The sequence below is a fragment of the Eubalaena glacialis genome, chromosome 15 (assembly GCF_028564815.1).
Source record: "Eubalaena glacialis isolate mEubGla1 chromosome 15, mEubGla1.1.hap2.+ XY, whole genome shotgun sequence".
In the NCBI taxonomy this organism is placed as follows: Eukaryota; Metazoa; Chordata; class Mammalia; order Artiodactyla; family Balaenidae; genus Eubalaena; species Eubalaena glacialis.
Window position 1 is genome coordinate 66,245,469 of NC_083730.1, and position 282,348 is coordinate 66,527,816.

General features: G+C 50.5%; 8 protein-coding genes and 1 long non-coding RNA gene across 20 annotated transcripts in view; 4 read left to right on the top strand and 5 right to left on the bottom strand.

Moving 5' to 3' along the window:
* GP1BB (glycoprotein Ib platelet subunit beta) overlaps window positions 1-677 on the bottom strand; it is a 1,031-nt gene extending 354 nt beyond the window's left edge. Inside the window, exons 1-2 of the mRNA XM_061170540.1 lie at window positions 668-677; window positions 1-432 (exon numbers count right to left, since the gene is read on the bottom strand). The exon at window positions 1-432 is cut by the window's left edge and continues 354 nt beyond it. Coding sequence (XP_061026523.1) covers window positions 1-432; window positions 668-677 — 442 coding nt within the window. The remainder of the gene's footprint in view (window positions 433-667) is intronic.
* A 246-nt stretch (window positions 678-923) lies between these two features.
* On the bottom strand, window positions 924-9,090 carry SEPTIN5 (septin 5). Of its 2 annotated transcripts, XM_061170539.1 has the most exons (12): window positions 9,019-9,090; window positions 8,863-8,873; window positions 4,540-4,636; window positions 4,339-4,425; window positions 3,977-4,100; window positions 3,764-3,898; window positions 3,541-3,658; window positions 3,351-3,452; window positions 2,457-2,553; window positions 2,237-2,372; window positions 2,017-2,119; window positions 924-1,902 (listed from the first exon to the last, which is right to left on the bottom strand). In XM_061170539.1, the coding sequence occupies exons 1-12, from the start codon at window positions 9,059-9,061 to the stop codon at window positions 1,846-1,848; spliced, it is 1,110 nt and encodes a 369-aa protein (XP_061026522.1). In that variant the 5' UTR covers window positions 9,062-9,090; the 3' UTR covers window positions 924-1,845. The 2 variants fall into 2 exon arrangements, with proteins under 2 accessions (XP_061026522.1, XP_061026521.1); XM_061170538.1 differs by lacking the exons at window positions 8,863-8,873; window positions 9,019-9,090 and adding an exon at window positions 5,242-5,614.
* An 88,713-nt stretch (window positions 9,091-97,803) lies between these two features.
* CLDN5 (claudin 5) lies at window positions 97,804-99,182 on the top strand. The gene has a single exon (XM_061169433.1). The coding sequence runs from the start codon at window positions 97,930-97,932 to the stop codon at window positions 98,584-98,586; it is 657 nt and encodes a 218-aa protein (XP_061025416.1). The 5' UTR covers window positions 97,804-97,929; the 3' UTR covers window positions 98,587-99,182.
* Window positions 99,183-101,722: 2,540 nt separating this feature from the next.
* Window positions 101,723-125,354, bottom strand: CDC45 (cell division cycle 45). Its single transcript, XM_061169434.1, has 19 exons — window positions 125,289-125,354; window positions 125,116-125,175; window positions 124,370-124,462; window positions 123,131-123,268; window positions 122,171-122,317; window positions 118,714-118,769; window positions 117,542-117,590; window positions 116,442-116,503; window positions 115,540-115,590; window positions 114,402-114,521; window positions 113,043-113,174; window positions 112,775-112,873; window positions 111,964-112,125; window positions 106,876-107,014; window positions 106,718-106,801; window positions 106,134-106,252; window positions 104,743-104,819; window positions 103,131-103,196; window positions 101,723-101,810 (listed from the first exon to the last, which is right to left on the bottom strand). The coding sequence occupies exons 1-18, from the start codon at window positions 125,337-125,339 to the stop codon at window positions 103,132-103,134; spliced, it is 1,704 nt and encodes a 567-aa protein (XP_061025417.1). The 5' UTR covers window positions 125,340-125,354; the 3' UTR covers window positions 101,723-101,810; window position 103,131.
* Window positions 125,355-125,837: 483 nt separating this feature from the next.
* Window positions 125,838-145,414, top strand: UFD1 (ubiquitin recognition factor in ER associated degradation 1). Its single transcript, XM_061170394.1, has 12 exons — window positions 125,838-126,227; window positions 128,739-128,871; window positions 129,238-129,270; window positions 131,910-132,031; window positions 134,367-134,497; window positions 136,479-136,551; window positions 139,557-139,625; window positions 140,368-140,433; window positions 140,708-140,755; window positions 141,366-141,454; window positions 142,183-142,264; window positions 145,296-145,414. The coding sequence occupies exons 1-12, from the start codon at window positions 126,225-126,227 to the stop codon at window positions 145,368-145,370; spliced, it is 924 nt and encodes a 307-aa protein (XP_061026377.1). The 5' UTR covers window positions 125,838-126,224; the 3' UTR covers window positions 145,371-145,414.
* LOC133075929 (uncharacterized) lies at window positions 145,157-148,250 on the bottom strand. Of its 2 annotated transcripts, XR_009697427.1 has the most exons (3): window positions 147,355-148,234; window positions 146,675-146,764; window positions 145,157-145,343 (listed from the first exon to the last, which is right to left on the bottom strand). It is a non-coding gene; the product is annotated as an uncharacterized LOC133075929 (long non-coding RNA). The 2 variants fall into 2 exon arrangements; XR_009697426.1 differs by lacking the exon at window positions 146,675-146,764 and having other exon boundaries at window positions 147,355-148,250.
* On the top strand, window positions 147,816-152,605 carry C15H22orf39 (chromosome 15 C22orf39 homolog). Of its 3 annotated transcripts, none has more exons than XM_061170396.1 (3): window positions 147,816-147,886; window positions 148,012-148,329; window positions 152,388-152,605. In XM_061170396.1, the coding sequence occupies exons 1-2, from the start codon at window positions 147,863-147,865 to the stop codon at window positions 148,324-148,326; spliced, it is 339 nt and encodes a 112-aa protein (XP_061026379.1). In that variant the 5' UTR covers window positions 147,816-147,862; the 3' UTR covers window positions 148,327-148,329; window positions 152,388-152,605. The 3 variants fall into 3 exon arrangements, with proteins under 3 accessions (XP_061026379.1, XP_061026380.1, XP_061026378.1); XM_061170397.1 differs by lacking the exon at window positions 152,388-152,605 and adding an exon at window positions 150,076-152,171 and having other exon boundaries at window positions 148,012-148,179; XM_061170395.1 differs by lacking the exon at window positions 152,388-152,605 and adding an exon at window positions 150,076-150,157.
* Window positions 152,606-153,254: 649 nt separating this feature from the next.
* Window positions 153,255-156,973, bottom strand: MRPL40 (mitochondrial ribosomal protein L40). 4 transcript variants are annotated; one of them, XM_061169739.1, is made up of 4 exons: window positions 156,799-156,973; window positions 156,043-156,126; window positions 154,787-154,945; window positions 153,255-153,666 (listed from the first exon to the last, which is right to left on the bottom strand). In XM_061169739.1, exons 2-4 carry the CDS (start codon window positions 156,045-156,047, stop codon window positions 153,342-153,344), a joined length of 489 nt encoding a protein of 162 aa, XP_061025722.1. In that variant the 5' UTR covers window positions 156,048-156,126; window positions 156,799-156,973; the 3' UTR covers window positions 153,255-153,341. The 4 variants fall into 4 exon arrangements, with proteins under 4 accessions (XP_061025722.1, XP_061025724.1, XP_061025723.1 ...); XM_061169741.1 differs by lacking the exon at window positions 156,799-156,973 and adding an exon at window positions 156,505-156,763; XM_061169740.1 differs by lacking the exon at window positions 156,799-156,973 and adding an exon at window positions 156,528-156,736.
* A 238-nt stretch (window positions 156,974-157,211) lies between these two features.
* LOC133075466 (protein HIRA) lies at window positions 157,212-231,337 on the top strand. Of its 5 annotated transcripts, XM_061169726.1 has the most exons (25): window positions 157,212-157,345; window positions 173,179-173,241; window positions 174,466-174,576; window positions 175,778-175,868; window positions 177,078-177,172; window positions 182,168-182,263; window positions 183,284-183,444; window positions 185,136-185,303; window positions 186,102-186,215; window positions 187,956-188,026; window positions 188,592-188,697; window positions 190,528-190,743; window positions 191,616-191,701; window positions 197,636-197,833; window positions 199,481-199,642; window positions 211,197-211,401; window positions 211,750-211,854; window positions 213,425-213,573; window positions 215,286-215,447; window positions 215,564-215,622; window positions 215,820-215,925; window positions 217,434-217,556; window positions 217,918-218,081; window positions 219,812-219,900; window positions 230,553-231,337. In XM_061169726.1, exons 1-25 carry the CDS (start codon window positions 157,309-157,311, stop codon window positions 230,667-230,669), a joined length of 3,054 nt encoding a protein of 1,017 aa, XP_061025709.1. In that variant the 5' UTR covers window positions 157,212-157,308; the 3' UTR covers window positions 230,670-231,337. The 5 variants fall into 5 exon arrangements, with proteins under 5 accessions (XP_061025709.1, XP_061025710.1, XP_061025711.1 ...); XM_061169727.1 differs by lacking the exons at window positions 157,212-157,345; window positions 173,179-173,241 and adding an exon at window positions 174,652-174,784 and having other exon boundaries at window positions 174,492-174,576; XM_061169728.1 differs by lacking the exons at window positions 157,212-157,345; window positions 173,179-173,241; window positions 174,466-174,576; window positions 175,778-175,868; window positions 177,078-177,172 and adding an exon at window positions 177,371-177,438.
* The last annotated feature ends 51,011 nt before the right edge of the window (window positions 231,338-282,348 follow it).

Consider the following 282,348-nt stretch of genomic DNA (forward strand, 5'->3'; position numbering starts at 1 on the left):
GGCAGAGCGCGCCAGGCGGGCAGGCGGCGCGCAGCTCCTCCTCCGCCAGGTAGGACAGCAGGCGGCCCCGTAGCGCGGGGGGCGCGGCGCAGTGCAGGTCGCGGTAGGGCTCGCGCTCCAGCCGGCCGGCCAGCCAGGCGCGCAGCGGCACCAGGTGGCAGTCGCAGCGCCAGGGGTTGGCGCCCAGGTGCACGGCACGCAGCACCGGCAGCGCGTCCAGGAGCCCCGGTGGCAACGCCGTCAGGTTGTTGCCCGTCAGCACCAGTTCGGTCGTGTCCGGCGGGAAGGCGGCCGGCAGCGAAGCCCACGTCAGCCCGCGGCGCCCGCAGTCCACGCGCGTCCCCGCGCAGCGACACGGGTCTGGGCAGCCAGCGGCCGGGCGGCCCGGCGGCGCGAGCAGCAGAAGCATTAGGCTCAGCGCCCCGCGCGGCCCTGGAAGGGAAGCGCCGCGGTGAGCCCGGCCCTTGGGGCTCCTGGGCGGGGTCCCAGGGCACCCGCGTGCCCCCCACCACCCGCGAGCCTCTCCACCCCGACAGCCTGGCACACCGGCTGGAAGTGCCCTTTAAGTCTGACCCAAACCTCTCCCGACTACAGCCCAGAGGACCGAGCACCTCCCCACCGGACTCTACTCAGGGAGCGGCCTGGCCCGGGCAGACCCCAGACTCACCGGAGCCCATGGCGAGAGGACAGCGGCCCAGCTAGCTCTGGAGCGCCAGGCAGCGGCCGCAGAACCGGGCGATAAAGCCGCCCCGCCCCTGCCAGGCCCCGGCGCACCCGCCAAACCGACCACAGCCCGGTCACCCTTCAGAAATAACCCGGAGGCCAAGCCGGCAGCGCAGATAGAGGGCTATCGCCAGGCTGCCGGCCGACCGGGCTTCCGCCCCACTCGCTCCCAGGGGCGCACGGAGCACTCGGACACCCTCTTCGACGTTCACCAACATTGTTCTCCTGTCACCAGGACAGGACGCAGCATTCACAACTGAACAAACTGGAGAATGGAGCTTGGGGGCAGGGATCATGCGGGTGGAGGGATGGGGTACCAAGGGCTCAGGAACCCGGGGCAACAGTGCTGCTGGGGGGAACAGGCCTCCAGCGACCAACAGGGAAGGGTGGTCCAGGGATGGGGGTTGCCAGTTTGCCCACCACCCACTGCTCCTGGAGCCAGGCCATGGCCATGGGGGAGGGGCGTAGGCATTCACAAGCATCCCAGCCCCATTATTCCTCCCCAGCAGCCAGCTGGCCTCCTAATGTCTGGAGGGATCCTAATTGCTTCGGCTGTCCAACCTGCCCGCTGAGCTACCTGGTGAGTGGGTGAGGAGGTAAGAAGGACCTGGCCCACCTCAGCACAAAGTGAGGGCTCCCAAGTTCACTCTGCAGCACTGGGCAGGGAATAGGCCCATGATCCCACGGATCTGCTCCCCTATTCTGCCTTGGTTTACCCGCCCATCTGAGTAGGGCCTGGAATCTAAGTGCTGTGACCTTCTGGGTTGGGGGGAGATCTCAGAAGTCACCACCCAACTTAGCTCCTGCTCCCCCAAGGCCAGAGAGGGCTGGTTGTGGGGGCCATTGTCCAGGCCCCTTGGAAGCAGATACAAATGAGGGGAGGGGCTGATGCTGAGAATAAATTAGGGTTGGCTGGGGGCTGCGACCCCGCGTCTCTGGGTCAGTTCAGGAACAGTAGGGAAAAGTCCAGGTCTGGGCCACTCTGGAATTGGGGTTGTGTCCAGGCCTGTTGGCGATCCAGACGAATCCGGGGTCGAGTCCAGGACAGTCGGGGTCCAGGGTTGGGAAGGGCCAGCCTGGAAACTGGCAGTATATCCATGGCAAAGTGGGGCTGTGGTGGGGTCACTGGTCCTGCATTTGCTGCTTCATTTTCTGCAGCATCTCCTGCATGCGCCTTAGCTAGGGGGGCGGGGCAGGAACAACGGAGGGCGGGGTGAGAAGTGTGATGGGACTGGGACGGGCCTGGCCCTGTCCCCACCCCCAGCCCCTGCTCCTCCCCTGCTGCCTACCAACCTCCTCATCTTTCATCCTGATGAGCTTCTCCGTCTCAGCATCGGGGGTTGGCAGTGGCAGGATGGGGATGGGGCTCTCCATGCGGCTGTCCTGCGTCAGTTTGCTGCAGGGTGGACACCAGGGTTAAGCTGCTGGGGGTTGGGCTGACCCTCGATACCCTGTGGCTCCCACACCTCTGGGTGGGGGTCGGGGCAGGTCCGAGGGCGGGTGGGTCACGCACCTGGTCATCTGCTGGATGCAGTGCGCTCGGTAGTTCTCGTAGTGCACGTCGCACGTCACGTCCTTGAGGTCATGCATGTGTGTACGGATGAGCATGTTGCGAAGCTTCACGAAGTCGCAGTGTGCCTGGTTCTCCACTGCGGGCAGGGGCAGGCGGTGGGTGAGGCGCCAGCCCAGGGGAGCCTTCCCACCCAAATGCTGTGCCCCAGGCCTCGACTCACCCTCCACGATCCCCCAGGGGTACAGACGCCCCCGGACCCGCTGCCCCTTGGCCTCCACCACCGTGTTGCTGCCGATAACAGCGAAGGGTGCGCTCTCCTGGGGGGGCAGGTGCAAGGGCTCACTCCCAGTTAGCATGGGTGTGGGGTCAGTGGTGGGAGAGGGGCATGGGCACTAGGCACCTGGTCCGCCCCTCCAGAATCACCATCAACAACCTCTCCCCAAAGAGACCCTGTTGTCCCCACCTCTGGCCTCTCTGTTGCCAGCTGAAGCCAGAACTGGTGCAGCTTACACCTTAGGGCTTTTGCTGGGCCGTGCCCATCAGATGTACCCCCCCTCCTGATACCCCCCCCCAACAGCCACTCCATCTAGTGCCTCCCCATTCCTTTCCCAGGGCAGAGCCCATGCCTCCTGTTAGTGATACCCCTGCTGACTTCGGGGTGAAAGGTCCACCCTGCTCCTGGCTCGGTGGCCACCTGTCCCCAGCTTGGGCTTGCCATCGCCACTCTAACCCCTGGAACACTCAAAGCCACCCCCCCCTTCCCCTGGAGCTCAGAATTCTGGGAGCCAGGACATGCACAGGCCTGGGGCCATTGGACCAGGCCCTTCTGCGGGTGAAGCATGGCGAGGGGGCTGAGCGAAGGGCCAGGGTGGGGGCCTGGCCAGTGGCTGTGCCTTTAGGTCCTGGCAAGCATTCCATGACCTATTAACTACATGGGGACCCAACTACACAAGCCAGCGGGGGACCTGGGCCGCCCTAGCCCCAGCCCCAGGTGAAGACTCTATGGCCTGGACGAAAGACTCCTGCCCCCCAGATCAGACCTGGGCCCTGGCCCTCCTCCCGACCTGGTGTAAAGTGGCCTCTGGGTCCCCTACCCCCAGTGCTGCAGCCTCACCTTCAGTTCCCGGTCCTGCTGCTTGAAGTCCTCGTCCTCGTCCGAGTCACACTCAGGAAACTGGTACACGTGGATCCCAAACTTGTCGATCTCCTCCCGGATCTGCGGCAGGCAAGGGCCATCAGGTGAGGGGCTGGTGCCCTTGGCCCCACCAGAGTCCCGGCTGCGCCCCGCGGCCGCACAGGCTCACCCGCTCCTTCAGCTTCCGGATCTCACCGGGAACGAGACAGTCAGCTTTGGCGATGAGGGGCACGATGTTCACCTTCTCGTGCAAGGCTTTCATGAAGCCCACGTCCACTGGCCGCAGCCTGTGGAGAGCAGCCGGGGCGAGGGGCTCATGGGGTGGGGGTGGTGGGAGGGGGCGCCGCAGGGATGGGCAGGACCCGCACCCCTGGCCCGGGGCAGCCACCTACCCATGCCCAAAAGGGGAAATGAAGTACAAGCAGCAGTGCACACGGTTGTCCTGGATGTTCTTGCGGTTGAGGCCGCTCTCGTCCCGAAAATACTGCTCAAACTGCTGGTCCACGTAGTCGGTGATGGGCTTCCAGCTGAGGGCAGGGGGCACATGAGGCCAGGCTGGTGGCTGGTGGCCAGGGGCCAGGGCAGACCGGGCAGGACTTCCTCACCACTCAGAGTTGTTGACGGCGTCCCCGAAGCCTGGCGTGTCCACAATGGTGAGCTTCAGCTTGACCCCCTTCTCCTCAATGTCCACCGTGTGCTTCAGGATCTCGACCGTCTGGCTGATGCGCTCTGTGGCAGGGCGGGTGGGGGGATGGTTTGGAACAGGCTTTGTGACCCTCACTCCCACCCCGGGCAGCCCAGACCCTCGTTCTCATCCCTGGCTATGTGGCCCGGCGGTGATCTGGACCCTGAACGGGAGACCCATGCTTCGGGGACAGAGGAGCAGGGCTGGACCTGGAAGGAGCCCTCGGAGAGGTCACCCAGCAGGGGATGGTGGCAGCTCCAGGGCCGCGTGGGGCCCACTCACCCTCAGCACTGAGCAGCTTCCGCTCCTTGTACAAGTCAGTCAGGAAGAGGCTGTGTACCAGCGTGGACTTCCCCAGGCCCGACTCCCCTGCCCACAGGTGCAGTGAGAAAGTCGGGTCAGGTCCCAGGTCCCAGGTCCCAGGCCCCAGACAGAGCCTGGCTGCCAGTGCCCCCCGCCCGCCCTGGAGGCCGGCCCACTCACCCGCCACCATGAGCGTGAAGTCGAAGCCCTTCTTCACAGACTTGCGGTGCACCTGATTGGGCAGTGTGGCGAAGCCCACGTACTGCTTGTCGATGTCCTGGCGGGGGCGGGGGGGTCAGGGGCACGCTGGGGTTCCTGGGGCAGCCCAGTGCCTTGGCCCCTACCCAGCTCAGGCCAGGGGGCAGCAGGGCAGGGTCCCCAGGGAGGGGGCATCTCAATGGCAGAAGTGGGTGAGGGCCTGTGGGCAAAGGCCCTGGAGGTGGAAGGCAGGTGGGGGTGGAGGGTGGAGGCGCCCGCGAGGGCTTCGCAGGGACTGAGATGGAGTCTGTGTGCGTGTGGAAGGGGGTGGTAGGCACAGTGGGCAAGGCGGTGTCCCCCCTTGGGTGGTGGGCAGAGGGCACCAGGACCCAGACCCCTCGGACACGCCCAAGGCCCTCAGAGGCTGGAGAAGCCCCCACCTCAATACTCACCCCTCCCGAGTGTAAGGGGTGGGAGGCCCCGTCTGGCCCCGATCCAGCCGCGGGGGTGGCTGGCTGCGGCGACGGCGGAGCAGGGGCTATTTATAGACAGCGGCGCCCAGCCTCCCGCGGCCTGCGGCGCCCACCCCAGGACCCCGGCCCGGCAGCCCCTGTCGAATCCCCAGTCCGTGCGCGGGGGCGGGCGCACAGCTGACCCACCTTCCGCTCCCCTCTCCACACACACCTTGAGCCGCCTCTGGGCCTGGGTCCGCGGCGACAGCAGCTGCTCCACCAGGCGGTCCTGGGGTGCCGCCAGCGAGTCCATCGCAGCGACCCCGGGACCTTGCCCGCTGCGCTGGGGCCCAGAGTGCGTCAGGCCCACCCGGCGTCAGCCGTGCGCCAGGGGCTTGCGCCCTGTGCGGCCTCAAGGCCCTGTTCTCGCCCCCGGGCTATGGGTTACGGGTTACGGACGCGGGAACCGAAGCCCGGAGGGGCGGCGCTCACGCGATGCCGGGACCCCGAGGCCACCAAGCCGCTCGTCCGGCCCCAGGCGGGCCTGCCCCTGGCACAGGCGGGCCCTCGCGCCGGAGAGGAGCGCGCGGTCTCCGGGAGACAGTCGCCTGGAAATTGGGCCGCGCGGGCGGAGCCACGGAGCGGAGGAGGGCAGGGCCCAGCTCGGCGGGCTGGCGGGCGGCTGCGCGCGGAGCGGCGCGGCTCAGGCCGTCAGTCCAGCGACTGCACAGCCGGGTGGGCGGGGGGCCGGGTCCACGGCCGGGTCTGCGCTGCCGCGTCCCGCCTGCCAGAGGGCGCCCGAGTACGCCCCCATCCACGCGCGCGCCCGGGGGAGCCCGCCCGGTCCCCCTACTCTCCCGCGGCGGTGTCACAGAGGCGCCCCCAGCTACCCACCGACGCACGGCCCGCCCCTCGCGTGTGTGCGCGTGTGTCTGGAGAATTCTTACCGCCGTGGCCGCCGAGAGAAGTGGGGAACCTGCGAGGGCAGAGCCCACCTCCCCACCCAGGCCCGCGGAGGCTTACGCTGGGGGAAGGGAGCGATCAGAGCACTAGATGCCCAACCCCTACCCCCACCTCTGCAAACTTGGAAGCTGTGGCCAGTGCGTAGCTCCACAAACCCGCTGGCCAGTCATGCGCTGCCACCTCTGCCCCCACACAGCCGCTGCCAGCAGAGGTAGGGGGTGCTGGAGTGAACCCCTCCCCCTAAGGGGGACACTCCCTCTGAGCTTCCACCTTGCTCTCACTTACAGGACTGGGCAACACAGGGCCTGGAGGGCTCCAGCCAGCTCAGCCCTCACACCTGTGCGGCCACCCCAGGGACCACAGGGGTCTCCTGAGCCCCCAAACCCTTCCTCACTGACCCTGCCCTCAGGACCCACCAGAATCTGAACAAGCCAGCACCAGCCCGGTGGCAAGGGAGGCCTGCAAAGGAGTTGAGGATCCAAAGAGACATGCCCCTGGACTGTGCGTCAGTGGGAACTGGAGGCCCCACAGTTCTCCCCCACCTAAGCCCTCCCTTCTTGGCTCCCCGCTTAAGGGGCCTCTGTCCCCCTGTCTAGGCTCGTGCTGCTGCTGTGTGGCCTGGAGGCCGCTGGCACCTGGGGAGGAGGGGTGGGCCCACTGCTGGGAACAGGGAAGCCTTTCATCCGAGAGGAGGGGGGGGAGCCACAGGCCCCAGCTCCCCAGCCCGCCCCCAGCCCTGGCTCTGAGAAAGCCTCCGCGCTGGCCCCAGCCCTCCACCACGCGGACCTGCGAAGGGCCTTGGGGCTGAGTCCCACCCAGCCTCCACGCCCGGCTCCAATTTAGACATGGCCCCTCGGCCCAGTTCCTGCCCGGACAGGCTGACATCTCGGGCCCAGGGCATCTCCAGGAGGACAGACAGAGCTGGCACCCCACAGCCTGGTGCCTGACGGGCTCGTTGCCCCCAGAAGGCCTCAGTTTCCCCATCGGTAAGGCACAGCCTCAGTGGAGGTCCGGGTCAGGGGGACAAGACCAGCTCCCTGCCTGCCTGCCCCATCTCCTGACTTCGTCCAGATGGGGCCTGGGGATTCCCTGGGGGATCCCCAAGGAAGGGGCCCTTCCTCTCCCTTTCTCTGGCCCCCGAGGCATAACAAATACTCCTCAGGACTTCCCGAGCCACAGACACTGCTGCGCCCACCTCCTCCCCACCTCCTCCTGGTGCCTGACACTCTCGAGGCATTTCCATTCTTAGAATCACCCCAGCCACCAGAGCCAGTGAAGGCCCCACCACTGCTAGAGATGGGGTGGGAGTTGGGGGAGGGGGCACAGAGGGCCACCAGAGCCCTCCCCAGTGTCTGAGATGGGTGGGCACAGAGGGGGCCCACAGAGCTCCCCTGCCCCCTTTCCCAGAGTGCAGACAGGCTGAGGCTCAGTAACACCAACAATGGAACAGCAAAGTTACTGCGGGCTTCCGGCTCCCCCAGACCCACGGGGAGCCTTCCCCAAACACCGGGCTCCCTGGCCCTGCTCCCAGGGGACCCCACACCCCACCCGCATAATGCTCTCTCCCTCTGGTCCTGGGAGCAGGGAACAGGTAAGGCTGGTCCTAGCTGAGCTCCAGGAGGGGCAGACAGGCCTGAAGGGGCTCAAGCCTCAGCAGGAGGGTCCCTGAGTGCCCACAGGCCCAGGAGAAGGGGGGGCTGGTCTCCCAGGCCTTCCCTCTTTCTCTCCCTTGAACAATAGCCTGGTGGCAGTGTGTCCCTGCATCTCCTTCATTGTTTGACCCGCCACCATGGGGAGGCAGCTCTTGGTCCGGGCTCCCAGGGAGCCCCTTGCTGGCAGGGTGAGGTGGTTGCAGCCCCTCCCCGTGAGCCTCACCCATCCCAGGGTGGGGCATATCCCTGCTAGGGGCCTGGCACTGGGCAGGAGTGACTCCCAGCCCCCACCCCACCTGCTGGGCCACTCCTGGCCCGCCTGCCGCACCTAGGCCAAGACTTTGGGCTCCACCCAGCATCCACCCAGGGTGTGAACCCCCATCCCAGATGAGGGTTGCCAAGGCCACCCTGGTGCCAGAGTTGGGCTCTTCTTTTCTGCCCTAAACGTGGCTGAGCTCAAGCCAGAGAGGCCTCCAGCAGGGCTGCCCCAGAACCCCCAGCTTCCCCCGGTTACCCACCCCCCCACGCCCTCTTGGGGTCTCCTAGCTGTTTAAACCTGACCTCAGCTAGGTTCACAGCGAGTGCCCAGGCCAGCCTCCTGTCCGGCCCTCTATTCCTGGAGACTGGGGTCCAGGCCAGCCCTTTGAGAAACCAGTTTGTACCCCCTAGATTTGAAGACTGGTGCTGAGCACCGGGATGACTCAGACCAGGCCCTGGAGGCTCCCAGTCTGGGGAAGAGGCCTGGCCACAGATCAGCCCACTCACATTGGTGTGTGTGGAGAGGAGGCATAAGATGCACAGAAGTTGGGTGGGGTGGCCAGAAGCTCCCCTGTGGGGCTGCTCAGGGACTGGCCCTGGCTGGTGGACTCGGACCCCTCCCCCAGCCCGTGGCCTTCCATGACCATGGCCTCACACAGGACCCCCAGCACACGGCCACGGGCCAGGTCAGCAAGGAGAGGCTGGCGCTGGACCAGTGGGAGAGGGGCACCCGGCCCATCCCCCAACAGGGGAGGAGCGCACGCCATGCCTCGAGGGTCAGGAACCAGGCCCGGAGGCACTGCGGCCGCTCCTCCCCTCTGCAGCCCCGGGTTGGCGCCACTGCCCAGGCTGACAATCGGTTATCGGTTATCGCGACAGAGCGGGATGACGGCCGGCGGGGGCGGGGTCGCGTTGGGGCGCCGCGGCGTTGGTGGCACAATGGGTGACAGCGGGCCGGGTGAGCGACGGCGCACACGTACCTGCTTGTCCTCTGCGGGGTCGGGTCGGGGGTCGGGTCGGGGTCCGGGCCCGGGCCGGCGGGCGGGGGAAAGACCGAGACACACGGTGAGAGGCGTGCGGGCGGCGGGGACAAAGGAGTGCGCGCGCGCGCGCGCGCGGGCGGGCGCCGGGCTCACCTGGGGTCGCCAGCTTGCTCTTGTACCGCAGGCCTGTGCTCATGGTGGCCGCCGGGGGAACGTGCGCGCGGGCGGGGCGGCGACGAGCGGAGGCCGAGGCCGGGCTGCGGGGTGACCGGCCCCTCCGCGCCGCCGCCCGCCCCGCCCGCGCTCCCGCCAGCCAATCGGCGCCCGCCGCGCCCACGCGCGACCCGGCGCGGCCAGCGGGGGTGGGGACCCAGGCGCCCCTACAGACCCCGCGCCCGCTGCCTGGGGCGACGCCCTCGCCTCCCGCCGGCCAGGCGCCCGGACACCGCGAGACCCGCTCCGCGCCCACCCCCGCGGCCGCGCCCCCTGCCCACCTCCCCTCCCCGCTGCCGGGCCCCTGCCCACGTACCCCGCCCTCCATCCCGTCCCTGCCCACAACCCGCCCCCCTGCCCAGACCCGGGCTGACTCCTCTGCCTTCGTGGGACCCCAGTCCAGGCCTGACCTCTGGCCATCCTTGGTGTGGCCCGCCTGTAAAGCCTGCCCCTGGGGTCTCCCGCCTCATGCCACCCTCCACCCCACCCCACCCCTGGCATGCTCTGCTCACTGAGGTCAGTGGATGACCCTCCTCACCTCATCAGGATGGACGCCGGAGGCTTTGGCCTGGGGAGTCCTGCTCCTGGCCGTGGCAGGAAAGGTGATGGTCACTGTGCGGAAAGCTTGATGCGTGGCGGGGGCCAGCCCCAGCTCCTCTCCTGCAGCTGCTCGGTGCTGTGCGCACAGCTCTGCAAGCCCACACACCTGGGCCGTTAGCCGGCCCCCTTTCCAGGATTATTGATGGGGAATGAGCCGCCATCCTGGACAGGACGGGCCCAACCTGAGGCCTGCGCCCCCCATGCCCACCTCGGCACCCTCTGCTCTGCAGACCCAGAGGCAGACCTGCTAGCACCCTGAGAAGGGTTGCAGGGGGCCCCCCAGGGCACTGCGAAGGCGGGGCAGGTCAGGGCCTGCACCCCACTTACAGATGGGAAGCTGAGGACTCACCAGCATGAGTGCCTCTTATGTCTTCGGTCACTGCCACATTCCCAGGTGCCCTTGGCCTGGACCTCCCCGGAGTGGCCCCAGGAGGCACGTCTGGAGCTTTCAGTCCCGCAGAAAGTGACAGTCGGGCCAGTGGTCACCAGCTTCCCAGGTGAGGGAGGGTCCTGTGTGGGAGAAGGCCTGCTGTTCCCTCCACAGGCAGGAAGCCCCGTCCCTCCCTGCCCTCCTGCACCCCTTCCTCCCTCCGCTGGCCTGTGGGCTCCTCCACCTCTGAGCACCAGCACTGGGCAGAGTTGTTTCACCTCTAAGTGAAAAAGCCACGAGAGCAGCACCATCACTCTGCGAAATCCTGGGGCCAGGTTGAGCCCGTTTCCCTTTACCAGACTGCCGCCTGCTCCAGCACTGCGATGTGTGGGGACGGTCCACCGCCCCCACCCCTCACCCAGGCCTTGGGGCCAGATGTGTTTGGAATTCAGAATTTTTGTCCATCTCATACATTACATGATACCTCATTGGACCCTGGGGCTGCACCCCGTAATCAGGCACATTAAGATTTTTGTACTGCGGGACTTCCCTGGTGGTCCAGTGGTTAAGACTCTGCACTTCCACTCCGTGCTGGTTTGATCCCTGGTTGGGGAACTAAGGTCCTGCATGCCGCTCTGCACGGCCAAACAATATTAAAAAAAATTTTTTTTTAAAGAATTTTGTACTGAAACACAACTGTTCACACGAACTGGAATAAATAAAGATCATAGTAAATGTATATCGGTTCAAGGCTGGCTTTGCCACCAAGTTTTGAAAACCTTTGTTTCAGATCTTTTGGGAATTTGGAATTGTGGATAAAGGAGTGGGGCTGGAGGGGACACTTTGAGTGCCAGGCAGGACTTCTGAGCCTTCATCAGCCCTGAGGGGCTCAGTGAGAACCCCATCTCAGGGGACCTGGAGCTTTGCAAAATGGGTCAATCGGGCAGTGAAACATGACAGTTCGACATTTAGCACAGACTGAGCCAGGCAAGCTTGTGCCTGTGGGGACATAGGAGGAGAGACATCTGTCCCTGACAGATGTGCCCCTGCAAAGTGCCCAACAGCACTGCCCTCCTTGGGTGGGGGAGGGCTCCAGGCAGCCCCCTGTCAGGGGGTTTGAACACGGCCTTGAGGGGACTGGACTGCAGGTCAAGGGCCTAGCTTGGCCAAATCACGGATTTTAAAACAATCCTGGAGATGGGACCAGAAAGGGTGAGGGGCACCACATAAACAGGGTCTTTTTCATTAAAGTAAATGTATCCAAAGAAGTGTGTGCATAAGCGCAGTTGGGCTAGAGCCCAGCATCTCAGGCCTGGAGAACCAGCATGGAGCTGATGGAAAGAGGACGGGGAGCTGCTCCCGGAAGCAGACGTCAAGGGCAGGTCTGGGTCAGGCCTCCTGTGAAATCCCTGGGGGTGACTGCAGGCTGCTGGCCAGGAAGGGGGCTGGGCCCGCTTCGAGCCCTGGGGCTGTGGTCACCTACCACTGTGAGTCCAGGGGACAGCCTGGATCCCACCACAGACACCGGGGCTGCCACGTCTAGTTGGGAGACCTCTGGTGACAGCATCCATGGCTGGACAGGCAAAGTAAGAGCCTGGGCACTGGCCAGCGGATTCAGAGGACGTGTCTCCAGCTCTGCCAGGTGGGACGGCAAAGGGCCTTTTCTGGTTTCTCGAGCCTGGATGCTGCCAACTGACGGCCAAGTGAAACACTTACACATCCCCTGCCCATCAAAGGGCACAACCCGGGGGACGTGTGACTTTGGGAAGGAGCACGGTGGGTGTGGCCCAGCCATTGCACTTCCCACTTCAGGGCTGTGGTTGGAGGAAAACCCAGCCTCCCTGGTGGGGTCTGAGTCTGCTCCCCCCACAGGAGCAGAAATGCTGGCTGTGGTACAGAGACAAGTAAGGAAGATGTTCCTGGGTGGGAAAAATGCTACTTTTTAATTCATAAGAAAAAGAAGTTAATGAGTGAAAAAATAAGCTACACCCAGAAAAATCTGTTCAACCAACTTGGGCTACAAATAGCTTGATGCTTTTTAGAAAAAAACCTCTTTTTAGTTAGGAAATTCTCAAGAGGCTGCATTTAGCCAGTGCCGTATCTCTCTTTCCGTCAGCACAGGCTCGTGGGCATCTGTGGTCACACAGGACAGACAGGAGCTCGTGCCTCCATGTGAACCACGGCGACGGTTCACCGTGATGTGAACACCATGGAGGTGAGCAGTTTGTCCAGGTGACACACGGGTGTCAGGTGGAGCAGGGGCCACTGGTGACAAAGCTCCAGAACAGTCCATCTGAGGCCAAGGACGAGGGCAGAAGCCGAGCTGGATGCAGCTTTGTCATCGACACCCCCTCACGGGGGGCTGGAGGGAAGGGCCTGTGGGTCACGCCAGCCCGAGGAGGTCAGACCACCTCTTTGAAGAAAGGGCCATGACGGGAAGAGGAGAAACACACTGCCCTTCAGGGGGACAAAGAAGGACCTTAGTCAACTCAAAAGGGAGTTAATCCACTGAGAGAAAACTTCCTGATGTGCAGTGACGACCTCGCCCCCATCCCTGCATCCGGACCTGCTCGGAGCCTCAGACTCCACGTAGCTGGGACTGCAGTCCTCGTGGTGATGGCGTGGGGCTCGAGACAGACCTGCCCTTCCCGGGACGTGAGGCTCCCAAAACCAGGAGCCTGGAGACAGCCCTCCTGGTCCGACAGCCCTTGGAGAAGCCCCAGCAATGGGGAGGCCCACTCCCCCAGGCAAGGCTCAAGGCTGTGATTCCCACAGCCCACCCCAACTGGCCCCAAGATGGTCCCCTGGGTCGTTCCTGGGAATCGGTGGCCGTGTTTGGGACCAGTGTGCAGAGCAGGCCCAGGTCAAGCTCAGTGTCAGCCCAAGAGGAGGACCTGCCGCTCTGGTCGATGGGGGGTGCTCTGCTCGGGGCCCCGCCCATGGTGAGCACCCCCCATGATCTGCCCCCCACCCCCACCTGCTTGGCAAATTTCCACATCCAGCCCCGCCTGCCACGCTATCCTGGACACTGCCATGCGGCGTCCACCTACTTCTGGCTCGGGCACTGTCCCCTCTGAGGCCCCTGCTCCTCGGTGTGTGATGTTGGGGTCATGGGGGAGCCCAGGCCGGGGTCCTGGGGTCCTCCTCTTTCAGGGTAGCTCCTGGTGTGCAGGAAGGTGAGTCACCTTTCCCACCCCCAACTCCACAGGGGGCGAGGGGGCAGGCACAGGGCGCTCTTCCAACCTCCCACCTACACGGCCCTCTCTAGGCAGCCGTGCCACGTGCTGGGAGTGGGCATTGTGCTGGTGCACAGACCAGGAAACGGGGTTCAGAGCGCAGCGAGAGCAAACAGCTGAATGGGGACCTCCAAGCACAGGCCTCGGCCCACAGAGGGATATGACCTGTCCTGTCAAGCAGCCCCATTCACCCCCTCCGCCTTCTGCCCCTGCCTTTGACCGCTCACGGGCGCTGCTCCCTCACCCCATCCTCCCTAGTTCTGTTGCCCTGGCTCAGCCACCCGGGCACCCGGGCTCCCCTGCTTGCACCTCTACCCGGCATTGGTGGGTGTGCCCCGTGGCTCTGAGCCTCGGGTGCCCTCTGCCCAGACAGCCCTGCCCAGGGAGCCCTTGGGGGCGGCTGCCTAGAGCACGGGGTTGAGGGGAGACACGTGTATGCAGGGAGGGGCTGAGGAGAACGCTTTCCTTCATCTCTCGTTAGATTGGTGTAACGGGGTCACGGCAAGTGAGTTCTCACCTCCGGTGGATGACAGGCCCATCCATCAAAGGGACACACAGTCCAGAGCAGCTGCCCAGCCAGGAGGGCACTGCCAGCCCTGCCACAGCGGCCTGTGTGCTGCAGGGGACAGAGCAGGGTTCCAAGGGGGCAGAGCCTTGGTCCACACCACGTTCCCCATTCACTGGGCAGCTGGACAGAGGGACAAAGGACGCCTGTGCTCGGCAGCAGTGGGCCAGCCAGGGGACCCAGAGCAGCAGTGGGCGTCCCCTCCCCGGCAAGGGTCGGGGGGACTCCATCCACTCACGATGAGACATGGTCCCTGGGAGAGGATGCTCAGTTCAGCGTGACTCAGCAAGTTGGTGCTGCCTGACCGTGTGCCCGTGGCCCTCTAAAGGGATGCACGTGGGAGTGGCCGGGGGATGGCTAGGGCCTCCCTCACTGTATGCTGCACCTCTGACTGTCCTCGGTGCAGTTCTGGGCTTTCAAGAGTGGCAGAGGTGGAGATGGGAAATGGCGCTAACACGGAGATGCTCCCAGAGGTGCTCATGCATTTAAAAATCCCATGGGAGCACACACTTGCAAAAAGCAGTGCACAGTGACCCAGATCCCGAGGCAGCCAGCCAGGCAGCGCCCTCCCCGGTGACCGCCTTTCCACCAGGGAAGGCCGAGTGTTGGGGTTCCAAAGGCTGGCTCCAGCTCCCCACGGCATCCCAGCCCCGTGTCTGTTGTCTGTCATGTGATTGTCAGGTCAGAGACAGGTCAGAAAATCCCTCGGGAGTAAACAGGATGGACTCAGCTGTGGGGAGGGCTCCAGCTCCCCCTGCCCAGCCACAGCACCCGCCCCAAGCACACAGGCATCAGGCCCCGGCCACTCCAGGGAAGGGCAAGGATCCGGGGTTTCAGCTCATTCCCCTCCCCACCCCTGGTTCGGGCTGCAGGCCGCCAGGGGCTCCTCTGCAGAACTCTGCCCACCCGAGGCACACACTGCTGAGACCGTGGGGCTGCTCCAAGGCTGAGGGGAACCACAGTCGGGGTCCCCTCTATGTGGGGGAGCAGCGACAGGAGCCCCTGAGCCTCAAATCACCAGTGGCTCGGAATGGAGGGGGAGGCACCCACTCGGCTGCCAAGCCTGAACGCTTCCAGCCAGCATACCATCAGGGCTGGGCGAGCACGTTCTGACCAAAGAAGCATCACCAGGGTGCATTTGGGAGCTGGACCTGGGGCCACCCAAAGGGACCACGAGGGAGAAAGGAGTCACCGGGCCTCACTCCCCTCCCTCAAGCTCTTGCCAAAGGCTCATCTTTGCAGCCATGACTCTTCACAAGTGCCCTTGGGTGCCAGCACCTTCTTGGGGGGGGGGGTCCTGCCCCAGGCTCTCACCCCCCAGCTCTCACCTGATGGACAGCTGGGCCTGGTCTCCTAGGCAGGAGGTACCACTGATGGCTAACCCTGTCCTCCCAACAGGCGGAGGGCACCGGGTGGGCAGGACTGTGCCACTCGCCTGCCCCGCGGCTGCTGCCCTGCCCGGCTGCATCACACAGCAGCACAGGTAGAAGGAAGTGGGGGTTCCTCCCTCCTTCCCTGGGTTTTACACTGGGAGGTCAATAGGCCACAGGCCCCCGTGAGATGCTGACCCAGGCCTGGAGAGAGGAGAGGCTGGGCATGAGGGCTGGAGCAGGGTAGGGGGGCCCCAGAAAAGCAGAGAAGGGTGAGGGCATCGTGGGGCATTGCTGGGATGGCCCCCCACTTGCATGCTGCTGGGAGTGGGCCCAGCACACCGGGTTTGGGCCTGGCTGCCAAGACAGCCCTGAAGGCTCTGCCAGACCTCCTGCCCAGGGCCTAGGTCCACGGTTCCCACAACCGACCCTAGTCTAACCAGGGGTCCAACCAGAGCCCCTCTGAGCCCTCGGATGCTTTGGCCCAGCTGTCCTGAGGTCTGGAGCGGGCCTGCCTCAGTTTCCCAGTGCCCAGGGGGACTGTTTTGGCTGCACCTAGTCCTCGAGGTTATTTTGAGAATGAAAAAGAGAGACCATCAACAACAAAAAGACAACTTAATTCAAACAGGGCAAAGAACTTGAACTGATGTTTCTCCCAAGAGGAGCTGGCTGAGGATTCCTGAGACCCACCTCATCCCAGCCTCGCCGCACCTGGTCCGCACGCCCAGCCCCCCATGGACCTCCCTATACCCAGCCTGGACTTTGGGCCATCTTCAGAGAACCTTCTGGGTGCCACAATACCCTAACTGTCCCTGCTTCGACCACCCTGCCCACCTTTCTTTTTATGGCTCATGCTTTGGGGGTCAAATCTAAGAATTTGTTGCTTAGCCCTAAATCCTAAAGATTTTCTCTTTTTTTCCCTAAAATTTTAGTTTTACATTTTAAATTTAAGTCCATGATTTTATTTTGAGTTAATTTTTATATAAAGTGCAAAATTTAGGTTGAAGTTTTTGTTTGTTTGTGAACGTCCACTTGCTCCCACAACATTTGTTGCCTCCCTCCTTGATTGAATTGCTTTTGAACTTTTGTCAAAAATCACCTGGGCATGTGTAGCTATTTCTGGATACTCTACTCTGTATCACTGGCCTAAGTGTCTATCCCTCTGCTACTACCATACAGTTTTAATAACTTTGGCTATAGAATATATATACATACATAGAATGTAAAGAAATCAGGTAGACTGTTTCTTCTCACTTCAGCAAGGTTGCCAAATACAAGGTCAGCATACAAAAGTCAATTGTGTTCCTACATACTAGCAATGGACACATGGAAACCAAAATTAGGGAATTCCCTGGCGGTCAGTGGTTAGGACTCCCTGCTCTCACTGCCAAGGACCCGGGTTCAATCCCTGGATGGGGAACTAAGATCCCGCAAGCCTCATGGCGCAGCCAAAAAAAAAAAAAGAAAGAAACCAAAATTAAGAATAAAATGCCATTTACAATCTTTCAAAAAAATGAGACAGGTGTAAATCTAACAAAACATGTATAGGATCTATATGCTGAGAACAGCAAAATGCAGACGAAAGAAATCAAAGAATATCTAAAGAAAAGGAAAGACGTACCATGTTCATGGATAGGAAGGCTCAACAGTGTAAAGATGTTAGTTCTCCCCAAATTGATATATATGTATTCCTATCAAATTCCTATATATCAAAATATAAAAATATCAAAATCCCTGCATGATTTTTTGTAGATATGGACAAGGATGTTCTAAAATTTTTATGGAAAAGCAAAGAAACTAGAATAGCTAACATTATTATTTTAACCCACTTAACAGATTGGTCACTCATTTCACTTTTTTGGTTTATTTTAAATTATTTTATTGAAGTAAAATTTACATGCAATGAAACGCACAGATCTTAGTGCTCAATTCATTGAATTTTGACAAATGTATAGACCTATGTAACTGAAACCTCAATCAAGAGCCCATTGTCATTACCCCGTAAAGTTTATCATGCCCCTTCCCAGTCAATCCCACCACCACTATCAGCCCCCCAAGCCCCAAGCAACCACAGATCTGCTTTCTGTTACCACAGATTAATTTTGCCTGTGTAGAACTTCAAATAAAGGGAATTATACAATATGTATTTTTAAAATCTGACTTTAACTCAGCATAATTATTTTGAGATTAATCCATGTTGATAAGTGTATCAATAGTTCATTATTTTTTTTTACTGCTGAATAATATTCTATTGTATAGATATACCACAATTTTTTATCCATTCACCACTGATGGACATTTGAGTTATTTCCAGTTTCTGGCTATTACAAATACAGCTGCTATGAGCATGCATGTACAAATCTTTCTTTGGACATATACTTCCTTTTCTCTTGGCTACATAATTAGGAGTAGAATGGCTGAATCATATAGCTGAATGTTTAACTTTATAAGAGACTGTCAAACTGTTTCCAAAGGGGTTGTACCATTTTATTCCCACCAGCAGAGTATGAGAGTTCCAGTTGCTCTGCATCCTTGTCAACACTTATCAGTCTCTTATTTTAGCTATTCTAATCGGCACATAGGGGTCTCTCTCTGCACTTTTCATTTGTATCTCCCTGATGACTAATGATGCTGAGTGTCTCTTTGGTGCTTATTGACCATTTGTATGTCTTCTTTTATAAAATGTTTATTCAAATCTTTTGCCCATGTTTAAATTGGATTGTTTTTTATAATTGATTTGCAGGAGTTCTTTATATATTCTGGGTATAGGTCCAATGCCAGGTATGTTCACTGCAAATATTTTCTCCCAGAGAGTGGCTTGGTTTTCTTTCTTTCTTTCTTTAATTTTTTGGCCACACTGCATGGCCTGTGGGATCTTAGTTCCCTGACCAGGGATCGAACCCATGCCCCCTGCATTAGAAGCATGGAGTCTTAACCACTGGACTACCAGGGAAGTCCCAGTTTTCATTTTCTTAATGATGTCTTTTAAGAAACATATGTTTATAATTTTGATAAATTCCAATTTATGGATTTTTCATTTTCTATCTCAAGCTTCTTTTGGCCTCTCCAAGAAATCTTTGCCTACTTACTCCAAGGTCATGAGTATATTCTTTTCTGTTTTTCTATAAGCTTTATAGTTTCAGTGTTATATTTAGGACTGTGATCCATCATGAATTAATTTTTGTGTATGGTGTTAGGTAGAGGTCATAATGCACCCCCACCCAAGTTTATCCAACAGTTCTAGCACCATTTGTTGAAAAAATTTAACTTTCTCCATTGAATTGCCATGACACCTTTGATGAAAACCAAGATTTTGGCTATCTTGTGGATCTCTTTTCTGGACCCTGTTCTGAAATGGTTATCTGTTGCTGCAAAACAATTCAAAACAGTGACTTAAAACATCAATTTAGTCATTTTTAAATCTATCATGGTTTCTATGGGTCAGAAATTCAGGAGGGCTCAGCTGGGTAGTTCGTGTGATTTCAGGCAGGGTCTAGAGCTGGAGCAGCTGTCTGGACGCCTCCCTTTCCATGAAGTCTTGGGGCTTCTTCCCATCTCTGCAGGGGACTGGCCTGGCATCCCACACGGTGGGGGCCTCGAGTCCCCAGCCTTGGAAATTGTGCAGCATCACTTGTGCTGTGACCCACTGTCGATGATATAGATAAGTTCCCTTACGTTCAAGGGGGCATCAAGGCTCCAGGAGAACATGTGGGCTGGAAGACATGTCATGACTGTCTGGAAAATGCAGTCTGTAAAATCTCATCTTTTTTGGCCAATGCTTTCTCTCTCTGTTCAGAGCCTGGATAATCAACATTGACCTGTCTCTGGGCCAGCGGTTGGGGGTGACCTGGATCGGGGGTGGGGAGACTCCCCCGTCGAGGTGAGTTACCTTGAGGCCTGCAGGACGAGGGCGGGACAGAGGGGAGGAGTGGCCATCCGAGGTGTGTGGTCAGACGTGGGGGTGGGGACCTGTGACCCCCATGTGCCTCTGAGACATCGTGCTGGGCGCCAGAGTCTGTACCCCATGGGGACGGGGACGGGTCCGGGGCCTGAGGACTGCTAAGGACTGGGTGGGTGACGGGGCTCAGGGACAGAGGAGGAGAGCCCGCAGCCACACTGCTCTGACTCAGGAAGAAAGCCCCACACAGGCGTGTTTGGGTTGGCCAGGGTTCCCGTGGAGGACGTCAGAGCCGAGAACAGCGTCTCAGGCTCAGGGAGACGCTGAGTGAGGGGGTGCATTCCGTGCTGGCGGCCACGCCCCCGCCTGGCTGCCGAGGACAGCCCAGTGCTGTCGGGCAGCTGGGGAGGGGGTACCGGCTGTGTTTCTGGGGCTCTCTCCAAGGCGTTGACACCCCCACCCCCCGCCTCCGGGGCCCAGAGAATCTGGGACCATCTCAGTGTTCTTCCTGCGTTCACGGCCCCCTCCCCTTCCCAACTCATGGATCCAAGGAGACCCTTCAGACTCACTGCTGATGGGGGTCAAGTTGCATGATCCTCCCCAAAGACACCATGCTGCCTGCAGCAAACTCCTGGCGTCTTGGGTCCAGTCCAAGTTGGGGGAGATGGTCTGGGGACCACCGGCCCCACCTCCTCCGGCAGCCTCCTGGGCTCTGCCATCTTCCCCTCCCACTGCAGGGTCTTTGCTTGGCCAAGGGCGCCTCTCAGTTTTTGTTTTCATTTGCTGCAGTGCAGGCAGTGAGGCGACCTCGCCCTGGCTCGGGAGCCTGTGAAAGGGGCTGCAGAGCAAGCTCAGCTTGGGGCTGCCCAGGGCTGGCTGTGTCCTCGTCCTGCTTACGGCAGCAGCAAGTGATACTCTCGGGGGCCCGCTCTGCTCCTGCCTGGCTTTCCCATCTCACTTGTGGCGTCACCACCACCCACCAGTGGCTCAAATCTGAATCTCAAATCACACTGCTCATCCTCTCCCCCTCCCTCCACATCCAGCGTAGATTCTGCTCCTGAAATGCATTCATGAAGCCTCACTTGGCTCTGTCAGCCCTGGAGCAGTGAGCTGGAGCTGCTGTAACAAGCACCACCGCCCCAGGGTTTAGACAGCAGGGATCTACTTCCATGCAGTCTGGAGGCTGGAAGCCTGAGGCTGAGGAGGTGTCGTCGGGACTGGCTCCTCCCGAGGCCTCTCTCCTTGGCGAGTACACACCATAGTCTCCCTGTGTCCTCGCATGTGTGTGCCGGTGTCCTGATCTCCTTTCTTATAAGGACACCAGTCCTGTTGGGTGACAGCCCCACCCAAGTGACTTCATTTTACCTTAATCACCTCTTGAAAGGCCCACCTTGGGAATTCCCTGGCGGTCCAGTGGTTAGGACTCTGCGTTCTCACTGCCAAAGGCCCGGGTTCAATCCCTGATCGGGGAACTAAGATCCAACAAGCTGAGCGGCACAGCCAAAAAAAATAAAAAATAAAAAAAAAATGAAGGCCTATCTCCAAATACAGTCACATTACGCGGCACTGGGGTTAGGGCTTCAGCATATGAATTTGGGGGACACAGTTCAGCCCGTGATAGCACCCAGTGCCACCCTCATCTGCATCACCCCAGCGCAGGCCTTGGGTCTGGCCCACACTCACCCCTGCCCGCAGTGGGGGCCCTTTAGAACCATGGTTCAGGTCTCAGGCTCCACCCTTGCCATGCATACAGCCCTGCAGGAGGAGCTGAGCCCCAGCTCCCATGCCTGCCTCAGTTCCTCCTACACCCCAGACTCAGCCAACAGGCCTCCTCGCCTCCCCTTAAACATACCAAGCTCGCCCCAGTCCCCTCGTCGTGTGCCTATGTTTTTTTTAAATAATAGCTTTATTGAGACAATTCACTACCACACAATTCACCACCTAGTGTGCACCATTCAAAGGTTTCCAGGACATTCCCAGGGCTGAGCAACAATCACCACAAGCACATTCAGAAGGCGTCTTATTGAGGCATAATTTGCATGCCAGAAAACCCACCCTTATAAAGGGTGTAATTCAGTGGATTTCAGTACATTCCAAAGCTGTGCATCAATCACTATTCTCCATCACCCAAAAGAAACCCGTTAGCAGTTACTCCCCACCCCTCCCCCAGCCCCTGGGAATCCCTAATCTACTTTCTAGGTCTACGGATCTGCCCACCCTGGACATTTCCTATAAATGGAATCACATGATATGTGGCCCCTTGTGTCTGGCTTATTTCACTGAGCATCCACTCTCAAGGATTGTCGACGGGGCAGCCTGTGTCAGAATTTCATTCCATTGTGTGGATGGACCACACCTTGTGGTCCACCCGTCTGCTGGGTTGTCTCTACTCTTTGTCTATTATGAACAGGCTGGTACGAGCAGTCGGGATATGTCTTCGTGTGGACACACGTTTTTGCCCCTCTGGGGTAAATGTCCAGCGGAGTGGAGTTACTGGACCCTAAGGTCACTCTGTTTCCCTGATCACCTTGATTTACTGTCCATCTCCTCCATCTAGGAGGAAGGAGGCATGAGGGCAGGGACTGTGTCCATTGTGTGTGGAATGAGGATTGGGCTGGCCCCAGGGAGAGGAGGGCACCTGGGCACACCTGGGCACACCTGGCACACCCCCTCAGCTCCCAGGGCCTCAGGCTGCTCCCTGCACGGGCTTTCGGCTCCTCCCCTCGCTCCCCACTCCTTCACCTCCGAGTCCTGCCAGGAGCACCATGAACACATGTGGTCTGTACATACAATGGAATATTGTGCGGCCTTAGGAGGAGGGACACTGTGACACAGGCTACAACGGGGATGAACCCTGAGGACATGATGCTCAGTGAAATAGCCAGACACAGAAGGACAAATACTGTGTGATTCCACTTACATGAGGTCCCTGGAGTCATCAGATTCACAGAGATAGAAAGTAGATGGTGGGTCCAGGGGCTGGGGAAGGGGGTAGTCAGTGTTTAATAGGTATAGAGTATCAGTGTGGGAAGATGGAAAGTTCTGGAGATGATGGTGGTGATGGTTGCACGACAATGTGAATGTACTTAATGCTGCTGAATGGTACACTTAAAAATGGTTAAGATGGTAAACTTTGTGTTATGTGTATTTTGCTACAATTCTTTAAAAAAATAAGTAATAAAAAATAGTTCAATGGGTATAAAGTTTCAGTTTTGCAGGATGATTAAGTTCTAGGACCTGCTGTACGATGTCCCCATAGTTAACAAAACTGTAAAACATTTGTTAAGAGGGCAGATCTCATGATGTTTTGTTATAATAATTAAAAAAAAACCCAGACAAACAGTTGCAGGCCTGTGGGCGGAAAAGGCGGCCCAACAGAAAACGTGTTTATGCATGCACATCTGTGCTGGCACACGCATAAGGCGCCACAGAGGGACACTGAGAAGCTGCCCATCAGTGGGCAACGGGAAGGGGTTCTCGACGTGGGAACTTTCATGCTCTGGAAGCTTGACTCCTGGGACTCGGTTAGGGTTAGGGTTAGGTTAGAACGCCTTTGGAGGCCAAGCTGAGGAAGAGAGAGGGAGCCCAGGGACGAGGCCGTCCCACGCAGCTGAGGGGCGTTTGCTGGGCAGGGAGGAGCCAGTGGCCCTGCCCCAAACCGGCTCCTTGTGCAGACGCAGCAGCCCTGCCCTGAGCCCCACTCTCGGTGAGAACCTGAAGGTCCCGTTCTGCAGCGAGCTGACTAATGGTGACGAGTGTCTGCAAACCCGGTCAGCTTGGGCTTTCTTCCCTCCTCTTCCTTCCTCGCACAGCCTCGCACAGAGGTCCAGCCGTGTGGTCGCCCCAGTGGCCAAACCAGAGTCTGGAATTCAGAGCAGGAGGCAGGCAGGAAGCACTTGGCCTTCCCACGGCAATGCTCAGGCCCAGAGCACAAACTCCCGGCCAAAAACCACGTCTGGGGCTCTGCTGGGCAGGAGTCTTACAGTGAAGGATCGTCCACAGCGGAAAGAGTGAAATGGAACAAACAGAAAAAGCCAGGGTTTGCAGAAAGGCAACTAAAGTTTGCTGCGTGTAAAGTCAGCGATGTTAGCACAGACACAGCGTCCTAAAAAGAAAACCACAGCCAATTTTGTTCAGAATTACATCCCAGCAGCCTAGGAAGCCAGGCATTCACCTAATTAGACAGCAATAATAAGGTATATTACTGGCTTCTATTTTTATTTTCACAGTTTGTCAAATTTCCTAAGAAGTTACCTCAAAGCTGGTTTGAGAATCAGAAGAAAATTCAATATTCAAATTAAGAAGTCATCTCACGGAATCTAGCAGATGAACAGACCTCCATTAGCAAAACGAGAGAGACAAATTTCCCTAGAACAAGTTCCCAGACAGAAATTTCTCATGCTTTCTCACCAAAATGCCAGCTGCCCCCAGTGCTTCCAAAAGACAGTTCCCTCTGGAGAATGAGAATGTTCTCTGGGGAGAGAGGCACCAGCATTGAGTAGGCAGCCCCAGTGTGGAGAGGAATATGGCCCCGCCAGACACGCAAACACCCACTACACTCTCTCGGGGGCAGGGTGGGCCCCGAGCAGACGGGCGGGAGGGGCAGGATGGCATATCCCTGCATGTCCACATGGCCGCTTGCGTGTCCACTCGGCCACTGAGCCCTGGGATGTGGTGGTCCTGATGGAGAATAGCACACCCAGTCTCGTGAGCCAAAAAGGCAGCCAATGCATTAATCATGTGTTTATACCACCTGCACATTGAAGTGATATTTGGATATATTAAGTTAAACATATTAAAATTAGTCTCACCTGTTTCTCTTTATTTTTTTAACATGGCTCCTAGAAAATTTTAAATTATGCACGTGGCTTGCATTGATATAAAAGATTCAGGAACAGACCCAAGTTCAATTGGAAATTCAATATATAACAAAGTCGGGGGAAAGATGGGCTTCCTAAAAATAAATGACACTGGGACAGCTGGTAAGTCATTTAGAAACAGGTAAAATTAGATGCACACCTCACACCTTTACGAAAGGAAACTGCAATGGACCATATCAAAATTAACAAACGAAACCACACAGGAGCTAAACACTGAAATGTGGGTGAATTCCTTTGCAGGCGGGGTGTGGGGACTCAAAACTCTACATACAATAAAAGAAAAGACACAAATTCAGTGACATAAAATCGCATCCTGCCCATGAAAAAAGGGAGCATAAGAAATGAAAATGACGAGTGGGGAGGGCCCACCTGGGGGTTATGTGCCAATATGCCGAACATATAAAGACTCTTAACAATCAAGGTGGGGAAACAGGAGAATGGGCAAAATACAGACAATGCCTAACACACAACATAAAAATGGGCCAGAGGCCCAGGTTCACTCACATCCAGGAAGTGCCAAGCGGACACGCAGAGGTGGACAGCTCACGGCCAGAGGCTGTGGGGACAGGTGGGCCTCACACGCCTACAGGCCGGGGCTGCACACGGTGGGGGTGGAGGGGTCAGGAGGGATCTAACGAGACTGCATATCCCTTTCCGCTGGGATCTGCAACCCCACCTCTGGGAATGTGTCCTGAGGACACACCTCCAGCAATGGGGAGACGCATGGACAGACATCCTCGTTACCGGGCATTGCAAGCATGGAACAATCTGGAACTGCAGAGCAGTAGCCCAGACGGGGGTGTGCCTCGAAGGCTCGGTTCTGGGGGATAAGACGTGCCAGCAAACCCTGGCTCCAGAAAAGAGAGGGGCAGGGGTCAGGGACAGAGCTTCCCTTCCTCGATGTGGCACGTGGCACGCGAACCTGGAGAAGGGCAGGCTGAAGAGATGGCCGAGGGCAGGGCAGTAGCTGGAAACAGCACAAAGTCCCAGGTGCCAGAGCCGCTCGTGTGGGGTTGGGGGGAGCTGCCCTGAAGAGGTCAAGGGCCCCACTGTAACTTGTTGAAAGAAACCAAGGTGGTTTTGGGGGGGTGGAATGACCAGACCAGTGTCCTGGGGGAACAGTGTAGCAGGGTCAGCAGCTGTCCAGATCCCCAGGGGGAAGGGGTGATGCCTCACACCCAGTAGGCTGCAGACGGCCGGGGTCCTTGGGCTGTTAGGGAAGAAAGGGCGAGGGGCCAATGAGAGAAGGAGGGCAGGAAGGAGGGAAAGATGCAGAGTGAGGACACGGCGGTGAAGCAACTCCCTGGGCCGCGCCATTCGAGCCCGTCCTGCTGTGGTTTCCACGCTCGCTGGCTGTGGCCACAAACTGAAAAGCAAACTGCAGGCTCAAGGGCGCTGTAGCCGTGATGCCCCACTCCTCCAACTTCCTTTGTACGACCGGTGGGGGGTCTGTCCACCGGCCCTTGCAGAGGGCCCCTCTGGTGCACACTGTCCACCCAGCTGCAGGCAGGCAGGGTCTCTCTGCACAGGGCATGTTGGGAGCGCCAGCCCGGAGAGGCGGCTGGTGGCGAGATGTGCAGACTGGGATGCAGAGAAGCACCTCCCAGCCCCCTCAGCAGGTCCCTGCCCCCGAGGGCCCCACTCCTCAGATGTGTGGAAAACTTACTGTGCTGTAATGCATTGCTTTGGCAACTGTGACCCAAGAGAGAGCCAGGCCTGCACCAAGAGCAGAAGATAACCGGGCTCTGGGAGGGGGACCGGCAGGCAGCTGCCCGAGCAGCCCCTGTGCAAGGCGAGGACCCCTGTGCCATGCCATCCCTTGGGTGCCCGGGTACCCTTCACCCAGCTCCTCCCAATGGTTACATCTTGCAGAACTGTGGTGACATCTCAACAAGGATGCTGATGTTGGCTCCATCGGGACAGAAGGCGGTTCATCAACATAGGACCCCTGCTGTGGCCTTCTATGGCCACGCCCACTTCCCTCCAGTCCCCACACCCTCCCTACCTCCTGGCAACCACTAATCTGTTCTTCATTTTTATAATTTTTTTCATTTCAACAGTATATAAATGGAAATGGAATCGTACGCAGGCACACCTCGCTTTATTGCACTTCCCAGATACGGCTTTTTTTTTTTTTTTTTTGAGAAATTGAAGGTTTGTGGCAACTCCGTGTAGAGCAAGCCTATTGGTGCCATTTTCCCAACAGTATTTGCTCACTTCTTGTCACATTTTGTGTCACATTTCAGTAATTCTCGCAATATTTCAAACTTTTTCATTATTATTATATTTGTGTGGTGATCTGTGGTCAGTGAACTTTGATGTTACTACTATGACTTGCTGAAGGCTCAGATGATGGTTAGCACTTTTTAGCAATAAAGTATTTTTATCTTTATTTTTAAATATTTATTTATTTGGCTGCACTGGGTCTTAGTTGCGGTACGCAGGATCTTTTAGTTGAGGCATGTGGGATCTAGTTCCCTGACAAGGGATCGAACCCAGGCTTCCTGTATTGGGAGCATGGAGTCTTAACCACTGGACCACCAGGAAAGTCCCACAATAAAGTATTTTTAAATTAAGGCATGTACGTTGTCTTTTTGACATAATGTTATTGCACACTTAATAGTCTACAGTCCAGTGTAAACATAACTTATTTGCACTGGGAAACCAAAAATATGTGTGACTCACTTTATTGCAATATTCTCTTTATTTCAGTGGTCTGGAACCAAACCCTCAGTATCTCTGAGGTCTGCCTGTAGCATTCGACCTTTTAGGATTGGTGTTTTTCACTCGGCATAATTTTCTGGCGACTCATCCAGGTGGTTGTGCATATCAATAACTCATTTCTTGTTTCTTCCATCAGTGTTGTACAGTTTTCTGTGTCCAAATTCTGTATCTGTTTTGTTAGATTTGCAACATTTTGGGAAGAATTTTTTAAAATTAATTAATTAATTAATTTATTTATTTTTGGCTGTGTTGGGTCTTTGCTGCTGCACGCAGGCTTTCTCTAGTTGCGGCGAGCGGGGGCTATTCTTTGTTTTGTGGTGCGCGGGCTTCTCATTGTGGTGGCTTCTCTTGTTGCAGAGCATGGGCTCTAGGTGCGCGGGCTTCAGTAGTTGTGGTGCATGGGCTCAGTAGTTGTGACTCAACAGGCTCTAGAGTGCAGGCTCAGTAGTTGTGGCACACAGGCTTAGTTGCTCTGCGGTATGTGGGATCTTCCCAGACCAGGGCTCAAACCCGTGTCCCCTGCATTGGCAGGTGGATTCTTTTTTTTTTTTTTTTAATTTATTTATTATTTATTTATTATTTATTTTTGGCTGTGTTGGGTCTTTGTTTCTGTGCGAGGGCTTTCTCTAGTTGCGGCAAGCGGGGGCCACTCTTCATCGCGATGCGCAGGCCTCTCACTATCGCGGCCTCTCTTGTTGCGGAGCACAGGCTCCAGACGCGCAGGCTCAGTAGTTGTGGCTCACGGGCCTAGTTGCTCCGCGGCATGTGGGATCTTGCCAGACCAGGGCTCGAACCCATGTCCCCTGCATTGGCAGGCAGATTCTCAGCCACTGCGCCACCAGGGAAGCCCGGCAGGTGGATTCTTAACCACTGCACCACCAGGGAAGTCCCTGTGAAGAATTTCAAATGGTATGTGTGTATTGTTAACGTACAGAAATACAATTAATTTTTGGAAAGTTTATATTATGTCCTGTGACCTTGCCAAACTCAAGTATTAGTTTTAGGAGGATTTTTGTTTGTTTTTAGATTCCTTGGGATTTTCTATCTACAGTCAGGTCATCTGCAAGCAGGAGCAGTTTTATTTCCTCCTTTCCTATCTGGATGCCTTTTATTTCCTTTTCTTGCCTCATTGCTCTGACTGTTACTTCCAGCACTGTGTTGAATGAGTGGTGAGAGCAGACCCCCTTGTCTTATTCTTGACCTTGGAGGAAGAGCACCTAGTCTTCCACCATTAAGCATAATGCTAGCTGTAGGTATTGTGTAGATGCTCCTTATTAAGTTGAGGAGGTTTCTCCTTTATTTCTGTTTTTAGAATTTTTATCATTAATGTGTGGAATTTTGCTGAATGCTTTCTCTGCATCAACTGCAGAGAAATTTTGCTGAATGCTTTCTCTGCATCAATTGCTATGATCATGTGATTCTTATTCTTTAGCCTTCAGTAGGGTGGACTACTCTTTAGTCCACCCTGTGATTGCTCTTTAAACATTGAACCAGCCTGGCATCCCAGGAATAAACCAGCCTTGGTTATGGTGTTTGTAATTATCTTTATGCATCGATGAATTTTATTTGCTAATATTTTTTTAAGGATTAGTGTGCCTATATTTATGAGGGATAGTGTTCCGTGATTTTATTTTTTTTTGTATTGTCTTTGTCTGGTTTTGAGAGCAGAGTAATTCAAGCAGTATAAAACAAACTGGGCAGTGTTTCCTTCTCTTCTATTTTCTAGAAGAGATTGTATAAAAGTGGTGTTAATTCTTCTTTAACAATTTTTTAGAATTCCTCATTGAAACTATATGGGCCTAGAGATTTCTTTTTGGGGACTTTTAAAATTATGAACTAAATTTCCTTAATAGAGTTATTCAAATGATCTGTTTCATATTGGGCAAGTTGTGGTAGTTTGTGGCTTTTTTTTTTTTAAGTGATTGGTTCATTTTACCTAAGTTGTCAAATTTATGTGTATAGAGTTGTTTGTAATATTCCCTTATTATCCTTCTGGTGTCTGCAGCGTCCTAGAAATGCCCCGTTTCATTCCTGATATTGGCAATTTGTGTTATCTTTGTCAGTGCTGCTAGAGCTTTGTCAATTTTATTGATCTTTTCAAAGAATCAACTCTTTTTTCATTGATTTTCTCTATTATTTTTGTTTTCAATTTCATTGATTTCGGCTCTTATTTTTATTACTTTTATCCTTCTGCTTTTGTTGGGTTTATTTTGTTTTTCTTTTCCTAGCATACTGGGATTTGAGCTTAGATTATGGATTTAAGACCTTCCCTCTTTTCTAACACATATATTTAGTGCTATAAATTTCTTTCAGCACTGTTTTATCTGTTCACAAGTTTTGACTTGCAGTATTTTATTTTCACTCAGTTCAATGTACTTTTTAAAATTTCCCTTGAGATTCTTTTTTTTTTTCCTCATAGATTATGTATAAGTGTGTTACTTGGTTTCCAAGTGTTTGGAGGTTTTCCTATTCTCTCTCTTATTGATATATAGTTTGTATCCACTGTGGTTGGAGAATCTACTCTGCATGACTTCAAACTTTAGGAAATTGTTGAGGTTTGTCTTATGGCCCAGGATGTGGTCTATCTTGGTGTATGTTCCAAGGGCACTTGGAAAGAATGTGTATTCTGCTATTGTTGGGATAAAATGTTCACTAAATGTCAGTCAGCTCCTGTTGGTTGATGGTGTTGCTGTTTCTTTGATTTCCTTGCTGATTTTTTGGTCTAGTTCTATCAATTGTTAACAGAAGAGTGTTGAAATCTCTAATTGCAATTGTAGATTTGTCTATTTTTCCTTTTAGTTGTATCAGTTTTTCTTTTACATATTTTGTAGCTTTGTTGTTTGATGCATACACATTTAGGATTGCTATGTCTTCTTGGTGGATTGACCCTTTATTATTACATAATGTTAGTCTCTTTCCCCGGTAATTTTCTCTGCCTTGAAGTCCACTTCACCTGACGTAGCCCCGTATGCTTTCCTTTGATTAATATTTGTATAAAATAGATTGACATGAATTTCTTGTAGATAGCATAGAGTTGAGGCATGTTTTTAAATCCACCTGCCAATCTCTGTCTTTTCATTCAGTTTCATTCAACAGTCTCGTCGTACCAAGAACTAACTTTGTGGTTCTTAGTATGATAAATGATTTTCTATTGAAACCTGGGAATTCTCGTGTTATGAGACTCTGGATCTTAATATTTTTCTGCTTTAGCTGTTTTATTTTAAAACAGCTTTCCTGAGGTATAATTGGTATCCAAGAAACTGCACATATTTAAAGTGTACAGTTTGATGAACAATCAAGGTAATAAACATATCCATCACCTCCAAAAGTGTCCTGCTCTTTGTCCAGTTTTGTCTTCTGACACTGCTCTGGAACCTTGTGATGTCCAGGTTCCTCACTCAGGCTCCACCGACACCCACGGCGAATCCTTTCCTCTACTCTGGGCAGGGCCCTGACTCCCCATGGGGGTGGCCCCTGATTGCTGGGTGGCACAAGTCCTGGCTCCCACCTGGCCTCCTCTGACACCTCTCCCCGCAGGGAGGGGTTGGGTGCCTGTTACAGCTTCTTGGTGGGCTTGGGGGTTGTGCTGTGGCCTGCGCCATCAGCACATGCCTGAGAGGCCTCGGTGTGTTAGACGCTGGACAATAGAAAACTACTTCTAGATCTGAGCTGAGTGTCCGCCAGGCCTGGGGCATGGCCCACCCAAGGGGCTCAGACCTGGGCTGGAACCAGAGGTTCCTGCTGGATGCACTGCCCCCTGCCCCGCACCCCCAGGGCCTAAGGGCCGAGTGACCTCTAGAGCAGGTCCTGGGGGTGGAGATATGTACTTCCCAGAAACCCTCCTCCAGGCTTCGTTGACACACAGGGGACTCCAGCCCGTCTTAGAGACAAGCTGTCCAGGTGGCAGGACTCCAGATCACCCAGAACTCTCTCAGAACACCTGAGAGGGAGTTACACCTGAGAGGGTCTTGCTGGACATTCAGTCCAGTTGGGGCCCAGGGAGGGACCACCCGACCCTCAGAGGCTGGCTGGGCTCAGGACCCTGACTGGCGCCAGACACCTGGGTGTCCTGTGACACCTTCTGGAGTTGAGGAAGGGCCCCCCTCAGCACCCTGCTTCCAGCCCACGGAGTGTGGTGCAGGCTGAGGAAGCCCAGCATCCTCCTCCGGGGACTCCTCCCCTTCACCCCCCACCAGCCACTGGGATGGTGCAGTAGCCAGAAGGCAGCTGGTACAAGCATGGCCCAAGGTGGCTCAGATGACCCCCCTCTGCTAGTCCAGGTAACTGTGCCTTTCAGGTTAAGAAAATACTCACATTCCTGTCCAAAGACGGACATAACTGTCTACAAAACTATTGTGTCTGGGTTTAAATATGCTGTCAATTGCTGATATTTATAATTCAGTTAAAGGGATAAATCAAAGACCTAGAGATTTTCTTGTTCCCCAAAGAGAGCCTAAGTGAGTAACTAGTTGTGTGATGCTTCAACTGGGTTGTCTGTTCTGATAAAGTGAGTTATTACAATAAACGAATCTGGGCCAGTTGGTCTCATTGTCGACAGGCCTTCTGCTTGTGACCTATGTTCACCTCAGGGCTCCTGCTCCTCGTGAAGGTCAGGAATTGGACCTTGTGGAAGAGGTGTCAGGACGTTTCTGGGAACCGTGACGGCTTTTCCAGGCGGGGCTGACGGCACCATGAATGCTTGTGGGTCCCAAGAGCGGGTGGCCCAGAGCAGAGCATGTGTGAGCCTGCTCCTGCCCACTGCTGTGGGCTCCACCCGTGACTGCTTTTATCTCCTTGGGAGTCCCACAGCGGCCCAGGTCCTGCACAGCCAGTGGACACCTGCTGTTTAGCCCGAGACCCTGACCAACAGTCACCAGGTGTAGAGCAAATTCTTCAAACTCCAGCAAAGCTGAGCAAACTGTATCTGGGTCAAAGGAAAGGAGGCCTGGTCATCTGAGAAAGAGCCACATCGAACGATCATGATGATCGTTCACTGTGACATGCTTCACGTGTGAAGAAATCCCTGGTCTCAGTGTTTACTGTGGAGCCGTCGCTGGGAATGTGACCTTGGGTTCTAGAAGGAGGTGACACAGCCGCTGTCCCAGCAGATGGCCCAACGTCACAGGCGTCACAATCGTTTTGGAGCCATTTTGACTTGACACATGCATGACCAGTGGTGCAGGTCTGGATAAGTTGTGGTCCCAGAATAGAACGTCCTCCATCCAGAGGTGACCAGGAGAATGGCCGGGAGAGGGACTGCTGAGGCCCTGCTGCCTACAGGCTGTGGGGAACTGAGAATCGAAACAGAAACATAAGGTCCCTGACTAGCAAACACGAACCTGCCCGACCAAGCACAGCGGGCACCCTGTGTAATGCCAGATGCTCTAAAATAAGCTGTTGCGATGGTCTCAACGTCCGTGTCCCCCGAATTCACGGGTAGAAATCCTACCCCCAAGGTAATGGTGTTGAGGGGTCTTTGAGGTGACCAGGTCATCAGGGTGGGGCCCGCATGCCGGATTAGTGCTCTCATAGAGGGGACCCAAGAGCTCCCTCATCCTGTGTGAGGACACAGTGAGGAGGCACCAGCCGTGGACCAGAAAGCGGTCCCCACCAGACACAAATTTCTGTCCGCTGTAGTCTGGGTGGCCTGTGGTATTCCGTTATGGCAGCTGGAACGGACAGATGGCCCTGGACAGACTGCCCGACGGTGACACCACATGAGCTGTGTGTTCTAGAGATGGTCACTCACTCTTCCAGCAAGCTCTGTCCCCCCCGCCACCAAGATGTCCCATAACTAACTCTAGTCCCAAACCCTGGAAGTCCCTCCCCCACCCCCAGAGACGCCCTTTAGACCCCGAGGTGTGCAGGCTCCTCCTGCCTTGCTGACCAGAGATGGCCCCTGGTGATCTCTGTCTGAGGGACATTGACGCTGGTGAGAGACGGAAGAAAACTGAGGAAACAGAGGAAACATGGAGTAGCATACACAAAATGCAGCTCTGAGGAGCCATAACGAAAATACCGATCAGTTTGACTTCATAAATACTCAGACTTCTCTAAGACAAAAGACACCAAAATGAAAGTTACGAGAGAACTGATGGGCCGGGAGAAAATGTTTGGAACACAAATAACAGGCGAAGCGTTGGGAGCACAATCCATACAGAATCTTTCCTTTTCAGTGGGGCTTTCCAATGAGACCACAGCCCCGACTGACACCTTGATGGCAGCTTTGTGAGAGACGCTGAGCAGAGGCCCCAGTGAAGCTGCACCCGAATTCCTGACCCACAGACACTGTGCTGTTTAAGCCGCTGAGTTTGTAGTGCTTTGTTACACAGCAGTAAATAACTAATACAACTTCCTTAGTGGGATCTCAGTTCCCCAACCAGGGGTTGAACCTGGGGCATGGCAGTGAAAGCCCAGAATCCCAACCACTAGGCCACCAGGGAATTCCCCACCTTCCTAACTTGATGACTCCTGACGTACCTCACTTCTGTTTCGCTTGTTCCCAACTAGAACCTGCAGTTAACTGACAAGGGGCCAGGAGGCCTCGACCTGCCCGCCTGGAACATGCCAGACGGCCTGGTCCCTTCTACCGTCCACTTTACTTTCACAGGTCGGGAGCAGGAGAAAGAAGTGACTATAGGGGGGCCAGTCTCTGTGGTTCTGTCCACGCCTCAGTTTGAAACCTAAATGAACAAGAACAGACATCCACTGAGCGACTTGGAGCTGCAGGGAAGGAGGCAGGGGGCAGGATGGGGCTGACTGTAGACTCCAGACACGCCAGCAACTTCAGGATGTTCCCACGATACTGGCTGCATTTGTTAAAAATACCTTCAATTCCAAAAATTACAAAGAGTGCAACCAATCCTGTTCATTCAAGCCAAGAAAAACACACCGAGTCAAACACACTGTGTGCCTGAGGGGGGTCTACCAAGAGGAGGAGCCTGCAGCTGCCCTGCAGGCCACGCGCCGCCCCTGCACCCACACAGCGAGCCCGGCTCCCCCCAACTTGGCTGCCTCCAGGGGCTTCTGGGAAGCCCCACGCCTTCCGTCCCCTCAACTCCAGTCCAAACAGGCTCTTCTATGCCGGCAGAGTCCTCACGGGGCACCAGGAACACCCTGGGCAGGGCCGGGTCCCTTGACCCCATACCCAGGGAAGAAAGCAAATCGCTGGTCTCCCTGGGTGCTCCCCTGGGGTAGGGGGCCCGGTGGCTGCAGAATCCCGGGCAAAGGAAAGGGAGTGTCCCAGGTGAGAAGGAAACGGTGGACTGAATGTGACTGTCACCTCCAGCCTCTGGCCTGACCCTACAGACAGGAGATCCTGAGGCTGTCCAGGTGGCTGTGTGGCCCCAGGTGGTGCCTGGACCTGAATCAGGCCGCCATCCTCCGAGCGCCCGTGGTGCCCTCCCTCCGCTGCCCACGGCCTCCGCTCCCGACCCGGCCGGTCTGTGTGCTCGGGGCTCCTCATCTCCTGCTCCCCTGCAGCAAGCCCAGGGGACAACAGCTCGAAGGAACACGTCCTGCAGGAAAGGGGCAGGGTCTCTGGAAGGAGAAACTTCCTCCTGGGCTGTCCTCGTGCCAGCCAACCCCCACCTTCAGGTCGGATCTCCTGCTGGTTTGCAGTGAAGGGTGCGCCTGCCAGTGACCGGAGGTGACTGTGCCCGAGAGCCTGGGTGAGGCTGCAGGGCTGCCGGCTGGGCAGGGTCAAGGAGCAGCCTGCCGGGCAGGGTCAAGGAGCAGCCTGCCCACCCGCGACTGCTCTGTGCCTGGAACCACGGCAGCCGAGCCTGCGCTGTGACCCAGCCTCTCGGGGCTCACATTTACTTTTATTTTTTAAAATGTTTTAATAGACTTTATTTTTAGAGCAGTTGAGGGTCACAGCACAATGGAGCAGGAAGCACAGAGATTTCCCACGTCCCCGACCCCTCAACGCACAGCTTGCCCCCACTAGTGACATTTATCGTAGAGCAGGAGATTGCGACAATTGACGCACCTACGCTGACATGTCTTCATCACCCAGAGTCCATGTCTGCATCAGGGGTCACACTAGTACATGCTACAGGTTTGAACAAATGTGTGATGATGTGTATCCACCATCATAGTGTCATACAGAGTAGTTTCCCTGCCCTAAAAGCTTCCTGTGCTCTGCCTGTTCATCCCTCCCTCCCCCAGCCCCTGGCAACCACTGATCTTTTTACTGTCTCCATAGTTTTGCCTTTTCCAGAATGTCGTGCACTTGGAATCATACAGTCTGCAGCCTCTTCAGGTTGGCTCCTTTCACTTGGCAATTTGCATTTAAGGTTCTGCTATGTCTTTTTATGGTTTGATAGCTCATTTCTTTTTAGTGCTGAATAATATTCCATTGTCTGAATGTACATGGTTTATTTATCCATTCACCTCCTGAAGGACGTCTTGGGTGCTTCCAAGTTTTGGCAATTATGTATAAAGCTGCTGTACACACCCATGTGCAGGTGTTTGTGTGGACATAGTTTTCAACTCCTCTGAGTAAATAAATACCAAGGAGCAGGACTGTGGATCGTAGGGTAAGAGTGTGTCCAGTTGTGTCAGGCCCTGCCAGACTGTCCTCCTGTGTGGCTGGGATATTGTTCATTCCCACCAGCCACAAATGAGAGTTCCTGTTGCTCCACACACATTTGCTTTTTAAAGCAACACTTATTATTTAAAAAAATATTTTTTTAATTTTATATTGAAGTATAGTTGATTCAAAATGTTGTGTTAGTTTCTTCTTAAAAATTTAAAATTTTATATTGGGGTGTAGTTGATTCACAATGTTGTGTTAGTTTCATCACTTATTATTTTTGTAGTATAAAATGTCTTTGTAGAAAATTTTAAAACCTAAAGGAAAACATAAAGAATAAAATGAAAATCCCTAGTGATTCCCTGACCCTTCACCTGTTCATCAGATAAACGAGCGTCTCCCTGGAGGGGTGTGTTCCAGGCCTGCAGCAACCTGCCCGACCTGTCTTCATGTGGGGGAGGCTGCTGACTGACCAAACACCAAGCAGATCCTCCCTACAAGCCGCTCTGCACGTTTAGCCAATAGGCTGTCCCACTCCTGGCTAGTGCTGACGGATCCCAGCCCCATAGCCACACGCATCCTGTCAACCTGACTTTAAATGCTGGCACAGCAATCTCTGGGATTCCGCCAGTCCCCTTCTGAGAGGAGGCTGGTGTTCCCAAGATGTGGCCCCGTAGATGATCCAACAGTGAAACCCCTCTTCATAACTGGTCACCAGCTCAGGCTGTCACTCCCGGCCACTGGACGAACAGCTGGGGCATTTGGGGCATGATTTTATGTTTGTATTCATCTTGATAATATAAAGGGTTTCTAAATCTTATTATTCTATTTCATTTCTAAAAGGACAAGATTGTAATATGCGGCATTTTTGTTCAAAGAGAACAAAATAATTTAGAAGTAAGTGAGTTAAGTGGGAAAACACCTTCGAATGTGCACTTCGACTCAGCCACTTTTTTAATGGAAAATCTTCATATAAATAGAGATATTTATCTATATGTGAGAAAATATTATCTGCAGATATATGTATCTAACATCATTATCTATTTATCTATATCTATGAATGAGATAATATTAAATGGAACCCCACATACTCATCAGCTAATTGTTACATTATTAACATTTTGTCATATCTGCTTCATCTCTTTTTTTCCCTTTGCTAAAGTATTTTCCAGCATGGCCCAGACACATTTTACCCTTAAATATTCTGGGACACATTAAAAGATGAAAAATTTAAAATATGATCACAATACCCTCCTCATATCTGACAACTTAAAAAACAGTGAAACACAATTCCTTTCAATCATCCAACATCAGCTCACACCGGCTTCTCCCCAAGGGTTCCCAGGGCGCCCCTCTGCCTTGAGGTGCAAGTATTTTGAAGTCTGGACTCCATCTCCCTCTGAGACCAGGCCCCATCTCCTAACCCCTGAGCAGAGTGAGGGCCGCAGAGTCAGACACCACCCCCGTGTGGCTCCTTCTGTCCCGGGAGGAGGGAAGGGGTGGGGAGGACTTTGCCCCACCAGGCACAAATACACTCCAGCAAACCTACCCATAACCAAAAAGACATTTATTTTACTTTGGAAGAGGAGTTTTAAAAAGAAACACAAATTATTGAACCAAAGTGATTTTTATGTTACCAATATCTTATCTATAAGGAAAATGGTCCATATCTACTCCTTAGAACCCTCACGCTCTGCAAGACACATCTCAAATGGGGCTCCCTGAAGAACAGGGTTCCCTCACGATTCCTCCAGTCAGCCAGATCTCTCTCTCTTTGGTTTGGATTTTCATTTTTTTTAAATGGCATGTAATTCATACATCATAAGATTCAAACGTAAGATTCCTAAGTGTACAATTTATGGTTGTTAGCATATTTTAAAAGTTGTGCAACACCATGGGACTTCCCTGGTGGCACAGTGGATAAGAATCCGCCTGCCAATGCAGGGGACACGGGGTTCGATCCCTGGTCCGGGAATATCCCACATGCCACAGAGCAACTAAGCCCGTGAGCCACAACTACTGAAGCCTGCGTGCCAGAGCCCATGCTCCGCAACAAGAGAAGCCGCCGCAATAAGAAGCCCGCACACCACAAGGAAGAGTAGCCCCTGCTCGCCGCAACTAGAGAAAGCCCGCGCACAGCAACAAAGACCCAATGCAGCCAAAAGTAAAAAAAAAAAAAAAAAAAAGTTGTGGAACACCATAAACTATCTAATTCCAGAATTTTTTCATCACCTCTCAAAAAGCTCTGTAACCAGCTGTCACTCCCCATTCTCTCCTCCCCCAGCCCCTGGCAACTGCTAATCCACTTCCTGTCTCTGTAGCTTTGCCTACTCTGGACTTTGATGTAAACGGAAACACAATATGTGGCCTTTTGTGTCTGGTTTCTTCCAGTTCAACATCATGTTCTCAAGCTTTATCCATGTTGCCACATGAATCAGGACTTCGTTCCTTTTTATGACTGAATAATATTTCATTGTGTGCCTATACAACACTTTGTTTATCCGTATTTCTGTTGACAGACGTTTGGGTGGTTTCCATGTTTTTGGCTTTTGGGAATAGTGTTATGAACATTTGTGTACAAGTGTTTGTGTGGACACATGTTTTCAGTTCTCTTGGGTGTATGCCTAAGAGTGGAATGCTGGGTTTTAAGGTAACTCTGCATTTAACTTTTTGAGTAACTGTCAGATTGTTTTCCAGAGCAGCCATGCTGCTTTACATTCTCACTAGCAATGTGTGAGGGTTCCAATTTCTCAACATTCTTGTCAATACTTATTATTGTGTATCTTTTTTATTAAAATCGTCCTAGTGGGTGTGAAATGATATCTCATGGTGGCTTTGATTTGCATTTTCCTGACAGCTAATGATGTGGAGCATCTTTTCATGTGTTTATTGACCATTTTTATTTCTTCTTTGGAGAAATGTCTATTCAAGTCCTTTGCCTGTGTTTGAAATGGGTTATTTGTCTTCTTATTGCGGAGTTGTAGAAGTTCTTTATATATTATGAATACAAATCCCTCAGGCCTGCATGATGAGATTTGGTTTCACCCTCTGAGCTGATGACCAGCTTTGCTCGTGGGCCTGTGGGCTCCCCAGCCGCACTCCAGCCCGAGAGCCACACAGGTGGGGAGCGGGCCCTCAGCAGCTGGGGTCTGGCTCCCGGCCGGCCCGGCCGGCCCGGCTGGGCGAGCCTCAGGTGTGTTTGGGGAGGTGGGCCAGGGAATGGGGGAAGGCCCTTCTGAGGTGCCCCCAACCAGCACCCAGAGCGGGGGTGGGGGGGGTGTCCTCGGGCACACTCGGGGGCACAGAGCAGCACCTGACCTGAGAGTGGGGTCGGGGTCGCGGGTCTGACGATCTGCTGCTCCAAAGGCCCAGCACCAAGTGGGACGTGGAGCAGCCCGGCCCCCCGCCGAGGACACGGGTCTGAGGTGAGGCACGCTGAAGATCCCAGACCCCTTGTGAGAAGGCGCCTACGCCTTCTCACTGCGCCCTCACGTGGTCGTCCCTGTGTGTGTCTGGGCCCTAATCTCCGCTTCTTATAAAGAACCTGCCATATCGGAACAGGGCCCATCCTGAGGACCTCATTCAACTCCAGGGCAGTCACACGCTGAGGTCCTGGGGGTCAGGACAGATGAATTTTCGGAGGACACAACACAGCCCATAACAACGTGACCTTCATCTCATCCGCCCACAGAGCCCGACACACAACACGCACAAACTCACGCGTGTAACTGAAACGGTGTGCGGGGAACGATCACGCTGTGGCCCCAGGAATCACCAACTTCCGAGGAGAAACTCCGCGCATCCCGCGCGCGTATCACCACTAGAGGGCGGTGCGCGCTCGTGAACGGAGGCCAGGACCCTCCGCGCTCAGTCAAGGGCGCACGCCACCTTCTTTTTGTTTTTTTTTTTAATTGAAGTATAGTTGATTTACAATGTGGTGTCAATCTCTGATGTACAGCAAAGTGACTCAGTTATACACATACATACATTCTTTTTTTTAAATATTCTTTTCCATTATGGTTTATCACAGGATATTGAATATAGTTCCCTGTGCTATACAGTAGGACCTTGTTGTTTATCCATCCTATATATAGTAGTTTGCATCTGCTAATCCCAAACTCCCAATCCTTCTCTCCCCGCCCCTTGGCAACCACAAGTCTGTTCTCTATGTCTGTGAGTCTGTTTCTGTTTCATAGATAAGTTCATCTGTGTTGTATTTCAGATTCCACATATAAGTGATACCATATGGTATTTGTCTTTCTCTTTCTGACTTCACTTAGTATGATCATCTCTAGTTGCATCCATGTTGCTGCGAATGGCATTATTTCGTTCTTTTTTTATGGCTAACATTCCATTTTATATATTTACCACATCTTTATCCATTCATCTGTCGATGGACATTTAGGTTGTTTCCATGTCCTGGCTATTGTTAATAGTGCCACTATGAACATTGGGGTGCATGTATTTTTTTCAATTCAGAGGCGACCTTCTGAGTGTCCCTGTCCCTCTCCCTCTCCATGCCCTGTGACCTCACTGAAGGCGTCTGCAGACCCGGCATCTCTGGAGCGGACCCGGGCACCTCCTGTCCTCAGCAAGGGGAGAGGCTCCTGCCATGCACATGCCCTGCGGGACAGTCCCCGTGTCCTGGAGGCGGATCACAGGCACTGACACAGCACAGATTCCAGAAAGACTCAGGGAAGAGTGACTCCAAGCGGTGGTGTCATCACTAGTAGCCCCGGCAGTCAGTCAGGAAGGGACCTCTGCCCCTTCTCTTGACCCTCCTGCCCCAGCCTCCAACCACGCCTCCCCCTGACCCAGGACTCCCAATGCCGCCTCTCGTTCAGTGACCCTTAACTTCGTGCTGTGCGGTGCAATCAAGGTGGCCACTGCGGGTGGTGACCTGGGGGTCGGGGGAAGCTGTATGTAAGCCCAGTTTTCTCCAAGGAGCCACTGCCCACCTGTGCTCTCAGGGGAGCAGGCTCCCATCACAGCATCTGGCTGGTTTCACACACTGTTGCAAGGTCTGGGATTCAGGGCCCCCACGCACCCCCATCAGATCGGCCTCCGCCTCGAGAACTGGTGGGTCCACTGGCTGCAGGCAGGGTGCCAGACCCTGTGAGCACACGGGGCCACCACACGTGCTGGGAGCCTGAGGGAAACGAAAGGGAAACTCTTGGCTACAATGACTCCGGATTTCAGCCAAGCCTACTCCAAGGGTAAAAACATAAATAAATAAAATGCTAATTTTCACAAAGGCAAGAAAGAGGCTTTCAGATTTCTAAAACACCCCTCTTTGCACCCATGCTCACGGCAGCATCATTCACACCAGCCAAAACTTGGAGGCAACCCAGGTGTCCACAGACAGAGGAACAGAGAAACACAGTGGGATCCATCCACACAAAGGAATATTATCCAGCCATGGAAAGGAAGGACATCCTGACACATGCCACTCGGATTGACCCTGAGGACAGTGCGCTAAGTGCCATGAGCACATCACAAGAGGACGAGACCTGTGTGACTCCATGTGTGTGAGGTCCCTGGAGGAGTCAGGTTCCCAGAGACACAAGTGGGACAGTGGGGGCTGGGGCTGGGGAGGGAGACGGGGAGTCAATGTTCAATGGGGACAGAGTGTCAGTTTGGGAGAATGAGAAAGTTTTGGAGGTGGATGGTGGGGATGGTCCCACAACGATGTGAATGTACTTAATGCCGCTGAACCGTGCACTTTAAAATGGCTAAAACACTTAATTTTATGTTATGTATATTTTACCATAATAAAAAATGACAATGTCAAAAAGTTCCCCTCTTCAGGAGGTGTTCCATCAGAAAGGACCCTGAGGCCCTCGGCATGACCCCCCCGGTCCAGCTCTTCGCCCCTTTTCCTTCCCACCATCTGAACAGCACCCCACCTGCGAGATGCCCACACGTTTCAGCTCCAAGTGCGATGCTCTTGGACCCTCACCCTGGCTCAGCCTTCAAGGGCAGCGCCCCACCTGCTGTGCGGTCGTCAGGACCTCGGGCCGCAGGTCCATATGGTAAACGCTGCCCTGTCATCAGACCTGGTGCAGCCTGTGCGCAGCAGGCCAGGCCCTCCCGAACCCGCCACCAACCCCGCCACTGGCACCAGCACTGGCACCGAGTGCGCGGAGGGGCTTTCACTCGAGGTGGATGCCGGCCTGGCCGCCAGGCTGGGGGATGACTAGGGATCAGTACAGCTGAGCGTTCTGCCGACGCCGCGGGCGGGTTTCGGGGCTTCTCACACGAGAGGGTGGTGACAGGGCCGCACGCTGTCACCCACAGAGCCCGGGCAACGGCGGGCAGGCAGCCCAGCACTGGGAACAAGCACAGGAGACGAGAACAGCATTTAACTTGACAGAGATCTCGGTGATAAAAAGGCAAGTGGAACAATGGGGGGAAAGCCAGGACCAGGGGCGCGAGAATAATCCAACAGGGCTCTCAACCCAGCGCTTTCCTGAAGGGAAAAGAAACGCTAGGAAAACAAACTCTATATCGTGGCGGCAACAATGAAACAATCTCGATTCTCCTGGGCTCCGTATTATTGGCCTCCAGAGGCTCTGTGTTTCTCAAGATTAGCCTTCCCTTGAGAAATGAGAAGAAAAGAAGAAACAGCAAATATTAGTTCCCCTCTCATGAGGTCACTCCTTGGAGCCGTCTTCTCCGGGGCCAGCTCTGCACAGTCAAGCGTGTGATCCTGGAGGCCAGACCCTCTCAAGTCAAGTGGGGGAAAGGCTGACAAAATACTCTTGAATTCCAGTGAAACAAAACAGGAACGGCCCCCAGCCGTGCTTCCTCCCCAGCATCATTGCAGGAGCTCCTTGGGCTCAAAGGGCGGAACCTGGGCGCCCGCCCCCCACGTCGTGGGGCAGCAGGTGGGCCAGCAGGGCCAGCACTGATTTTCAGTCCTGATTAGTCATTGTGTGCGAGAGATATTTTCAGCTGAAATAATAGACAAGAGTTTCCCTAGAGAAAATATACACGCTCGTTTTTTGGAACCACTTAACACAACCCTGTACCAAGTAAAGGTACATTTGGAACAACATGACACATTTCTCTACTTGGAAGAACGGCTGGTACAAATTGATGTCATCACAATGAAGATGAATGTGCCCGTTTTATGAGGCTCCCAGGCCACAGGTGAACGGCGAGCCATTGTTATCCAACTGGTTAATATTATTTTTACATAAATCAAGGTAACGCCTAATGACTGCCGAGCCTCTAAATCAACCCGCCTTTTCCTATTTGGAACATAAAGCTGGGCTGCAGCCAAGGGCTCCGGGAAACAGAGGGCTGCGAGCGGCATCTCAATGAGGATCGTACTGTTCACGGCCGGATGTGGGCTCTCGGCTCTCAGCCACTTGCCCAAGTTACTAGCCAGCCTGGGAGAGCTTCGCGTGGACACTGCCGGTGACGCAGTGCTGCTGGGGTTAATGCCGACTAGGGCAGCAACGCTAAGAGAAGGGGGGTGGGAGGGGGCGGCCGTGTCAAAGTGCCGCAGCCTCAGGCTGAAACAACAGTCATGTCTGAGATCAAGGTGTTGGTGGGGATAGTTCCTCCTGAGGCCTCTCTCGTGGGTGTGTAGATGCTGTCTTCTCGCTGTGTCCTCACGTGGTTGTCCCTCTGTGTGTCTGCGTCCATCATATAAGAACACCAGTCATATTGGAGTAGGACCCACCCCAGTGGCCTCGTTTTAACTTTAAAGGCCCATCTCCAAATACAGTCCCATTCTGAGACACTGGAGGTTAGGACTTCAACACATGAATTTGGCAGCAGGGGGTGGGGTAACACAATTCAGCCCATAACCAGGGGGCACAGGAAAATGCTGGCATCTTTTTGCTGTCGTAAAAGAAGATGGAAAGGAACGGACAGTTCCCGACTCCCTGCTGTTCTTCCCACTCCGGCTCAGAAACAACAGCAGAGCAGGGAAGAGAAAGGAGGGCGACAGCAACAAGAAATTGAGTGAATTTTTTTTTTTTTTTGCTACTCTACATTATTTTCCCTTATAAAAGAGGAATAGAATAAAATAGATAACTAATAAGGACGTACTGTATAGCACAGGGAACTCTACTCAATACTCTGTAATGACCTATATGGGAAAAGAATCTAAAAAGGAGTGGATATATGTATAATTGATTCACTTTGCTGTACAGCTGAAACTAACACAACATTGTAAATCAACTATACCCCAATAAAAATTAAAAAGGGGGGGGAATAGATATGATGAAAATAATTGTAAAAGATACAGAAAAGCAGCAATAACAATTATCCTTGTTTCTTTTAGATCTAGGGCTTTTTTGAGGTACAATTGACACACAACATTATATTAGTTTCAGGGGTGCAACATAATGATTGGATGGTTGTAAGTATTGTGGAATGATCACAGCAAGTCTAGTTAACATCTGTCATCATACACACTTAAGGAATTTTTTTCCTTGTAAGGAGACCTTTTAAGATCTACTCTCTTAGCAACTTTCAAATATGCAGCACGGTGTTATTAACTATAGCTGCCGTGCAGTACACTCCATCCCCAGGACTTATTTATTTTATAACTAGCAGTTTGTACCTTTTCTCCCTCACCTGTTTCATACACCCATGGGCAACCACCAGTCTGTTCTCTGTATCTATAAGCTTGTTTTGTTTTTTTAGATTCCACATATAAGTGGAATCATACGGCATTTGTCTTTCTATGTCTGACTTATTTCGCTTTAAATAATGCCATCAAGATCCATCCATACTGTCACAAGCGGCAAGATTTCATTTTTTCTTATGGCTGAATAATATTCATATATATATATGAATATCATATGTGGGGCTTCCCTGGTGGCGCAGTGGTTAAGAATCCGCCTGCCAATGCAGGGGACACGGGTTTGATCCCTGGTCTGGGAAGGTACCACGTGCTGCGGAGCAACTAAGCCAGTGTGCCACAACTACTGAACCTGCGCTCTACAGCCCGCGAGTCACAACTACCGAAGCCTGCGCACCTAGAGCCCGTGCTCCGCAACAAGAGAAGCCACCGCAACGAGAAGAGTAGCCCCCGCTCGCCACAACTAGAGAAAGCCTGCGCACAGCAACAAAGACCCAACGCAGCCAAAAATAAAAAACAAATAAATAACTTAATTAAAAAAATATATATCATATGTATACTACATCTTCTTTACCCATTTATCCACTGATGGACACTTACATTGTTTTTACACTTTGGCTATTGTAAATAATGCTGCAACGAACATGGGGGTGCATGTATTTTTTTGAATTAGTGTTTTTGTTTTCTTTGGATAAATGTCCAGAAGTGGACTTGCTGGACCATATGGTAGTTCTATTTTTAGTTTTTTGAGCAACCTCCGTACTATTCTCCATAGTGGCTGCAGCAGTTTACATTCTCACCAACAGTGCATAGAGATTCCCTTTTCTCCACATCCTCACCAACACTTGTTATATATGTTCTTTTTAAGGACAGCCATTCTGACAGGTGTGAGGTGATATCTCATTGTGGTTTTGATTTGCATTTCCCTGATGATTAGTGATGTTGAGCAACTTTTCATGGGCATGTTGGCCACCTGTATGTCTTAGAACGAGGTTATGAACATTTATTTTCCTGGGAAATTATCCATTTTAACGAGATGTTCAAATGTGTTAGCATATAGTCATGGGTCGCACTCTCTTATTATTTAAAAATGTCTGCTGTATCACACCTGCCATCACCCCCTACTTTTCAACCTGGCAGTGAAGATCCTAGGCCATGTCAAAGGTCCGCTACAGGGTGTGAGAGTTAGAAAGGGACAGATAGGGGTGGACTCGTGTGGCAGGTGATGGCTGGTTGATTGTCAAAGGGAGTGAAAAATTTCCCAAGATCAATGTTCAAAATTCAACTGCATTCGTACTGGCCAGCACAAATGATTAGAAAATGTAGTTTTATAGAATCACAGACATAGAGAACAGACTGGAGGTTGCCAAGGGGGAGGGGGTTGGGGGAGGATGGAGTGGGAGGTTGGGATTAGCAGATGTGAGCTTTTATAGAGAGAATGGATAAAGAACAAGGTCCTACTGTACAGCACAGGGAACTATATTCAGTATCTTGTGATAAACCATAAAGGAAAAGAATATTTAAAAAAAGAATGTATATATATATATGTATAACGGAATCACTTTGCTGTACAGCAGTAATTAACACAACACTGTAAATCAACTATTCTGCAATTAATTAATTAAAAAAATAAAATAACTTGAAAAAAAGAAAATGTAGTTTTAAAAAAAATATCCTGGGCTTCCTTGGTGGCGCAGTGGTTAAGAATCCGCCTGCCATTGCAGGGGACATGGGTTCGAGCCCTGGTCCAAGAAGATCCCACATGCCGTGGAGCAACTAAGCCCGTGCGCCACAACTACTGAGCCCGCATGCCACAACTACTGAAGCCCGCGTGCCTAGAGCTTGTGCTCTGCAACAAGAGAAGCCACCGCAATGAGAAGCCCGTGCACCACAACGGAGAGTAGCCCCCGCTCGCCGCAACTAGAGAAAGCCCGCACCCAGCAACGAAGACCCAACACAGCCAAAAATGAATAAATTAAATAAATAAATTAAAAAAAAAAATCCTTTACCATAGCAACCCATTTTAAATGTACTTAAGGATAAATCTTAAAAACACTACGTAAGGCCTTTACAAATAAAATAATACAATTTTACTGAAAACATAAACAGCCTAATAACATTAAAAAAGTAGCAAGACTCAATATTACAATCATGTCTGTTCTGCACAAATTTCTCTCTAAGTTCAAAGCAACTGCCATCAAAACCTCGATAGGATTTTCAGTGGGACTTCATAGACTGATCCCAAAACGTGCAGTGAGAAAGCAAACTGCCAAGAAGAGCCCAGCCTGTTCTAAAGAGCAAGGTGGGAGGTCCCCACCAGATGTAAAGCTGGACCCAGAAGCTGAAATCACTGGAAGCCACCCCAGCACAGGACGGACAAGTGGTCCGATGGTGAATGGAGTCTAGGGCCAGTGCCGAGGACGCCTAGAACGTGGCGGAGGGCCACCGGGCACTGCCGTCCGCAGGGGGAGAAGGGACTTTGGTTGACGTCCTGAGACAGTGGGCTACCCACGTGGGGAAAAACAGAACTGAATCTCCACCTCACAACTTACCCCAAAACACCTACTGCAAAACCTGACCCCCTGCAGAAGAAAACCCGGACGGCTATCTTTATAACTTTGGGCAGAAAAAAATACAACTTCTTAACTAAAACACCGAAAGCGCAAAGCAAGTTGATAAAGAAGTCTACACTCAACTTTAAAAGGTCTATATATTAAAAGACACTAAAAAGTAGTGAAGAGATAGGCCACAGCCTGAGAAAATATCTGCAGGGGACAGAGCCAACAAAGCACAGGACCCAGGCCAGTCAAAGAACCCTTGCAGACGAATAAGAAAAAGACCACAATCCAACAGAAAAAAGGGGAAATGTGAACTGGCAATTCACAGGCTGGAAACGGAATGGCCAATAAATACAGGAAAAGGCAGCTCTCACGCCTCCTGGTGGGAGGTGACCTGGAGCAGCCCTGGCTGGGCTGGGCAAGTCGCGTTTAAATGCAGACGTACCCTGTACCCTCGGAAACCTGTTGCCTGCCCCAGAGGGCTGAGTTGCTTCCCTAGACAGGCAGACAACTGGAATCATCTGTTGGCCCGTCCCTAGGGAAAAGAGCGAACAGACGTGGCAGCCCAGCCCAGGGCTGGCATTCCTGTTGTCAACAGACAAAATTCAAATGAGTACAATTTAAAGATCTAATTGGTTTTATTCAATGATTCATGAATCATGCAGCATCCCACCTAGCAGACAGGAGCTCCGAGGGGCTGCACACAAGGCAAGACTTTTATAGGCAGAAGGCAGCAGGACAAGGAAGTTATACTCGGTCAGGAGCAGGTTGGCTGTTTCTGAGTCACTTTGCTTTAGGGGAGGGCGGGGGTCTCTCAGCCAGATGACCTCACCAGTGCTCATTGGGGGATCCCTGAGGGGCTGGCTTAAGATCCCATTTCTGGGAGAGCTGAGGGTGTGATGAAGTCAGATCTCAGTCTGGTGGTGTGGGGTGTGTTGTCTTGTTTTCAACCCTGTTGTGCTCTGAGAGGACCGGGCCCCCAACACGTGCCCCAGGAGCTGAACGTCCAGCGGCCCCACCCTGAACACGAGGGGCTAACACACTGCGGGGAAGGGGGCGCTGCAGAGGGAGAAGCAGGTGCAGACGTAGGTGCAGGAGCAGGTAGGGACAGACACATGGTCTACACCCAGGGGTACGTACCACGGAGGGGTATGAGCCCAGGAACCAGCAGCACAAACACATACAGGACAGTGACACCAAATTCAGGTCACACCTGATCACTCTGGGGCTCTGGGATGCTGCCTGTGTTTGTAGTATTTTACTTCTTAAGCTGGATGGGGGACACACTATGTTTCTGAGATAAGCTTTTTGTCTTCTGTTTTTCTTCTTTTTGCTCTGATCTACTTCATATAAATAATGATTAGAAAACCACAGTATGAGTGTGGGGCCCTGGAGCCCCAGGCTGACACGCAGCCCCAGGGCCTGTGAGGGGCGGGAGGTGGCCGGGGAGGGGCAACGGTGGGAGCTCATTTTTGAAGAGAGCATCGTTCTGTTGATTTTATCTTTTAAAAGCTGCCCAAGTTCATGCAGGATGAAGCGGGCTCCGGAGGCTGGCTACACAACGTGCACTCCTGAGCTGGACACTTGGACATGGTTCAGATGACACACTCGCACTGTGTACATTTCCCACAATTAAAAGAAAAGAGAAGAAAAAAAGGCAGAGACCCCAAGTTTAGAGCCCAGCCGGTTTGTCCTCTGCCTCCTGCCCTGTTTTCGTGTCTTCCCCGAATGTCAATTCACTGACCCGCCGCACACTGAGGTCTCCGAGGAGGCAGCGTGGCAGCCAGCCACCACATGGAGACACGGGGACATGAGACACGGATGCTGTGAGTGCCGGGTGACAGGGGCAGCAGATGGCCAGCGAGAGGGACCTACCACTCAGGACCTGGCACCACACAGACCGTGACCCTGGCCCTCCTGGGGGCCAGACCTGACCCCGACCCAACATCTTCCGAGAGAAGGAGCCAAAACACCAGCAAAATCGTCAAAGCCAGTGTTAGAAATGCTAATTTTAGGGAAGAGAATTGAAGTGGAAACTTTGGTCTCTTCCCGCCCCAGCCGTTGAAGGCCCTAGAAGCGGCTGAGGCTTAGAAGGACGGTTCTGGCCCCCAGGAGCTCCCCCTGCACCCTGACCCCGGGAGCAGCCAGCACAGGGCTGACGCACCACCCCATGCTGTCTCCGTGCTGTCCCGCGGTGCAGAGTGGCCACCTGCCCAGCCCTTGCACACGCATCGCCTTGGACGTGGTGCATCCTGAGCCCCTGAGACTCAGCCGCCATCGGCGTGTGTCACGGATAAATCCTGCCCATCCTTTAGGTGTGACTTCCTCAGAGGGACCCTCCCCCATCTGGATGCGCCCCCCCACACACACTTCCATCAATATTGACATGATGTGTCACCCCCCACCCAAGGCGCTCCCGCCACCTGGCCCATTGGGTTCTGTCTCCCAAGTGCCTGGCAGAAATAACCACAGATAAATGAAAAAGCGAGGCTCTGAAAGAGAAAGAGACTCGTCCACTGTCACTCATCAAATCCTTGGAGAAGGTGAGGAGACCCAGCCACCCGGGCACTGGGCTGGACACAGCTTTTCAGGAACCTACTGCCCATTAAGCCGACTGCACTGTTTTCCATGTTGAGCACATTCGGGGAAAGTGTTGTTGGCTCAAGGCTGCAGCCCTCACTTCGGGAACCTTCCCCCACCCTGCCCCGGAAGCACCTGGGCTGACATCACTCCCCTGTCATCCAGCAAGGACAGGGCATCCTGTACCTTGTCCTCCAAAAGCAAACAGAGAAACTCTGCTGCAAACAGCATCTCTCCCCACTCCTGATGGCACCTCGTTCCAGGTGGGGAGAGGGCCTGACCCCGTCGGGCACAAGGAGGCCGACTCGGTCCTGCCAAGTGGGACCAACCACTTGGAGATGAAGGAGGGGCCTCCTCTCCCCTGGTGACGCCGAAGTGTGGCCGGTGGGAGGGACTGACAGAAAAGGTCACTTTCCAGACAGCGGAACATTCCGGAGCTGGAAATGTTCTCTCTGGACGGTGGTTACCTGTCAGAACTCCTCTAGTGATTTCACTGGATGCAAATGATGCCTTATTTAAAAACAAAACTAAAACCACCACAAGCCTATTAAGATGGCTACTATTAAAAAAAACAACAACAACAACAGAAAATAACAAGTGCTGGATGGGATGTGGAGAAACTGGAACCCTGTGCACTGCTGGTGGGAATGAAAAATGGTGCAGCTGCTATGGAAAACAGTATGGCAGTTCCTCAAAAATTAAAAATAGAATTATCATATGAGCCAACAGTTCCACTTCTGAGTATAACCCCAAATAACTGAAAGCAGGGTCCTATGAACCCATGTTCATAGCAGCATTATTCACAATAGCTAAGAGGTGGGAGCAACCCAAGGGTCCATCTATGGATGAATAATGAAGCAAAATGTACCAACATAACAAGCAAAATAAACACACAGTGGAATATTACTCAGCCTTAAAGAGGAAGGAGATCCTGGCACCGGCTACAACACAGATGATCCTTGAGGACATGACGCTCAGTGAAATAAGCCAGACCCAAAAGACAAATATTGTGTGATTCCACTTATATGAGGTCCCTGGAGTCATCCTATTCATAGAGACAGAAAGTAGATGGTGGGGGCGAGGGGCTGGGGGGAGAGGGAGAGGGGTTTAGTGTTTGATGGGGACAGAGCGTCAGTTTGGGAAGATGAAAAAGTTCTGGAGATGATGGTGGTGATGGCTGCCCAACAATGTGAATGTACTTGATGCCACTTAACTGTGCACTTAAAAATAGCTAAAACAGTAACTTTTACCTTATGTGTATTTTACCACAATAAAAAAATTGAAACAAACACATGAACAAAAGCCGAAAACTAAATAACGAAAAGCAGAGTGATGGCAAACAGATGTCTCTGAGCAGCACAGCCAGCTCTGCTGCCAGCAGCGGCCCCTGGGAACCGTGGTGCTCAAGTGTGTGGAACATTTTTGAAGAAAGGATATTTTAATGGACTAGTGTCCAGGCAGAGGGCCAGAGGAGCTGCGGCTTTGGATTTCTGGCTGGATCCTGTACAGTTTTAATGCATTAAGCAACCATTGCAACTTCTGATAATAATCTGACTTTCTTGTCTACTGAGGAGATAATTCTACAACTGACCTGGGCTCCCTGTAAATTAATAAATTTGCATCATGATGTTTTATTACATGTAAAATTTCAGACATTCTGAGCTTGAAAAAAATGAGTTTCCCGGTTTTCAAAGTTGTAGACTAGCAGACCCCAGACTTTACCCCCGACTTTAAGAGTAAACATTTAATAATTATTTTATGGTTGACTGTGAAATCTCTATGTCACATGAAAGGCACTCAGTAAACATCTGTCAGAGGGAAAAAATGATTAAGGCGATAAATTTTATGTTATGAGTAATTTACCACAATTTTTTAAAGCCACACAGTGAGGGGGCAGAGGGTCTGTGCAAACCCACCCCGTCCTCATCCTCACTTTTCACCCAAACGCTGAGGGGGGCAGAAGTCCCCTCTGCCCCGGCCCCTCCCTTTGAGCCCACTTTCTGAGGAAGTGTCCGCCATGGCCCAGAGAGCTGACCACGTGAGATGCTACCACTGGCCCGAATCTCCGTCACCGCGGGCAGGAGGCCTCTCTGCCTGGATTGGGAAGGGCCAGACAGGAAGCGTTTCCGGCTCTGCAGACCACAGGTGTGGCGAGAGGACAGCCATGTGTGACTGTGTCCCAGCAAGGCTTTGTTACGGACCCTGATGTCGGAGTTTCATGTAATTTGCAGGGGTCGTGAAATCTCCTTTCAGTTTTTTCATGTAATGATGCAGCAGCCACTCTGAGCTCCGGAGCTGGGGGTCAGGTGGTTGGGGTCCGGCCTGCGGTGTCCCTCCCCACCCCTCCCCAGGGACCGGCCTGGGCAAAGTATGAAGCCACAGTGACATCAGCTGCAGAGGAAGCAGCGTGGACAAGCGAGAGGCTGCAGGGCCAAGGGTCAGCAGCCATGCACGTGCAGCCTGGCCCCGCGCCCGGGCCTGGCGTCGTCACTCGGAGAGCAGCTGCCCCCAAACACACGAGAACTGGTTCATGTCCGTGCAGACCCGCAGTGGACCTTTGCCCTAGAAAATTAACCCAGAAATGGCACAAGCCAGCCGCTGTCCCCAGGAGGGAAAGCCACGCTCAGCACACATGCTGGGCCTCTCGCAGGTGCGCACACAGACGGCCCCCCCCGCCCCCCCGCCCCGCAACGACGCCGGGTGACAAAGGCTCGGACACTCGGGCACCATCCCAGGCACGGGGCAGCCAGCCCTCCGCCCCTCCTGCCTCCTCCGAGCACACCCGCCGCAGGGGCTCTGAACCCCAGACCACACCCGTCGCCAAATGCAGCAGCATCTCCACTCGGACCCTTCTGGTCGGGATCCAGAAACACACCCTTGATTTAGCTTCTCTGTGCCTGTTTTCTCACCTGCCAAATGGGAATGAAATAGCTACGCCCCTCATGGGTCCTCGTGGGGACTGGGACAAAGCCTGGGAGAGCCCCCCCGACCGCCCCAGTCAAGGGTGCAGGTTAATCGGTTCTCCCTGCACCTCCCGTGAGACAAAGGCCCCGAAGGATGAGAGCTGCGTGCAGCCAGCAGGCTTTAGGCCAGTGCCTGGCACCCAGGCGCTTCACCCATGCCACCCGTGACTACTACAAAGAAGATTGGCGTCCGACAGACCCCCCTCCTTGGAAAGGGGACAGCTGTCCTTAGAGCTTCACCCAGGGCGGGACGACAGGTAACCGCTGCCCAAGCCTCCTGGCCCTTCCGCAGCAGGAGGAATTCAGCCGGGCCACCAGGGACCCACCCTGCATCTGACCATGTTGCTCGAGATGGCGCCTGGGAGGCAGGGCCCCGCTGGAGCCCACTTCCTGGGTAACGGGAGGGAGCATGGGGGCGGGGGTTGGTGGGTAGGGGGCAGCGTTGCTGGGGGGGAAGATGGAAAAGCGTGGGAGATGACGGTGGTGGCAGCTGCACAATGTGTGAATGTGCTTAGTGCCACTGCGCTGTACGCTTAGAAGTGGTGGGAATGGTCAATTTTATGTTATATAAATTTTACCACAATAAAAAAAAAAACAAGAAGAAAAAGTCAACATGGGGAAAAAAATTACAAAAAAAGAGTGTCCAGGAGCACTTCCAAGGTCATACTTAGATTTTTGCTTCCTCAGCCAGGAAACATGTAACTTTGCATTTGATTTATTCTGTTCCCTTCTTATCAGCACTTCCCAAGAAGTGAAAACAGGGAACTGGAGCTCTCACAGCCACAGGGAAAGATGGGTAGCTGACTGAAATGCCCAGCACCAGCCGCTTCCTGTAGGCCTGTCCACCGGGTCCTGTCACCACATGACAAGGGCACGGGCGCTGCAGCCTTTGCTCTGGGGCCTCTCGGCCTCTCCCCAGCTCAGTCCCGAGTGGCGGGTGCCATGCGCGCCTGCTGAGTCTGCACACCGGGGACTGGTGGCGGGAGACCCCCCCAGACCGGGATGCGGGGCTCCTCCCCGTGCCACATCCTGCACCCCAGGCCCTGACTGGCGTCTGGCCTCCCCAAGTGGCCCCCAAGGCTCTCACACGTGCTCTTCCCACGTGTCCAGCAGGAGAGAGGGCTTCTCCCACGGGTCCCACATGCAGCGCGGTGGCTGTGCGGGTACAAACCTCCCTCTGTCCCTGGCACATCCTACCAACCAGCAGCAGAAAGCACGGATGCTGTCGTGGCTGGCGGGGGGTGGGGTGGCGGCACAGGGCAGCAGAGGCTGGACTGGAGGCTGAGCGGCCCCAGCAGAGCCTCAGGGAACTGTTTTTAAAAAAGTGAACTTGCTTCGGGAATCTAGGTGCCATAACATCTTTGTTGTAACAACCTGCATGCCGGCATCTGCCCTGTGTGGCCCTGGGAACTCTGGATTCTGAAGCCCCAGTGCCCGTGGCCCCAGGAACGCAGCTCTGGGGAGAGGCCTGTCCGAAACAAACAGTTAATCTAGGTGGAGTTTCCTAAACCCCATGAACCTGCAAGAAAACCAAGTGATGAATAAGTGTTTACTTTTCTTTCCACTGCCCTTTGCAACAACCTGCCGTTTGCGATAAAGGTCTCAGAGAACGTTGAGCAGTGCTAGAGAAAACAGGAAAAACAAACTCCGAGTCTTTACATAAATATATATTCTAGCAAAATCTAAATTTAATCTATTAACTAGCACAGGGCCAATCAAAAGATCACGCAGAGCTCTCCGACCCCACTCACCCAGAAAACGGTATCTCGAAGCTGCGGCCCTTGATCCTGTACAATGCAGAGCTTTGAACTGTTTATGATATAACACAACAGACACACAATCACTCAAGAACAGTTATTCTGCCCTTTGAAGCCGCCTGCAGCTCAAGTATTACACAGGCAGGAAGCAGAAATCAGTGCTTTGATTTGTTTAAAATAAATTAAACACAACTGGCAACCATATTTCCTCTTATTCAGAGGAAGTTACAAAAGGTACAGAAGACCAAAAATACCAGGTTGACTTTGAAATGGGGAGCCAGTCTCTTCGTCAGCAAAAAACCCCCAGTGCTGGCCCTTAGCACACATTTGAAGGCCCTGCATGCACAGATTTTAAAGAGGTTATCGCTGTTCAAAATCACTTGGAAATAACTCTTGAGTTTCTTTCGGGTCACAGAGTAAGTCATTCAAATAAATATGGCTCAACATTTTAGAATCAAGCCTTTCTTCCTTTCAAATTCAAACCTAGGCTTGGTCTTGTTCCTCAGTTTCCCCGTCAGTGAAATGGGGACCACAGACCCTACCTGACAGAGTGTGAGGGGAAGAGATGCAACATTTAGGAAGCGTTCAAGGTAGCGCTGGGCACCTAGGAATCACTCCAAACATGGGGTTTTTCAAAAAAGCCACTAGAGGGAAACATCCTGGCTGCTGACGTGATGGAGTCCCTTCCGTGTGGAGGGGAAGGTGACGGCGTTGTCTCCACGGTTTGGCCTGCGCTCCCCTCCCTCCACCTCTTTCCCTCTGAGTCACCAGGACCCCAATGGGCTCCCGGGACCCCTTTCCAACCTGGACCCACTTGAGTGTTTCAGCGGCTCCTCCCCATCGAGTAAACATCTGTCTGCCTCCGATCCCTCTCAAGACCCAGAATGCCACCCTGGCCTCCTCCATCTGCCCCCCACCCCAGCAGGTCACAGCCCCCCACGCCTCCGCTTCCACCTGGAACTTAGTAATGCCGAAAACTGTGTCTTGGGGGCTCAAGCACCCTCCTGAGTTTCTGACCCTCTATCCTCTGACCGCCCCTTAGATATCCTACAAGAACTTCCAACCCCAAACAATCCGCTAAAGCAGCTTCACAGGGTCACAATCGATGGCGCACACCGTGTGGGGCTGTTTCTGGCTATGCTCTGTCCCATCGGGCCACGCGTTCATCCTCCTCCAACACCACCCTGTCTTGGTGGCTGCAACTTTGCAGTCAGTCTTGGAACTCTGCGGATGGTGTGTGTCCTTAGGCCACATTCTTCTCTGAAGTCTTGTGGATTCTGGCACCTTTGCCTTTCCGTGGGAACTTTATTTTATTTATTTTATTATACAGAAGGTTCTTATTAGTTATCCATTTTATACGTCTTAGTGTATATATGTCCATCCCAATCGCCCAATTCATCACACCACCACCACCATCACCCCGCCGCTTTCCCCCCTTGGTGTCCATACGTTTGTTCTCTACATCTGTGTCTCTATTTCTGCCCTGCAAACCAGTTCATCTGTACCATTTTTCTAGGTTCCACATATATGCGTTAGTATACGATATTTGTTTTTCTCTTTCTGACTTACTCTACTCTGTATGACAGTCTCTAGATCCATCCACGTCTCTACAAATGACCCAATTTCGTTCCTTTTTATGGCTGAGTAATATTCCACCATGGGAACTTTAGAATCAGCTTGTTAATTTCTACAAAAAGGCCTGCTGGGATTTTGATTGGGACTGAGTTTAATCTCTACATCAATTTCTGGAGAACTGACATTTCAACAATACAGTAAGTCCCCTACATACGAATGAGTTCCGTTCCGAGAGTGCGTTCGTAAGTTCAAATTGTTCGTAAGTCCCACAGAGTCTAGGTACCCAACTAACACAATCGGCTATATAGTACTGTACTGTAATAGGTTTATAATACTTTTCACACAAATAATACATAAAAACAAACACAAAAAATAAAGAAAACATTTTAAATCTTATAGTACAGTCCTTTGAAAAGTACAGTAAAACAGTACAACAGCTGGCATACAGGGGCTGGCATTGAGTGAACAGGCAAGAAGTGCTACTGACTGGAGGAGGGAGAGGAGGTGGGAGATGGTAGAGCTGAAGGATCCGTCACTAGGAGACAGAGGGCAAGCTGCAATTTCACTCACGCCTGACGTTGATGGAATGCACGTTCGCATCTTTGAAAGTTCGCAGCTTGAAGGTTCGTATATAGGGGACTTACTGTATTGACTATTCCAATCCACGGACACAATACCTGTCTCCGTTTATTTAGGAATTATTTTCTTTCTTTCCTTGGTGTTTTGGAGCTTTCAGCAAAAAGTCCTTGCACGTATTTTGTAGGATTTATTCCTAAGTATTTCATGGTTTTTTTGGTTCTATTGTAAATGCAAATGTTTAAAATTTCAATTTCCAACGGTTCTTTGCTAGTATATAGCTCTCTGGAGCTATTGAGATGATCATAACATCTCCTTCTTGAGGAAAGCCATTTGATTGACTGTCAGATGTGCAAACATCCTTCTATTCCTGGGATAAACTCTACTGCCCATGATGTATTATCCTTCTTATCCACAGCTGAATAGACTTGATACATCTTGTTGAGGATTTTCACATCAGGGCCCATGCGGGACCTTGCTCCATTGTTATCCTTTCCTCTCTTTAGGCAGGCATTTAAGTGACATGCAGGCTAGCATGATCCTTTCGACACTTGCTTCTAAGCTTTGCTGGTGGGGGTGGGGGTCGAACGCACCCTCACTCTAGTGCTCGTTTTCCCCACTGTGACCTAAGGGGGCCCTTCAGGGGTCTCTCCAGCATGCCTGGGGGTCAGCGAGAGCCGCCCACCGCGGCTGAGCTCCTGGGATCGGCCCCCTGGCAGCTCCCTGGCAGCTGTTCTTGGCCCGGCTCCGCGGGGTCACACACACACACATACACACACGCACACACAGCTCAGTAATCCCCAAACGCTCAGGGATCCCTTTTCTCCGGGACCCCAGCTCTGTGCTGCCTGTTGTTCGATGTCTGAAGATAGTTAATTCATATATTTCGTCCAGGTTGCCAGCTGCTTAGGGCGGCAGAGTGCGTGCAACATGGTTACCCCATCCTGCTGCCAATTACTTGACCTTGACACGGTCCATCCCAGAACAGTCCAGCCAAGCACCTACGCTCAACCTGCCTCAGGGGGATGCCACCCCAGAGAGCCACGTGTCCAGCCCTGTTCGTGGCCCTCACCTACAGGGCCTGTGGTTCCAAAATGCTGCTGCCAGGGTTCTTGCTGGCGGCCCTCCCCAGAAGCCGGGTGTGAGGGATGAAGGAGTTTGGCAACACCTGGTCTAAAACTCTAGGCCTGACCCACCTGGAAAAGCTCAGAGGAAAAATTATGAAAGAGGATTTTCAATATATAAAACAGTAGACTCATTTCAGTGATTTGAATGTGATTGACTCGGGGGCTAATTTTAATCATACATTTAAACCTAAACCTATATTTTTTACAAACAGCACATAACCAAGAATAGCTAAATAAAATAAAATTCACGATGGTGAAAAATTAGGGAAAATTAATTGTCAATTATAGAGGAATGTCTAAATAAATTATATTAACCTAACAGATTATCATATGGATATTAAAAATAATGTGACATGGAAAAAATTTTATGAGCTGAGCAGAAAGACCCTAAATTGTCCAAATATAATTATTACGACAAGGTAAAATATGCATTAGCATGAGAAAAGACTAGAAGAAAATCTGGGGGAATGAAAGCAGCTATTGTGGTAGGATGGAGGGAATATGAGTGACATGATGTTTTTCAGTTTTTTTCAAATGTTGTTGTAATAAACCTTTAACGATTAAAAAGGAGGTTTTAGAAAAACTACCTTAATGCCCAGTCATTGGTACCATTCAAACTTAACAAACAATAATAATAGGAAAGAACCAGGAAGTGACCCGCCAGCTCCCACAAGGGCGAGGGCAGAGCCTTTCCTGGCAGACTTCCTGTGTGCCTGGCGGGGTGAAGCCCGCATGGCCCATGGCCTCAGCGGAGCTGGAAAGGACAGCAGACGCATTAGGAATGAAGAGCAGCAAAAGTACGCATCACACCTCCACAACGCAACACACATATTTTCACCTTGTAAATGCCAATTTCGTTTTATGTATTTTTCTTCCAGTCTAATTGATACACAGCACTATATAAGTTTAAGGTGTACAGCATAGTGATCTGATTTACGTACATCATAAAACGATGACCACAATAGGTTTGGTGAACTGTAAATGTCAATTTATTTTTTAAAAAAATATTTATTCATTTATTTGGCTGTGCCAGGTCTTAGTTGCGGCATGTGGGATCTAGTTCCCTGACCAGGGATTGAACCCGGGCCCCCTGAATTGGGAGCAAGGAGTCTTAGCCACTGGACCACCAGGGAAGTCCCTGTGTCAGTTTTAAAAAAGCGAAAATCTGTACAGCTATGGACTTGGAAGTATAACATTTGAGGGCTTTCTACATCATAGGAACAGGCCACAAATCTTCACTTTGAACAAGCCTGTAGGGACAGCATTGACGATTGCGCGGTGGCGCCAGGCAACGTACAGCATTCACTTTGGGCCAGGCTCTCGCTCAAGGGATCTTTTTTTTTTTTTTTTTTTAATTAATTAATTTTTGGCTGCGTTGGGTCTTTGTTGCTGTGCGTGGGCTTTCTCTAGTTGCGGCGAGCAGGGGCTACTCTTCGTTGTGGTGCGCGGGATTCTCATTGCGGTGGCCTCTCTTATTGTGGAGCACGGGCTCTAGACACACGGGCCTCAGTAGTTGTGGCTCACGGGCTCTAGAGCGCAGGCTCAGTAGTTGTGGCACACAGGCTCAGCTGCTCCACGGCATGTGAGATCCTCCCGGACCAGGGCTCGAACCCGTGTCCCCTGCATAGGCAGGCGGACTCTTAACCACTGCACCACCAGGGAAGTCCCTCACTCAAGGGATCTTGAGAGAATGTGCACATCCTGTGCCCACAGTCACTGAATTGCTGAAGGCAATCCTGAGGAAATCCAGCTGTGGAACCCCCACGCTCAGGTTGCAGTCAGGGGCCCTGCAGTGTCTTCAATGGGCTTGTCTCACCATTAAGGTGACTATAGCAGGCTCTTTGCAAGCACCTGGCACGAAGCCGCGCACCCCATTGCGCTTCCTAAAGCACGTGTACAAAGAGAAGGGCGGGAGCGGGGAGACCACTCCCAAGTCCTGGGGATGCATCACAGGATGTGTGCACTGGAGGCCTCTCCGGCCTCCGCGAGTCTCCCCTTCCTGTTCCATAAGATAAAGGGTTGCTGTGCTGCTCCTCTGTGCTACGTGGCCCCTTCCATGACACCCTCACCTCCCACCTGTGCACTGTGCACATAGGTCCATGCACATCTCAGGGGCCCGTCCGACTCCGCCCCTGCCTCCAGCCACTGTCCCACTCTGCTGCCCTCCTACTTCAGCCTCTAGGAGCCCACAGACACCCTGGGGGGAAGGGGTGTACACTGCAAAGTTTATAGATTTTAGACATATTGATCTTCAGTAATGGTGACAATGTAGATACCAAATGGCACTTATTATTATAACATTCATAGTTGCCAGGCCCTTTCTAAGTCATTTACATATACTTGTTCATTTAAATTACGCAACCACCCTAAGAATGATAATACTATCGTTACCTACATTTTAGAAATGAGGAAACTGAGGCACAGAGAGCTTAAATTGTCCCAAATTGTTGTTCAATATAGCAGAGGTTTTGGAGGAATTGGACCACTTGTGCATTGCTGGTGGGAATGTAGGATGGTTCAGCTGCTGTGGCAGTTAGGTGGTTCCTCAAAAGGTCAAACTCAAGACTACACATGACCCAGCGATTCCACTCCTAGGTGTATACTCAAAAGAACTGAAAGCAAGGACTCTAATAGATGTTTGTACACTGATGTTCATATTAGTGATATTCACAATAGCCAAAGGGTGGAAACAACCCAAATGCCCTTCAACAGATGAATGGGTAACACAGTGTGGCATGTACACACAATGGAGTATTATTCAGCCATAAAAAGGAATGAGGGCTTCCCTGGTGGCACAGTGGTTGGGAGTCTGCCTGCCGATGCGGGGGACACGGGTTCGAGTCCTGGTCTGGGAGGATCCCACATGCCGTGGAGCCACTAGGCCCGTGAGCCACAACTACTGAGCCTGCGCGTCTGGAGCCTGTGCTCCACAAGAGAGGCCGCGATAGTGAAAGGCCCGCGCACCGCGATGAAGAATGGCCCCCACTCGCCGCAACTACAGAGAGCCCTCGCACAGAAACGAAGACCCAACACAGCCAAAAATAAATAAATAAATAAATAATTAATTAAAAAAAATAATAATAATGCAAGTTCTCATTAAAAAAAAAAAAAAAAAAGGAATGAAATTCTGACACATGCTATGACATGGATGAACCTTGAAAACATGCTTGAAATATGCCAGACATAATATTGTATGAGTCCACTTATATGAGGTACCTAAAATGGGCAAATTCATAGAGATAGAAAGTAGAACACAGGTTACCAGGGGTTCAGGAGAGGGGGAATGGGGAGTGATTGTTCAAAGGGTACAGAGTTCCAGTCTGGGAGGATGGAAAAATCCCAGGATGTATGTATCTTCCACTTCAGTTATTCTCCTTTCAGTAAGATCATTGCAGTAAGATCTTTTGAGTAAGATCGTTCTGGTTTAAAGATGGAGAATGGATTGGTGGGGGGAGGGTAGAACTAAAGAAAAATGGGTTTCTGCAGTAATGCAGGTGAGAAATGATAATCTGCTTAAAATGCTGGCTGAAGAGATCTATTCGAGAGATATCAGGGGATTAAAATTGACTGGACTTGGTGGTTATTGGATTTGAAAAAGGTATGGGAAGAGGAACCAAAAGTAATTCCCAGGTTTCTGGCTTGGTCAACCGGGTAGATGACTGTCCTGCTCACTGGTTTTATTACTCAGGAGCTTGGACGCTCTCAGTCATCACTTTTCCAGGAGTTATTAGCAGGTAATGAGGAAACAGGTAATGATTTTAAAATATCACTTGAAGAAAGCTACTCAGCAATCGAATGGCGTAACTGTCTGATGATGCAACACTGTGGATAAACCTGCATATTACAGTGCTGAGCAGAAGGTGCCAGACGAGAAATAGTGCACACCGAGTGACTCCACTTACACGAGACTCTAGAAGAGAAATCCGATCCCTAGTGACAGAAACTTGGCCAGTGTTTTCTGGATCTGTGAACGAGGAGACTAAGGGAGACGGGGGCACAGGGAGACTTCCCGGATGACGGGAATGTTGTATATGTTGATGGTGGTTACGTTGACCAGTTCGCTTAAAACAAAGTGCATTTTATTGTACGTAAATTGTACTTCAATACATTTTACTTTAAAAATTCATAAAAATCAGACCTTTAGATAAATTCATCCTCTTCCCTTGAAGCAGGTGTTATCCTAGAGAAGTTCGTGGACTTGAACTAATAACAAATCTTTGCTGTCACATGGATTTCTACTTTATGAACCTATCACTTAAAATGAGTTCAGAATTTTAAAAAAAGGCATGTATGCAGTTCTAAATCTGTGAGCTTTTCCTTACAACCCATTCACTAAAATAAGTACAATTTTATTCTTTGAAGTTATCAGAATTTCATTTCTTGGATAACTGTTACTCTAGATCACACTGGGTGCCGGTACACTAGAATTACTGCATTGCAGCTGACCACGTAAGGGGACAAATGTGACATCTTGCTTTGGAGGCAGGCAGCCTCTGCTTATACAAACATCCTTACGTTTAACCCTCATCTTCAAATGAATGGGACTTCAGCTGTGACTTGGGTGTGTTTAGGAAAGTGGGGGTGGGAGTGATAAGAGGCTGGCCAGGGCCACACAGCCCGTTGGTGGCAGTGCCAGGACAGCCACTGCCCCCGGGGCTGTGCTCGGCGGGTCACCCCAGGGAAGACTCACCACCACTGAGAGCACTGTCTTCACAGACTTGACGTCTAGGGCTGCACTACCTGGTGCTTTGGTTTCTGTCCCACTCCACCCATCTCCCATCGCCAGGGGTAACTATGGGTCTTTACAGAGATGTTGTGTGCATCGAGTGATAGGCATATGTGTAAACAGATCCTTTAAAAATGGTAGCAGCCTGTATGCACCACTCTGCATCTTCAACAGCTCTCCATTCTTTCCACTGATATAAACTCCTGTTATTTTAGAAAATACACAATAAGCACACTGCACATCCATTTTTTACCTCACATAGAGGATTTTTGAAAACCTTCCTATTTAGGTATCAGCTACATACAATAGAATACACTTGTTTGAAGTGAGTTCAATGAGTTTTGACAAATGTGTGTGCCTGTGTTAAGTGCCCACTGTCACAATCAAGACAGAACATTCCCACCACAGGAAAAGTTCCCGTGTGATTCCTCCTGGCCAACCCCCTCGCCCCCCCACATCAGGCCCCAGTGGACCACTGACCTGTTTTCTGTGACTCTAGATTTGTCCCTTCTAGAGTTTTATAGAAATAAAATCACGCAGTACGTACTTTTTTCCCCCTCGGCCACACCACGCGGCATGCGGGATCTTAGTTCCCCCACCAGGGATTGAACCCGTGTCCCCTGCAGTGGAAGCATGCAGTCTTAACCACTGGACCACCAGGGAAGTAACAGTACGTACTTTTGTGATCTGACTTCATTCAGCACAACGTCCGTGAGATCTGTCCATCACCATCAGGGTTTTCCTTTTTATTGCTGATATTGTCCCACTGCATGACTATACCACTTTTGCTTATCACATGTTGATTGACATTTAAGATGCTTTTGGGTTTTGGCTATTATTAAATAAAGCTGCTGTGAACATTGCTACATGAGTCTTAGCATGGATACACGTTTGTTTTTTTTTAACTTTTTAAAAAAATTATTTATTTATTTTTGGCTGCGTTGGGTCTTTGTTGCTGCGCAGGGGCTTTCTCTAGCTGCGGAGAGCAGGGGCTACTCTTTGTTGCGGTGCGTGGGCTTCTCATTGCGGTGGCTTCTCTTGTTGAGGAACACCGGCTCTAGGCACACGGCCTTCAGCAGTTGTGGCTCGGGGGCTCTACAGCGCAGGCTCAGTAGTTGTGGTGCATGGGCTTAGTTGCTCCGCGGCATGTAGGATCTTCCCAGACCAGGGCTCGAACCCATGTCCACTGCATTGGCAAGCGGATTCTTTAACCACTGTGCCACCAGGGAAGCCCCAGATACACGTTTTCTATTGTGTATTATCTAGGAGTGGAATTGCTGTGCTGTAAAATAGTAAATGAATGTCTAAGAGTAATGGAAACTGCCCAACTTTTCCAAACTTGTACCATTTTACATCCCCACCAGGAACGTATGAGGGTTCTAGTGCTCCATACCCTTGGCAATACTGGGTATTGTCAGTCTTTTAAATTTTGGTCATTCTGATGGGTGTCCAGTGGTATCTCATTATGACTTGAATTTGCATTACCCTTAGAACTAGAAATAATGAACATCTTTTCATGTGCTCATTGGCCTTTTGTATATCTTCTGTGAAATGTCTGTGCAAATCTTTTCCCAGATACTTTTGTTTTTAAGATTCATTTTTTTATTGAGGTAACATTGTTTTATAACATTATATAAGTTTCATGTGTACAACTTTATATTTCTACTTCTGAATATCCTACACTATGCTCATAACCAAAAATTTAGTTTCCATTCATCACCATACAGCTGATCCCCTTTACCCATTTTACCCTCCCCCTGCCCCTACCCCTCTGGTAACCATGACTTTGTTCTTTGGATCTACATGTTTGTTTTTGTTTGGTTTGGTTTATTCATTTATTTGTTTGTTTTGTTTGCTTGTTTTTTATATTCCACACATGAGTGAAGTGATAGGGTATCTGTCTTTCTCCATCTGACTTATTTCACTTAGCATAATACCATAATACCAAGATCCATCCATGTTGTTGCAAATGGCAAGATTTCATCTTTTTTAATAGCTGAGTAGTATTTCATTGTGTGTATATATATACATCTTTATCCATTCATCCGTTTATGGGCACTTAGGTTGTTTCCATATTTTCGCTACTGTAAATAATGCCTCTATGAACACAGGGGTGCATATATCTTTTTGAATTAGTGTTTTTGTATTCTTTCTTTGCCCAATTCTTAATGAAGTTCTGTCTTCTGACTTTTATGAGTTCTTTATATATTCTGCATAAATGCCCTTTGTCAAATATATAGTTTTGACTTATATTTTCCTTAAGGATGCTTTTAAAAGAAGTTACATTTTTGAAGTTCAATTAATCAATTCTTTTTCTTTTATGGTTTATGATTTTTTTGTATCCTAAGAAATCTCCCAATGTGGTAAATATTTTCTTCCATGTTTTCTTCAAGTTTTATAGTTTTAACTTTTATATTTAGGTTTATGACCCACTTCAAGTTTTCATTTTCAAAATTGTTTTGACTTTTAAATTTTAAGTTATAAATTTCCCTCTAAACACTGCTTTAGCGTCATCCCACAAATTTTATTGTTATTTTTTCCATCATCATTCATTCAAAATAACTTCTAATTTACTTTGTGACTTCTTTCACTTATGGGTTATTTGAAAATGTATAAATTGCCAAATATTTAGGGATTTTTCCAGATGTCTGTAACTGATTTCTAATTTAATTTTTGTTCTGTTCAGAGAACACTCTGTATGTCACTCAAGCTGTTTGATAGCATAGCTCAGGTATTCTGTATCGTTAGACTGGTTTTCTGCCTCCTGTTCTATCATTTACTGAGAGAGAAATGCTGACGTCTCTAACCACAGTGTGCATTTATCTATTCATTCTTTTAGTTGTTTCAGTTTTTGCTTCATGTATTTTGAAGGCCTATACTAGGTTCATATATATATATATATATATACATATATATATATATATATAGGATAATTAGGTCTTTTTGATGATTTGACCCCCTTATCAGTAAGAAATATCCCTATCTCCAGTAACAGTCCTTGCTCTGAAATCTACTTTGTCAGATATTGATTTAGCCACTCAAGCATTCTCATAATTCATATTTGCATGATTTTATTCCATTACTTTACCTTTATCTGTTTTGCTGACTGAGACATGTTTTACTTTGAGCATCAGAAGCTGAAAGAGAAAAATTAATATGTTGTATCCAAAGCCACATTTTGCCATTCAGGACCATAATTTTTAACAAGAACTGACATTCCACTTAAGTTCTTAGATGTAGAGAGATATGAGGTCTACATTTCTCTCTGTCACTCATGTAATAATCCACATTTAGTGATGTGGCAGAAAACAACTTGTACATAATGAGCATGTTTCTTCCTATCCCACTAGAACGTTAGCATTTCTCAAATCACCAATATTCATGACTGTGACTATTACACTTTCTTATAAATATGGGCACCAACTCTGATAGTAAATAAATGGTTATCAGATGGAGGTACTTCTCTTCCTCTCCGTTTCAAAACAGCGACAGGAAATGAAAAAAGGGAAAACACCTCAGAGTTTGCAAGCTGCTGACGGTGCTCCTGACCAGCACAGGAAGGAAGTGACAGTGGGGACACCTGTGCAGTTGCTCGGGCCAGGCTCTCCTTCTTCGGATGTCATGCAAATGGCATGCACAGCCACGCGGAGCGGGTACTGACAGCACGACAGGGATCATTCCGCTCGGGTCGGCAGATCATGGGCTCTAGCTGTTCATCTCTCCCTCCGCCTTTCCTTCTGAAGCCTCATTTTGGATACAAACTAAAATAGGTACAGATGGCATGATATGATCTTTGTGGTTTGCTTCTAATTAATCTAGGGGTGGGGGCAAGGTGGGTGGGCGAAACAGGATGGGCGTTAATTGGGACCTGTTGGGGCTGGATCATGGGGCGCGGGTCACCATTCTATTTTTGCATGTATTTGCATTTTTCTATTACAAAGTTTTGGTTTGTTTTTTTTTAAAAGAACCTTCCTCCCTCCATTTTTCTGCCTTGGTATTCTCTAAACAAAAACAAAAGAGTGATCATCTCAGCAGAAAGGACTCAACTCTACTCAAGCTGAACTAAGCCAGAAAACGTCTTACAAGTGAACTCTCTGTACTAGTTCACTCGATGTGTGTTTATTGGGAAACTACGCTGCACCAAGTCCTCTTCTGTCACCAAGGAGCAGCAGGAGCAGGTATCCTGGGGGGAGGGTTGGGGGCACAAAGTGAGGGTGTGCTGTGGGGTCTGGGGCTCCGTGAGGCCACAGTGTGGCTGGGCTGGGCAACCTGCATCGGGAGACGTGGTCAGTGGCCTTCACATGGGCCTGGCTCACCACCAACCACATCCCAACCACGGTTTACCGTTTCACTGAAGGATGAAGAGGGACCCCACGCAATGGGGCCTTGGGGCTCCATCCCAAGGACAGGAATAACCCAGGCCAGGCCCCCCTCCACAGCCTGGCAGCCAAGAGGTGCCGAGCTACCAGATTGAGGAAGCCAGCTATGCAGGAGGGGGTGGAGGCCAATTCCTGGGGCCCCTCTCCTCCTGAACTCCAGCACGGTCAGAACTGTCAGGGGCAAAAGGAGCCAGACAGCCCTCTTGGCCACAGGAACCCAATGTTCATGCTAGAGGTGCTCCCTCCTGATTCTTCCAGCAGGTACTGGGTGCCGCCTCGCCGTCAGGCCCTGAGCTGGGAACCCAGAAAGCAGCATCTGGGCAGACACGGGGGAAGCGGGCGGGGAACAGGGTCCCTTCAGACCACAGGAACAGCCCATGTGAAGACCTTGAGGCGGGAGCCTGCCTCGTGTGCTGGGCACCAAGGTGGCCAGTGGGAGCAGGAGAGCGCAGGTTGCGCGGGGCCACAGCAGGGGTCTGAACAAAGAGCAACATGATCTGCAGAGTCATGTCTCATCTCGAACACAATGGGAGAGAAAGTCCTTGGATAAAAGACCTGATTTTGCTCGTATTTCCCACAGGCTTCCCTAGCACAGTACCCGATGTGACAACTGCCAGGGAAGCAGGGTTCTCACCACGTTTGGGGGCCAATTACCAAAACTAAGGTGACTGGGGACTTCCAGCTACATTACACAGATTTCTCTGAGGTGTTAGGAAGAAAGTGCCTGAATTAAAATACTGTAATTCACCCTAAGATGTGAATGAATGAAAATGAATGCCAAAGCCCTCCAGAGAAGCCTAAGAAGATGCTTACTCACCCGGCATCTCACTGGTGAAATTTCCGGCAGAATGAATCTCAGGCCGTGCTTGGCATCTACGGGGCAGTGTGTCCAGAGTCCAGCATGGACACAGGAAGCAGAGCTCAGGTTCCAGGCCTCTCTAGATCACAGGATCCAGAGGCCCTGAGAAGCTCCCACTCCTGACCTCAGCTGTTCCTGCCCAGGTCCCATCTGACCCAGACCAGAGCTCCTGGGGTGGCTGCAACCCATTAGGTCTTGTCCCAGACACCCCAGCCCCCCAGGACTCTGCTTACGGGCCCCACCAGGCAGGACAAACTCAGCCATCACTGAGCTCCCACTCTGGATGTTTAGCAGCCTGGCCTCTGCTCACAACTTTAAAAACATTTAGAAAATTGTTGGATTCCGTTGTTATGAAATGTCCAAAAAAGACAAATCAGTAGAGGCAGAAAGTAGATGAGTGGTTCCTGAGGGCTGGGGGAGGGGAGAGAAATGGGAATGACTGCTTAACGGTCCAGGGTTTATTTGGGGGTGATGAACATGTTCTACTTGATCGTGGTGATGGTTGCACAACTTTGTGAGTATAATAAAAACCTCTGAATTGTATACTGTAGATGGGTGAAGTGTACGGTATGTGAATTATACCTCAATAGAGCTGCCACCAAACAAAGAAAACAAGAAAGAAGAGATGGGAGAAGCAGACAGCCCCAAGAGCCAGGGCCAGGGAGGTCTGTGAGCCCTGCGAACTAGCTCTGGAGTATGAGGCAGGGGCCAGGGCAAGATTGGGGGCAGTTGGGCACAGGGCAGGTGGCCTGGACCCCCCTGGGGACTTCCAGCCTGGACCGTGGGGTGTTGGCAGGATCATGAGGTCAGGAGCCAGCTCTCCAAGATTCCGGTGATGGCCTGGGCCCCAGATCCCCCCTCCCCTAACAAAACCAGAGAGCAGACACAGTAAGGAAAGTCAGCCCCACTCCTGCTGTGCCACCAACAAGCACAGCACACACACTAAGAACCTTCCAGTAAGGACTCGCACCTTCCTGAAATCAGGTGCCTGCGTCTGTCATGAACGAATCACCCAGGGTCCACAGCTCTGAGGACTGGAAGAGCCCACACATTCTCGAGGACTGAGCTCTGCATTTTCCAACTGAACATCTTTGTGGCCTGCTGGAAGCACGTGTTTCCCCACCGGTCACCTGGGACACTGAACTGACGGTGCAGCAGGGGCGAGGGGTCCCGGGATGCTCACTGGGATGGCCAGGGGAAGTCTGACCCAGGCGCAACACCCACCGTGGCATCATCCGAAGCTGCTGCAGAAGCAGAGACCCGGGCTCCATCCTCGGCGTGACCCCCGGGGAAGGTCACCTCACCCTGCAGGAGCACCGCAGGGTATGCTCTGGAGAGTGTCCTCAATCTTAAGGGGCCAAAAGCAGAGTTGTCAAGAACTTCAGAGGAGAATGAGCAGGGCCTGGTGACACCTGACATGGGCACCTGGGTGACACGGACCAAAAGGAATTCTCAGACTGCTGTCTAAAGCTGGGTGCAACCTTGGACTCAAGTGTTAGCAGTTAATATCCACATCATATAAAGAACTGTCACAACTCAAGAAAGAAAAAGGAAAGCAACTCCAAAGAAAAATGGGCAAAAGAGAGTTTTCTGATGAAAACTGACTATAGCTAATAAACATTTAAAAGATGCTTAAATTTCCAAGTAATCAATAGAATTGATAAGACAAGCTTTATTCACCCAACAGATTAAGAAAAAAACTAAGAAAGGTGAAATCTAATGCTGGTGAAAGTGTGTGGGGGAAACAGGCCCCCCAAGGGCAGTGGGACAGCATGTGTTAAACTCTGCAATGTGCATACTCTGACCCATCGATTCCAGCTGGAGGCCTCCAGCCAGCTCCCAAATGCACAGCAATGAACACAGGCACTCAAGGACATTCACTGCAGCAGGAAATCTACGGACAACCCAAATGTCCTTCAAAAGAGGAACAATTAGATAAATTTTTAAGTAAATTAAACAACGCAGCATCCACAGAATAAGATAACTACATAGGTAGAGAAGACTAAGTCGAAGGAGTACGTTAACAATGGGCATCCAGAGGATGGGATTTTAGGAGAAGACTTTCAAATAACTTTGTGTTATGTTAAAATACCAAAAAATCAGAAAAAAAATTTCAAAGCAAACAGGTTGCTGAGTTGATGGTATGGACCCTCTTAGGTAAAATATAAAACCACGTCTCGGGCTTCCCTGGTGGCGCAGTGGTTCAGAGTCTGCCTGCCAATGCAGGGGACACGGGTTCGAGCCCTGGTCTGGGAAGATCCCACATGCCGCGGAGCAACTGGGCCCGTGAGCCACAATTACTGAGCCTGCACGTCTGGAGCCTGTGCTCCGCAACAAGAGAGGCCGCGATAGTAAGAGGCCCGCGCACCGCGATGAAGAGTGGCCCCCGCTTGCCACAACTAGAGAAAGCCCTCGCACAGAAACGAAGACCCAACACAGCCATAAATTAATTAATTAATTAATAAAAAAATTAAAAAAAAAACAAAAACAAAAAAAAACCCACGTCTCTCTGAGACACACCTTTGTTCCCGCATCGGCCTGTAGCACAGACAGCTGGCCCTCAGCTGCAGGTCGACTTCTGCCCCGGTCCCTCCACCCGCCCTCCAAGTGGCAGCCAAAATGGCAGCCTGAGGAGCCCCTCCATCCCAGGACCAAAGGCAATTCCTGAACAAGGCCTGGCAGCACACGCTGGCCTACCTCTCAGGAACCCCCCCCAACCCCCTGGTCTCAGGTCCCTCTCTCCTCCCCCTCCCCACCCCCCAGCGCCCAGTTAACTCCTGGTCACGCATCAGCAATCCATTTGTGAAACTTATTCTGGCCCTTCCCCTCCCAGTTTCCATGGCTCAAGGTTTTCATAATACCCCGTGCTGTGCTTCAAAGAGCTCCTCTCTGTTTGCAATTCAGTATTTGTGTGACGTTACATTAATGTCTGTCCCCAGTTCTGAGCACCACGAAAGCACAGGATCGGCGCTGCACCCAAACTCCCCACAGCATCTGCAGCAAAGCTGGGCGCAGTAAGCACTGCGTGGATTAAACAGTTAAACACGTGCTTAAATACTATACCTGTTTTTAGACCTTTTTATTTTGGAATTTTCAGATATACACAAAAGCAGAGAGAAGAGTAGACTGTATGCCCACAAAGCGGTCATCCAGCTGCAATAACTCGGCCGCTGCCATCTGTCTATCCACCCCCCACACCTTGTTCCTTCTTGTTCTACTCACAAAAGCTTCAGTACGGGAACGGATGCACTTTCACACACACAAGTGCACGTATAGGGGAGCTCTGTGTAGATACTCAGGGGTCATGGGGTACCCGGAACACACAACGAGCCTTCGTCACACTCACCGTGAGTGCCACCTAGGCCTGTCTGCTCTGGGTCCTGGAGGCTGAGGCTGAACCCTTGGAAGGGCAGCCTCGCAGCTCAGGTGGTAAAGTTATTTGGCCGCAAGCCGAGTATCTGCGAGCACAGCACGCTGTCACACCCTTCCCGACCCGAACAAACACAAAGAGACGCACCCCATCGAGTCACCTACTTGGCTGAACTGTGCACCTGGTCACCCTCCGGGTAGCTTCCTTCGTGGGTATTTTTCTCCCCTACACGAAGCGCGCCCACAGAGTAAACGGAGGCCGACGAAAACAGGAAAGCCCGATCTTGCAGGGACTGAGGAGCCAAGGCCCCCAGAACACAGGGCCCAAACTTGAAACTCAGATCCCAGAGAAGACAAACGAGGCCACAGGCTCCATGTCCACTTGCAAATTAAGAAACACAGTAGGGAGGGTAAACCACAGCTACCAGTAGGAGCTGCTAGCCCTTACAGGTCATGTAATGAAAAGGGACAAATGTTTATCCTTAGCCGTCACAAGTCATTTCACAGCTGTGACTTTTGGCAGCCACTGTTGTGGAGGCAGCACGGGCTTGTGGAACATCTCTATCACCGACTCAGGCAAAAGTCCCTATTCCCGAGGTGCACTGTCTGAAGGAAAAACAAGTTAAAGTAAAAAGATTTTTTTAATAGTCAATATTTAAAAACACATGAAAGGTGGTTGTTAAAAGCCCAATAATAAGTTCAGAGATTTATTTGCGCCAGTGCCTCATCCAGATCACAGGGCTGTTTACACTGGACCCCCTCGGCCAGATACACTGAGCGGGAACGCGGCAGAGAAGCCCAGGTTGACAGGGTCTGTGGCCACACTGAACCAGCTCCCTCCTCCCCCAATCGCCACCAGGCCGCATCTCCACCGCCACACCCCCACCCCTGAGACTGAGAGTGACAGGCACTCAGTAGGAGACGGTAACGGGAGGAAGGTGGACCTCAGCCTTCCCGGATTAAGCCAGCGTCTGAGAATCTCAGAAGTCTTTGCGTCACTGTATCTTATATTTCAGGAAAAAAATGAATTTAGAAAAGTTATCTTCTACGCAGATGCCAAATCATTTTCACAAGCGGCGAGTTTTCACTGCAGCACCATCCTCCTGAACCGAGCCACCTTGGGATGCCTCTCAGTTCCCTGGGCGTAGGCACCCCCCAGGCTGCAGAGCCTGCCCTCAACCTCTGGCCAACGCCGGGAGAAAACCCACCCCTGATTTAGCCTGAGCAATAAGGGTAAGAGAAAGCATGCAAAGATGGGGTGTCAATGCTTAAAGTTAACGATTTTGGCTATTGAGTTACTGCTGTTCCTAGTAAGATCCCAAAGACAAAGCAAATAAGGGACAATGAGGTCAGTGGTCAGGAGCTAAGCTTCTGGGCCCAAGATCTCGAGTCAAAAGCTGGTTCTGTCTCACTGACCAATGACCTTGGAGCAGTTACTCCACCTCACTCCAGCCTGTCAGTAAAAATGGTGATGATGATCACACCTAGCTCACGAGGATGTCGTGAAGATTGAGAAAATACATACGAAGTACTATGTTTATGAAGCACTTGAGAAATATTAACAACTATTTATATTAGCCTTTGATGATTTTAAATTTGGTTTAAAAATGTGAATGAAAACACCAAGTTTACTTATAAACTAACTTAGGATAATTCATTATTGCTACCTCATTTAAAAAATTAGTTTGTTATTTACATTGATCTGACTGGAGCTATGACATCTTTCTGGGACACAGCTCAGATAGTCAAGTAAAAGAAAAAGTTCTTCAGATAACTGTGCAGCCTCTGGCAAAATACCTACTCTCCTTAATCTTGCCTTAATCTTGTCAACTCTAAAACAGAATTAACAACGAGTCTACTCTGAAGAATGGTGAGGACTTCCCTGGTGGAGCAGTGGTTAAGAATCCGCCTGCCAATGCAGGGGACACGGGTTCGAATGTACTGCAGAGCAACTAAGCCCGCGAGCCACAACTACTGAGCCCGCGCCCCACAACTTCTGAAGCCCACGCGCGTAGAGCCCGTGCTCCGCAACAAGAGAAGCCACCGCAATGAGAAGCCCGTGCACCGCAACCAAGAGTAGCCCTGCTCGCCGCAACTAGAGAAAGTCTGTGCGCAGCAATGAAGACCCAACGCAGCCCAAAATAAATTAAAAAAAAAAAAAAAAAAAAAGAATGGTGATGAGAATAAAAGTCCTTTCTCCCTCTCACGCACAGCAAATATATGATTCATTGAAAACATTTGTGGTGTGTTGAGAGAAGGCAGGCCCCCTGCAGAGCTCCACAGGCCCAGGACCCTCCTGGGAGACCCCTAGGATCTTGGATCCACACGGCTAAACTCAGAGTCAGTTCCTCCACGCACAGAAACGGAGGCAGCAGGTGATCACCAGGTTATTACACCATGGAAGGGCTTAGTGGCCCAGTCCCAAGCGTTTATTTTGAAGCTGGCCTTGCCAAGGCCATTCAGACATATACCCATGCTCAGTTTCCCTGCCACCAGCACGCTGTCAACAGGAGGCCTCCGTCTTGCCCTGCAACTGGAGGAATCCCACTCCATGCTCATCTGCCTCTTTTCTGGGAGCTTAATGTGGATGACAGCCAAACCTGCACCTCTGCTTGGGCGCCCTGTTTTTAGCTTAACCTGTATTTCCTGTGTATTTCACACTGCAGCAGTTCAGCTGGATCCTGGGCACCTAGAACACTGGAAGGTGCTCAGTCCGACATTATGAGGTGGGTACTGCCACACTCATTTGCGTGTGAAGAGGCAAGCTTCCTAAGGTTAAGTGATCTGCCATTCCGCTTGGCTAGTAAACTGTTATTAGGCATTTCCACTGGGATGTCCCCAGGGCCCCATGCACCATTCCCGCCATCCTCCACTTCCCAGCCCGCTGCCCCCATGTCAGCTGTTTTCCTGCACTCACCATGCCCACTCTGCTCCCCACCACCACTGCCCAGGTTGTTTCCACTCGGTCACCAGCACTTCCTGCAACAGCCTACAAGCTCCTCCCTTTACAGCTGTTCACCAAGATGCCCCCAGCACAAGCCGCCCCAAGCCAAATCCAAACAAGCACTCCTCTGCATAAGGCCCTGCAATGGCTCCCCACCCCCTAGAGAATAAAACTCAAGTTCAACCTCCCATTTCAGACTTCAGCACCTAGTTCTAGTTCATCTAGTTTTACACTCCAGCATCTGCTTCTAGTGCTCTGAGCACATCCCAAATGGCCTGGCCTTCCTGCTGATGTGCCTGCTGTGCCTCAGATACCCACACTGCCTGGGAATTCTGGTTTCCCTGAAGCTCGGGCCTACCTCTTCCAGGAAGCTCTCCTTGCCCCTATCTCAGGCTCAGGTAGGAACACCTGTAATGCTCCACACTACATGGATAAAGATATAATCATCTCCTCCGTTCAACTACAAACACCTTGGGGGCAGAGAGTAGGTCTCATCTTTGTTGCTGAGTGCCTGGCACGAGGTCTGCACTCGTATACACTCAGATGTCCTAATGACTCAGTCCCCCTGATTTTCCAGACCCAGACGTCATCCTAGGCTCAGCTGTGACGGGGGCCCAGTGAAGCCTGTCCATTATCATCTCCAAAATCTCCCTGAAATTCTGCTTCTATCTGCATCTCCATGGCACTTCCAGGCTCAGGCCTCATCGCTGCCGGGACTATGAGATTGGCTTCCTTCCTCCAACATCCCCTATGTACAATTACACTTCCTGTCTGCTTCCTGCCAGAGTTACACTACTGAAACACACATCTGACGTGAGTTCCAGGCCTAAGGACCCTCTGCCGAATTCCCGCCCGCAGGAGCTTTCAAGACCCTGCACACCCTCTCCCCACGTCCCCGTCCAGGCCCACCTATTGCCTCCCACACGCCCAACATTGGTCTGGCGGCCACTCTGATGCCCTGCTGGGAGCACACCAAGCCCACCTCCAAGGCTCAGTTCGGAGGTCAGCCCCGGGTGAAACCTGCGCTGACACCACCTCCTCCACGCAGGACTCACGCCTGCCCCCATCCTGACCTCTACTGCGCCGCCAACACCGCTTGCAGCACCGCCAGGGCCGGGCCATCCCGGCCCTCGCCGACCCACAGGTGAGCCAGGCTGGGGCCTGGTTCGTCGGTTAGACGCTCACTCGCCGACAGTGGACAGTCTGCTGACCTGGCGCTGAGGCCGACGGTGGTCAGCCTCGGGATCTCGAGAGCGGCGCTAGCCCCGCGCCGTGCAGGTGTCTCTCCCGCACCAGTCCCCGAACCACTCACCACAGCCGCCCGCGCCTCTAGCTCCGCGGCGACCCGCGCACATGCGCCGCCCGCTGCCTTGGACGCTCCCCATGCACGCCCCACGCACAGGCCGCGCACGTCACGCACGCTGCGCTCAAGCGCAGCCCGCTCTCTGGCACACACCCGGGCCCTGCGGCGGTAGCGGCGTCAAGGCTGCTGAGGCGTGTCCCTCAGCCCCGGGCTCGTGGGTCCGGATCTCCTGCACCTCCCCCGCGGGGCGGCGTGGCGCCCCTGGTGGTGTGGACTGGAGCGCACCGTGAATTCGGGCCGCAGCCACGGCTCCCTGAGGGCCCCGCACGTGGCCTCCTCTGCGCTGTTTCTCGGCTGAGAAGGGTCTTGGTGGCTCCTCACAGACATGTGGTGAGGTCAGTACGGGGCTGGTTAGCTGGGAACGGGCTGGGGTGGGGGAGGGGGCGGCCCTCCGCGAGCGTTTTGGTGTCATTATTACTGGTTTTATTACTGTGTGTAGCAGGATGTTCAGTGGGCCTTTTCCTGTTATCCTGCGATTTACGAGCGGGGCACAGAGGCAGCCAGAGGCATTCAGCGGCCCGCCTGGGAAAGGCCCGGAGCCTGTCCCAGGGCTGCCGAGCACACCTGCTCAAAGGGGAGGTGGGGGATGGCAGGAAGAGTCCATGTCTCACTGTGGTGGTGGAATTCACCAGAAAGGGTGAGTGTTACTTCTGTAAATCATACCTCAGGAAACCTGGAGAAAATTAACTTTGAAAAACCCCATTAAGAAAATGAAGGGCAGGCCACAGATTGGGAGGAAATCAAAACTCATACCTGATAAAGGACTTGTATCTAAAATACATAAAGAACTCCCCCAACCCTGTAATGAATCTACAGAACAGATACTTCACCAGAAAAGGTATACAGGAAGGATGCTCCATCATCATCTGTCATTAGGGAGACACAAAGCCACAGCAAGCCACCACTGGGCCGCACACATCCTCTCAAATGGCCCAAATTAAGAAGACTGACAACAGTAAGTGTTGACGGGGATGCAGAGCAACTGAAATTCTCATGCCTTGCTGGCACTGGACCTCCTCTTTGCTACCAGACGTAATGGGTCAGTCCCTTGGGGTGCTTAGCCAATGAACACACCAAGTACTTTCCATTAAAGCAGAAGCATTTCTTGCTTGTGACAAGTACCAGACAGGAAGATAGCTCTCCAGGGGAGTTTCAAGCCTGGGGCATGCATATTCATGAGAGGCTAGGCATGATCATTATAATAAGGCAAAGGTTCCTCTAGGTTGCCAAAAACTGCAAGCAAGTAGGTAGGTGCCTGGTTAGTTGTTCACACTGTGGTATCTTGTTGACTGGAATGCACTGTAACCTTTTTGGAACATCTGGTGTCTGGAACTTTCTGCAACTTAATCCTTAGTTTTTGCAAAACAAATCACACTTTGGTTTAACCCCATCCTGTTCCTACAGAGCTATCACTCTGTGCCTGTTCCGTCTGCGTTAGTTTTATCACCCACTTTTGCAGTCTTTGGGTTTAATTTCCCAAGGGCCAGCTGCGGTAGGCAGAACTCTCATGGTGACCTCCAAAGATTCCCCTCCCCCAGCCATTCAATCAAATGCTGCTCTCTGCATAGCTGTGAAAGCCTTTGCAGGTGGAATGAGGGTTATAATCATCTGACCTTAAATGAGACAACTCATCATGGATTACCTGGGTGGGCGCAGTAGAATTACGTGAGCCCTTAGAAGCACAGCAGATGGTAGCTGTCAGGGACCTGGTGGGAGGGACGAGGCAGACAGGGTCAGAGAGCCAAAGTGTGAGAAGTACTTGGCATGCCATTTCAGGCTTTGAGGGAACAATGAGCCAGGGAATGCAGGCAGCCTCTGGAAACTGAGAATGACCTCTAGTTGACAGCCAGCAAGGAAACGGATCCCACTCCTGCAACTATGTTGGGGGAATTCCTTGGCGGTCCAGTCGTTTGGACTCCATACTTCCACTGCAGGGGGCACGGGTTCGATCCCTGGTTGGGGAACTAAGATCCTGCAAGCCTCATGGCACGGCCAAAAAAAAAACAAAAACAAAAACAAACTATGTTGGAACTGAATTTTGCCAGCAACTCGAGTGAGTGTGGACGCTTCCAGAAGAGAATGTTACCCTGCCCACACCTTGACTTTGGCCCTGTGAAACCTGACATTGAGAACTAGCCACGCCTTTTGAGTGTCCACACTGTTTTCAAATGTCTGACGTCTTCATCTGGACCTCCAATTATTATGATTCGTTTTATTGTGATACTTTCCTATTAATTTCACACATATTCCCTGCAGTTATAATAAGAGTTTATTTTATATACTGGAGGTTTGTGCATACTCATTTTCATTCTTTTGTTCAGCAAACATTTATTAGGGTTACCCAGGTGGCTCTTTGCTGGACCCTGATGTTATAGAGATGAACAGTCATGTTCTTGTGGACTTAATGGGGGGGCAGAATAGTGTTAAAAAGAAGAAAAAATTCAACTGAGTAAATTTTAAAGATCTTATTGGCTTTATTCAATGATTCATGAACTGGGCAGCATCTCATCTAGCAAATAGAAAGGACCTCCAAAGAGCTGTACAAAATGAAAGTTTTATAGACAGAAGGAGGTGGGACAAGGAAGTTACTCTAGCAAAGAGCTGATTGTTTCAGGCAAGATCACCTTCCTTTAGGGGAGTGTAGGGGCCTGTAGAGTGAATTACTTCACTAGTAATAACCAGTTAATTCCAGATTGATTGGCTTAAGATTCCATTTGTGGGAGAGGTTGACACTGTAATTAAGTTAGTTATTAAGTCTAGGTTTGGTGATGTGGGGCTTAGCACAAGTGACTCCATTTTGGGCCTGTTGTTCGTTCTTTCCTTCCTTCCTTCCATCCAGTTGGCCAAGAATCCCAACTCAGTCAACTGCCTGGTTAGATCTGACTCTGCTGCTCCATAGCCCTGTGGCATATCACAGTATTCTCTTTTCGTCTGGGTGTGCTGATGGCAAAGCCCAAGGGTTAGAGTCTGTGATATTGTGGTTTATAATAAGCAGTAAGTATTTGGTCTTCATCCCTGTTCCTGGCACCTAGCTTCTAAACCCATGGAATTTCCTAAGTGATGATAGCAGTAAAAAAGTGTCTTTTGTTATGTTAATGAGGTGATTTGGGGGAAGCACCCAAGGATGGGGTCTGGTTGCCAGGGAAGCCAACCAGGAGGCTAGAGGGTTGGAACTTTCAGTCCCACCCCCTCACCTCCAACCTCCGGGGAGGGGCGAGGGGCTGGAGGTTGAATGAATCAACAATGGCCAATGACTTAATTCCATCATGCCTCTCCTGTGCGCCACAACTACTGAGCCCGCGTGCTGCAACTACTGAAGCCCGCACGCCCTAGAGCCCGTGCTCCTCAACAAGAGAAGCCACCCTAGTGAGAAGCCCACGCACTGCAATGAAGAGGAGCCCCCGCTTGCCGCAACTAGAGAAAGCCTGCGCGCAGCAACAAAGACCCAACACAGCCAAACATAAAAATAAATTAATTAATTAATTTAAAAAAAATCATGCCTCTAATGAAGCTTCCATAAAAATCCCGAAGGACAGGGTTCAGAGAGCTTCCAGGTTGGTGAACACTTGGAGGTTCGGGGAGAGTGGTGTGCCTGGAGAGGGCATGCATCCCTTTCCATACCTTGCCCTAACCATCTTTTTTATCTGGCTGTTTCTGATATATATATCCTTTAATAATAAACGAGTAATCTAGTAAGTAAAATGTTTCTCTGAGTTCTGTGAGCTGCTCTAGCAAGTTAGTCAAACCCAAAAGGAGAGGTCGTGGGAACCTCTGATTTATAGCCAGTAAGTCAGAGGCACAGGTAACAATCTGGACTTACAATTGGCATCTGAAGTGAGGACAGTCTTGTGGAATTGAGCCCTCAACCTGTGGAATCTGATGCCGTCTCTAGGTAGTGTCAGAATTGAGTTAAATTGTAGGACACCTAGCTGGTGGTGGAGAATCACTTGGTGGTGGGAAAAAACCAACACATCAGAGTCGGGAACAAAATTGGAGAGTCATATATGTGCATCACTCTAAACCTCGCCTGGCACGTGGCAGGTGCCAGGTGAGTATGTTTGCTGCTGCTGTCATCATTACATCACAGGCTGGTCAATTCAGATGGGTTTTGGCACTGTGCTGATGACACCTGGGACACACCTATCAGCCATTTGACGGCTAAGTAAAGAAGCTGAAGGTGGGAGATACTGACCCACACCTGGCCAAGAACCGTGGTGGAAGAGCCAGAGCTGGTTCTCACCACTCCTGACGCCAGGGGTGAGAGCAGAACTAGTGTTTGCCTTGTGGACTGGGACCTGGCGAGGGCCTCGAGGTATTGCCGTGGGGTTCCCCGGGCCTCCCAGAACTCATTTCATGAGGCCTGTAGAGCAAGAGGCAACCTTGGCCTGAGGGGCGGCGCCTGTTAGAGGAAAACGGGTGCTCCCTGCCTTCCTGCATCCAAAGTTTTCCAGCCACCAGGCCCAGCTCATGTGTGGTTTCTTTTGAGCAGCCTCCCTGCTGCAGCAGCCCTCCCTGACTTCTCACTATACTGTGAGAAACCCCCAAACGCTAACTTCCCAGTTGGTCAACCTGCTCATCAGAGTGCAGTGTCACCCTGGCTGGAGGTGTCAGAGGCTCTGGTCCTAGGCTCCCCCCGACCCCCCGCCATTGATCCCTCCCTCCCCACTCCTGCTCCATGGAGAGGGGGAGCTTTTTTGACTTTTCTGTTTGGAGGCATGTCCCATGCTGGCATAGGATGTTTGGGAAGGGAGAGACACCTCCCAAACGTCCTTGTGGAAAGGACAGCGAGTCTCTGGCTTTGGACGGGAGGGCTTTGGGCTAGATAACCTTCACCCTGAAAACAGCCCTGCAGAGCCAGGGGGGCCAGTGAGAGCCACAACCCTCTGCTGTCCAGGGACATGACTGTCATCACTCATCCCTCTCCCAGAAGCAGCCATCCCCACTTGGCTTCCCAGCACATCCTGTCAGGTGGCCCCCTGCCCAGACCTCTGAAGCAGTTGGCTGGTGAGTCCACGGTGTAGGCTGAGCCAACTGCCCACAGCCAGCTTCCAAGCAAAGTTTGTTTTTGATTTTATGCTTATGTTTTTAAGCCCCAAAGACTACTGGTTCTGGGAAGGACTGGGTCACTATGTGACCTTGGGAAGATCCCTTGCAGCCCAGAGAGGCCAGGGCTCTATGACTCTAGGTTGCGGTTCCTGACTCCCTCATACTATAGCGACCTCCTCATCTTGTTGGCACTCAGTTGCCAGTGCCCACTTTTCTGGAGGGAGGTGACAAGGGCATGGTCCAAGCTGAAGGAGAGGAGCCCCAGTCTGTAGTGCCCTTCCCAAGGTGCCAGGCTGCATGGTGCAGCTGCAGCCCTTGGCCAAGGGATGGTAGGCAGGGCTGGGCTGGCCAAGGCCCTGAGGAGACAAGGCGGGGTTGTTGGCCAGTAGCCCCCTCCTACTGACTTCTCCATCGCTTTTGTTTGTTTGTTTTAATATATAAAGATAACATCTGTATTTGAGAAAAGAAAGTTCAAACTGTAAAGAAAAAAGTCAAAGTTGCCATGTCCCACTCCAGCCCCTCCCTGGAGGTCGCCTCCCTTCACTGTTTGTTTCCCGTTCTTACCCTGGGTACCTCCGTAACTCTAAAGCGTTCATCCCATGTCTTTTTTTTTTTTTTTTTGCCACACCTTGTGGCATGCGGGACCTTAGTTCCCTGACCAGGGATGAGCCCGGGCCCCCTGCAGTGGAAGCGTGGAGTCTTACCCACTGGACCGCCAGGGGAGTCTCTCCCATGTCTTGATTTCTCAACTCTACCTGGTTTCTCTTGGCTCTCTTCTGTGAAAAATGTGAAATGAACACATTCACACCATCTCTCCTTGCAACCTCCCAACTTGTTTATTACTTTGTTCATTGTTTGAGACTGGTGCTTCCAAAGGGGGGCCTCTAAGCACCTGCCTAAAATGCAGATTCCCAGGCCCCAGGCATAAGTGTTGGGATTTGTGGTGGGATCTAGGGAATACGCATTTATAATCATCACCTCTAGTTATTTCTCATGCACACTAAAGTTTGAGAATCACCATCCCAATGCGTACCTTTATAACTAAGTAAATCTCTTGTCAGGATGCATTTGTCTGCTCTGTCAGAAGCCCAACTAGGGAGTGATGTCAGCAAAAATGGAGGAGTAACAGCCATAAAAAGAAACAAAATTGAGTTATTTGTAGTGAGGTGGATGGACCTAGAGACTGTCGTGCAGAGTGAAGTCAGACAGAAAGAGGAAAACAGATACCATATGCTAACACATATATATGGAATCTAAAAAAAAAAAAAACGGTTCTGAAGAACCTAGGGGCAGGACAGGAATAAAGATACAGATGTAGAGACTGGACTTGAGGACACTGGGAGGGGGAAGGGTAAGCTGGGACGAAGTGAGAGAGTGACATGGACATATATACACTACCAAATGTAAAATAGATAGCTAGTGGGAAGCAGCCACATAGCACAGGGAGATCAGCTCGGTGCTTTGTGACCACCTAGAGGGGTGGGGTAGGGAGGGTGGGAGGGAGACACAAGAGGGAGGAGATATGGGGATATATGTACATGTATGCTGATTCACTTTGTTATACAGCAGAAACTAACACACCATTGTAAAGCAATTATACTCCAATAAAGATGTTAAAAAAAAGGGGAAAAAAAAAAAAAAAAAAAAAGAGGTCATGAAGAACCTAGTGGCAAGATGGGAATAAAGACACAGACCTACTAGAGAATGGACTTGAGGATATGGGGAGGGGGAGGGGTGAGATGTGACAGGGTGAGAGAGTGTCATGGACATATATACACTACCAAATGTAAAATAGATAACTAGTGGGAAGCAGCCGCATAGCACAGGGAGATCAGCTCGGTGCTTTGTGACCACCTAGAGGGGTGGGATAGGGAGGGTGGGAGGGAGGGAGATGCAAGAGGGAAGAGATATGGCAACATATGTATATGTGTAACTGATTCACTTTGTTGTAAAGCAGAAGCTAGCACACCATTGTAAAGCAATTATACTTCAATAAAGATGTTTAAAAAAAAAAAATGTTAAAAAAAAAAAGTAAGAAAAAAAATGTGGAGTAAGAAACTCCACATTCCACCCTTCATAAAAGCAATGAAAACATGGGCAAAAACTGACAGGATCAATGTTTTTGGAACTTTGAAAATTAACCAAAGGCTTGCAGCAACCTGGGGAAAGCTTATTTAAAAAACAAAAACAAAAACGGCTGATTCTCAATACGAAGAAAAGGCTGAAATCTTCCCAAATTCGATGAATTTTGAGTTAGTAATAAAAAATTCAACAAAGAAAAACCCAGGACCAGATGGTTTCACTGGTGAATTCTGTCAAAGGTTTAAAGAATAATTAACATCCATCCTTCTCAAGCACTTACAAAAAATAGAAGAGGAGGGAACACTTATTTAATTAATTAATTTATTTATTTATGGCTGCCCTGGGTCTTCGCTGCTGCACGTGGGCTTTCTCTAGTTGTGGTGAGCAGGGGCTACTTTTTGTTGTGGTGCATGGGCTTCTCATTGCGGTGGCTTCTCTTGTCGTGGAGCATGGGCTCTAGGGCGCACAGGCTCAGTAGCTGTGGCTCTTGGGATCTAGAGCGCAGGCTCAGTAGTTGTGGCGTATAGGCTTAGTTGCTCTGCGGCATGTGGGATCTTCCTGGACCAGGGCTTGAACCCGTGTCCCCTGTGTTGGCAAGCGGATTCTTAATCGCCTATCCACCACCAGGGAAGTCGGAGGAGGGAACACTTCTTAACTCATCCTACAAAGCCAGTGTTACCCTGATACCAAAGACAAAGACATCACAAGAAAAATACAGATCAATATCCCTTACGAATGTAGATGCAAAAATCTGCAATGAGATACTAGTAAACTGAGTCCAGTATGATAAAAAAAATCAACATATTAAGTGTTGGCGAGGATGTGGAGAAATTGAACCCTCATACATTGCTGGTGAGAAATTAAAATGATGCAGTTGCTGTGGAAAAGTTTAGCAGTTCCTAAAAAGTTAAACATAGTATTACCATATGACCCAGCATTTCCACATTTAAGTACTCAAGAGAAATGAAACCATATGTCCACACAAAAACTTGTATACAAATGTTGATAGCAGCTTTATTCATAGTAACCAAAAAGTGTAAACAACCCAAATGTTCATCAGGTGATGAATGGATAAACAAAATATGACCTATCCATACAACAATACTATTCAGTCATAAAAAGGAATGAAGTACTGACACAGGCTACAAAACGGATGAACCTAGAAAATGCTATGCAAAGTGGAAGAAGCCAGACGTGAAAGGCCACATATTGTATGATTCCATTGATGTGAAGTGTCCAGAAAGGCACATTCATAGAGACAGAAAATAGATTTGTTCCCAGGGCTTTGCTATTTTTTCACATTGTCAAGGTTTCTAATGTTTGCCTTTGTTCTCTCATTAGCTGGCTTCCATCTGGGGTTTCCTGGTGACTGGCATGCGTTTTGGTCTTGGGCACACTGGTCTGCTGCTCCCAGGGGCTTGGCCCTGCGTGGGAGGGTGTGTGGGCAGTGGGGGTCCTGTCCAAGCCAGGCTGCTCTGTAGGATGCACGTGGGAGCTGCTGGCAGATGCTGTACCCACATCATCCAAACCTGAGTACTTTCTTTTAGCCTTTCTTAAAATACACACACATGTTTTCTTATTGTGAAAGATATCATTACATACAGCTTCACAAATTATTCTATAGCAAACATTCACATAGTCACCCCTAGGTATCGCCTCAGAAGCTCCATATATCCTTTCCACTCACCTCTCTCTAGAGATAAAGGTTATCCTCACTCTCGTGGTAGTCATTTCTTTGTTCTTCTTTTTAGTTTTACCACCTGTATATTTATTCCTGAACAATGTGGTTTAATCTTGCCTGCTTTTAACCTTTATAGAAATGAAATCTGGTTTTCTGTCTCTTATAACAAACACCCCAAACCTCAGTGGCCTGAAACAAGGGCCATTCTATTCTTCTTTCTCAAGTGCTGGGTTGACTGAGCTCAGTGTGGTGGTTCCTGCTCAGGTCCTTCACGCGGTCATGGGTGCTGGAGTCACATCGGGAGCTCCCTCCCTCCATCTCTGGTAGTTGATGCTGACTGTTGGCTGCCACATGTACCCAGTGCATGTGGACACTTTTCCCTCTGGCTCATGGGATGATGCTCGTTCAACTTTCTGAGGTAACGGCAAGCTATTTCCTGCAGTGGTTGTATCAACGTGTACCCTTGTCAGGTGTGTGAGAGATCTGTTTCTTTGTCTCTACCCTGACACCCCAGGGGCACCAGGAGGCCTTTAACTGACCCCGCTTGGGTTCTCTCCTGGCAGGACCTGCCTTTCTCCCCTCTCAGCTACTTGGAGGAGGGTTCGTGTTTTCAGAGGCGTTCATCTACCTCCTCCTGCCCCAGCCCACCTCAGTGGGCCCTTTGGCGACAAAGTGGCACCCAGGGTGACAGCTGGAGGCTGCAGCCTCCTCCCCCAGCTGAGGCTCCTCGTCTGCACGCAGGGTTGGCTTTTCCCTCAGCCCTGGTTGATCCCAGTGCCTCACCCTATCTCCTTCTTCTCTTCCACAAACTCCTAAAAGTCTCTCAAAATTCCTGGCCCACTGATGACATTCTTTATTATTTCCGTATTGCCATGTGTTTATTAGCTCTCAGAGTCTTTACTGGTATGTGCAGTGGGACGCTCTGTAGGGGAGGGCGGGGGGACGGGGATGGGCTCTGTCTGCTCCCTTGAATCCCAACCTCGGCCTAGCATCTCTGACTCAGTTCCACCTTGCAGGCCCTGGCTTGTGGGCCCTCAGAACTTGGCATGTGGCGGGGTTGGTCCCTTCCCCTGGGAATAGGAGACTCTGGGTTCTGCTGAGTCTGTGGCCACCCAGCTGCAGGACCATACTTCACCCATCCTGGCAGCCAGACATGACCATGTGCCTGTTGGAATGGTGGCTTCTCTTACTTCTTAGCTCCATTCCCAGGAGCTCTCTTCAAGACACCAGCCAGCCAGAGCCCAGCTGCATGGGTCCCTCCTTGTCCTGCTGTTGTCCTTCCATACCCCATGCCCTGCTGGTGTTTGTTACTGCTCTTGCCCATGGGCTCTTCTTTCCCAGAATGCCTGATCCCACTTTCGCCCTGGTGAACTCCTATCTTTCCTCTAAACCTATGTAAGGGGCAGCTCCTCTCCACAGCCTCCAGCCTCCTGGGTAGGTGCTATGTCCCTCTGCTTGGCTCTTCTGCATCCCCATCCCTTGGTCTGTGGGGAATGAGAGCAGGAGGCATTGTCTGAGGCAACGTCCTTGTTGTTGTGGACATTTTTTGGGCCACCGTTTGCTGCAGGGAGGCCCAGCTGGGACATCCCCAGCTCATGCGTTTTCAGTGAAAGTGTGAAAAGAAGGGGGTGTCTGGAGGGGGCAACCAGGGCAGCTGAGGGGTAAATTCACAGGCTCCAGGCCCTGCCAGCCTCCTGGGAAGGGCTGTGGGCTCTGAGCACGTCCCTGTGTCCTTGGTGCGGTCAGCCTGGGCCTGGATGTTCAGCTCTGACCCACTCCTTGTTTGGACCAGTGCTGGCCTGGATGCCAACTCCTGAGGGCTTGACTAAGCCAGCGTGAGCTAGAGATAGGATCTGAGGACTGGCTCCTGGGAGCAGCGGGGGTGCCGGCCTATGTTCACGGCCGCTTCCTGCCCTTGGCTTTCCACCTAGCAAGCTGGGTGCGGCCACTGCCTGAGGAGGCAAGAGGTGGGGGCATCCTCTCGGGTGGACCCTGCACACCAGTATTGAGTGTTTGAAACAACCGCAGGGCACCAATAACAGTAGCATGGGAGCTGGCAGCAGGTGACAGGTTAAACATTCTAAGGTTTAAGTGTTGTGGGGAGAAGGGCAAAGATATTAACTTTAGAGGTTATTACTTTTAGAAGGTGACTGCCTAAATAGGTCCAGAAGGTATAATTTCTAAAAAGGTAAAAAGGAAAAAAGGAATTAAGACAAAAGTTAATCCAGGGACTTCCCTGGTGGCACAGTGGTTAAGAATCCACCTGCCAGTGCAGGGGACACGGGTTTGAGCCCTGGTCCAGGAAGATCCCACATACTGTGGAGCAACTAAGCCCATGTGCCACAACTACTGAAGCCCGCGCACCTAGAGTCTGTGCTCCGCAACAAGAGAAGCCACTGCAATGAGAAGCCCGCGCACTGCAACCAAGAGTATCCCCCGCTCGCCGCAACTAGAGAAAGCCCGCGCACAGCAACGAAGACCCAATGCAGCCAAAAATAAATAGATAAATAAATTAATTTAAAAAAAAGTTAATCCAAAAGAAAACGGAAAGGAAGGAGGAGAGTGGGCAGGGGGAGCTGGACATAGCTGTTACAAATAAATACAAGCATACCTGTAATCACAAAAAATGTAAAGGGACCAAACACTCCAGCTAAAAAGACTGTCACATTGTATGAAGAATAACCCAGGTTTCTGCAATTACAAGAAACCCTCCTAAAACATAAAGAAACACAACATTGAAGGTCAAGGGAGAAAAGACTAACCAAGAGGGAACTTGTGGGTTATGTTTACATCAGGTGCAGTACAGTTTAAGGCAGAAAAGACCAAAGGTGGCTTGTGGGAAATACAAAAACAAAGCCAGGCTCTGGTAATATTCACAAGAAAAAGAGGAGGCACAAATAAAACACTAGGAAGGGAGATCTCACCATAGATGCCCCAGTAAGTGAACAGAAATATAAGAGGCTATTTATCAACCTCATGGCAACAAATTTGAAAACAGATGAAATGGGTAATTTCTTGGAAAAACAGTTTTTCAGAATGGAATCCAAAAGAAATTTATTATTATTATTTTTTTAAATTTGTTTATTTTTGGCTGTGTGGGGGTCTTCGTTACTGCGTGCAGGCTTTCTCTAGTTGCGGTGAGCGGGGGCTACTCATTGCGGTGTGCGGGCTTCTCATTGCAGTGGCTTCTGTGTTGCGGAGCACGGGCTGTAGGCTCAGTAGTTGTGGCTCACGGGTTCTAGAGCACAGGCTCAGTAGTTGTCGCACACGGGCTTAGTTGCTCCGCGGCATGTGGGATCCTCCTGGACCGGGGCTCGAACCCGTGTCCCCTGCATTGGCAGGCGGACTCTCAACCACTGCGCCAGCAGGGAAGTCCCAAAAGAAATTTTAAAAACCTGGATTGTCTTACAATTAAAGAAATGTAATCAGTGATTAAAAATCTGCCCCTCCCCTCACAAATGTTTTAAAAGCTTTGCAAGCATTATTTACAGTAGCCAAGACATGGAAGCAGCATAAATGTCAATCGACAGATGAACGGATAAAGAAGATGTGGTACATAGATACACAATGGAATACTACTCAGCCATAAAAAAGAATGAAATAATGGCATTTGCAGAAACATGGATGGACCTAAATACTATCATACTAAGTGAAGTAAGACAGAGGAAGACAAATACCATATGGTATCACTTATATGTGGTATCTAAAATATGATACAGATGAACTTATTCACAAAACAGAAACAGACTCACAGACATAGAAAACAAATTGATGGTTACCAAAGGGGAAAAGGGGGGGGAGGGATAAATTAGGAGTTTGGGATTAGCGGATACAAACTACTGTACATAAACTAGATAAACAATGAGGTCCTACTGTATAGCACAGGGAACTATATTGAATATCCTGTAATAAACCATGGTGGAAAAAGAATATGAAAAAGATTATATATGTGTGTGTATCTAAATCACTTTGCTGTACACCAGCATTGTAAATCAACTATAATTCAACACAACATTGTGAATCAACTATAATTCAATTTTTTAAATGTTTTTAAACATGGAAAAAAAATAAAAGGCTTTGCAAGCAAATTCTACCTTTCAAGAAACAGATCATTCCAATCTTGTATAAATTATTTTGGATAATAGAAAAATAGGAAATTCGCACCTCATTTCTACAAGGCTGATATAACCTTGATATGCAAGCCGAACAAGAGTAGAACAAGAATAAAATTACCAGTAAATCTCACTCATAAACACTGATGCAAACTGAATCCAATAATGGATCCAAAAGATAATTTCTCATGGCCAAGTTGGGTTTATCTCAAAAATGCATGATTAGGGACTTCCCTGGTGTGCAATGGTTAAGAATCCGCCTGCCAATGGGGGGGACACGGGTTCGAGCCCTGGTCCGGGAGGATCCCACGTGCCGCGGAGCAACTAAGCCTGTGCGCCACAACTACTGAGCCTGCGCTCTAGAGCCCGCGAGCCACAACTACTGAGCCCGTGTGCCACAACTACTGAAGCCTGCGTGCCCTAGAGCCCGTGCTCCACAACAAGAGAAGCCACCGCAATGAGACGCCCGCGCACCGCAACGAAGAGTAGCCCCCGCTCCCTGCAACTAGAGAAAGTCCGCGTGCAGCAACAAAGACCCAACGCAGCCAAAAATAAAATAAAATTTAAAAAAAAAATGCATGATTGGGTTTCCCTGGTGGCGCAGTGGTTAAGAATCCTCCTGCCAATGCAGGGGACATGGGTTCGAGCCCTGGTCCAGGAAGATACCACATGCTGTGGCGCAGCTAAGCCCGTGCGCCACAACTACTGAGTCTGTGCTCTAGAACCCATGCGCCACAACTACTGAAGCCCACATGCCTAGAGCCCGTGCTCCGCAAAAAGAGAAACCACCGCAATGAGAAGCCCGCGCACCGCAACAAAGAGTAGCCCCTGCTCGCCACAACTAGAGAAAGCCTGCGTGCAGCAAAAAAGACCCAACATAGCCAAAAAAAAAAAAAAAAGCATGATTGGTGTAACATTATAAAATTACTTGAAGTAAATCACCATATTAACAGATTAAAAGAGAAAAACCACAGAATTATTTCAATAGATGTAGCAAAAAAAAAAACCTGATGAAATTAAACTTTCGTAATAAAAAATAAAAAACAAAAATAGGGATTGAAGCTAATAAAGTACATCTACTAATATATAGTAGACAACATTAACAATGAAAGCATTCTCTGTGAGATCAGAAACTCTACATGATGTCCATGATGAAGGCTTCTATATGATGTGCTACTGAATATCCTAACCAGTGCAGTGAAATGAGAAAATGAAATAAAAGTATGAAGAGTTAGAAGGAAAAACACAGAACTCATTATTTACACGGGATAATGATAATCTATGTGGAAACCCCAAAGGCATCTACAAATAAACTACTAGAATTAGGTAAGGTTGCTGGATTTAAAGCAAAATTCATTTGCATTTCTATACAATAGCAAAAATCAGTTAGAAAATGCAATTTTAAAAAGATTTTAAAATAGCAACAAAAATGTAAAGAATCCAGGAATAAATCTAATAAAAGAACTGCAACCCGGTAATATAGTAAAAATAGTATCTGTGGCACTTCTTATGGGCCATTACTACTCTAGGCATTTTAATCCATGAGCAAATATTTTCTCCTAGTGTGTACCTTTTCATCCTTTAAAAAGTGTCTTTTACAAAGCAAAAATTAATTTTGATAAGGTTAAATTGACCATTTTCTCCTTTTATGATCATGCTTTTGGTGTCATGTCTATGTCCTGAAGATTTTCTTCCAAGTTATCTTCTAAAAGTTCTATAGTTTTACATTTTACGTTTAAATCTAGGATTCATTTTGAGATTTTTTTTTTTATGATGTGAGGTTTTGGTTGAGGGTGATGTTTTTTTCTATTGATATCTAATTGCTTTAGCATATTTGTTGAAAAAATTATCCTTCCTCCACTGAGTTGTCTTTTTTGTGGTAAAATGTGCATCCCATAGAATTTAGCATTTCAGCCATTTTTACAATTCGGTGGCATTAAGTATGTCATATTATTGTGCATCCATCACCACCATCCATCTTCAGAACATTTTCATTATCCCAAACTGAAACTCTGTACCCATTAAACAATAACTCCCCATCCCCTCCTCCAGCCCCCTGGCAACCACTATTCTACTTTGTCTCTATGAATTTGACTACTTTAGGGACTTCATGTTAGTGGAATCATACAATACTTGTGCTTTTGTGTCTGGCTTATTTCACTTAATGTCTTCAAGGTTGATCCATGTTGTAGCATGAGTTAGAATTTCCTTCCTGTTTAAGACTAATATTCCATTGTATGGATATACAACCTGTTTGTTTATCCATTCATCCATCAGCGGATATTTGGGTTGTTTCCACCTTTTGGCTGTTGTGAATAATGCTGCTATGAATGTTGGTGTACAAACATCTGTTTCAGTCCCTGCTTTCAATTCTTTTGGGTCATTGACTTGCTTTTGCATGCTTGTCAAAAATCAGTTGTACTTGTGTGGGGCTGTTTCTGGGTTCTCAGCACCATTGAACAATGTCTCTGTCCCCTATAAGCAGTATATTAATATCTATATAAGTTTTAAAATCAGATAGTGTGATTCTTCCCACTTTATTCTTCTTTTTCAGAAGTGTTTTAGCTATTCTAATTCCTTTTCCTCTCCATATACATTTCAGAATAATCTAGTTTATATCTATAAGAAATCTTCCTGGGATTTTGAAGGGAAGTGCATTATTCACATCTTTATCACATAGAGTCTTCCAATCCATGAACATGGAATGCCTCTCCGTTTATTTAGATGTTTTTTGATTCCTTTCATCAGTGTTTTATAGTTTTCAGCATATAACTCCTGTACGTATTTTGTTAGATTTACATCTAAGTATTTTGGTATGCTACATTGATTGATTTTTGCTTATTAAACCGATTTTGCATTCCTGGAATAAATCCCATTTGGTCATGTATTTTTTATATGTGTTGCTGGATTTGGTTTGCTAGTATATTGTTGAGTATTTTTGCATCTGTATTCACAGGCATTATTGGTTGTAGTTTTCTTGTGAAGTCTTTGTCTGCCTTTGGATCAGGGCAGTTCTGGCCTCATAGAGTGAGTTAGGAAGTGTGCCGCCCTCTTCTATTTTTTTGTAAGAGTTTAAGATTGATTGGTATTAGTTTTTCTTTACTTTAAACATTTGGTATAGTTTACCAGTGAGGCCATCTGGTCCTGGACTTTTCTTTGTTGGAAATCTTTAAAATTACTAACTTAGTCTCTTTACTTGTTATAGATCTATTCAGATTTATTTCTTCTTAAGTCAGGTTTGGTAGTTTTTGTTGGTAGGAATTTGCACATTTCATCTTGGTTATCTACTTTGTTGGCATACAATTGTTTATAGTATTCCCTTAAAATCACTTTTACTGTTAGTGAGATATTATTAGCGATACCTCTTCTTTCATTTCTGATTTTAGTAATGTTTTTAAGGTCAGTTTAGGTAAAGGCATGTTAATATTGTTGAGTTTTCAAAGAAGCAACTTTTGCTTTCACTGATTTTGAGGGTTTTTTGTGGCTCAGGATATGGTCTATCTGGTATAGGTTCTCTGGGCACATGAAAGGAATGTGTATTCTGCTGTTGTTGGGTAGTGTTATATAAATTTTGATTAGATCCTGTTGTTTGATGGTGTTGTTGAGTTCTATCTTCTTGGTGATTTTTTTGTCTATTTATTCTCTCAGTTGTTGAGAGAAGAGTGTTGAAGCCTCAACTATAATTGTCAATTTGTCTATTTCTGCATTCAATTTTATAAAGTTTTGCTTCCCATATTTTGCAGCTCTGTTGCTTCGTGTGTACACATTTAGGATTGCTGTGCCTTCTTGGTGGATTGGCCCTTTTGTCATTATGTAGTGTCTCTGTCCCTGGTAATTTTCTTAATGAAGTGTACTTTATCTGATACTAATATAGCCACTGCTCTATTTATTTAATGTTTGCATAGTATATCTTTTTCTATACTTTTGCTCTCAGCCTACATATGTCATTCGATTTGAATTGAGTTTCTTTTAAATAGCATATATTTGGGTAATTTTTTTGGTGCACTCTACCAACCTTTGTTGTTTAACTGCTGTATTTAGACCACTTACATTTAATGTAATTATTGATATGGTAAGGCTTAAGTCTGCCACTTTGTTTTCTGTGTATTCTCTTTCTCTCTGTTTCTCTGTTTACCTTTTCCTGCCTTCCTATGGCTTACTTGAACATCTTTCAGAGTTCTGTTTGAATTATCTATAGTGTTTTTGAGTGTATCTCTTTGTATAGTTTTTAGTGGTTGCTCTAGGATTACACTTTATACAGATAACTCATCAAAGTCTACTGATGTCAGCACTTTACCAGTTGGAATGAAGTAGAGAAACCTTACCTCCCTTTATGTCCCATTACCCTTTCCTATTTATAATACAATTATCTTAGATATTTCCTCTACACACCCTGAGAACCACTTTAGGCAGTGTAATCATTTTTGCTCCAACCATTAAACATAAGTTAGAAAACTCAAAAGGAGAAGGAAAGTCTGTTGTATTTACCAACATTTTGCTTGTCATATTCTTTCTTCCTTTTTGATGTCCAAAGATTCCTCCTTTTATCGTTTCCTTTCTGTTTAAATAACATCCTTTAGCCATTCTTTTAGGGTACATCTGCTGGTGACATTCTCTTAGTTTTCCTTCATCTGAGAATATATTTATTTCCGCTTCATCCCTGAAGAATATATTCACTAGATACAGAATTCTGGGTTGACATTTTCTTTTCCTTCTAGTGCTTAAAAAAATGTGCTATGTTCTCTGGTCTCCATGGTTTCTGATGAGAAATTCTGTCGTTTGATTTGTTTCTCCCCTATTGGTGAGATGTCCTTTTTTTCTGGCTCCTTTCAGTATTTTTCTTTGTCTTTGGTTTTCAGAAGTTTAATTACAATGTGTCTTGGTGTGGATTTCTTAGGATTTATTCTGTTTGGGATTCTGGCAACATCTTGAATCTGTATGTTTTTTCTTCCTCCTAAACTTAGGAAATTTCCAGTTATTATTTCTTTGAGGACTTTTTTATCCCCAGCCTCTTTCTTCTCTTCTTTTGGTACTCCAATGACATAGATGTCAGACCTTTTGTTATGATCCCACATTTCCTGAAGTTCTGTTCTTTTTTTTTTTTTAATCTTGTTCAGATGGAATAACCCTATTGTCCTATCTTTAAATTTATTGATTCTTTCCTATGCCCTCCCCCACCTTTTTGCTCTTGAGCAAAACGGTATCTGCAGTTGGTCCTATTCATCTTGGTCAGAATCAGAAACCCTCTTTGGCATGAGGAGACAGAGAAGAAAACTATAAGAAATCATAACTTAATTTGTATTTTCTGGTTATAGAAGGACTTTTTGATGGCTAAAGATAAAGATAGAAATCCCATAGGGAAAACCTTAATAGATTTGAATACTCAAAAATTCAAACTTCTGTAACATTTTGAAAAAAATCGTTAATAGGTTAAGTAGGAAACAGCAAAAAGTATATGCCATATATATGATAGCAAGTAATGTTTCTAACATATAAAGTGAGAAAACACCAAGGCTCTATGTGGATACATAGACAGTTCACCAAAGAGGAAATAAAAATGAGCAGTATTAATTGGAAAAAAATTTTAACTTCATTACTTGTGAAGAAATGCCAATTAAAGTTAGGTGCCATCTTCTACCTATCCAATTAGTAAACTTTAAAAACTGTGACTACCTAGAGCTAATGACAGGCAGTGAAAATGCGTACTCAGATAAGGTGTCTAAGGGACACACCCTCTAGGGTGTGAGCCAGAAATGCTACTTTGAGTTTTTCCTGAGGAAATTACCCGAAATACCAAGGCTCATGAATAATGCCATTCATAGCAGCATTATTTATAATAGAAAATTATCATTTATGAAACTATGTCTTGAGGGATGCTTGCATAATTACCAGGATGATCATCACCGTTAATGTTAATCCAGCATCCACCTTGAGCCAGGAAGTGCTGTCCACTAAGCTCCTTGGCAGCCCTTTGATGGTGAGCCCATTACCATCCCCATTTTACGGAACCTTGGAACAGATTGCCTTGGTCACCACCCACTCTCAGGAGTGGGGGAGATAGCTGATTCCATCCTGGCTCTGCAGCTCCCAAGGCAGTTAGAAACAATGATAATCATGAGGGTGTTTTTTAACAGAGTAGGGACATGTTTACAATATGATGCTAAATGAAAAGGAGGATCCAGAATGACTCTACTGATTTTAAGTGAAAGAGTATAAAATTGTTGCAAAATGCAGCATGCAGAGAAGGACGGAATCTGTGAAGGGACGGGTGGGGGAGAGAAGATGGACAGAGAGGCCATGGAGGCAGTGCAGGTATGAGGGGTGGAGGGTGTGGGGTCAGGGCTGCCTTGGGCTCCTGGGGCCACTACTGCCATTACACAGAGCCTTTGCTGGCCTCCAGGAGATCACACAGAGACCACCATCTGGTGTGATCCGTGAGGGCACAGGGGTCTACAAGACCCTGGGTTTCTTGTCAACCAGAGCCCTCTGCCCCCCACACTCCCCTACCCACTGGGGAAGGTTAAGCAACAGTGCCCTCCTGTTCTGCCAGCCAGCCAGTGGTGCCCGCTCTGAGGACCAAACTGACATCAGATGAGCTGTGAAGGTCAAGGGAGCCAGGGAGGCTGTCTCAGGAACCTGGAGGGCGCTCAGGAATGGCAGCAGAGGACTCAGGATTGATGACTGCCTCCCCTTCAACCTTGCAGTCTCCACCACGGAGGGCTTTGCATCAATGGTGGGACAAAGGCAGGGAGAGCCCAGTTCCCTCATCTGAACTGTGAACTCACCAGCTCTTTGTCAAAGGGCACTCTGGGCATCGGCACAGGCACCCATGCCCCTCCCACGCAGGGCACCTTGGGCCCCAGGCCAGGTCTGGCGGTGCTGGAGGAGCTGCCTCTGGGGCACCGGTTGCACCAAGAAAGGGCACAGGCAGTGCTCTGTGCTCAGAGGCTCCACAAACAGCTGCTACCCTGAGGAAAACATCCTTAACTATTTCAAAGCCAAAAGACAGAAGGGACATTATTTCCCACTTCCCCCAAAATGAAATCCCTTAACTAGGAGCGTCCCAAACCCCAGTCCTCAGAAATCTGTAGCCTAAATTTAGATTGTCCCTGGAAGGTCACCGGATCACCGTGGTACAGGGTCAGCCGGCAGCTGCTTAAGATAAACTGATTTCTGCCGACTCAGGCCTTTCCCCCACACAATTAATGAGATCCTGCCGCACTTCCCCTGGGAAAGCAGAACAATAGCAGCAGATGAGCAGGTGGCCTTGGCTGGCGTACTGGCCCAAGAGCCCCTCGCCAGAAATCAGGGATCCACACCCTGCCCAGCCTGGACCCTTGGCCTGCAGGCGTGGGCCCACCATGTCACCCCAACCCCGCCGGCCTCCTCCTGCCGTTTTCTGCCTCTGGGCTCTTGTGTGGAACTTCTTCCTGGGTTTGGGCTGAACTATCACCGCCTCAGAGAGGCCTTCATCACTTGGTGTCACTCTGCCATCTCTTTCCCTCACAGCCAAGGGCATACCTGAAAACCCTACCCAGTCCCTGGTTGAGGGCAGGAGCCCCCTGGGTGTTCTACCCGGAGACGATGCTCCGCGTATAGTAGGTGGCCAGGAGATTCTAGAGAGTGGAAGGAAGGGCAGGCAAATCTTCACGCCCCCGCAGGTTGGGGCTGGGCCTCTCTGTGGCAGCTCTGATTCAACTGCGGCCAGGCCTACAACCAACACAGTGGTGTCGGGGTAGAAATCAGATTGTGAGAGGTGGGGACTGAGGCCCTTCTACCAAGTCTCCGAGATACTGTGAGGCTGTCCCCAAAGAGATGTGAACTCACTGGGGCTGCTCCAGGGTGCCAGGCCAGGATGGGCCCAAAGTGGCAGAGAGAGGGAGGCAGGTAGGCAGGTGAATGGGGAGAACCTTGCGCTGGCTGCAGCTCTGAGGTGCTGGAGGAGTGGCAGGTGGCCAGAGGTCAGCATGGGTCACAGGCAGCCCCCTGCCCAGGACAGATGCATGAAGACGGCCACTGTGCTGGGGCTCGTTCCTGGATACTGGTGGGATCAACCAGCGAGCAGACGGGCAGCTCCAGCTTGGGCTTCGAGAGCAAGGCTGAGGGATGGGGGCAGGAAGGCATCCAAGAGGCAGTGACCTTGGTAACACAACCTAGTAGATGCAGGCCCTGCCCAGGGGATACATACTGCAAGCAGAAGAGGCGTGGGTGTAGACAGACCAGTCTGAGGGCCCAGAGGGAGGCAAGTCTGAATGGAACGTGGAGTATGCTGCTGGACTGGCCAGACCCGGTGCAGCTGGCCCATGTCACCTGGGCCGCTCCCGGGAGTCAGTGCTTTGTCCATGGGCAGTGCGAGCCACAGAGGGTTTCAGGCAGAGTGTGACCCAGGAGCAGGGCCTGCTGAGATGGCCCAGCTGCCCTGAGGAGAACAGCCCCAGTGGCCAAGGGTGGGGCCTGGACGGCCTGAGGAGACCGCAGCAGTCGACCCGGGAAGACAGCAGCGTGGAGTGTCATGGGGGGACCCTGGGCAAGGTCCCTGGACTTGGGCCACGGGGAAGCGGGATTGAAAGGGTGGGTGGGTGGTAGGGCTGGGCCCCCTGGAGTGGATGGGGGAGGGGACATCCAGAAGGGTCTGCAACAGGAGGGAAGCAGTGAGTGAGGGGTGTCTGGGAGGAGGCAGTGGTCCTTGGAGCTCCATCTATGCAGGGAGTGAGGGGGCTGGGGTGAAAGAAGGGGTAAAATTGTCCCCCCCAATCCCACAGGGCCCAGCAAACTTGCCTTGGGTGCCTCCCCGTGCTGGACGACAGGGTATTATCTCAGCCACCTGAGGAGGAGAAGGAACCGGGCCCAGGAAGGACGGATCTGTTGAGGCGCCCAGGCTTTGGCCAGCCTCAAAGGCAGGCCTTCTCTGGGGAGGCCCTGTTAGCAGTCAGGCACCTGGGACCTGGGGAAGGAGTGGGGGTCCTGGTAGCCCCACTCCAGAGCAGAATACAGACTTTGCTGGAGACAGAGGGGCCGACAGGGAGTGGGGAGGGGGCTGCCAGAAAGGGACTAGTGCCCCTACCTGAGCCTCAGGGGGCCCCACTGTCCGTCCCAGTGGGCCTTTGGAGAAATTGCTGGGCCATTGTGCAGAAGAATGCCCGGAAATCCCTCGCCTCCCGCCTCCAGCGAGGATGGGGGCTCTTCCTCCCAGTCAGGAAACTCCATGTTGGCTTCCGGAGGGTGGCCTGGGGGCTGGGGTGCCAGGGTAGCACTGCAGCTGGTGGGAGGGCAGAGCACAGCCCCTGCGTTTCTCTCTGTGTCTCTTGTCTGAGGCCTGGAGCAGGGAGTAGGTGGCAGAGCCTGGGGCCACGGGCTGCTCCTGGGAGGATTGCCTGTATGCTGGGTCACTGGGGACTTACTGACGCGGTGTCGCCTCAGCTGGGCCTCAAAGGATGGGGGATGGGCAACATCTCCGGAAGAGGAACAGTCGGTGCAAAGGTTGGGAGGTATGGGAAGCCCCGGCAGCAGGGGCAGAGTGGGGGTCTCCGGAGGCCGTGGGAAGGCCCCGTTCTTTCTGCTTCGTGCTGGAGCTGCAAGCCCCAGGGACGTGGTGGCGCTGGGCAGGGCCTTGGACGAAGCAGGAACCCCGGCCTGACCCGCACAGGCCTTCCTGGCTTCTCGGCCTGTGAGGGAGACAGTGTCAGCACTCGAAGGGCCACAGTGGTCGGGGTGCAGAGAAGGGGCCTGGGTTGGGCGTGGACTCCAGGGCGAGCTTCCTGGAGGAACAGGCCGAGCTGTGTTTGGCTAACCTGGGGGCCTCGGAGCAGTGGCAATGGTGGGGGCTCCCGCCTACCGGGACCAGGGAAGAGTGGAGCTGGCCCGGGAGGTAGGGACCAACTGGCTCGTTCGAGGATGTGTCGGGGAAATCGGTGCAGACCCAGGGTCATGCAGCTCCTGAAACGGCGAGGTGGGGGCGCACAGGGAGGTGGTTCGTGGAGCGTTCGCGCAGCCGCCCCAGGTCAGCTTGGAATGGGCTCTGCAGCGACCAGGACAACGGCGGATGAGGGTCCGGGGCCGCCACCGGGTGCCCCGCGGTTCCCCCCAGCCGCCAGCCACCCGCCACCCGCTACCCCCACGCGCAGTTGTTTTCCTAACTCCTGCTGCCGGGGGCGTCTGCGATTGGCTGCAGGCGGATGGCCTGGGCGTGGATTGGCTGCTCAGGGCGGGGGGCCGGGCCCGCGGGTCCGCCCCCCGAACCTTCAAATGGGAAGCCCCCCTAGAGGCGCCCGCAGACCCGAGGCTGTGTTGTGGTGCTGACGGGCAGGGGATCGGAGGGAGTGAGCTGTGCGCGCCCGGAGGCCTCGGGCCGTCGGGCGCCCGTCTTGTCTCCAGCCATGGGGTCGGCGGCGCTGGAGATTCTCGGCCTGGTGTTGTGCCTGGTGGGCTGGGTGGGCCTGATCCTGGCGTGCGGGCTGCCCATGTGGCAGGTGACCGCTTTCCTGGACCACAACATCGTGACGGCGCAGACCACCTGGAAGGGGCTGTGGATGTCGTGCGTGGTGCAGAGCACAGGGCACATGCAGTGCAAGGTGTACGACTCGGTGCTGGCGCTGAGCACAGAGGTGCAGGCGGCGAGGGCGCTCACCGTGGGCGCCGTGCTCCTGGCGCTTGTCGCGCTCTTCGTGACCCTGGCGGGCGCGCAGTGCACCACCTGCGTGGCCCCTGGCCCGGGTAAGGCGCGCGTGGCCCTCACGGGCGGCGCGCTCTACGCGCTCTGCGGGCTGCTGGCGCTCGTGCCGCTCTGCTGGTTCGCCAACATCGTGGTCCGGGAGTTCTACGACCCGACCGTGCCCATGTCGCAGAAGTACGAGCTGGGCGCCGCGCTTTACATCGGCTGGGCCGCCTCGGCGCTGCTCATGTGCGGCGGCGGCCTCGTGTGCTGCGGCGCCTGGGTCTGCGCCGGCCGCCCCGACTTCGGCTTCCCGGTCAAGTACTCGGCGCCGCGGCGGCCTACGGCCAGCGGCGACTACGACAAGAAGAACTATGTTTGAGTGCGCTTGCGCGGCAGGGCCGCGAGCGGGAGGACCGGCCAGGGAAGCCCCGCATGGACGGCGGCCTCCGCGGAACTCCGGGTCCTGCGCACGGGCCGGACTCTGTCCGCAGCCCGTCCTCTCCGGCCGCCTAGCCAGCTCCGGGCTGCGCCCTGCCCCGCAAGGCGACGCGCACATGGGAGGACTCGCTCTGTTTCTTTTTGTGTCCAATGCTGGCTCCGACGTGGGTAGGGCGCGCGTTCTTTCAGCTGTGTGGGCACTGGACTGGAGATGCCGCTCCCTCTCTGACCGTCAGGGTCTTGGATGCCACCCACTCCCTAGTGGCTCCTGCTGATTCCAGAGGGGCAGACCGAGAGCCCAGGGGCCCCAGCCTCGGCTGCCGGAGGGACGTTTATAGCTGGCCTTTACTCCATCAGCAGGCTGGCCTCCGGATGGGGGCAAGAGACTTGGTCTGGACCTCCCTGTCTCACCCCTGCAGCTCTCCAGGCAAGGCTTACGGGCACCGGATCCTGGGTGTGGGGCTGGGGCCCTGCCCTCCTTCGCAGCTTGGGGGCGTGGGGTAAGAGTCTGCTTAGTAAATGGTTTAGATACCCTCCCACCTGTGTCCTGTTCTTTGTCCAGTCACCGCCTGCGCTCTGCAGCCCCCATTCATCCACCTACCCACCAAATTCTCCCCAAAAAGCTCCTGTGGGGACCTTCCAGGGCTGGCCCCTGGGATCCCGAAGATCCCATGGCCATTTCTCAGGTCCCTCCTGCCATCTGGTCACCTTCCCATTGGGTGGGAAACAGCCACCACTCACTGCAACCCAGGAAGGTGAGATCTATAGTCAGAAGGGCCGCTGCTGAGTCATAGGGCCTGGGGGTGGGGGTGGAGAGCAGGGGCTGTGATGCAGACCCCAGCAGAAGATGCAGGTTGACCCCAGCCAGTGTGTGTGGGTCTTGGGATGCAGGTAGGGCTAAGGGTGGGCTGCCAGGCTGCTGGCTTTGCCTAGAAGAGGCTGGTCCCCAGGCACCACTGGACGGGCGTTTTCCACCTGCCCTCCCAGGGTTCGGCCATCTCTGGGTCGCCTCACATGGCTAGACATCTATACAACACTGACTCCGTCCTTTCCGCCAATAGTGCAGTGGGAACAGGGGCAAATCCAGGATGTGTGCTGGGCTCCAGCAGAGCTGGCTGCAGGTTGAGAAGCGCGTTGCCATGGGGAGGAGGCACCCGCAGCCGGCTGCCCAGATTCAGCTTCAGCCCCTCCATCCTAGCTCTCTGCACAGGGCCTGTGCCCATCTTGGTGGTCTGGCGGCCAGCCCAGACTTGGGCCAACCATCAGCACCTCTGTGTCAGCCCCTGCTGGGAGCACCATGTGACCTTCCTCCTTTGGGTGGGATTCCTGGAGGGCAAAGCAGACCAGAGCTGTCACAGCCACCAAGAACTCACTGCTTCCAGGGCAGAAGAGAACAGTGGACAGGACAGGGGTTGCTGGGAGGAGTTCCAAGCCCAGCCAGTGGCGAGGGCTTGGCAAATGCCCCCAAACTCCACCCTGAGGGCCATGTCCAGAAATGCCTGGGCCGGGTCCAATGGCAAGGAGTCTCCCAGGCCTGGCCAGGTTCCTCATTGTGGGGAGGGGCAGAACTCAAGGACATGGCCTCAGGGCAGCTACTGTGAACATGGTCCTGCATCCCAGAACTTCCAGGGAGGCTCAACTATCTGGGGGCCTTAGCTCCCAACAGTGGGATGACTACAGAGGGATGGGCCCCATGGCACAGAGGTCCTTAGCCTTTACGGCAGCCCTGCCTGAGCCTGACCTAGAACGGCTCCCAAGCGAGCAAGTGTGTGATCCTGGAGCCTTGGCTCTTGGTGGGGTAGGAACAGAGGTCCTTCCACTTCTGCTCTGGCCACAGGGTCCAGGCAGTGTCGGGTACAGGGTGTCTGGCCCAGGCGCAGGCCTAAGGCTGCCTCCTCCACAGCCCAGAGCTCTCTTGACTCTAGGACCCCAGGCGTCAGCTGGGATTCTGAATGGTAGCTGCCCAGCCCTCAGCTTCTGCAGACGGCCAGGGTGGGCAGCTTGAGGGCCCTGGCGGGGCAGGCTGCTGTCCCCGACCCATGATGGGAAAGGCAGGGGAAAACTCCACTGCCAGAGGTCAGGTGGGAGGAGCAATGCAGCTCCAATGCAGCTGGCCCCACTGCCCACTACCCCTCCCCAAGGCCCACCCTGAGACCTGGCCCCCCTAACCCGTGTCCTCAGTTCCTGAACACGATTTCTGGGCTTTTCCCACCAACATAAGTGCTGCCCAAACCACTCTGCTGCCTCTTGCCCGTGGCCCCAGGTGCCACACCCAGGTGGCCATGGCCCTCCAGCCTGCCTGCTCCCCTGGCACCCGAGCTCTGTGCAGTGGTCACAGATGGCCTCAGCCACTTGTGTGAATGGCTCTCTCCTCGCCAAAGGACAGAAATGGCATCCTCCTTGCCTCCAGATCCCCTCAACCCTGGCAGGTGTCCTGGGGACAACTGGGAGGGTGGGGCCAGCTGATCCCACGGCTTCCCTGACAGAGAACTCTTGCTGCTCCGAAGACTTTGGAGGTTGCTGAGGCCTGTCCAGCTTGGACCTTCTGTGATAGGACGTGGGCGAAGCTGACCCCGAGGCCCCTCAGCAAGCCCCTCCCTTCCTGAATTGGGGCCCCACCCTTGCTATCCCTGCCTGACTCGCCTGGTGGTACCTGCCATGTACCCAGAAGGTGGGGGGCACCTGGACAGGCAGGTGCTGGGGGTAAGATGATGGCCGTGGAGGGTGGGCCTGGGAGGGGTGCACGGTCAAGAGGGTGGACTTGAGATGCTGCCAAGGCCAGTGGACAGGGAGGAAGTGGTGGGAGGGCGAACCGAGCCAAGTCCTGGCTGGCATCAAAGTGGTCAGTGGAGGTGCTGAGGGGCCTGGCCTCTGCCCACTGCTGTCCAGGGAGCCTGGAAGCTGCCCCCCATGCTAATTTCCTGCTGGGCATCGGGATGCCCAGGGCACAGGATCAAGGTCCCTCTGGACACACAAGGCTCAGAGAACAACCAAGCACTGGCCCTGTGACCAGAGCCAAGATTGGGGCACCAAACCTAAAATAATCATTTTATTCCATTAAAAACACTGTCCCTGCATCTAAAACTATGTCCATAACTTACAATCTAAATAAAAGCCAGTTAACATAAATAAGGAGAAGGAGGTCACTTCTGAGGAAATCAAACTCTGGAAAAGAGAAAAGAAAAAATAAATTTCAAACAATTCTGATGGTTCCCCAAATCAAACAAACTGCCCAGGCCTTCCCACTGCCGTGCTGAGCGGCTGCTTCTGAGCAGCCCCACCACTGACAGGGGTAGGGGGTAGCACCCGCCATCCTGTCTGCTTGAGTACCTTAGGCCACACGGCTCCTGGCACCTCCTCCCCTTACAGACCCTGCCTGGTGGCTTGTCCAGCCTTGGCACTGCCCCCAGCACGCTGCCCCTCACCCTCCCAGGCTGGCCCACCTGGTGCCGTCTTGGTGGCAGCTCGCACATGGCACTGGGATCATCACCAAGCAGGCTGCAGGGAGGGGTCTGCCTCAGATGCCAGCCCCACGGCCCGAGACCCCCGTTTGTAACCTTTGATTCAACCCTCCCCCCGCACAAAGGCCCTTGCTGAGGCCAAGCCCTTGAGACTCAAGGGGTGTCAGCCCCAGTTCAGATGAGGACACAGGGGCAGCCCGGTGAGGCTCCCCACAGACGTCACATAAGACCCAATCTGCCCCCAGAGCCCTGTGCCCCCCCGAGAGAGGGGCTGGGGGAGGTCCCTGAGGCCCCTAGGCCATTCTCAGCAGAGCCCACCAGGGCTCCCACACTCCCAGCTCACCAGGGACGGGGGGCGGGGGAAGGACCCTGGGCCGGCAGGAGGGACCCCCCATACCGGAGCCTGGACGGGGCCCGTGTGCCACAGCCGCAACTCCAGCCGGGGCTCAGGGAGATGCCAGGCAGGGCGTCCGCTGTGGGGGGCCTGGGCTGAGAAGGGGTCACTAGACAGAGCAGGTCCCCGGCCCATTTCCCGAGGGCCCTTGAGAAAGAGGTGGTGTGTGAGGCACAGGGGACAGCGCTGGCGGGAGCATTGCGCTGCACTGTCACAGTGACAGCCGCACGCGTCCAGGCTCACACAGGGCCCATGGTTTGTAATGCCCCACCGAGCGGCTGCTACCAGCTTGGCCTTCTCAGAAGTCCAGCGCATGAGAGCCCAGATAGACAGACATCCTGTGGGCTCCAACCCAGGGCCTGATGCTGGGGTGAGGGCAGCCCCCGTTCCCGGCCACACCCGGCACCTTGTGATCAGAGGAGGATAAATGCAGCTCCTTCTGAAGGGATCCCAGGAGCTTAATGAAATTAGATCCCTCAAAGTGCCCCATTGTGGTCCTGCCACCAGCCTGGGGACAGGCGTCCCTGGGAACAGGCGCTGGACCCCATCTCCGACCTCAAACCCAGGTAGAAGCCGGGCTTTGTGGCAGGGCCACGGGAACCCGCCAGCACCCCCTCCCCCACGACTCACCCTAGGACAGGAGGGACACGAGCGCGTCCAGGAACTTGCTGCGGTCCTCGGCTTTCAGCTCAATCACTGAAGTAATGAAAGGAAAACATCACTGGGACGGGAGGAGCAGGGACAGAGCTGGGGGAGGCCACCAAGTACCAAGTTGACTCCCACTGCCCGGCGCCCCAGTGGCGACAACCCCCTACCACATTCCAAGGCGCACTTGGCTCCCTGGTGGCCTGGGGTGCTCTGGACCATGAGACCTATTTAACCGGCCTCCCTGGCTGCCCTGTCGGTGCAGCTGCGGCTGTGGTCTGTGGGCAGGACCCTCGGGGCAGCCAGGGGACCAGCGGTGACACTCTGAACACCACAGCCCTGGCAGAGGGGCCTCCCTCCCACCCAAGCGGTCAGGCAGGAGATGGCCTTCCATCCTGTTCTGGCCAGTCTCTCAGCTTTGGTGTACCTTCCGTAGAAGGGGACATGGTGCAAATTGACTCATCTCTGGGGGCCGTCAGCTTCAGACCAGCACGGGGCCTCATCAGACAGGACAAAACCAGCCAGCCTGGCCCTGCAAGCTGCGGGTACCTCAGGCCTCGACTTACCTCCACACCCCCTGCAAGCCGCCCACCCCTGGGGGAAGCCCAGCAGCTCCCGGCCCTCCAGTCCTCCCTGTGTGGGAAGCCGGGGCGTCCTGCAGGCTGGCCAGCACCGCCTGTCTGCAGTCTCAGGCACGAAACAGGAAGTGGGGGGCTGCTGCTGGAGGGGACCCCCCACCACGGAGCCACAGCCTGAGTGGGCCCGGCAGGAAGACGCCAGCTCTAGACTCCAGAGGCAATGGGGTGAAGGCGGGTCTCAGACTCAGAGACTGGTCCTCGTTAAGGCATCAGTGGTGATGTGAGAGGTCCTTTCTGAGAGGTGGCTGCTATGGGCTGAAGGTGCCCACCTTGCTATGGTGACAGCCTAACCCCGGCACCTCAGGACGTGACTGTACCTGGCAGGGGCATTTTACAGAGGTGATCAGGTCACAGGAGGTCACTAGGGTGCGACCTGATCCAGTCTGACTGGTGCCCTTATAGGAAGAGATCAGGACACAGACATACAGAGGGACGACCACGTGGAGACACAGGGAGACGACGGCATCTACATGCCCAGGGGAGAGGCCTTGGGAGGAACCAGCCCTACTGACACTTGACCTTCCAGCCCCCAGAACAGTGAGAAATGCATTTCTGTTATTTCAAACCCCCACTCTGTGGTGCTTTATTACAGCAGCCCGGGCTCACTAACACAGGGGTAAAGTGCCACACATCTGAAAAACAGAAAGCAAATATGGCCAAACATGCCATGTTCCACACTGGCATCCGGGGAAGCTGCGGGGGCGCTGGTGGCCTACAGGTGTGGCCCCCCAAAGCCACCATGCGGCAGCATCAGGGCATAGTGGTGGCCAGACCCCCAAGCTCCTTGGTGAAGTCATCTCAGGGGCTGGATCGTAAGGCCAGAGCCAGGTATGCCTGTCAGGGCCCAGACGGGGTGCAGGGCCCGAGGCCAGAGGACTGCTGGCAGGGCACCCCCGGCACTTCCCTGGTTCCAAGGCCAGCACTGACCTTGAAAGGGCCCCAGTGCGGCGGACTCTTACCTGAGAGATCGAAATGGTTGTGCAGTGTCCGGGAGTTGGTGCCCTCCGCCGCCTTCTCAAACGCCCGGCCAAAAAAGCTGGGGACACACAGAGGCGCATTGGGGGCTGTCCCTGCAGTGGACCCTCCCCGCCAGGGGCACACCAGACTCCTCAATGGCCACAGCCCCAAGGCCTCAGCCCACTCTCTGGACGGCCACTGCCTCTCACCACTGCTCCCCCGTCAGCCCTTCTCAGCCCTCAGGTGGGCGTGTCCCCTGGCGACCCCCCAGGCACCATGCTGGCGGCTGGGGCAGGTGAGAGGCAGAGGCTCCGTGGAGCCATGTGGGGATGGGGTCCTAGACACACACAGCAGGTGGGACCAGGGATGGGGAGGGGCCCGCAGGGCGTTGGGGGAGCCGGAGCCCCTCAGGGAGCAGCCTGGATGGAGCTGCATCGAGGGAGGTTTGGTGGAGACAGCGGGAGCGTGGGGAAGGGGCTCCAGTGCCTGTTGCGGAGAGCAGAGGGTGGAAGGCGGGCAGAGGAGGGCGATTGCTCCCAGCCTCCACGGCCACCCTCACAGGAGACTGTGCACGTCCACCGAGCTCACCGCCAACCGGCCCAGCCATGTACAGACCGGCGGCCCGAGTGAGGACACAGGCGGCCGCGGTGCTGCCTTGGGAACCCTGGCCGGCTCCCACCCATGTGACTTTGGATCTGAGACCCTCGAGGGAGCTTTGGAAGGCAGCCCGGCAGCAGGGAAGCACTCGTCTCAGAGGCCATTGTCTCCCCACTCACGGCTCAATGGCCTTTGCAGACACAGAAGGAGGTCAAAGCTCACAGTGGCAGAGCTGGGACCGATCCAGACTCAGGGTAAGACCCAGACCCGATCCAGATTTTCAGTGCAAACTGTTTGCTCCTCAGAGGAGGGTTCAGGCCCAGGGAGGGCTGAGGGTCCCGCCGCAGCCGCAGGGCCACGCACCTCGCTGCCCATCCTGGGTGCGTCTGACCCCGGCCAGCCCTCCTCAGGGAGCTGGATGCCCTTGCCTGGAAGCTGGACGTCCACACCACACCTGCACCCCCCACCCCATGCTGGGGTGGGAGCTCCCAAGAGGCCTCAGGCCACTCACAGGAACCCGGGTTACCTGGAGCCCAGAGACGTGCCCTCACTGGTGAGCCCCGTGCACTGGTGTCTGTCCTGGGCTTTCAGCATGAGGCCCCAACTGCCCTGCCACCCTCAGGCTCGCCTGCCTGCTGCACCTCCCTGCACCCCGACCCCGCTCAGTGCATGCTTGATGCTGCCCCACCCTGCAGCCCACATGTGTAAGCCCCACCACCCTGCTTCATGGTGGAAAAGGCCATCCCTGGCCTGGCATTGAGGCCGACCCCCCATAGCCCCGGGCCCCAGGACTCACTTCTTTCTGTCCGAGCTGTCGGTCTCCGGGGGGATGCCCACCATGGTTACGGTGCCCTGCTCCGCGCTCAGGGGAGCGGCCATCACCAAGGGCAGTAGCTTGCAGCGCCGGTTCTTCGTCTGCAGAGGAAAGTGCACCTCGGTCACAGTGCCCAGGAGCCCCAGTCCCTTGCTCCCCAAAAACCTCCAGGGACTCCCTCTCCCCAGAGACACTCAAGTCCCCACGCAGCTTGCCCCCAGCCTCCTGTGCCCCTGGCTGTTCCCTCCCTCACCTCCTTTAGGTCCTAACACAGTTGTCACCTCCTCCAGGAGGCCCTCCCCAGCCCACGCCCCCCCCCAACCCGCCTCCGCTGAACATGAGCCCCAGCCCTACGTGCTCTGTGAGGCCCCCCCACCGCCACTTGTCCAAGTGACCTGGGTGGTGAGTGATGGCACGAGGGCTCGGCAGAGGAACACAGCTCAGGAAAAGGGAGGCACCTGCCAGTCCCTGGCAGGTGAGTAGCCCCCGCACCCCAAGGCCAGTGTCTGGCACCAGCCACTCCCCCCCGCACCCCCCGCCCCCGGCTGCTGTGTTCCCACCCTCACCGAACACACGAAGGACTTGAGCAGGTGCTTGCTGAGCAGGCTCAGGGCGGCTGGCCTGGAGAACAGCACAACGTCTGGGGTGCCCTGCAGGGAGTGGGGGTAGGTGGTCAGGGGGCGGCCAGCGGGCGGGGCTGGGGACGTGTCTGTGGGGAGCTGACCTCCATGAGGGAGCAGTAGAGGAAGGGCCCCTGGGAAATGATGAGGTTGGTGCAGAGGCAGCTGGCGATGGTCTGCTGTGTGGCGCGCAGCTGCTGCTTGGCGAGCTCCAGGCCGCGGTACAGCTTGTCCAGGTTCCCCCTGAAACATGGCAGGCGCACGGCTCTAGCACTGGCCGCAGACCGGACACCTGGTTTCTGGGTCAGAGGGGCTGTGGAGCCAACAGTTCACTTCCCTCCCTCCCCAGCTCCCTTTCCGGTGAGAGGAAGGAATAAAAGGTGTCTAAGCCCACAGCGATGGACAGGAGAGGTGTGGGGGGGTGGGTTCCTGCTGGCATCAGAAGACCGGAGACTGGAAGCCAGCAGAGGTGCCTCCTGGAAGGTGCTGCAGGGCTCTGACTGGAGAGGCTTGGGGGGCACTAGGGATCCCGCCACCTGACAGATGGATTTTTACCCTTCCCCCACACAAAGGAGGGTTCCGTTCTGAACACATTAAAATGAGCCCTCTGTGGAGAAGTCAGGTCTTCAAGCAAAGCCTCTGCACCCAGCAGGTAAGGGTCCCAAAGTGTCACATGGGCTTCCCACCCATCAAGATGAAGTGATGTCTTCTGGCCAGCAGGCTTGCCAGGCTTCCACAGCCTTCCCCACCCCCCCAACCCCTTGAATGTGGAGGACCACCAGACATTTGAGAAATGCCTGTGGCCTGAAAAAACAGCCCTAGTGGAAGCATAATTTGGAGACCAAAAGAAAGCTTAAAATGAAGTCTAATTAGTATCTTAAGAGAGATTTGGGCAATACATTCGTAAACCAAGAACAGGATGCTATGAAAAATGAACAATCAGAAACCAGAATTTGTGGAAAGTAAAATGGTTGCAACAAATAAAAAATTCACTCAAAGTCAAGAAAACCTTCCTTACCACAGAAAAGACAAACACATGGAAAATACAAGGCAAAAATCAGAGACAGAGAATCATTCCAGGAAGTCTAGAAAGATTAAGAAACAGACATATGTGTAGGGGGAATAGTAAAGGCAGAGTACAAAAGCATTTCCTCAGACTAAAAGGGCTCACCCAAAACCTCAGTCTAATGCATGAAACAAGATCCACCCCACACACCACTAGACATTCTGGAACACTGAGAATCAAAAAAGATCCCGAAAGCTTCTGGTGGGGGTGAGGGTGCATTTACAGAGAAACACGAACCAAAATGGCTCAGACTTCTCATCAACACCACTGGCTGCTGGGAGACAGGGAGCAACCCTGAATTCTGCACGAGCTAAACCAGCAATCAGATGAGGGCAGAAGATACTGTCAGATGTGCAAGAGCTCAGAATGTTTACCTCACATGTGCCCTTTCTTTAAAAGTTGCTTAAGAATTATGTTCTAGCAAAACGGGGGAGTGAAAAAAACAGATGAGGATCCCAAGATGTGCTGGGTCCACCCCAGCGACACAGTCTGGGCGGGTGGCAGGCCTAGGGAGCTGGAGCCGAGAACAGAGCCCCAGGCTCTCCTGGACAGAAGGGGCTCAGGGAATGAGAGCTGGGAAAACCGGATATGATAAAGGAGGCAATGAAGAGCTCCAGGGAAAACAAAGAGCTGAGCCAGAAAGGAATGGGATCACCGCACATTAGTGACTCTGGAATATTTTATTAGAGCAACCAAGTAACACTATTTATTGATCTTCATCTTTGAGAATCAACCTACAGCCAAAGATGAGACGACTCACATTCTGTCCTCTACCCCACTATTGTTAACCTTGAACATGTGAAAGTATTTTCACATCCTGGGAGGTATGGGGGAGGAGAAAACGAAGGATGCCAACACCCTTTTCTTACCAACTAGGGAGACAAGAGATGCTGGTGAAAGAACAAGACCGAAGTATGTTAAGGTTACAAAGGAGCTAAAAATAGTGGCACAACTGTACCAACAGGAGGGGAAGGCGCACAGAAATGGGATGAATGCTCTTTTGTCACAGCAGGAAGTCAGCAGACAATGGCTAAGACTGGCCCATCAATTCTGAGAGGAGGCGGAAACAGTCGGCAGTATAGTTTTTTGATTTCCCCATATTTCTAGATAAAAACAGAGCAACTACATTACAAAACCAAAGACCTAGGACCCACATTTACAACACAAAGGAATGAGGAACACCACAGACCCCAAAATATAGGCAGGTGAGAAGAAACCCCCAACTGGCCACCAGACGTGTGGGAGGGAGCAGAGAAGCAGAGACCTAAGAAAGGTGAAACTCCAGGCAACTGGGGACAGTGGCCAAAACTTAAGAGTTTTGCGCCACACAAGAGCAGGTGAGTGTGAGGGCCATGGCAAACACCAGGGGGCTGGAGCAGGCTAGCTCCCCATACCAGCCAGAGTTCCTTTCCACTCTGGGCCCCTTGCTGAGGAGAGACGGCTATGAGTGGAACTGAAACTGGGCAAGAGAAGGACAATTCAGAAAAGGAAGGCAGAGGCACTGATCAAACACGCTGGGATTGTCATGGAGGTTCTAGCCAGGCAATTGGTAAGAAAATGAAATAAAAGGCAGTTAGACTGGGAAAGAAGAAGTAAAACCATCTTTATCTGCAGGTGACGTGATTCTGTATATAGAAAATCCTGAAGAATCCACTAAAAAACTGTCAGAACTAATAAACAAGTTCTGCAAGGCTGCAGGACAAGATCAGTATACAAAAATTGATTGTAGTTCTATGCAGTAGCAATGAGCAAACCAAAAATGAAATTAGTAAGTTGATTTACAATAGCATCAAAAAGAATAAAATATTTAGAAATAAATCTAATAAAAAGTGTACAGTTTATTCTCTGAACTATAAAACACTGTTGAAAGAAATTAAAGAGGATCTAAGTCTATGGAAAAACATCCATGTTCATGGATTAGAAGACTTAATATTGTTAAGATGGCAACACTCCCCAAATTGACCTATAGATTCAATGCAATCTGACTTCTTTGCAGAAATTAATAAGCTAATCCTAAAATTCACATGGAAATTCAAGGAACACAGCATAGCCAAAACCTGCTACAAAACTACAGTAATCAAAGCAGTGTGGTACTGGCATAAGGTTAGACACATGGATCAGTGGGAGAGAAGAGAGAATCCAGAAATAAATTCCCACATGTATGGTCAACTGATTTTCAACATGGGTGCCAAATTAATTCAATGGTAGAAGAAGTCTTTTCAACAAATGGTGCTAGAACAGTCAGATGCCCATATGCAAAATAATTAAGCTGATCCCTTCCTCACATCAGATACAAAAATTAACCTCAAATGAATCATACACCTAATATAAAGGCTAAAACTATAAAATTCTTACAGAAAACAGAGGTGTAAATCTTTGTGACCTTGGATTAGACAATGGTTTCTTAGCTATGACACCAACAACAAAAGAAACAAAAGAAAAAATAGATAACCCAAACATCATCAAAATTAAAAATGTTTGTGCTTCAAAGAACAACATCAAGAAAGTAAAAAGACAACCCACAGGATGGGAGAAAATATTAGCAAATCATGTATCTGTTGAGAGACATATTTAGAATATACAAAACAGTTTCTACAACTCAATCATTAAAAGACAACCCAATTTAAAAAGAGACAAAGGACATACATTTCTCCAAACAGGATACGCAAATGACCAATAAGCACATGAAAAACTGCTCAACATCATTAACCATTAGGGAAATGCAAATCAAGGCCACACTGAGACCACGTCATACCCCTAGGATGGCTGCGATCAAAAAGTCAGACAGTGACAAGGGTTGGTGAGGATATGGAGAAATTCAAACTCTCATACACTGCAGGTGGGGATGTACAATGGTGAAGTCATGTTTTGGAAAACAGTCCAGCAGTTATACGAAAGGTGACACACAGAATCACCACATGAGCCGGCAGTTCCACTCGCAGGTATACACCCAAGAGAGAGGAAACCATGTCCACACAAAAACTCACAAATGTGTGTTCACAACATCATTTTTCATCATCGTTAAAAGGTGGAACTACCCAAATGTCCATCAACTGATGATGGATAAATAAAATGTGGTCTATCCCTATGATAGAATATTATTTGCAATAAAAAGAAAGGAAATTCTGACACATGCTACAACACGGATAAAACTTGAGGACATTATTCTAAGCAGAAGAAGCCAGGCCATAAAGGATCCCTTAATGTCTGAGTCCATGGATATGAAATGTCCAGAATAGCAAATCTATGGATACAGAAAGTAGGTTATTGGTTGCCAGGAGCTGGGGGAGATGGGAGATTTGGGAGGCAATGGCTGAGGGGAGCAGGGTTTCTTTTTGGAGCAATAAAAATGTTGTAAAATTAGATAGTGGTGATGTTTGCACAACCTTGTGAATATACTAAAAGCCATTAAATTGTACACTTGCAATGGGTGAGCCATACAATATGTGAATTATAGCTCAGCAAAGCTGTTAAAAAAAGTGTGCTTGGGAATAGACCAGGAAACCCCAGAAAGCAGGCCCCTCCATTTCTAACACTCTGAAGATGGAAAAGCTGTGTAAACCATACCTCCCCCGAAAAAGTCAGGAAGACTAAACTCACAAAAAAATGAGCAACGATCAAATCCTCTCAGTTACTGTCAGGAAAAAGAACAAGGAGGATAGTCTCCCTCTCGACAATGAAGGTTAACTAGAAAGACACGCCCCCAAAAGACCAGAACTGTAATATTCTATTTCAAAACAAGCTGAAAGACATTAAAAAAATAGTACATCTCAGGAAGTGAGATAAGAAAAAATTAGAAGTAAAAGAAAAATAATTGAGAAATGAAAACTAAACTAGAAGAAACACAGGAATGAATAAACAATAATGCCTGAAGGGGTATGGGAAGTGAGAAAAAAGAAAAATTTTTAAATCAAAAAGAAAGAAGAAAAGGATTCCAGAGAACATGACACACACTGAAGATGGGCACGTGTCTCGTGCGCCCCCAGCTCAGGTGGACTGTGATCTGGATTCCTGCAAAGACGCAGTCACCCCCGTGCCCGGGGGCCCTGTGACCTGCCTCCCTGGCAGCGTGGGGCTGAGGGCCGAGTGGCCGGCGGGGATGGGGGCCCACGGCCAGGCCCACTACCTGGAGAGACTATCCAGAGCCTGGATGAAGTTATCCGTCCCAGAGCCGTCTTTCTCGGGGCTCTCCATTAGCGACATGGTGGCGAAGACCACATCACTGGCCAGGAACTTATGCTTGAAGCCAAAATGGATGCTGAAAGTCTGGACGCGCATGTCCTTCATGCTGCAACGGGAGGAAGCGACACGGCTGTCATTCTGCACGTGGCCGGAGTGTCCTCGAGTTGGGGTGAGCTCTCACGCAGGCCAGGCCAGCACTAATGCTCCCTCCCCAGCCCCCACTGATGCTTGCAGCTAGCCATTCCAGTCAGAGAATGGACGGAGTCAGGAGGCCGACACACCAGCCTTCAACCGGGGTGCTGAGCACCCGGTACAAAGCTGTCAGCCCGTCAGGGCAAGGCAGGAGCTAGCTGTGTGTGTGTGGGGTGGAGGGGGGCGGGTACGGGGATGCAGGTGTGGTCCTCTCCTGCCTGCGCCCCAGGGTGCCAGGAGCAGCCAGGCCCGTGTCCCTCCAGCAGCGCCAGAAGACCTGGTTGGGCAGAGCTCGCCTGAACCTGGCCCCAGTGGGCCCTTCCAGGGTCCAGTGACGGACAGTCCAGGTTGACCTCAAAGGTCTGCACCTCGGCCCCAGGATGTAAGGATTCTAGACTTTTCAGGCACCTTAAGTCCTAATTTTAACCCAAAGAGAACTCAAAACTTCAGGGAAGGCTAGTCAGGTCACAATCATCTATGCGTTCTTGTTTTCTGCATTATTTTTAGAATGTGATTAAAGCTGAAACCTTGACAAAGCTTAATCCAGAGAAACATGTGTTTACCCAAATTTATTCGCAGACTCTTCAATCATCTCCCGCAAATTCTCCTTCAAGGAGACGTCCATGGACTGAAACTTCTGCTTCACCTGTTTCAGGGGGAGACTGGGAAGGAGGAGCACTGGTCACAGGAGGCGTGATGCCACGGCTGACGCCCCGGCCTGGCCTTCAGACCAGATCCTGGGATCGAGTGAGGAATGTGGGATAGAGCAGGAGTGGGAGCTTTCCCCCAGGGGAGGGGGGCCGTGGAGGGCGGGCCTCGGCGCTCACTCACCCCACATCCGCGAGGAACTCCTGCAGCCGCTTCTGCCCGTGAAGGGACCAGAGCTTGAATCTGGCCGCGGTGTAGCACGTGTTACACAGGCTGTCGTGGAGGGACCAGTGCTGATAGAGAGCCAGGCGGAGGCTGGGCCTGTGGTCAAGGAGCTGTGGCTGCATAGTGACCCGGGCCCCCGCCCTGGGACCACCACCTGCATAACCAGTCAGCCCCCCGGGGACCTGGAGCTCTTGGACCTTAGCTTAACATGACCCAGAGAGAGCTTGGGAGATGTGGACGCACAGCGTTATCTGGGGGCCCCTGTGGCCACACAGGACTTGGGAGGCCCCACTGGGCGTCGCCAGTTCAGGCTGGCCTCCCACCCAATCCCCGCGGGCTCCACCTGGCTGGGCCTGTGCTGGGATCCCCTCGACAAAGCCTTACCCTCGCCCCACTCCTTGACAGGCTCTTCCTCACTCCTGGGGCCACAAGTGTGGCTGTGAGGATGGTCCTCGCCCACGCCGAGGGTCTCTGGGCACACGGCGGCCTCTGTCCTCTGTGATGCCCCTCCTGATGGTTGGGCCCTGGGGCCACTGTCCTCCCTGCCCGCACCCCCGGTGCACCCCGGTCCCTGGATGTCACATGTCAGGACCCGGCTCCTGGTGGTTGCCCCCTCCTGGAGCTTGGCTGCCCCATACCCGGCACCTCTTCCTAGACTTGTCGTGGGCACTCCCACCTGACCCGTCCAAGCCATGTTCACTGGTCCCCAGCCGTCCCGGGGCAGGCACAGGCCGGCCCCACCTCTGCCATCGCTCTACCCGCCACCAAAGCAGCGAGACCCCTGCCACGGCTGCCACAGCCTATCCCCCACATTCGGCAGCACCAAGGCCAGGTCAGGCAAGAGAAGGACAATTCAAGCACCAAGAACCAGCTCCTCGACCTGCACCCATCCATCGCTCCAGCCCCGCCCTGGAGCTCACCTCAGGGCTTTTGCAAGGCCATGGGATTGCCCAGGCAGCCCTCCCTCCCCTGAGGGTGGCCTCCTCTGGCATGGCCTCACCAAGCCTGTCCTGAGCCCTGCGGCCTGATGGCCTGGGTTGCCCCCAGGAGGTGCCACATCCTCCTCATGAAGTGTCACTCTCTAATTGCACCTGCTTGCTGCTTCCCCGCCCACTCGGCAGGAGTCTGCGAACCCTCTCAACTGCCTGAACCGCCGTGGCCCCGCACCCATGCACCTTAATATACGTGACGTTCCTGAACATGGCAAAGCCATGGACGAGCCAGGCAGGGCCCACGTCCAGGACTCCTGCTGCACCCACCGGGCCCTCTGCCCAAAGCCTCTCGTCCTGGGGACGCAGGGCTGAGCCGTGAGGATACTCGTACTCGAAGGAGATGCGCATACAGTCGACGGAGAGCGCATGTTCCTCGTCCTCATGCCGGTGGTTGTGCCGGGACACGTGCCGCTGCAGGATGCCCACGTCGGTCACGTACTTCATCCTGGAAGACAGCACGAAGCCTGGGGCTCCCTCTGCCCCTCCTGTCCAGGGCCCAGGACCCCTGCTGCCTCTGCAGGCAAACGAGGACTGGGCTCTGGCCTCGTCCGCCACCCCCGTGTGCTCTCTCCTGGGCAGCAGCTGCCACGCGTCATTTATTTGAGGCCCCCTGGGGTGGGCACAGAGGGTGCCATGGCCCACCCGCCAGCCACGGTCAGTGGACAGACCCCATAGTGACAAGACGCCCAGCACAGGAAGTGTTGGTGAGGAGAGCGGGAGAAGGCAGACCCCGTCCAGGTCCACTTGAGGGGCCACCCAGGCCAGCATGGTGCCCAGCGTTGTGCACCTGACGCCATCGGCAACACAGGAGGGGAGCAGGCTGGGCCCAGGTCGTGAGACTCGGGACCCTCCAGTGGGCAGGGTGGGAGGGGCAGCTACCGGGGCACAGAGGCCTCTGCAACCAGTGCAGGCGGAGGCTGTGCCAGGAGGCAGGCACGGGGCCCTTGGACGGGGTTACAGTTCCCACCTGATGGCACCAGAGCAGCAGGAATGAGAGGGGCACCGGCCCCCCGCCCCTCCCAGGTGTCTACATCCTGGAGTCGGACAGACAGGAACAGCAAAGCCCACCCACCAAGGGCAAAAAGGGTTCGGCTCCTGCCCTCCTTGCAGGCCTGTCCAGCCTTCCCCCAACCTTTGAGATCATGCCTGCCTGCCCTGGCAGGCCTCGGGGCCCTGGCCCCTCCTCCCAGCCCTGTGTCCACCGGGCACAGGGGTCAACAGACAACATGAGGGCCGGGAGACCGGGCCCCTCCGCTCACCTCAGGCTCCACCTGCTGGGCCCCTGAGGTGGATGAAGCATCCACACAAGGCCACACATGACTGTGCCAGAGGTCCAGTCCTGACAAGGACCCAGGCCCAAGGCAGCCCCTCCTCAAAGGGCACCGCAGGGATGCTGCCCCCAGCCCACCACTGCAAACCCGGCTGCGGCCGACCTCAGACAGCCCGGGGGAGCGCATCCTTACTGGGTGATCTTGTCTTGCACCCACTGGTCCGTTAGTCCAACGATGGCCCACCTGGAAGGAGAGGAATGGAGCTGTGAATGGGTGGGTGGCACTCACAGGTATATCCTGCCAGCGTGGCCTGACCCAGACACTCCGCTGGACCAGCGGTCCCGCCCTGCGGGTGGAGAGGTTCCAAGGCTCCCATTGTGGTGTCACCACTGTGGGGCTCTCAGTTCCCAGAAGGGATCCCCTATGACAAGAGCGGCAGGCCCCACACCGTCTGTGTCCTGGCTCGCCCAGCCGCACGCCACCCTTGCCGGCTCAGGGCGACAGGGCACCTCTGGGCCTTGATGTGGCCAGTGCCTGGCCCTGCCCCGGCCGTCCTGAGGCTCTGACTCAGCGCAGACCGTCACCTCGCAGAGGAGAAAACCAGGACCCAGAGCAGAATGCTGAGGGTGAAGCAGGCCAGACCCACACACTCCTCGCTAGACTCTGAGCCTTTAATCCCCAAATCAACCCGCGTTCAGGAGCGCAGTGGGCCAAGCACCCCCGCCGGAAGCCCCAGCAGCAGGCTCAGAGGCAGGCCAGCGGCTACTCCTGTACCGGAACTACACCCCCCTGCCAGGGTTGCAAAGATGCTTGGCGACAGCAGCCTTGTTCAAACCTCACGCTCAAACTGATTTGGGCAGCAAGGCTGGGCAGTCAGCTGGGAAGGGTGGAGAGGCCCAGGCCCCTCCCTCAGACCCTCGGCGCCTCATGACACTCCCCAGTCCCCCCAGGAGTCTGTGTGCAGCCGGGGGCCCGTCAGGAAGACGACCAGGGCCTGCACGTGTGCAGAAAGGGGCCGCACCCGGCACTCCCCTGGCAGTGGGGACCCGCCCTGGCTGTGAGGATGCAGCTGCTCATAGGAGGGCCTCACGCACCACAGCATGTCGCTCAGGTCCTTGGACATCATCCACGCCAGGTCAAACATCACCATGGCCGACTGCAAGAGAGACAGGCTTAAAGCCGGGCAGCCGTGCTCACGGCACAGCCAGGCCCATGCTGCCCAGGGCCCTGGGACCACGCGAGAAGGGTCTTTCCCACAGGGCTGCCTGTGGACGAAGCATCCAGCTCCTGTGAGCAGACGGGCTGGGTTCTGGCAGGAGATGGGAGGATCAGGGTCTGACCAGAAGACTCTAAATCCCGTTTGCCCTGAGACGTTGGGCTTCCTTCAACAGCGCCAAGGAGACTGGTTTCCGCGGGAGCTTCCAGCATCTGAGGGGCCGGGCGTCCGTTCCTGCCCACACCACCCACCCCTCCTGCGGCTTAGGATCCTCCACTTGCCAGGGCAGAGAGATGATCCCACAAAGGGCAACGGGGCCTTGACCAGAACAGGGGCTCTGGAAATCCGTGCTCAGGGTCCAAGGCCCCAGAGCCAAATTCTAAGGCTAAACACAGGATGCTTTACTGGAAACTTATTTTCTAGGGGTCCTCAAGGCCCTGAGCTCTGCTCAGCGATGCCAGAGTCAACACACTGGGTTTTCTGTACGAAACTCTTCCTGTAACACATATGCTGGTGGGCCTGTGTAAGTCCAGAGTTCCACCTTCTTGCACAGAGACTAACAGACCTGTTCTGCACTTTTTTTTTTTTTGGCTGCGCAGCATGCAGGATGTTAGTTCAAACCCAGACCCCTGGCAGTGAGAGTGCCAAGTCCTAACCACTGGATCGCCAGGGAACTCCCTTGTTCTGTACTTTTGATCATGAACAGAAATAATAGCTGCTGTTCCTTGAGTACCTCTAGGTAAAAGGAACCGTCCCAACAACTGCCTCTGGAGTGAGGGCTGCTCTCTTCCTTTTACTGAGGAGGAGAGGCTCAGAGAAGCTGCATCCCCTGCCCAAGATCACAAAGAGGAAGCTGTGGGGCTGGGATTCATACCAGGCCTTCGTGGCTCTAAAACCTGTGCTCATTCCTCCTCCTGTTTTAGGACAGTGACCCCTAGAGTCCAAACGTGACCGTGACTCCCGCCTATCTGTACTTACCGACGTCCCGTGATATTCGTACTGCTCGTAGTCAAAGAGTATGTCTCTTCTGTAATGACACAAAACGCGGGTCTTCAACAGGAAGCAGAACAGGAAGACAAATGTTGGGAAAAATGCTAAAACTGGATGGTACCCAAGAAATGCAAATGAAATAGTTTGTTTTCACTTATTGACTCTTCAAGGAGTGTAGACATACAATGGCTGGGAAGGGAGTAAACGGGCTCAAACCTCGTGTGGCTGCAGAATATGTGAAATGGCGCAGCCCCAGAATCCCCCCCAAGAAATGATCCCCAGAAGGGAATTCACGGAACAAGCAAGACAAGACGGGCTCTGCGTGCAGCCTATGTGTCACAGGAGGATGCTGGACCCAGCCTCCAGTTCACAAAGAAGGGGAACCGGCCAGTTGAGCACTGGGCAGTTTATAAAGGCTTTTGGAACCATCAGAACTATGATCCTATTAAGAGGAAAAATGCAAAATTAGGTGTGATTATGTAAAATGTGCACAAGTACAGATAACCCAGGAAAATCAATCCAAAGCCAGAATCTCTTCCTATTAGTGAAAGTGGGTTATATTCAGTTTTCTTTCCTTACACTTCCTGTAATGGTTTTACATTGTCCTTCCAAGGGGGTTGGCTGGGGGCACAGCAGGACAGGGGCTGGGTACTCTGACCCTGCGAGACCTCCAAGGACTGTGTTTAGCAAGGAATTCCCAGCTCTAGAGCACTGCTCCACGTTTGCCTCAAGCTAGAATAACCTCTCCAATGTTTTCATTTTAAAGCACTTCTGTTTTTTAATTTGCAACAGGAAGAGAAGGTGTGTGTAACTTAGTTTCCTTTCCATACTTTTTTTCCTATGAAAAGTTTTACACAATTGCCACCTCTCGAATTTGTAAATAAAAGTATCTACATTTAGAAAACTATGAAAACAAAGGACCAGGGCCCTCACCCCTAATGGATGGCATGTGCTTGGGAGACCTACAGGCCAGGCCCAGCCTTTGGCCTTCGTGGGACCAGAGGGCGAGACAGAGGGGCCCTGAGCTCCTCCCCAGTGCAGGGCCACCCGCTCAATCCTGCAGACACTGGCACAGAGGCTCTAAACTGAAAGTGTGATCCTCAAATGGAAAAGCAAGGGGCATCGCTGACCCGCTGTCCCGCTGCTGGACGCAGCCTCACCTCCGGGCCTCCCATTCTCTTCGCTTCCTCCTCTTCAAGGTTCGCTCCGCGATCTCCTGATCCACGATAAAGAGAACAAAGGGTTGAGCAAAGGAGCCAGGAACTCACCCCACAGCCCGAGAAGGTTCTGATATGGCAGAAGGCACGGGGCGCGAAGCCTGCTCCTGGCGAGGGAGGCGCTGAGGGGGCAGCTGGGCCCTCTGGCCCATCAGCACTGCAGGTGCGTGGACGTGGTCGGCCGCCCCCCCTTCCCCGCACCTGCTCAGGCCACACCCCGAGTCCTTCATCTCAGCACCATGCAATCCACCAAGAGCCCACCACTGCCTCCTGCTGGCTTTCCCACCAGATTAAAAAGAGCTCACACTTCTACATCCAGACCCCACCGTTTCCAGCGACTATTCTGATCTCACAGGCACAACCTCATTCAGTTCCCACAACAAAGGCACGGGGGTGGGGGGACAGCAGTTTTAAAAACTTGCTTCTGGAAAGATGGTGTACGTGTATTTTTCTCTATACATTCATTAAATATACTTAGAAACCCCAATATCACATATTATTAAAAAAAAAAGATTCTGAAAGGTGGAGAGGAAGGCTGACCAGCCAGGGATCCTGGGACCTGAGGGATGTCACAGCATGAGTTCACTGGGTTTTCTTTTTTGTTCATACATCCCAGACTTGGAGCTGAAGAAGCCGGCCACTTGGAAACACCAACAGGTACGAAGAAAAAAATCCCCAACAAAAGCCAAAGAACCATGAAGGAACAGCCTCGGAAGACAGGAAACTTTTAGAGGATAAGTGCTTGACTCCAGGCCCACCCCCTCCAGCCCAGCGCAGGCCGCATGGAGCCCAGCCTTCCCCAATGAACACCTCCCATCTGTAACACCTCCTCCTTCTACCTGTGCACTCCCTATACCCTCGCCAGGGTAGAGTCAGAGGCCAGGCAGGGAGCCTGGAGCTTCCTTACCTAGTGGTAACGCGAGAAGCTGGGTCACTTGTAGATTGTTGGTTGGAATGTAAAATGGTACAGCCGCTCCGGAAAAGGTTGGCAGGTTCTTAAAAAACTGAACACATAACTACCACACAACCCAGCAAATGCACGCTTGGTCATTCATCCCAGGGAAACGAAGACTCGTGTTCATACATACAAATCTGCACACAAATATTTATAGCAGCTCTATTCATAATAGCCAGAAACTGGAGACAGCCCAGATGTCTGTCAGTGAGTAACTGGCTAAACTGAGGCCGGTCCACACCATGGAACATACTCAGTAACTAAAGGGAAACAACCCGATACACCCCAACACCTGGCTGAACCTCCAGGGAATTATGCTGAGTGAAAAAGCCAATCCCCAAAAGTTATTTACTATATGATTCCATTTATATAATTCTTGAAAGGACAAAATTATAGAAATGAAAAAGAGTATAGTGGTTGCCAGGAGCTAAGGAGGGGGTGGGGGCAGGAGGGAAGTGGGTGTGGCTATAAAAGGGCCACAGGAGGGGTCCTTGTGGTGACGGAAATGTCCTGTGTCTCAACTATTTCAGTGGTTGTGACGTTGTGCCATAGTGTTGCAATATGTCACCTCCGGGGGAAACTGGGCAATGTATGTAAGTGATTTCAACTCTTTTCTTATATCTGCATGTGAATCTACAATGAACTCAAAGTTCAAAGTTTAATTTAAAAAGGCAAGTCATGGTCCTGATGAGGGAACTTCTGGGGGATGATAGAACTGTTCTCTATTATGATGTGGTGGGGGTCACATGACTTTATACATTTGTCAAATCTCATCGAACTGTACACCCGGTGAATTTTATTGTGTAGAAGTTATACCTTAGTAAAGTTGACTAACAAAACCCCCAGGGCCCAAGAATTCTTTGACCCTCCCCACAACGCACAATGGAGTCCTGTCCCCTCCCCTCGTGGCTGTGGAACTCCAGGGCTGGTCAGGAGGGCTCAGACAGCTCAGTATCAAAAAAAACAAACAACCCAATCAAAAAATGGGCAGAAGACCTAAATAGACATTTCTCCAAAGAAAACATACAGATGGCCAACAGACACATGAAAAGATGCTCAACACCACTAATCATCAGGGAAATGCAATTCAAAACCACAATGAGATATCACCCCACAGCTGTCGGAATGGTTAGTATCAAAAAGACCACAAATAACACATGTTGTTAGGATGTGGAGAAAAGGTAACCCTCCTACACTGTCGTTGGGAACTAAATTGGTGCAGCCACTATGGAGAACAGTACGGAGGTTCCTCAAACACTAAAAATAGAGCTACCATATGACCCAGCAATTCCACTCCTGGGCATATATTTGAAAAAAACAAAAACACTAATTCAGAAAGATACGTGTACCCCAATGTTCATTGCAGCACTGTTTACAATAGCCAAGACATGGAAGCAACTTCAGTGTCCGTCGACAGATGAATGAATAAAGAAAATGTGGTGTGTATATACAATAGAATACCACTCAGCCATAAAAAAAAAAAAAAAAAAAAATGGAATTCTGCCATTGTGACAACATAGATAGACCTTGAAGTGTTATGCTAAGTGAACTGAGATGGAGAAAGATAAAAAATAAAATAAAATACCATATTATTTCACTCACACATGGAATCTAATAAAACAAATGAACAAACAAAATAAAACATAAATAAACTCATAAATACAGAAATTTGTTACCAGAGGCGAGGGGGGTTGGGGGGTGGAGGACATGGGTGAAGGGGATCAGGATCCAGCGTATGGTGGTGGATGATAACTAGGCTCATGGTGGTGAGCACTTTGCAGTGTACACAGATGTTGGATTATAATGCTGTACACCTGGAACCTATATAATAAAAAGAAAGAGCTCTAAAAAATCAAAGATTAGAAGATAAAGACCAAAAGTTGGCTGGAAAATAGAACAGATAAAGAGCCAGGCAAGAGGAAAGAAATCTCAGAGTGGGTCTAAGAGGTCCCAATCAGATGACCCAAGACTCTAGAAATAGCAGGCAGGTGAGGAAGCAGGACACACCCTCAGATGGAGAGTGTCCAGAACATCCCAAACATGGCCCTGAAGGGCTCCTCCCAAGGCCCTGGTCAGGCCAAGGATGAAGGGAGGACCCCAAACATTCCAGAGGCAAATCTCAGCCTGCACACCAAGGACCGGGGGCCAGAGGGCATTAGCTTCCTCACAACACCGAGCACTAGAATAATCTCGTCCCTTGTGTGGGAGGAGCAGCGCCTCCCGCCTATAATTCCACATCTCGCAGAAGCCACCAGTGCTGGATGCCGCAGCTCAGAGAAGTCCAGAAACCTGCCTGAGGCCACACAGCCAGGGGATGGCAGAGCCCAGAGTTGGCACCCACACCTGCTGCCTCCCAGCTCTGCCTGGGCCCATAGGCTCCGGGCTGACCCCTGACCTCGGGGAGTGATCATTTCCTCAAGACCGTGTTGAGAGGCCCAAACCCACCTCCTCCAACCGTGTGCGCTTCTCGGAAGGCTCTGACCCCTCGTCACTTTCGTTTCCCGAATATTCTTTATCCTCCTCTTCATCCCTAAAAATGTCGTCATAGGCGGGAACTTCAAGGTCATCATCTTGTTTAATGAGCAGTTTGATCTAAGATTAAAACAAAAAGCAATCAATCTCCTCTGTCATTCATGGAAAACTATCCATCACGTTTTCTCTCGCAGAGTCTTATTTCCCGATTGGCCACAGTGAGCCGCTGGAATCTGCATGCTATTCGGTGCACAGAAACTACGGGAATTTGAAAACTACCTAGAGTCATTAAGTCTGGAAAAAAGCTCCCTCTTAGGCCACATACTCAGCCAACAAAACGAATGCCTTGTAACTCGGCCTTTGACAGAGGACATGGAGATCGGTGACCTTGAAGCAAGCAAAGCTCCTGTCTCTACAAGAGGTCCTTCACGTGAGAGTTTCAGGGCTGAAAGGGCTTTGTTACCGTGGATGCATGCCCACTGCTGACGTGTCAAAGAGCACGTGTGACAGAGCCATGCCAGGCTCACAGCGGCCTCACACCACTGTCCTGCTGGTCCCCACACCACCTTGGATGGGCAGGGTGCATCCTAGCCCCATTTATAGGGCAGGTGCCTCTGAGGTTCCCCCAATATTCAATAAGGCTGGGCTGGCCTGAGCTTGGAGTGCAGACTCAGGGCAGGTCCTGGTCCCTACACCTTCCAGGACAAGCGAATTACACACACACCCTCTGAGCACCTCCAAGGTTAGGCGCTGTGTTTCTCATCAAAGATGGACAAGACCAGGTTCTGTCCTCAGGCTGCTCCAGCTCTTATAGGGGAGGTGGACACGGGCCTTGTCAAGAACACCAGGCGTGACATTGTCCGCAGCATAAAAGGGAACAGACAGACGGACAGGAGAACTCAGGGGAGACGCGGGCCCCGAAGGCCTGCTTACCTGGGCATCGTTGTACACGTTCACGACATTGACTGGCCTGTGACTGTCACACACGAAAAATACAGTGTCTTCATCGGGTTGAAGGATATCCAACAGGTCCACGTTAGCGCCACAGTTTATGAGGATAAAATAGTGGAACTGAGAAAAGGAGGGGGACCCTGTGAATAAGTGCATGGGGGAGGCCATTTGTCTTCAGCACTAGGCCCGAGTCCTGCTGAGACACATGCAGCCCCTGATGCATGGCGAGGCGCTGACAGTGAGGGGCTCCAAACACGGCCACAGCTGGCTTGTGCAAGTGCTTTAACAACTCCATATACCATTTCATTTCCACCACGACATTGTGAGGTGGGTTCCATGCCTGTCCTGGCTTCAACGAGGAGCAGGCAGAGGATGAGTGTGCCCGAGTCTCAGGCTTGGGGTCAAGAAGGTGATGTGCATGGACCAAGAGTTCAAATGCATAACCAGGTCTCTTCTGATCTGTCACTCTACTGTGACAAATTGCCTCTCTGTGCTAGTAGCATGGCACAGGGTTAAATTTCTAGCAAGTCTTAGGTAGCCCACACTTAACAAGCACCTAAATATTAAGTTAACCCTTTAATTACATCCTATCACTATAGAAAACTCTTTCCTTATAAATATTGAATTGGCAGAGGTCCCTCTCATGATGACAGGAGCACCGGGTGAGGACTTATCTCTGCCAGACAGTCCTAGATGTGGCCAGAAACTCTAGGGACCCTCTTCCAGACTCCAGTCTCTCCCTGTGGGGCTGTGGGGTCTCAGATGTCCCATCTCTCATTATAGCTCCATGCAGAGGTAGGAGGAGGCCTGGCCTCTACTGCTTAAATTTCAAAGGGAGACGGTATGTTCCTGAATTTCAAGTTGGAAACCTGGATACGTTTTCTTGGAGAGATAAACATGAAACAGTAGTCTAATCTAAAGTAATTTTTACTAGGCCATATAAAAAACAACCTGCCAAATTCCAAGCACCTTACAATGAAATGTCTGCAACATAAGTTCAAAGTTAGAGGCTGTCCATATTCATTATCTCTATTTTGTTGTCAGTTTTGTCTCCACAATTTGAGGGTAAGTCACCTGGACATATAGCTCACTTTTCTCTTCTGCAGAAAGTCGGTAGTTAGAAATACATGCAAGCTATTGTATACATAGAAAGAATGCTCAGTGTTAAGAAGTTGTAATTGAGTAAAAAAAGCCTAATATTCTCAAATGCATCTCTCATACCTGTTCTTTATGCTCAAGAAATGCAGTTTCAAGTTCTTGCCACCCAGAAACTGGAACCAGCGTATACTGCACGTGGTCACACTGGAACAGGGCCTGGAGAGAGATTTTTTTTCAAAACCTATTGCATTTAGTATGTCTGCAATCTACCTTGAAATGCACTTAAAAAAAAAAAAAAAGATGAGAGACAAACAACACGTGATAACCTAAGGTTAGTGAAATATTTATGTCAGCAAGTAGGTGATGGGGACATGAATGTCCACTGAATCATCTGGTCAACTTCGCTGAAAATCACCAAAGGAAAACTGAAAAGCTGATGGTATTTCTGTGTCTTCTGAAAAGTAGTTCCTGACCCAAGGGGGACTGACCAAAGCTCATGTAAACCTTGCACCATATTCAAAACCGAACCAACGATCTTCCCTAACAGGCTAAAGAATCGAGTATCTCCAGAATCGCTTATGACACCACTGTGCCCTCGGCTGTCAGATTCCTCCGCCTCAAACCCCACACGTGAGAAGCCGCCACAGGTCTACGGGTCTCTCGAACGCAACCATTCTGTGCCCAGGTTGCTACAGAGATACTAACTAGTCTCCCTGCCTTTTACCTAGTTCTCCTCTAACCCACCCAACGCCGTCCCGCCAGGGAAGCAGCCTTCTGACTCCCCGCCCCAGGACGAGCTCTCGCCCGGGATGGGGTCCTCGCCCCGCTCCTCCCCCGCGCCCCCCGCCCGCCCGGCCCGCGGGCCTCACCTGAAGGATCTTGCAAGCACACAAAGCGTCCACGTCCGAGGCCACGAAAAGAAGGACCCTCTGTCGGGGGAGAGAGGGCTGAGCGCGGCGCCCCAAACCCCGGCCCCTCCCGCCCCCACGGCCGCGCGCCCTCGTCCCTTCCCCCAAGCCTCGGGGCCCAAAGAAGGCTTCACCTGGCTCTGGACCACCTCGTAGAACTCCTTGCGGAAATCTGACACGAACATGGCTACAGCGGCGGGACACCACCCTAGCTCGCGCAGAAACCCCGCGAGCCCGACGGCGGTTAAGGCTCCCGCCAAATCAGCGCTCTTCCGATTGGCCCGGGGGCCAACCAACAGGGACTCCGTTCCCAGCCTTTCCTCCTTTCTGATTGGTCCACGCTGGGGGCGGGCACTAGCGCTCCGCCATTTACGGCTGGAATAGTCCAGCCCGCCCCCAAAGAAGCGTCATCCACGGGCCGGACGCACTCGCGGTTGCGCACTTCAACTCTGACTCCGTTTACTCAGACACCCTACGCTCGGCGGACATCTTTACTTTGGGAAGAGACGACTACTCCCCCAAACTGGGACCTGTAGGGAAAATAAACCTTCTCGCCACAAATTAAATTCATGTATACGTCAGACGAGGGCGTCAGTTTAGGATTTCAATGGGCTCTCGGCCTAGTTCGAGGGCGGAAGTGAGGTTGCGGAAGTGAGGTTTACTTCCGCCCGAGTCCTCGATGGCCGCAGCAGAGGCCGGAAGGTCTGCGTTCCTTCTGGGTAGTGTAGGCAGTAAGAGGAGTGGGCCGCACCAAATTCGTCAGGAGGGGGCCCCTATCAAACTGTTATTTTAAATAATCACGTAAGGTGCTCTAGAGTGCACACGTTAGGAAGGGGTATCTGAGCGCTCACTCTGCGGGAATTTTGGACCCTCGCGCCTTTGCCTGGCTTTCTTTCGCAGCGGCGGCGTTCGCGCCCCCCCGGAAGGGCAGGTCCGGACTTCCGGTGAGCCCCGGGCGTCCGCGCGAGGCGGCGGCGGCGGCGGCGGCGGTGGCTGCTGTGAGGGGGCGGTGGCGGCTCCCACCGTAACGTTCCTTGACGAAGCGCACCTGCGAGGCGGAGGCGTCCACCATGGTGAGCGGCCGGGCGGGCAGGGCCGGCCGGGGCCGGGGCCGGGCGGGCGGACGTGGCGGCCGCGGAGGTGCCGAGTCACCGGCCTGAGCCCGCCGCCGCTCGGGACTGAACGCTGTCTCGCGTGTGTAGACCCGAGATGGCTTCCCGCGAACAAGCCCCGGATCGGCTGGGGGGCTGTAGGAGGGAGGGGAGATCTCACGGGCCAGTCCCGCGAGCTCGATTCTGCCGGCCTGCGGCCCCGCCCCGCCGCCCTGGGCACCGCGGCCCCGAGACCCCTCATCCTTTGGGCCCCGGCGGCGCCCCTGGAGGGAGGGTGGTGGCCGCCGCGTCGGCGCGAGAACACGAGGTTTAGGGAGGCGCGTAGTGTAGGCCACGAACGCGGGCAGTGGGGACTTGAAGCCGGGTATGCCTGAAGAGTTGTGTCAGCACCGCGCCGGGCGCTGCCGGTGTCACGGGTTTATCGCATGCGAGTTTATCCTTAGTGTGTCAGTGTCGGGTACCCTTTCTCTCCTCAGGTTTAGCCACCTAACAGCTGAACACCTGCCGTGCGCTGGGCAGTGTGCTGCCGCCGGGGCTGTAGAGGGAAGTGGGACCGGGGCGGGAGGTCAGGTCCGTGGGTGGATGCGGGGCAGATTGGCACCCGCTTTTCAGTACTTTGTGTCCATTTCCCTCTTTCGTGTTGCAAAGAGAAGACAGGGCTTAGATGGGGGGGATGTAGTGAGAAGGCCCCTACTCCTCTCCCTTCTTTCGTCCAGAACGCTGCTTCTGGCCAAGATTTTGTCGAACAGAATTCTGGTTAAAAGGAGAGGCACGGGTGTGAAAACTACTTTGCTGGCGCTCCAGGGAGTGGAGAACTATTGGAGAGTTTAAGCAGGAGCTGCATCTGCATCTGTGGAAAACAGCTGGCTCAGCTTGCTGATTTCGGAATCGCTAGTAAACTGTCTTATCAGTACCTGACTTTTCCTCTACTTAGTGTACAGTTGGAATCAAGTCAGGAAATACTCGCCTGTTTAAAAGTTTTTTAGCTTGTAAAAAAACATGTACCATAAATTTACCATTTTAACCATTTATAAGTGTACAGTTTAGTGGTGTTAAGTATATTCACGTTGTTGTGTAATGGATGTCCAGAACTTTTTGGTCTTGAAAAACTGAAACTCTGTTCCCATTAAACAATTCCCCCTCCCCCCAGCCCCAGGCAACCACCATTCTTTTTGTCTCTGAACTTGACTAGTTACTCTTAAGTACCTCATGTAAGTGGAATCCTACCGTGTTTGTTTTTCTGTGTCTGTCTTATTTCATTGAGCATTATGTTCTCAGAGTTCATCACCGTTGTAGCATGTGTTGGAATTGCCTTCCTTTTTAGGGCTGAACAATATTCCATTGTATGGATGGACATTTTCTTTATTCACTCATCTGTTGATGGGCATTTGGGTAGTTTCCAACTCTTGGCTATTGTGAAGAGCGCTGCTGTGAACCTGGGTGTACAAATATACCTTCAAGACGCTGCTTCCAATTCTTTTGGGTATATATCCTATTGTGCAATTTTATATTCTTTCTTTTTGACACGTCACAGTAATTGCAGTGCTTTGGGAAGACCCTAGATTGCTGGCAGCATGTGTTCTGAGCCTCATCATAACCTACAATGTAAGAGCTGGGATCTTACCTTTGTGATGGCACCATGTCTAGGCTTTACTTATGAAAGGCATGGAGGGAGTGCCGTGGTGTGGCGCCACGTGAGAGCACTTTGGAGGGGTGCTAGCCCTGGCCCTGGGCAGAGCAGGGAAGGTTCCCAGAGCAAGGAAAGGGTGGTCCTGGAAGACAGGGGAAGGGGAAGGGGTGCAGACCTGGGCGCCCGCTCTTATCGCTGTTCCCTGTTTTCTGCCTGCTCCCTCTCCTGGCTTCAGGTCTCCACAGAGAAATCCTTCCTGACCACCCACTTAAAACAGCGTTCCCAGGAGCTCTTGGTCCTTTATCCTCTCTTATGCTCAGAATACTGACACACAGATGGTATTCTGTTCTTGTTTCCCTTGTCTTGAATGTCAGCTCTGCCAAGGCAGAGGTTGTAGCTCTTTTGTTAGTGATGTTTACCTGGTGCTTGGAGACCAGAACCTGGCAGATAGTGGCACTCCTAAACGGGATGAGGAGAGGAAAAGTGGTCCAGGCCAAGGGAGCAGCCCGGCAGGGTCGTGGCCATCGTAGGAGACCTGGGGGACGGGAGGCCTGGGAGATGGGGGGCGGGGGGTGAAAGAGGTGAAGGACAGGCTTGCTGGGGGCAGTTTTATACTTTAGTAAGATGCACCATCTGAAAATGGTGGGAGCCAGGTTGGCGGGACAGACTGGACGCGCCAGCCGGCGGAAGCTGCTGTGAGGTGCGTTCTGCTCCCAGGAGGTGCTCACTGGGTGCAGGTGTGTCTTGCTCTTGAGCGTTGACACCCTGACCCACTCTAGCTGTTTACAGAAGAAACGTGCCTTCGTTCTGTGTTAACTGCAGCATCTCTTCTCTCCTTCCAGTTCTCCTTCAACATGTTCGACCACCCGATTCCCCGGGTCTTCCAGAACCGCTTCTCCACGCAGTACCGCTGCTTCTCCGTGTCCATGCTCGCGGGGCCTAATGACAGGTCAGATGTGGAGAAAGGAGGGAAGAGTATGTGCTGTTTTTATTTTGAATCGTAACCTTTCCTGCCCTAGGCCTGCAATGCTCATAGTCCTTGGCAGCTCTCATTTTGCATGTGTGACGGAGGCTAGTTACCGTCAAGATGTTGTCAAGGTGTCCTGGCTAAGGGGTGCGGGGAGGGGTCCTAATTATGATTAGATTTATGGCTGATAGCCATTTGGTTTCACCAAATAAATTATAGCTAGTAAAACTTGTTGTGAACAATCATGAAATTCCGGCTGCCCCATAGGTATCATTTAATACTTTTATTAAGCTATAACAGAAAGTGCACTTTGACTTTTGTTCTGTTGTTTTAATTTTTCTTTTCTTAATATCTTCTAAATGTTCTTTCCACAGTAATTATGCCACCCTCAGCCCTCGACCAACTCAGTAAGTACTTTCTACCTGACTTGAGAACGGAGGTGATGTGAACGTGGGCGCTGGGACCAAGCACAGACCCCTCGCCGCCCAGGCAGAGGCATCCTTCAGGGAGGCTGGTTGGGAATCGTCCCTGGAAGGTGCTCGCTGGGCTGGGAGGCCGGGGCCAGTGGGTGCTCGGCTCTGGGTCCACTCCTCTGGCACCCCCACCCCACCCCGGGTCCTATTAGGACTAAAGGAAGGTGTGAGCGCCGGTGCTCTTCACGCTGCTGGGGCAGCCGATGCCCTTGGCTGGACGCACTGAGTTTTCCCCTAAAAGATGGTGGCGGCCCCCAAGAGGACGCCGCGCACAGGTCTTTCATCTCCCCAAGCCTCTTGCCTCAGCTCCAGCCGCAGTTCTAACCCCTCTGCCCCAGGAGCTGCTCCTCTTGCCCCGTCCCGCCTCTTACCAGGAGCAAGAAAGGCCCAGGGTTGAGAGATTGGCCACGCTTTTCCCCCTTTCCCCGACTCCCCACTCCCATGGGAGCAGCTCGGAGACCTCACACCCCTGGCCCCACTCCACCCGGACTAGGATGCCCCGACCATGGGCAAAGTCATTGCCTTTTGAGACTTGGGGGTCTTTTTGGTGTGGGTTCTGAGGCAGGAGATGTGGTGGCCTCTGGGCCGGGAGGGTCCACGCTCTGTGTCGGGTGCACATTGGGCAGCTCAGTAAGGGCCGGGCGCCAGCTCTGGGGTGGCTCCAGCTTGGGCTCTGCACCTTGCCCAGCCTGACTCCAGACTAGTGACTGGGCCTTTCTGAACCTTGGTGTCCTCACCTTTAAATGGGGGCATGACGCCATCTGTGGGGACTGCTCTGCGGCAGGAGTGCCTCCTGGATGGTGCCTGTGGTGTGTGTGTAAACAGCCAGGGCCCCGTGGCACCAGGCAGGGGCAGGAGGTGGCCCTTAGCCAGCAGGGCCTAACTGATGGCAGCAGTGGCTGCACCCGCAGAGGGAGGCCTTTAGCTCTGCCAGAGGGTGGGTAGAGCCGGGGACACGGCCCTCAGGCAGGCCCCTGTCGTCCCAGAGAGGGGAACAGGGCCCTGAGAGTCTGCCTCATGGGTGGAGCTGACCCAGGACTAAGACCAGGTGTGTTGGCATGTGGGTATGAGAGGAGACTGGGGGATTGGGACAGTGGGGCTTAGTTCGGTGCTGTGCAGACCTCGTAAGTCATGGAAGGAGCTGTCCAGATGAGATCTCACGGGGAGTCCTGGTTTGTAGAAAGGGTCGCTGCTCAGGGTGGAGGAGGTGAGGGGGTGCGGAAGGCTCGGGCGCCCCAAGGCACTTCTCTAAATCAAAAAAATGCAGTTTGAAAACTACTGGACTGAGGAACATGGGGGTCTCTTCCAATGGCAAGAATCTCGGACCCTTGGTTGGAGCCTGATCAATCCATTCACCCTGACCCACCTCAGTCCACTCCACGGCTCCACAGCCGGGAGGTGCCGTGGTGACGGAGGGCCTGGCGTCCAGGCCCTTGGCCACCACTGCCAGTATCCCAGTCGCCCTTGGTGATGGGGGGACAGCCTCCCACCCAGGCTCATTATCCAATTTGCCTTTCCAGATTTTTCGGGAGATCCCGAATGGAGTCTGCCTTACCTCCTGCCACTGAGTCAACTTCTGTTGCCACGTTTGCCTAAATCTACAGGCTAAAGTTGGTCTCAGTGGTCAAACCCCAGACCTGGGCCAGCGGCCTAGGTTGACCCCCAACGTGGCCATTCCTGGGGTGTGTGACCCTGGGGCACGTTGCCAGACCTGTGTGCCTTAGTCCCCCATAGATAAAGGGGTGAGGACAGTACCCACCTCACTGTCCCGTGAAGGCTGAGCAAGGGCCTGGCACAAGGCAACACGGTCCTGTCGGTCTGTCTTGGACTGCTCCCCCGGGTTACTGACTCTCCTGGGTCCTCCTGCCTCGCAGCGCCAGCCCCTCCTTTCTGCGCCCCCTGCACTCCTGAGTCAGCAGGCCTCCAGCCCCACACATGGCCCCCACCTCAGGACCCCTGGCGGGAGGGGACACACTGGGTCCCTGCTGCAAGCCCACACTGCTGACCGGTCCTGCCCGGCCTGCACCCCCCCGACTGCTCGCACACCCGGTCCCTGTGCCCAGTCTCGCCTGGTTGCCAGCAGTTCCCGAGCCAGCCTGGCTCCCCTCCCTCTGTGCCCTTGCTTGGGCTGCTTCCTCTGCCTGGACTTCTCTCTCCTGGAGGACATCCCCCAGCAGCCGTCCTGGCTGCCCTGCCTCCCGCCCCACCCTTCCCCGGCACGAGCATCTGGGCACTGTCTGGCCTTCTTACTGGAAACCTCTGAAGGAGGGATTTTGCCCAGCACCTGGTTGGCACTTAAACTGTTTGTGAATAAATGCATGAACACGTCACTTTTTAAAAGTGGGATTTCCGACAGTCAAAAGTATAAGCCGGTGTTGTGTTCTTGACTCAGCGAACATTCCTGAGGTCTGGCAGGAGCGTGGGGTCTGCTGGGTGGTTAGACACCCAGGGGCTCAGTACCACGCAGGTCCCAGTGCCTGCTGAGGGAGGGGGGCACTTCCCCGGGGAGGGTCTGGGGACAGGGTTTCTCTCCCTGGAAGAAACCGAGCCTCATGCCTCGCTCTTCTTTTCAGGCCGACTTAACATCACCTACCCCATGCTGTTCAAACTGACCAACAAGAACTCGGACCGCATGACGCACTGTGGCGTGCTGGAGTTTGTGGCTGACGAGGGCATCTGCTACCTCCCGCACTGGGTGAGTGGCCCCTGGCTGCCACGTGGGGCGGCAGGGACACCCTCCGCCTGTGCACAGTCCTGCCCCGCAGCAGAGGGACGTGCCTCGCCGCAAACATCACGTGCGGCTGTGGACACAGGGTGCGCCCGGAGCTGGGGATGGCTGCTCACCTGGTGGCCTGGAACCCACAGCCATGCTGTTTATAACTGCCATTTTCTGGGTCAGGCTTTTTTTAAAACCATGGAGCAGGAGTATTTTTCATGTGTTCTGAGTACAGAGTTTTAGATTTTTATAAGTTTTCTCACCCCTTTAGTAGTTTGGCCGCCCAGTTCTGTCACTGTGTGTGTGTGTGTATGTGTGTGTAGACACTTGTCTATACCTGAGTTTGTCTAAAGCACTCAGCCTCGTTGCCATGGGAATGAAGGCTCTCTGCACTTAGGCTGGTCCGATGCCATCCATGTCCAGAGGCAGGCAGAGCCTCACCTGCACTGTAGGGTGGGGCCTGCAGCAGCCGGAAGTCCATGGGGGCGGGGCTGGGGGGGGCCGGGCCCCACCACCCCCAGTGTGAGGGCCCCACAGCTGCCGTGCTCCATTCTGGGCCTGGGTATGTCCCTTTGACCTTCAGCACTGTCTTCTGTGATAGCTGGCCGCAGTCAGTGTTGTAGGTGCTTCGAAGGTGCCTGAGGGCCTTTGTCTTTATAAGGTCTTATGCGGAAACCCAGTGTCTAGACCGTGTAGAGAGGAGGGTCTCCAGGCAAAGGCTGGCTTGGCTCTCTCCTTCCCTCCCCCCTCAGCCCAGCCCACACTCTCCCAGCTCTGGCATGCTTAGCGTTGGGAAACCCACAGAGGGAACTTTGTGTCCTTCTCTTCATACTCATTTATGTCGGGGTGCTTAGAGACCCCTCAGTCTGCGGGTGGAGTTGGGAACGCACCCCAAGGCCTCCCTGCCACTAGGGAGATGCTCTGAAGAGCGTCCCGCCTCTCCTGCACAGCCAAGGGTCCCTGCCGCAGCCATGGCTGACCTTCTAAAGGCGTGACCTTAACTCATATTTTGAGATTAAATATGAATAGAAGTTTGAAGGTTCCTCCTCTCCTGCAGTGGTGACCTTGCCCATTTCCCCTGGGCCATTCCCCCTCCTGAGCCTGGGTCCTTCCTGAGTGCTAAGCCCAGGTGGTGTCCTGTGCTGCTTCCTTGACCACAGGGGAACTCTTAGTCACTCCTCAAAGCCCAGACCTGACCCAGTTCCCTGCTCACGTGCCCGCACCTCGTGTCACGGACACCAGACCTTGTCCCACTATCTGTGGAGCGCCATGGGTGGCTGAAGTGTTGGGCAGTGACAGCTTCCCCAGGCCCCTCTGTGGCCCATCCTTAGTGAAAGAGAAGGGGGGACACTGGGGAACACTGTTCCTGTAAGGCTTTCCCTCCAACCTGCAGACTTGGAGTTTGGCTGGATCCGTGTCCAGGCTCTCAGACCACTTTGGGCCAGAAAGCTAATTGAATCCTTTTGCCTGGAAACATCCCATCCCCGGCGAAGCCTCTGTAGGTAGCATGGAGCTGCCTGCCGTCCTCTTCCTGGGCTGGCCTTGCAGCTCTTGCCAGGAGTAGGTGGTGCCTGGGGTTTCCCAGCTGCTGTTGCAGAGCCGGCTCGAGGGTCTCCCGACCCCAGTGAGTGTGTGAGCAGGTGCTTTCTTTCTGTCGGCTGAGTGGCAGGCTCCATCCCACCCTGAGCTCCAGGCAGCCCTGGTGGATGGGCAGGGAGCAGGCCCTGGTGGACGGACGAGGTCAGCTATGACCTGAAGGCCGTGGAACCTGGGTGGGTGCGTGGAGCTCCCCACGTGGCCCTTGCTAGCTGTGTACGTTTGAAGCTTTCTTTAAGAAGGTTTGAAACAAGAAAAGCAAAAAACCATTCCAGGATGCGCAGGGGTGCTCATTTCTCGGACCCCGAGCTTCAGGTCCTTGCTAGGTCCTGGCTCCCTGTGCCCTGGGACCTCGGGCCCATGTTTGTCTCTCTGTCTCATTTCTCATCCGGCCTCTACCTGGCAGGGTGGCTCCACAGACGCCCTGGAGCAGACACCCAAGGCCTAGGCTGTGGGCTGTCCCTGGCAAGGCCAGCCTGCCTGGGGCTGTCATCCTCCCGCCTCCAGTGTAGCCCAGCTGGTCCTGGGGCCTTGGGAGTCAGGTGAAGTTGCGGGGGCGAGGGGAGGTGTCCCTGTGGAAACACTCCGGCCCTGGGAGGCCTAAAGCTGGCGGATGAGCCCGCACCTGCCACCCTTCCAGCGAGTGGTTTCTTCAGGCGCTCCCACTGTGGTGGCCCCGGCCGCACCCCTACTGCCTCCTGTCTTCTTTCCCCTCCAGATGATGCAGAACCTGCTGCTGGAGGAGGGGGGCCTGGTTCAGGTAGAGAGCGTCAACCTGCAGGTGGCCACATACTCCAAGTTCCAGCCCCAGAGCCCCGACTTCCTGGACATCACCAACCCCAAGGCCGTGTATCCTTCTGAAGTGGAACGTGTTCCTCTGAGCCGGGGAGGGCTGTGCCAGCTGGTGGCAGGCGACAGTGAGCCCTTGGTTGGGTCTGTGCCTGCTTTGGGGACCACACACTTGTCATGATTGACATTGTGACATGAGAACAGTGGCGTGGGGCCAGCCTGTCCACATGGCTCAGGGGCCTCACGAGCATGCTGGGCGCTCTCTGGACACTTCCCGGAGGGCAGGTGGAGCCCTTCCTCTGGGTGGCCGATGACACTGGCAAAAAGCCCAGTGTGTTCTGGTGGGAGGGCAGCTCGTCTGCCTCTCAGCTCCCCTGTGCTCAGGCATGGGGAGCCCTGTCTTAGTACGTTTTCTGTCTCTCAGCAGAGGAAAGCAAAGGCGTCAGGTCTTAGTGATTTTTTGCGTGTTCTCTGAACGTAAGCCAGCTGTGTGTGTGGTCACTTCACCACCTATTTATTGTTAAAAAGGCATGCTTGTAAAAACCTCAGTTGAACAACACAGATTGTTTAAAAAAAAAAAAAGCTACTTCCACCCTCCCCACCTGCACCCTGTCCCCAGCCAGAGCCAGGAGCACGCTGCTGCTGCTGGCCATGTCCCGGATGCCACTGGGCTGTGTGGAGGCCTCCGCTGGCCGTGTCTGTGGACGGGCATGTCGAGCCCCCTGTGTTGGGCATACGGGGTACTGGGCGCTCTGCTCACAGCAGGTGTGGACAGTGCCCATGCCCGGGACTGGGGCCTGCCAGCCTCTGCACTGCAGCCCCTTGTATGTTCTCCAGTATGGAGTCCTTTTGCTTGTGCTGCAGCACACACATACCAGGTTGCTTTCAGAGACAGTGTCTCTTGGCACAGTTACTCGTGACCGCAGAGAAAGGGTGCCCCTTCCATGGGCCGCAGTGCGCCAGGCTCTGCTCAGGGTCTGGGTCCAGGCAGCGCAGAGCTGGCTCCGCCCTTGGGCCCTGGGGGCCGCGTCCAGCAGCTCAGGGTCACCAGGAGGAGTCGAGGGAAGGGCACCCCTGCAGCTGGCATTGCACACAGCGGGGGCAAAGAGGGCGTGTACCCCAGACTCTTCACGAAGCTGCAAGCAGCCCGGGAGGCCGTTTGACCAAGAGTAGTGAATGTAGACACGGGCTCCTCTGCCCTCAGCCTCTCACCCAGGTGTGCCGTGTCTCAGTGGCACATCTGGAGCCACGTTTTGTGTTTGACCTTTGTATTTAAAACAATTCTGTAAATTGACGAGGGTGACGTGATTAAAATATTCCATTTGATTGGGCATTATTCCCTTGTCTGGGCATTTGGGTTACTCAGTTTTAAGAACTTATTATTATTTACTATTATAAAAAGGGCTTACAGGCTACTTTTTCCTTTAAAATTTTTATTATTAAATATTTTTATTTGAAACATACCACTAAATATGGGTTATCACCCAAAAGATAGAAACAACAAAAGTAGAAATGAAAACATCTTTGCTTTTGGGAGACTTTTGAGGGGACTTATCTATGTTTTTCAATTTTTTTTCCCCGCTGCGTTCCCATAGGATTTTTAAAATCAACTTCTTGAGGTGTAATTTACATGCAGTAAAATGTACACTTGAGCGAGTTTGACAGATGCATCCCCTGTGTATTCAGAGCTTGGCCGTCCTCCCAGAAGGGCCTTTATGCCCCTTTATGCCCATCCTCAGCCAACCCCCAGCCCCAGCAGCCTCGGCTGCCTCCCACCTCAGAGATCTGCCTTTCTCGGAGTTTGGCGGGGGTCTCACCGCTCTGTGGCTGGTTCTTCCCCAGAGTGAGGTTCACCCCATTACTGTGTGTTAGAGCTGCTTCCTTCTCGTTGCTGAGTAATGGCCACATGTCTTTGAGCCCCAGCTGGGCACATGTCTGTCCAGTACACAGTGTGACCCGATCCTCTAAATGCCTTGTGGAAACTTGTTTCAGATTTGAGGGCTCCATCTTGCTATGTTGCCTTGACAGTGTGTGTCTGCAGGTTAGAAAACGCATTGAGAAACTTTGCCTGTCTGACCACCGGGGATGTGATTGCCATCAACTACAACGAGAAGGTGAGTGTCTCAGCCTTTCGGATGCCGGGACCCTCACAGCCGTGAACAGGAGCCTATGCGCTCTCTCTATCTCTCTCACACACAGGATCAGACGCCAGTTACTCCCCGGTGTCATGTAGGGATCCATCATGTTCTCTGACAGTTTCCTTCTGTTTGAAGCATCCGATACTAAGAATCCTACTGTTCAATTTTGTGGATTTTGAATCACACTTCTATATTTTTTCGTAAACTAAGAAATAATCTTGTTCCCTTTACCTTCGTGGGGACGTTTTAGGTATTGTCTAACTTAGTTGAATACGTTAAGCTGTTCTTTTTTTTTTTTTGGCTGCATTGGGTCTTCATTGCTGTGCGTGGGCTTTCTCTAGTCGCGGCGAGCAGGGGCTACTCTTTGTTGCGGTGCGCTTGCGTCTCATTGTGGTGGCTTCTCTTGTTGCGGAGCATGGGCTTAGTTGCTCCGCGGCATGTGGGATCTTCCTGGACCAGGGCTCAAACCCGTGTCCCCTGCATTGACAGGCAGATTCTTAACCACTGTGCCACCAGGGAATCCCAAGCTTTCTTGATTAATTACAGGCAGCCTTAATGTCATCGTTCTTAAAATATTAAGGCAGTAAAAAATGCTGAAACAAAAATAGATGATGAAAGATATCGTTGACCTTTTTGCACTGAAAGGGAAGGTGAGTTACTCAGGTGTACATAGAATTGAAATGCACGTCTGGGCTTCTGCTTTTGGAAGTACGGAAGACTAGACGCTCTGAAGGGCCCTTCTGAGAAGACTCAGCAGGCGTGTGCCGAGGGCAAATGACCACATCAGTGCATGGTGGAAGGTCTGGATCAAGGCATCCACATGAAACTGGGGCCCTTAAAAGGGCCAAAATAGATGCAGAGGTGGGTGCTGTCCTCATCCCAGGCTCTCTGAAAACAGCACCCCCAGTTTCGTTGAGCCCTCGGGGTTGCTATAGATTGAACCAGCAAACAGGAACTCCTTATAAGACCACCAGACACCCAAAGCAAAGACAGCAAAAGCAGATTTAGGCCCTTAAGAAATCACAATTGGGACCTTCAGGTGCAAAGATAAAATAACTAGGTAAAAAATGTTCAAAAAAAATTTTTAAATGGAATCATAAAATTTAGCAGGCAGCAAAAGTCTATCCAAAATATCCAGGATTATTTGAAAAGCAGTCAGAGGGTTAAACAACAGCCAACAAAGAATTAACGAAGGGGAAGCTGAATCTGCAGGAGTGACTTAGGTGTCCGCACAGAGAAGCACGGCAGCAACGTGAGCAGCTGAGGTTTGGGAGATCCTGAGAAAACCACACGTGCTCAGTGAAAACCCCAGTGGGAGAGAACAGAGGTTGGAACTACTGTGAGGAGATGAGTGGAGTTGTTCTAGAATTGGCCTACAGCCCACGCTTACAGGGAATTTAGTGTCCACCAGGCCGGGTAGTTACAGGTGCCGAGCACCAGACATGGAGAGATGAGCAGAGAAGATCCAGCACTTAGAGAAGAACAGCACACGGCAGGCCTGTCAACAGCAAACGTTGCTTCCCCCCGGGCAGAGGAGCTCCAGAGGCTGCGAGAAAGTAACTGTCGTCAAACCTTCTTTAAAGAATAGGGTAAAATCAGAATGTATTCAGATAAAATCTGAGAGAATTTATTTACCAGTGAAACTGCACAAGCATGTGCTTTAGGAATAAGCATTAGCCTAGAAGGAAAGAGTAGGGTGTGGGAAGAACCAATAAACCGGCAAATGTGAGGTAAATTGTGGTAAACATTGCCATTTAAATCCGTAACAGTGTTGAATAAATGCAGCTTAAAAGATGGCACCTGAAACACTGGAAAAGAATAAGTCTCGAGGGTTATTTAGAATTCAGGTGTTCTCTACACTTCAGTAAAGGTAAATCAGTAAAAATACATGTTGAATGTGTAAAAGTTTAAGATTACTGTTTTAGATACAGTGTGACAACACCTAGTATACCATAAATATCACAAAAGTCCTTAGCCTTAATTATGTGCAACGTAGTGTAGTATTTCTACTGTACTGTGTTCCAGTATTTTTCTTTTCTAGTTCTGGTTGCAGCGTAGTTGGTTTTATGACTCACTAGTTAGTTGCGACCTGCAGTTTGAAAACACGCTGACTGGTAAAGGTGACCACATGCCCAGCAGCCACGGACACGGATGTTCATGCCGCCTTGTCTGTGGCAGCAGAACCACTGGAGGCAGCCCGTGTTGTGTGGAGAGGTGGTGGGGCATCCACACAGCGACACACATTCATTTCTATTAGTCACTAGTGAGTAAACGTAAAGCCAGACGGGGGACATCAAGCCTTCTCACTGTACTTGGGGGACACTCTCCCTCATGTTCAGTTTTTTCAATGGTGGGACTGTCCCGACCATTCATTATAAAAGCAAGACATACTCTAGGTAGAGAGAAAGAACCTAAAACAATGCAGGAAAAAGTCCATTCTGCCACCTTTAGTTCCTATCCTTTTGACTTTGTGCGTGTTTTACATGCATGAGATCATCCTCGACACACAGCAGCATAACTGGTTTTCAGCATCTTTTCCTGGATGCTAGCTGCCTGGGATCCCACGTGAATACACGCCACTCATGTAACCATTCTAGTGATGGGCATCTTCGGCCTACGCTGCCATGAGCAGTGCTGGAGCAGGCGTTCGTAGAGCACTTTCTCTTTCAGTATTTAGCTAGTTATTTACTTAGAGTTAATTCTTAGAAGTGAACTTTGCTGGGGTAAACACTGAATCTTTTGCAATTTGCTGCATAACTGCCTTGTCTGATTTGAATCGCTTATGAGAGGTGGTCAGCTAAGTGACAGGCATCAAGGCAGCCACCCACAGCCGCTCTTCCACAGCAAGAGGTGTGGCTGGGGAGGATGTCATGAAGGTGAATGACGTGTGTGTGCAGGAGCCGGGTAGGGGGCTGCAGCGACACGTGTGGTGATGGATGGGCCCAGTGCTGCCACAAAACCGACTGATTTCTCTCTCCCAGATCTATGAGCTGCGGGTGATGGAGACCAAGCCTGACAGGGCTGTGTCCATCATCGAGTGTGACATGAACGTGAGTGGCCGCGGGAGGAAGGGCGGCTGGGGGCCCTGGGTGGGTGTCATGCAACCCCTGGGACTCTTTGGGGGAACGGGGAGGAAGATGGTGCTGGAACATTGTGAGGAGGCCGCTGACCTTGTGATTGGTGGCAGGGTTGCTGCTGGTTCTGAGATGGCTAGATCCACCAGCATCTCAGCCCTGCGAGGGGCTGAGTCTTCTTGGAGGCCGAGGAAGGTTGCTCAGCTCCGAGTAGTGGGCACGACAGCCCAGCGTGCTGGGTCTCCAGGGAAGGATGCCCAGCAGAAGGGTTCCGTTCTGTCTGGGTCTGTTTAGAGAAGTGGTTGCCGGGGTCCAGGGCAGTGAAGTTGCCTGGAGGGAGAGGGTGTGGTTATGAAAGGGCAGGGTCTTCCACAAGGAGGGGTCCCTGTGGTAATTGAAACTGCTCAGGATCTCGACCCGGGGGTTGGGGGGAGGGGGTGCACCGACCTGCAGTGATGATCAATTGTGAGAACAAAACACAAACCCGCGTGTGCGTGTAAACTGGGGACGTCTGGACGAGGGCTGGGTTGTCTTTGCCGATGTTCTGCTGTGATTTTGTAAAACGTGACCATCGGGGAAATGGGCGGACTGTACAAGGCCCCTTCTGTATCGGCTCTGACAACTGCACGTGGACCCACAGTTGTCCCAACTTAGAACAGAAAAGCCATGGAGGCTGAGTGTGGCCCTGTCTCATCGTGCTTTCTTCTTGGGGACACAGGTGGACTTCGATGCTCCACTGGGCTACAAGGAGCCGGAGAGACAAGCCCAGCATGAGGAGGCAGCTGTAAGTCGCTCCTCCGCGTCCCTCCCGAGCTCTGCACAGTTCCCCACCGCCGGTATTGGTCTTTGGAGCGCATCCCAATGTCCTGGCCGCCCGGCGGTGTTTGGCCTCCACTGGTACCGAGGCAGCCACGTTCTGCTTCCCTCCCAGCCCCGCTCCCGGGGCCCAGTGTGTACCAGCTGTTGGGGTGCGGGCACAGCAGGAGCAGTGAGGGAGCCCAAGGGAAGAGCTGGGGGCCCCACTGAGAAGCTCATCCCCGTTTTTCTGTCTCTGCCAGGAAGGCGAAGCTGACCACAGCGGCTATGCCGGGGAGCTGGGCTTCCGCGTGAGTGCCGCCATGCGACTGTCTGTCCTGCCACGTTGTCTGTGACCCCCTGGGAACCTCAGCTGGGAGCAGGCCTGGGGGACCCCGCAGGCGTGTACCCGGCGCCTTCTCAGTCTCCAAACCCTTTTCCATCCACTTTCTCCTGGATCCTCCCAACAACTGTCAGGCAGCCCCAACTTCTTTTTAAAAATTTCTAGCCTACCGGAAAGCTGAACTAGTACAATAGACACGTATACTCTTCACGTAGATTCACCAGATATGATCACTCTTGGTTTCTCTCTAAACCGTGTCCTGCACTGTTGGAAACTCAGTTGTATGTTGATGCTCCGGCACTGCTGTCCACCCTGGAAACGGGGAGGGGCCGGTGGGCGTGGCTCAGCCCACTGCCGGGAGGCAGGTCTGCAGAGCTTAGCCGTGGGCCCAGCTGGACCTGTCACCCCTTCCTTGGCAGCTGGCGCCCGGGGGTTGAGGCAGGTGGAGGCACTGTCCTTGGGCCAGGAAGCTCCCCTCAGCTCCCAGCAGCCCCCAGAGGGCGTGGGCGCTGCAGTCCCGAGGTGGTTCTCTCCTACCCTTGGGGCTCAGCTCACGGCCCCCCTGCCTGCTTGTCTAGGCCTTCTCCGGCTCCGGGAATAGACTGGACGGGAAGAAGAAAGGTGTAGAGCCCAGCCCCTCCCCAATCAAGCCCGGAGACATCAAGAGGTGGGTCTGCCCTGGCTCTGCTCCGCCCGACCCAGGCCCCGCACTGGGGCAGCCTCACTCAGCTCTGTGGGGGCGTGGGTGCCCCGCCGCCCTCCTCGGTGTGCTGGAACACAGCGTGGCAGAAGCGCATCGGTGCCCCCCCATTATCGCCAGGCTTCTCCCCAAGACCCCCGCAGTCCAGCCCCACCGGCCCCTGATTGGATCTCTCTCCTACTTCTGACCTTTCTGGTTCCGACTTAGTAATATAATATGCCCATTTTCCTCCTTTGTGACTTCAAATAACTGATCCACTTCCCTCAGGAGGAGGCAGGAGCTGCCTCACTTAGTTGTGTTTGTATTGTTTGGTCCAGGGACTCTCAGCAGAGTCCCTCCTCTGGTGGCCTGCATGGTTGTGGCAGGGATGAGATCTGTCCCCTGTTGACCATGTAAGAGCACACGGAGAATGCCCGAAACGGGTTTGCACCCAGCCTCTTAGGGAGTGAAGTGAGTTCAGTGCATGTGTAGCCCTTGCAGGGGGGCATGTGAGGCTGGAGGACACAGACGGTGAGGTCCTGAGCCTGCAGACCCTGCCCCAGCTGCCTTCCGTTCCCTCCTGGGGGGGTGCTAGGGGGCACCCGTGGGCTGGCCTGAGGCTGGGGGGTGGGTACAGCCATGGACCAGATGGTCACAAATGGATTTTAGTCCCTTCTCCTGACACTAACATTTCTTCTGCTCTGTCTTCTTTATAGAGGAATTCCCAACTATGAATTTAAACTTGGTAAGATCACGTTCATCAGAAATTCACGTCCACTGGTCAAAAAGGTTGAAGAGGTGAGTATGTTTCACGGGTCATGACAAGTTTCGTTGGCTACTGGTGACTGAGGAGAGTCTTTCCATTCTGAATGAGGGTGTTTCTGTCATATTTTTCTCCGTTCTGGGGCCCCTCCTCTCCCCAGTGGTCCAACTGTCGAGGCTGTGCGGGCTCTGGTGTCCCCTCGCGGCAGTGACCAGCAAGGTTTCAGCTCCCTGAGCCCTTGCCAGGTGTCAGGCCCCAGGCCACGTGCTCTATACTGAAATATTTAATCCCCAGGACAGTCTCTTGGGGCAGCTGCTGTGATTGTTTGCATTTCCCAGGAGTGAGCATGAGGGTGCATGGAGGTCAGGGGCAGAACTCCTGACCACTGCACGGCCACCTCAGTGCCTCCGCACTCCAGACACTGCCTCCTGCAGCCCGGGGGGGCAGGGAGGGGAGGTTCCATCTTGTGGGCACTTCTCCCAGGTGCTGGAAACTTGCTCGAAATACCCGGCACAGCCTGCCATTAGACCACCCATCCCGCCCGGCACCCGTAACTGCTGGTGGTTCTAGAACACCCCACCTCAAATCCTCGCTCTCCTGATGGCTTTTCTCGATGCTCGGTCCCTCAGGGACCAAGGGGGGGGGGGTGGTTCAGAGACTCACAGCCCCTCCTGGCTTTAACGTTCCTCAAGTTGACACCGTGTTGGCACCTTTCCAGTCTCAGGAGCTGACGTGGTCCCCACCAGGCCTTTGCTTGCCCCCAGCCTGGCTGCTGGCTCAGGCCTGTGTCCTCGGGCCCCCTCGTCCTTGATTGTTGCAGGGATGGGGAGGCTGGGGTGTCCGTGAATAGACGTCCAGGAAGAGACGTGTGACTGAGGTGGGCCTTCAGGTGCGCTCACGCTCTCTGTCCTGGGGCACAGGTGACAAGGTGACGGGGACAGTGAGGCAGAGTTCTGGGAGCCCTGGAGCAGGAGGCCAAGGGCACCTGACTTGATAGACCACGGAGAGCCATGTCCCGTCCCAAGCTGGCTGTGGGGCAGCCAGGGGGCAGGACCTGGGGTGAAGGCTGAGCATCTGTCCCAGAGTACTTGGCCTCACCCCCAAGAGAAGGGATGGCATCACAGAGTCCCCAGACAGCCCTCAGCACGGCGGTAACAGTCCGCCACCCTTGGCGTCCCCTCCCCACTCAGCTCCCACACACTGGCAGTGGGTGGGCTGGCTGCAGCTGGAGGAGCTTTCTCTGGCCAGTCGAGCCCAGGCAAGGCCCCAGCCTGCTCACCCCGGAGTGAAGGCCACAGGCAGGTTTCCAGTACCAACACCCCAGTCACGGGAGATCAGAGACACCAAAGGGGCAGAAACCACCAGGGAAATAATTGCTCCAAACGGAGGGGCCCACGTTGGCAGGTCAAAAGGGGCCACCGAGCATCCAGCACAGTGGATGGAAACAACTCCAAATTGGGGCAAAGGAAAGACACTGAAGCCTCCAGGAGGTGGAGATTCTACCACGGGTCATGAATGGCACCATCTTAGCCAGACACAAGCCAGGACATAGTGGAGCAGGGTCCTCAGAATTCTTTGCCCAATTCTATGAGCTGAATTGTGTCCCCCAAATTCCTGTGTTGAAGCCCTAACTCCAGCACCTCAAAATGTGATTCTATTTGGAGATAAGGCCTTTACAGAAATGCGTTAAAAGGAGAGCACTAAGATGGGCCACATTCCCCTCTGAGGAGATGTGGACACAGGAAAGGCCTGAGGACACAGCGAGAAGGCAGCCCCTGCAGGCCCCGGAGAGGGGCCTCAGGAGAGACCACACTGCCGGCACCTGGATCTCTGGCTCCGAGCCTCCAGGCTTTGAGGAGGTGAATGTCTCCCCAGGCCCCCAGCCTGTGGTGATTTGTTCTGGCATTCCCAGCAATCTAACACCAACCACCCTGTCAGTGAGCCGTGTGAGAGGAGAGGTAGGTATTCTCAGTGTGAACACCCTTTCTCAGGAAGCTGCTGAAGACATACCCACTGAATTGAAGGAATAAGAAGTCAGAAAGCCTTAGACCCAGGAAGCAGGGCATCCCCACAGCAATGTGCAGCCCTGGGGCAGCGGCCTATCCAGGTGGAACAGCCCGAAGGTCCCAGAAGACGCACCTTCCTCAAGCGGGTGAAGTGTTCACAAGAGAAAAGCCAGGCTCCCGGTGTTGACAGCAGGACAGACAGAGGGCCCTGAAGGAAGGGAAGGCTGCCTGGCTCAGCCACGACTCACCTTTGCGTGGTCACCACCATGTGAACCTTGTATGGGCCCCACTGGAAACACCAGCTGCGTTAGGCGGTGGGCCGGGTGTGGGGGGAGGGCGTGCTGGGGAGCTTGGGATCCTCTTCCACAGACAACGCTTCCCCTGACTAGCAGCAAAGCTCTTGGAAAGATGCCTGCTGTTTTCGAGGGTTCAGAAAAAACAAGCCGTCTTTATGCTGGTGGGAGGATAGCTTGGTAGAGTGAGAGCTGCTGAGTCACCATTTTAAAAAGCCTCAAAAATAAGAGCATCCTTCTAACGAGGAGTTCAACCTCTAGGGAAAATCAAAGTTGTGTGCAGAGACATTCAGCTGCCCGCCAGGGCAGCTTGAATACTGCAGATTTGGAAGTAACAGCTGATGGCAGAACTGCCTGCCCACGGAATGGAATTACAGGGAACGAGAGCAGCACACTGCCTTGAGATTGGGGAATTAAGTAGGAAAATAGTTATGTAAGCATATACAGAACAGTGACTGGAAATGTTCTTTGGCGTGGTTTTTCTTTTAGGGGGTGTATTTTATATTTTTTACATTGAAAATGTGATACCTTTGCAAAAGGATATATACTCAACCTGAGAAAAAAGGCTGTGGTAGACAGAGTTGTGATTCCATGGTTTTGTTTTCAATTCAGTAGATGATAACTTGCATTTCTATTTCAAAGACATTTCTTATTATGAATGTGGGAGTAAGGAAAATGGGCAGATGGTACACGAGTCAACAGAATAAAGCATTTCTTATTAAACTTCCAAGGAGTTTCTGAAAATGGTATTTTCTCTTCACACTCAGGATGAAGCTGGAGGCAGATTCGTCGCTTTCTCTGGAGAAGGACAGTCGCTGCGTAAAAAGGGAAGAAAGCCATAGGTTGGGACCGTTGGCTGATTGGAAAATAAAATAATTGCAACATGCTGGCTTTTAGTTACTGGCTCTGACAGGGACACTCTGTCACTTTAGGTCTGTTTAGAGTTACCTAAGAATTACCAGGTTTCACCTGCAAGTGGACAGCAAGACAGCAGTTTGTGTGCGTGATTTGGGGAAAGAGGAGGCCGTCTTTGAGGTCCCTTACTCACGCTCCTTGCTTTCAGGCCTAGGGGCATGCCCACAGCCTCAGCTGGAGCAGAGTTCCCTGAATCCTGCTAAAAACCAGTGAAGGGACTGAATTGCTCTAAGTTGTGGTGGTCTTTCTCTTTTTTTTCATTTATCTTTTCTTTCTCCAGGTCATAGCTTAGCTGTTGCCTTTGACCTGGAAAAAAGTGGTTTAAACAGATAAGTGCTCTATAAATAGTGGTCATCTCATTACTCTGGCTGCAATTGAAGTATTTGAGAAAGGGTGTTTCCATTTTTATTTTACATATTGATTTCCCCCCCCCCACAAGAAACCATTCCTCAGAAGGAAAACTTGACCTGAAAGCATTTCCAACTTTGATTACATTTGGAAATAACTGGCTCCTTAATGAATCTGTTCTACTGTAAAACAACTTTGTGGAGAAGCACAAATGTGACTATTAGAATAAATGAAAGCTAAAGATACGTTCTTTCTCCTTTCCTACCCCCCACTCCCAGTTTTAATCTATTAAATTTTCCAAAGCTCTGCTGGCCTGTCTTTATTTTTTTTACTAGTATTAATTTAGTTTCAGGTCTTCAATTTCTATAATATGAGCTCTTTTGACATGTTAATTCAATTATTTTCCTCTCTTTGAAAACAATTCTAAATCAAGAATTTCAAATAAAAACAGGCAGTGACTAAAACCTGAATTGCCTCTAAGTGTTTGATTAGGTACCAACATGGATTGACAGTTGGGCAGGAGGAAGGCCTGCTGGCAGGGACCCCTCGTTCCACCCTGCCCTTAGGAAAGAGCTCCTCTGGGGGCTTCTGGGGAGCGTAGGGAGAAACGAGGCTCTCTGACCCCTGGGGTGGGGGTGGTCGGGCCTAGCAGGGGCTCCCCTTGTTCCTGTTGTAGGCCAAGGGGTCCATCTCTGGACAGGGCTCCCCTCAACACTCAGGAGACGACATCCCCCTGCAGGATGCCAGCCCAGGGTTCACCCACATGTCCTCAGAGAATGAGCATCAAAGGTCATTGTGATGACCAGGGCTGGGCCCTGTGGCCCAAACCCACACCCATGGCCATGGAAGTGGTTCTGGAAGGCATGAGCACTCTGTGACCTACCTGGCCCTCCACTTCAGGAGTCTTGGGTCGCTGGCAGAGGTAGACACCCTCCTTGGTGGGTGGGCAGCCTTGTTTGCAGGATCACGTTGGCTACCACATCATTCAATTACATTATGTTATGTAGTGTGCTGGCCTCTGGTTTCTGTCTTCCCTGAGCCACACCCACTGTGTATACAAGGAAAGCACTCCCTGCTTGGGCCAGGGGTGGACCCTGTTAGTGGGTCTTCTGGTGACACGGTGGGGTGCCACTTGTGGGCCTGTACCCTGGCCTGCATCCTTCCTCTCAGGCAGCATCTTCTCCAAGCTTGGTCTGTGACCCAGCGTGGCAGGACCCCTAGTGAAATTGCAGCTGTCTGGCTTGACCCGGACTCACTCCTAGGGGGCCCAGCACCCGCCTTGTAGGGGCCCCAGGGCCGGTGGCTAGGCTGGCGGCAGTTGGAGAACCACTGCAGGGGTGTCGCAGGGCGGTCCTGCGGGCCCACCAGCCTCCTCCCCTTCGCTGTCATTGCCTCGTGCGCATCGCCCCATGGAGAAACGTTGTCTCCCTGCCTTAGTACAGCCTCGACCCTAACGCGACCTCCGGACAGCCACCGCAGGTCCTGCTGTCCCCCAGGCCGTACAGCCTCCGCGCCTCCGGCCAGCCTGCGCTGTGCCCGCGCCCGTGGGCCCCCGCTTCCTACCTGGGAGTCACCCCGCCCTCGAGGGGACACAGGTGGGACCACTGCAGCCGTAGGACTGGCGTGGCGGCGCTGATTCCGGTGCGTGCTGACGAAACGAACCGATCTTTGAGATTATGAAAATAAAGCTGCTGGAAAGAACCTGCCCGAGCCGCGTGGTTCCGTCATAAACGGCTACTGGACGTGAATGTGCAGCCGGACGCCCGCCGGCCCGAGCGGACGCCGAGATCACCTCCGCCACGTGGCTAGCCGGCTCTGGGAACCCTGGGGGCATGCCCGGCCCAAACCGGCCTCGGCTCCGCCCCAGCCTCCAGGCCCCGCCCACACAGGCCTCCAGGCCCCGCCCTCCCTCGACTGTTATTGGCTGCCAACCCGGACGTCCTGTTCAGTGGCGCGTCTCAAGGAGGTGGGCGAGGAGCTAGTGGTGAGATCTCGGGGCTTATTGGTCCCTCCGCCCGTCAGTCACGCGGCGGCCCGCGGGCTCGGGAGGCGGGTTAGGCAGTCCCGGGACATGGCGGAAGGTGGAGGCTGGCAGGTAAGTAGGGTGGGACCCGGGGACCCGCGGGGCCAGGTCGGGAGGACGGAGACCGGGTCCGTCCGTGCGGGACGGGCTGGCGCGCACCGGGTCCCCCGCTCACTCCCCCGTTCCCGTCCCCGCAGCCGCCGCGCCCCTGCGAGGCCTACCGCGCCGAGTGGGAGCTCTGCAACAGCGCCGGCCACTTCCTGCGCCACTACTACGTCCACGGCGAGCGGCCGGCCTGCGGGCAGTGGCGGCGCGACCTGGACAGCTGCCGCGAGTGGGAGGAGCGTCGCAGCGCCGAGGCCCAGGTGACCCGACCGGGCGTGCCGAGCCCTGAAAGACCAGGAACCAGCCCGGGGGCACGAGACGCTGGGAAAAGGGGGCGGGCCTTAAAAAAGGGGTTCGATTCCAGCCTCCACGTGTGCTGGGGAGCGTGCTTTGATTTATATCCTTAAAAGGTCAGTCTGGCTGCCACGCTGAGAGGATATGGTGGAGGTGCTAGAGACCAGTAAGGAGGGGGTTGTGGTCCATACATTCAGCAGACACTTACCACTTGGGACGCTCTTGGGGATCCAGGAGTGATGAGACCACAGCCCCTGTCCTCCCGACTCCTACATCCTAGTCTAGGATACAGCGGTGCCCTGGAGCTGATGGGGGCGTGGGTGGGGGTGGGGGGATGGAGCGAAGCTGTGAAGGCGCAGTGCTCACGGGGCGTGCGGGGGAGGGAGCCAGCAGGACTGCCAAGTGTAAAAGAAAATGACAAGTCCGAGATCAGTGGAAAACAGGAGAGGTAGTTTGCAGCCTATATGGCAAGAGATTAATAACCTTTGTACATACATATATATCTTTTAAAAATAGCTGTCAGATATCAGTAAGAAAAATGGGAACGATTTCAGAATAGAAAAGTAGGCAAAGGGCACACAGAAGGAATTAATTCTAAAAGAAAACCAAATAGCCTGATATATACTTAAAATGACAGTTACTGGTTACTGCCCAGCGGAATGTCCATAGGGGTTTGGAGAGTCGGGGCACCTGGGCAGTGTTTGTGGAATGTAAGGTTTTCTGATTATCTAAATGTTAAATGCATACCTTTTGATCCCACAGTTTTACTCCTGGAAGTTTATCCTAGGGAGGTAATTAGGTAACAACTGAAAGTTCAAAATGTCCATTGTGTCACCATTTGTAATAGTGCAAAGACTGAAAGTGATCTAAAGTCCAGTAATAGACATTTGACCAGATAACGTCTTCCCCACCACAGAGTACTACACAGCCATTAAGAAAAATAGATAGTAACCTATCCCCATGTGGAAAGGTGCTCGCAGTATGTCACTTAATGAGAAAAGCAGGACGTGCACCAGCCAGGAGAAGATTATTCCTTCTTTAGGGAAATGGGTGATAGCTCTGAAATGCGGGCCTCAAATGGAATTGGGGAAGCTGTGAACTTCACCTCTGGGAGGGAGGTCTGCAGGGCTTTCATATTTACTTTGCATTTCTGATCGCTTTTTAACAAGAACAATACATTCCATTTGAGACAATAGAGCTTGAGGGAAAACAGATGGAAGAGGTGAAATTCTACGTGTAAAGGGGCCAGCATAGCACCTGGCACCCCCTCAGGCCCCATCATGGTTGTGACCTGCTGCCCTGGGTTTACTGGCCTGGGTGGTGGCGCCCACTGTCTGTCGTGTGTGTGTGTGTGTGTGTGTGTGTGTGTGCGCGCGTGCGTGCGCGCGTGCGCGTGTGTACCCCGTCATGGTTGTGACCTGCTGCCCTGGGTTTACTGGCCCGGGTGGTGGCGCCCACTGTCTGTCGTGTGTGTGTGTGTATGTGTGTGTGTGCGCGCCTGCCTGCCTGCCTGCCTGTCTCTGGCCTCTTCCCTCCTCTGGCCGCTCTTTCAGGCTCATCTCTCCTCCTGCCTCAGCCCCCAGCCCCTCTAATCTGGTGAATCTGATTAGGTCAACCAAAGGCATCAAGCCCTGGGACCCAGGAGAATTAAAAATATCCTCTAAATGGTCATCTGCACAGTAGGTTTTTCATGGTAGCTTGGAGAATGATCTAGATGTGTGTGTGGTAACCACCCCCACCCCACCCCACCCTGCACTCACCAGGGCTTGCTGGGCTGCGTTTGTCATGTGTGTGGGTGGGCACCAAGAGGAGGGAGGTACAGGGCACCCGTGAGGCCACAGGTGACCGGGTCTCCTTTGCAGCGGTCCCTACGTGAGAGCGAGCAGGCGCGAGTCCGGGCTGCACGGAAGCACGGCCTGGTGTGGGCCCCCAGGCAGAGCCCCCCTGCAGACTGGCACCTCCCTCTGCCCCAGGACAACGACCGGTGACAGGCCCAAATAGTCCAGAAGGTCCCTGGGAGCTTCCGCCTGGCGTGGGACACAGAGTCCCCATCTCCAGCCTCGCCTGCCCCGCCACACTCAGAGCCAGTTCACCCAGCGTGCAGCTCCAGGAAGCCAGGCACCCCTGCGTGTCCCTGTGGGCGGCCAACGGGCAGGCCTGGGAACAGCAGCAAGGAGAGGCCGTCCCAAGGGCTGGGCTCCTCAGTTGAACACTTGAGGGGCAGCCCGGATCCGTGTGGATGCGCAGGTGGCCCCGTCTGGCCCTGGTCTGGTGACGGCCACGCAGTGCTGGCCACAGGTGTCCTCCCACCGCGGCCACTCCCTCTGCTCCTCTGTAGGCGTGGGCAGCATCACCTCCTCGGTCCACAGCTCCAGGACACACAACCTTGTGTAAAGAGGGTTCCTAGACTCTTGGCTGAAGACACCCAAGCCCAAGACACATGGAATTTTGGTCTCCTTCCCTCAGAATTTCCCCTGGTCGTTTTTTGAAAATGTGGAATATATCAAAAGACATTTCACAGGTTTGATTCCAAACAGAAGCTGAAAATTAAATCCAGTTTAATTTTGAAAGGGTTAGATTTAAACCTGACGTTGTGCTGGCCAGTATTAGAATTTTGTTTGCTTACACTCTTGTAGATGTTTTTAAAATATATGTATTTGAACCAATGAGAACACTAGTTCTTTAGAGATCGCTTTATTATGGGTGAAACGATTTAGCATCTGTGCCATGTAACAGGCCCCACCATGTGGTGCTGAGGGTCAGGCCTGCAGCATCTCAGTGCCTCCCTCACGACCTGGCCAGAGGTGGTGGTTCAACATCATTTAACTCATTCTTGGGGGCAAAATAATCCATCACTTCAGAAGGGCATACATTAAGAGAGTAAAATCTCCCATCATGTGTGTTTGCTCTTGTGCGCCCCAAGAGTCCTTTGTGACTGTGTACCTGTGAGTGGTGGGGTGCGCACAAAGGACTCCCGCAGCAGAGGTGAGTATAAAGAAGACCCAGGGTCCCTCCGTCGCAGGGGGGAGCCCTGGTGTGTCTGAGGCAACCAGGGTCCATCCACCGTGGCTGCGTCCACGGGCATTTCTGGCCGAGGAGGGGGAGGGAGGCTGCTACAGCTCCACCTGTGTCCTCCTTGCTCTGAAACCCAGGCAGGGAGGCCGTCTGTCTGGAATGGCAGCCGCTCCTGGTGGAGCCCCCCTCCTGCTGCTGCTGGGTTAGGGCCGTGGGCGCCTGTGGCCAGGTGCTGGCTCCATCAGGAGTCCCACAACTTCTTGGGTGCTGAACGAGCTCCACCGCAGATGATCGTCACCCTGGAAAATGTTCCTGTGTCCACCCATGTCCACCCCTCATGTTTGCACACCCTGGGACCACAGGCTTGAAACAGACAAGTGGCCTCAGAGTCCCGTGGAGTTCAGGAGACAGACATGAACGTTCAAACATCAGCTGTGAAGAAAATGGACAGTGACAAGGAAGAGCATCATCTTTCAAACTTTGGGGACAGAGCCCACAATGATAAGCAGTTTGCATTGTGACCTGGTGCATCCTGTTACATGGAGCACTGTCACTGAGCTGGGCTTCGCGGAGCAGCACCTGCCCCCACCCTGTGAGATACTGCTGCCGGGCCTGGCTCCATTACGTGACGCCGTGAAAGGACGTAATTACAGGGATGCGGACAGTTATGGGGCCAGGGGTCAGGGACATGGGGCTGCATCCTGTGGTGCAGGACCGCAGGGGTGGCTGTGCTGTGACACGTGGACACACAGATGAGCACAGCCTCATCTGGGAGCCTGGACCTACTCTGGCTGCACAGTCTATCTCTGGGTGCTGGCATGACTGGCCCTGTAAAATGTGACAGTGGGGGTAGCCGGAGGAACCACACACAGCACTTCCCTGTTGATTTCCAACCTCTTGTCAATCTATAATTACTTCTAAATAAAAGGTTAAAACAGCTGGCCATGACCGACTGACTTGATCATACAACCACGTGGATGAAATCTGTAAGTTGGGAGGTGGGGGAGGCTCAGGGTCCGAGCCTAGACCTGGAAGAGGAGGCTGGAGGCTTTAGGCAGAGAAAGGGCCACATGCTGATGAGGTGGGGGCGGGGTGTGACTTTCCGGGGTGGGGTAGCCAGGGCCCTCTAGGAAAATGGATAATCTGAATTCTTACTCAGGTGGAGTGTTCCGCTGGTTTGTCTGCACTGCGGTGGTGAAGAACCAAAGCCTTTCTGAGGTGGTGATGCAAGGGGTACAAGTGGACCTCCGCCTACACTGCACCCTCACTGTTAGACTGCATTATGTACCCCCAGTTCCTCCGGGGAAGGTCTAACCCCCTGCCGCTCTGAGAGAGATTATTTGAAGATGGATCTTTAAAGAGGTGCTTAATGTGAAATGGGGTCACATGGGTGGGCCCTAATCCAATGACTGGTGTCCTTATAAGAAATCAGGACACAAACACAGAGGGATGATCACGTGGGTACACGAGAAGATGGCCGTCTACACGCCAAGGAGAGAGGCCTTGGGAGAAACCAGCCCTGCCGACACCTCGATCATGGGCATCCAGCCTCCGGAACTGAGAGAAATAAATGTGAGTTGTTTCAGCCCCTTGGTCTGTGGTATTTTGATCCGGCGCCAGAGCTCACTCATACACTCCCTGCTCCAGACTAACAGTGGCCTCTGCCTGGCCAGGCGTCATGCCCTCCTGGAGGACACATGGCCTCACGCAGTGGGGTCCCTGCCGCTCGACACTCTCCTCAGCCTCCCCCATACCCCCCAGCTTGAAACCCAAAGCCAGCCCTGCCTCTCTTTCGGATGCAGGCGACACACAGCACAGCGGCATGTCCTTCACCTCCGTTCCTGGGGTCACTTTGTGCCTCTTGCTGGTGGCATCTGCCCCACACAGTTGGAATCCTCCTTTTCACTGGAGGGCAGTGATCAATGTTTTGGCCTTCCTCTCCCCAGTACCAGGCAAAGAAGGGCAGCCTCCCCAACCCCCGTGCATGCTCAGGTGAATTAACTGTGACTCTGACCTAAGACAGACACTTGGTTAATGCATTTATTCACAGCAGGCCTGAGCCTGGGGGTGCAGGCTCCCGAGGGCAGCATCCTGAGGGCAGCTGCCTGCAGCTCTATCTCTTGAACTCCACCTGTGTGTACACCTTGGTGATGTCGTGGTACCTGCCTTCCGGGGGCTGGTAGTTGGCGATCGGCGGCGTGTAGTCTGGCCCTTGTCTCTCAAAGGGAAACAGACTGGGGTCCCGCTTGGTGGCCTCGGCATGGAGTTCTGGGGCCGTGAGCTTCAGCTCCTGCAGAGCTTCCCGCTGGGCCTCGAGCAGGGATGCAATGGCGCCCCTCTCCATCTCATGCTCACACTGCTTGTACAGTGACCATTTCTTCAGAAGCAGGGCTCTCCGCTCGTTCTCTTCAAAGGGGAGTTCCACTGGTGGCCGCTGCCTGGGAACACAGAGCCAAGGGCATGAACCTGGGGGCGCCGACCGACTGCACGGGACCCGAGTGTCCCCACTGCCAGACGCAGATGGAACTTAGGGACAAATTAAGGGACAGAATGTTGGATGTGGCAGCAGCGGCAACTGACACCTAGAACCACTGCCATTTTCTTTACGTGAAGAAAAGAAACAACAGTGCTCTCAGCAGATTGTGGCAGCATGTCCTGTGTGCCAAGCAGAGCCTGCTGGTGGGGAAACGTGGCTTTGGAGAAAAGTCAAATGGTGTTATGAAAACGGACAACAATATCCCAGGGAGTCAAGAGCCTGTATCAGCCCTGGAGACCCAAAAAAGCACCTGCCGGCTTCCCTGTGGCGCAGTGGTTGAGAGTCTGCCTGCCAATGCAGGGGACACGGGTTCGAGCCCTGGTCTGGGAAGATCCCACATGCCACGGAGCAACTAGGCCCGTGAGCCACAACTACTGAGCCTGCGCGTCTGGAGCCTGTGCTCCGCAACAAGAGAGGCCGCGACAGTGAGAGGCACGTGCACCGCGATGAAGAGTGGCCCCCGCTCGCCGTGGCTGGGGAAGGCCCTCGCACAGAAACGAAGACCCAACACAGCCGAAATAAATAAATTAATTAATTAATTAAAAAAAAAAAAAAAAGCACCTGCTTTGTCCCACTTACATGGCGAGGTACTACTTTATAAATGGTACGCACTTCTGACAAGAAGGCAGCAATCCCACCAACCCCACACACGACACATCCCAGCTATGAGCATCTGCATCCTAGAGCAGGAGGCTAAGGGTTTCCTACCAGCAGGAAGGGGTAAGAGCTGCCGGCCCAGGGCCCCAGTCGTCAGTCACAGCTAAACTCCTCTGCAAGAGCAACACTCCAAACTCGCTCCAGCATCTGCCCTGAGCTTCCTTCCCACAATCAGCCATTCAGGAGCAGCGCCCAGGAATGCTTTCTCCACCTCCCATGAGACAATCCAGAAGAGGACTCAAAACAGGGCCAAGCCAGCCCAAGCCTATGACCCCTTCCCATTGCAGGTGTGAAGTGCAGACGGAACTTCCTGAAGGTCACAGAACTCCTTTGCTCTGAAGACCTCAACCCTAGAGGGCCCGTACCTCGCTTTATTCAAGAACTTGACGGGCGTGATAAAATCCTCAATGGGAACGAGCTCCTGGCTCGCCTTTTCCAGTCGTCGGATCCTCTTTTTCAAGCGCTCCTTTGCTGCTTGGTCTTTTTTAGGGTCCACCTTCTTCTTCTTTTGCAGAGGTTCTGCTCTAAAGGATAAAGCAAACACTAAACATTTTCCTCTTTGGCCTTGTGAACATGCAGAGACATGGCACTAGGGAAAGTGCCTGCAAACTTGTACTGAGCTCTCCCGCAGGAAAGGACCGTGTGGGCCTGGCCTCCCATGCTGAGTGTGGCAGGGAGACGGCCTCCACGGGGGGTCCTTATGAGAACTGTGTGGGCACGGTCAACCCAGGAAGGCGTGGAAAAACTCCATGGGGTGTCAGGGTATAAATTAAAGGGAAGTGCTCATCTTTAGTAAGGGGTTTCAGGTGGGCCTTGGGATAGCACTGAAAAGTGAAAATACCAAACTGATGAATTAGAAGCTCGTTACATTATTTATTTATTAATTGAAGTATAGTTGATTTACAATGTTGTGTTAATTTCTGCTGTACAGCATAGTGACTCATTTATACATATATACATTCTTTTTTATATTCTTTTCCATTATGCTTTATCTCAGGATATAGAATATAGTTCCCTGTGTTACACTATAGGACCTTGTTGTTTATCCATTAGAAGCTCGTTACTCACATTTTAAATGGATTTGTGATTTACAAAAATGATTTGACTAAGAGAGACAGTATAATAAAAATAACTGGCAAGTTCCTGTTTATACTTTTTGAGATTTCTTAACAAATTTCCTTATCCTCGAGCACGGACAAAAGTCTGATTTACCCTCAGGAACATACCTCCTATGCTGATAAGTTACTATTCAGAACAACCGAATCTCTAGCATCAAGACTACGTTTTATGAATGAAGTCCCTAGAAAGTATTCAGGGTCCCAGGTGGAAAAAAGAATCCTCTCACCTCCCCCCACCTCTCCGGAGAGTAAGAAACGGAAGTGCTGACTGTGCTCTTTAAAATTTTACACAAGAATGCCTTGAGAGCTAATTAACTTTTCTTTAAACCACTTTTGCATTTAACTTTTGAGCTCTGATTACAGACATAACGGTATTTCATATGAAAAGACATAAGGGCATCCATCTAAATTTAACTGAGAAACTTCGCAGACTGAACATCCACCATCCTTGCTCGCTGGGTTCCCGTGCGCGACCCCCCAGGCCGGGCCCGCGGCCGGGTTACCTCATGGGCACGAGTCCCCAGAAGGACAGCAACGAGGCCCGCTGGTGCGCGTCCCTCGTCTGCGTCGGCCGCGCTCCCAGGAGCCTGGAAGAGACCGAGTGTGTATCAACGCCCGCTTCCCCGTTAAGGTCACTCACGAGCCCCGTAACCGCGGGGTGAGACCGCCAAGGCCAGCAGGGAAGCTCTCAATCCGCGTCCCCGCGCGCCCCGGGCATCCGCGCCCCGGCCCCCCCGCGCTCACCGGCTCGGCGGGCGCAGAGAGCGCGAGACCGCCCCCAGCGCCGCGGCCGCCATGCCTCCCGGTCGCCGACGGCCGCTTCCGGGCGCGCGACCCTAGGCGGTCCGGCCCGCGGTGCGCCGCTCTCGGGTCCGACAGCCGCGCAGCCCCGCGCTCCCGCGTTCCGGCCGCCGCGTCTAGCCCTGCCTCCGACGTGGCCCCGCCCCGCGCCCGGCGCCTCGCACCTCGCGCTGATCGGGGGGCCTACTTCTCGCGGGTGCCGCTCCCTTGCCGCTCCCGAGCAGCTCGGCCTGCGCCCCGCGAGGGCCGAGACCCGCAGTGAGGCCGGCGGGGCCGAGGGGGCTAAGAGTCCGCGCACGTGAGGCGGCCTGGGCGTCCAGTAAACGCTCCGGCTCGTTCGCCGACGTCGGAGCCGGGCCGCGGTGGCTGCACCGGCGCGGCACGTGGCCTGCGCTCGCGGGCGACAAATGAACACGCGCTGCGGGCGGTGGAAGCCTGTTAATTAGTCGGCTCCTCACCGGCGGAAGGAGCGGCCAGGCCGTCTGCGCCGCCCGGCCCCGCCCGGCCGGGGCGCACCCCAGGTCCCGCTCGCCCGTCCGCGCGCTCCCTGCCGGCCGGCCTCTCGCTCGCGGCCGTGCGGGGCGGACCCGAAGAGGAGCCGCCTTCCCGCCCGCCCGGCCGAGGAGCCGGGCGGCCCGTGCGCGCGGGGAGCGGTTTCCCGCCGGGGCTGTTTGGCAGGTGCGCGCCGTGACTTCCGGCGTTGCCGGGGAGCCGCCGGAGGAGGAGCGGCGCGGGGGATGCGGCTGTGGCGGCGGCGGCGGCGGCCGAGCGCGGGGGTCGGCTGCGGCGGCGGCGGCGGCGGCGGCGGCGGGGGGCGTGGGTCGACGATGGCGCGGCGGCGCTGAGGGCGGGGGGCGGGCGGCGGCTGGAGGGCGGGCGGCGCGGGCGGCGGCGGCTCCATGGCCCGGGCGCGCTGAGGGACGCGGCTCTCGCCTCAGCCCGGCGGCGGCGGCGGCGGCGGCCGAACAATGAAGCTCCTGAAGCCGACCTGGGTCAACCACAATGGTGAGTGCGCGCGGGGGTCGCGGGGGGCCGAGCCCGGAGACGGGCCGTGGTCTGGAGCCAGGTGGGAGCCGCGCGCAGGCCTGCCCGCCTCGTTCCGACGCCGAGTGCCCGGTGCCCGCGCCGCGGGGCCGGCGGTCGCGGACTTTGTCCTCGCGCGAGGAGACCGGGAGCCGGGCACGTGCTCGGCCACGTCCGCCGTCGCCCCGGTCCTTGCTCCAAGCCCTCGGCCGCCCGCCTGTGGTCCGGGCAGGGTTAGCGGCCCTGGGCGCCGGCCGGGATGTGCCAGGACGGTCCGGTGTGTGAAACTGGAGCGGAGTGGTCTTTCAGTGGCGGGGTGTAGACCTGGAATGGGCACGTCCTGCTATGCCAGAGGGGCTGGATCTGGTGACAGTGCTTTAGGTGGGGTACCGTGATTCTGGGCTGAGGTCCCCCAGCCCGAGGAATTACGTTCACACTGAGCTGGAGCATGCGGGCGACTCGGATGGGGCCCACGGGGCACAGGTGTGTGCTCGGAGAGGGCCTGCCTTAGCTCTGGGGCAGCGGCCCTAAAGCACACCCAAGGAGCGGACTCATCCAGTCCTCTGGTTGAGAAGAGACTCTGGTACAGAGAAGCGCGGTAACCACCAGTTTTGCCGTAGTTCTACCTGGCCCGCACAGCTGCTGCAGGAGTTGACCTTCGCCCCCTAGGAAGGTGAGGGGAGCGAGCCCCCATCCCCTGCCGGTAGTAGTGAGCCCAGGGAGCAGTACTCCAACTGAGGGCCCGCAGCCTGGATGGCCCGACTGCTGGTAGGCAAAGAGTCACCCTGATTCTGTCTTGTTCCTCATTTCTACTTTGCTGTGCGACTAGAGGGAGCTAGTTTTCTTTTAGAACAAGTTGGGTAGATGCTTTTGCCTTTCTTGTGTTGCTTTTTAGTTTTGAACTTGATCTCAAGATGCTTGCTTTCTATTGCTGCAGCCTTTCCATCTTCTAGCAGGACATCCTTCTCGTTTTTCAGGGCCCGGGTGAGGTCCCCTTTTCCTTTTGTTACCATTCCTCTTGAGTTACTTACTCCACTAGACACGCTCTGTCCCTGTGGGTGTACATTCGTTGTGCCCCTAGGGCGCAGACTGCCTTGCTCCCCTCTGCATTCCCTGCCACACTCAGCAATGCCTTTCACGTAGAGGGTCTGTGATAAACGTTGGCTGATGCAGGTAAGAGAGCTGAGGTTGCCATAACTTCCTAAGACAGCTAGGTTGAGAGTATGTGAAAGCAAAATCAGTGAACTCTGGTTTCATTTCTCCTGTGTTGGTCTCCAAGCGCATTTTCTGACGTGTAGTGTGAGATCATTCCCTGGAAAACTGGGCAAATGTTCAGTAATTATAAATTGTGGTGCTTGTGAATCAGGAAGGGAAAAGTTTTTATGATGAGCTAGTTTGCTGTGCAAGTGAAGTCTGAAGGAATTTTCATTTTGACACTGCCTAGTTAAGGTTGTGTGTGTTGTGTACCCTCCTCCAGCCTCCCTTCTGCCATGTAATTTATAACTTCGTGATAAGCTCCTTTGTAGGACACAAGTTTTATGCTGTGTAGGCACAAGTAAGTCAGGATGCTTAAGCTGTTGTTTAGGCACAAACGAGAGAGAGTCTGCAGCCAAGCCGCAGCCAGTAGTCCCCACCTGGCAGGGTGGGCTGAGCTGTGGGCCTGGGGCCTCTTGTTGCTGCAGCCTCTCCACGGTCCTCGAGTAGAACCTGATGGTATCTGCCCTGCCTTCTTCGTAGTGTGATTGTGGTGTTTGCTTGGGAAGGAAGACAAAGTGCTCCCCGAGATAATAGAAGAAATTGAGACTCTTTTAAACCTGTTCTTTGTCAAGTTTCCTTTCTTTTAAAATCTCCTGGAATCGCCCGTCTCATTGAGTGTTCAGGACTGTCGGGTAAATTACTGCTCTCCTGAAGGACATACTGATGGTTTGGATCAGTACTGAGCTGTCCTTTAAAGACTGGTGAATAGGGGGAGCTGCTGGGGGCAAGCGCTGCTTAGCCAGGAGCCCAAGTGATGGGTGGTGGCCAGTAAAGTCGAGCGTGCTTTGGATTAACGAACCCAAAAGACCGTGGTGGTTTGGAGAGAGCATCACTGCACTTTCTGGCTTCCTGACTCTGCATTCAGTCTCCTGACTGATTATGCAGCTTGAACATACTTTTTCTGGGGTCTAAGAGCCCAAAGAGGGAGGGAGCAGAGAGCCCTGCGTTTTCCCTGAGGTGGCGGGATTCATCAAATACTGTAAGCGGGCAAGTTGAAAGCAGAGAGAGAAGTGTCTGTTGGGTGTAGGTGTGCTCTCAGTCTTCGTTTTCCTGGCTGATGATAGTAGTGAGACCTTTCCTCTAAGGGAGGGTTTCTCAGTCTCAGCACTATTGACATTTTGGGCCACATAACTGTTGTGGAGACCAATCTGTGTTGTAGGATGTTAGCAGCATCCCTGGCCTCTGCCGTCCAGATGCCAGTAGCATCTTCACTCACACACACACACACACACAGTTGTGACAACAGAAACTGTCTCCAGACATTGCTAGTGTCCTCTGTTGGCCAGGTCACCCCCAGTTGCGAATCACTGTTCTAAGGTGATCGGTTAAATCTTGAAATCATGTCACAGTAATGAGCTTTGAGCATGGAATCAGACTGGATTCAAGATGTCATCATTTATTAGCTGTAGATTCTTGGGCTTGTGACTCCACTTTCTGGGCCTTGGTAAAGTTGAAGTTACATGCCAGGCACTGTTCACACACACACATACACACACACGCGTGTTTTACTCTGTGTTCTTGGATATGGCCTTCCTTACATGTTTTATTTTAGGCTTGGCTAAAATATGGTTTATTTCTAAGTTAGGTTATGATCATATATTTGTTAGAAACTGAAAGCAATTGGGTTTTCGGTTGTAGGAAAATGTAGTTTGTATGTTGAGAATCATTGAGATTCATGGTTCTTCCCATCACTGGGCCTTTGTCCCTGAGAGTTTTTCTGGAATTCTCGTGGTGTTCATGCACAGCTCTTTAGTGAAGCCCATTCTAACCAGAAGGGCCAGGACTGAAAGGACACTCATTCTCCTTTGGTTTCTGGCAATGTTGTAAAAAGGTGTTTGGCAAATTTTCAATAATGGGATAATTTGTCAGTTAATTGCGTTGCTTTATGGCATGTGTTTTTTCTCCTGTTCTATGATTGGATTCTTTTCCCTGCCTCTTCTCATTCCACAAAGGATTTAAGACATTCTACTGAGGCATGTCCTGCACCTGAGAGAAAATGAATGTCAGTTTGAAGGGGAAACTCGAGGAAGGATGACCCAGTAATGAAGCTGGCCTGGGTGTGGAAAGGCTCTGCACAGCTGCTCTGAGAACAGACCAGGAGGGATCCCGGCAGTGACGTTTTGTGACTGCCCTGGTCATTCAGGTAACCTGTGCAGTTGGCCCAGATCAGGGCTTCTCAAACAGGCCAGAGTCTGGAGACATTTTTGGTTTTCGCAGCTGGAGGGGGTGGAGTGTGGGTGGAGAACAGGATGCCACTGAACTAGAATGCTCTGCGGCCTCTTGGACGCTCCTCTGCAAGTCACCTGGCCCAACGTCCATAGTGCTGAGGCGGGGAAACTGCTCTAGGTGAGAGTACCTTTATATCGTTATTTGGCCTTTTCATCCATCCAACTAGATTGTAAGCTTCTTGAGGACAAGAAATTTGCCTATTATTTTGGAGTCAGATAGTCCTGTTCTTGAGTCTCTGTGCTCTGCTTCTCACCAAAGTGTGTTACAGAAGGTTCTTTACGTCTCTTATCCTGGTCTGTTAAGTGAAGCGGGTAACAGCTGCCTTGGCTGCTCCCTGCTCACCTGCGAAGGCTCAGGAAATGCATGCTCTCTTCACAGTGTCACACTGACTTAACACCTGAAGACAGTAGAGTGATTTTTTAAAATAACCAGAATACATCTGAAGAGGATTCGGAAGAAAACTGGGTGGGATTTTGCCTTAGATAATACACTTGTGGGATTTACACTGATTTATGCACTGAACGTTGAACCCTTCTGGAGAGAAGTTCTGTGGGGATCAGAGGTAAAAAGACTCTCCCTGTGCACGGAAAACTGCGCCAGGTGGGAGAGGGGAACAGACCACATTCTAGAATGCAGGGCAGACGGTAGCCTGGGGAGGAGGGCGTGGTCTGTGGGTGCACTGTGCCCTTGGTCTGAGTCTGGACCACAGGAGGACTGTGAGGCAGAGGAGGCACCGCTGCTGTGGGAGCATCAGGAGTGGAGGCCCAGGGAGGGCTGGCGCATGGAGCGTGTTAGCACAGAGACTGCGCGGGTGATGGCAGGTGGGGCTGCAGGGCAGAGCTATGAGCACCTGCCTAGAAGCTTGGACTCCTTCTGGGGGTTGCGAGAGGGGAGCATGGGGCGTTTCTGAGGAGGCTGGATGTGGTTGGAAGGCCCCAGAGGAGCTGGTAGGCATTCCCTGGGCCTGGGTGAGAGGCCCTGACGGAGGCAGGGAGGTCAGTGGTAGAGGTGCACATGGGGTAGAGGCAGGTAGCTGTGTAGATTGGAGACGCTCAGAGTTGATTTCTTTAGTACACTGAGAACAGAGTAGAGATGAGGGCTAGGAAATGAGGTTTTCTTAAATATTTCTTTTAATTTAAGGAGTGGTTAAAAAGATGTTTTCACCTTATGAGTTGAATTGTAGTTACACAGCTGGGAGGGGCCTCTGGGCAATTCCTGGCCTTGGCCATGGAGGGGACCTGCTGCCTGCCTTGACCCCTCCTTCTCCCCAGAGGTACGAGGCTACCCTGTTCATCCAGGGTGTTTGCCTGTGGACTGCAGAGGTGTCTGGCTCATGAAACATGGGTCTGGAATGAGCACTGGGGACCATACATTGATGCAAGCACATTTTATCCTGCCGAGACGAGCAGCAACACCTGGAGGCGGGAGCAGGCCATCAGTTCGTCCACGTCATTAAAGGGCAGGGAGGGCATGTCGTGGACACTGGACGCCCACCCACTTCTTCCTTTCCATCAGAACCCCAGGATTTTCCTCTTGTCTGCCCTCTTCTTCAGGGTCTTGATAGCCCTGAGCTGGAGTGTGGGTGAGTGCCCAGGCCTCGTTGGGGAACAGCCGTGTGATGCCATTCTAGCCAGTAGGACTGGGAGGGGATGTCTGCTCGGGGTTTCTGGGGAATAATCAGGTAAGAAGAGATGCTTGAGAGGCCCATCTCTTTTCTCCTGGACTTCACTGCGTCTGTGTATGGGAGCCAGCCTGTGACCCTGAGGACGGGGCTCGCACCGAGGATGACAGGAGGGGAAGGTGGAAGGAGTGGCTGCTTACGCTGCTATGAATGAACCTTGAAGCCAACCCTTCTCAGGACTTGTCACGTAACTTAGTAGGTTACCCTTGAAATTCTCTATGACTTGCTGCAGAAAGAAAACATCCCTGACAGTACAGTTGACAGATGGGAACTGAGACAGTAAGTTTCTGTAAGGAGAAAAGGAGATGCAGGAGGGGAGCTTACTGAGGTGACAGAGAGCAGGCCTCATAAACGAGAGTGGTAGGTGGGTGAGTGCGGGAGAAAGCCCTGGGGTAGGGGTAGGGTGGGAGGAGTTTAAATAAGGTTCTTTGGGGAAGCCTGAGTGAGAGGTAACATGTGAGCAGAGACCTCGTTGCAGGAAGCAGGCGGTGAGCTGGATGTGTGTGTGCCCAAGACATACCTGGGGTGCTCTTGGACTCCCCTCCTGCAGGGCATGAGGGAAGCAGGGCTGGACAGGTAGGAGCTGGTCGGTAATGCAGGTACCGCAGAAGCTGCAACTGGCTATGCTGGGGGGCTGGGTGAGCCCTTCAGAGTTGTCCCGAATTGGGATGAGGGGCTCAGGCCTTTATACTCTCACGTCCACAGTCATCGGGCATAGGTTGTCCCCGCCAGGAGGCCTGATCTTGGTCGAAGCAGTTCTTCCGCTGAGGAGCTGTCACAGGCTGTAAACACTCCCACAGCTGGGGGGTGGGGGGGCCGTGTTTCATTCCTGGAGGGAGGGCACCTGGACAGGGCATCATGGCAACCTCCTAGGCCTGATGGAGGTGAGGAAGGCGGCCCTCTGTGGGAGGAGCATTTCAGGCAGCGAGAATGGCCAGAGCAAGCTTGCCTGGTGGGTCTGAGGAAGAGCAAGGATGTGGGAGCAACACCGGGAGGCATGAGCAGCAGGAGGTGAGGCCAAGTGAGCAGTGAACTGGCTGGAGGACCCGCACGCACGGGCCCTCCATGCGGCTCGAGTAGAGGAGTCCCACGCCTGGCGTGCTCTCAGAGATCTTGCTGGCCACTGCACTGGGACTCGGCCGGGCAGTGGGCATGGGGGCAAGGGCGGGAGCTGGGGGACCTGGGAAGAGGCTGTGGCAGTGATCCAGAGGTGGCCAGGGCATTGGTGGTGCAGTGAGTGTGTGTGTGGCGAGGGGGTATACGTAAACACATACACACATGTTGGTGTTGAAGTATAATTTACATAGTGAAATGCACAGACGTGAGTTTTGACAAACAGGTACACTCTGTAACCTGTTCCCCACTCAAGATACAGAATGTTTGCACTTCCCCAGAAAATTAGAGTTACAGTAGTGAATGTAGTCACCAGGTCGAATGTGGGGTGTGAGATAGGGGGGGAAGGGGAGCCCGTGGGATCAGTAAGACTGTGAAGGAGCAGATGGGGAGGAGGAGCCAGGTTCAGTGACGTGGGGTGACCAAGCCCGGCCCCGCGAGAGGCCTTCCCGAAGCGCCTGTGTGCTGAGGGGCCTCAGCCTCCTCCTGAAGCACCAGGGCTCTGAGCTGGAGCTGCTATTGAGGAACAGGACGGCTGCTTTATTTTTGGCTGTGTCCATTGCCAATCTGATTGTTCTAGGGTACATTAATGGTGTGTGAGGATCTGGATAATGGAGCACTTCGTGACTTTATGCTTGTAATGTGGAAAATGTAAAGTAATTTTTCTTATAAAAGTCATGCCTGTTCAATTTAGAAAAAGTTAGAAAATACAAAAAGGAGAACACATTGTTAAAACTTTTTAATATGGTCTTTCAGACCATTTGGAAAAAATGACTGGGTAACAGTGCTTTTTAAAAACACACACATTTTATTTAGTGTGTATACCACATTATAAAGGTACCTGGGTTGTTCAAGATCTTAGCCAAATGCCCGATAGCATAGTAAATCCAGCGTTTTTATTGAGTAGCCTCCCTTCAGACAGCTGAAGTGTTACCATGCATTTTCCACTTAAATAATATTGTAGGGTTGTTATTTTTCTTTTTTCTTTCTTTTTTTAAATTGACGTACATTAATTAGTTTCAGGTGTACAACATAATGATTCAATATTTGTTCATATTGCAAAATGATCACCGCAATAAGTCAACATCTGTCACCTCACATAGTTAAAGAATTATTTTTTCTTGATGAGAACTTTTAAGATTTATTCTCTTAGCAACTTTCAAATATGCAATACAGTATTATTAACTATAGTGTTATTTTCTGAGTTGTGGTTGTTGTTAAACAAACTTTCTCCTCTATGGGAAAGTTGTTCTTTTTTTTTTTTTTAATTTATTTTATTTTTGACTGTTTTGGGTCTTCGTTGCTGCGCGCGGGCTCTCTCCAGTTGCGGCGATCAGGGACTACTCTTCATTGTGGTGCACGAGCTTCTCATTGCGGTGGCTTCTCTTTTTGCGGAGCATGGGCTCTAGGCGCGCGGGCTTCAGTAGTTGTGGCTCGCGGGCTTAGTTGCTCCGTGGCATGTGGGATCTTCCCGGACCAGGGCTCGAACCTGTGTCCCCTGCATTGGCAGGCGGATTCTTAACCACTCCACCACCAGGGAAGCTGGAAAGTTGTTCTTAACTGCTCTTAATTTTCTAATGGATCTAGATAAGGAGGGATGACTCTATTTATAGAAACTCATCTTGCAGATACCTTTTAAGGAATATCTCTGCTCTGTAAAATTAGAGGAGAAAAGAGTATGAAGAAACACCAAAGCTTTCTTGATTGTGTGTTGGTAAATGCTGCAGGAGACGTGACGAAGGTCTGTAAATGATATACCTGCACTGTCTTCAACTCTAGTTCATGCCCCACCCCCACAAAAAAAAAACACCCAACCCAACAACGGTTGCTCCAGCTTCCTTCCTGTGCTCTGTTTTGAACATCTCAGGCACCTGACACCTGAGGTGTCCCTGCAGTGGTGCTGACTTAGGGAGACCAAGAAGTTGTGGTTGAAGCGGTGGAGGTCCCAGCTGCAGACGGCTCTGTGCAGCCAGGGCTCTGCTTCCCCTGCAGGGGTTCGCCGACATGAGTCCCCCCTCAGTCAGGAGGAGCCTGCCTTCCCAGGATTGGGATGCTAGTGACACGGAATGTGTGTTAGAATTGGGGGCCTCTGCCCAGCCTTTCACAACATCAAGTGTTTATGGAGTGCCTACTGTGTGCCGCTGCCCTGGGGAGACCCCGTGACTAAGCAGACAAAAGTGACTCCGCTCTCTGGCTTTACATTCTGGTGGGCAGAGTAGACAGACGTGCAGTAAAGTAGATCAGTGTTAGGGGGGTTGTTGTGCCAAGCTGGGTGGTCAGGGGAGGCCTCAGTGCAGGGAACAGAGGCAGGAGGGAAAGAGCCAGGGTGGGCGCTGGGTGGGAGTGGAGAGGAAGAGGGCGCTGGACCACCAGTGGGGGCAGGGGCTGGTCTGGAGATGAGGCCGGAGAAGTCGCGAGTTGTGTGGCTGTTGTGAGGCCTTGACCGAGATGGCAGGTTTGGGCTGGAGGCCTGGCAGGTGGGCAGCTGGACGGAGGGGTTTCCTGCGCCACAGAGAGCAGAGAGCTCAGGTGCAGGATTCCCTCCAGAGAGATTGCTGGTTGTGGGACGTGCACACTGTCACCTGCATGAGAAAAGCATCCGCTTCATGATGACAGCCACTGGTGTTTTGATATTTACCTTTATCAGACACAGACATGTATGCAGTTTTTAGAAAACAGGCTTCATGTGTACGTATGCGCATTTATTCCTTATTGAGGTGGTTGTAGATTCCCACGCAGCTGAGATCCTCTGTACACTTTGCCCAGTTTCTCCCAGGGGTGACGTTTTGCAAAGCTGCAGTCTGATGTCACGATGATGTTGACAGACCCCACCTGCCTCACTCAGAGCCCACTCTTGTAGTGTTCATCTGCGTGGGGTGGCTGCTGAGTCCTACATGGCTTTGCACCTGTGTGGGTTCATGTATCCACAGCAGTCAAGACCAAATGGTTCGAACACCTTTACAACCATACCCACCTCCCTCCCACGCCCCTCCAGCTTGTATACACATTCATGTGGTTTGCTTTGGTTTTGGTTAGCATTTTTTTAAGTTGTGACAAAGTAAACCGTAACATAAAATTTGCCATCTTAACCATCTTTTAAGTGTATAATTCAGTAGTGTTCTGTATGTTCACATTGTCGTGCAGCCAATCTCCACACCTGTTCATCATGCAAAACTGAAACTCTGTCCCCATTAAGCAGTAACTCCCCAGTTCCCCCTTCCCCAGCCCCTGGCACCACCATCTACTTCCTGTCTCTATGAATTTGACTCCTCTAGCGACTTCATATAAGTGGAATCATACAGTATTTGTGCTTTTGTGACTGGCTTATGCAAATTAACATAATGTCTTCACAGTTCATCCATGTTGTAGCTTGTGTCAGAATTTCTTTCCTTTTTATTGCTGAATAATATTCCATTGTGTGGACACACCACATTTTACTTATCCATCATCCATCGATGGACATGAGGTTACTTCCACCTCTTAGCTGTTGTGAATAAAGCTGCCATGAATGTGGGTGTACAAATATCTCTTCAAGACCCTGCTTTCAATTCCTTTGGGTATAAACCCAGAAGTGGAATTGCTGGATAACAGGTAATTCTATTTTTAATTTTTTGAGGAACTGCCATACTGGTTTCCACAGCAGCTGCACCATTTTTCAGTCCCACCAGCAGAGTACAGAGTTCCAATTTCTCCACATCCCCACCAGCACTTGTTATTTTTACTTTACTTTTCTTTTTTTGTTTTTTTGTATTGAGTTTTAGGAGTTCTCTATGTATTCTGGACATTAACTCCTTATCTGAAATGTAATTTGCCAGTATTTTCTGTGGGTTGTCTTTTTATCCTGTTGATAGTATCCTTTGATGGGTGAAAGTTTTCAAGAAACCCAGTTTGTCTATTTTTTCTCTTAATGCCTGTGCCTTTGCTATCATATCTAAAAAAATCATTGCCAAATCCAATGTTATGAAGCTTTTTCCCTATGTTTTGTTCTAAGAATTTTTATAGTGTTAGGTTCAACATTTGGGTCTTTGATCCATTTTGAGTTAATTTTTGTAGATGGTGTTAGGTAAGGGTCCAGTCTCATTCTTCTGCATGTGGATATTCAGTTTTCCTTGAACCACTTGTTGAAGAGACTGTCCTTTGCTGTATTGAATGGCCTTGGCAGCCTTTTTGAAAATCTGTATTCTGTTTCATTGGTCTGTGTGTCTTCATGCCAGTAACACAGTTTTGATTACTATAACTTCGTAGTAAATTTTGAAATCAGCAAGTGTAAGACCTCCCACTTTGTTCTTTTTCAGAATTTGTTTGGCTATTTGGAGTCCCTTGAGATTCCATATGAATTTTAGGATGGGTTTTTCTGTTTTTGCCCAAAAAAAAAAAAGTCATTGCAGTTCTGACAGGGATTGCATTAAATCTGTACAGCTTTGGATGTTACTGACATCTTAACAATATTAAGTCTTCGATTCATGAAGATGGGCTGTTTTTCCATTTATTTGTGTTTCTGTTGGTTGTCTCGGCACTGTTTTCTAGTTTTCACATACAAGTCTTTGACCTTGGTTAAGTTTACTTCTAAGTATTTTTTTCCTTTGGATTCTATTTTAAATAGAATTGCTTTGTTTCTTTTTTGGATTTTCACTGTTAATGTGTAGAAATTCAGCTGATGTTTGTTGATTTTGTATCCTTCAGCTCTACTAAATTTGTTTATTCTGTGGAATCTTTAGGGTTTTCTACACATAAGATCATGTCTTTTGCACCCACCTTATATTTTAATATTGTTTTGTAACTTCTTTTTCACTTAATAAATGTTTCAAACATTTTCCCATGTTTCACGTTTAATTACAAATTTACCAAAATTTGTTAGAACCAAGTATTATTGGGCCATATGGGCACAGCACACAGTGAGTAGAGGCCTCGCCTTCCCCAAACTCCTCGCCAGCACGATGCACTAAGGGACTTCCAGTCAGCTCTGCCCCATGAGCCGTCAGAGCGTAAAGGCCGGAGGCCCTCTGGCTGCGTAGCAGGCAGCTGGCCTGTCTGTGCCCTGCGTGCTTCTTCCCACTTCTCCCCGCCAGCACTCCGCTCCTCTGGGAAGCTCCCTGAAGCCAGGGAGGAGGATTCTATCTGAGCGCCTTGGCTAAAACCCAGCTTCTGTAACTCACTTTCTTCTGCCCGATGACGAGCATCTGTGCTGCAGTCCTCAGATCAGCACACACAGACGGGAGAGTGTGGAAGCGGGGTGCTCTGTGTGTGCTGAGGAGGGGTCCCCGAAGGTGTCAAGGAGGGGCGACCTGGAAGCAGAGCTGAGGAGAATGGGCTGGTGGGTGTCGGGGGAGAGAGTGCGGGGGGAGAGAGTGCTGGGTGCTGGCAGCTCTAAGGGTCCAGGGAGTGTGTTAATTTAACTTTTGTCTCTATCTCTCTACAAAGAAGAGCTGAATACTGGAGGGGGTCGGGAGCTCACCTTTGTCCTTGTGCTGGGCCACATGGAAAGTTCTCGAACTAGTCCAGCCACAGCATCCCTTCCCTCAGCTCCACCGCCAAGAGCCCTTTAGAAAAAGGAGGACATGTGAGCCACTGCTCTCCTTGGGGCTGGAAGGTCCAGTGCCTTAGCGGGTGGACAGGCAGCACCATGCCGGTGGCCTCCTGTAGGTCCACTTCTGTGTGTCCTCTGATACGGGCGCGTCACTGCAAAAGGAGACAGTTATGCCAGCCACGCCCCTCACCGGGGCGCACCCTGATCTCAGAAACAGACGTGAGACGTAGGCCTCAGAAGCATGTGACTCGGCATCTTAATCCGTCTCGCAATGTGCTGGTCAGGGTGACTGTGGCCTCCCCATTTTGTAGATTAGGAAACTGCAGAGGAAGATTAAGTAACTTACTCAAGGCTGTGGAGCTGGTGAGCAGCAGGGCTGAGGATCCAACCCGTGGGTGCTTATTGCCCAAGCCCAGGCCTGTTTCCACCCCCCATTTCTGCCATCCCACTGCCCTCCAGCTTAACAATTCCCTCTCCATCTGAACAGCTAATGCCCCCGCCCCAGGGTGGCAGTCCCCTAACCCAGGGTGGCAGTTGGGAAGGTCTGCACTCCTTGGTGGCACCCTGCCTATCTGTACGGCTCCCTCCCCACTCTGCCCGTGCTGCACTGCACAGTGGCAGGTCGGACCCATTCTTGATTCCATGCCATGTCCCCTCGGCTTGAGGGTCCCCTCCCCCACTCTTTCGGCTGACTCCTCAACCTTGGGGACTTGGGGCAGTTGTGACTTCTGCAGGAAGACCCCAGGATGAGTTAGGTGGCTCGTGCAGACCTCTGTCACTGGGCTTATCTGTGAGGTTCATGTTGTCTACATTTTGGCGCTCCCTGGGCAGGGCCGGGCTTCTGTATCTTTACTTTCTGTCTGCTTAGCCCAGTGTCAGCTCCTAGGATGGGCTGTGATTGGTACCTGTGCAGTGGAGCCCTTGGGCTCTGTGTGTCTTGGGGGGTCAGGCTGGCCTGTGACTTGTAGGCAAGTGACTTTGATGTGCTCCAGGAGGGAATACAGACTTCAGGAGCTGACCAGCACCCCGGGGGCCGGTGGATGCTCCTCACTGGTGGCCACTTAAGACTGATGCTGGCTGAGCTGGAACTTCCTTGGTTAAGATGATAAATGGCCAGCTTGGGTTGGCTTAAGCAGAACAGTGAATGAACTGGCATCTTGGGTTATCTTGTGTATAACAAACCACCCCCAAACTTGCTGGCTTAAAACAACGGCTTCATTATCGTTTGTGATTCTGCTCTTGGCAGGGCTCGGTGGGGCCAGCTCATCCCAGCTCCTCACGGGCTCTGCTGGGGCAGCTTGAGCAGCCCGGGGCTGGAACAGCTCACCAGGGGCCCCGGGGCCCGGCCTTGAGGCCCACTTCTCACTCCGTGTGGCCAGCTGGGGCCTCGTCTCAGCACGGTGGTCTCAGCGGGGTTGGACTTCTTACACGGCAGCAGGCTCTCTCCAGAGGGCAGATGTTGAACGAAGCTTCCTTACAAGCCCGCCACACATTCTGTTAGTTAAAGACTGGTCCAGGGCCAGCCCAAATTCAGGGGGCGGGGTGCACACGGGCCCAAAGAGCCGAGGAGTCCAGGGCGATGCTCGGAGCAGCAGGCCCGGTCCTGCACGCTCACGCTCACACTCTAACTCTCGCCCGCCCTCCCTCTGGCTCACTAGCCCTCATTTCTCCCCTCTAGGCTTTACAAGGATGGGTTCCCCCCAGGCAGGTAGTTTACGCCTTGGGCTTTGGGGCCAGATACCTGGCCTCTACCAGGCAGCTGTGTGGCCTTGGGCAACTTTCTAGACCTCTCTGCATGCCTCCGTTTCCCCCTCGTGGTGAAACGAGGATGTTCCAGGGCCACGAGCGAGGGATGGCCCCGGGCCATGCTGCCTGCTGGTTTGAGAAAAGCCTGGGAGGAGTGGGGGGCCGGGGAGCAGCAGGTCTGGCCCTGGAAAGGCAGCGCGCCCTCGGACGGACCCCCGCGTGGCCCTGGCCCTGGAGGAAGGCATGGCCGGGTTGCAGCCCCTGTCCCTGGAGATGCCTGCTCTTCTGAGTTTCACGAGGCCTTAGCGGTGCCAGCTGCTCCCTGTCCCCTGGCGTCCAGCAGGGCCCCGCCAGGTCTCGGCGCTGGGTGGCTGGGCCCATGGCCCCGCTCGTCCTTCCTCTTTCTCACAGCGCAGGTGGCAGGAAACCACCTTCACAACGGCTTCCCTCCAGCCACTCAGCCTGTGGGAAAGGGTGGCACGTTCCCAGCAGTGCATGTGGGACTCTGGTGTCAGTGGTGGCAGCCACTTGGCCCAGTGGGGCGCAGGCGTCCCCGCCTGCCTGAGTGTGGGCCCTTCAGGTCCTCTCCCCCCTGCTCTCTGCACCTGCCTTCCTGGGGCGCCCGGGGGATGGTTTCTGGACTCTTTTCTTGAAGGTTAAGGGGGGACTGTTAGGGTCTGGCCTACAGAGGAAGATCTCTGGCGGGCCGGCTGCTCTGCGCTGGAGAGAGTGCGGCTGTGTCGGGGCTCATCCCATGTACCCTGGGAACAAGTGCTCACAGTGGCCTGGGACTGAGTTTCCTGTGTGCGGGGGATGGCTTTGAACACACTGCGTGTGCTCAAGACTGGTCGGCAGCTGCCAGGCTGAACTTGACCTGTCACTGTAGAGCTCTGGCTCAGGAACCGGGGCCTGTTGTAGAGGCTTTGCTGTTGGAGTGACTGCCCTGCTACTGGAGACGCAGTAGGGCGTTTGCATTTGGCGCCTCTGCTTGCTGATAGCCCTGCACCACTGCTTCCCCCAGGACCACATAATGACCAGTAGAGGGAGGGGGCACTTCCCTGCTCTTGTGGAAGCTCACTCTCGGCTTGACAGTGGGGGTGTGCCCTCCAGAAGAAGGTGGGGTGAGCTGGGTGCCTCCTGGGGCCACGCTGGCCTTTTGGTCCCAGCACTTGATCTTCCGTGCTCGCGTGGGAGCCCTGGCAGGACTTTCAGCTCTCAAGCAGCCACCGCCGGCCCTGCCCAACCCGCACTTGCTGCTACGTGATTCCAGAGCTCGTGACCCTCGTGCCAGTGTCCATGCCACCACCTCTTGGGTGACAGAGAGAGCATCCTCAACTAAGAGACCCCTTGGCAACAGCCCTTTGTATCTACGACCACTGATGTCCAGTTCGTTGTCAAGTGTCTCATTTGTCCCTGAGCAGATATTTCTGAGCCACCCTTCCAAGGCCCAGGCCAGAAGCTGAAGGAGGCCACGGAGCTGGACAAACACCCACCGGGCACAGGCACAGTCTGCTGTGGCGCCTTTGCCAGCCAGGTCTGCCCAGCTGGCCATCCAGCTTCATGGGCCCCTGGTCAGGGACTGGGCCCGTGTTGCACCACAGCCCTTCCCCCGCAGGGACTGACTGTCTGATTGACCACACCGTGGGGCCATCCCTGGAGGCTCAGCTGGAGGAGACATCGAGAAGGCGACTCTCCATGGACGTCAATGCAGCAAGAACATACGGGGTGGGGGGACTTTTGGGAGCAGGGTCACGACGAGGGAGGCGGTGCCTGTGCATTGCAGCCACTGGTCCTGCGCAGCTGTCAGACGGCCAGGCAGAAGAGCCCGGCTACCTGTGTCCCAGCTGCAGCCAAGTACAAATCCCTGGGATGGGGAGATGGCTGAGGTGCAGCCCCTGTGACTCAGGGCTCTTGTCCCCAGTAGCTCGTGATCTTTCCAAACATGCACGCCTGGCAGGTGGCGAGCTTTCGTCCGGTGGACCTCAGTGTGAGTGCCAGGGTCTGCGGGCTCAGTCCCGCAGTGACAGGCCGCTTTGTCCCACTTTCAGACTTTAAGCTATTCGATGTCCCTTGGAGAGTCTTTAGCAGTTTATACTTTAACTAACTCACAGGTGATTTATTGGTAGCCTATTTTTTTTCCCTAGGAGCAGTGATTAGAGATGTTACATGAATAACCAATATTTTAAATGTTTGAGCTTGCTGCTATTTTCCAATGAATAAAAGCCAAGAGAGATGTTATGTGTTTTTTTTCTTTGTTCCCAGGCAAGCCAATTTTTTCAGTTGATATTCACCCTGACGGGACCAAGTTCGCAACTGGAGGACAAGGTATGTTCACAGGTAGTGGAGGGAGCGCTCACAGCCCTGCGCCTCACCCCATGTCTCCTGATGCCCAGGAGCTGGGAGGAGGGAGAGAGCCTGCTGCTCATCAGCATGGATGTAGCAGGTCACATCTAAGCCCTTTGTGGCTCTGGCATGCTCTCTGTAACTACTTTGGCAGCAGATTCCTGCTGACTAGGCTCATATTACAATCAGTCTGCATCCCCACCTTACTGAGCACGGGGAGTGGCCAGTGGTCCTGTGGACAAAGCCCCAGCCCCAGAGGCAAGATCTCTGGTAGCATTTGCTCACCTTGAAAAAGGGAGGAGGTGGCTAAATTATGAAGTTAGTCATGTAGTCATGAAGCTTATTTTTCTGGGCTCAAAAGAATTCAGCTGTGTCACTCAGGAGTTCTGGACTTAGCTGGGGGGCCGGAGTTTTGTCCTTGTCCACGAGAGGGGGCGCACCTTCCTGCCCGACTTGGCACAGTGAGGTCTGGGGAGCTGTTGAGGAAATATTTTTACCTGCTGACCAAGAGGCCATTTCAAGTGTGCTTTATGGTAATTCTGACATGTCCATTTCTAGGCACTTACTAGTTTTTGCCTTCTGTAACAGAAAGTTAGTGAGAGGCTGCCCTTTTTTAGTTATCAGTAATGGAAATCATTACTAAAATGCATAGATGTATATTTTTAGCAGAGTACTACATCTGCTTATGACCACAGGAACCTCAAATGCCCTCTTTTAGTTGATCTCCCATCTGTAGGTGATGGCAAAGGGCAGGTAAGATGGTATCGATCCTTTTCCTGTGTTGAGGGCACGTTTCAGGCTTGGTTCTCAAAGTGTCCAGTCAGCTGTGGGAACAGCAATGGACCCCAAGCAGCACCTAGAGGGGAGGAGAGGTTGTGGGGGTGCCTGTGCACAGCCTTTTTGCATTCCATATGAGGGGTCTGGGTTCTGGGTGGGCACGAGGACCTCCTCGGGGCCCCTGCTGGACCTGTGTTAGAGACCAGGCCAGAGTTCAGTGCAGAGCCAGTCTGGCCTCAGCCTCCTACTGAGCCCACTGCTTCCAGTCCCCAGCGGCACTTGTTTTTGTTCACCTTCCCTGTGACACATAATAGTAACTCAGATCCCGCTGATCTATCAGCCCTGACTTCTGACAGCTAGGTGAGGGCGGGTCACAGGCTCCTATTGACACTCCTGACACATTGAGTTGTTTCTGCTCCTTCGTTCCAGGACAGGATTCTGGGAAGGTTGTAATCTGGAATATGTCTCCAGTCCTCCAGGAGGATGACGAGAAGGATGAAAATGTCCCCAAGATGCTTTGCCAGATGGACAATCACTTAGGTATTACAGGGTGGCCCTTTGCAGGCTTTGCGTGTTGGCACAGTGCCCAAGGTTAGCACGTGTGTTTGTAATTAGAGAGATAAGGCCCGTGCGGCGGTAGCTCCCCTCGGCCTGCTGTCTGAAGGCACAGATGTTGGCTGCACACCTGGGTGAGTTATTCAGCAGAAGACTCGGCCTGCCCACAGAACCATCTTTGGACAGTCTGCAGGTACCTCTGGTGATTTCCTGCTCATGAGTCGTTACTGCCTGATTCCATGGGGCTTTGGGGCCAGCGACCTGGAAGCAGTAGGGTTCCGGGGAAGGGTGCACAAAAGACAGCTCACCAAATGTCTCAGATGGCCGCCGTGTCACTTGGGGCCCTTTGCCAGGCCCTTGTGGCCACTGGACAGTGTTGTAGTTTCCTTTCCTGCCATAGTGCCTTAGTTTCCTGCCCTTGAGCATCAGGGTGACCATACCTGGCTCTGGTTTCCAACCTAGCTGCCCCCGAGATGCTCCACTATCAGTTATGCCCCCTCCCTGTGTGCTATGTGTTCCTGCTCTCCCGACACGCCCCTTGGCGGTGTCCACCCCAGAACACAAGGTGCCCGCAGGCCGCGTGTGGACCACAACTTGGATAATGTCCCTTCTGCTGTGGGGCTCCAGAGGCTCTGACCCATCAGGGCCAACAGGGATTTCTCCTGGCCTTAGTTTATAAGTGCAGGACCAGTCTACCTGCAGTGTTGACAAGTTTGGAAAAAGAGCTGATAGGTGGCTTGAAGTCAGAGTTTTATGCTCTATCAAGCTGCTCCCCTGAAAGTTCTGGAAAAGGCATCTTGGCCTTTTTAGTACATGCCCTCATTTTGAGAATTATCCCTACTCAGAAATACATCTCATCATTCGCCAGCCCTTTTGAAATAATGAGATTTAGTCACTTACCAGTTTTCATGGAAAGAAGCCTTCTCCTATTGACTGTTTGATTAAGCACTAATGCTTCTCAGATGACGTAGCGTTTCCCCTCCAGACTCTGCTCTGGTATTTGTTCTTACAGCACAAGTAGGTTGGTGCGTGAACTGAATTGTTCTTCTGGGGCTCTCACACAGTAGGTACCTTGAGTAGATCAGATAGATTAGATTTTGTAAACCCTCTGCATCTTGCCAAACTGCACAAAGCAAATGGGCGTGGCGACTGGATTTTCATCACCCTATTTTTTTTTTCTTCCCAGCATGTGTGAACTGTGTGCGGTGGTCAAACAGTGGGATGTATTTAGCTTCTGGGGGAGATGACAAACTGATAATGGTGTGGAAGCGGGCTACGTAAGCATCATTTTCTTTTCTTCACATTTTATTTTTAGAAGCTTCTTTGCTGGTCTTTATCACAGTCGCTTTCCCCACCCTGGCACTGAGGTCTCCAGAGCTCTGACTCGATGAGTCCAGGAAGCACATGTAGGCGGGGGCAGCCGGGGCCTGACCAGGGCGGTGGGTGGCCACCCACCTGCCTGTGGACCTGCTCAGTGCTCCTCACGGGGCTGCAGGGTTTCACCTGAAAAAGAAGGGCTCGTCCCTTCCAGGGCTGACATTGATGGCTTCATTTGTTTTGTCCTTCAAGTGAAATTTCCTAACACACAAGGTGCTCTGATGGGATCTGGGGTGGGGGATCCAGAGCCTGCCCTCTTGCCATTCACCTCGTTCTCTGTCAGCCTTACCTGGGGCTCCCAGGAGCCCCGCCTTCCCCGAAAGCCCCTGCTCTGCACCCACAATGAACTAACCATCTCCTGGAGTCTCCTAGGGTGGGTCCTGGGCCTTTGGGGCCAGCCAGGCTGGGGACCAGACCCCACCCTCCTGCTCAGCCAGAGTGTCCCCAAGGCTGTGGCTTGGCGAGCAGAGGCGCAGTCTCCTTCGGCCCAGCCAGCTGCCTCTGCGAGCCCTTCCTGTAGGTTTGGAAGAATTCTACAGGAGCGAAGGGTGTTAACAGAGCCTCTGGGGGTCCGAGGTGTTGGCGCCATGTCTGCAGGGCTCCGTGACTGCTCAAGTGCCAGGAGCGAGCACCCCAGTTCCAGTGCTTTCCCTGCCCTGGTGTTAAGGCAGAGGCGTTCAAGTCCTTACAGGAGGGCTTGAAAAATAGTGTTGATTCTGCTGCTTTAGCCAACATAAATAACATATTTAGTATACAATTTGGAAAATTGAAGAGAAAAAATCATAATCCCACCATCTAAAGGAAGCCACAGTTAATATTTTTGTATTTTTCACGTGTGTCCTTCTGGTCCATTTTCCAGCATAGGTGACGTGTGGTATCATGTTGTATATGACATTCTGGGACCTGTTGCCTTCACTTAATTCTATCCCATGGACATTTTCCCAAGATTGGTGTAGGCCGTGTAGCGTTCCATCCAGTGAACAGATCATAATTTGCCCAATCAGCCCCCGTTGTTCACCCGTTTGGCACTCGCCAGCCGCTGTCTGTCTGCTTTGTCTCTGCGATGCCCGAAAGTCCCCGGGTGCCCTTCTGACTCCTCTCTCACACAGGTACATCGGCCCCAGCACCGTGTTCGGCTCCAGTGGCAAGCTTGCCAACGTGGAGCAGTGGCGATGTGTCTCCATCCTGCGGAGTCACTCAGGCGGTGAGTGGGCTGCCCGTGGGGTGGGCGCCCCGGCGGTGGCCGAGAGCAGCAGCGGCACCTCCACGGCCCCTGTGGACTGTGGGTCCTTAGAGCAGCCCTGTGTCTGGGCCACCCCTCCCCTCCCCGCTGCCTGCCTCCAGCTGCGTCAGTGTCCCCACTCCTGCCCTCATGGGCTGTATGTTTATATCTTTAATGTAGAACTCCCCACGTTCCGCTGTTTATCCTGGGAACTGAGTCACTACCTCCATCAGTGGATCGCTAAGTCCGTAAGCGCACTTTCTTTATTCCACAGAAACCCGCACACGGGGGCCCACTGGAAAGCTTTTTACTTGACTTTGAGAGTGTTTGCAAAGTGTTTTAAATAGGCTTGGTATGGAAAGAAACTCATTTTTCAGATTTGGACTGAAGTTGACAGCACTTAGTCAGATGCCAGGGATACCAGAGTCAGTGCAATTCAGTCTTCCTCGGAGAACCTGTGGTCTAGCCGGGAATAGCTAGGAGGGTGTGCCAGGCAGGGGCCAGCAGAAGCCAGAAAGGCTTGGTGCCAGTGGTGAGCTGGCAGCATCTCACCCCGCTGGACGTGTACTGCACGGCAGCAAGTGGCGTGGGGTGGGGCTGGCTGAGTGTGTGGGGCCAGGTCATGGAAGGCTTGCGCTTCTGCTAACGAGGGTGCCCTTTGTCGTGGAGGCCTGAGAGGGGGATCATCTGACAGCCCTGTGGAAAGAAGGCAGTTTCAGGGGTTCAGATGAAAACTGCAAGGGCCCAAACTAGGCCTGTGATCATTGAGAGAGAGAGGAGGAGACTGACCTGGGAACTTCGAAGGGCTGAGCAAAGGGAGGTGTGAGGGAGACCCCTAGCTGGGTGCCTGGGGAGCCAGCGGTATCCTCTGCTGAGACCATACGACCATGGGTTTATGGGGCCGGATGCCAGTTCAGTGCAGGATGTGCTGGGTTTGGGGGGTAGGGGTGGGGGGTGTCCGGAGCTGGTTGGAATTGAGCCTGCAGCTCGGGGGCTGGGGGGGCGGAGATGGGGCAGGAGAGAATCAGCTATGGTCCATTGCAGTCTGTGCTCAACACACACTCTGCAGACGACACTTGAAAGGTGAACAGACCCACCTCTTAGAGACCACAGATTGAGTCCACATCTTTGAAAGCTGATAGTGTAACACTGTGTTATCTTTGATAACAGTAAAAATGTGTAACTTACCCTAACTTGCTGGCAGGTGCTCACAGTGGAGTCTAGTTGGGCTTCTCTGGAACTTGGACAAGGTGTCCATGACGTTATCCAAGTGGAGTGGGGCCTGAGTGACGACTTTCATGGGGCCCCTAACCTGAGACTTGGACTGAGCCATAACCTCGCCCTCCCTCCTGGCCCACCACCCCAGGGCTCTCCTCATCCAGGCAGGTAGGGGTGCCCACCTTCAGTGGGGATACCTGCCACTCCTTTTGCAGTGGTCCTGGTAGCACCATCAATTGCTAATAAAAACAGTTTTTTTTAATGGCCATAGAAAGCTGTTTCCCTACCATGATAGAGCCCTGTGTCTTTCAAACCACGGGCACATATTATAGTTCACAGTTGAGCCTTGTTCCTGTTGATACCGAGAAAAGACAAACATGGGTGCTATCACCGCATTTGTTATTTTGGAATTTCTGCAGTACAGTTAAGCAGAATCAGAAGAAGGTAGACAGGGAATTCCCTAGCGGTCCAGTGGTTAGGACTCGGCACTCTCACTGCCGGGGCCCAGGTTGAATCCCTGGTCAGGGAACAAGGATCCCACAAGCCACGTGGTGTGGCCAAAAAAAGAGAGAAAAGAAAAAGAAGAAGAAGGTTGACAAACTGGAAAACAATAGAAGAATGAGATGATATGAGGAATACAGCTTTTAGGACTTATAAAGCATTGAAAAGCACTTCAGACTAATAATAAGTCATTGAATTGGCCTCATATAAGAAGATTTTTAATTATCTGTCTTTCACTAGTCATAGCCAATTGGAATATCAAATGATAGAAAGAGATAAGTGCAGTTTTACTCAGATTCCCAAGGAGGGTCTCACTGAGAAGGTGGCGTCCAGGGGTTGAGCAGATGGCGATGAGGGGACAACCGTGTGGACCTGCAGAGAGCTATCCAAGTGGAGGGAGCAACCGGGGCAGCAGATGGGGTGTAGACGTGGGCTTGGGACCAGGGTGGGGGGAGTGCAGAGGGGAGGGGGCCGGGAGGGGCTCTCCTCTGAGTGAGGCAGAGCAGTGTGGAGGCCTGGGCAGCAGTATGGAGCCCATATGGTGGGGGGCCGAGGCCGCACTGGGGAGACCATTGAGGTGATGTGATCTAGGAGAGAGCCTGTCGGGGGCTGTGGGTCGTCATGGTGGAAGTCAGGGCAGGTGGTCACACAGACTCCCTCTGGCGGGAAGTGAGGTGAGGCCCCAGAGGAGGTGGGACGGCTTCCCAGACTGTGGCCTGAGCAGCGGGAGGGATGCAGGTGCCTCACTTGAGGTGGGAGGGGGTGTGGGGGCGAGTGGACATGTTGGGTCCGCAGTGCCTGGCAGCAGGGTGAGTGGACCTGTGGGCTGGCTGTTGGGGGTGAGCCTGGAGCACAGGGGAGGAGCCTGGGGTGCGGCTGAGCCGGGGAGCCAGTGAAGGTGGTGGAGAGAACGTTTGAAGGAGGCAAGAGCAAGCAGCGTGCCCCACGTTGCCTCATGGTCGAGTGAGCACCGAGGATCGGCTGCTGGACTGGATGGCATGGAAGCCGCCGGTGGCCTTGGCAAGCGTGGTTCCTGTTGGTGAAGCCGGGTAAAGACCTAATTGACGGGCGCTCAGGAAAGACTGGGGGAGAGAGCTGGACGGAACCCAGCTGGTCTTGTCAGGCGCCTGCAAAGAAAGACAGCGGAAGAGCTGAGGGGAGGATGGACTCCAGGCCCGATGAGGAGACGGAAGGGCTATAGCGGCTGGAAGACCCATCGGAGAGTGAGCGGGGGACGTGGCGGCGGGGAGGGGGGCAGTAAGACCAGGGAGGGGTCACAGTGCTCTGTCAGGGAGGGTCTCTGGGCATGACTGTGGGAACGATGGCTGAGGCCAGGAGCCAAGGTCATTGGAGTAGGTGAAGGACTTTAAGGGTGTTAGATATCATCCTCTTGGAATCACCAAGAATGATGCTGGAGAGTTGGCGGGAACGACAGTGACCAGAAACGTATATCTTCAAGGACAGGGAGGGTCTCAGATGTGTGTAGAGCTGTGGCGAGAAGGAAAGGGCGTTGTATGGTCTGAAGACAGAAGCTCCAAAACTGGGGTTTGGGGAGGAAGTCATGTCACATGTGTGGATTTACTGCAGAACTCGGCAGTGACTCCAAAGGGCGTCTGGAAGGATGAGTCAGGACGTGGGAGAACTCATTCAAACAAAGTTAACAACATTGAAGGAGGCTACAGTGCTCCTGACAACTTGGTGTGCTGTGAAGGCGGCACCAATGACCGATAACAGAAGGAAAGATTCGTTCCCCACACATGATGGGGTAACCAGCCATTCAGCAGTTCGTGGGTGAAAGGAAGGTAATGTAGAGCCTTAGCTAAAGACAGCATGATAAATTCCAGGTATTAAAGAAACATTCTAAATAAAGCAAGAGAAAACAGAATTGAATATTTATTAGACCTCCAGCAGAGGGAATATTTTTTCAAAGTTAACAAGCAATAAGAGAAATCATTTTAAAATATACAACAAAGGAGAATAACTGACTTTACTACATAAACCTTCTACAGCATAGGAAGGTATACTGATGGAATTTGCAGCTAAGGTCTGTATTGTCCATAGTCCATGGAAATTGCTAAGAAAACCGGTCTCCTTTCTGGAGTCCCAGGTGTTCATGTCTCTGCTCTAGGACTCAGGAAGCACAGGGGGGTCTGTGGTTTGCACGGCTGCCCCCCAATCCCACCCACGCTCTGGGCCCCAGAAGAGGTTCCTGTGCCTCCTTTAGCAGACACTGCATTCTTGTTAGACCCACCAGCACAAATCACCTCCCAACAGACGAGGTAGGAACAGAGGAGTCCCTGAAGACAGCTTCAGATACACCAATGTGCACAGTCTTCACTTTGCGAATTAAAGTGGAACTTCAAACATAAAAATGTACTCAATAAGTTAGAAGGGGAAAAAATCATAATCCTCAAGCTAAAAAGGGACTTTTGAAAAGGACATTCTGCTAGTAGAAATGTGAAGAATCCAGACTCATGAAAATACCCAGGTGCTCCGCCCAGGTTCCCACCGTGGGGCATCCGTCTCAAAGAAACGCCCCAGGGTGTGCAGAATGATGGCACGTGTGCTCGTGGGCATGAGGAACTGGAACCTGGTCCAAGTCCGCTGCTGAGTTAGGTCTGTTCCGGGTCTTGAGTGCCCTCAGCCACACAACGCGGAGCAGGACAGCGGGGCCCGGGTTCGTGCTCAGCGCCGGCGCACACACGGGAGATCACGGTGCTGCCCGCGTGGGCGGTCTTGTCGAGCTGACTCTGAAGATTTAAATCATCCTGTGAGGAAAGGACTAGGTGGCTCCTGACTGGCTGCTCTTTCTGTTTCTTCACCTCACCAGCCATCCCTCCGCACTCCCGGTGCCGCACCAGGCACTGAGGTTGGAGAAACCAGGGAGACCTTGGCTGTCACGCTGTGCTCTGATGAAGTGGGTTAGGGTTGGAGAAGGCGGCTCAGCCGGCCCGAGGGCTGCAGACCCGGCCATGCAGTGGCACAGGTGCCACGCTCTTGGCCAGGCCCTCAGTGCTTTGTCAGAAGGGAGTGGGGTGGGGCCGTTAGATGCTTCAGATCTCAGGACTGATTGCAGAACCTTAGTGGGGAAGTTCTTCAGGTTGGTTTGGAAAAGTCTAGTTATGATGGTCCCAGGTCAAGTCTCCTCAGGTGTGAGAACGCCGGGGGGCTGCTGACTGGCCAGCTGGCAGGGTGGAGCTGCGCCGTGTCCATGTACACCACCAGGTAAGAGACTCACCACTGGCCATTGTCTTCCAGATGTGATGGACGTAGCGTGGTCCCCCCATGACGCCTGGCTGGCCTCGTGCAGCGTGGACAACACCGTGGTCATCTGGAACGCAGTGAAGTTCCCAGGTCCGCACCTCTGCCCGGGCGGCCTGTCCGTGGGGCTGCCCGGCGGTGTCTGGAATGGGTGGGCTGGGTCTCCTCGGCTGGTGGCAGCCAGCCTGTCTTGTCAGTAACTCAGGTCTTCTTTATCAATCACATTTAAGGTTTAAAGAGAAGTTTACATTAAAGAAAAATAGTAGTAACCAAGTGCCGGCATGGGTGTCCCTGCTGCAGGCTGTGCGGATGGACCCCTGGCACTGGGAGCCCGGCCAGCTGCCCTCGAGGGTGCGCCCTCCCACCCCGGGCTCTGGCCTCAGCCCAGTAGCCGTCTCCTCTGTGACGCCCTCGAGCATGAGCAGGCTAATAGATCCAGTTTTGCAGAAGATCAGTTTTTCTATTGACGTGTTTGAAGTCCCTACCGATGGCAGAGCCTGGGATGGTACTGCGGTTTGCAGCCAGTGAGATGCTTCTAGTCCCTGCTTGGTGACGGGAGCATGTTCTTCTCATAGGCTCGGGTCCCGGTCACTTGCTCTCTTCATAAGCTTCCACCGTGTGTGGGGAATCGGCCCAGCCACCGTGGCTGGGGTGGCATTCAGCTTACAGCTCTCTGGGGTTCAAGCTCCCTCCCCTTTGTCCTCAGTGATGACGAGCAGAGGACTCACTCAGTACAGGGCCCGGTCCCCCAGGGAGGGTCACATCAGGAGGGCTTGGATGGGCACGGGCTCCTGTCCAGAAAGGAAACCATGGGCAGGGCTGCAGCTGCCGGCAAGGTGAGGTGGGGCATTTCAGCTCTGGCCCTGGCCACCTGCCCCTCTGAGGGCACGTGCAGCCTCAACCCATACGTGTCAGCTTGGCTGGAGGGAAATGGGTGGTGCCCACCTCCTGGGTGAGAACAGATTCTTCTGCTTGTGCCCAGGGGTGGGGCTGGCCAGGGCGACTCCTGAAGCCCCTTCTCTTGGCTGGCCGACCCGTGGCCCGTTTCTAGACAGAGTCACTGTTTTCCCCTTGGTGTAACGCCTTTCCAACCTCACTTACTTGTCCTCACAGAAATCCTAGCTACTCTGAGAGGCCATTCTGGCCTGGTGAAGGGCCTGACTTGGGACCCTGTTGGTAAATACATTGCCTCTCAAGCCGACGACCGCAGCCTGAAGGTGTGGAGGACGCTGGACTGGCAGTTAGAGACCAGCATCACCAAGCCTTTCGATGAGGTAAGAGGCCTGGCAGGCTCCCCGCCGCCGCACCCCCCCCCCACGCCTCCCACACAGAGCAGGGGCTGCCTGGGGTCCAGACGTAGTCAGGGAGCCCAGAGTCGTGTGATGAAAATCGTTCACTTCTCAGAAGCTATTAAACGTCCACCTTTGTAGTGAAAAGGCTTGTAGGTGTTAAAGCTGAAGAGTTTACAGCACGCTGCCCCTTGGGGTGTGGGGGACGTGGGGGGTGGAGGAGGCTCTTGCGTCTTCCTGAGGGCTCTGGGCCGTGCTTGCTGACCTTCGCTCTGCAGGCCGGCCGGCTCCTGTGGAAGGCGTTAACAGTCCAGTTTGCAAAACATCTGGAGGTTGGACTGCACTGGCTTGTGTAGTATTTTACCATCACTTCCCTCATTTGAGTTCTGATTTCATGTGGGACCAGAGCTCAAGGTCGCCATTATTCAGTGGACATTTCTTGAGTGCCTCCTGTGTGTACGGCTGTCCTGAGTACAGGAAATGAACGTGGATTGAGATGGGGTTATCCAGAGTGGGCAGAAATGGCTGGGGGTAGGGGTGGTCTCGTCAGAGAGGGCTTCTTGGAGGAAGGGACTTGAGTATGAAGTTTTGCAGGAAGAATAGACGCCTGCCCACTGGTCAGGGCTGGCTGTGGAGAAAAGTGGGTATCACATGTTCAGCTGTCCCCCAACCCACAGAAGTTCCTGAACTGGATCCATGAGCCTGGTCCTTACCTCACTTAGTTCTGCCCTCCTTGGCAGCCACCTAGTGTGAGAGGACATGGGCTGCAGGCCTTGTGGAGAGCCACTGGGCTCCTGGGGTGGCTGTGGTGGCGGGGTGTGGGCAGGACAGGAATGTTTGGAATCCAGCAGGAGCTGGCAGCACTCTTCAGCCTCTGGGAGGGCTGTCCTGCCTTGGCTTGGACCCGGCTGGCAGTGGAGGCAGGTGTGTCCCCATGCTGCGCTCGGGCCCTGCCTTGTCCTGCCTTCCCCTAGGGCTGCGCAGCCTGGATCTTAACCCCTAAGCCTTTCGGGCTGCCCTGGACTGACCTTGAGCTTCAGGGGCTGGCTGTTAGCCAATGTCATCTCACTTTGCAGGAGGCATGGTGTGAAGGGGTGCCCTGCCTCTGCCTGGGTCAGGGGAACAGTGCCTTTCTGTTGTGCCATTTATGGTTTCTATGGACTTTACAAACCTCTTCTCCTTGGCTGGTGGCGTCACCAGGCTTTGGGCGAGGAGACAGGCTCCAGAGAGCAGGTGGGGCCTGGTGGTCACTGGCTGCAGTGCAGAGACAGGCTTGTGACCAGGCTTCCGAGGGTCAGCAGTGCTCTTTCTCCACAGCAACATGTGGTCTGCAAACCTCCTGTGGGGTTCCCCAGTGCTGGGTTGGAGAAAGGGTCTTTGGTCAGATAGATTTGGCCCAGACAGGGTTGACAGTGGAAAGAGGTGGCCGTCCAGCCGTCCCCTCAGCCTGTGCCGCCGTGCAGTGGGGGAGGGTAGAATGGCGCCCCTACCAGTCTCCTGACGGCCCCGCTGTCAGCTCACCCGGAGAGTCTGGAGTCAAGCTGGCCATGTAGCCGGCAGCTCGGGCGTGCTCCACCATTGCGCATTTGTACATCAGAGCTCAGTTTGATTCCTGGGGCCAATTGTGGTCACAGAGTTGGCCTTGGGCTCCTTTCAAGCACAGACGTTTCTTGCAGTGTGGAGGGACAACCCACGTGTTGCGGCTCAGCTGGTCCCCTGACGGGCACTACCTCGTGTCCGCCCATGCCATGAACAACTCCGGCCCCACCGCCCAGATCATCGAGCGGGAGGGCTGGAAGACCAACATGGACTTTGTCGGGCATCGGAAAGCTGTGACTGTCGTGGTGAGTCCACTTGGCCTCAGGTTGGCCGGCCATCAGCGCCGCCCTAAGTGGGACCCTTGGAACCTTGGCAGTGCCGTGCTCCCCAGTCCTGGGTCACGTGTTGGACTGAGATGGTGGCCTCTGAGATTCAGCACGCATTGTTAGCTTCTTGTTTCATTTTAAATACTTAATGTTTCAATTTTTTTTTTTTTAAGATTGATTGATTGATTGATTGATTGATTGCTATGTTGGGTCTTCGTTTCTGTGCGAGGGCTTCCTCTAGTTGCGGCAAGCGGGGGCCACTCTTCATCGCGGTGTGCGGGCCTCTCACTATCGCGGCCTCTCTTGTTGCGGAGCACAGGCTCCAGACGCGCAGGCTCAGTAGTTGTGGCTCACGGGCCTAGTTGCTCCGCGGCATGTGGGATCCTCCCAGACCAGGGCTCAAACCCGTGTCCCCTGCATTAGCAGGCAGATTCTCAACCACTGCGCCACCAGGGAAGCCCCTGTTTCAATATTTTTAAACTAGTTATACAAAATAGAATATATACCCATGTGCTTTATTGGCAAATGGATGTGATGAATATGAAGTTAATATTTTATTTAACATGTTGAATGTCACCAGAACCAGACTTTGATTAGGACACGTGTCATCCCCAGCACAAGGCCTGCTGGGTAGCTGTGAAGGCACAATGGCGCGTGCGGGTGCCCGGGGCTGGGGGACGCCTGCTGGGCTGGGATCCTGGTATGTCTCCTATTTGGTGTAGGGTGCATGCTTGATGCTTGATTAATTACTAATTAACCCTTGTTACTTGGTTTTAGAAATTCAACCCAAAAATCTTCAAGAAGAAGCAGAAGAACGGAAGCTCTGCGAAACCCAGTTGCCCATACTGCTGCTGTGCTGTCGGCAGCAAGGACCGCTCGCTCTCTGTCTGGGTGAGCCCTACTGTGAGCTCGCCGCTCGGCGGGGAGGGGGTGCCTGAAAGAGGAGAGACCCCTCACTTCTGGTGGTGGTCAGTGAGTGTTTCTGCCCTGAACCTGGGCCTGGCCAGAAGAGGCCCCCCTGCCACCCAGCCAGAGCAGCTCTTGTGTCCAGACCCAGGTCACATCTTCAGTAGTCAGGGCCGCAGTTGGCATATTGTGTTGGCTTTACTTTAAAAGAACTTTGTGTAGATATAGAACCTCCATAGTGGATCTACCTGAAGTACACAGCTCAGTGCATCTGTCGTCAGACGTGTTTACTTCCGTGTAACTATTGCCCCGGAATGCTCCCTGCCCCTTCCCTGTCAGGACCCTGCCCCCAGCCCCCCCTCAGCCAGGGCAGCAGCACTAAGGATGTCTGTCACGTGGATGAGCTTTGCCTGTTTCTGGACTTTATATGAATGGAGTCATGCAGTGTTTACTTTTTTGCATCTTGTCTTCTTTTCACTTGGCATAAAGTGGTTGAGCTTTGTGTGTGTTGCGTTAACAATAGTTTATTCCTTATCATTGATTTCCCCATAAGCAGAGTGGATTTGAAGTTGTAGATTTGGAGGTTATTCTTTGGCTGCATTTAGGACAGTTGCTTCTCGCAGAGCAATCCTGTGACCCCATTCCAGACCCTGGACCTGGTGCGTCCTAGGCGGCCCAGGCGCATTCTTCCCGGGCTCCCCTGGGCCTGGGCTCCATCCCTGGTACTTTGACCAAAACATCACTGACGGGTCAGGTGTTGACAGAGGTCCCAGGTTTCTGAGGGGTCTGTAGGCATGTCTGTGGAAGGAAGGCCAGGCTGGTTCTCTTTGGGGAGTGGAACTAGGATGGGGCAAGGTTCTCATGGGTTCCAGGTGCTCAGATTCCACTCCCGTCCTCAGGACTAGGGCTGCCTTAGCGCCTCCTGCCCTCAAGGCGTGTTCCCACCCCAGCCCGCCACCCAGGGGCCCAGGACCAGTGGGCAGGACAGGCAGGCCCTGTGTGTGAGAGCTATGCCTGCTGCTGCTGTGGGAGTGTGGACATGTGCTTAGCCACGTGAGAGGACCAGATGACCCACATGCGCATGGGGAAGGCGGCGGGTACGGTCACCAGACACAGGTTTTCACAGGATGTTGATGACACACTCATTCTGCGTTAAATGAAAAAGCAGGCAACCGTGTGCCTTACTTTAAAGAATAAAATATTTGTCCAAGACGGAAGAGAGGAAGAGTGTTAATAGTGGCTACCCTGGGGCCTGGGTCAGGGCAACATGAACCTGTGTGGTGCGTGGCGCTGGTCACGTGGAGCCTTGGATATGTGTGTGCACCTGAACGTGAGCCTTGAGAAGGGGTGCTAGGTTCTCTCTGAGGCTGTTTTCCTGTCCTGGGACCTGCCTTTGCTGCTGCATTCCCTGCGCAGGCCTTGGCATCCCATCCCTGTTCGGTAGGCCTTCTAGAACCCCCTCCTCCATTGCTGGTCTTGTGTGTATACAGCTGTCTGCCCTGCCAGGCCCGAAGGGGCAGACCCCATGCTGGCACACGTGTCTTTGGCAGGCGTGGGTTCCAGAGTCTCGGTGGAGTCTCGGTGGTGGCCGTCTGAGTAGAGCTGAAGACGCCCCACGTGTCAGCACAGCTCAAACCATGCTCCTGGGTCTGGTGGCGGCAGCTGAGCAGAGTGGACACGGAAGGCCTCATTCATTCATTAACCTTTGCCGCCCTTTCCTTCCAGCTCACGTGTCTAAAACGGCCTTTGGTTGTCATCCATGAGCTGTTTGACAAATCCATCATGGACATTTCCTGGTAAGATGGATTCTCGATTCGAGGCATGGTCTAGGAAAGGAGGAGCCACATGTTGGAGCTCAAGGCCTCCTGGGTGTGATTAGGGTTGGGCAGCCAGGATCCCAGGTGTTGCAGCCAGGACAGACCCCAGGGTGCTGTGCTCCTGGCCCTACTGGAAACCCCTGTTCAGACAGACTGGTGTTCGTCTGGGAAGGAGAGTGCATGATCCTGGTTGCACTTGGCTCTGTCGCTGCGTGAATCGGAGTAGTGTGGCTGTAGAAGCCGTTTCATGCTTCTCAGTGACCTCATTTAGATGTGCACTCCCTCGCAGTTGTTTGTTTTTTAATGCTTTCAAAAATGAGATAAATGAACATGAAACTCTTACAAAGCACAGGGTGAGAGATACTCTGTACATGTGCTGAGAACTAAAGGGCCCAGAGCTCTGTAGAATGGGACTGTCGCCCCCACCTCCGCCTCCCCATGAGCGCGTGGGGGCGTCTCCACAGGCTCTGCCTCCCCCAGGCCACTCCGTGGTGGGTGAGCACTGCGGGGCTTGCGCCTGGCTGCTGATGGCCATCTTTTCCAGGACTCTGAACGGGCTGGGCATCCTGGTGTGCTCCATGGACGGCTCTGTGGCGTTCCTGGATTTCTCCCAGGACGAGCTCGGAGACCCCCTGAGCGAGGAGGAGAAGGTAGGAGCACGGCCACGGCGGCTCTGAGGGACCTCCTCCTGTGACCTACACAGACACATTGTTTCCTGAAGCGTTCCTGGTCCTTTGCCTCTTGTAGACTGTAATCCTTGTCTTCTCTACAAGAGAGATTTAATTTAAAATGAACCTCTATTCATGTCAGAGATCCATTCTATTGGGTTGGCCAAAAATTGGGTTTTTCTGTAACATCTTGCGGAAAATAGAATTGAGTAAGCCCAGGCATCTCCTCTTGAGCTGATAGCCACCCTGGGAGGTGTTCACACTGGAAGAGTGGGAGTGGCTGCCAGGGCTGCTCACGTCCCCTCCCTGTTGTCCTTCGCTAACATACTGGCTTCGGGTCAGCAGTTACAACAGTGATAGCAGTCCTTTCCTAGCACTTACTGTGTGCCAGAGCCAGGGCCACGTTTCTTCACTTAAATTACACAGAACCCCTCCAGGCAGGGCTGGTCCTGTTTCACTGAGGAGAATAACATGTGACCCTGAGGTCTGAGAGCGGAAGCATGAGCCCATCCGCAGCCTTGGGGCCAGGCCTCCTCTCCGCCATGCTCTGCCCAGGACAGGGTGGCCAGTGCTCGTCCTCGGGGACTTGGTGACAGGCACTGCTTTCCCTCCCTCAGACTAGGAGCCTGCCTTCCCGCAAGTGGGCCCACACCAGTATGTGGGGGCAAGAGGCTCCGAGAGCCCAAGGCAGGTGGCAGCTCTCCCCTCAGGGTGCCGTTGCTGCTGGGAGCCCCCTCTTAGGCTTCTGTGGGGACCCCCACTACGATGTTACCCCTCGGGCTTCAGAGTCGGCCTCGCTCACCACAGTGGACTTGCCTGGCACCCACGGTCACTTGTCAGTGGGGGGACATGTGTGTCCACAGCCCCAGCTCTTCCCTCCACCGGTCACTGCCGTCAGGTGACCTCCCCTCTCCTTAGAGAGTCGTAACCCGTCCTGGATGCAGGCAGGGCCCCTGCATTTGAGGAACAGTAGGGCCGAACTCCGAATCCTGCCTTGAGATTCCAGGGGTGCCGGGGAGGGAGTTTTGGCCACAGGCAGGCACTCCAGGTCCTGCAGAGTGGGCCCCAAGGCTGCCTGCCCAGCATCCTTCCTGCGAGGCAGGTGTCCTACTGACCTCTGCTTTGGTCGTTAGCACACCATGTGCGAGTCTGCTCCTTGTCACACTGGCCACTCCAGTGTGCTGGGGCCACTGTCCCTGCCCTCACACAGCCTGGCTTGTGGCACAGGGCTGCTGAGACCTGGGAAGGTGGGGCTGGCCCTGCTTGGAAGGGTCAGGACGTGTTGGGGGCAATGCGGGCAGAGAAAGGTTCCCCTAGGCCTGCGTGCCAGGCCTTTCCTTGCTCTCAGGGGCTGTGTTAGCGACCCCATGGCGACCTCCAGCCACGTGGGGCTGATGGCTGCAGCTGGAGCAGTGAAGGCAGCTCTGGGTTTCAGTGTCTGATTCCCAAGAAGCGTTTGGGGTCCTTGGAGTGATTTAAGAGCCTTACATTAGCAATTTGAATGTCGTAATTTCAGTTCAGCAAATGTTTGTTGCTGTTTGTTCTGCACCAGACCTGCTGTAGGTGTTTTCCTGAGGGTTACGCATCCACTTTCATCCCTGAAGGCTGTAAACATCGAGGGAGGGTACAAGGCCTCTCCTGAGTCATCTAAACAGGCAAACAGGGTGGGAGGTTTCAGAGAGCCAGCGTCCAGGGTTCCGGGACCCTGCCCAGGGCTCTCTCGCTCTGAGCTGGGAGCCAGCACGCAGCTCGCCCACTGGTGGGCAGTGTCCCGGCCGGTTTGTTGCACTTCCCTCTCTCTGCCTTCTCTAGAGCCGCATCCATCAGTCCACCTACGGCAAGAGTTTGGCCATCATGACCGAGACCCAGCTCTCCACCGCCGTCATCGAGAACCCCGAGATGCTCAAGTACCAGCGGAGGCAGCAGCAGCAGCAGCTGGACCAGAAGGGCTCTGCGGCCAGAGAGACAGGTTCCGCTACCTCGGTCACTGGCGTCGTCAACGGGGAGAGTCTGGAGGACATCAGGAAGGTGAGGGCTGGGCCCAGCGGCACTGAGGACACAGGCACGTGCCCAGGGGCGGCACAAGGCCAGGAGGGCAAGAGGCCATCTAGACAGTGCACAGACATGGGCAGGGAGCTGGGAGCCAGCAGGGGGCCACTCGGCCTTATTGCCCTTGTCTGCGTGCGGCAGCAGCGGGGCCCAGGGCACCTTATCAAAGGCCCCGCCCCAAGGAGATCCAGAGGAGGGCGTCCTTTGGGGTACTTCAAACCTCACCTCTAGCCTTTCTAGGAGATTCTAGATACTGAGAACAGTGGGTTTCAGGCTCTGCCCTCAAGAGACGTCTGTTGACTCCCCCTTCTTCCTCTGGAAGCCCATGTTTCCCTGGGGGGTCGGGGTGGAGATGGGAAGGGAACAGGACAGATGTTGGGAGCTAAAACCCTCTCCAGGAGCTCATGCAGGGTGTCACACTCCCCAGGTGGTTCAGACACAGTGTGTGACAAACCCTGGGTTGTGAGCCTTCATTGAAAGAAAGTTTGAAATTGTGGCTTAGAGACAGGGGTCTCATCTGTTAGCTCCGTTGTTGAGCCCCATGGCTGCTGGGTGCGTGTGGCCGGCCGGGCATGTGCTCACTGCTCCAGGGACCTGGCCAGGTGGGAATTGGAGATAGAAAGGAAGATGTTGGAGCTGGTTCACCTGGGAGTGTCTGTCCTTGCTGCCTTACTGTGCAGGAGGTCGAGCACACACCCTGATAAAAACGCTTATTGTTTAATGAGTGGCTTAGTTTAGTTGTATCTGAAAGGCCAGAGGGGAGTTAGAATACATTTCATTAGAAGTCTTATTTGTTGGTATTCGGAGATTCAGAAACGTTTCCATTCCTTTATGTCTCTCTACTTTGCCAGAATCTTTTAAAGAAACAAGTTGAGACTCGGACAGCAGATGGTCGGAGGAGAATCACGCCTCTCTGCATAGCACAGCTGGACACTGGGTACTCGTTCACTCACCGAGCTTTCTGTGGCCTTCTCTGGGAGGTCTTCCTCTCTCCTTTCGCCAGGTAGCACTATCATAACCAGGTCTTCACAGGCTCTTGGGCCAGCCTCACCCACAGAGTCTGGAAGTGAGTTGATTCCAGCTTCCCAGCAGCCTCAAAGCCTTGCACTACTGCAGAGCCCTGTGCACACCTGATGGTGGTGCAGGCGGGTGGGGAGGCTGTCCCTGCTTTGTTGAAGATACCAGGGAGAGAAAAGTCAGACTGATTTTTTTTCTGTTTCTCTTTCCACTTTTATAGCCTTCTCTTTCTGATTAAGAAAGGAATATGTACACATTATGGAAAACAGTAAAAGCACAAAGATACGATCACTGTTAATGTTTTGGTGTCCGTATCTCCTGTTTGTTCCTGTATCTTGACCTTGCATCCATTTTAATAACTAGTTCTCTGAAGCATTGGTTTGCTGACGGTCCAGGTGCCCCGCCTGTGAACGCACCGTGATTTACTTAACCAGCCCCTTAACTGTGGACGTGTAGTTTGTACGGTGTTTTGTGATTGTAAATGAATCTCTGAGCACACCTGTGACTGTTCTCTCAGGACACTTCCCAGAAGTGGACTTGCTGGGTGGGGGGTAGATTTCCCTGATGGAGCAGAGAGGGACAGTGGATTCAGCTGGATTTGTCCTTGTCTTGGCATCTGTCGTCGGGCTTGCTTTTGTATTGGTCATTCTCCCCAAAGTGAGGTATGTTGATTCAAAGGATGATAAGGCCCCATGTGAGAGGAATAGGCCGACCATCAAGATGACTCACTCTTTTCAGCCCGTCTCCTCAGGGCACCACGCACAGTAGTCCTCTGCACTTCCCACTCGTTCCTCCACAAGCTGTTCCAAATCTTCCCTGAAGTCTGCGGAGACCATCAGTCATGTGATGTGCTGATGGCCTCCTCATGTCAGGTGTGCAAGTGCCGAGGCCCTGGAGGGCAGTGACCTGACCAGGTAGAGCCAGAACCAACTTCCAGACTCCTCCCATAGAGTGGTTTTCTCTTGATCAAACCTTTTTCCCATTATGAACCTATGCAGAGAATGCCACCTGCCCACCTTTATTAGGACCAAGTGAAACCAAGTATGTGACAGTGCTTGAACATTTCAGAGCTGATGGGAATGAGGCTTGTAGAGGTGGTAGAAGTGGTGGTGGCACTTTTGTTCTGTGGATCCTTCCAGGCCTCACCTGGTGAGGAGGCAGAGGTGGTAGATGACTTCCTGCCTGGCCTTGAGCCAGCTTTCTGCCATGGGGCACATATTTCTGGTACCAGAACTTGATTCTTTTTTTCCTCTTGATTCCCATGTCAAAACAAGTAGCAATGGAAGAGGTAATTATTAGCTTATCTAATCAAGAAAGAAAAAAGTTGCAAATAATTAAAATAGACATAAATGGGAAATAATCACAGGTGAAGAATAAATCAAAAGGGTGAAAGACATCTTTGCTGAACTCTGCAAATAAATTTGAAAGTGAATTATTTTGGGGAAAACAAAAATTACCAAAATTGAAGAAAATCTGTACAGATGAATTATTATAGAAGAAATAGATGACACTGTCAAAGAGTTAACCTATCAAAGGCCACCAGACTAAGACGGCTTGACAGGAAAATTCTAACAAACTTTTAAAGAACAGGTCATTCTAATACTATTGAAAATATTCTAGTGCTTTGAAAAAGAAGGAAAGCTTGCAAAATCTTTTTTTTTAATGAACACAATATTCAAATTTCATAATCAAAATGTGACAAAGATATAATAAATTTCTGATTAATCTTATTTCCAAATGTCAATGCAAAATCCTAAATAAAATTATAACAAACAGAATGATACAATGTGTTAAAATGCTAATACACTGTAAACAAGTAAAATTTATTTCAGGAAAGCAAGATGGTTCAAATGATTTGGGGAAACTTAATTTACTCCTACATGTCAGTAGATCAAAATAAATAAATTATATGATCATCTTCGTAGATGCTTAAGAGGCATTTTTATTAAACCCAACATCATTGTTATTTAAAACTCAGTTAAATGGCAACAGATAGATGTTTGTTAAACTTGTTAAACTATCTTATTTCAAATTAAATTTAAAAACTGAACACATGTCTACTCTTTTGACTGTAATTTAACATTGTTCTAGAGATCCAAGCTCCTATGGTTAGTTAAGAGAAAGAAGAAATTAGAAAGGAGGTGGTAAATGTGTCATTAGTCAAAGATGGTATAATCTGCAAGAGAATTAACTGGAAAAACCACCATAGACAGTAAAAGAAGACAATGAGATGACTGGGTGCAACATAGCAAGATCAAGTAGCACCAGTTACCTTTAGAAGATGCAAAGGAAGAAATCACTTTCACAAATGCAGTACCTAGAATGTAACACGAAATGGAGATCTTTATGAAGAAAAAATTTTAAACTCTACTGAGATACCTAAAAGAAAATTCACAGAAATTACTAGAAATGCATACCATTTATTAGATAGGATGTCTCGATATCATAAAGATGACAAATCTCCCTCAGCCTGTAAATGTAACATGAGCCAATACAAATAACCACAGGAGTTTTCAGCATCAGACAAACTGATTCTGAAGTTCTGTGAAAAAGTACATAGGAGTAGCTAAAATATTTCTGAAAAAGATTAATCAGGAAAGACTAGCCCCACTAGAAATTAAATCTTACAAGCTATAATAATTAAAATAGTGAGGTACTGACACGTGAATAGAACAGTGGAATACAATAGAAAACTCAGAAATAGACTCAAATATTTATGAGAACTTTAAAGGTAATATTTTGCATCTGTGACGAATCATTACCTAATTCAGTAAATGAAGTCAGGAAGTGATACTCTCTAGAAACAAAATTGGAGCCCTACAAGAATATGCAATGGAGAAAAGACAGTTTCTTCAGCAAGTGGTGTTGAGAAAGCTACACAGCCACATGTAAATCAATGAAGTTAGAACATTGCCTCACACCATATACAAAAACAACTCAAAATGGCTTAAAGACTTAAATATAAAACATGACACCATAAACTCCTAGAAGAGAATGTAGGCAAACATTCTCTGAGATAAATCGTACCAATGTTTTCTTCAGTCAGTCTCCCAAGGCAATAGAAATAAAAACAAGGGCTTCCCTGGTGGCTCAGTAGTTAAGAATCTGCCTGCCAACGCAAGGGACACGGGTTTGAGCCCTGGCCCGGGAAGATGCCACATGCCACGGAGCAACTAAGCCCATGTGCCACAACTACTGAGCCTGAGCTCTAGAGCCTGCAAGCCACAACTACTGAGCCCACGTGCCACAACTGCTGAAGCCTGCGCGCCTAGAACCCGTGCTCCACAACAAGAGAAGCCCACGCACCACAACGAAGAGCAGCCCCCGCTCACTGCAACTAGAGAAAGCCCGTGCACAGCAACGAAGACCCAAGACAGCCAAAAATAAAAAATAAATAAATTTATTTTTAAAAAGAAATAAAAACAAAAATAAACAGAACCTAATCAAACTTACAAGCTTTTGTACAGCAAAGGAAATCATGAACAAAATGAAAAGACAGCCTACAAACTGGGAGAAAATATTTGCAAATGATGCGGCTGACAAGGGCTTAATTTCCAAAATACAGGAACAGCTCATACAACTCAATAATAAAAAAACAACCCAATCGAAAAATGGGCAGAAGACCTAAACAGACATTTCTCCAAAGAAAACATACAGATGGCCAACAGAGACATGAAAGGATGCTCAACACCACTAATTATTAGAGAAATGCAAATCAAAACTACAGTGAAGTACCACCTCGCACTGGTCAGAATGGCCATGATTAAAAAGTCTACAAGTAACAAATGCTGGAAAGGGAGAAAAGTGAACCCTCCTACACTGCTGATGGGAATGTAAATTGGTGCAGCCACTATGGAGAATAGTATGGAGGTTCTTCAAAAAACTAAAGTAGAGTTGCCATGTGATCCACCAATCCCACTCCTGGGCATATATCTGGAGAAGGCAATAATTCAAAAAGATACATGCACCCCAATGTTCATAGCACACTGTTCACAATAGCTGAGACATGGAAACAACCTAAATGTCCATCGACAGATGAATGGATAAAGAGGATGTGGTTTATATACAATGGAATACTACTCAGCCATAAAAAAGAATGAAATAATGTCATTTGCAGCTACATGGATGGACCTAGCGATGGTCATACTAAGTAAAGTAAGTCAGAAAGAGAAAGACAAATACCATATGATATCACTTATATGTGGAATCTAAAATATGACACAGATGAACCTATCTACAAAACAGAAACAGACTCACGGACATAGAGAGCGGACTTGTGGTTGCCGGGGGGAGGTGGTGGGGGAGGGATGGATTGGGAGTTTGGGATTAGCAGATGCAAACTATTATATATAGGATGGATAAACAACAAGGTCCTACTGTATAGCACAGGGAACTGTATTCAGAATCCTATGATAAACCGTAATGGAAAAGAATGTGTGTGTGTGTGTGTGTGTGTGTGTGTATATATAACTGAATCATCTTGCTGTACAGCAGAAATTAACACAACGTTGTAAATCAACTATACTTCAATAAAATAAATTTAAAAAAACATTTGGAGCCCTATCTCACGCATTAAAATTTTGCACAGCTCAGAAATTTTTCAGAGAACATTCTGAACATCTCAGAGATTTTTTTTAATGTTTAACTTTTTTATTATTTAAAATTTTAGAATATTCCATAGAAGAATACTTTCATAACCTCAGAGGTAAAAAAAGTCTTCTACAAATTACACAAAAGTTAGACCACACGAAAATAACATGTTTTTGCAAGGAAAATTACATGATAAATAGTCAAAACACAACATCCTGGGGAAAATATTTCCTGTCCATATAGGAATTTTTGAATATGTAAATAGGTCTTACAATCAATAATAAAGACCAATAACCAAATAGAACAATGGATGACAGCTACGAACAAACAGCTCCCAAAAAAGGGAAATCAGATGTTTCTAGATGAAAAAATTTCAACCTTGCATCAAAATAATGGCAAATTAAAATTGTAGTAAGATACCATTTTTCATCTCTCAGATTATCAGGTATCAAGAAGTTGATAAAACCGTTGATGAGGGTTTGGGGGAATAGGCACCCATGCACGGCTTGTGAGGTGAACCTCAAAGCAAGGCTCTTGAGAACTATTTATCCAAAATCGTCGATGAACATTCCATTTGCTGCTGCAGTTCCTTCTAGGAATTTATCCCACGTAACGTGTGAAACAAGTGGGATGACAGTTACAACAGCAGGCGTCTCTGTGTGTGCCCCGTGTCATGCGCTACAGGAAGTAGGTTAGTCCAGACAGCGGCCTCGTAGGGAGGGTCCTGTCATCTCTTTTGCAGACATGGTGGCTGAGGTGCCCAAGGCCTCAGAGCCTGTGCGTGGCTGAGCCATGATACCCAGGGCCCTCAGCTGGCACACTGCAGTGTGTGTTACAGAAACACCAGGAAACCGTCCAGCTGTTCTCACGAGAGGCTGGTTGGGTAAACCATGGCACGTCCACGCTGCCCATAATGAAAGGGAGGCCCACTCTGTGCGCTGTGTTTCCCCAGCCCCAAGACACATTTGCACATGGTAACACCTCTTGAGATCAGGGTGCGTCTTATCAGTGACACCTGACAGTTATAATCGGTCGCAGTTTTTTTCTTTCTTAGTGGTATATAAAGTACCAATTCATCTTAGATCTAATTAAATGTAGTGTATGAAGTGATTTTAATTTCCTTTTTACTTTTCTGTAACTTGCATAAAAATTCTGCCATGAAAATACATTGCCATTGGACCCAGAAAAAAATTTGCTTAGGATGTGTAAGTACTCGACGTGGTGCTCGACGTCCAAGGCTGACTTTTCTCCTTCTCGACAACAGGGACTTCTCCACGGCCTTCTTCAACAGCATCCCGCTCTCGGGTTCCCTGGCGGGCACCATGCTCACCTCTCACAGCAGCCCGCAGCTGCTGCCGCTGGACTCCAGCACCCCCGTCCCCTTCGGCACCTCGAAGCCTTCCACAGAGCCTGTGGCGGCGACTGGCACCAGGCCTGCGGGCGATTCTGTCAGTAAGGACAGGTGAGTAGGTGCCAAGCTTGGTCCTGTACCTGGGCAAGTGCGGTTTGGACAGTTCCAGGGACACTTCGTGGCCTCTTCAGTAAAGAAAAGAGACAGGTGCTTGGTTTCAGATGAGGGCCTGCTCAGAAGGGAGCCTTGATCAGGAGAGTCTGATGATTAGGGCCCTGAGGACTTCACGTCCTGGGGGAAGATGCAGTCCCAGGATGGGAATACTAAGGGTGGCAACTGGCCAGTGACGCATCACCTGCCACGGGGCCAGCCCACCTTCGGCCAGCTTGCTCGTGTGCCACGGCACAGACTCCCCTCACACTCAGAATACATTTGCTCGGGGAGCCCGTGTCTTCACTGACCATCACCTGGAAACCAAACTAGGAGTCTGAAAGGACCAGAGGAGCATGACTAAGAGCCAGGAGCCATTTGCCCAGCGCCTGCTCTGAGTGACAAGCTGTGCCAGGCCCGACGTGTGCAGGGGTTGATTGGTGGGTCCTCATCTCCGGGGAGGATCTAGGCTGGTAGCGGAAGAGGTGGCCACAGGGGTGCGGGGCTGGCCCTCTGAGGGCCTTGGTGGGCAGGTCTCAGGAAGGCTTCTCATTTAGGCTGAGCCAGGGGACGGGGCTGGGGAGTAGGGGCAACAGCGAGAGCAGAGGCCCGGAGCCTGAAGAGGGGTGGGCGAGGGGAGGAAGGCTGGCTTCTCCCTGGAGTGGACACACAGGCGCTGGGACTTGCACCTTAGGAAACGACCAGCAGTGGGGCCCAAGTTTAGCTGCCGCACTGGCACACAACTGACAGTGTCAACGTGACCCTCCATCCCCAGGGACAGGGCCGTGCGTTATCACAGCTCCTGCCTCTGGTGTCATGGCTGTGGAGGCATGCGCCAGGCTTCGAGTGTCCCCTCTCCCTTGAGGGAAGAGAAGGGTATGGAGCAGCAAGACCAGTCAGGAAGCAGAGCATTGGGAGGAAGGGTGTCTGGGGAAGGACAGGACGCCAGGTTTGCAAAATGTTCAACAGTTGGCCGTGCAGGTTCCAGGAGAGGAGGGGAGGGTCATACAGGTGCCTGCGGGCGTCTGGCCGGGGGTCCAGCGGTGGGGAGGGCAGTTAGCCCGGATGTGGGCAGAGGAGGCCCCGTGGCTTTGACCCAGCGTGTGGGATGTGCTGGGACAACAGGGAGCTGGCAAGCTCCAGCCTGAGCTCCCTTTTCTCTGTGGAGTCAGAGACACAGGGAGCACTTGGAGGAGAGCATAAAGGGTGTGTGATTGTCCCTGTGAGACCATGGTCAGAGCTGGTAGTCAGAGCGGGTTGGGTGGAGCTGCTGTATTCAGGTTGTGGAGACAGAGCTTTATGGTGAGGAAAAGGGGGTTGTAGGAACCACTGTTGAGGCCTCGTGCTACCCCCAGAAGCTCTGAGAACACTAAAGTGGTATGGGTGTGAGTGCATTTGCTCACAGCCTTCTCAGAAAGCCAAACTCCCAGAACTTTAATATGTGAAGGTATTAAAGAAAGTTGGCAATAGTCAATTACGTCTTGAAATTATTTATGGAAGTTTGATATTTGTGCCCCATTCACTTGGCTCCAAGCCCCACAAATCCCGGACTCCCGGATCCTCAGTGGGTTGTGCTGACGTGGCCTTCCGTCTCCACCCCACCCCCAGCGTGAATGCGGCCTCTGCTCCCGCTGCACCGTCCCCCTCCATCCTGACAACCCCGTCCAAGATCGAACCTATGAAAGCGTTCGACTCCCGATTCACGGAGCGCTCCAAAGCCACGCCGGGGGCTCCTGCCTTGGTCGGTTTGACCCCGACAGCTATGGAAAGGTAGGTGGTGGCTGTGTGGGGTCCCAGAGATGGGGAGGGTACAGACTTGGGCCAGCCGTGCCATGTCCGCCTTCCTGTGAGGGTGCAGACTCCTGTCCCTCTGTATTCAGGAGCCACCACTCTGAGGAGAAAGGTGTGGCTGCTTCACGGAGCCATGGGGTGGGGGTGGGGTGGGGACCAAAGGGCAGAGGCACGAGGGCTGGTGGGTGTAGAGGCTGTGCTGAGATGGTCAGAGGGTGGAAGGCTCTGGTCCTGGCTTTCTGCTCAGACACTGACCAGGAGGTCGGGAGCTGAGATTAAAGTGATGGAGGGGAGGCCTCTGTGAGGTCCAACGGGCTTCTGAGCCCCTGCAGCATGTCCTCTGCACCTTCCTGAGTACAGGCAGCAGTCATGGGGCGGCAGGAGTCCTCCTGAGGAGCCACACTGAGTGTTTCAGCCTCTGTTGTTGACACAGAGCTTCTCTGCCTCCTGGGAGGGCCTCCTGCCAAGCCCGCTGTGGCACGGAGCTCACTGCCTGGTCCAGCAAGTCGAAGGCTGGGAGAGTCTGAGCGGGGGCCGGGCCACCTTCCTCCACACAGGCCGGGGCCTTGAGTGCCAACCTGGAGCTGTGACCCACTGCAAGGTGATTGGGCTCAGCGTTACCATTAGCCACATCAGGGACGTGGACCAGAGACTCTTGCAGGAGCCACATGGCCAGAAGGTGCCCAGTGGAGGGAGCATCTGGGATGAGACCTGTCCTTGCCATGGACGGTGTCTTGGAGCTAAAGCCACACTGTACTGTCCCCGGGGCTTCACCCATGTTCTCAAAACTGCTTGTCTGAGTGGGATTCGTCCTTGGAGAATAGGCCCCAGAAGCCAGCATGGGAGGACTGTCCCTTCAGGTCAGCAGTGGCCTCTGTGACTTTGGCGTGGGATCTGCAGTGTGGTCACGTCTGTTTTATATAGGTGTTTCATGTGATCTTTTTACCCAGCAATTTTTCTGCCCAGCAATATAGAGGATCTGAAACCTCCCTGCTGCTAAACATTCTGAAATGCTGGATGAAACGTAACATGTGTCCCTAAAGTATGTGACTAGTTCACAAGAAAGTAAGTGAAGTCCCTAGGAGCCAAAGTCTAAGAGTGAACAAAACAACGAGAGCAGTGGGTGTTAGGCCAGGAGGTTACTGGCCTGGTGAACAAGGACCTTGAGTGTTAATGGCCACACAGATTTGAGACAGGGCCTTAGGCCTGAGCCACGTAGGGATTGGAACTAAGACACTAGCATGAAGTCAAACTGCTTAAAAAAGTGTACCTCCAGTGAGAGGGGGGCTAGAAGAAACCTGACTGACAGCATAGGAACATGGCCAGAGCCTGGAATGTCTCAGCCGGCCCTCTGAGTTAGGAAAACAGTCTTCCCCTGAGGCTGTGTCACCACAGGCCTGCCCTCAAGTAGATTGGAGGTCACTTTAACACTACCTTTGTCATCTGGAAATCACCAAGCCAAGAACTGGACACAAAAGAAGATTCTAGTCTAATTAACACCCCAGAGGCACTTGGCAAAGCAAATACAAATCCATCCTGACCCCAGGGGGTACTGTGTTCCCACTAAAGAAACACTGCCTGAGATGACTCAGAATCCAAAGGAACAAAGCGCATGAAGAAACCCTGATCATCCACGCATGTCAGGAGACGTCAGGAGCAGAAGGTGTAGACCTCTGTACCTCTGATGGTAGATTGTCAGATGGTGGCTGTAAAATAAACACACGTAAGATGGTCAAAGACAAGAAAGATAAAGAAAACGTGAGGAAAGATTCGTATACTATCCCATGTATAAAAATTAAATCAAAATGGATTGAAGAACTAAATGTAAGAGTTAAACTATAAAACTCTTACAAGAAAACATAGATGTGACCTTAGATTAGAAAACTATTTCTTAGATGTGACACCTAAAACACAAGCAACTAAAGAAAAAATAGAAAAATTGGGCATTATCAAAACTTAAAACTTTTGTGCTTCAAAGAGCACTGTCAGCAGAATGAAAGGACAACCTACTAAATGGGAGAAAATATTTGCAAATCACATCAACAGTAAAAAGAGTAATAACCCAGTTTTAAAATGGACAAAGGATTTAAATAGACATTTCTCCAAAGAAGATACACAAACAACCATAAGCACATAAAAAGACATTCAACATCATTAGTCATCAGAGAAATGCAAACCAAAACTACAGTGAACTACCACTTCGCACCCACTAGGATCCGTGATCAAAAAGTCAGATAATAAGAAGTGTTGGTGAGGATGGGGAGAAATCAGGACCCTCATAGATTCTGGTGGGATTGTAAAATGGTTCAGCTGGTTCAGAGGACAATCTGGCGTTTCCATAAATGGTTAAAATAGAGTTACCATCTGAGCCAGCAGTCCCAACCTAGGTAGATACCCAAGAGAATTGAAAACATATTCACGTAAAAACTTGTACACAAAAGTTCATATCAGGGGGCTTCCCTGGTGGTCCAGTGGTTAAGAATCCACCTTCCAATGCAGGGGACATGGGTTCGATCCCTTGTCAGGGAACTAAGATCCCACATGCTGCGGGGCAACTAAGCCCTAGCACCGCAGCTAGAGAGCCCGTTTGCCGCAAATACTGAGCCTGCACACCACAACTAGAGAGAAGCCTGCATGCTGCAACGAAAGATCCACATACCGCAATGAAGACCCAACACAGCCAAAAAAAAAGTTCATATCCATATTATTCATAATAGCCAAAAAGTGGAAATATCCCAAATGTCCGTCAATTGAATGGATTTTTAAAATGTGGTACATCCATACAATATATCAGTAATATTATGTGGCAATACTTGCTTAAAAAGGAATGGAATGCTTATACATGCTAAGTGAAAGAAGCCAGTCACAAAGGACCACATGTTATATGATTCCATTTATATTTAATTCCAGAATAGGCAAATCCATGGAGACAGAAAGTATGTTAGTGGTTGCCGGGGCAGGATGGGGTGAGTGCTGATGGATACAAAGTTTCTTTTTGGGATTATGAAAATGCGCAAGGCTTAGTGGTGATGATTGATGGCCTTATGAATTACTAAAAACTACTGAATTCTATACTTTAAAATGGTGACTTTTATGGTATGTGAATTATAGCTCAGTAAGGAATAATACACCATCAAAAAGACCAGATAGATTTGGAAATGAACCCAAAAATACTTTTGGAAAAGAAAAATAATAATCATTTCAATTGAAGAGTCAGCGGAGGGAATTCCTTGGCGGTCCAGTGGTTAGGACTCAGTGCTTTCACTGCCAGGGGCCCAGGTTTCAATCCCTGGTCGGGGAACTAAGATCCTGCAAGCCACGCGTCCAAAAAAAAAAAACCTCAGTGGGCATATTTGACAGCAGAGGAGGCCCAGCTGAGGAGCGCATTTGATCTGAGGAAATGGCCTGGGTGCTGCAGAGGTGAAGAGGTGGAGCCCAAGGAGGAGAGTCTGGAGGGCAGAGAGTAGGGTCTGCGTGCACCTAACAGGAGTTCCCCAAAGAGGGCGGGCTGTGGGGCATTGGTCAAGAGGGAGTGGCCGATGTTTCACAGGCTTAAGCAAGTATTGAAATCTCAGTTTTGAAAATGGAGTGAGGTCTGAATAGCCAGAATAAAACACAATCTCCACCTTAGTGAAACCACAGGGCACCATAGCTAGGAATTCCTTCTGTTCACTGAGGAAGGATGTTCACCTTGCAGGTCTCCATGGCCCTTATCGCTGTCAATTCCTAGCTCTCGGGGAGTGCAGACCCTGCTTTGAGAAGTGCAGAGGCTACCCCTTGAATCGGGCTGCTAGAGGGCAAAGTCTTGATGCATGACCTGGGCCCTGATGTCACCAGGGATTGTCCCTCAGTAGCTGTGTTACCCACATCTCATAAGGCCTTTCAGCCACACATACAGCTCCAGCAGGAACTATAGAATGAGGGCTCATCAAGTTTGCCATTCTCAGCTTCTCCCTTGAAAAGGCAGTGAATAAATAAAAGAATCAACAACCCAAAAAAATAAGAAAGAAAGTGGCAGTGAGTGAGTATTCACTTAGGGCCAAGCTTCCTGCTTCCGAGGCAGCAGGAGGGTCTGGTATCAGGCATGGTAAGTTCACCTCCTGAACATCCCTCTTGCTTCAGCTGTTTATCCCTCCCTCCCTCCTCCCTGAATAACTGAAAACCACTGATCTTTTTACTGTCTCTACAGTTTTGCCTTTCCTAGAATGTCATATAATTGGAAACATACTGTACCTAACCTTTTCAAATGGGTGTCTTTCACTTAGTAATATCCATTTAAGGTTCTTCCATGCATTTTCATGGTTTGATAGCTTATTTCTTATTATTACCAGATCTTATCCCTTTGTATGGATGCACATAGTTTGTATGTACCACAGTTTAAGCATTCCCCCATTGAAGGACATCGTGGTTGCTTCCATTTTTTGGCAATTATATAGAGATGATATATAAAACTGCTATCAGTAGTCACGTATATGTTTTTGTGTGAATATATGTTTTCATCTCCACTGGTCAGATACCTAGGAGTGCAATTGCTGGTTGGTATGGTAAGACTAGGTTTAGCTTTGTAAGAAACTGCCAGACTGTCTTCCAAAATGACTGCAGTCCCACCAACAGTGAATGTGTTCCTTTGATCCACATCCTTGTTGGCGTTTGGTATCATCAATTTTCTGGGTTTTAGCCATTCTAATAAGTGTTTAGTGGTATCTTGTTTTAATTTTCAATTGCTGAATGACATATGATGCTGAACATCTTTTCATACACTTATCAGCCATCTTATCTTTGGTGAGTGCCTGTTCAGATCTTTGTTCATTTTTTTTAATTGGTTATTTCTTACTGCTGAATTTTAAGAATTCTTTGTATATTTTAGATACAAGTCTTTATTCAGGTAATGTGATTCACAGATATTTTCTCCCAGTCTTTGATTTGGCTTTCCATTCTCTTGAGAGTGTCTTTCTCAGAGCAGAAATTTTTAATGTTAATGAAGTCCAACGCATTAGATTTTTTTTTTTTTTTCCTATCATGGATCATGCTTTTGGTGTTGTATCAAAAACTCATTGCCAAACCCAAGCTCACCTAGACTTCCTACTATGTTTTCTTATAAGTTCTCATTTTATAATTTTGCATTTTACACTTAGATCTATGATCCATTTTGAGTTAACGTTTGTGAAAGATGTACGGTCTGTGTCTAGATTTAGTCTTTGCATGTGGACATCCATTTGTGCCAGCACCATTTGTTGAAAGATTATTCTATGTCTTTGCCTTTATCAAAGATCAATTGACTACATTTGTTTAGATCTATTTTGGGGTCTTTTCCTTTTCATATAAACTTTAGAATAAGTTTGTTGATACTACAGTATAAGTTCCTGGGATTTTTATTGGGATTCCATTGAATCTCTAGATCAAGTTAGGAAAAGTTGACATCTTAACAATATTGAGTCTTCCTATTCATGAACATAGAATATGTCAGTTTATTTAGATCTTTGATTTCTTTCATCGGAGTTTTGTTGTTTCCCTCATATAGAATTTGTACATATTTTGTTATATTTCTATCAAATTATTGCTTTTTTGGCACCAGTATAAGTGGTATTGTGTTTAGAATTTCAAATACCACTTGTTCATTGCTGGTATATAGAAAAGTAATTGACTTTTGTATGTTAACCTTGTATCCTGCAACCTTGGTATAATTGCTTATTAGTTACAGATTTTGTTGTTGTTGATTCTTTGGAATTTTCTACAATGACACAGTGTCATCACTGATGTTTTTATTCACTGAACACAGTTTTATTCTTCCTTCCCAATCTTTATGCCTTTTATTTCCTTCTCTTGTCATACTGCATTAGCTAAGACTTCCAGTACAATGTTAACAGTAAGTTTTTTGTGTGGTTATTCTTTATCAAGTTAAGTTCTCTATTTCTAGTTTGCTAAGTTTTTATCATTAATAGATGTTTGGTTTTGTCATATGCTTTTTCTGCATCAGTTGATATGGTCATAAGCCTCTTCTTTAGTGTTGTTGGATGTGGTGGATTATGGTAATTGATTTTTGAATGTTAAATCAGTATGCTTACCTGGAATAAATCCCATTTGGTCATGGTGTATAATTCGTTTTATACATTGTTGGATTCAATTTGCTAATATTTTGTTGAGGATTTTTGAATCTTTGTTCATGAGAGATATTGGTCTGTAGTTCTTCTTTCTTGTAATCTAGTTTGGATATTAGGGTAATGCTGGCCTCATAGGAGTTAGGATTTATTTCCTCTACTTCTGTTTTCTGGAACAGATTGTGGAGAATTGGTATAATTTCTTTCTTAAATGTTTGATGGAATTCACCAGTAAAACTGTCTGGGTCTGGTGCTTTCTTTCTTGGAAGATTATTAATTGTTGGTTAATTTCTTTAATAGATACAGGTCTATTCAGATTATTTTTCCTTGTGTGAGTTATGTGGATTTTTTTTTTCAAAGAACTGGTCCATTTTAACTAAGTTATCAAATATATGTGTATAAAGTCATTCATAATATTCCTTTATGATCCTTTTAATGTCTATGGATGGGATCAGTAGTGAGGGCCCCCTTTCATTTCTTTCTTTTTTTATTGATGTGTACTTGATTTACAATATTGTGTTAGTCTCACACAGTATATTTTGTGTAGCAAAATCATTCAGTTATATATTTTTCAGATTATTTTCCATTATAGGTTATTACAAGATATTGAATATGGATCCTTGTGCTATACAGTAAATCCTTGTTGCTTACCTCCCCTTTCATTTCTTTTTTTTTATATAAATTATTTATTTGATTTATTTTTGGCTGCATTGGGTCTTTGTTGCTGCACGCAGGCTTTCTCTAGTTGCAGTGAGCGGGGGCTACTCTTTGTTGAGGTGCACAGGCTTCTCATTGTGGTGGCTTCTCGTTGTGGAGCACGGGCTCTAGAGCACAGGCTCAGTAGTTGTGGCGCACAGGCTTAGTTGCTCCGTGGCATGTGGGATCTTCCTGGACCAGGGCTTGAACCTGTGTCCCGGCATTGGCAGGCGGATTCTTAACCACTGCACCACCAGGGAAGTCCCTCCCCTTTCATTTCTGATATTAGTAATTTGTGTCTTCTCTCTCCATTTCTGATTAGCCTCACTATAAGTTTATCAATTTTATTGATCTTTTCAGAGAACCGACTTTTTATTTCATTGATTTTTCTCTATTGTTTTCCCTTTTCAATTTCATTGATTTATGCTCTAATTTTTACTATTTACTTTATTCTGCTTGCTTTACATTATTTTGCTTATTATTGCATTAATATTATTTTTATTTACTATTTATTATTATTTAATACTATTTTATTTTTTATTATTTTTATTATTAATTTTCTACTGCTTGCTCATCTTTTTCTAGTTCCTAAAGGTGAAGTTATTTCAGGTCTTTCTTTTTTTCTAATTTATGCATTCTCTGCAATAAGTTTCCCTCTAAGCACTGCTTTCACTGTATCCCATAAAATTTGACATTGTGTTTTCGTTTTCATTTAATTCAATATTTTAAAATTTCTTTTGAGACTTTTTCTCTGATCCATGTGTTATTTAGAAATGTTGTTTAATCATGAAAGATGTGTGAGTTTTCTGGCTTTCTGTTTTTGATGTCTACTTTAATTCTGTTGTGGTCTTGAAGCATACTTTTGTATGATTTCTGTTCTTTTATATTTTTTAGAGTATGTTTTATGACCCAGAATATGATCTATACCAGTGAATATTCCATGTGATCTTGAGAGTAATATGTATTCTGCTATTGATAAATGAAGTATTTTATAAATGTCAGTTAAATACAGTGAATGATGGTACTGTTCAATTAATTATGTCCTCGTTGATCTTCTGTCTGCTGGATCTGTTGATTACTGATAGAGGTATATGGAAATTTCCAGCTATAATAGTGGACTTGTCTAGTTCTCCTTCCAGTTCTATCATTTTTTCCACATGTATTTTGACACACTCTATTGTTAGATGTATGCATATTAAGGATTGCTATGTCTTCTTGGAAAATCGACCCTCTTATCATCATATAATGCCTGTCTTTATTCTTTTTTTTTTTAATTAATTAATTTATTTATATTTATTTTTGGCTGTGTTGGGTCTTTGTTTCTGTGCGAGGGCTTTCTCCAGTTGCGGCGAGTGGGGTCCACTCTTCATCGCGGTGCACGGGCCTTTCACCGTCACAGCCTCTCCCGTTGCGGAGCACAGGCTCCAGACGCACAGGCTCAGTAGTTGTGGCTCACGGGCTTAGTCGCTCCACGGCATGTGGGATCTTCCCAGACCAGGGCTCGAACCCGTGTCCCCTGCATTGGCAGGCAGATTCTTAACCACTGCGCCACCAGGGAAGCCCGCCTGTCTTTATTCTTGATAATTTTCCTTACTCTGATGACTGCTTTGTCTGAGATTAATACAGCTACTCCAGCTTTCTTTTAATTAGTGTTAGCGTGGCATGTCCTTCTCCATCCCTTTTTTTAAAGAGTAGACTTATTTTTTTTGAACAGTTTAAGGTTCACAGCAAAATTGTACAGAAAGTACGGAGAGTTCTCATATACCCCTCTGCCTTAAGTATTGACATCCCACATCTGAGTGATACATTGGTTACAACCAATAAAACTACACAGACACATCATTATCACCCAAAGTCCATAGTTTACATTGTGTTCACCTTTGGTGTTGTGCATTCTGTGGGTTTGGACAGTGTATAAGGACATGTATCTACCACCATAATGGTATCATACAAAATAGTGTCACTGACCTAACAATCCTCTGCACTCTGCCTGTTAATCCCTCTCTCCTCCCAACCCCTGGCAATAACTGATATTTTTTTTTTACTATTTCCATAGTTTTTTGTTTTCCAGAATGTCATATAGTTGGAACCAACCTTTACTTTTAATTTATGTGTCTTTATATTTAAGCTGAGTTTCTTGTAGACAACATATACTTGGGTTTTCTTTTTCATTCTTTTTGTCAGTTTCTTTTAATGGTATATTTGGAATGTTTATATTTAAAGTGATTATTGATATAGTGAATTAATATCTACCATATTCTTAACGATTTTGGTCTCCCCCTTTTTCTTCTGCCTTCTCTGGTTTTAATTGAGCATGTTTTTGGTATGATTCCATTTTCTCTCTCTTATATTATCTCTTAGCATTATCTAAGAATATCTTAGATAGTAAGATAATGTATCTCTTCCATTGTCTCTCTTAGCATGTCAACTGTACTGCTTTTTAAATTTTTTTCAGTGGTTGCCTTACAGTTTGAAATAAACATTTATAACTAAGTACACTTTCAAATAATGTTATAATGCTGAAGGGTAGTGCAGGTGCCTGTTAACAAAGTATTCCCAATTCTTTCTTTCCAGGACATATAACATTGCTACTGTTTATTTATTTCACTTATCATCCAATACATTGTTGCTGTTACTAGTTTGAGCAAGAAGTTATCTTTTACTTCTGTGTGTGTGTGTGTGTGTGTGTGTGTGTGTGTGTGTGGCCTGTGGGATTTTAGTTCCCTGACAAGGGATTTTTTTTTTTTAATATGATTATGTTCTATTTTTTATTTCTTATTTAGAGAATGTGATTTGTTCTTTTTTTAAATTTATTTATTTATTTATTTATTTATTTTGGCTGCACTGGGTCTTTGTTACAGCACTCGGGCTTCTCTAGTTGCAGCGCTTGAGCTCTAGAGCTCACGGGCTCAGTAGTTGTGGCACGCGTGCTTATTGCGGTATGTGGGATCTTAGTTCCCCAACCAGCGATCAAACCCGGGCCCCCTGCATTTGGAGCAAAGAGTCCTAACCACTGGACTGCCAGGGAATTCCCAAAAAGTTATCTTTTAATTAAGAATAAGACAAATAAAAATTCTTATAGTATTTATTCTTTCTCTAGCACTTTCTTCATGCAGATCTAAGTTTCTGACCTGTATCATTTTCCTTCTCTCTGAAGAACTTCTTTTAACATTTCTTGCAAGGCAGTTCTGCTGGCAACACATTTCCTCTAGTGTCTTTTTGTTGTTTTTGTCTGAGAAAACCTTTATTTCTCTTTCATTTTTGAGATATAATTTCAATGGATACAGAATTCTAGGTTGGTGGGTTTGTTTTTAACACCTTAAATGTTTCACTTCAGTCAGTTTTTGCTTGAATGGTTTCTGAAAAGAGGTCTGTTGTAATCTTTATTCTGTCCCTTATTAGCTGAAGTATATTTTTCCCTCTGCTTCTCTCAAGAGTTTCTGTTTGTCTTTGGTTTGCTGCAGTTTATATTATGTGTAGGTAGGTGTGGATTTTTTGGTATTTATTCTACTTAGTGTTCTCTGAGCAGCTCAGATCTGTGGTTTGGTATCTTCCATTAATTTTGAAAAAGTCTTAGCTATTATTATTATTATTAAATTCTCTCTGCTTATATGATCCATCTGTTCTTGTGTGTTGTCCAGATTTTTCCATTAGGGCCCTTAACATATTAATAATAGTTATTTAAAAATCCTGACCTCATAATTCCAAAATTGCTGCCATGTCTGACTCTGGTTCTGATCCTGCTTCATCTCGAGACTGTGTTTCATTTTGGGTTTTTGTTTGATTTTGTTTTGCCTTTTATCATGTCTTGTAATTTTTGTTGAAACCTGGACATAATGTACTAAGTAATAGGAACTGGGGGTAAAAGGTCTTTAATGTGAGGTTTTGTTTACCTGGTAAGAATTAGGTCTTGTTTACTGTCTCCTGAAGCTGCAGGTGTCAGAGGCTTCCATTTCCTCTGGTGTCCTTGCTTTTCTCTCCCTGTTTTCCTTGAGCTTCCCTAGAAACTCCTTGTTAAATGGAGTTTGTGTCTTGCACTTCTCTTAGTTGTGATCTAGTGTTCTTATTACACAGGGGCCCTGTTGATTTTGTGAGGTATTGGGGAGGAGAAGCACTCTCTAGTCTCATGATTAAGTCTCCTTTGTTGTTGTTGGGCCAGAGTCTCTGGCCTATGACCTTCAGGAGAGTTTCTTAGTGTGTGTGGAGGGGAGCTAGGCTGGAGTTGGTTGATTGCCCTGCCCCCAGGTCACATCATACTCAGTAAAGTAATTTTCCTTGGGGGAAGGCTTTTGTTAAGGAGAACAGGACTCTGGGTGTGTTTCAGAGTGGTTGCTTTCCCCTTCCTCAGCCCAAAGCATATGGGAGGAGCACTCCATTCCTGATCTCCACCCATGACAACTGGTGGAGCTCCTGGAGGTAAAACTAACGCAAGTGTGGGTGCCCTCCTCCCTCCCTGGTGGGGCTCCAGGCGGTTTTATGTCTTTGCCTTGTCTCCAGTTGTCAGGGCAGCGGTTTCTCTGGTGGGTCTAAGAAGAGTTGTTGGTATACAGGTTTTCAGTTTTCCTCTTATTTTAGGAGTGAGAATGACAACTCCCAAACTGTTTGCATCTTAGAGCAGAAACCAGAAGTCCTCTCCTACTTTTTTAATTTATTAACTTTTGGAGATGAGTATGGATTTTATTGATTATCATGAAACTAGTAGTCCTGTGCAAAAGCCACGGGTGTCTGTGTTTGTGCAGGTTGAAAGAGCAGAGCCTTGTGAAGGAGCTGCGGCCCCGGGATGTCCTGGAGAGCAGCAGTGACAGCGACGAGAAGGTCCCTGTGGCTAAGCCCTCCTCGCTCTCCAAGCGGAAGCTGGAGCTCGAGGTGGAAACGGTGGAGAAGAAGAAGAAAGGGCGGCCTCGGAAGGACTCGCGGCTCATGCCCATGTCCCTGTCTGTGCAGGTGAGGCTGGCGGGCCAGTGCTGCCTCCGGCCCACCTCCTGAGCTCGGTGTGGGGGCCTGCATATGCCCTGGGGAAGAAGGGGGGCCCCGCGTGCCTCATCAGTGTGGGGACAGCTGGCGTGGACACGTATACCTCCAGAACTGCCCCTGACCCACCCGGAGTCCTTGAGCCCCTCCCTGGGGTCAGCTGCCTCGTCTCTGCAGTAGGGGTCTCTGTAGCAATCATCTGCCCTCACAGAGGGTGGAAATGCCCGGGTAGTAGGCCCAGCCTCACCTCTGGTGACTCACCTTTACCTGGCACTGCCCTCCAGTGCCGGGCAGGGCTCAGGGACATCTCTGCTCTTGCAGTCCCCAGCTGCCCTGACCGCAGAGAAGGACGCCGTGTGTTTGTCCGTCCCAGCAGCTGCGCTGAAGCTGCCCATGCCGGGCCCCCAGAGAACCTTCACCCTGCAGGTGAGCAGGCCTCCGCCTCCCTCCCTCCCAAGACTGCACATTCTTTTTGTCCGCCTGCCCACCCCCACCCCCTGGGAGGTGTAAACCCTGAATTGTCACAGACTTGGGGCTGCTTTCAAGTGGCTCTCCATCACCTTCTGGGGGAAGTTGTGGCTGAGCAGAGCAGCCACCTAATCTTAACAAGACGGCTGGCCTCTTCTCTGGGACCCCTCACTTCCCCAGCCCCCACGCCTCTCCTCCATGTCTTTGCCCTCCATCTTCTGGGTGCCCAGCTCCTTCAAGACTTGTCCCAGGTGTTCCTTCTCCTGGAAGCCTCCTCGATCTCCACTGTCGGCCGTGGGCTCAGTCCATGGGACCGTGTGGCACTGGTCTGTCTCTTGACCAGCCTGCTGGCCCGTCCACTTCCCAGTGCCCAGCGTGGGGTCATCATCAGGGCCTTTCAAGGTCTCGAGTGGAAGCTTCTAACTACAGGCTTGTTCAAAACACAGATCTACAGCAAGTAGTTCTTTATTCCCAGAGGCCCTCTGGCTGCTCAGCCCAGCACCCGTGCCAGGCCTTGCACACACCGTCATCTCCCACCCTCTATACCTCAGCTCAGGTTCATGTCCTCGGGAAACCTTTTAGAACCCCACATGCAGGTGGGCTGCACGCTGCCCCAGCCCAGGCTGCCCCTCAGGGCTGCCAGAGGGCAGGTGGACAGGTCCTTCTGGGTCTAAGGGTGGGGCCCCCTGGTTCTTCTTGCACAAATCCCCCTCCCAAACTCAGCCGGCCCCACTCACCCCAGGGCCTTCCTTGCGGAGTGCTGTGTGGAGCTGTTCTTGGTTTCTGGGGGCCCAGCCCCCAGCCACAGCCGGCCCTCCACCCCAGCTCACCCGCTGTGTGGCCACACAAGTACGAACCGTGCTGTGTGGCCAGACAAGTATGAACCGCTCACCTAGGTCCCACGTGGGGTATCTGCCTGTCAGCTCCCCAGACACAAAACACGAGGCTGAGCCCGTGTGGAGTTGGTGCTGAACTGCACACATCTCCCCACGCTTTTCTGGGGACCCTCCTGTCAGTGACACTGGGTTCCAGTGTGCATGCCAAGGTGCACTGCCAAGGAGCTGGAGAGCCTAAGGGCTTTCCAGACCTTTCCTCCAAGTGCCGACACAGCCTCTGTTCTGGCCAAACCTGACAGTCTTTGAAGATCCTTCAGTCAGGAGACCCATGTCTCCCTGAGCGGGCTGGGGTCCTTCTGTGCCGTGTTCTCTTGGCTGGTTGCTTGCCTTCTCTGCATCCTCCCTTGTGAGAGGAGGTGGTGGGATCCGGAGGCTTCGAGGTCTTTAGCTGTGACACCGATTCTCTGCTCCACTGCACAGAGGACAAGGTGGACACCAGCTCCTGGGACTTGCCCTGCCCTGGGGGCTGCACGTTGGGACCTCTGGCCCCCTGTCCTGCCCTGTGACCACCCCCACCCCCAGCCTGCTGTTGGCCGGCAGTTCTGTCCACCCTTGCGTGTCCTTCCCCCTGTCCGTGGCCCACGTCTGAGGCCACTGCTGCTGAAAACGTTCTGTTTGCTTCTCTCCCCCAGGTGAGCTCTGACCCCTCCATGTACATAGAGGTGGAGAACGAGGTGACGGCCGTGGGGGGCATAAAGCTGAGCCGCCTGAAGTGCAGCCGGGAAGGGAAGGAGTGGGAGACAGTGCTCACCAGCCGGATCCTCACCGCTGCCGGCAGCTGGTAAGAGCAGGGGTCTCCACCCCACCTGCCTTTAACGTAAAGCAAGACCCCGCACTGTGCTGTGGGGCACCGGGCTGTCCTGGGAGGTGGCCTGTCTGAGGGAGGCCTACGCCCAGCCTCGCTCGGGACTGAGCTGGTGCCTGAGTCATCTGAGTCCCTGGGACACACCCTTGAAGGTGGCACCATCACCCCCGTGTTACAGGAGAGGAAACTGAGTCCTGGAGGGTCACCTAAGCCCCCTGGGCATTCTAGTCGGATTCCTGAAGTCTCCATTTCCAGGCCGAGCTCTGCCTGCCTCTCTCTGACCTTGGCTGGCCTTTTCTCTGGACCCCAGGTTTTCATCCAAGGAAGTCAGCATGGATTTCTCACTGTCCTCCTAATCCCAAGGCCAGCCCTTTCCAGATCTGCCCTTTTTGGGGAGACCTGAATTCGGTGGTCAGTCACCTAGTGTCTTTCCACCACCCCTGGAGGTGGCCCCGCACATGCTCCATCTGGAAAGAGGACCCGGGGACATGTGGCCCCAGTCGGGACTGTGTGCTCAGTACCCCTACGAGGGTCTTACAAAGCTGTCAGCTTAGATGTGGTCGTTTTCATTAGGCCCGGAATCCTTTTTCATGAGGCTGCATGTGAAACACTCTCACAAATGTCTGTGACCCTGGCCCTGAGCGAGCCAGGTGCTGGGCCTGGACGGGACCACCGTTCTGTTCCTCCCTCCGTCCCCTGGGGCTCCCCCTTCGTCCCTGGTCCCAAGGCAGCCGGCACGCCCCAGCTGGGGGCCAGGTGTGTCAGCACAGCCTCCCCGTGTGACCTAGAGGCTGCCGGGGAGTCCGGCCAAGCGGCCAGCCAGGCCCCAGCCCAGCGTGCAGACCTGCCCCCCGCGCCACAGCTCCAGAGGTTCGGCATCCCTGGCAGCGGGCTGGCTGCAGGTGCGCCCTGACCACAGGGACGAGCAGATGGAACACGGACCCACGGCCTCTTCCTTGGCTGACCTCGCTGTGAGCTGGCTGCCAGTGCAGACCGTAGGCGCCGGCTGGCGGCCCAGAAGTGATTTGGAGCAGGGCTCCAGTGGGCTGCTGGGCCGGACCTTGCTGTGCTGGCTGCACACCTGCTCCCACTGCCTGGGGTCTGAGGCTCTGGCCTCACTCTAGGCTCGCTCTCACCCCAGGGGGCCCCACTAGGAAGGCAGAGCCTGCTTGTGCCAGGCACAGCCAAGGGGCCTAGTGGACGCTCAGAGGAGAGACATGAGACTGCGCCGACGCACTCGTGGTGAAGACTTTCTCGCTCAGGGAGCGACATGTCTCTCCCACCCCGGTCTCGAAGGCCTTCTGAGCATAGCTGGGCGCCCCATGTGGGAGACACACCATGTCGTCCCCACACTCCCCCTGGCCTGTCTGGGCAGAGGCCTCCCAGGGCCCCTCTGGCTGGTCTCAACCAGGAGACTGTCGGGGGGATGCTCTGCAGCTGCTCCCATACAGTGAGGCCTGCTTCCTGGCTCACTGTCAGGGCCGCTGGTCCTCGGGCACGTGCTCCCTGGAGGCAGTTCCGTGTGAGCCCAGAAAAGCCTGAGCCACCGCATGGGGGCGAGGACTCCATCTCCAGGCAGAGGTCTCCAGTAGGCACCATCAGCTCTGCCGCCCGGCCTGGCTCTGTCCCTGCATCTCGGGGCCACCAGAGCTCCCAGCCCCCCTGACGCCAGCCCCCTGCTCCCCCAGTGACGTGGTGTGTGTCGCCTGTGAAAAGCGGATGCTGTCCGTGTTCTCCACCTGTGGTCGCCGCCTCCTCCCTCCCATCCTGCTGCCATCCCCGATCTCCACCCTGCACTGTACCGGCTCCTACGTCATGGCCCTCACCGCCACAGCCACGCTGTCCGTCTGGTGAGAGGCAGGGCGGGAGCGGCTGTGTGGGTGCCCCTTGCTGCAGGGATGGTCGCCCCCCCGGCACACAGGCCCTCGGGCCCGGCTGGAGGGTGAGCTGCTCCTGTCTCCCCCAGGGATGTGCACAGGCAGATAGTGGTGGTGAAGGAAGAGTCCCTACACTCCATCTTGGCAGGTGAGCCTGGCAGGGGGCCGCCCCATCCCTGGGGTGGGGTTGGGGGCGGGCAGCTCAAGTCCAGGTCTGGCACAAAGGGCCCCGCTCAGCCGAGACGGAGAGCAGGCTCTGGGGTCCCGTCTGCGTGGCTAGGGCTGTGGGAGCCATGGCGCCCGCTGACGAGAATACGCTGGAACCCCTTCTTGGTGTCTCCCTAGGAAGTGACATGACGGTGTCACAGATCTTGCTGACGCAGCATGGAATCCCCGTGATGAACCTGTCGGACGGGAAGGCCTACTGCTTCAACCCATCACTGTCTGCGTGGTAAGCACGCCGCCCTGAGCCCTGCCCCGTGGAGCGTCCATCTGAGCCAGAACCCAGCACAGCCAGCAAGGGCCCCGCCTGGCCCACTTCTCCTGGGAGTCTGGCCAGAGTGGAGGCTGCAGTGCAGCCCCCATCCCTGCCAGCCCCCTGCCTCTCTGCCCTCAGACCCGTGCACAGGGACGCTGTCCTTCCCCTGCACTGTTCCCCGGGGGTCGCTTTGTCTGGAGCAGACATTTGAACTTTTATGGTTGTCGATGAGTAGTTCCAGCCTGGCCTCCGTAGGTGCCGTCAGCTTCACGGCAGCCTCATCCGGCCCTGCTGTTTTTGTAGCTGAGTCGGAGCCGAGGAGCACCTCCGACTGGCTTGGTGCATTAGTGGGGCTGCACTGTCACTCACCACGTGTGAGGTCTGTACCTTTGCTCTGTCCATTTTGGAGTTCTTTTCTATATTTGTAAAACCTCTTTTTTTTTTCTGCCGCGCTGCATGTCTCGCGGATCTTAGTTCCCCAACTAGGGATCGAACCTGGGCCCCCCTGCATAGGAAGCATGGAGTCCTAAGCAGGGAAGTCCCTGTAAAACTTCTTTGTACATCAGAGATCTTAACCCAGAGTTAGAAAGGGTGTACCTCGTGTACCAGCCGATCAGAAGTTTTCTCCTGGGCTTCCCTGGTGGCGCAGTGGTTGAGAATCTGCCTGCTAATGCAGGGGACACGGGTTCGAGCCCTGGTCTGGGAAGATCCCACATGCCGCGGAGCAACTAGGCCCGTGAGCCACAACTACTGAGGCTGCGCGTCTCGAGCCTGTGCTCCGCAACAAGAGAGGCCGCGATAGTGAGAGGCCCGCGCACCGCGATGAAGAGTGGCCCCCGCTTGCCACAACTAGAGAAAGCCCTCGCACAGAAACGAAGACCCAACACAGCCAAAAATAAATAAATAAATTTTAAAAAAAGAAGTTTTCTCCTGCCTGCGCCTTGCTCCTTCAGGCCCAAGTGTGCCACCATCCAGCCCGTCTCTGTTAAGGGTTGCCGGACACAAGTTTATCCTCAGACTGAGATCTCTTTCTTGAGTTAAAAAAAAAAACAAACAGCAACCCTCAAAATCCCCACTCCCTGCTCTTCCAAATTGCAAAATATCGTGTATTGTATGGATTAGTATAATAATGGAAACAAGCTGGTTATTTGAGAAGGGAAAAGTGGACTTTGTAGGCACCAGGCTGTTTTTAAATTGTGTGAAGCACTGATGCCTGGAATGCTGTGTGAGCTCTGGGAGGCTGGATGCCGGGGACTCCTCAGCCGCTTCGGAGGGCCACAGCATGTGGGCTCCCAGGCAGACTAGCATCCCAGGCATACTCGCTCCCCGCCCACAGGACCTGAGACCCGGGGCCAGAGTGTCCGAGTAAGGAGGCCCCACATGGGCATACAGGGACCTCGGCTCCCTCAGTGCCCCTTGCTGTCTGCCTCTCCTGGGCCTCCCGGTTTCCCTGAGTTCCGCTCCTGCCTTTGCCTCCCCAGGAACCTGGTTTCTGACAAGCAGGACTCCCTGGCCCAGTGTGCAGACTTCAGGAGCAGCCTGCCACCCCAGGACGCCATGCTGTGCTCGGGACCCTTAGCCATAGTCCAGGGCCGCGCCTCCACGTAGGTGACCCGGGTGCAGGGGAGGCATCCGGCTGGCTGTGTGGACGTGGTCCCTCCGAGGCCTGCCTTCTGACTGCCTGAGCCCAGCGGCGCTCACAGGGCTGGGCTGGGGCTGCCGAGGGCTGGGAGCCACAGTGGGCACTGTCTCAGGGTGCAGGGTCACAGCTCTGTCACTTCAGGACCTGGGTGGCAGTGTGAGGGGCTGCGGGTCATGGATCCCCATGTTGGGCTGCACTTTGGGTGGGGGCCTGGGCTGCTGGCCTGTCCCCTCGGGGGCTAGATGGGAGGTGCAGAACAGCAGGACCTGGGAGCGGTTGGGCCGCCGTGGAGTCTGATACCTGCCCCCTCCCCGCCCCAGCAGCTCGGGGAGGCAGGCAGCCCGGCTCTTCTCCGTGCCTCACATGGTGCAGCAGGAGACCACCCTGGCCTACCTGGAGAGCCAGGTCGCCGCAGCGCTCACCCTGCGCTCCAGCCACGAGTACCGCCACTGGCTCCTCCTCTACGTGCGATACCTCGTGAATGAAGGTGAGCTTCCCGGTCGTCCTTCTGTCCTCCCGGGCCCCACTCAGTCCCCTTCCCAACGGGACCCTCCCGGGGGCCCGAGTGTCAGGGCCCAGGTGCAGCAGCCTGGGCTCTGTCCTCCCTCCTCCCGGCTTCCCGTGGTCACCCCCTGGGGCCCTGGCCTCCCGCTCCCAAGTCAGTGAGGTGGGCAGCTCAGCAGGTGTCCAGCCCCACCACGGGCTGAACCGAGCAGCCCCTGATGCCACAAGGATTGGCGGCAGGAGGGTGTGGGGGCAGAGGACTCACAGACACAGGCTCAGCTCCCCCTGACCTCGTTGCCCCCTCAGAACATCGGTGGGCCTGTACCTCTCTTTGTCCTGCCTGGAAGGGCCAGCCTGCTGTCCAGCACCTCCCCTCGGCCCTCCAGCCCAGCTTTCCCCACCAGGGCTCTTACACCCATGTCCCCGTCCCAGGATCCCCCTCCTTGCCCCGCCCCGCTCCTTCTGTGGGTCAGCAGACAGCAGGGTGTTGGAAGACGTGACCTCCCACAGCCTCTTGACTCCCTGTGAGGCAGGCGTGGGCTCCGGCCTTGCCAGCCTTCCTCCGCTTGAGCTTGGCCTCCAGGGCCGTGGCCTGGGGATGGCCCTCCCCAGCTCTCCCTGTGTCACCACGCAGCCTGGGCCTGGTCATGGAGCTGGCACCCCCACACCCTCTCCTGCCTTTCTTGCTTTGCTTTCAACTCCTCCCTTGTTTTGTTCATGACTTAGAGAAAACAAATTAAGTACGGAAAAGACAGAGAAAAACTTGCCCGACCTCTACGGGTGTAACTAGCAGAATTTGCCCGTCACGTTGCCAGACCCCTCCCCCACAGACCCCAGGGATGAGTTCAGTGTGCACTTATCCCACCCAGACTTAATAAACACTCGGTGTTCCTGCAGCCTTGCGCCTCTGCCGGGCACTCAGGTCACGTGTGGCCTCACCCCCGTACCCCCGGAAAGCCCGCCTCCGGCTCCTCTCTGGTTTCCTCCATCCTGGGTGTCAATTCACTGGGGCTGCCCCCGTAGGGGACACCTCACCTCCACCGCTTGCTTCTCTTTCTCCATCTTCACGCGCGTCTGGCCCAGGGCCCGCGCACAACTCCCCTCCCCTCTCTGTCCCTCCTTCCTCCCCTGGGGGAGGAGGACTCGAGCTTCACAGGGACACCAGCTCTCCTCTAAGCATCCTCAGGTTCCACCCTCATCACTGGCTGATTTCCTCCATTCCCTGTGGCCTCGGCTGCCCCCGATTCTGCCTCCAGCGTGGCTGGCGCTCCCCCAAGCTGTGCCGTAGCCCCACCTCCTCCTCCGTCTCCTCTGCCCAAACTCATTCCCACACCCATCTTCTCCCGAAGGACACCTCCTGACCCTGTGCATCTGCCCCCACCTCTTCTCTCCAATAGGCCCCCCTCAGCCCACTCCCCTCCTCCCACAGCCCCCACATTCTCCACCCCCTTGGGGGGGTCTGTCCCAGAGCTTCCACGTCTCGTCTTCCCTGGCCCAGCACACAGTGGCCACTGCGTGTGTTTCCTGGGATTGGGGGGGTGAGTCAGATCCTCTCGCTATGGCCTCTGAGCGCTGAACTGAGACAAGGAGGCAACAAAGTGAGTGTTCTTTCTGCTTTGATGTACACAACAACTTAGCCTGTTGTTGACTTTATTTCTTTTTGTAATGTGTTCCTATTTCTGTTTTGTTTTGTTTTTTGTTTTCTGTAATTAGGGTTTGAATACCGACTCCGAGAAATATGCAAGGACTTACTGGGGCCCGTTCACTCCTCCACTGGAAGCCAATGGGAGTCAACAGTAGTGGTATGTGCCACTTTCCTTTTTGCCACAAGAAATCTCTCCTGAAAAGTAAAGGTAGAAATTGAAAAGTAAGCCAGAGTGCTTTGAAATTCTTCCCTGTTACACTCTTCCAGCACACTGCCGGCGTCAGAGAGAGGGCAAGTTGCCAGCCCACCCACCCTGGCAGGAGCCCTTGGCATAAGGGGCTGAGGGAGCGTCCACTCAGCCACGCGCCTGTGCTGGGAAAGCCGCCTGCCGGGGGCTGTGGATTTGTTAGTAGTGAGGCTCATAGTCCGGTCAGGAGGCAGACGTGAGCGAGTAAGCAGTTCAGTCAACAGCGGTGATGGGTGTGCCTGGGAGAAAGCGGCGGGGAGACCTCGGAAGAGGACTTGCAGGATGAAACCCCAGGACAGGAATGAGCCTGCTCCGTGGAGACCGGGGAATGTGCTGGTAGAGGTGACAGAAGTACAGAGGGCTTGGCCCATGGAGGCCTCTGTGCCTGGAACATCGTTGGCAGAGGAGAGGGTGTGACGTGAGTCCAGAGAGGGCAGGAGGTGGATCCCAGGGACCTTGTGAGGAGCTGGGGTTTAGTCTAGGGCAGCGGGAGCCGGCAGAGGAGTTGGCGCTGATGTAGCAGAGCAGTCGGGACAAGGCAGACCTGGCAGTAGCTGAAGACAACTTGGATCCATGTGGCAGCCACAGAGAAGGGAGAGAAAGCAGAGTCAACATGTATTTTGGAGGCAGAACCTACAAGACTGGGCAGGTGGGTGGTTGGATATGGAGCAGGTGAGGGAAAGAGAATAATGAACGTAATGAAATCGCACAGATGAGACTGTGGCTCACACAAGTGGGTAGAGTGCATTGATCGACTTGGGCAAGGAACAGGTTGGCGGGGAACTGGGGGCACGGTTCGCTCCACTGCTTCACTCAGCCATTGGGCAGCTGCCGGTGGAGCCCCACTCTGGCCAGGCGTAGCTCGGCAGCCGGCTGCAGCAAGCAAGGCTCAGGGGCCCCGCCTTCATGGGGACAGAGGCAGATTGGAGACAAATGAGCAAGTACATGTAACGTGTTGGCGGGGATGGGTCCTGTGAACACCAATGAAGAGGGCAGGGGTGCGGAGTGCTGATGGGGCGCTGTTTTACATCCAGTGATCGAGGAAGCCCTGACTGATGGACAGAGATCAAAGGAGGTAAGGGAGGAAGCCCCGCAGATATCTGGGGGAAGAACATCCAGGCAGAGGGAACAGTGAGGACAAAGGCCCTGAGGTATGAGGGCTCGAGTGTAAAAGGAGCAGCTGAGCAGAGGTGATGGGAGGGTGAAATAGGTGAAAGATTGGAGGGTCAGTCCTGGGAGGACTCTGGAGGTCTTGGTGTGTACTTGGCCTCCATTTTTTATTTTGTTGCTGTAGATGTTAATTTAGTTGGTTACTAGAATCCTAAGTTCAAAATCAGTTCTCTTTAGAGTTTTGAAGGTATTGTGCCACAGACTTCTGGCATTTGCTGCTGTTGCTAAAACTGCCACCAGTCCGTTTTCCACTGCTTTGTAAGTTCTTTCGGGATCCTGCCTTGGTGCTTTCAAGTCTCACAAAGCTCTCGGTCTATGTCTTTCATTCATTCTGTGGACTTTACTTAGAGACTGTCTTTGGTTATAGCTTCCCTTTCATTTCCCTCATCATCAGAGAGGTAGCATGTCCTCCCTTCTTAAAATCTGCTCCATCATTTTTTATAGTTCTAATTCTCCTTGAAATTTTCATTTTAGTCTTTTGATCTTGAGCACAGTAAGCTTAGTTATTTTATTTTAAAGTTGCATGTCTGATAGTTCTAGTATCAGGAGCCCTTGTGGGTCTGTCTCTATTGCCTATAAATGTTTCTACTGGTTCTCGTTCACGTTATCTTATCTCCTCAAGTGCCTGGTTATTTTCAACTGTCTGCTGGACATGGTATTTGAAAAATTACCTGTAGAAATGGCTTGAGCCTCAGGTGATGTTGCTTTTGCACAGAGCATTTTATTTGCTTCGGTGCCAGCTCTTAAGGCACCCGGTCTGCAGGGTCTCAACCCGGTCGGGATGGAGGTTTTCTGGGCTGCCTGGGGACTTTTCAGAGCTGGGCACTGGCTGGTGCAGGGGCTGGTTTCCTTCCAGTTTACCCTTATTCTAGGGTCGGGTCGTCCCTTGGGGATACTAGCACAAAGAAGGGGTGGTTTACCAGGGACCCCCACTTTTCATGGGCCTTAGGCCCCTGCTTTGGTCCCCCGGGCTCTCAACTCTGACAGAAGCCCACTCAGCCCCTTCCTCATAAGTACATGTTCCCAAGGCCAAGGTGTCCCTCTGGATTCCTGCCTTCCCCCACCCCGGCTCAGTCCTTCACCCCAGCACATTAGCTCTTGGAGTTCTGCTTCTGCTTATCCAGCTTTGTCCCCTGTCCTCAACAGGAAGGGTGTTCTGAATTACCTGCAGTAGTCGAGCTGTTTCCCAGCACACCTCACCTCTTGGGCAGCCTGACAGGCCATCTGCTTGTGGGGTGGGGGAGCACGTGTCTGACAAAGCCCTACCCTTGGCCGGGTTGTGGGGCCTCACTCTGTGCCCAGCTGCCACTCTGGGGGCCTGAGCCCAAGACGTTAGCCAGAGCTCTACATAGAGGTTCTCTGTCTCAGCCTGAAGGTGGGCACTGTAGGCCAAGGTGGGGCGGGGAACACAGGGAGGCCACCGGTTACCAGCCATGCACCCTCCTCTCCCCCTCCTTCCTGCTGTTCTTGCTGACCCCAAGCTTTGTCCAGGAGAGCCTGTGGCTCCCTTCCCAGGAGCACCATCAGTGCTATGCTACCTGCTTTTTACCTCTGCCAACTGCCTAAAACCACTGGTCTGCTCGGGGTCCCCAGTATCCATGACAAATGCTTTCAACTGCAGGTAAATGATACCCTGTCTAGTGGTGGCTGAAGTAGTTTTATTCTGTCCTCCAAAACAAGTCCTTTGGAGTTAAGTGGAGGTCTGTATCTCTGTGATTCTCTTGGCCTCTCCCTCATGTCATAAGATGGCTTTCATGTCCAATTGAAGGAAGGAAGACAGAAGGAAGCCAGTACCAGTAGCATCCACCCTCTTAAAAGGAAAGCCAGCCCATGCCTCACAGCAGCCAGCAGACCACTTGGGCACCCCCATCGGGAGGGAGGCCAGGAAGGCAAGCTGTGAAGACTGTGGCGGGGAAGTCTTAGAGCAGGTCTGGACAGAGCCAACTCCTGCTGTCTGCCACATCCCCTTCTGGCCTCAGCGCTCTTCTGAATTTATGCCTTTTTTTTTAATACATCTTTATTGGAGTATAATTGCTTCACAATACTGTGTTAGTTTGTGTTGTACAACAAAGTGAATCAGCTATATGTATACATATATCCCCATATCCTTTCCCTCTTGAGCCTCCCTCCCACCCTCCCGATCCCATCCCTCTAGGTGGTCACAAAGCACCAAACTGATCTCCCTGTACTGTGCCGCTGCTTCCCACTAGCTATCTGTTTTACATTTGGTAGTGTATATATGTCGATGCTAGTCTCACTTCGCCCCAGCTTCCCCTCCCCGCCCCGTGTCCTCAAGTCCATTCTCTATGTCTGCATCTTTATTCCTGGCTTGTCACTACGTTCATCAGTACCATTTTTTTCTTTTTTTAGATTCCATATATATGCGTTAGCATACGGTATTTGTTTTTCTCTTTCTGACTTACTTCACTCTGTATGACAGACTCTAGGTCCATCCACCTCACTACAAATAACTCAATTTCATTTCTTTTTATGGCTGAGTAATATTCCATCGTATATATGTGCCACATCTTCTTTATCCATTCATCTGTCAGTGGGCATTTAGGTTGCTTCCATGTCCTGGCTATTGTAAATAGTGCTGCAATGAACATTGTGGTACATGACTCTTTTTGAATTATGGTTTTCTCAGGGTATATGCCCAGTAGTGGGATTGCTGGGTCATATAGTAGTTCTATGTTTAGTTTTTTAAGGAACCTCCATACTGTTCTCCATGGTGGCTGTATCAATTTACATTCCCACCAGTGGTGCAGGAGGGTTCCCTTTTCACCATACCCTTTCCAGCATTTATTGTTTCTAGATTTTTTGATAATGGCCATTCTGACTGGCATGAGGTGATACCTCATTGTAGTTTTGATTTGCATTTCACTAATAATAAAGTGATGTTGAGCATCTTTTCATGTGCCTCTTGGCCATCTGTATGTCTTCTTTGGTGAAATGTCTATTTAGGTCTTCCGCCCATTTTTTTTTTTTTTTTTTTTTGGCTACATTGGGTCTTCATTGCTGTGCATGGGCTTTCTGTAGTTGCGGTGAGCGGGGGCTACTCTTCGTTGCGGTGTGCAGGCTTCTCAGTGTAGTGGCTTCTCTCATTGCAGAGCACAGGCTCTAGGCACGTGGGCTTCAGTAGTTGTAGCATGTAGGCTCAGTAGTTGTGGTGCACGGGCTTAGTTGCTCCACAGCATGTGGGATCTTCCCAGACTAGGGCTCGAACCCGTGTCCCCTGCATTGGCAGGGGGATCCTTAACCACTGCGCCACCAGGGAAGCCCTTCCGCCCATTTTTTAATTGGGTTGTTTGTTTTTTTTGATATTGAGCTCCTTACTGTCTCTTCATCTTGATATGGGGAGCAGAGGGGGTGAATTGAGTATGAGCCCTCTGCCTTCTTGTTGAGTTTCTTTGTGAACACTCTCATGGTGAGAATTGGCCATTCAAATGAAACTGGTCCTCAGGATGGCTGGGAAATGGAGCTGGGGATGGAGAGTGCTGCCAACGAGCAATGCTGACTCTAGATTTATGAGCCACTTGTATTTCCTGTTGAAATATGTTGGTGTCATTTGTTTTTCTTATTGGTTTGTAGGAATTCTTTATATTTTGGGAAAATTTGTGATATGAGCTGCCAGCGCATCTCAGGAGACCCCCAAAATCCAGATTTCTTTCCCTCAAAGATCACGGCTCATTGTGTACAGGAGGGAGACAGTAAGCAGAGGGTTGGGCACTAAGCAGCCGTCCTTCGGGTGCGTGCGTGGCTGCCGGCCTCTGAATCCCCAGCCGGACCCTGCTCTTGGGAAGCTTCCGTCCGCCAAGGTCTTCATTGTAGGACCTGTGACACTGACCTGAGAAGTGGTGATGAGCTGTGTCCAGGCTGGTGCCTGAAACAGTGGGCAGCACCATCCATTTCTGAGAACCCAGGCTGGGAGGTGGTACTGGTGGCTGTTGGTATTGATACCAGCCACACCAGCCTTCCAGCCAGAGGGCACATCCTCTGTCTGATAGTTTGCCTCTGGTGCCACAGGCAGACAGAATGTTTTGCTTTGCTTGTAGCAGTTTATTTCATTCCCTTTCATTTTTTTAAATTGCACTTTTCAGGTTTTTTTAATTTTAAATTTATTTTGAATGATAATGTAGTCACATACCTCAAAAATTAAAAGGTACAGTAGTTTTGAAATAAGTTTTGAAATCAGGAAGTATGAGACTGCCACCTTACATCATCTTTTTCAAGATTCATATGGCTATTTGGGGTCCCTTGGGATTCCATAAGAATTGTAGGATGGATTTTTCTATTTCTGAGAAACATGCCGGTAGGATATTGATAGGGAGTGCATTAAATCTATAGATTGCTTTTGGTATTATTGACATCTTAACCATATTAATAAGTCTTCTAATCCATGAACATGGGATGTCTTTCCATTTATTTATATCTTCTTTAATTTCTTTCAGCAACATTTTGTAGTTTTCAGTATACTAGTCTTTCGCCTCCTTGGTTAAGTTTATTCCTAAGTATTTTGTTCTTTTGGAGCTTATTGCAACTGGAATTGTTTTCTTAATTTCTTTTCCAGATTGTTGGTTGTCAGTATATAAAAACGCAGCCGATTTTTGTGTGTTGATTTCATGTTCTGCACACTTGCTGTATTCATTTATTAGTTCTAACGGGTTTTTTTCCGGAATCTTTAGGGTTTTCTACATATAAGATTATGTTGTCTGCAAACGAATAAGTTTACTTCTTCCTTTCAAATTTGGGTGTCTTTTATTTCTTTTTCTTGCCTCATTGTTCTGGCTAGGACTTTTTAGTATTATGTTGAATAGAAGTGAAAGTGGGGCATTCTTGCCTTGTTCCTGACCTTAGAGCAAAAGCTTTCAGTCTTTTAACACTGAGTATGATGCTAGCTGTGGGCTTTTCATATATGGCCTTAATTTTATTGAGATAGTTTCCTTCTATTACCAGTTTGTTGATTGTTTTAGTAGTGAAGGGGTGTTGAATTTTGTCAAATGCTTTTTCTGCATCAATTGAGATGATCTTCTGGGATTTTTTTTTCTTCATTCTATTAATGTGGTGTATTACATTGATTGATTTTAGTTTCTTAAACCACCCTTGCATTCCAGGAGTAAATCACACTTAGTCATAGTATATAATCCTTTCCATTTGCTGTTAAATTCTGTTCACTAGTACCAGTACCGGTACCAGTCTGCAGCCTGTTAGGAACCAGGTTGCACAGCAGGAGATGAGTGGCAGGCAAGCGGGTGAAGCTTCATCTGCTGCTCCCCATCACTCCCCATTGCTCACATTACTTCCTGAACCATCGCTCGCATTACTGCCTGAACCATCCCCCCATCACTCCCATTACTGCCTGAACCGTTGCTTGCATTACCACCTGAACCATCCCCCCCATCATTCGCATTACCACCTGAACCATCTCCCCCATCACTTGCATTACTGCCTGAACAATCCCCCCATCACTCCCATTACCTTCCTGAACCATTGCTTGCATTGCCGCCTGAACCATCCCTCCCATCACTCCCATTACCGCCTGAACCATCTCCTGCATCACTTGCATTACCGCCTGAACCATCACCCCCATCACTCACATTACCACCTGAACCATCCCCCCATCACTTGCATTACCACCTGAACCATCTCCCGCATCACTTGCATTACCGCCTGAACCATGCCCCCCCAACCACTCGCATTACTTCCTGAACCATTGCTTGCATTACCACCTGAACCATCCCCCCCATCACCCACATTACTTCCTGAACCATCTCCCCCATCACTTGCATTACCACCTGAACCATCCCCCCATCACACATTATTTCCTGAACCATTGCTCACATTACCGCCTGAACCATCTCCCACCTCCGACCCCCAGTCCGTGGAAAAATTGTCTTCCACGAAACCGGTCCCTGGTGCCAAAAAGGTTGGGGACCACTGCACTAGTATTTTGTTCAGGACTCATCAGTGTTCACAAGGGACATTGGACTGTTTTCTTTCCTTGTAGTGTCTTTGTCTGGCTTTCATATCAGGATAATGCTGGTCTCATACAATGAATCTAAACATGTTCTCTTCTCTTCAGTTTTTTGAGAGAGTATGTGGAGGATTGTTGTTCATTATTCTTTAAATTTTTGGTAAAATTCACCAGTGAAGCCATCTGGTCAGTCCTGGGCTTTTCTTTGTTGGGAGGTTTTTGATTACTGATTCAATCTCCTTGTTACTTTTAGGTCTGTTCACATTTGCTATTTCTTCATGATTCAGTCTTGGTAAACTGTGTATTTCTAGGAAGTTGTCCATTTTATCTAGGTCATCCGATTTGTTGGTATACAGTTGTTCATAGTATTCTCTTATTTATACTCCTTTTATTTTTGTGGCATCAGTTGCAATGTCCCTATTTCACTTCTGATTTTCATTATTTGAGTCTTCTGTTTTTCTTAGTCCATGTAGCTAAATGCTTGTCAATTTTGATGATCTTTTCAAGGAATTCATTTTTGGTTTTATTATTTTCTCTATAGCTTTTCTGTTCTCCATTTTACTTATTTTCTGATATGTATGATTTTCTTCTTCTTGTTTTGGGTTTAGATTGCTTTTATTTTTCTAGTTTTGTTAAATGGAATGTTGTGTTATTGATTTGATTTGTGAATCTTTCTTTGTAGATTCTTATAGCTATAAATTTCTCTCTAGCCAGTGCTTTTGCTGCATTCCAGTATGTTGTGTTTTCATTTTCATTGTCCCTAGATATTTTTTAATTTCCCTTGTAATTTCTTCTTTGGATCATTGATTGTAACAGTGTGTTAATTTCCACATATTTGTGTGTGTTCCAGTTTTTCTTCTGCTGTTGATTTCTAGTTTCATTCCATTGTGATTGGAAAAGACACTTTTATGATTCAGTCTTTTTAAGCTTATTGAGACTTGTTTTGTAGCCTAATATGTGGTCTGTCCTGGTGAATGTTCCACATGCACTTGAGAAAAATGTATATTCTGCTCTTGTTGGGTGGAGTGTTCTGCATATGTGTCCTTTAGGTCCAGTTGGTCTATACTGCTTTTCAGGTCCTCTATTTCTTATTGATCTTCTGTCTGCTTGTTCTATCCATTATTGAAAATAGGATATCGAAGTCTTCTGCAAATTGTAGGACTGTCTGATTTCTCCTTTCAATTCAGATAATGTTTGCACCATGTATTTAGGAACTCTGATGTTTGGTGGGTATATGTTTATAACTGTTACATCTTCTTGGTCAATTGACCCTTTTATCATTATACAGTGTCCTGTGTCTTATAACAATTTTTGACATAAAGTCTATTTTGTCTATTATTAGTATAGCCATCTCTTTTCTATTTTGCTTATTATTTACATGGGATATCTTTTTGATTCTTTCACTTTCAACCTGTGTATATCCTCCTTTAGATCTAAATGAGTTCCTTGTAAGCAGCATATAGTTGGATCCTGTTCTTTTATCCATTTTTTGATTAAGGAGTTTAATCCATTTACAACATGTGCTGTATTTCCACTTACGCTATACAAGACTGCTTTTAAATTTTTTAATTTCCCTAAAAGTTTCACTCCTGCTTCTTTCCACAACCTTAGACATTCTGTTGTATTCTACCTATATCTCTTGACCCCAGGTTCCCAGGGGTCTGCAGTTCCCCTGCAGCTTTCACATGCCACAGTGCTCACCACTGCCTTTTGCAGCCTCTGTCCTGATATCTGTACTATGCTACTGTCCCCATCAGTACTCTCCATTCATTTAGGTTTTCTTTAATGCCTTCCAGTAAAGTTTTTTAATTTTCAACACATAGGCCATATGCATCTTTTTTTAGAATTATTCTTAGATATTTTTTAATTGTGGCTATTCTAAGTGATAAGTTGTTTTATGTTTTCTGATTATTCATTGCTGCTGTACATATGCATTTGACTTTGGTATATTAATCACCAGCCATCTTTCTACACATTTCTATTATTTTTATTAATTTGTCCATTAATTGTTTTGCATTTTCTATGTGGATTAAACAATGAAGTCATCTCAAATAATCTTTTTATTTCCTATTTTCCAATTCTAAGTTTTCTAATATTAAATTCTCCTTGATTCCCAGGATAAACCCTACTTGGTCATGAGTTACCATCTTTTTTTTTTTTTGGCCACGCAGCACAGCCAAAAAAAAAAAAAAACACTTTATTGTGAATCTTGGTATGTCTTCCTTTGTAGGTAATATGTTCTCGTACTTTAGAAATTTTCAGAAATTTTCTGTCTTTTATATCTGAAAATTCTGTGTATTTCATTCTAATGTGTCTGGTTATCAGTTTTCCCGTATATTACTTGATCAGCACTCAGTGGAACCTTTCAACCTAAGGCCATTCGTTGTTGTTTAATTATGTGAAATATACCCGTATTATTTCTTTAAATATTTCCTTCTCTCTTCTTTCTCTGTCTCCTGTGGGATCCATTATGTGGATGTTGGGCCTATCTGCTGCGCTCCACCTGCCTTTGTAGGCAACGGTACAGTTTCTCCTCTTACAGTTTCCCCTCTGCCTGCCTCCCTGCTGAGTGTGGGCTCCTCCTCCATCTGACCTCACTCTGACTTGGTCTTCAGCAGTGTCCAGTCTCCTGCTAATCCCATCTCCTTCAACCACTGTGTTGCTCAAACTTTGTATCTACACTTGGTTCTTTTCTATAATTCATCATCTTGTTACCACACTTGTTTTAACATATTGGCCCTTCTCTTCCAGTGGTCAGTGCTATCAGCTGGTGGTTTTCCCTTTGCAGCAGCCGTGCTCCTCAAAGGTCTATGCAGTGGAGACCCTGTGTGGCAGTGCATGTTGCAGGAGGGTCCAGGGAGACATGGTGCCACCCAGGGTAGAGGAGGCATAGGCAAGAGCTGAGGGCAGAGACTCCAGGACTGTAAAACCAAGGCCAGTCACTGCCACCCAGGCACCTCCTCGCCCCTGGCCTTGACCTCAAGTCCCTGGAGCACATCCACATAAGGGAGTGGCCCCTCCAGGATAGCCGTCTGCCTGGCCCTCTGCCCTGGTAGCCTTACTTCCATCCTGCTCTGGAAGGTCAGGCTACTCTGGCCACTAACCAGTGCAATCAGAGGCCAGCGGTGACTGTGCCAACAGACTTAGGGGACACGGAAGAGGAGAACCTACCTGGTACCCACCCTTGAACTGTGTCCCTCCCTGGGCCCTGCCACTCCACCCCACGTGCCCAAGCTCAGCTTTTTAGCTGTCCCAGGCCTCCCAGCATACAGAGAAATTGTTCTCATCCATCTGTGGTTTCTCCAGGGGGTGCCCATGGGGCAGATGGGCACAAGGGTCTTTGATGGGCCAGGGAAAGCCCCACAGTCTAGCTCTCCTCACTGTCAGTTGCACTCAGCTGTCACTCCTGTATCCACAGGGTCTGCGGAAGAGGGACCTGCTAAAGGAGCTGCTGCCAGTCATCGGGCAGAACCTCCGCTTCCAGCGCCTCTTCACCGAGTGTCAGGAACAGCTCGACATCTTGAGGGACAAGTAGCCTGCCCAGCCGCAGCAAGGGCAGGGCCACACTCTCGCCGCTGAGGACACGCAGGTCGGCCTCTTATCTCGCTGGGGTACAGGATGAGGAGACACTGGCAGGAGGTGGGCTGTCCTGCACCAGTACCGGCCCAGCCCCTGGACACACTTCCCCTGTGTCCTGGGCCTGTTTCTCCCTCAGGGGGAGTGGCTCTGCCTGCAACTCGTTCCTCCCTCCAGGACCCCGGTGCGGAGCTGGGGCTCTGCCCAACTGCCCCGGGGCCAGTGAGGCAGCCCAGGCCTGCCGTCTCCAGCACGGTCCCCAGGTGGACACTAGCCCTGCTACTATAGGCGCCGTGCTGCTCCAGCTATGACGAATGAGCCATTTGTGAAAGAGAGAACCGTGAGACGTTAGCGTATTATGCAGTCAGTAGACTGACCTGAGACCTATGTAAAAAGAAAGCCTATTCCAACACATGGACTATTTTTGTACTAGAATTTGCTAACTTGTAATATGGAATTTTCCTTTTGGCCAATAATCAGGATTTCCCTATAAGTCACTTGGACATTGGTCACTTGTAGGAAATTTAAACTCTAATTATGACAGCTACATTGAAAAATAATTGTACTGAAATTAACTTGTCTATCTTCATTTAGTTTTAATTTTTAAATGTTTGTAAAAAGAGACTTTTGAGGGGGATGGGACAGAGGGTGGGCGATTTCTTTTGTAAGTGTAAAATAAATGAACACGCATTGGATACCAAATGGTCCTGACTTCCCCTGCCTTTTCCTTCTAACTTCCACCTCCCTCCCCTGCACTGTGAATCCCTCGCCTTTGATGTCATCTGATCCCCCAGCCCCTCCATGCAAAAAGTCATTTCACGGCGTGGAGTCACTTTCCTGGTCGTGCAGCATCTCAGGCTGAGCTGGGCGAGCGGACTGGCCACCATGCACCTGTCTTCTCCCAAGCCAGGTGGAGAGGTCCTTGGTTCTGTCTGTGCTGTGCTCTGGGTCCCTGATTGTGCTGGGCACCAAGGAAATCATGTAAGGAAATCCATAAATACAGACTTGAGTTTTCTGAAGCATTATCTGGAAGCTGGGATTTCCTTAGAAAGTGGTCCCGATGCTGACCCACAGGAGAAGAGACAGCCAGAATCACGGAATCCTCAAGCCTGGTGAGGGCCAAGCACCTTCTCCCCTGGGTCCTGGACCTCCTCGGCACCTCCCTGCCAGGTGGCCATCCCATTGCCTGTCTCACTCAGAAGTCACGTGGCTGCATGAGAACCAGGCACACGTGCATGCCCGACAGAGCCAGCACACACACTGCATCTGGGCATGGACACCCAGAAGCCAGGCTACAAGTGTGAGCTTTTCTCTGAGGAATGAGGAGCCAGAGATGCTGCGCAGGCATTGAGAGCTCTGGAGCCCCAGGATGCACGCAGCCTCGGAACTGACAGGCCTGCCTGGGATCCAAACCAGGAAAAACGTGGGCCTCACTTTTTAGCTGTCAAAGGGAGGTGAGGTTAAGAAAACGTGCATGGTTGTGAGGACCAACTGGGATCACAGTGGCAAAGTCATAGCACTGAGCACATGTTCCCGTGAAGAAAACTTTGACAATCGGTGTGTTTATACACTATTATTTGGACAGGAGAGGAGACAAGCAGCAGAAAGACTGGTTGGAAACTTCTGCTTCCAGCCAAGATGGATTGACAGGGACCAAATTGACCCTTCTGCCTGAAACAACCAAAGGAACCAGTCAAAATACATGAAACAATGGTCTCAAGGCACTCGATATCAGAAAACAAAGGACAGTGATCCCTGGGAGATGGAAAACAAAGAAGATGATCCCTGTGACTGCCCCAGCTTCCTACCTGGAGAGAGAGTTTCCAGGCTGCAGCAAAGGGAGGGGAAGCTGAGGTAGAGCCCAACGGAATACTTGAGTCGAAGACATGAAGCTGAGAGCCCAGGAAGACCAAGGCAGCTAGAGTTTTCAGGACAGAATCCCAGAGAGGAGGGAGCTCCATGGAGAGAGAACCCTGGAGCTCAGCAGAGGGAGTGCCTTTGCATATTCAGCTGCATACTGATCTGTGCTTGTGTGATGAGGAAACGGCTGAGGCCAGGCAAAGAACCATCTGAAAGGATTAGGGTGAAAATTGTCTAGTTGTCACCCAGGGCTGGGAATAGTGCCTGTTCCTACCAACAGGACTAGAAAAACTCATAACTCACAGGCTTGGGATAGAAGAGTACTCAGGAAGTCTTGCCTCAGTTTTGGAGAATAATTAGAGCACTGATCCAGATCCATCTAACAGAAAATAAAGCAAGACCCAAAAGGATCAAATTGTTTCCAAGTAATTAATTACATTGCAAACCAAAGTTCAAGAGAATTTATAAGAATACAGAGGTACCCAACATCCAACAAGGTAAAGTTTACAGTATCTGGCATCCACACCAGGCATACAAAGAAGCAGGAACACAATGCAAAATGAGAATAAGCAATCTTACTGATCAGTCAAAACTGGCCCAGAAGTTACACGGATATTAGAATTAGCAGAGAAAGACATTAAAACAGTCATTATAACACTATTCCTTATGTTCAAAAAAGTTAAGTGGAGACATAAAACACCGTAACAAGGAAGTTGCAATCAAACTTCTAGAGATGAAAACCTGTAACATGGAGATGAAAAATGTGTGGAATAGGATTAATGACAGATTAGACATTGCAGAAGAGATTAGTGAACTTGAAGGCAGAGCAATAAAAATGCTCCAGGGCTTCCTGGTGGCACAGTGGTTGAGAATCCGCCTGCCAACGCGGTGGACACGGGTTCAATCCCTGGTCCGGGAAGATCCCACATGCCGCGGAGCAACTAAGCCCGTGCACCACAACTACTGAGCCTGTGCTCTAGACCCCGTGAGCCACAACTACTGAGCCCATGTGCTGCAACTACTGAAGCCCGCGCTCCACAACAAGAGAAGCCACCTCAATGAGAAGCCTGCGCACCGCAACGAAGAGTAGCCCCCGCTCGTGGCAACTAGAGAAAGCCCACACACAGCAACGAAGACCCAACACAGCCAAAAATAAATAAATTAAAAAAAAAAAATGCTCCAAAGCAGACAATCCAAAGGAGGAAAGAAAAGAAAAGAGCATCAGTAAGCCATGGGACAACGTCAGATAGCCTAATACACAGGTAACTGAAGTCCTCAAAGGAAAGGAGACAGAAGGTGGTGATAAGAAAAAATATTTGAATAAATAACGGCCAAAAATTTGCCCCACCCTTCCTGCTGTCCCTTGTGCTCCTACAGGCAACCTCTGTGCCACTGTGCCCTCATCCCTACCCATAATGCCATGCCTGCTGACCTCCCTACCCCTGTCCACTGATGCTCCACACCTTCCCACTACCTCTGCCTGCTGACCTTGTTTGCACGCAGAGCACTGGGTGTATCTTCCTGGGCTGTATCTCCCTGCCTCTCTCCAAGTTCTGACCTGATCCCCTTAGGCCCCTCCCAGCTTCAGCCTCCAGATCACCTGTGAGAGGAGTCAGAGCCCTTTACACATTAGGCTGGTGCTGTGGGAGGTTGTATATACCTGCAACAGGTACACTGAGGAGATAAGGCAAAACCCATTGTCTCTTTCCATGTTAAGTCTATTATTCCTGTTCTCTCATATATATGGCAAATATTTTCTCAGTTCTTCACCTTTAAATTTTATTTGTTTGTTAATTTAAGCTTTTAATTTTTGTGAAATTTAATTTTTCTTTTTTTTAATATAATTTTTTAAAAATATTTATTTATTTGGCTGCTCCGGATCTTAGTTGCAGCTCATGGGATCTTTGTTGCCATGTGCGGGGTCTTTGTTGTGGTATGTGGGATCTTTTAGTTGTGGCATGCAGGATCTAGTTCCCTGACCAGGAATCAAACCCTGGCACCCTGCATTGGGAACACGGAGTCTTAACTGCTGGACCACCAGGGAAGTCCCTAATTTTTGTTCTTTTGTAACTTATTTTTACCTTAGGACACTTCACCAGATACATGGATGGCAATTAAAATAAGCACAAAAAAAGATGTTCAATGTCACCAGTCATTTAGAAAATGCAAATTAAAACCACAGTGATATAACAGCACATACCTATTAGAATGTCATAAAGTTAAGAATATATGTAAAATACTGAGTATTGAGGATGTGGAGCAACTGGAGCTTTCATATATTGCCAACAGGAAGGCACAATAGTATAGTCACCTTAAATAGTTTGACAGTTCCTTGCAAAGTTAAACATACACTCATCAGAGGACCCAGGTATTCCACTCTTAGGTTTTTGTTTTTGTTTTGTTTTTAAAGATACATAACATTTTTCATCACAAGGATATCTCATGTTTCCCTTTAAAAAAAAATAACGGCTTTACTGAGATAAAATTCTCATAACATGTAACTCACCTATTTAAAATGTACAATTCAGTGGTTTTTAGGATAGTCACACATATGTGCAACCATCACCAGTTACTATTAGAATATTTTCATCACCTCAAAAAGAAACCTCATGCTCTTTATCATGCTCCATCCCCCCATCCCTACCATCCCAAAGCAACCACCAGTCTACTTTCTGTCTCTATATGCTTGCCTATTCCAGTATTTCATACAAATGGAATCATAGACTGTGGTATTTTGTGACTGGCTTCTTATATAGCATAATGTTTACAAGATTCAATCATATATCAGTACTTCACTCCTTTTTATGGTCAAATAATATTTCATTGTATGGGTATACCTCATTTTGCTTCTCCAGTCATCCACTGATAGACGTGTGGGTTGTTTCCAATTTTTGGTGATTATGCATAATGCTGCGCTAAACATCTGTGAATATGTTGTGTGGACATGTTTTCATTTCTCATGGATATATGTGTAGAAGTAGAATTAGTAGGTAATAATGTGACTATAATTGTTTGAGGAATTGCTGTACTGCCTTCCAAGTGACTGCACCATTTTACATTCATACCAGCAGTGTATGAGGATTCTGATTTCTCCACATTCTCACCAACAATTCTTTTTTTCTTTTTGGCCACGCCTCACGGCTTGTGGGATCTTAGTTCCCCAGCCAGGGATCAAAGCCAGGCGCCCAGCAGTGGAAGTGTGGAGTCCTAATCACTGGACCGCCAGGGAATTCCCTCACCAACAATTCTTATTGTCTGATTTTTTTTATTATAGTCATCTGAGTGGGTGGTTTTTTTTTTCTTCTTGCTTTTTTTTTTTTTAACATCTTTATTGGAGTATAATTGCTTTACAATGTTGTGTTAGTTTCTGCTGTATAACAAGGTGAATCAGCTATACGTATACATATATCCCCATATCCCCTCCCTCTTGCGTCTCCCTCCCACCCTCCCTATCCCACCCCTCTAGGTGGTCACAAAGCACCCAGCTGATCTCCCTGTGCTATGCGGCTGCTTCCCACTAGCTAACTATTTTACATTTGGTAGTGTATATATGTCCATGCCACTCTCTCACTTAGTCCCAGCTTACCCTTCCCCCTGAGTGGGTGGTTTTGATTTGCATTTCTCTAGTGACAAAACATGTTGAGCATTTTTTAATGTGTTTATTGGCCATTTGAATATCTTATTTGGAGAAATGTCTATTCCGATTCTTTGCTAACTTTTTTTTATTATTATTTATTTATTTACTTATGGCTGTGTTGGGTCTTCGTTTCTGTGCAAGGGTTTTCTCTAGTTGCGACAAGTGGGGGCCACTCTTCATCGCGGTGCGCGGGCCTCTCACTATCGCGGCCTTTCTTGTTGCGGAGCACAGGCTCCAGACGCGCAGGCTCAGTAATTGTGGCTCACGGGTCTAGTTGCTCCGCGGCATGTGGGATCTTCCCAGACCAGGGCTCGAACTCGTGTCCTCTGCATTGGCAGGCAGATTCTCAACCACTGCGCCACCAGGGAAGCCCCTTTGCTAACTTTTAAATTGGGTTATTTGTCTTTATTATTGAGTTGTGGGAGTTTTTTTTATACATTCTACATACAAATTCCTTATCAGATATATGGTTTACAAATATTTCCTCCCATTCTGTATATTTACTTTCTTGATAGTGTCTTTGAAGCATAGAAGTTTTCAGTTTTGATGTAGTCCATCTATTTTTCTTTCGTTGCTTGCGCTTCTCTGGTCTCATCTAAGAAACCATCGCCAAATCCAAGACCATGCAAATTTACCCCCATGTTTTCTACTAAGAGTTTTATAGTTCAAACTCTTACATTCAGAACTTTGATCCATTTTGAGTAAATACTTGTATATGGTGTGAGGTAAGAATCCAACTTCACTATTCTGTTTGAGGCTATCCAATGTCCCATCAACATTTATGAAAAGTTTGTTCTTTCCCCCATTGAATGGTCTTGCCACCCTTGTTGAGAATCAGTTGACCATAGACACACGGGGTGTTTCTGGACTCAGTTCTATTCCATTGATCTATATGTCTTTTCTTATGCCAATATCACACTGTCTTGATTAATGTTGTTTTACAGTAAGTTTTGAGATCAGGAAGTGTGACTCCTCCAACTTAATTGTTCTATTTCAAGATTTTTTTTGCTATTCTGGAGCCTTTTGAGTTTCCATATTAATTTTAGAATCAGCTTGTCAATTTCTGCAAAGAAGAAAGCTGCAATTCTGATAGGGATTACAATGAATCTGTAGATCAATTTGGGGAAGGCCATCTTAAAATATCTTCCAATTGATGAATACAAACAGATTACCATTTATTTAGGTCTTTAATTTCTTTCAGTAATGTTTTATAGTTTCTGGTATATAAATTTTACTGTTCTTTTATAAAAATTTTCTATGTAATTCTTTTTAATGCTATTATAAATGGAAGTGTTTTTAAAATTTCACTTTCAGATTGTTCACTACAAGTGTATAGAAATACAATTGATTTCTGTATATTACTCTTGTATTCTGCAACCTTGCTAAATTCATTCATTAGTGTTAATAACTTTTACTGGGATCCTTAGGATTTTCTATATATAAGGTCATGACATCTGTGAATATAGTTTTACTTCTTTTCCTACCTAGATGACTTTTATTTCTTTTTCTTGCCTAATTGCTCTGGCCAGACCCTCTACCTAGTACAACGTTGAATAGAAGTGGCAAGAGTGGACATCCTTGTTTTGTCACTGATCTTAGGGGGGAAGCACCCAGTCTCTCATCATTAAGTATTACACTAATTCTGTTTTTTTTATAGATGCCCTTCATCAGATTGAAGAATTCCCTTCTAATGCTAATTAATTTATTTTGTATATTGAACCATCCTTGGTTCAAGATAAATCCCACCTGGTAATGGTGTATAATTTGTTTATGTGTCACTGTATTTTTGAGGATTTTTGTGTCCATAGTCATAAGATAGATTGTTTCGCAGTTTATTTGTGAGGTCTTTTCTGGTTTTGGTGTCAGGGTGTTGCAAAATGAATGAGTAAGTTGGGAAGTATCCCCTCCTCTTCTGTTTCTTTGAAGAATTTGTAAAGAATTAGTAATAATTTTTTTTAATGTTTGGTAGAATTCAGCAGTAAAGCCCTATGGGCTAGTGCTGTTTTTGTGGGTGGTTGTTTTATTACTAATTCTATCTTTCTGTTTCTTATAGGTCTATTTGTATTGCCTATTTCTACTTCAATCAGTTAGAACAGTTCATCTTTCTAGAAATTTGTTCATTTCATCTAAGTTATCCAATTAATTGGCATATAATTGTTCATAATATTCCTTTATAATCCTTTTTATTTCTGTAAAGTTAGTAATATCCCCTCTTTCACTTCTGATTCTTATAATCTGAGTTTTCTCTCTTGTGTTCTTGGTCAATATAGCTAAATGTTCAACGATTTTGTTGATCTTTACAGAAAACCAGCTTTTGGTTTTCTTTATTTTCTCTATTGCTTTCCTATTCCTTATTTCATAAATTTATGCTCTAATCTTTATTACTTTCTTTCTTCTGCTTGCTTTAGGTTTAGTTTACTCCTCTTTATCCAGTGTCTTAAGATGGAACGTTATGTGATTAAAGCTATAAAATTTCCCTCTAAGCACTGCCTTAGGAGCATCCTATGAGTTTTGGTATGTTGTGTTCTGGTTTTAATTCATCTCAAATTATTTTCTAATTTCCCTTTTGATTTCTTCTTTGACTCATTGGTCTTTTAGAGTGTGCTGTTTAATTTCCACATGTCTGTGAATTTCCCAATTTTATTTTGTTATGGATGTAACTTTATTCCATTGTAGTCAAAACACACTTTGTATGGTTTCTATCCTTTAGATTTACTGAGGTTTGTTTTATGGCTTATGCCAGAAGTGTTCCATATACACTTGAGAAGAACATATAGTCTATTGTTAAGTGCAGACATGTTGCTCTTTTACAGCCACACCACTTCCCTTTCACCCCATGATCTCCTTAACTCATAGCAACCACTAATCTGTTCTCTACATCTGCAATTTTTCATTTCAAGAATGTAAAATAAAAGGAATCATTCTGTATGTAATCTATTGGTATTGGCTTTTTCACTCAGGATAATTGAAGATGAATTCAAATTGTTTTATGTATCAATACTTCGTTCCTTTCTATTACTGAATACTATTTCATGGTTTTGCTACATAGTTTAACTATTCACCTGTTTAAGGACATCAATCAGGCTGATTCCAGTTTTTGGCTATTACAATTAAAGCTGCTATTAAAGTTTTTGTATAAACATAAATCTTTGTTTTTCTGAGATAAATGCCCAGGAGGACAATTGCATGATACAGTAGATGCAGGTGTAATTTTTTCCTTTCTTTTTTTTCTTTTTTTTTTTGGCCATGCTCCGCTGCACAGTTTGCAGGATCTTAGTTCCCCGACCTGGGATTGAACCCGGGCCACGGCAATGAAAGTGCTGAGTCCTAACCACTAGACCACCAGGGAACTCCCTGTAATTTTTCAGTAATCTGACAAAGGCAATTCAATGAAGAAAGAATAGTCTTTTCAGCAAATGCTGCTGGAAGAACTGGACATCCACATGCAAAAAAAGAAAAAATGAAAAAAGGATCTAGACTTTTTAAATGCTGCTCTAAGAGAGCTTTAAGAGAATGAAAAGACAAGACTCAGACTCAGAGAAAATACCTGCAAATTATTTATCTGATAAAGGACTTCAATGCAATATGTACAAACCCTTTAAAGATCCCTAAAATTTCAGCAATAGGAAAATAAGCAACACAATTAAAAAATGGACAAAGATCTGTACAGATACCTCACCAAAGAAGATATACAGATGGCTATAAGTATGTAAAAAGATGCTCAACATCATATTTCGATAGGGAATCTAAAATTCAAAAAACAATGAAATACCACTATATACCTATTAAATTGGCTAAAATCCAAAAATCTGACACCACCAAATGCTGGTGAGGATGTGGAACAATAGGAACTCTCATTCAGTTCTGGTGGGAATGCAAAATGGTACAGCCATTTTGGAAGATAGTTCTGATAGTTTCTGACAAAATTAAACATAGCCTTACATATGATTGAACAATTGCACTCCTGGGTATTTACCCAAATGACTTTAAAACTTATATTCATTCAAAAACCTACACATGAATGTTTTAGTAGCTTTATTTATAGTTGCCAAAGACTGAAACAACCAATATGTCCTTCAGTAGGTGAATGAGCAAACTGTTGTACATCTGTGTGTTGGAATATTGTTCATCAAGAAAAAGAAATGAGCTACACAGCCATGAAAAGATGTGGAGATCTTAAATGGATATTGCTGAGCCAATTTGAAAAGGCTACATACTGTATGATTCCAATTAAATGACATTCCGTAAAGGCAAAACTATAAAGAGAGTAAAAATGTCACTGGCTGCCAGAGATTCTGTGTCTGGGGGCGGGGTTTGGACAGAAGGGAATGGATGAATAAGTGAAGCACAGGGGATTTTTACAGTGGTGAAACTGTTCTGTACAATACTATAGTGGTGGGTACATGACATTATGCATTTGTCAAAATTCACTGAATGTGCAACACGAAGAGTGAACCCTAATGTAAACTATAGACTTTAGTCTTTAGTTAATGATGATGTATTAATATTGGTTCATAAATTGTAACAAAAGTACCATACTAAGGCAAGATGTTAAAAAACAAGGGCATTGGGGTATATGGGAACTCTCTGTAGAGAGAGAGTTCTAAAGGTTCTGAGGTAACTACTCAATTTTTTTTTTGTAAACCTAAAAGTGCTGTACAATAATTGTCTATTAATATTTGAAAACCTATTGGACATATTTGTGTGGGTCTTTTTCTGGGTTCTGTACTCTGTTACTTTGATCTATGTGTCTGTCTCTTTGTCACTATCACATTGTCTTAATTACTATAGCTACATGGAAAGGCTTAACATTGGGTAATTTTCCAAATTTGTTTTTCCTTTTCAAAACTATTTTAGCTATTCTAGGGCCTGTGCTTTCCATGTAGATTGTAGTATAAGCTTGTCTGCATCTTTTAAAAAGTACCTGGATTTTCATAGTAATTGTGTTAAAACTGTATACCATTTTGGGGGAAATTGATATCCTTACTATGTTTAGTCTTCCAACCTATGAACATGGTATGCTTCTCCATATATTTAGATCTTTGATTTCTTTCATCAGCACTGTGTAGTTTTCATCATACAAGTCCTGTACCTGTATTGTCAGATTTACACCAAAGAATTTTTTTGGAGCAATTACAAATATGTTGTATTTTAATTTCAGTGTCCACATGTTCATCGCTGGTATATAGAAATATAATTGATTTTTATATATTGATCTTATATCCTGCAACCTTACTAAATTCACTATCAGTTCCAGGATTTTTCTGTAGATTCCTTGGGATTATCCACACAGACAATCATGTCATCTGAAAATAGGGACAATTTTATTTCTTCCTTTCTGATTGGTATTCCTTTTATTTCCTCTACATTATTACACTGGCTGGAATTTCCAGTATTTTGTTGAGTGTTTTGTAATTTGTTTTTTGCTTTTTTTTACTTCAGTCACTTTATTCGAAAATCCAGTTAGTGATTTAATATCATGGTTCTTTTCTTGCACAGGTTACTGAGGCCTAGAATTGACACGAGGCCTGCTAGGCAACCGTAGCAGCCATTGTTTTGAAAGCAGCATATCTGACGGTCCTGGGCCCTTTAGAGTCTCTACAACGTCTCTGAATAAAAAGCCATCTGACAACAGGGGGATAGATTTCTTGTTCCTCATTTTAGGGGCAAAGCATTCAGTCTTTCACCGTTAAGTACAATGTTAGCTGTAGGTTTCTGGAGATGTTCTTTATCAAATTGAGGAAATCGCCCTCTATTCCTAGTTTTGTGAGAGTTTTTATCATGAATAGGTGTTGGACTTTGTCATATGTTTTTCTGCATCAATTCAACTATAAGATGATGTGATTTTTCTTACTTAGCCAGTTAGTACGGTGGCTTACATTGATTAATATTTGAACACTGAACCAGCCTTACATGCCTGGAATAAACCCCACTTGGTCATGGTATATAGTTCTTTTTATGTATTACTTAATTCCATTTGATAATACCTTGTTAAGAATTTTTACATGTATATTCATGCCTGTAGTATCCTGTTTTGTAGTACTTGTCTAGCTTTCATAACAGGGTAATACTAACTTCATAAAATAAATTTGGAAGTGTTCCCTCCTCTTCTGTTTTCTGGAAGAGATTGTATAGAATTGGTGTTGATTCTTTAAACAAATTAGTAGAGTTCATCATGAAAGCATCTGGCAATAGATATCTCTTTTTCAAGAATTCTTTAACTACAAGTCCAACATCTTTAATCGTTTTATGACTACTCAGATTATTTCATGTTAGGTTGGTGTTATAGTTTGTATTTTTTTGAGGAATTGGTCCATTTCATCTAAGTTGTCAAATTTACTTTTGTGGAGTTGTACCTACTATTCTCTTATTCTTTTGATGTCTACAGGGTTTGTCATGATAACTCGTATTTTATCCCCTATTTTGTTTCTAATATTGGTGCTTTGTGGCTTGCCTCTTTTTTTCTTTGTGCATCTTGCAAGAGGTTTGCCAATTTTATTGATCTTTCAGAACTTTTGTTTAATTGATTTTCTCTCTTTTCCACTTTCCATTTCATTGATCTATGCCCTTGTTTCCTTACTTCTGCTTTTTTAGTGTTACTTTGCTTTCCCTGAGATGGGAGCTTAGATTATTGACCTAAGAATTTCTTCTTTTTTTCCAGCTTTATTGAGATATAATTGACATAAAACACTGTGTAAGTTTAAGTTATATAGTGTGATGATTTGATATACGTATATATTGTAAAATGATTACCACATCAGGGTTAGTTAACACCTCTATCACCTTACATAATTACCATTTCTTTTTTGTGGTAAGAACATTTATGATCTACTCTCTTAGTAACTTTCAAGTATATAGCTGGCTTTAGGTAGTATGGACATATTAACAATATCTATATTCCAATTAATGAACACAAATATCTTTCGATTTATTTGTGTCCTCAGTTTCTTTCATCGAAGCCTTATAGTTTTCAATGTACAGATCCTTCACCACCTTGACTAGATTTATTCCTAAGTACTTTTTTGTTTTTGATGCTATTATGAATGGGATGGTTTTATTTCTTTTTTCAGATATTTCATTGTTAGTGTATAGAAATGCAACTGATTTCTGTATGTTGATTTTGTATCCTGCAACTTTACTAAATTTGTTGATTAGTTCTAACAGTTTTTGGTGGAGTCTTTAGGATTTTCTATACATAAGATCATATCATCTGCAAACAAAGACAATTTTACTTATTCCTTTCCAATTTGGAGGCCTTTTCTTTCTTTTTCTTGCCTGATTGCTCTGGCTAGGACTTCCAGTACTATGTTGAATAGGAGTGGTGAAAGTAGGCACCCTTGTCTCGTTTCTGATCTTAGAGAAAAAGCTTTCAACCTTTTACCATTGAATTTGATGTTGACTATGGGCTTATCATTTGTGGGCTTTATTATGTTTAGGTATAATCCTTCTGAAAGATCAATGAAACTGGCAACCCTCTTGACCCACTGGTTGTTCAGGAGTGTGTTGTTTAATTTCCACATATTTGTAAATTTTCTAACTTTCCTCCTACTACTGACTTCTAGTTTTATGCCAGTGTGATCAGAAAAGATACTTGGTATGATTTCCATCTTCTTAAATGTGCTGAGACTTGTTTTTTGACTTGTCATATGATCTATCTTGGCGAACATTCTGTGTGCACTTAAGAATGTGTATACTGCTCCTATTTGGTGGAATGTTCTGTATATGTCTACTAAGTCCATTTAAAACTATATTTCAGGTCTAACATTTCCTTATTGCTTTTCTATCTGAATGATCTAGCCATTGTTGAAAGTAGGGTATTTAAATCCCCTACTATTATTGTATTGTTGTCTATTTCTCTCTGCAGATCTGTTAGTATTTGCTTAATCCTTCTAGCCACTCTATGCCTTTTGATTGGAGAATCTAATCCATTTGCATTTAGAGTAGTTATTGATATGTAAGGAGTTACTAGGTAATAGGAATTTTCAGGTTATTGTAGGTAATGCTATCTTATTCATTGCTTTCTACCTTTTTTGTAGTTCCCTTGTTCCTTTCTCCCTCTCTTGCCTTTCTTTGTAAATTGATAATTTTCCTTAGTGATACGCATTGATTCTCCTCTCTTTATCTTGTGTGAATCTACAATAGGTTTTTCTGTTGTGGTTACCATGAGGCTTACATAAAACATTTAACAGATATAACAGTCTATTTTGATGCTGATAACAACTGAACTTTGATCACATACAAAAACTCTACCCTTTTACTGCCCTCCTTTAATATTTTTGATGTCACAATTTACTTCTTTTTAGACGGTGTACTAATTAACTAATTATTTTAACTATAGTTATTTTAATACTCTTGTCCTTTAACCTTTATACTAGAGTTAACTGGTTAACACACAACTGCATTACAGTATTAGAGTATTCTGAATTTGACTGTATACTTTACCAGTGTGCTGTATAGTTTCAAATGTTTTCATGTTGCTAATCAGTATCCTTTAATTTCAGCTTGAAGAACTCCTTTCATCATTTCTTGTAAGGCAGGTCTAGTGGTGATGAACTCCCTCAGCTTTTGTTTGTCTAGGAACATCTTTATCTTTCTTTTTTTTTTAATTTATTTATTTTATTTATTTATTTTTGGCTGCGTTGGGTCTTCATCGCTGCACATGGGCTTTCTCTAGTTGCGGTGAACAGGGGCTACTCTTCGTTGCGGCAGGCAGGCTTCTCATTGCGGTGGCTTCTCTTGTTGCAGAGCACGGGCTCTAGGCGTGCAGGCTTCAGTAGTTGTGGCACATGGGCTCAGTAGTTGTGGCTCATGGGCTCTAGAGCACAGGCTCAGTAGTTGTGGCACACGGGCTTAGTTGCTCCATGGCATGTGGGATCTTCCCAGACCAGGGCTTGAAACTGTGTCCCCTGCATTGGCAGGTGGATTCTTAGCCACTGCATCACCAGGGAAGTCCCAACATCTTCATCTTTCCATCATTTCTAAAGGACAACTTTGCCAGATATAGAATTCCTGGTTGGCCTTTTTTTTCCCCTTTCAGCACTTGAATATATCAGGGAATATATTATCCCACTTTCTTTTGGCTTGTTAGGTTTCTTCTGAGAAATCCACTGATAGCCTTATGGGGGTTCCCTTGTAAGTTACAAGCTTCTTTTCGCTTGCTGCTTTTAAGATTCTCTTTATCTTTGGTTTTTGATAGTTTTATTATAATGTGTTTTGGAGAATATCTCACTGAGTTTGTTTGGTGACCTATGACCTTCGTTAACTTGCATATCTAAATCTCTCCCCAGATTTGGGACAGTCTCAGCCATTATTTCTTTAAGTAAACTTTCTGTCCCCTTATCCCTTTCTTCTCTTTCTGGGACTCCAATAATTCACATATTGTTTCTCTTGATGCTATCCCATGTATCAGGTAGGCTTCCTTCACTCTTTTCATTCTTTTTTCTTTGTTCTCCTCTGACTGGATACTTTCAAAGTTCCTGTCTTCTAAATCACAGATTGTTTCTTCTTCTTTATCCATGCTGCTGTTGGTGCTCTCTGTTTCATTTTTCATTTCAATAACTGAATTCTTCAGCTCCAGAGTTTCTGTTTGGTCACTTTTATGACTTCTTTCTCTTTGCTACCTTGTCATTTTGTTTGTGTATTGTTTTCCTGGTTTCATTGAATTGTCTTTGTGTTTTCTCGTAGCTCATTGAACTTCCTTAAAACAGCTATTTTGAATTCTTTGTTGGGTAAGCCTCAGATCTCCATATTTTGGGATTGGTTACTGGTAGATTATTATGATCCATTGGGGTGTCATGTTTCCTTGATTCTTCATGTTTCTTGAAGTTTTTGCACTGATGTCTTTGCATTTGAAGTAGCAGTCACCTCTTCCAATCTTTACTAGCTCCCTTCAGGAGAAAAATACCTTTTATCAGCCCTGCTAGTGATTCTGAGGCTTTCTCAGACCTTCTATGGAAGGTCTGAGAAAAAGTGCTCCACACTTTTTGCTCCCTCTTGTGGCAGAATTCTTAAGATTGTATGCCTTCTCTCAATCCCGCGACACACCAGGCTGGGTGCTGATAGCCTCCCTTTTTCTTTCTCAAGTGTGGCAGTAAAGCTCACGTTTATGTCTCTCTCTGGCCTGCAGATTTGGGCTGGCTTTCTGTGCATGCCCAGTAGTTGTCTGCCAAAGCTCGCTCTTGCCACTGTCATTGGGAGCGCACACAGGGAGCCAGCCACAGGATGGGGGTGTAGATGAGGCATGCAGAGTGCTGGGGGTGCCATGAACCAGTTGGGAGAATTTGTGGGTGAGGCATACCTAGCAGCTCATAGGCAGCTTCTTGATGGAGTCTGTGATATGGTTAATAAGGTTCACATACTTTCAATGCCCTCCAAGAGTCCTATCTGCTGCTCCCCCAGCCTCTTCCCAGCTCCCCAGTCACACAGGCCATGATTCAGTACTCTGGAGGCGGTGGGGGAGAAACAGGCCTCTTTGGCAGCATTCTGCACAGTTGGGGAAGCCAGGCACTCACTCTACACTCTCACTTCTCCCTGCAGGAGAAATCATGGGCAGGGAAGATCTCTCTTGGCCCTAAGCTGTGCCACCTTGGGGAAGGGGTGATGTGGGTAAGTTGAGCTGTCCTCTTACCCTCTCTAGTGCATCCAAACTCTTTTTTTTTTTGCTCCAGTGCTGTTCTAGAACTACTCTGCTGGAAATCCAGACTTCCATGAAGACTCTCTCATCTGTGAGTGATTGTCTAAGACAGTGTTCTCCAGGGGTTCCTGGCTGAGAGGGGCTAGAGCCAGTTCTCAGGCCACTGAAGGGTCCACAGCCAGAACCAAGGTCTTTTGCCTATTACCTGGTGCACTGCTGGGCAAGACTCCTCCTGCGTCCATTGGTATATGATGCAGGGTTCTACAGTTCCCACAAAGTATCATTTGGGCATGGATGGATGGGTGCCAAATTGTTGTTGTTGGGGGGGCACACAAATGAGGGTTGTCATATTTAGCCACGTTGCAGACATCACTCCCTCTTTTCTAATGTAAGTATTTACTGCTATAAGTTTTCCTCTCAACACTGCTTTGGCTGCAAACCACAAATTTTTTTAATGTTTTCATTTTTGTTCAGTTCAATATATTTTTTAAATTTCCCTTGAGCCTTTGTCTTTCCCCCATTGATTATTTAGAAATATGTTATTTCCCAAGTGTTTGGAGATGTCCCTGTTATCTTTCCATTATTGATTTCTAGTTTGCTCAACAAATTTTAAATTTATATATATAAAGGTACATATGTACATGTTATAGTGGTTTTTAAAATATGTCCACAAGTTCCTTTTTACTTGTGATGGTTAATTTTATGCATCAGTTTGACTGGGTCACAAGGCACCCAGGTATCTGATTAAACATTATTTTGGGTGTGTCTGCAGGGTGTTTCTAAATGGGGTTACCATTTGAATTGGTGGACCAAAGCAAATTGCCCTCCCCAGTGTGGGAGGGCCTCATCCTATCAACTAAAAGCCTGAATAAAACAAAAAACTGAACAAGAAAGAATTTGCTCTCTCTGCCTGACAGTCTTAAGCTGGGACATCAGTCTCCTCATGCCTTAGGACCCGACTGGAACTTACCCCATCAGATCTTCAGACTAAAGCTCTTGGGACTTCCCAGACTCCATGACCACGTGAAACAATTCCATATTGGGCCATGGGAACCCTTGGAAGGTGATTAGATTTAGATGAGGTCATGAGGGTGAGGTCCTCATGATGAGCTTGGTGCCCTTGTAAGCAGAGACCAGACAGCACTCCCTCTCTCGCTCTGTCTCCCATGTGAGGACATAGCAGGACAGCCATCTGTGAGCAGTAGAAGAGGGTTCTCACCGAGAACCCAGTCAGCTGGAACCTTGATCCTGGACTTCCAGCCTCCAGAACTGTAAGAAATAAATATCTGTTGTTTCAGCCACCCACCCAGTCTGTGGTATTTTGCTATGGCAGCCCGAGCTGACTGATATAGCTCCTCCTTTCAAGAACTGGACCTCAACTTCCCAGCCCTTCTTTTTCTTTCCTTTTTTTTTTTTAATGTATATATATTTTAAATATTTATTTATTTTATTTTTTTAGCTGCGTCAGGTCTTCGTTGCGGCGCATGGGCTTCGCTCTAGTTGTGGCATGTGGGTTTTCTCTCTGTAGTTGTGGTGCACGGGCTCCAGGGCATGTGGGCTCTGTAGTTTGTGGCACAAGGGCGCTCTCATTGAGGCACGTGGGCTCAGCAGTTGTGGCACGCAGGCTTAGCTGCCCCGCAGCATGTGGGATCTTAGTTCCCTGACCAGGGATTGAACCCGCGTCCCCTGCATTAGAAGGCAGATTCTTTACCACTGGACCACCAGCGAAGTCCCTCCCAGCCCTTCTTAGTAACTCACTTTCTGTGAATATAATAAGGCAGAAGTAACGCATCCCTCTGACACCCAGTTATGAAAGACACTGGGCCTTTCTCCTTCCTCTTCATCTCCATCTCCTTTCATCACTCGCTCTGGGGAAAGACGGCTGCCATGTGGCAGGCACACTGGGCACTACATGGAGGGGCCCATGCAGAGAAGCAGGCTTCCAGCCGACAGCCATGGAGGAGCAGGCTGCAGACCCCACACAAGTGAACCTGGAAGCGAATTCGAGGGTCCTGTTGAGCCTCCAGATGACTCAGGCCCTGCTGGCAGTTTGACTGCAACCTCATGACAGATCCCAGGCTCCTGACCCTCAGAACTGTCCGTTAGTCCATACTTGTTATTTTCAGGTGCTTAGTTTTGGGGAAATCTGTTACAAAACCACAAATAATACAATTGAATAACTCAGTGACAATTCACGAACCAAACTTACTCATATAATCAACACTCAGATCAAGAAACAGAACAGTAACAACATCCCTAAAGCCCCCTCTTCTCATTCCCAGTCACAAAACCCACTAAGCACATATGACACCCTATCCTTTTACACATAAATTAGTTTTGCCTATTTTGTATGGCGTCCTACAGTATGTACTCTTTTAGGTCTGATTTCTTTTATTCAACATTCTGTCTGTGTGATTCCTCCATAATATGGTGTAGAGTTTTAGATCATTTACTTGCATTGTTTACAGCATTCTGTTGTGTGATCAAACTACAATTTATTCATCTGCTCCAGGAGGACATTCCCTTTCATCATTCTCCTTGGCCGCTTCTGAAGACACATGAAGGAACATGCCCTTGCAGTGTTTGGTCAGCTCTCTCTGTACCCTCAGCCAGCAGAGAGTTCAGGGCCCAGTCGTCTGTTTCATCTCAAACAGCATCATTGCCTTTTAGTCTAGTCTGGGTGATGCTTTTGCCAATGCCACTCTCTCAAAAACTTTGTGGGTGTCTTAGACCGTTTGGGAGGCTATAACAAAATGCCCACAGACTGGGTGGCTTATAAACCACAGAGATTTATTTCTCACGTTTCTGGAGGCTGGAAGCCAGGGTGCCAGCATCGTTGGGTTCTGGTGAAGGCTCTCTCTCGGGCTGTAGGCTGCCAAACTCTGGCTGTGTCCTCACAGGGTGGAAGGGGTAAGGGAGCCTTCTGAGGCCTCTTTTATTAGGGTACAAACACCATTCACCCAGGCTCCACCCTTATGACCTCATGACCTCCCAAAGGCCCTGCCTCCCACGCCATCACGTTGATGAACTTTGTGGGGACACAAGGCATTTCGACCACAGCGGTGGGTTTCCCTCCTTGATTCCTGTGCCACAGTCATGAATCAACTTCACGTGCCAAAAACCACAACCCAAATTCTTTTCACGACATGCCTCTGAGTTTACTTTGAGCAGGGCAGGCTTCTACAGAACCACACTGAAGTACAGCGGTGCTCTTATCCCGCCGAAAGGCTCTACCAGGGGCCACCCCAACAAAGTGTGTTACAGCTATGCCTTGAGTCGCCGTTTACCCCGATCCTTGTCCTGCTGGCCGAGTTTTGGATACGGATGTCTTCCCGAGAGGCTCACATTTGATTGATTTGGAAATAGTTTCATTTTCCAATGCTGCAACTTTTGCACTCTCTCCAGGGCTTCTAAATTCAGCTTGCAGTTGGATCCGTTCCTTTCTGAGGGCATGCCTTACAGAGTGAAGCTAGAGGCAAGAGCTCATGGTTTCAGCACTTGCCTCATTCTCCTCACCCAGTGTTGCCATATGTTCATTAGATATATTTTCTTTCTTACAAGTTACTGTAGGTTTACTGTAGTTTACTAGGGCTGCCACTAGGGGTACCAAGACTGGGTGGTTTAACAATGAGTTTATTTTCTCACAGCTCTGGAGGCTAGAACTCCAAGATCAAAGTCTCAGCAGGGTTCTCCTGAGGCCTCTCTCCTTGGCTTGGAGATGACCATCTCCCCGCTGTGTCCTCACATGGTCCTTCCTCTGTGTCTGTGTCCTAATCTCCTCCTCTCATATGGAGCAGGGCCGCACCCTAATGACCTCATTTAACTTAATCACCTCTTTAAAGACCCTGTCTTCAAATAAAGTCATATTCTGAGATACTAGAGGTTAGGACTTCAACACATGAATTTGGGGTGGACACAATTCAACCCATAACATTTACCACAGGCAATTTTGTCAGTCATACAGATCTTCATTTTCTCAGGGTTGTATAACAGTTTTTCTTTCTTTCTTTCTTTTTGTATAACAGTTTCTTACTACCCACCAACCGGTCCCAAAGCAATGCCCCATATTTGTTTTTTGTTATGGAAGTACATTGTTTCTGGGTACTAACTTCCTTACCACAATAATGCTACGTATAAAACAGCCTCAACATCTGTGGTTTATAACCACATTTACTTTTTTTCCCTCACTCACTTGTGGGTTGGTTGGGGTTTGGATGAACTTCGCTAATCTTGTGCCAAGGCTTCAGATTGGGCCCAGGTCTTCTCCACGTGCTCCAATCTGAACTTCAGGCTGGAAAGGCAGTGGGTACTGGGGACATGTACTCACGGACACAGCGCAAGTGCCGAAGTGCAAGTCAGACAGCGCAGGGCATTGAAACCTTTGCTGGTATCACGATGCTAACACTCAGTCCACCAAAGCAAGTCCCAGGGCCACGCCGGGACCCAAGGGGTGAAGGGGTCCCCTTAGCTCGTCACAAAGCCACAGCAAGAGGGTGGATGAACAAACCACTGCAGGGGATTAAGAGGTAGGATCGATAATTCAATGTACTATAAATCTAGCCTTTGTGCACCCTTTTCTCAGACGATGTTTTGGTTTTGATATTAGAATACCTTAAATCCATTTATTCCACCCTGACTTACACACTATAGTTTTCATATATTTTAATTCTGATATGTTTTTAATCCCTGAAGGCATTGTTATTTTTGTGTTATACAGTCGACTTTCATTTAGATTTACCAACACACTCTTCTTGTTGAATTTTATTCTTCCTACATCTCTGATCTTCCATTAGAAATCATTTTATTTTTGTCTAAAGAAAATCCATTCGTATTTCCTTTGGTTAAAGTCTACCAGTAATGGATTTTCTCACATCTCATTTGTCTGCAAATGTCATAATTTCCCTTTCATTCCTAAAGGAATTTTTTGCTGGATATAAAATCTAGGTTAGCAGTTATTTTACTTTCCCACTTTGAAGATATGATTCTTCTGTGTTCTGGCTTCTATAGTTTGAGAAGTCAGTTCTCAGTTTAATTATTGCTTCTTAGAAAGTGATTTTTTTTTTCAGTCTGGCTGCTTTTAAGTTTTTTTTTTTTAAGTTCTCAGCAGTTTTACTAGGATATGCCTAAGTGTGGTTTGTTTTTTATGAATTCTGATTGAAATCTGTAAGGCTTCTGGAACCTGAAGCTTGACGTATTCCATCAATTTTAAGAAGACTTCAAGCCTTTATCTCTTCAGACACTGCTTCTGCCTATTCTCTCCCCTTCTAGGACCCCAATTCCATGAAGGTCAGGCTGTCTTACTGTATTATGTATCTTCTACCCTCGTCTCTCTGTGCTTCAGTTTGGGTATATTCTTCTGACCTAACTCCACCTTCATTACTTTTCTCTTTTCAGCTGTGTGTAACCTACCAACAACACTATCCATTGAATTTTCAGTTTCAGTTATATTTTTCAGTTCTAGAACGTCCAGTTGGTTCTTCTTTCATAGTTTTCAGGTCAGTGATAAGGTTCTCAATCTTGTCTTTCATCCTCTTACCATATAAAGCATAGCCCTTTAAGTCTTTGGAAAAAGTCTGTTATCTGGACCCGCTGCAGGTCTGTTTGTTACTTCTCTTCGTTTACAGTCATTTGTCTTCTCTCCTTGGACGTCTGCTTATTCCTGACTGAATGCTGATCACTGCACATGAACAACTGTAGAAATAATTTGAGCTCTATCATGAGGTTTTCTCTCTCTCCTGAGACAACCTATATTTGCCGCTGGCAAGGACTGACGTTATTTGAACGGAGTCCCAAACAACCTGGGGTCCAAAATACCGCATGAGGGTACCTCCATGGTGGTTCCCAGACTCCAAACTTTGTCCTCCCAGGGCTGCGAGGGTGTTAAAGGTGCTACTGCCCTCTCGGCCCTGCTCTGGAACTGGCTAACGCCCCTCAGGAGAAGCATCCCTCATACCCGGCTAACCTTGCTCACTTCCTCTGTTTCCCGGATGTTGGCCCAGTTGTCAGTCACCGCCTTGTTGGTTCTCTGCTGCTTTCCGGAAACGGAAGTTCTCCAGGGACGGTTTAATTTCACGTATCGGAAAGCCCGCGAGAACTTGGATTTGGATATGACACGTTTTCTGTGCCCGTTATCGTCTTCTGTCTTTCAGCTCTCCCTTCCTTTCCCCTTCCATGAACAGCCATGTGGTGCTGGGGCTGAGGCTCTGAAAAACGCTGGCAGATGTTCAGTCGGCCTCCGCCTAGGGGCGCTGGAGGGCGCCTGCGGGCTCTGATCCCGGCGGCATCGCCCCAGCCCCACCTCTTCACCAGGCAGAGCAGTCTTCCCGCCCAAGAGGCTGAAGCCAGGCTGCAGTTTCTCCAAGACTTGCAAAACCAACCTCAACGCACCTCTTCCTCCGAGGTCTGTATCCCAACCTCTGGGGACCCCTCCTCTAGGATTGTAAACTCTGGCCCCAACCGTCCACCTCCTCCCCCCAGGGGCTGAGTTCCAGCTCTACAGACCCTTCCTCTAAGGTGCAATGTTTCCAGGTTCTTCCCATTCACCCCGAGCTCTGAGGGCATGGCCCTTCCTACACCTGTCCCTCCACCACCACCTGGGTTCTGGTCCTACCCTTCCAGCTCTCCCTTACCTCTTGTTTACATTCTGTTCCCTCTGTTCAAGCAGCTGGTGTGGTTTCTGTCACCGGGCTGGATTCTGACGGACAGAATTGCCAACCTTCCCTCCTCTAGTCTCATTTTATTCACTGACAACAACATGATTAGATATTTTGGACCCACTTAGAATGTTATGCCAAGGCTTTACTATACTCTGTTACATTTTGCATTTCTAGAATGTCTATTTGGTTCTTTTCCAGATCTGCTTGGTCATTCTTTACAGTTTCTTTCCCACGTGTATTTTTAAGTTTGTCATTTAGCTCTTTAAATACATTAAATATAGTAATTTAAAGTCTGTGATGAGTTCATTTTCTCAACCTCTGTGACAGTATCTGTCTCTTGGTTCTCCTTGTTCTTTGTTGTGGTGACTTGTTTCCTTGAGTGGTTTTTTTAAATTTTATTTATTTATTATTATTTTTTAACATGAACTCATTTTCCTTAGAGTTTTATTTGTAGGATGAAGGTCTGCAAGAATAACTGTAGGATAGCTAGAATTTGCCTTTTGCTTATGAGTGAAGTTAGGATCTTATTTTTCATGTTTAAGAATCAGTCGTATTTCTTTTCTATGCATTATTTTTTCATATGTTTTTGCCCATTTTCCTATTTGGTTGTTGATCTTATTGAGTTGTGGGAGCTCATCATTTCTATTGTGAAGATGGGAAATCATCACAAAGGATTTAAAGATTTTTTTCAGGATTACTTGGCAAGTTACCAGCAGTGAGATTATTAGAATCCTTTTCAAGTCAGACGTTTAGTTCCTTTACACGTAAAGACACTGGGCGAGGTCCTGACTTATTAACAATCCTGTCATTTTGCTTAACTACAATTTTCCTAAAATTCCTTTCTTCTAGGTTGTAAATTTTTAGTTTTGACCTCCAAAAGCCCTGGGGTGGGAGGAGGGGTGGGGTGGGAAGAAGGGTGGGGATTTAGGGGATGAAATACTACGAATACTAAAGGATTTATATAATGTTTGGGGTGAAGGGTGCTTGGGATCATAGGCATTACTGCCAAAATAGAGAGATTTGGGAAATGTAGTACTACCCACAGTCAGAGTCCATATTGTTAGCTGATGAGGCTGCAGACGTGGAACCTGCAGTCTGCAGAGGTCTCGGCTAACACTGGAAAGAGATTTAATTTGAAAGTGAACAGTCTGTTTTCTTCTTTAACATATTTTTGACCGCTAGATTGTGAAGCTGTTGTGCAAATAATTGCACCATCACTGTGTTATTCACGGTGTCCCACTCATTTCTTAACATTACCGGGGAGCAAGGCGGAGCGCAGAGGAGATCGGTTACCCCGAGCGTGGGAACGCAAACAGCTCAGGCCTCCCCTTCCCTGACGAACATCCTGTACGCAGCCGAGCCACCTGTGCGCAAAACACCTTCAAAAGGTGCCTCTGGAAACAATGACCGCTGGGCGAACCAGGTGTGCTTTCCGTGCCGGACCTGCCACTACAGATGTGCAGCCACCGGCCACCCAGGTGACCGTCGCGCCTTCGGTGGCCCACCTGCTGCTTTGCGATCTCTCAGCTCTCCGCACCGATGTTCTGACCCAGCAGTGTCCAGAAATGTTTACGTGCAAAGCCAGGAGAGATGTTTAGGAGCGCCTTGCATGTAAACACATCACACGTAATTCCGAGACTCCTTATGCGCTGTTTTTGGCCCATCTGTGCCTGAATTTTAAAAATGTCCTTGAACTCAACTGTCCAGACCTTCCCCCTCTGCCCTTTCTCTGCACATGGAGGGCTCGAGGGAAGGGCGCCGGAACTGGGCTTCTCCCGCCTGGAACCCCGTTACTCGGGGAACTTGCTGAGGGCAGCCCGTGCCTAGTCTGTCCGCGCGCACCTGCCCTGGGCACGGCCAGGAGTCGGCCCGAGACCCCTACACCTGCCCGCGCACACCTGCCGGGGGTCAACCCGGGACCCCTTCACCTTCCCTGGGCACCGGCGGGGCAGCGCAGACTCATTCCTGCTCGGGGGACTGGGAGGACCGGCAGCCACACCCGGGACTACTTTTCGCAGACCCCCCGCCCCCACCCCGGGCGGCCGGCGGAGGGAGCTCGGACAGAGTCGCCTCGGCGCGGGCCCAGTCGCCTCGGCGCGGGCCGAGTCCCCACGGCGCGTGCCAATCAGTGCGCATGCGCGCCTCTGGTGGGGGCTCCGTCTGCCTGCCCGGCAGATTGTGCGCTTCTCTCAGGACCTTCCAGGTGAGATCCGGGATCCGCGCGGGGACGGGTCACGCTCGGTCATTCGGCCGCGTCCCAGCCGTCCGAGGGTCCCGGGGGGCGCCGCCGACCCCATACCCCAGCCCGGTGCGGTGGGGGCGCGGGTGCCGCGCGTGCTGGCCGCCCGGCGTTCGCGGGCTAGAAAATCCCCGGGGCTCAGACTTGGACGCGGGCGGACGGCGAAGGTCTGACCACACGTCGCTTCCCGGTACGCGGACAGCGGGGGCTGCTCGGCCCTCGGGCCCGAGTGTCCGTCCCGGGCTTCGCGCTCCTCCCTGGGTGGGGACGGCGCCGACTCTGTCCCTGGGTTTCGTTCTCCGGCCTTGCCCCGGGTCCCTGCCCAGCACCCGGGCAGAGGCGTTTTCCCAGAGGACAGCCGTCCGCTTCAAGTCCCTTGGTGAGCGGCCCTGTCGCCCCGGGGTGAGGATGCCGGACCCGCGGGGCCCCGGGAAGCCCCTCTCGCTGCCCCCCCACGTGTCCTCCAGCACCTTCTCTGTAGCCCCCACCCTGGCCCGTGAGCCTCGGCACGTGCTGCTGCCTCTTTGCAGAACACGCTCCCCCCTCGCCCCCTCTTTCCCAGCCACCAGCTGCTTAGTCTTTGGTTTCTGCTCAGACGACGCCCCCCACCCCAGGCCGGCCCTGACCTTCAGGGTGAGGGGCCCCCTCTCTGCGCCCGTGGTCTGGGGGCTTCCCTGAGGACGCCCCATCCCGTGGTGTGGTCGCTGCTCTCCCTCCGGCCCGCGAGCCCAGGAACCCACTGCCCGGGGCCGAGCAGGCCCTCAGATCCGTGAAGGAGTGAAAGCGATTTCCTAATAAGATGTTTGGATAGTCGGTGACCGATCAGGTATCACGAGGACTGTCTGGTGACGCGGTTCGTGGGCTTTTCCAGGCCCGTAGCTTGCTCCCCTGGGGCCCTTCACCCCACCTGATTGCTCCCCAGACCAAAAATCCTTTAAGAGAGTGGACACCGGTTCTCCAGTTGTACAATATTAGGAAGTGGAGGATGTAGACTTGTGACTATAAAATATCAGTTCTATTCGTTTAAACTGGTTTTTTTTTAAATTTATTTATTTATTTTTGGCTGCGTTTGGTCTTCATTTCTGTGCAAGGCCTCTCTCCAGTTGCGGCAAGTGGGGGCCACTCTTCATCGCGGTGCGCGGGCCTCTCACTATCGCGGCCTCTCACTATCGCGGCCTCTCACTATCGCGGCCTCTCTTGTTGCGGAGCACAGGCTCCAGACGCGCAGGCTCAGTAGTTGTGACTCACGGGCCTTGTCGCTCTGCGGCATGTGGGATCTTCCCAGACCAGGGCTCGAACCTGTATTCCCTGCATTGGCAGGCAGATTCTCAACCACTGCGCCACCAGGGAAGCCCCTCGTTTAAACTGTTTTTCCTCTAGATCTTGGTTTTTGTGCCACCTATAGAAAAATAATTCTAGATACTTTACAAGTGATCTAATTGTAACAATATTTTTTTTCTGTTTTTAAATTTAGTTTGTCCCACATGATTTTCCCCAGAGGAAAAACAATACTTTATAATGGTCGGTGGGGAAACAAATACATGTGCAGGAACCGTTACTCTATGGTCAGCTTCTCCAGAACGCAGTGGGCAGAGGCCACACGTGTTACGTCTCTTGCGTCCTAATAAGGTGTTCCCTCCACTTGGGCTTCAGACAGTGGCGAGTTATTTTGCTTTATTTATCCTGTCACCCTGGTTTGGAGGGGCAGACTGGTGCTGCAGAAACATTTCTCATAAGTACTATTTGAACTTAAAAAAAAATCAGATACCTGAGTTTGAAGGCGGTTGCTGTTTGTGATATCCGAGAATGGCAAAAAACTAAAGGGCTAAGAACTGGGTATGCCTTGATTCACAAGAGGACTGGCTGGACCGTTTGGTGGCAGAGAATTTCTGTTCAGAGCTCCAGGCATTCTCTCCCGGCTGCGTCAGGAAGCAGCTGCTGGTGTGTGAGAGTTTTGAAACGTGGCACAGCTCCCCCACAGAGGCATACAGACTGGTCCCTCAGGGTCTGATCTTGGAGCTCAGAGGTGATGCTCTTAACAGACGCGGACTTGGCCAAGGGAACCCGTGTAAGTTTCAGGAGCCCGGCAGTCTCTGGTCTTGATTAGCGCCTCTCGGCGTGGCTGGGACTTCACAGCACCCGGCGGGGCCACCTCGGGCGGGAATCCGAGTCTCTGCACTGTGGTGTTGCCTTCCAGACGAAGCTGAGAACCAGTCTTCTAGAGGCTAGTCGTTATTCATAGTTAGAGAGGTTGATGTTCGAAGCCTTTTTCACGTGGGGGCTGAGCTTGAACTGAAGACGTTGAGCATCCGAGTGTGCTGGCAGGGCTCTGGGGGGAGGACATGTCCGCCCAGAACATGCTTGGTTTATGTTGCTGCCTCGCTTTTCAGATTCTTTTTCTTTTTCTTTTCTTTCTTTATTTATTATACAGCAGGTTCTTATTAGTTATCTATTTTATACATGTCAGTGTATATATGTCAATCCCAGTCTCCCAATTCATACCACCACCACCACCCCACCCCACCCCCCGCTTACCCCTCTTGGTGTCCATACATTTGTTCTCTACATCTGTGTCTCTATTTCTGCTACTTTTCAGATTCTAAGACGCACAACAGTGGACTTACTGTGTCCTAGAATTGTTGTTCTACATCTGTATGAAGCTTTTTGTAAGGTCTTGTGTAAGCTGTTAAATTTTACCTGTTGGCGGACTGATGGTCCTTATACTGGAGGTAGATGCTGGACTGATCATTTGCGTCTGACTTCTTGTTTACAAAGTGAGTGTGTGGCAGGTGAGTGACCGAGTATCGGATGGATTAGAGTCGGGCATCTTTGGAAAAACAAATTTAAATGTTCAAGATCCCCAAACCGCACATGCTTCCCAGTGCTCTTTGAGTTTTGTTGGGTCGATGGAGGTGTCATGTCCCACATGATCTTAGCCAAGCTTCCCCAGGCTCCTCAGCGTCCTGTAGCTGGGGCAGAAGTGTTTGGAACAGACTTTAAAGTAATATGTGTGCATGGAAGAATTGCCCCAAATAAAAAGTATGAATGGAAACTGTGCAACCAGGGGGGTCTCTCTCCGCATAAGAAACTGTTAAGGAAAGCATTATATTTTCAAAAATATGATTAAAAGAATCATAGTAAAAATATTCTCCTGGCCTTTGCTTTTGTAACTTAACACGGTTTGAAGATTTCTTTTAAAATCACATACTGTACTGGGACTTCCCTGGTGGTCCAGTGGTCAAGACTCCGCACTTCCAATTCCGGGAGCGTGGGTTCGATCCCTGGTCGGGGAACTAAGATCCCACATGCCGCACGGTGTGGCCAAGGGGGAAAAAAATCACATACAGATCCCAGCATGTATTTGACAGAATTGCTTACTAACATCCCCTGGGATGGTAGTTGTTGGCTCCCTGTCACCCCGTCCTGGAAATGTGTCCTCGCCTCCCTGCTCGTCCTGATTTTTCTTTCCCTCCCTGCTTCACCTCCTCCGCTGCTTTTAGCCTGTTCATTTTCTTCTGCCGCCTCTCTTGCTGGAGGCCCACTGGACCCTCTGTGCCAGGGGAGGTGACCATCCCCCTGGGCTGGCTGAGGAAGGGCGCCACGGAGCTGGGATGGTGAGATTCAGGGGCAAAATTAGAATCCAAGCAGATCTTGACAGCCTGGGATCCAAGTAGATGACATTCAACAGGGATAAATATAGGGTCTTATGCATTGGTTTTAAAATAGAGAAAACTTGCTGTGGTGTAATTTGAGAGAAGTCTGTAATGCACTAAAAATGTAGCTTTTAAACTATCCTGAACTAACCTAGTCCTAAAATTTAGGTAAGTTCCAGAAAGACCTTAGTATCACCATTTTTCATAGGCCCTCATTTACAGAGCTTCCTCTAACATAGGAAAAGGCTTGCTAATAAGTTTTAAATATAAAATATATTTTCTTAAACTGCATATTTTCTTGACTGCCTAGAACAGGTAACCTCTCTACTAATTAATTAATTATATAACATCCATGTGCTGGGTCCTGGGATCGGCAGTGAGTGAGCCTGGGGAGAAGACAGGCGCAGAAGGAACAAGGCCCGGAGGTGACAGCCCAGGTGTTGACCCCGTGGGGCGTCTGGCTCTTTGACACGAGAAGCTAGTGTTGTCACCAACGACCTGTGTGAGCACAACTGCGGCCCTGCCGGCCAGGCTGCGGTACCTTCAGTAGAGCAGCCACGGGACATTCAGATGCGCAGTTTCTTTTATGTTTTCCTCAGCGTCAGATTCGAATTTGGGTTCATTTCATCACAGGTCTAGAGAACCGAGAGGATTGTGAGAGAGTGTCCTGTCTACTTTTTTTTTTTTTTTTTTTTTAATTTTTGGTTGCACCACGCAGCATGTGGGATCTTAGTTCCCCGACCAGGGATCGAACCTGTGCCCCCTGCATTGGAAGGCGGAGTCCCAACCACTGGACTGCTGGAGAGGTCCCTTGTCTACTTTTATTAACTCTGATACGGGCTGTTTTAAATGTGTAGCTTGGTTACCTACCAGACTGACTATTCTGGGAATCAGAGTCCTTGGTTATTTCTACTGACTAATGGAAAACTGCATCTCGGGACTCTTTGCACATGGAGTAAAACTCAGGGGTATCTGGTACTCTTTGTGGGGTTGTGCTGTGTTTAGCATCCCGGGTCCCAGCCCATCAGGGTTCTCGAGTCGTTGGAGTTAAAGCTGTCCCTGCCTGTCTCCAGAGACTGCAGGATCCCACCTGGCTAGAACCACCGTCTTCATTTGTTCTGGTTCTAATGGTCTCTGGCTAATTTTTGCGTCCATGGTTCCCAGATGTTAAGACACCATCTTATGTTTGTGAGGTACTGGACTTTTCCCAATGCCACGAATGTGTGTATAAGCTCTTACGTGAGGAACTGGACTCAAATCACTAATTTTTTTTTTTAATATATGTATTTTTAAATTTATTTATTTTATTATTTTTGGCTGCGTTGGGTCTTTGTTGCTGCGCGCGGGCTTTCTCTAGTTGCGTTGAGCAGGGGCTACTCTTCCTTGAGGTGCACGGGCTTCTCATTGTGGTGGCTTCTCTTGTTGCGGAGCACGGGCTCTAGGCGCGCGGGCTTCAGTAGTTGTGGCTCGCGGGCTCTAGAGCGCAGGCTCAGTAGTTGTGGCGCACAGGCTTAGTTGCTCCGAGGCATGTGGGATCTTCCCAGACCCGGGCTTGAACCCGTGTTACCTGCATTGGCAGGCGGATTCTTAACCACTGCACCACCAGGGAAGCTCCATGGAAGTAGATTTAGACTTTGTGACATGCAGGGGAATGCTTTAAGCAAAAGCTCTTGGGCGGGTCTTTGTTATTGCTTCCTTTGGGGAAACCAGTTTCTGGGCCCGTCTCCAAGGCCTCCTTCCCGCCGGCTCACCATGGTCGTGACCAGGCTCCCCCCTACTGGTGTCATCCTTACTCCCGTGGGTTCCCGTGTGTTCAGCCCCTCAGGGTTGCGGGCTCCTGGAAGCCTGCCGCTGCTGTGCTGGCTGTACCTGTTAAAGGCATAGAGACGCATGTTCGCATTGGCCTCCAGTAGTCACTTGCTGTGATCCCTTATCTGGTCTAGGTCTGATCTGTTTCAGAGAGGAAAAACTTACTTTAATCAAATGCTGCTTTTCTGTTTAGCTCCGAAACCTGGGACTTAATCCAGCTGACGCTGGCTTCAGCATACTGACCATGGGACCTGGCAGGATTCCGTGTGCCCAGGACGAGCCGGCACAGGTGGTGAACGCTGGCATGAGTGACCCACGGCGCCTGCTGCATGGCCAGTCTGCAGACAGAGCCACCGTGCATCCAGCCTCTGGAAGGTACTCCTGACGGATGTTCAGAAAGGCATTTACCTCACCTGCTTTGTTACCTTTTATATTGAACAAGCGTCATACACTCACAGCAAAGTGTCATCAATAGCATTAAACTCCAGAAGTTTTAGCATAAGCTGTGTCTTGCACGTCCTGTTCAATAAGAGGCCCTGAGCTTTGGTGCCCTCACCCCTACGTCCAGATGCATGCGAGGGAGGGAGCGCCATGCCTCGCCCTGCAGGCACTCTTGACCTCAGAGGGGAAGGTTGGGTGATGGGGGTGAGGGAGGTTGTCCAGGCAGCCTGGAGTGTGCATCCAGATCCTGCTTCACTTGGGAAATGTGCTAATGACGGGGCCGTCGGGCATTAGTAGAATTTCACTTCCCTGGACTTGGGGTCTCGGGTGCTTGAAACCTAGTTACTCTGAGGACATAGATTCTTTCCCTACTGCCAGGATTCAGGAACTGAAAGGATTATGTATATACCGGGCTTGCTAGTGTTTTACGTGAAATCTTTATTACTTACTTTGAAAAGTGAAAGCGCTTTCTGGACCTAAAATTTGTGAATGCCAAATATTAGCTTTGCGTTGCTTCTATTTTTTTACAGAAAGAGGGTCTACTTGGTCATTTCAGTAGGTAGAGGGACATCTGGAAGTGAAGACCTTTCTATTCAAAAAGAAATAGCTGAATAATTTTTATTCGAAATGATCTTTTGTCTGTTTTCAGCTCTATTTCTTGTCACTATTTTTTTGAACATGTAGTGTAAGCATTGTAAACTGTTTTAAGTTTAATTGAAGTTATTAAACTTCTTGAACTCTTAATGATACTTTTGGCTCCTCTGCGTTTTCTGTTTTTACAGTACTATCAAGAGACCCTGTCTAGCGTGCTGTTTGCTGTTTGGTGTGCTCCACGGGTCTCGCGATGCCCAGCCTGTTGGTCTCCTGGGCCCTTTAACATGCGGCTCTCCTGGGGTGTGGGTGTGGGGGCAGAGAGAACACGGCATCTGCATGTTGTCCGTCCCTCCAGCCAGAGACCACCAGGAGCACCATGGGGGGTGGGCCTGGGTAGGAGGGTGTTAAGAAGAGGCTTTGATGGGATCTGGGCTTCCGTTGGGTAGTCTGGGGGATGGTCTGAGGAAGCCAGAGTTTGCTGTAGCTTGGACGCTGTCGGAGAGGGGAGTGATTCTCTGATTGGGCATCTCAGGAACCCTCCCTACGGCAGTGGTGGAGTGCGGGGGGTGCAGACTGGAGAGACCGTGAAGCTGGGATGGGTGAAGAGACAGCAGCCACTCATTTTAGCCAAGGGGGAGCTCTTGGTGTTTCAGGGGAGGCACAGTGACTTGGTTGTCGTCTGTGCTTGGATCACACCCTGAAGCGGCCTTCCCATCTCACTGCATCTCAGTCCCTGGGGGCTCTGTGAGTGGCTCCCATTCCGGGAGGGCAGCGTGGCCCGCCTCCAGGTGCCCGGCTGCCCCTCTTCTCTCCGTGTTCACATGAGCTGCTGCAGCTGGAACCACGTGCGGTGCTGTTTTTGCTGTTTTCTTTTGCACGAGGAAGCATGAGGCTGTAGGACCAATGTGATATCATTTTAAGGCTTTTCTCCTGTTCTTACTGCAACCCTGAGGCCACAGGAGGATCCTGGACCCTGTAGTACATGTTGATGGCAAATGGAGGCCACACCAAAGTGAGCAAAGTTGTCTTTAAAAAAGTATTTGTACAGTGATAGCATTACACAGGTAACTGAATTACACTGTTACTGTTTCACAAGCCTGGGCTGTTCCACGGGGGCTGGTGTGAACTCGTGGGGGTGGGGGTCTGAGCCTGGACGATCAGGGGCGCCCGTGTTGGCTGAGGGCTCGTGGAGGAACAGGATTCTTTTTTGTTTTTGGCAACGCCGCGCTGCATGCGGGATCTTAGTTCCCCGACTAGGGATCGAACCCACGTCCCCTGCTGTGGAAGCACGGAGCCCTAACCACTAGATGGCTGGGGAAGTCCATCGGGCTCTTGTTTAAAAGCTCTGCTTTGCAGCCCGCTCCCACCTGGTTGAGAGTTCCTTCTGGAGCTGCCCGAGCAGACTCGCTCACCCTGGGCCCTTCAGACCGTCCACTGATGGATTCCTGGTGGATATTTTCAGAGATGCATTTTCACCCTTGACCCAAAGAGCCTGAAGTCGGGTAGAATCCCTCATTGCTGCTGTTTTCATGGAGTATTAATACTCTGCCTGCGGGATCAGCAGACTTAGCCCCTAAGCTAAGCGTGGTTTTTATATTTTTAAAGAGTTGTAAACACAAAACATGAATGTGTGACCGGGGTCTTCGTGCCCCTTTGTAGAGTTTGTGACTTTGTATCACGGCCCAAGTGTGATATTCCTGCTGTTAATAGGAAACACTGCCCTCTGAGCATTCGCGTGTGCTTCTCTTCACAAATGTTACCTCTTTCCCTTCATTTTTAGAGGCACGTGGGGTGCAGGCTGCTGCCAGCCAAGCAGGTGGCCAGGCTCAGGTGGGCGCGCGGGGCAGTGGATGGCGCCCCCTCGTGGCAGGACCCCTTCACCGCCAGGACCTCAGTCCTGAGGTTGATTCCCAAAGGGGTTTGGTCCTTGTTTTGTTTTTTGTTCTGATGCTAGATAGTTTGTACTGCATGTAAAACAAGTTATTTTTAGCCAGTCTGAGGACAGCTTGACCAGGTTTCCAGCCGGAGGATGTTTCCCCTGAGCCTGGGCTGTTTGACCCCGGAAGGCAGCCCTATCCCGGAGTTGCACTTGCAGCCCAGCCTTTGTTTCTGTGTCTGACTACTTTATTCAGGTGGAATTTACAGGCCATAAAATTCCTTTATTCTTTTTTTCTTTTTTTAAATGACTGCCACACCCTGGGCATCACACCGCAGAAGTGATTTTTTTAAATTAATTAATTAATTTATTTATTTATTTACGTTGGTCTGCGTTGCATCTTCGTTGCTGTGCACGGGCTTTCTCTAGTTGCGGCACGCGGGCTTCTCATTGCGGTGGCTTCTCTCGTTGTGGAGCACAGGTTCTAGGCGCACGGGCTTCAGTAGTTGTAGCACGTGGCTCAGTAGTTGTGGCTCACAGGCTCTAGAGCACAGGCTCAGTAGTTGTGGCACACCGGCTTAGTTGCGCGGTGGCATGTGGGATCTTCCTGGACCAGGGATCGAACCTGTGTCCCCTGGATTGGCAGGCAGATTCTTAACCACTGCGCCACCAGGGAAGTCCTTCAACATATTTTCTAACGTGAGTATAAATCCTGACACACTTTTACACTCTTCTGAGAAGGAGGTAATGCCTAGGAGGCTCTTGTCAATATTTAGAAGTTAACGTGGTTAATTACTACTCAAGACATTTTCTTTTTCCTCTTAGTCAGATTAGCTGTAAGTAGTACATCTTAAAGTAATAGAAGGATACAGAATTAAGAGTGTAGAATTTGTCTTTCTAATTTTTAATTTATCTTTCTCTAATCTCCCTCACATTAAATACTAGCTGGGAAGATGCTTCAAATCCTTAATATTGAGACAAAGAGTAAAGCGCGAAGTCTCAGACAATGGCGGAAAGGGGGATTTATGGAAATGGGTCTTTGCGAGCACCATTGCCTGGTGACGGAGACCACAGTCTACCCCGGAGCATGAGGTGACTCCGAGCCCACCAAGATGTTGGATGGACACACCGGTCTCACGGGGCGCCGGGCCATCCACTGCTGCGCAGGTGAATACCCGGAGGGACTGCTCCTCTTGGCGTCTCGGCCCAGGTGAGCTTTGGCTGCCTTCAGGGCCTGGCCTGACGGACCATCAAGGCCTAATATTTAAGTTGGTGTAGGTGTAAGGCAGGAGAAGTAGGCCCCAGACTGAAAGAAGTAGAGGTTACAAAGAAATCCAAACTTTGGATCATATAGGTATTTATTTATTTATTTAATATTTATTTATTTATTTGGTTACACCAGGTCTTAGTTGTAGCAGATGGGCTCCTTAGTTGCGGCTCCAGGGCTCCTTAGTTGTGGCTCATGGACTCCTTAGTTGTGGAATGCAAACTCTTAGTTGCGGCATGCATGTGGGATCTAGTTCCCTGACCAGGGATGGAACCCGGGCCCCCTGCATTGGGAGCATGGCGTCTTATCCACTGCGCCACCAGGGAAGTCCCGGATCATATAAGTATTTAAATTCCACTTTGCCTCATCAGCTGCTGTATCCCATCAGGTTACTAATATTAAATCTATAAATTATTTCTGGCACAGTTTTAAGAAGTGAATTGTTGAGGATTTTTGGTAGAGCCACTTAGAACCTATAAGTTTATAGGATGAAGTTTGGGGGTCTCTATTTTAAGAGTTTTAGTGGAATGTTGCTAACCCATGTCCTTTTATAATGAAAACAGCAACTGTCTGCCATGGTTTCTTTTTTCATTCCTAATCCAGTCCTCAGATATTTGACGACTGTAGGGTGTTTGGTCTTAGATTGCTATTAGCCAATCTGGGCCATTGATCGGTCTTCCATAGCCCAGTAGAGAAGATGGGACTGCAGGATTCTAGTACTTAGCCGACTGTCAGACATTTGAAGAGAGTGCTGTGGGGGCGTCAGATGATACCCTAAGTCAGGGAGGGCCCACAGTAGAGGGGGCCTTTAAGCTGCATTTTGCCAGCTGTAAAAGTTCACTTTGAGAGGAAAATGTGTGAAAAGGCATGGAACTGGAAGAGTGTTGCTCCTTCTGGGAGGTTGTGGTCCTCCACTGTGACTGTACCTGTAGGGAGTATAAGAAGCAGCTAGCGGGCAAAGCAGGAGAGATGGGGGTGCTCTGTCCTGCAGGCGGTGGGGATTCTGCTGCAGTTTCTACAGTGAGAGTCCTGTGATTCATCCTCCCTTTTGCAGTGATGTTGAGATGGGCCACTGTGAGACTGGAGGCCGAGAGGCTAGTTGACGGGCAGATATCGGAATAAAGCCAAGCAGCATGATGTGGGGCAGAGACGTGAAGGAGAGAGGTGAGGAGTGAACAGAGATGGAAGGAATACTTCTCTCTACCTTGGGAGTCTCTGTGTGCTTTAGCTGGAGGTGGTGGTGTTGCAGATGAACAGGAGAGGCGAGACTTCAGATTTTAGAGGTGAAGTGGCTAGGACTTGGTGCTGGGCTGGGTGTCTGCTGTCGGGGAGAGGAGAGTGAGATGGTGGCCTGGCGTTTGTCTCAGAAGAGTTGGCGTACCTGGGGACTAACCCTTCATCTGTGATGTACGGACAAGTTTTTCTCTCTGGGTGACCTGGGGGTTCTTTGATGTAATTTAAGGCACTTACTTAGAGTCACAGAACCTTCCAGTGAGAGGTCCTATAGCCTCAGTTATTTCTGGTTGTCGGGGCTGAGGGTGAAGCTGGAGTGGCAGCGTATTTCTGGGAAACCTCACATCACATCTGGGATAATGGACATTCCCATTGCTCCTACCCATGAAATGACATGATGCTGTCACCCATGTCAGGGATTGTTTGGGTCTGATTGCCAAGGCTTATGTGAAAGGAGTAATTTTATACCAGGACATTTTCTGTGGTGCATCATCTATTACCTTGAATTACTATCTACCTTTGGCTTCCCTCTGAAAGGATTTGGATGTTGCTGGCCCTTATGGTGGGCAGAGGGTGCAAAAAAATTAAAAAGCGGTTGTGGAATGAGATGTTCATAGGGGGGCTTTCAAAAACTTCAACATATTTTTGGGAATTTAGAAGGCCTTGTGCATGCATAGGGCTGTGCACGCGTCCAAGAGAGAATTGACAAGGCCCTGAGCTCTCACCTCTGGCTGACCTCGAGGCTATGCACAAGGAGGAAGTGTAGGCTGGAGGCCAAGGCAGAATTGGAAACTGCCTTCCAGGACACTGAAGACATGTTTCAGCACACGCAGAGCCTCTCAGTAAAGGCTGATATTCAAGGCATTTAAGGAATCTCTTTCAGCTCATTAACTGGCCACTAAGCTAATTGAGTAGAGACTTAACTGACCACATATGACAAATAACACAGACTTTACAAAATTAGTTCAAGAAATTTGCTAAACCAAACAGCAGCAATAAGCTCAGGTAAGGCAGGGAGTATCTGATTTCCAGAGTTGTCACATCATAGCATTTAAAATGTCTAGTTTTCAGGAAAAAAAATTACGGACTATGCAAAGAAGCAAAGCATACTCCATATTCAGGGAAAAAAAAGCAGTCAGTAGAAACTGTTCTGAGGAAGCCCAGACATTAGAGTTACTTTTTAAAAGGCTTTAAATCAGGGGACTTCCCTGATGGTCCAGTGGTTAAGACTCCATGCTCCCAATGCAGGGGGCACAGATTCATTCCCTGGTTGGGGAACTAAGATCCCACATGCCACATGGCGTGGCCAAAAAAAAAAGACTAAATCAGCTATTTTAAATATGTTTAAATAAGTAATGGAAACCATATCTAAAAAACTAAAGTATGAGACCAACGTCTCACCACATAGATCATTAGCAATAAAGAACTAGGAAGTATTAAAAAAAAAAAAAAAAAGCCAGAGCCTCATAGATCTGTGGACCATCAAGTGGGCCAACAGAAATGTAATGGGAGTCACAGACGGAAGAGAGAGAAAGGGGAAGAAAGAATACTTGAAGAAATAATGGCCAAAACGTGCCAAATTTGATTTTTAAAAAACCCACTAATGTACATAACCAGGAGGCTCAAAGAAATCCACACCCAGACATATCACAGTTAAACCATCAAAAGGCAAAGAATCATGAAAACAGCAAAAGAGAAGCAAACCAATCTTGTACAATGGTCTCAGTAAGATGAACAACTGATTTCTCATCAGAAAGCGTGGTGGGATGAGATATTCAGAGTGCTTTAAAAAAAAGACTGCCTAGTGGGAAGCAACTGCATAGCACAGGGAGATCAGCTCAGTGCTTTGTGACCACCTAGAAGGGTGGGATGGGGAAGGGGGGAGGGAGACACGAGGGAGGAGATATGGGGATATATGTATACGTATAGTTGATTCACTTTGTTATACAGCAGAAACTAACATAACATTGTAAAGCAATTATACTCCAATAAAGATGTTAAAAAAAAAAAAAAGACTGTCAAGCAGAAATTCTGTATCCAGCAAATCTATCCTTCAAATATTGAAGGGGAAATTAAGGCATTCCCAGGTAAACAAAAACTGACAGAACTTGTCTCTAACAGATCTGCTTTGTAGGAAATACTAAAGAGAATCCTTCAGGTGGAAATGAAAAGACACAAGTAAGAACTTGACCCACATGAAGAAATAAAGAGTCCTGATATAAGTATCTAGATAGGTAAATATACAAGACTGTAAATGTATTTTTTGTTTATAACTCTTTTTCCTCCTGTCTGTGTTAAAAGACAACTACATTGAGCAATAATTATAAATCTGTGTTGATATGTATATAAAGTATATAAAGATGTAATTTGTATGACAGTACTAGTACAAAGGAGGGAGGAGGCACAGAGCTATACAGGAGCAAAGGTTTTGTGTGCTGTTGAAATGATATTGGTATGAATCCAAATCAAATTATGAGGTTAATTGTAATATTCAGGCAACCACTAAGGAGATAACTAAAAATAGTAGAAGAAATAACAAGGTAATTGAAATGACACATTGGAAAATATCTATTTAACACAAAAGAAGGCAGTAATGAAAGAATAAAGAAACAAAAAAGATGTAAGACATGAGGAAAACAAATAACAAAATGGCAGAAATAAATCTTACCTTATTGATAGTTGTATTAAATGGATCAAACACTCTGATAAAAAGGCAGAAATTGGCAAAATATTTTTTAAAATAACATGATCCAACTGTATGCTGTCTACAGGAGACAAACTTTAAATTCAAAGACACAATAGGGAGTTCCCTGGTGGCATAGTGGTTAGGATTCCAGGCTTTCACTGCTGTGGCCCAGGTTCAATCCCTGGTTGGAGAAGTTCCTGCAAGCCACATGGTGTAGCCAAAAAACAAAACAGAAACAATAAATAAATAAACAAATAAATAAATTCAAGGACACTATATATATATATTTTTTTTTAATTAATTATTTATTTTTGGCTGTGTTGGGTCTTCGTTTCTGTGCGAGGGCTTTCTCTAGTTGTGGCAAGCGGGGGCCACTCTTCATCGCGGTGCACGGGCCTCTCACTATCGCAGCCTCTCTTGTTGCGGAGCACAGGCTCCAGACGCGCAGGCTCAGTAGTTGTGGCTCACGGGCCTAGTTGCCCCGCAGCATGTGGGATCTTCCCAGACCAGGGCTCGAACCCGTGTCCCTTGCATTAGCAGGCAGATTCTCAACCACTGCTCCACCAGGGAAGCCCCAAGGACACAATGTATTGAAAGTAAAAGGATGGAAAAGATAAACCATGCAAACTGTACTCTGAAGAGAGCTGGATTGGCCATATTAATATCAGATAAAATAGACATTAAGATAAAAATTACTACTAAAAACTTATACATGAATGTTCATAGCTGCACTGTTTATTCTAGCCAAGAAGTGGAAACAGTCCAAATGTCCATCAGCTGATAAATACATAAATAAAATGTATGTCCATACAATGGAATATTAATTTGATCGTAAAAGGAAATGAAGTACTGACGTATGCTATACCATGATTAACCTTGGACATATTAAGCTAAGGGAAAGATGTACGATTCCACTTAGATGAGATGTTCAGAATAGTTATCTATAGAGACAGAAAATAGGTGAGTAGTTGCTTAGACTTGGAGTGGAGTGTGAAGGTCGGATGGAGATTGACGGCCAATGAGGTTCCTCTTAAGTGATGAAAGTGTTGAAAATTATATTATAATCATGGCTGCACAATCCTGTGAAAAACTAAAAACTTCAATGGCGTGCTTTAAACAAATGAGTTCCATGGTGTGTGAGTTATATCTCAATAAAGTTGTTAATACCTTTGGGAATCATGCCTACTTACAGGGAGATCATCATGTTTGATAAAATGTTTTAAAGTAAAAGACTATAAATCACAGTGTCACTTGTTTATGCTTTGCTGACAGAATTAAAACCAACGATTAAAAAAATCCAAGCTAAACCTCTTTTACTCTCTCGCCACTTCTGACACCAAAGGTGTTGGTTTTTCTACATCAGACAATTCTCCAGTTCTTTGTGGACAGCAACTGGGTGTCCAAGAATCCAACTGTGTTCGGACGCTAACACCCAGGGTTGGTGCATACTCCTGCCAGACTCCCCACCCCTTCAGACCCCAGTCTCAAGCTCCAGGCCACCTGTACCTACAGGCTGTCAGTCAGGGGCTCCCACAGTCCCTCTTCAGGGTCAGTAATTTGCTACAATGGCTCATAGAACTCAGGAAGGTGCTTTACTTATTATGAATGGTTTATTATGAGGGATAAACTTCAGACCATCCATTTGTTCTCTGTAACAAATGGACATCCACATGCAAAATAATGGAGTGGAGCCCCTACCTCACACCATATACAAAATTAACTCAAAGTGGATCAAAGACCTAAATTTAAGAGATAAAACTATAAAACTCTTCAGAAGAAAACGGGAAATATGCATGACTTTGTATTTGCCCATGGATTCTTAGGTGCAACACCAAAGGCATGATCAACAAAAGAAAAAATAGATAAATTGGACTTTATCAGAACTAAGCTTTTGTGCATCAAAGGATATTGTCAAGAAAGTGAAAAGGCAACCTACAGAATGGGAGAAAGTATTTGCAAATCATGCATCTGATAAGAGTCTAGTATCCAGAATAAACAGAGAGAGTTTACAACTCAGCCACAAAAAGATGTCCCAATTAAAAAATGGGCAAAAGATGCAAAAATCCTCAACAAAATACTAGCAAACAGAATCCAACAGCACAGGGACTTCCCTGGTGGCACAGTGGTTAAGAATCCGCCTGCCAATGCAGGGGACATGGGTTCGAGCCCTGGTCTGGGAAGATCCCACATGCTGTGGAGCAACTAAGCCTGTGCACCACAACTACTGAGCCTGTGCTCTAGAGCCCGCGAGCCACAACTACTGAGCCCATGTGCCACAACTACTGAAGCCTGTGTGCCTAGAGCCCATGCTCCGCAACAAGAGAAGCCACCGCAATCAGAAGCCCGCGCACTGCAACAAAGAGTAGCCCCTGCTCGCCACAACTAGAGAAAGCCTGCACACAGCAACAAAGACCCAATGCAGCCAAAAATAAATAAATAAATTTATTTATATTTAAGAGTAAATATATCTACTCTTATCAGATAAATAAATAAAAATTTTTAAAAAAAGAATCCAACAGCACATTAAAAGGATTATACACCATGATCAAGTGGGGTTTACCCCAGGAAGGCAAGGATTCTTCAATATACGCAAATCAATCAATGTGATAAACCATATTAACAAATTGAAAGAGAAAAACCATATGATCCTCTCAATAGATGCAGAAAAAGCTTTTGACAAAATTCAACACCCATTTATGATAAAAACCATCCAGAAAGTAGGCAGAGAGGGAACCTACCTCAACATAATAAAAGCCATATATGACAAACCCACATCCAACATCGTTCTCAATGGTGAAAAACTGAAACCATTTCCACTAAGATCAGGAACAAGACAAGGTTACCTATTCTCACCACTGTTATTCAACATAGTTTTGGAAGTTTTAGCCACAGCAATCAGAGAAGAAAAAGAAAAGGAATCCAAATCAGAAAAGAAGAAGTAAAACTGTCACTGTTTGCAGATGACATGATACTATACATAGAGAATCCTAAAGATGCTGCCAGAAAACTACTAGAGCTAATCAATGAATTTGGTAAAGTAGCAGGATACAAAACTAATGCACAGAAATCTCTTGCATTCCTATACACTAATGATGAAAAATCTGAAAGAGAAATTAAGGAAACACTCCCATTTACCATTGCAACAAAAAGAATAAAATACCTAGGAATAAACCTACCTAAGGAGACAAAAGACCTGTATGCAGAAATCTATAAGACACTGATGAAAGAAATTAAAGATGATACAAACAGATGGAGAGATATACCATGTTCTTGTATTGGAAGAATCAACATTGTGAAAATGACTATACTACCCAAAGCAATCTACAGAGTCAGTGCAATCCCTATCAAACTACCAATGTCGTTTTTCACAGAACTAGAACAAAAAATTTCACAATTTGTATGGAAACACAAAAGACCCCAAATAGCCAAAGCAATCTTGAGAAAGAAAAACAGAGCTGGAGGAATCAGGCTCCCTGACTTCAGACTATACTACAAAGCTACAGTAATCAAGACAGTATGGTGCTGGCACAAAAACAAATATAAATCAATGGAACAGGATAGAAAGCCCAGAGATAAACCCACGCACCTATGGTCACCTTATCTTTGATAAAGGAGGCAAGAATATACAATGGAGAAAAGACAGCCTCTTCAGTAAGTGGTGCTGGGAAAACTGGACAGCTACATGTAAAAGAATGAAATTAGAACACTCCCTAACACCATACACAAAAATAAACTCAAAATGGATTAAAGACCTAAATGTAAGGCCCTATAAAACTCTTAGAGGAAAACATAGGCAGAACACTGTATGACATAAATCACAGCAAGATCCTTTTTGACCCACCTCCTAGAGAAATGGAAATAAAAATAAAAATAAACAAATGGGACCTAATGAAACTTAAAAGCTTTTGCACAGCAAAGGAAACCATAAACAAGATGAAAAGACAACCCTAAGAATGGGAGAAAATATTTGCAAACAAAGCAACGACAAAGGATTAATCTCTGAAATATACAAGCAGCTCATGCAGCTCAATATCAAAAAAAAAAATGCAACCCAATCCAAAACTGAGCAGACCTAAAGAGACATTTCTCCAAAGAAGATATACAGATTGCCAACAAACACATGAAAGGATGCTCAACATCACTAATCATTAGAGAAATGCAAATCAAAACTACAATGAGGTATCACCTCACATCGGTCAGAATGGCCATCATCAAAAAATCTACAGACAATAAATGCTAGAGAGGGTGTGGAGAAAGGGAACACTCTTGCACTGTTGGTGGGAATGTAAATTGATACAACAACTATGGAGAACAGTATGGAGGTTCCTTAAAAAACTAAAACTACCATATGACCCAGCAATCCCACTACTGGGCATATACCCTGAGAAAACCATAATTCAAAAAGAGTCATGTACCACAATGTTCATTGCAGCTGTATGTACAATAGCCAGGACATGGAAGCAACCTAAGTGTCCATCGACGGATGGATAAAGAAGATGTGGCATATATATACAATGGAATATTACTCAGCCATAAAAAGAAACAAAATTGAGTTATTTGTAGTGAGGTGGATGGACCTAGAGACTGTAAGTAAGTCAGAAAGAGAAAAACAAATACCGTATGCTAACACATATATATGGAATCTAAAGAAAAAAAATGGTTCTGATGAACCTAGGGACAGGACAGGAATAAAGACACAGACGTAGAGAATGGACTTGAGGATATGGGGAGGGGGAAGGGTAAGCTGGGATGAAGTAAGAGAGTAGCACTGACATATATACACTACCAAATGTAAAATAGCTAGTGGGAAACAGCCGCATAGCACAGGGAGATCAGCTCGGAGCTTTGTGTCCACCTAGAGGGGTGGGATAGGGAGGGTGGGAGGGAGACGCAAGAGGGAGGAGATAAGGGGATATATGTATATGTATAGCTGATTCACTTTGTTATACAGCAGAAACTAACACACCATTGTAAAGCAATTATACTCCAATAAAGATGTGAAAAAATAGAAAAAAATTTTAAAATAAAAATAAATAAAAAATGAGCAAAAAGACTTGAATAGACATTTATCTAAAGAAGATATACAAATAGCCAATAAGCACATGAAAAGATGGTCAACATCACTAGTCACTAGCAAATTACAAATCAAAGTCACAATGAACTACCTAGGATTGTGGTAATTTTTTAAAAATGGAAAATAAGTATTTGTGGGGATATGGAATGATTGGAACTGTTGTTTAAAAAAATCAATAGTCAATCTAAGAAAGAAATGGAAACTTTTAGTCAAGCCAACCTGAGGATTATAACCCAGAGACAGTCTTTCAGAAAGGTCTGAGGACTGTTCCAAAGAGGAAAGGGGGGATGTGGATGGACAAAACAGAAACAGACTCACAGACTTAGAAAACAAATTTATGGTTACCAAAGGGGAAAGGGGGGAGGGATAATTTAGGAGTTTGGGATTAATATATACACACCACTATACATAAGATGGATAACCAACAAGGACCTACTATATAGCACAGGGAACTCAATATTCTGTAATAACCTAAATGGGAAAAGAATCTGACAAAGAATATATATATATATATATGTATATATATATAGCCAAATCACTTCGCTGTACACCTGAAACTAACACAACATTGTAAATCAACGATACTCCAATATAAAATTTTTTAAAAAATTTTTAATAAAAATAAATAAATAAAATAAAAATTAAAAAAGAGGAAAGAGGGGCGGCCAGTATATATGTGATTTTGGCGAAGGGATATGTGCAACCAAGCACCCAGCTTGGTAGAAGGTTATTGCTATTCATGAGGAACACATTACCTTAGTTAATAGTTTTAGTGCTTTTCTAAGTATGGGAAGAGGCAATAAAAATTCATAAAAAATTTTCTCCTGAAAATATCTAAGTCTCTGAGGGCCAGTTCTGCCAGTTTTCCCAGAGCACAAAGTGCCTCATCCCGATCTTCACCCTGAATTCCTTTCAGGTAGGTCAGCGACTGCAGTGGTTAATGACTTGATTCTTGTAGAACTGGGTGGTGGGCAACATTCTGTATGTTACAGTCCCTTCCCTTTCAGCCTTAATTTCGACCAAGGTTTGGGAGGCATTTCATGACCGATTTGTCCCATGGTGTTACGAATGCTCATTCCCAGGTCAGGTGAGGATTTCCTTGATAGGCCACTCAATGTGCTGTTACCAGACTAGACCCTGTTAACTAACGGTAGCCCAAGGCCTCCGGGCCGCCTGTTCTACTAGTCTGTTATTGCCCTGTTGTTGCTTCTTCCCACATCTAGAGCTACGCTATTACAATCCCTGATCTTACAGAACTATATATTTGGTCAGTTGTTTCAGGTCTTCTAGTCATCATTATTTTTATCAGAGGCTCAGTCACACATTTGGTCATGAAAGAAACAATAATCTTGGGCTTCCCTGGTGGCACAGTGGTTAAGAATCTGCCTGACAGAAGGAGAAAAACAAATATCGTATATTAACGCATATATGTGGACCTAGAAAAATGGTACAGATGAACCGGTTTGCAGGGCAGAAATAGAGACATAGATGTAGAGAACAAACACATGGATACCAAGGGGGAAAGTGACGGGGTGCGTGGTGATGGTGTGATGAATTGGGAGATTGGGATTGACATATATACACTAATATGTATAAAATAGATAACTAATAAGAACCTGCTGTATAAAAAAAAAAAATTCGAATATTAAAAAAAAAAAAAAAAAGAATCCGCCTGACAATGCAAGGGACACAGGTTCGAGCCCTGGTCCGGGAAGATCCCACATGCCGCAGAGCAACTAAGGCCATGCGCCACAACTACTGAGCCTGCGCTCTAGAGCGCATGAGCTACAACTACTGAGCCCGCGTGCCACAACTACTGAAGCCCGCATGCCTAGAGCCCATGCTCCACAACAAGAGAAGCCACCATAATGAGAAGCCCGTGCACCGCAACGAAGAGTAGCTCCCGCTCATCGCAATGAGAGAAAGCCTGCGCGCAGCAACGAAGAGCCAACGCAGCCAAAAATAAATAAATAAAATAAATTTATTTTAAAAAAGAAAAGAAACAATAATCTTGTAAAATAGGCAGAAATATAGCTAGTGACATTAATAAGGTCATCAGTGAGTATTTAAGCTGAGAACTCCAGCCCAGTATCTCCCCAGGTCTTCTGACCAGTCTATTCTGCACCAGTAGCTGTCTTTAAGGGAAATGATATAGTGGCCTTGTCCATAAAGTCCACCAAAGACGTCTGCACCTACAAGGCCAGGGTTGGATCATCATTACCCCTTACAGAACTGAGAAAGGAATGTTACCTCCTAAGGAGTTACATGGCTGGCACCAGAAGGAGAAAAATTGATCTTTGTGGTTGAGCAGGTATTTCTGCCATTGGGAAGTCTGGTTCATGCTTAATGCAGATGCACAATGTACAGTGGAGGGGAGGGAGGAGGCTCAAATGGGCAGAGAAAAAATTTTATTTAAATGTTGCTTGTCTTGCCTTAAAATACGAATTTTATTTCATCAGAAGCCTTGTACATTAATAGGCCCCCGTCCGCGCCCCCATTCCGTTCTTGTTGCCACCGCCCAGCTATAGCAAAGCTCACGCCTGCGGTGCACTAGGCCCTCGTCACCTGGGCAGGAACAGCCCTTTGTTAGGTCCTCAGCCCCACCCACCCATCGAGGAGAACTTTCCTAAGCTCCCATTTGCCTAAGGTGCCCGTAGGCGGGGATTCCAGGCCCCCCATGTTGACCGGCAGGAGCCCCTGCTCTCGCTGCGTCAGCCCCGCTTCCTGCCTGGTCTCCCTCCGCTTGCCTGAATCTCTGGGATTCCCCCTTCTCTCTGCCCAGCTGGACCCATTGTCCCCCGAGTTCACACCTGTTTCCTCCGCTTGGCCTCCCTGACCCTTGTTTCGTGTCTCCGATCCACCTCTGCTTGTGAGTTTCCCAGACTTTTTTAGCTGCGGCACCTCTCCACTCGATGAAAGGAACTTGAAGCTTTTCTGATGAGAGCAGGGGTGGCCTCTCGTCCACTGTCCTTTCTCCGATTCTTGAAGAGTCTCACGTCCCCAGCACAACCTTGAACAACTCAGGCCTTTGCCACGATCAACTGTCTTGTGGTTATGAGATCCTGTCTGCTGCCTGCCCTGGCAGCGTTTCCAGGAGAGCAGGGCGGTGGGGCTGGAAGAGTCTCCAAGATCCCAGTGGAGCCCAGAGACGGGGAGGGACCCAGCCAACGTGCTGGAACTGGCCGTCCCCAGGGGTCCTGGCGCTGGGTCTTGCTGTTCTCTTGCTGTTCAGTGGGACAGTGAGTGACGTGAGCCTCTGACAGAGACGGTCTTGTTCTGTCAGACGCGGTGTTAACTTCAACCTTTCAGAGCGTGGACCTCAGGCGTGTAGTTTGAGGGCTCACCTCCCTTTCCGCCCATCTGCAGGACCCCTGCAGCTGGAACGAACTCTTCCCCCACCTCCTCCGAGTCCCCCCTGGCCTCTCCGCACCGTCCCCGCCACGGCACTGAGCACACACAGCTCCCCTCCAGCGTGGAGCCCCTGCGATGGGGGCTGGAGAAGCAGGTGCTGTGCTCCCCAAGTCACCTCTCCCAACCGAGGTCTAAAGACACTTACGGGGACTTCCCTGGTGGCGCAGCGGTTAAGAATCCGCCTGCCAATGCAGGGGACACGGGTTCAATCCCTGGTCCGGGAAGATCCCACATGCTGCCGAGCAACTAAGCCCATGCGCCACAACTACTGAGCCTGCTCTCTAGAGCCCGCGAGCTACAACTACTGAGCCCGTGTGCCACAACTACTGAAGCCCGCACGCCTAGAGCCCGTGCTCCGCAACAAGAGAAGCCACCGCAATGAGAAGCCCATGCACTGCAATGAAGAGTAGCCTCCGCTCGCCACAACTAGAGAAAGCTAGCCCTCGCGTTGTCACCGAGACTGGTACTCACAGCCGCGCCCCACCCCCCACCCCCGCCCCGCCCTGGGACAGTCTCCGCAGAGTCTCTGAGCAGTGCTTTGGGGGCGGCCAATGCTTCAGGTCTGCAATGGAAGCTCACTACGGAAGGTCCCCTTAAGGGAAGCGGTTTTCTGAGCTGACCTTGGGTTGGGCACCCAGTGTCCACTCAGACGGTAGAAATTCATTTTTGCCCTCAGAACAGCCAGTGTGTATTTCAAATGCTGTGAGGGTTCAGGAAGTGACAGATGGCAGGATGGCGGGAAGGAATCTACCCCGGTGGGCACCCTCTATGCCACGGTCCCCCTCCCAGTCCGGTGCCCCCTGTGCTTACCTCCGTGCTGCCCCCTCCATCCCCCAGCGGTCCTATCGGATCATTAGAGACGCCTCGGGGAGGCCCCGCGTCTCAGGGCGCCCGGAGTATAGGTGGCCTCTTACAGGGTGGGCTCCCCTGAAGCCGCTCACGTCCACGGCCGGGGGTGAAGGTCAGCGGTCAGGCCTCCTCAGAGCCGGCTGCTCTCTCGCCCACCTCCGACAAGCCCCAGGAACTTGGCCATGACAGCAGATCCCAAACTCACCGGACCTTCCCTTACAACCTGTCTCGCCCCCACCAGCCTCTACAGGCGGGGCCGGTCTTCCCATGCCCTCCTGAGCCTTCAGTCCGACCCTTCCCGCTGCCGCCACCCCTCACTTGAACCTGCCTGTGTCCTGCAGCCTGAGTCCCGCTCCTCCTGGGAAGCTGCCCTCCCGACTTCTCTTTGCCCGCGAGTCCCCGACGAGGGAGCGAGCACGTGTCAGGGCTGGTATGTCCCATGCGTGTTAGACTCTGGAAATCACGGTGAACAAACATTGGACCCTATGGCAGGGAGGACCCCCTGGAGACGTGGTGGGGAGTGGCGGGCAGGGCAGAAGCGACCACATGGCAACCCCGCAGGGTTGGCAGCGTGCTTCCGCACCGCCTCACCAGTACTTGTCTTCACTTTAAAGTCTTGATTGGACAGATTATGGTGCGTTCACACCCTAAATCCTGCTGTCAAGATTTAACTGAAAGGTGTATTTTGTAGGCCAGAAAGGCTTCCAAGGCCTGTGGTATTGTGTTAGGGCTGTGTGTCTGTTTAAACTTGGAGATGCTGTTCAGTAAATTACAGAATGTGAAATTATATTTTAATGGAATCGTAAACCTTGATTGATTACAGGATGCCGGCATTAAGGGGCCTGAGGCGACCAGGATATTCTGTCCTGCTGTTGGCCAACCTCCTTTATAAATATTAGCACAAAAAGCACTGAAAGGTGGTCCTGACTCTGTGTCGCCTTCCTGGGCCCGGTACTTCCTGGACACGCAGGGACCTTCGTATTCTTGTGGTCCTTCCTGTGACTGACAGCCTCACACAGACGTGGTTTTCTGTGCAGGCGAAAATAGCCTGGGTTTGTCCGTGCGGCAGAGGAGGCACCCACAAACCTGTCACCAGAAAAACATGAAATGTAGGGTGAAACATACAAAGTGAATCAGTAAAATGTACGGTGAAACATACAAAGTGAATCAGTGGGCTCGCAAGTAAGCAAAGAAGCCTGAGGTAAAAAACTCCGGGAAGGAAGAGGGACATGATTGACTTTTGCCCAACCCTGTTGAACTGCGCTGTGGCTCTCACTCCCTGCAGGATGCAGAGGCCGACAAAAGTGTCCCTGGTCAGTGCAAGGATGAGTAAGGCTGTTCCAGCCTTGCCTAGCCCTCTGTTGAGAGACTGGGTGAAAAGGAACAGAAAGAGCTCTTTGCAACCACGGTGCTAGATTAAGAGGACAAAACTGGGCCTGGCAAGCCGGCCCTCAGATGGCTGTAGCACAAATTCATGTATTAAAAAACCCTCAAGTAAGGAATTTAATTTTAAAACAATTTCCAATTTATACATTTATTTATTTTTGGCTGCGTTGGCTCTTCGTTGTTGCGCGCGGGCTTTCTCTCATTGCGATGAGCGGGAGCTACTCTTCATTGCGGTGCACGGGCTTCTCATTATGGTGGCTTCTCTTGTTGCGGAGCACGGGCTCTAGGCATGCGGGCTTCAGTAGTTGTGGCACATGGGCTCAGTAGTTGTGGCTCGCAGGCTCTAGAGCACAGGCTCAGTAGTTGTGGCGCATGGACTTAGTTGCTCTGTGGCATGTGGGATCTTCCCGGACCAGGGCTCAAACCCGTGTCCCCTCCATCGGCAGGTGGATTCTTAACCACTGTGCCACCAGGGAAGCCCCACAAGTCCTCTTAAGGAGAACCTACCTTCAAGCAAGGCTTCAAAGAATTCTGACAGATACCATTCCAAGAAAAACTGAGCTCGTCATAAAAACACTGACAAAATGTGTAAGGAAATGAGGCCCCGTTAGTAAGAGCTAGACCTGCCCAGACAGACTGTGGGTACCGGGATTATCCGGCACAGAACAGAAAATTACAAAAAAGATCAAGTAGACCTATATGGGAAAAGAATCTAAAAAAGATTGGATACATGTATATGTATAACTGAATCACTTTGCTGTATAGCAGAAACTAACACAACATTGTAAATCAACTATACTCCGATAAAAATTAAAAAAAAAAGATCAAGTAAGCTTTTAAAATTACTGAGTAACTTTTTGGTTTTTCTTTATAAACCACTTAATATATATTTACTTTTGTATATAAACTATTATGCAAGAAAAACAAAGTGGTTCATTAAGAGTTCAGACTTCTTCAGGACTTCCCTGGAGGTCCAGTGGTTAAGGCTCTGCACTTCCACTGCAGGGGGCACAGGTTCTATCCCTGGTTGGGGAACTTAGGTCCTGCAAGCCTCATGGTGCGGCCTTAAAAAAAAAAAAAAAAAAAGAGTTCAGACTTCTTAGACTACACTTGACTCTGGGCCTCCAGCACATGCGGCCCCTCTGGCTGCATCCGTTTCCTCGGGGAGTGGGAGGCCAGGTTCTCAGCTGGGTCTGAGGAGCAGACGAGACCAGACATGGCTGCTGGTGGGGGAGCCCCAGGGCTGGCATCGGAGCTCAAGGCAGACGGTCGGCATCGGGGTTCACCCCACGCCCCTGGTGTGAACTCGGCAGAGAATGGCTCTCCACAAGGCCAGAGAGCCAGCACCACCGAGGGAGCGAGGGCGGTGGGGCAGGAGCTGGGGTCTGCTGAGGCCATTCCCCAGGCGCAGCTCTGATGTGGCTGCTGAGGTGGGGGACACCAGGTCCTCAGAGCAGAGGACGTAGAAGTTGAAGCCACCAGGGAAGAAGGCTGGTGGGGGATCACAGCACAAGATCCCCGGTCGGCGGTTGCTAGTGGGAAGAAGGCCGGTCTGGATGCAGCACAGAACACACCTGCGCCGCCCGTGGGAGCAGGTGGGCCATGAGGGTCACGCACCAGGAGTGGGGCCAGGCTGGAGCCGCTCCTTCCTCCAGGGTTCTGCAGGCCCAGGCTGCTGTGTGATCAGAGAGATACTCACCTGCTTTGAAACAGAAAACACCGCTTCCACCTGGGAACTTCAGACCAACTCTGGGGCCTTCCCATTTAAGAAGATCTCAGTAGACCTGATTGTCTGTAGGTTGGAGACCCCTGTTAGGAGGAGGGGGTGTTTGAGGCCGCCGAGTGCTGTACAACAATGTCCCCAACCGCACCTGTTGTCAAACACAAGTTCATGTGCCTGACACACAGTGAGGCTAAACAAACTGAAACATGGGATTTTAGATCAGAGAAAGGTTTATTGCAGGGCTGAGCGAGGAGATGGGGAGCTCGTGCTCAAAAACCCGAACTCCCTGTTAGTTTCTGGGGATGAGTGGGTTTGGGTTTTTTTAATTGAAGTATAGTTGATTTACAATGTTGTGTTAACTTCCGCTGTACAGCAAAGTGATTCAGATATATATATATATATTCTTTTTTTTTTTTTTTTTTTTTAGTAGAACAGTGGCAGGATCTGATATATATATATACATATATATATATATTTTTAGTAGAACAGTGGCAGGATCTGATATATATATATATATATATATATATTTTTTTTTTTTTTTTTATGGCTGTGTTGGGTCTTCGTTTCTGTGCGAGGGCTTTCTCTAGTTGTGGCAAGTGGGGGCCACTCTT

What these genes read in the sequence shown, in the direction of transcription:
- SEPTIN5 (XM_061170538.1), bottom strand. Translation starts at nt 5,322, where the DNA reads ATGGACTCGCTGGCGGCACCCCAGGACCGCCTGGTGGAGCAGCTGCTG. An exon ending in AGGCCCAGAGGCGGCTCAAG is followed by an intron (nt 4,637 to 5,241) that starts GTGTGTGTGGAG and finishes CGCCCCCGCCAG; the next exon opens with GACATCGACAAGCAGTACGT. An exon ending in TGCATCCAGCAGATGACCAG is followed by an intron (nt 2,120 to 2,236) that starts GTGCGTGACCCA and finishes TCCACCCTGCAG; the next exon opens with CAAACTGACGCAGGACAGCC.
- CLDN5 (XM_061169433.1), top strand. Translation starts at nt 97,930, where the DNA reads ATGGGGTCGGCGGCGCTGGAGATTCTCGGCCTGGTGTTGTGCCTGGTG.
- CDC45 (XM_061169434.1), bottom strand. Translation starts at nt 125,339, where the DNA reads ATGTTCGTGTCAGATTTCCGCAAGGAGTTCTACGAGGTGGTCCAGAGC. An exon ending in AGAGAATGGGAGGCCCGGAG is followed by an intron (nt 117,591 to 118,713) that starts GTGAGGCTGCGT and finishes GTGTCATTACAG; the next exon opens with AAGAGACATACTCTTTGACT. An exon ending in GAGTTCCTCGCGGATGTGGG is followed by an intron (nt 112,874 to 113,042) that starts GTGAGTGAGCGC and finishes CCTCCTTCCCAG; the next exon opens with TCTCCCCCTGAAACAGGTGA.
- UFD1 (XM_061170394.1), top strand. An exon ending in CCCAGCATGAGGAGGCAGCT is followed by an intron (nt 140,434 to 140,707) that starts GTAAGTCGCTCC and finishes TGTCTCTGCCAG; the next exon opens with GAAGGCGAAGCTGACCACAG. An exon ending in AAGCCCGGAGACATCAAGAG is followed by an intron (nt 141,455 to 142,182) that starts GTGGGTCTGCCC and finishes TCTTCTTTATAG; the next exon opens with AGGAATTCCCAACTATGAAT.
- C15H22orf39 (XM_061170396.1), top strand. Translation starts at nt 147,863, where the DNA reads ATGGCGGAAGGTGGAGGCTGGCAG. An exon ending in CGGAAGGTGGAGGCTGGCAG is followed by an intron (nt 147,887 to 148,011) that starts GTAAGTAGGGTG and finishes CCGTCCCCGCAG; the next exon opens with CCGCCGCGCCCCTGCGAGGC.
- MRPL40 (XM_061169738.1), bottom strand. Translation starts at nt 156,336, where the DNA reads ATGGCGGCCGCGGCGCTGGGGGCGGTCTCGCGCTCTCTGCGCCCGCCG. An exon ending in TGGGGACTCGTGCCCATGAG is followed by an intron (nt 154,946 to 156,042) that starts GTAACCCGGCCG and finishes TTTATCCTTTAG; the next exon opens with AGCAGAACCTCTGCAAAAGA. An exon ending in AAGTTCTTGAATAAAGCGAG is followed by an intron (nt 153,667 to 154,786) that starts GTACGGGCCCTC and finishes CTGTGTTCCCAG; the next exon opens with GCAGCGGCCACCAGTGGAAC.
- LOC133075466 (XM_061169726.1), top strand. Translation starts at nt 157,309, where the DNA reads ATGAAGCTCCTGAAGCCGACCTGGGTCAACCACAATG. An exon ending in ATGGTGTGGAAGCGGGCTAC is followed by an intron (nt 175,869 to 177,077) that starts GTAAGCATCATT and finishes TCTCTCACACAG; the next exon opens with GTACATCGGCCCCAGCACCG. An exon ending in AACCCATCACTGTCTGCGTG is followed by an intron (nt 215,926 to 217,433) that starts GTAAGCACGCCG and finishes TTGCCTCCCCAG; the next exon opens with GAACCTGGTTTCTGACAAGC.